Consider the following 288,358-nt stretch of genomic DNA (forward strand, 5'->3'; position numbering starts at 1 on the left):
TTTCCTTCAGTTCATTTTCTCATTTGACCTCCACACTAACTCTGGGAGGTAGATGAGGAAGCAACATCCTTTCCAGTGTAGCCAGGAGCTAAGCAATTTGCCAACCATCAAACAGCAAATCACTGGCAAGAGTAGCAAGAAAATGACCCACCATTTTGGGACACCTACTATGTGAGTAAGGCACATGCTGAGCATGGTGCATGCATTATCTCATTTTATCCTCACAAACAACATGGTGAGGCAGGTATTTTTATCTCCATTTTACACGTACGGAAGCAGAGGTTTAGATGGCTGACTTTTCAAAGTTGTAAAGAGAGTAGCAGGCATAGCCAGAATTTAAACCCATTTCTCATCAGCTGTAGAGGCCTCTCTGCCTCTCTGGCAGTAACTTGAACCTAGTTCTCTTGATTCCTGGAAAACCGCTTCTTTTGCAACATGATGCTGCTCTAGGAACAATTTAGCAAATCCATAGCTACCAAAAGCACAGTGCTTGATTTCTCTTGCTTTTCCTGGAGACGTTTTTACTTAGGATAACTTACTGTCTAATGCTGAATAGCCAAAAATGTGTGCCTCTCAGGACTCAGAATTTTGATGGCCACAATCAGTTGGTCCCCAGAAAAATATCAATCCCCGCTTTGTTCTCACAGGAGAGCGCCAAAAGAGAAGTATAATTCATTTTTTCTTCCTCTTTTCTATTTTCTTAGGTGTCATTCTCTGTTATTCTGTTGGCTGTCATTTTTGTTTTTTATGGACCAGTTGATATAGACAAACCACCACTAACAACCCAGACAGCCTGAGAATGGATAATACATGTGGCTTGACTGCCTCCTGAAATATTTCAGGTCCATTTACCCTCAATGACTAACACATCTAAGAAAGAACACACACTTCTTTAGCTGAGGATGCCACCCTAACTTGACCCACATAGGAAGCAGATGTTTCCTCCTGGCCATTTGCCCACTCCATGTGACCTGGGCTTTTCACACATGATGGCTGGGTTCTGAAGGACAGAGAGTGTTCCAAGAGCAAACAGTCCAGGCAGAAGCTACAGGCCTGTTAAAAGCTGGCTATGGACGTTTTAAGACATCATTTTTGCTTTGTCCTATTAATCAAGCAAGTCACTATAGTCAGCCTACTTTTTTGGGAGGGGAATCAGACTCCAGCAGGGAATTGGAGTAGCTGATCCCTCAGCGATATTGGTTTTTTTCTCTCTTTGCTAGTTTGGTAGGATAAAAATGTTATTTTAATTACATTTATTTCATTACAAGAAAGATTGAACATGAAAAGGGATATGTATTGGCAGTTTGCATTATCATGTGAATTACCTAGTCAAATATTTTGGCTATCTCTTTCTCTAATTAATCTGTTAGGGTTTTGTCTTAGGATCTTTTGTGTTGCTATGTAGGAGCACCAGATGCTGGGTAATTTCTAAAGATAAAAAGGTTTATTTGGCTCATGATTCTGATGACTGGAAAGTTCAAGACCTGGCATCTGCATCTAGTGAGGGGCTCAGGTTGTTTCCTCTCATGATGGAAGGCAAAGGGGAGCCTGTGTGTGCAGAAATCACATGGCAAGACAGAAAGCAAGAGAAGGGAGGACAAGAGGCTAGGCTCTTTTTAACAACTAGCTTTCTCAGGAACTCAAAGAGTGAGAACTGACTCACTCCCAAGGGAGGACATTAATCTATTCATGAGGGGCCACCTGCATGACCCAAACATCTCCCATTGGGCCCCACCTTTAGCTTTGGAGATAAAATTTCAACATGAGGGTTGGAGTAAACAAACATCCAAACTATCGCAGACTGCAAATATTAAAAACATTAAATTTTGGTCTATTATATATATTGTGACTTTTTTTTCCAGTTTCAATTTACCTTTTAATTTTTAAGGTTTTTTTCTTTCTTAATCAAGACAGGATCTTGCTCTGTTACGCAGGCTGGAGAACAATGGTGTGATCCTACCGCACTGCAGCCTCAAACTCCTGGGTTCAAGTGACCATGCTGCCTCAGCCTCCTAAGTAGCTGGGACTGCAGGCATGCACCACCACACCCAGTTAATTTTTTTAAAATTTTAAAACTTTTGGTAGAGACAGGGTCTTGCTATGTTGTCCTGCCTTGGCCTCCCAAAGCACTGGGTCCTTTTAATATTTTACAGTGCTTTTTAAAAATTATCAATTATAAGCTGGGTGCAGTGGGTCACACCTGTAATCCCAGAACTTTGGGAGGCTGAGGCAGGCGGGTCACTTGAGGTCAGGAGTTTGAGACCAGCCTGGCCAACATGGTGAAACCCTGTCTCTACTAAAAAAAAAAAAATTAAAAAGTTAGCCAGGTGTGGTGGCGGATGCCTGTAATCCCAGGTACTTGGGAGGCTGAGGCAGGAGAATCGCTTGAACCCCAGAGGCAGACTTTGCAGTGAGCCAAGATTGGGCCACTGAACTCCAACCTGGGTGACAGAAGGAGACTCTGTCTCAAAAAAAAAAAAAAATTCAATTATTCCATCAGATTCCAGTTTCAAATTTTTTTTTTCAGCTTCAGTGACATGTAGTTAGCAAAAATTGTATATATTTATAGTACGCGATGAGATGTTTTAATATATGTTTAATTGTGAAATGATTAAATTAAGCCAATTAACATATTCATCACCTGACATACTTATTTTTTGTGTGTGGTGAGAACATTTAAGATCTACTCTCTTAGCAGTTTTCAAGTATACCATGCATTATTAACTACAGTCACCATGCCGTACAGTACATCTCCAGAACTTATTTATTCTGTCCAACTGAAACTTTATACCCTCTCTATTAGTCTGTTTTCATGCTGCTGATAAAGACATACCTGAGACTGGGAATAAAAAGAGGTTTAATTGGACTTATAGTTCCACATGGCTGGGGAGACCTCAGAATCATGGCGGGAGGTGAAAGGCACTTCTTACATGGCAGCAGCAAGAGAAAATGAGGAAGAAGCAAAAGCGAAAACCCCTGATAAAACCATCAGACCTCGTGAGACTTATTTACTATCATGAAAATAGCATGGGAAAGATCGGCCCCCATGATTCAATTACCTTCCCTTGGGTCCCTCCCACAATACGTGGGAATTCTGGAAGATACAATTCAAGTTGAGATTTCGGTGGGGACACAGCCAAACCATATCACCCTCTGATCAACATTTCCCCATCTCCTCCTCCCCTCCCTTCCAATCCCTGGCAACCATTCTGTCCCTCTCACTCTCAGTTCTTTTTAAGATTCTGTATATAAGCAAGATCATGCAGAATTTGTTTTTTTGGGCCTGGTCTATTTCATTTGGTATAATGTCCTCCAGGTTCTGGTTTATCCATGTCCAAATTTATCCAAATGACAGGATTTCCTTCTTTATAAGGCTGAATAGTATTCCATTGTGTATGTATGTATGTGTGTGTCTGTATAATGTGATACGTATTTTTTTCTTTATTCATTCATCTGTTGGTGGACACTTAAGTTGATTTTACATCTTGGCTAATGCAATGAACATGGTAGTACAAACATACTGATTTCATTTTTTTAAAGATATATATCCAGAAGTGGGATTGCTGGATCACATGGTAGTTCTATTTTAAATTTTTTGAGGAACCTTCCAACTGTTTGCCATAATGGCTGTACCAATTTATATTCCCACCAAGAGTGTACATAGGTTCTCCTTTCTTCACATTCTTACCAAAACTTGTTACTTTTGATCTTTTTTATAGTAGTCATTCTAACAGGTGTTAGGTGATGTCTCAGTGTGGTTTTAATTTGCATTCTCCTGATGATTAAAGATACTAAGCATTTTTTTCATATTTCTGTTTGCCATTTTCATATATCTGTTGGTCATATCGGTTGGTACGTCTTCTTTTGAGAAGTGTCTATTCAGGTCTTTGGTACATTTTTTTCTTTTTATTTTTTAATTTTTTTTTTTTGAGACAGGATCTCACTCTGTTGCCTAGGCTGGAGTGCAGTGGCACGATCATGGCTCACTGCAGCCTTGACCTCCTGGGCTCAAGTGATCCTTCCACCTCAGCCTCCCAAGTAGCTGAAACTAGAAGTGTATGCCACCACACTCAGCTAATTTTTCTCTCCATTTGTTAATTGGGTTGTTTTCTTTCTACTAAGTTGTTTGAGTTCCTTATATATTTTGGATATTAACCCCTTATTGGATGTATCATTTGCAAATATTGAGGTCTTCAATCCATCTTTAGTTTATTTTTGCATATGCTATGAGATAAGGGCCTAATTTCATTCTTCTGCATGTGGACATCCAGTGTTCTCATCATTTGTTGAAGAAATTATTCTTTCTCCATTGTGTGTTCTTGGCACCTTTGTCAAATACCAATTGACCAGAAATGCATGGATTTATGTGTTTAAGTAGACTTCCCATCCTGTACTCAGATACATATTATCTTTATTCCCAACTTATCTATGGTTTAATTTTTAGTAATTAAATCAATAATCATTTAGACTTATTTTGATATACACTGGAAGGTAATACAATTTTTCCCAATGTTTACCCAATTGTCCTCACACTATTTATTTAATAATCTATGCTTTCCCTATTGATTTAAAATGCAATCTTCGTCTTCTACTAAATTATTATATATACTTGGACCTGTTTGGAGATTTTGAAGCAAAGGTAAGAGAGATCTATGCTTTAGAAAAACGACTGATTTACAAGAGGCAGAAGCAGAATATTTGCTGCTAGTACCGTGTTAGATGTTAATCTGAGGAACAAAATACGTTGGTTGGTTTGGAAAGTTTTTTAGGGACATAGGCAGTAGTTCTGGGGTAGAGGAGCAGTGGAGGTTCATGTAGAGCAGCCATGTTCAAAAGTGTGGCCTGTGGACTTCTAGGGTCCTAAAACCCTTTCAAGGGGTCTGAGAGAGAAAAACTATTTTCATAGTAATATGTCATTTTGCTTTTTCATTGTATTGACAATGGCACTGATAATGCACAAGCAACGCTGTTTTTACTGACCAGCAATTTTCTGCTGACACCTTAGCATGAATCAAGGCAGTGATGCCAAACTGTACTACTAGTCATTGTACTCTTCAGTGCCAAACACTTGCAACAAAAACAACAACAAGCAAAAAAAGAAAAGCCAGTTTCAAGAAAATACTCTTTTTTAAAACAATTATTTTTAATTTTTGTGGGTACAAAATAGGTATATATATTTATGGGGTACATGATATGTTTTGATACAAGCATGTAATATGAAATAAGCATATCACAGAGAATGGGGTGTTTATCCCCTCAAGCATTTATCCTCTGAGTTACAAACAATCCTCCAATTACACCCTTTAAATTATTTTAAAATGTACAATTAAGTTATTATTGACTATAGTCACCCTGTTGTGCTATCAAACAGTAGGTCTTATTCATTCTATGTTTTTGCACCCATTAACCATCCCCACTTCCCCTCACCACTACCCTTCCCAGCCTCTTGTAACCATCCTTTTACTCTCTATGTCCATGAGTTCAATTGTTTTTATTTTTAGATCCCACAAATAAGTGAGAACATGCAATGTTGTCTTCCTGTGCCTGGCTTATTTCGCTTAGCATAATGATTTCCAGTTCCATCAATACGGTTGCAAATGACTGCATCTCATTCTTTTTTTATGGCTGAATAGTACTCCATTGTGAATATGTACCACATTTTTTTTATCCATTCATCTGTTGATGAACACTTAGGTTGCTTCCAAATCTTAGGTATTGTAAACAGTGCTGCAACAAACATAGGAGTGCAGATATCTCTTCGAAATACTGATTTCCTTTCTTTTGGATATATACCTAGCATTAAGATTGCTGAGATCATATGGTAGTTCAATTTTTAGCTTTTTGAGGAATCTTCAAACTGTTCCCCATAGTGGTTATACTAATTTACATTCCCACCAACAGTGTACAAGTGTTCCCTTTTCTCCACATCCTCACTAGCATTTGTTAATCCCTGTCTTTTGGATATAAGCCATTTTAACTGAGATGAGATAACATCTCACTGTAGTTATTTTATTTTATTTTATTTTTTGAAAAAGGGTCTGGTTCTGTTGCCCAGGCGGGAGTGCAGTGGCATGATCATGGCTCATTGCAGCCTCTGCCTCCTGGGCTCAAGTCATCCTTCCACCAAGTAACTGAGACTACAGATGCATGCCACCACACCCAGCTGATTTTTGTATTTTTAGTAGAGATGGGAAGATGGTAGAGTTCACCATGTTGCCCAGACTGGTCTCAAACTCCTGAGCTGAAGCCAGCTGCCTGTCTCGGCCTCCCAAAGTTCTGGGATTACAGGCATGAGCCACCATGCCCAGCCTCATTGTAGTTTGATTTGCATTTTTCTGATGATCAATGATGTTGAGCGTACTTTCAAATGCCTCTTTGCCATTTGTATGTATTTTTTTTTTGACAGTCAATCTGTCACCCAGGATGGAGTGCAGTGGCATGCTCTCGGCTCATTGCAACTTCCGCCTCCCAGGTTCAAGCGATTCTCCTGCCTCAGCTTCCCGAGTAGCTGGGACTAGAGGCATGCGCCACCACAGCCAGCTAATTTTTATATTTTTAGTAGAGAGGGGGTTTCGCCATGTTGTTCAGGCCAGTCTTGAACTCCTGACCTCAAATGATCTGCCTGCCTTGGCCTTCCTAAGTGCTGGGATTGCAGGCATGAGCCACCATGCTCGGCCTGTATGTCTTCTTTTGAGAAATGTCTATTCAGACCTTTTGTCCATTTTTTGGTCGGGTTGTTATGATTTTTTCCTATATAATTGTTGAGCTCCTTATATGTTTTAGTTATTAATCCCTTGTCAGATGGATAGTTTGCAAATATTTTCTCCCATGCTGTGAGTTTTCACTTTGTTGATTGTATCCTTTGCTCTGCAGAAGCTTTTTAACTTGATGTGATCCCATTTATTCATTTTTGCTTTTGTTGACTATGCTTATGGAGTATTGCTCAAGAAAATTTTGCCCAGACCAATGTCCTAGAGATTTTCCCCAATGTTTTCTTGTAGTAGTTTCACAGTTTGAGGTCTTAAATTTAAGTGTTTAGTCCATTTTGATTTGATATTTATATATGGTGAGAGATAGGGGTTTAGTTTCATTCTTCTGCATATGGATATCCAATTTTCCCAGCACCATTTATTGAAGAGATTGTCTTTTCCCCAGTGTATGTTCTTGATACCTTTGTCAAAAATGAGTAGGTGTGTACATTTGTTTCTGGGTTCTCTATTCTGTTCCATTGGTCTAGGTGTCTCTTTTTATGCCAGCACCATGCTGTTTTGTTTTCTATAGCTCTGTAGCATAATTTGAAGTCAGGTAATATGATTCCTCTAGTTTTGTTCTTTTTGCTCAGGATAGTTTTGGCTATTCTGGGTCTTTCGTGGTTCCATATGAATTTTAGGATTTTTTTTTCTATTTCTGTGAAGAATGTTGTTGGTATTTTAATAAGGATTGCATTGCCTCTGTAGATTGCTTTGGGCAGTATAAATGTTTTAACAATATTGATTCTTCCAATCTATAAACATGGAATATTTTTCCATTTCTTTGGTGTTCTCTTCAATTTCTTTCACCAGTGTTTTATAGTTTTCATTACAGAGATCTTTCACTTCTTTGGGTAAGTTAATTGCTAGGTATTTAATTTTATGAGTGGCTATTGTAAATGGGATTACTTTCTAATTTCTTTTTCACATTGTTCACTGTTGGCATATAGAAATGCTACTGATTTTTGTATGTTGATTTTGTATCCTGCAGCTTTATTGAATTTATTTAACAGTTCCAATAGTTTTTTGGTGGAGTCTAGGTTTTTCCACATATAAGAGATATCATCTGCAAACAAGGATAATTTGACTTCTTTTTTTCCAGTTTGGATGCCCTTTATTTTTTTTCTCTTCTCTGATTGCTTCAGCTAGGACTACCAGTACAATGTTGAATAACAGTGGTGACAGCGAACATCCTTGTCATGTTCTAGGTCTTACAGGAAAGGCTTTCAATGTTTCTCTGTTCAGTATGATACTAGCTGTGACTCTGTAGTATATGGCTTTTGTTATGTTATGTTCCTTGTATCCTCAGTTTTTTTAGGGTTTTTATAAGGATGTTAAATTTTATCAAAAGCCTTTTCAGCATCAATTGAAATGATCATATGGTTTGTATCCTTCATTCTGCTGATATGATGTGTCACATTGATTGATTTGCATATATTGAACCATCCTTGCATCCCTGGGATAAATCCCACTTGGTCATGATGAATGATCTTTCTAATGTATTGTTGAATTCAGTTTGCTACTATTTTGTTGAGGAATTTTGCATCAATATTCTTCAGAGATATTGGCCTGTAGTTTTCTTTTTCTGATGTGTCTTTATCTGGTGTGAGTATCAGGGTAATACTGGCCTTATAGAAAATGTTGAGAAGTATTACTTCATCCTCTATTTTTCAGAACAGTTTGAGTAGGATTAGTATTAGTTCCTTAAATGTTTGGTAAAATTCAGCAGTGAACCATCAAGTCCTGGGCATTTCTTTATTGAGAGATGTTTAATTACAGCTTTGATTTTCTTTTATTATTATTATTATTATTATACTTTAAGTTCTAGGGTACATGTGCACAACATGCAAGTTTGTTACATATGTATACATGTGCCATGTTGGCATGCTGCACCCATTAACTCATCATTTACATTAGGTATATCTCCTAATGCTATCCCTCCCCACTCCCCCCACCCCATGACAGGCCCCAGTGTGTGATGTTCCCCTTCCTGTGTCCATGTGTTCTCATTGTTCAATTCCCACTTATGAGTGAGAACATGCAGTGTTTGGTTTCTTGTCCTTGTGATAGTTTGCAGAGAATGATGGTTTCCAGATTCATCCATGTCCCTACAAAGGATGTGAAGTCATCCTTTTTATGGCTGCATAGTATTCCATGGTGTATATGTGCCATATTTTCTTAATCCAGTCTATCATTGTTGGACATTTGAGTTGGTTCCAAGTCTTTGCTATTGTGAATAGTGCCACAATAAACATACGTGTGCATGTGTCTTTATAGAAGCATGATTTATAATCCTTTGGGTATATACCCAGTAATGGGATGGCTGGGTCAAATGGTATTTCTAATTCTAGATCATTAAGGAATCACCACACTATCTTCCACAATGGTTGAACTAGTTTACAGTCCCACCAACAGCGTAAAAGTGTTCCTATTTCTCCACATCCTCTCTAGCACCTGTTGTTTCCCGACTTTTTAATGATCACCATTCTAACTGGTGTGAGATGGTATCTCATTGTGGTTTTGATTTGCATTTCTCTGATGGCCAGTGATGATGAGCATTTTTTCATGTGTCTGTTGGCTGCATAATGTCTTCTTTTGAGAAGTGTCTGCTCATCTCCTTCGCCCACTTTTTGATGGGATTTTTTTTTCTTGTAAATTTGTTTGAGTTCTTTGTAGATTCTGGATATTAGCCCTTTGTCAGAAGAGTAGATTGCAAAAATTTTCTCCCATTCTGTAGGTTGCCTGTTCACTCTGATGGTAGTTTCTTTTGCTGTGCAGAAGCTCTTTAGTTTAATTAGATCCCATTTGTCAATTTTGGCTTTTGTTGCCATTGCTTTTGGTGTTTTAGACATGAAGTCCTTGCCCATGCCTATGTTCTGAATGGTATTGCCTAGGTTTTCTTCTAGGGTTTTTATAGTTTTAGGTCTAACCTTTAAGTCTTTAATCCATCTTGAATTAATTTTTGTATAAGGTGTAAGGAAGGGGTCCAGTTTCAGCATTCTACATATGGCTAGCCAGTTTTCCCAGCACCATTTATTAAATAGGGAATCCTTTCCCCATTTCTTGTTTTTGTCAGGTTTGTCAAAGATCAGATGGTTGTAGATGTGTGGTATTATTTCTGAGGGCTCTGTTCTGTTCCATTGGTCTATATCTCTGTTTTGGTACCAGTACCATGCTGTTTTGGTTACTATACCTTGTAGTATAGTTTGAAGTCAGGTAGTGTGGTGCCTCCAGCTTTGTTCTTTTGACTTAGGATTGTCTTGGCAATGTGGGCTCTTTTTTGGTTCCATATGAACTTTAAAGTAGTTTTTTCTAATTCTGTGAAGAAAGTCATTGGTAGCTTGATGGGGATGGCATTGAATCTATAAATTACCTTCGGCAGTATAGCCATTTTCACAATATTGATTCTTCCTATCCATGAGCATGGAATGTTCTTCCATTTGTTTGTATCCTCTTTTATTTCGTTGAGCAGTGGTTTGTAGTTCTCCTTGAAGAGGTCCTTCACATCCCTTGTAAGTTGGATTCCTAGGTATTTTATTCTCTTTGAAGCAATTGTGAATGCGAGTTCACTCATGATTTGGCTCTCTGTTTGTCTACTATTGGTGTATAAGAATGCTTGTGATTTTTGCACATTGATTTTGTATCCTGAGACTTTGCTGAAGTTGCTTATCAGCTTAAGGAGATTTTGGGCTGAGACGTTGGGGTTTTCTAAATATACAATCATGTCATCTGCAAACAGGGACAATTTGACTTCCTCTTTTCCTAATTGACTACCCTTTATTTCTTTCTCCTGCCTGATTGCCCTGGCCAGAACTTCCAACACTATGTTGAATAGGAGTGGTGAGAGAGGGCATCCCTGTCTTGTGCCAGTTTTCAAAGGGAATGCTTCCAGTTTTTGCCCATTCAGTATGATATTGGCTGTGGGTTTGTCATAAATAGCTCTCATTATTTTGAGGTACTTCCCATCAATACCTAATTTATTGAGAGTTTTTAGCATGAAGGGCTGTTGAATTTTGTCAAAGGCCTTTCCTGCATCTATTGAGATAATCATGTGGTTTTTGTCTTTGGTTCTGTTTATACACTAGATTATGTTTATTGATTTGTGTATGTTGAACCAACCTTGCATCCCAGGGATGAAGCCCACTTGATCGTGGTGGATAAGCTTTTTGATGTGCTGCTGGATTCGGTTTGCCAGTATTTCATTGAGGATTTTTGCATCAATGTTCATCAGGGATGTTGGTCCAAAATTCTCTTTTTTTGTTGTGTCTCTGTCAGGCTTTGGTATCAGGATGATGCTGGCCTCATAAAATGAGTTAGGGAGGATTCCCTCTTTGTCTATTGATTGGAATAGTTTCAGAAGTAATGGTACCAGCTCCTCCTTGTACCTCTGGTAGAATTCAGCTGTGACTCCATCTTGGTTGGTAGGCTATAAATTATTGCCTCAATTTCAGAGCCTGTTATTGGTCTATTCAGGGATTCAACTTCTTCCTGGTTTAGTCTTGGGAGGGTGTATGTGTCCAGGAATTTATCCATTTCTTCTAGATTTTCTAGTTTATTTGCATAGAGGTGTTTATAGTATTCTCTGACGCTAGTTTGTATTTCTGTGTGATCGGTGGTGATAATCCCCTTTATCATTTTTTATTGCATCTATTTGATTCTTCTCTCTTTTCTTCTTTATTAGTCTTGCTAGCGGTCTATCAATTTTGTTGATCTTTTCAAAAAACCAGCTCCTGGATTCATTGATTTTTTGAACGGTTCTTTGGTCTCTATCTCCTTCAGTTCTGCTCTGATCTTAGTTATTTCTTGCCTTCTGCTAGCTTTTGAACGTGTTCGCTCTTGCTTCTCTAGTCCTTTTAATTGTGATGTTAGGGTGTCAATTGCAGATCTTTCCTGCTTTCTCTTGTGGGCATTTAGTGCTATAAGTTTCCCTCTACACACTGCTTTAAATGTGTCCCAGAGATTCTCATATGTTGTGTCTTTGTTCTCATTGGTTTCAAAGAACATCTTTATTTCTGCCTTCATTTCATTGTGTACCCAGTAGTCATTCAGGAGTAGGTTGTTCAGTTTCCATGTAGTTGAGTGGTTTTGAGTGAGTTTCTTAATCCTGAGTTCTAGTTTGATTGCACTGTGGTCTGAGAGACAGTGTTATAATTTCTGTTCTTTTACATTTGCTGAGGAGTGCTTTACTTCCAACTATGTGGTCAGTTTTGGAATAAGTGTGATGTGGTGCTGAGAAGAATGTATATTCTGTTGATTTGGGGTGGAGAGTTCTGTAGATGTCTATTAGGTCCACTTGGTGCAGAGCTGAGTTCAATTCCTGGGTATCCTTGTTAACTTTCTGTCTTGTTGATCTGTCTAATGTTGACTGTGGGGTGTTAAAGTCTCCCATTATTATTGTGTGGGAGTCTAAGTCTCTTTGTAGGTCACTCAGGACTTGCTTTATGAATCTGGGTGCTCCTGTATTGGATGCATATATATTTAGGATAGTTAGCTCTTCTTGTTGAATTGATCCCTTTACCATTATGTAATGGCCTTCTTTGTCTCTTTTGATCTTTGTTGGTTTAAAGTCTGTTTTATCAGAGACTAGGATTGCAACCCCTGCCTTTTTTGTTTTCCATTTGCTTAGTAGATCTTCCTCCATCCCTTTATTTTGAGCCTATGTGTGTCTCTGCACGTGAGATGGGTCTCCTGAATACAGCACACTGATGGGTCTTGACTCTATCCAATTTGCCAGTCTGTGTCTTTTAATTGGAGCATTTAGCCCATTTACATTTAAGGTTAATATTGTTATGTGTGGATTTGATCCTGTCATTATGTTGTTAGCTGGTTATTTTGCTCATTAGTTGATTCAGTTTCTTCCTAGCCTCGATGGTCTTTACAATTTGGCATGCTTTTGTAGTGGCTGGTACTGGTTGTTCCTTTCCATGTTTAGTGCTTCCTTCAGGAGCTCTTTTAGGGCCGGCCTGGTGGTGACAAAATCTCTCAGCATTTGTTTGTCTGTAAAAGTTTTTATTTCTCCTTCACTTATGAAGCTTAGTTTGGCCAGATATGAAATTCTGGGTTGAAAATTCTTTCCTTTAAGAATGTTGAATGTTGGCCCCCATTCTCTTCTGGCTTGTAGAGTTTCTGCCGAGAGATCCACTGTTAGTCTGATGGGCTTCCCTTTGTGGGTAACCCAACCTTTCTCTCTGGCTGCCCTTAACATCTTTTCCTTCATTTCAACTTTGGTGAATCTGACAATTATGTGTCTTGGAGTTGCTCTTCTCGAGGAGTATCTTTGTGGTGTTCTCTGTATTTCCTGAATTTGAATGTTGGCCTGCCTTGCTAGGTTGGGGAAGTTCTCCTGGATAATATCCTGCAGAGTGTTTTCCAGCTTGGTTCCATTCTCCCCATCACTTTCAGGTACACCAATCAGATGTAGATTTGGTCTTTTCATATAGTCCCATATTTCTTGGAGGCTTTGTTTGTTTCTTTTTACTCTTTTTTCTCTATACTTCTCTTTTTGCTTCATTTCACTAATTTGATCTTCAATCACTGATACCCTTTCTTCCAGTTGATCGAATCAGCTACTGAAGCTTGTGCATTCGTCACGTAGTTCTCGTGCCATGTTTTTCAGCTCCATCAGGTCATTTAAGGACTTCTCTACATTGGTTATTCTAGTTAGCCATTCATCTAATCTCTTTTTGAGGTTTTTAGGTTCTTTGTGATGGTTTCAAACTTCCTCCTTTAGCTTGGAGAAGTTTGATCTTCTGAAGCCTTCTTCTCTCAACTCATCAAAGTCATTCTCCATCCAGGTTTGTTCCATTGCTGGTGAGGAGCTGCGTTCCTTTGGAGGGGGAGAGGCGCTCTGATTTTTAGAATTTTCAGCTTTTCTGCTCTGCTTTTTCCCCATCTTTGTGGCTTTATCTACCTTTGGTCTTTGATGATGGTGACGTACAGATGCAGTTTTGGTGTGGATGCCCTTCCTGTTTGTTAGTGTTCCTTCTAACAGTCAGGACCCTCAGCTGCAGGTCTGTTGGAGTTTGCTGGAGGTCCACTCTAGACGCTGTTTGCCTGGGTATCAGCAGCGGAGGCTGCAGAACAGCGAATATTGCTGAACAGCAAATGTTGCTGCCTGATCATTCCTCTGGAAGCTTTGTCTCCGAGGGGTACCCGGCCATGTGAGGTTTCAGTCTGCCCCTACTGGAGGGTGCCTCCCAGTTAGGCTACTCTGGGGTCAGAGACCCACTTGAGGGGGTAGTCTGTCCATTCTCAGATCTCAAACTCCATGCTGGGAGAACCACTACTCACTTCAAAGCTGTCAGACAGGGACATTTAAGTCTGCAGAGGTTTCTGCTGCCTTTTATTTGGCTATGCCCTGCCCCCAGAGGCAGAGTCTACAGAGGCAGGCAGGCCTTCTTGAGCTGTGGTGGGCTTCATCCAGTTCAAGCTTCCTGGCCGCTTTGTTTACCTACTCAAGCCTCAGCAATGGCGGGCGCCCCTCCCCCAGCCTCACTGCTGCCTTGCAGTTTTATCTCAGACTGCTGTGCTAGCAATGAGTGAGGCTCCGTGGGCGTAGGACCCTCTGAGCCAGGCATGGGATATAATCTCCTGGTGTGCAGTTTGCTAAGACCATTGGAAAAGCACAGTATTAGGGTGGGAGTGACCCGATTTTCCAGGTGCCGTCCGTCACCACTTCCCTTGGCTAGGAAAGGGAATTCCCTGACCCTTTGCACTTCCCAGGTGAGGCAATGCCTCACCCTGCTTCGGCTCATGCTCGGTGGGCTGCACCCACTGTCCTGCCCCCACTGTCCAACAAGCCCCAGTGAGATGAACCCAGTACCTCAGTTGGAAATGCAGAAATCACCTGTCTTCTGCGTCGCTCACGCTGGGAGCTGTAGACTGGAGCTGTTCTTGTTCAGCCATCTTGGAACCCACCCGATTTTCTTACTTATTATTGGTCTGTTCAGGTTTTGGATTTCTTCGTGGTTCAATCTTGGTAGGTTGTATTTGTCTAGGAATTTGTCTCTGTCTTCTAGATTTTCCAATTTATTGCCATATGGTTATTCATAGTAAGTCATTAATGATCTTTTGAATTTTTGCAATATCAGTTGTAATGTCTCCTTTTTTGTTTTTGATTTTATTTTTATCTTCTCTGCTTTCTTCTTAGGTAATCTGGTTAAAGGTTTGTCAATTTGGTTTAACTTTTCTTTCTTTTTTTTTTTTTTTTCTGAGACTAAGTCTCACTCTTGTCCCACAGGCTGGAGTGCAATGGCACGATCTCGGCTCACTGCAACCTCCGCCTCCTGGGTTCAAACGATTCTCCTGCCTCAGCCTCCTGAGTAGCTGGGATTACAGGCACCTGCCACCATGCCCAGCTAATTTTTTTTGTATTTTTAGTAGAGACAGGGTTTCACCATGTTGGCCAGGCTGGTCTCGAACTCCTGACCTCAGGTGATCCACCCGCCTTGGTCTCCCAAAGTATTGGGATTGCAGGCATGAGCCACCATGCCTAGCCTGGTTTAACTTTTCAAAACAACAATATTTTGTTTGATTGATCTTTTGGGTTATTTCAATTTTATTTCTTTCTGCTCTGATCTTTATTATTTCTTTTCTTCTACTAATTTTAGGTTTGGTTTGCTCTTGCTCTTCTAGTTTTTTTTTTTTTATTTTCTTAGCCTCCCTCACCCCCTGCCACCTTCTGGTTCTTTAAGATGCATTATCAGATTGTTTATTTGAAGTTTCCCCAAAGTGCTGGGTGGCTCACACTTGTAATCCCAGCAGTTTGGGAGGCCAAGGTGGGCAGGTCACTTGAGCTCAGGAGTTTGAGACCAGCCTTGGAAACATGGCAAAGCCCTATCTCTACAAAAAATTAGCCGGGTGTGATGGCACACACCTGTAGTCCCAGCTCCTTGAGGGGCCTGAAGTGGGAGGATCACCTGAGCCTGGAAGGTCTCAGCTGCAGTGAGCTGTGATTGTGCCACTGCACTCCTGCCTGGGTGACAAGTGACAGAGTGAGACTCTGTCTCAAAAAAAAAAGAAAAGAAAAGAAAGAAAGAAAAGAAGAAAAGAAAGGAAAGAAAGAGAGAGAGAAAGAAAGAAAAGAAAGGAAGGGAAAGTCTTCCTCTTTTTTGATGTAGACACTTGTAGCTATAAATTCCCTCTTAGTACTGCTTTTGCTGTATCCTATGTTTTGGTATGTGTGTTTCCATAATCATTTGTTTCAAGAAGCTTTTCAATTTCCTTCTAAATTTCTTCATTGACCCACTGGTCATTCAGGAGCATATTGTTTAATTTCCATGTGTTTGCTTAGTTTCCAAGATTCCTCATGTTATTAATTTCTAGTTTTATTCCATTGTGGTCAGAGAAGATGCTTAAATTTTTTTGAATGTTTTAAGACTTGTTTCATAACCTAACATATGGTCTATCCTTGAGAATAATCATGTGTTGAGGAAAAGTATGTGTATTCTGCAGCTGTTGGATGAAATGTTCTGTAAATATCTATTAGATCCATTTGGTCTACAGTGTAGATTAAGTCTGATGTTTCTTTGTTGATTTTCTGTCTAGAAGATCTGTCCAATGCTGAAAGTGGGGTGCTGAAGTCTCCAGCTATTATCGTATCAAGGCCTATCTCTCTCTTTAGCTCCAATAATATTGGCTTTATATATGTGGGTGATCCAGTGTTGGGTGCATATATATTTAAAATTGTTATATTCTCTTGCTGAATTGACCCCTTTATCATTATATAGAGACCTTCTTTGCCTCTTCTTATAGTTTTGGTCTTGAAATCTATTTGTTTGATGTAAGTATACCGACTCCTGCTCTTTTTTGGTTTCCATTGGCATGGAATATCTTTTTCCATCCCTTTATTTTCAGTTTATGTGGGTCTTTATAGGTGAAGTGTGTTTCTTATAGAAATAAATCAATGGGTCTTGTTTATTCATCTATTCAGCCACTCTATGCCTTTGACTTGGGAGTTTAGTCCATTTACATTCGATATTATTATTGATAAGTAAGGACTTACTCCTGCCATTTTGTTACTTGTTTTCTGGTTGTTTTGTGTTTTTTTTTCTTCCTTCTTTTTTATTTTTCTCTTTTTAAGGCTAGTCAATCTTTCTTCTTTCCTTCTTGTCTTCCTTTAGTTATGATGGTTTTCTTTGGTGATATGATTTAGTTTCTTTTTATTTTTTGTGTCTCTATTGTATGTTTTTGGTTTGAGGTTACCATGAGGCTTGCTAATACTATCTTATGACCCATCATTTTAACCTGATAACAAGTTAACACTATTTGCATAAAGAAACAATCAAAAAGAAAGTGAATAAAAACTCTAGGCCTTAACTTCATCCCCTTGCTTTTTAACTTTTTATTGTCTCTATTTATATCTTATTTTACCAACTATGTCTTGAAAAGTTGTTGCAGTTATTTTTGATGGGCTCATCTTTTTTTTTCAGACTGAGTCTCACTCTGTTGCCCAGGCTGGAGTGCAGTGGTACAATCTCTGCTCACTGCAACCTCCACCTCCCAGGTTCAAGTGATTCTCCTGCCTCATCTTCCTGAGTGGCAGGAATTTATTTGCACTTCCCAGGTGAGTTTTTAGAGATGGGGTTTTGCCATGTTGGCCAGGCTGGTCTTGAACTCCCGACCTCAAGTGATCCGCCCACCTCAGCCTCCCAAACTGCTGGGATTACAGGTGTGAGCCACTGACTGCACCCAGCCTGGTTCATCATTTAGTCTTTCTACTTAGGATGAGTAGTTTACACACCACAGTTACAGTGTAATAATATTCTGTGTACCATTACTGGTGAGTTTTGTACCTTTGGGTGATCACTTATTGCTCATTAATATCCTGAATGAAGTACTCCCTTTAGCATTTCTTGTAGAACAGGTATGGTGTTGATGAAATCACTCAGCTTTTGTTTGTCTGGGAAAGTCTTTATTTCTCCTTCATGCTTGAAGAATGTTTTTGCTGCATATACTATTCTAGGATAAAAGATTTTTTCCTTCATCACTTCAAATATGTCATGCCAAATATGTCACGGCCACTGAAAAATCTGCTGCTAATGTATTGGAGCTCCAATGTATACTATCTGTTTCTTTTCTCTTGCTGCTTTTAGAGTCCCTTCTTTATCTTTGACCTTTAGGAGTTTAATTATTAAATGCCTTGAGATGGCATTCTTTGGGTTAAATCTGCTTGGTGTTCTATAACCTTCTTGTACTTGGATATTGATATCTTTCTCTAGGTTTGGGGAGTTCTCTGTTATTATCCCTTTTGAATAAACTTTCTACCCCAATCTCTTCTCTACTTTCTCTTTGAGGCCAATAACACTTAGATTTGCCCTTTTTAAGCTATTTGCTATATCCTGTAGGTGTGTTTTTATTTTTTCTTTTGTCTCTTCTGTGTATTTTCAAATAAACTGTCTTCCAGCTCACCAATTCTTTCTTCTGCTTGATCAATGCTGCTAAAGGGCTCTGATGAATTTTTCAGTATGCCAACTGCATTTTTTTTTTCAGCCAGAGTTTCGCTGTTGTTACCCAGGCAGGAGTGCAATGGCGTGACCTTGGCTCACTGCAACCTCTGTCTCCCGGGTTCAAGCTATTCTCTTGCCTCAGCCTCCCAAGTAGCTGGGATTACAGGTGCCCACCACCACACCCAGCTAATTTTTGTATTTTAGTAGAGATGGGGTTTCACCATGTTGGCCAGGCTGGTCTCGAACTCCTGACCTCAGGTGATCTGCCCACCTCGGCCTCCCAAAGTGCTGGGATCACAGGTGTGAGCCATCTCGCTCGGCTGCCAACTGCATTTTTCAGCTCAAGAATTTCTGCTTGATTTTTTTAAATTAGTCTTTTTTAAAAAATTTATCTGATAGAATTCTGAATTTCTTCTGTGTGTTATCTTAAATTTCTTAGAGTTTCCTCAACACAGCTATTTTAAATTCTCCATCTGAAAGGTCACATATCTCTTTCTCCAGGATTGGTACCTGGTACCTTATTTAGTTCGTTTGGTGAGGTCATGTTTTCCTAGATGGTGATAATGCTAGTAGATGTTCTTCAGTGTCTGGGCATTGAAGAGTTATTTATTGTAGTCTTCACTGCCTGGGCTTATTTGTATCTATCCTTCCTGGGAAGGCTTTCCAGATATTTGAAAGGACCTGGGTGTTGTGATCTAAGCTGCATTTGCTTTAGGGAGCACCCCAAGCCCAGTAATGCTGTGGTTCTTGAAGACTCATGATGGTCTTGGACAAGATCTGGGAGAATTCTCTTGTTTACCGGGAGAGACTCTTGTTCTCTTCCTTTACTTTCTCCCAGAGTATTTCTCTTTGTTCTGAGCCACCTAAAGCTGGGAGTGGAGTGACACAAGCATCCCTGTGGCCACCACCACCATGACTGCACCACCACTATGACTACTGACCTGAAGCCAGCACAGCACTTGGTCTTGCCCAAGGTCAGCTGTAAGCACTCCCTGGCTACTGCCTATGTTCGCTCAAGGCCCTAGGGCTGTACAATCAGCAGGTGGCACAGCCAGCCAGGCCTGTCTCCTTTCCTTTGGGGCAGCAAGGTCCTGCAGGCCCTGGATGAGTCCAGAGGTGCCAACCAAGAGTCAGGGACTAGAGTCAAAAATCTTAGAAGTCTACCTGGTGTTATATTGTACTGTGGCTGAGCTGGCACTCAAATCACAAGACAGTCCTTCCCACTCTTCTCTCCTCTCCAAAGGCAAAGGAGCATCACCCTGTAGCCACCGCCACCCCGGGCCATGAAGCGTACTGCTGGACTATGTCTGATGTTCTCTTAAAGACCAAAGGCTCTTAAGTCAGCTTGTGGTGAATGCTGCCTGGCCTGGGACTCAACCTTTACGGCAGTGGGCTCCCCTCTGGCCCACGGCATGTCCAGAAATACCATCCAAGAGTCAAGTCCTAGAATTAGGGTTTCCATGAGTCCACTTGATGCTCTATCCCCTGTGGCCATGCTGGTGCCTAAGGTGCAAAACAAAGACCCCTTAATTTTTCCCTCTGCTTTTCTCAAGCAGAAGGAGTTTTGCCTCATAGCCATCACAGCTGGTAATATGCTGAGTCTCCCCTGAAGCCAGCAAGTCTCAGAGGCTCACCAAGGCCCTCAATGTAGTACCTGGGTATCGCTGCTTGTTATTCAGGGGCCAAGGGCTCTTCAGTTAGAAAATGATGAATACTGCAAGGACTGGGTTCTTTCCTTCAAGGCAGCAGGTTCCCTTTTGGACCAAGGTGTGTCTAGAAATGTTGCCTAGGAGCTAGGGCCTGCATCAGGGGCCTCATGACTCTGACTGGTGCCCTATCCTGCTGTGGCTGAGCTGGTACATCCAAGATGCAAGACAAAGTCCTGCCCACTCTTCCCTCTCCTCTTCTAAAGCAGAAGGAAGGGGTCCCTTTTGGAGTGTGAGCTGTGCAGCCTGGGACTAGGGGATGGATAATGCCAGCCCTCCCTTAGCCACCCTAGCTGGTGTCTCAGTAGGTTGCATGGTGCCCCAGTCCATTGTCTCTGGGCCCAGTTCGGCACTAGGACTCGCCTAAGAGTTGCAGTCCTTATGGCTTACACTGTCTTTCAAGTTTACTTGGAGACACAGAGCACTGTAGCCCTCAGTGGTGAGGTTTGCAGGAACTCAAGTTCCAACCACTGTGATCTGTGATTCCCCTTTGGCTAGGGCTGGTTTAAATGTTTCCACCATGGGCAGGTGTCACTGAGTCTGGTCCGGTTTTCCTTTCTGCTCTACCAGGACAGCACTGAGTTCACTGCCTCACAATTGCTGTGTTCTCCCTCCCCTAGGGCCCAGAGCAGCTCTCTGCACCATGCCACTGCTGCCAGTGGTGGGGAAGGGGTGGTGTCAGCAATTCAGGACTGTTTTTTCTATCTCTTCAGTGCCACTTTCAGCGATATGGAGTTAAAACCAGGTACTATGAGTGTTCACCTGATTTTTGGTTCTTATGACGGTGCTCTTTTCTGTGTAGATAGTTGTAAAATTGGGCTCCTTGTGGTGGGGATGATTGGTGAAGCCTTCTATTCTGCCATCTTGCTCTGCCTCTCAAGAAAAATACTCTTGGTGAGTCAGTAAAAAGTAGTAATTTTATTAAATCTCAATCCTTGAGTATACATCTTTGTAATATTCTCTGACAAAATGGGAAGTGTGTATAAAGTACGTCTGCATGCCAAAGTACAGTTGTTTCTCAAGGAAAATTACTCAAACTGATTGACTTGCAAGCTGAAATAGCTGTTTTTCTCAGAGACCACCATTTTTATTTGAAGGAAAAACTGACAGAGAAATATGGTTATCCAGATGAGTATTTGGCAGACATTTTCTCTAAAATGAATGAAATGAGCTTGTCATTTAAGAAAAACGTCTGACTGTATTTGTTGCCAATGATAAAACTCAAGAAAAAAATAATTTTGGAAAACACATCCGTAACTCTCATTTCCTTCTTCTTACATCATGAGTTTGACATTTTTCCAATACTTAATGACTTTTCTGAAAATACTGGTAGTGATACTGGTATACAATTTTCATATTGTATATTTAAATGAGTTAATTTTTGGAAGATCTGTATAACTCGGCAGACCAGTATTTTTCAGATTGTCCAATGCATGATGTTACAAAATCATGCATGGGTAAAAGAGCCAAATATAGTGCATGACAGTCCAATGAATTTTAATGTAACAAAGTATGAAAATCATTGATATAATTTCAGATTCCAACTAACTTCTTTTTGCAACTAACTTCTTTTTCTACCTCTGAACTGTGGGCAATTTAAAAAAAATGTAGTAAAATATACCTAACTTAAAATTTACCATTTTAATCATTTTAAGTGTACAGTACAGTGGCATTAAGTATATTCATATTGGTGATTAAACCATCACCACTGTCCATTTCCAAAGGTTTTTCATCATTCCAAAGAGAAACTCTACCTATTAAACAATGTCCCATTACCCTCCCCTGAGTCCCTGGTAACTTGTATTATACTTTCCTTCTATATGCATTCTAGGTACCTTATATAGGTAGAAGACTATATTTGTCCTTTGTGTCTGGATTATTTCACTTAGTATAATGTTTTCAAGGTTCATCCATATTGTAGCATGTGTCAGAATTTCACTCCTTTTTATGACTGAATTATATTCCATTGTATACATATACCACATTTTGTTTATCCATTCATGTGTGATGGATATTTGAATAGTTTTCATCTTTGGCTATTGTGAATAATGCTGGTATGAACATTGATGTGCAGGTATCCGAGTCTGTTTTCAATTATTCTGGGTATATACCTAGCAGTGAAATTGCTGAATCATATGGAAGTTCTGTTTTTTGTTTTGTTTTGTTTTGAGACAGAGTCTCACTCTGTCACCCAGGCTGGAGTGCAGGGGCGCGATCTCAGCTCACTGCAACTTCCACCTCCTCTCCTGCCTCGGCCTTCCGAATAGCTGGGATTTACAAGCGTGTGCCACCACACCCAGCTAATTTTTGTATTTTTAGTAGAGACGAGGTTTCATCATGTTGGCCAGGCTGGTCTCGAGCTCCTGACCTCAGGTGATCTGCTCACCTCGGCCTCCCAAAAATCACTGGGATTATAGGCATGAGCCACCATGCCCAGCCTAACTTTTTAAGGAACCACTATGTTTTCCACAGTGGTTGCACCATTTTATTATACATTCCTACCAAGAATGCAGCAGAATTTCAATTTCTCCACATCCTCAACATTTTTTAAAAATTGTTTTGATAATAGTCATTCTAATGGCTGTGTACAAAGCTATATCTCATTGTAGTTTTTTTAGTTTTCATGGTTTTTTATTTGCATTTTCTTAATGATTAGTGATGTTGTTCATCTTTTCATGAGCTTATTGGTCAACTGTATGTCTTTTTTGTAGAAATGTCTATTGAAGTCTTTAGCCAATTTTTAAATTTGGGTTTTTTGTTTTTGTTGTTGAATGTTAGGAGTTCTTTATGCTATATTCTGGATATTTATCCCTTTTCAGGATATGTGACTTACAAATATTTTCTCCCTATTCTGTGGGTTATATTTTTACTCTGTTGATAGTGTTCTTTGATGCACAAAAGTTTAAATTTTTTGTTTTTTCTTGTTGCCTGTGCTTTTGGGGTCATATTCAAGAATTCATTGCCAAATCCAATGTCATTAAGATTTCCCCCTATGTTTTCTTCTAAGAATTGCATAGTTTAATCTCTTATGTTTAGGTCTTTGATCCATTAGTTAATTTTTGTGTACAGTGCTGTGTAAGGGTCTAACTTCATTCTTTTGTGTGTGGATATCCAGTTTTCTCAGCACCATTTATTGAAAAGACTGTCCTTTCTCCACTGTCTGATCTTGTCACCCTTGTTGAAAATTACTTGGCCGTATATGTAAGTGTTTATTTCAGGACTGTCTATTCTATTCCATTGGGCTATACAGTATTTTACACCAGCACTATACTGTTTTGATTACTGTAGCTTTGTAATAAGTTTTGAAATCAAAAAGTGAGTCTTCTAACTTTATTATTCTTTTCCACGACTGTTTTGGCAATTTGGGGTCTCTTGATATTCCACGTGAATTTTAGCATGGATTTTTACATTTCTGCAAAAAAAAGTCATTGGAATTTCAATAAAGATTGTATTGAATCTATAGAGTACTTTGGGTAGTACTGACATCTTTTAACAGTATTAAGTCTCCCAATCCATGAACATGGGGTGGTTTTTCATTTATTTGTGTCCTCTTTAATTTCTCACAGCAATACTTACAGTTCTCAATGTACACATCTTGTACCTTCTTGGTTAATTCCTAAGTATCTTATTCTTTTCAATGCTATTGTAAATGGAATTTTCTTAATTTCCTTTTCAGATTGTTCATTGTTATTGTATAGAAACACCAGTGATTTTTTGAGTGTTGATTTTGTATTCTGCCTTTTTGCTGACTTTGTGCTAACAATTTTGTGGAATCTTCATGGTTTTCTAAATATAAGATCATGTCATCTGTCAGCAGAGATAATTTTACTTTCCTTTCCAATTTGGACATCTTTCCAACTAACATTTAAGAAACTACAACCAGTTGAGTTTTGATGTAGTGCAAAGAAGACTATTCATGATAATTGTAAAAAGCCATTACAATACAACCTTCCCTTTTCCAGCTACATAACTGATCTGTGTGAGGCTGGATTTTCTTTATGTAGTTCAATTAAAACAACATGTTGCAACAGTTGAATGCAGAAGCCAATGTAAGAAGCCATATATATCAGTTTTCTATTACTGTGTAACAAATTATCACTTTAGCAGCTTAAGACAACACTCACTTATTATATCAGTTTTCCATGGGTTGGGAGTCTAGGTTCAGACGAGCTCCTCAGGGTTTTTTCTCAGGGTCTCACAACGCTAAAATCAAGGAGTTGGCCAGGGCTGCAATCTCATCTAAGGCTCAGATCCTTATCCAAGCTCACTGGTTGCAGGCAGAATTCAGTGTCTTCTAGCACTGAAGGCCTTATTTAATGGCTAGCTGTTGACTAAGAACTGCTCTAAGAAACTCGAGGTCATCCACAGGTCCTTGCCACATGGTCCTCTCACAACATGGTCACTTATTTCTTCAAAGCCAGCAGGGAAATCTCCCTCCAGTCAGCTATGATAGAGTCGTATATAACATAATACGATTATGGGAGTCACTATATCATCCCTTTTGCCATATTCTTTTGGCTAGAAGCAAGGCACAGATTTTCCTGCACTCACAAAACTCACTGGTAACACCTTAAGGTGTTTGTACCACTCCAGATGTTAGATTTGCAAAGTGTAAAACAATGCTACTGTTTGTTTTGTTGTTGTTGTTGTTGTTTTTGAGACAGGGTCTCACTCCATGTCCCAGGCTGGAATGCAGTGGTACGATCATGGCTCACTGCAGCCTCGATCCCCTAGGCTCAGGTGATCCTCCTATCTTAGCCTCCCAGGTAGCTGGGACTACAGGCACGTGCTACCACACCTGTCTAATTTTTTTGTATTTTTAGTAGAGATGGGGTTTCACCATGTTGCCTAGGCTGGTCTCAAAACTAAAGCAATCTGCACACTTCAGCCTCCCAAAGTGTTGAGATTACAAGTGTGAGCCACCACACCTGGCCTAATTATTATTTCATAAACATGTATTATTTATGCTAATATATCAGTTTCTAATTGTTATTTTTTTGAATGTTAGAAATTTCTTTATTACTTATTCTTATTAAGTGCCAGCTTAATACTGCAGAAAATTTCAAATCACCCTTGATAACCCACTTTCTTTGCTCCCACCCGAATTCTTGATCAAGTTTTTCAAGTAAAGACATGCTCTTCTCTCTTCTGTATAAAACTTTATGAAATAAAGGCAAAAGATTGTGTATATCTTGCTGGAAAATGCTGCTCAGGGCTCTGGAGACAGTGGCTGCCTGGGCTCCCTTCACTGTCCAGGTCCTGAAAGATTCTTGTTCATGAACTGTCTCTTCACAAAGCAAATCCACCACGTGCTGGGTTTATCATTCCGCGGGTTGAAAACTTGCTCACAAAGTCTCAGACCAGTCTCTTGCCTTAGCTGTTGTAAACAGGCTCTCATCACTTCATCTTCCTGTTTGTTTGCAGGTTTGGCATAAATTGCATTAAGTGGAAAACCAGGCTCTCCAGGAATGGGAAAATTAGTGATTCCCTGTGTATACATTTCTTTCTCACCTTGGCTTCTGGAATTACACTTTTGGAGTTTCTTCAGACACTCAGAAATGTAGAGAGGTATATATATCAAGGTCCTATCAGCTTCATTCTTAATTTCATAGTTTTTGAAGAAGACATTGACCTTGAAGTAATAGAGGGCTTCAACCACAATATCTGTATCTTTTGTCTCTCTGGGGGCAGGTCCTTTGAATTGACTTCTGATAGGTAAGAGTGCCATGTTTCCAATGAGTTTGTTGTCAGGATCCATGAGAGAAGAGTGGTAAGCCGGCATCTTGGTGGCACCCGGGTTTCCCCTAATTGTTATTTTAAACGAATTATAAAGAATTATACTTCTTAATTTCAATTCTAATTCTAATTTCTAATACAGAAACTAAATTTTTTTTGAGACAGAGTCTCTGTCACACAGACTGTAGTGCAGCGGTGCCATCATAGCTCATAATACAGTAAATGTTGATAGACACTATTCACATAAACAGCAGCTCTTTGGGCTTCTTAATAAATTTTAAGAGTATAAAGTGTCGGCCAGGCGTGGTGGCTCACGCCTGTAATCCCAGAACTTTGGGAGGCCGAGGTGGGCGGATCATGAGGTCAGGAGATCGAGACCATCCTGGCTAACACGGTGAAACCCCAACTCTACTAAAATTACAAAGAATTAGACAGGCGTGGTGGCGGGAGCCTGTAGTCCCAGCTACTCAGGAGGCTGAGGCAGGAGAATGGTGTGAACCCGGGAGGCGGAACTTGCAGTGAGCCAAGATCACGCTACTGCACTCCAGCCTGGGTGACAGAGCAAGACTCCGTCTCAAAAAAAAAAGAGTATAAAGTGTCAGAGGGGAGAGGGAATGAGAACTATTAATATAATAACACCAAATAGTTGGAATTTTCCAAACATTTTTTGTGATCCATAGAAATGCATTTTACATTTTGACCTAGTATATACATACATACGCATATACATATGACATGGATATATAACTGAGGCAAAGATTTCATGAAATAATACTTTTTTTTTCTGAGACGGTGTTTCACTCTTGTTGCACAGGCTGGAGTGCAATGACGTGATTCCAGCTCACTGCAACCTCTGCCTCCCGGGTTCAAGCAATTCTCCTGCCTCAGCCTCCCAAATAGCTGGGATTACAGGCGTGTACCACCACACCCGGCTCATTTTGTATTTTTAGTAGAGACGGGGTTTCACCATGTTGGTCAGGCTGTTTTCGAACTCCTGACCTCAAGTGATCCACCGGCCTCGGCCTCCCAAAGTGCTAGGATTACAGGCATGAGCCACCGCACCCAGCCTGATTTCATGAAATAATACTTATTCTTATGTGAAGTGCACACTGATATTTTCTACTCTATTGCTTATCTTTTAAAATTTCTGGTCACAGTCTAAATCATTGATTTCATTAAAAACTAAATAGGTCAGGACCTAAAGTCTGAAAATACTGATTGATCATTAGAACCAGTTGAAAAGCATTAAAAAATACAGATTTCCAGGGCCTCAGAAACTGAGATTCTGGTTTTAATGGGTTGGAGTGGGGAACTAAAATCTCTGTTTATTCTGTTTCCCAAATGCTTTGACAACTTTGGAATCACTGCTGTAGTCTAGATTCTTGCTACTCGAAGGGTAGTTGTCAGACCACCATGAACATTATCTGGTAGCTTGCTAGAAATGCAGAATCTTGAGCCTCATTTTGAGATCTATTAAATAAGAATCTGCATTTAACAAGATCCCGTAGATCAGCAGTTCACAACCATTTTGGCACCAGGGACTAGTTTCATGGAGGATAATTTTTCCATGGACTGGCAGGGGATGGGGATGGTTTTGGGATGATTCAAGTGCATTGTATTTATCGTGCACTTTTTTTTTTTTTGAGGCAATCTTGCTGTTGCCCAGGCTGGAGTGCAGTTGTGCAATCTTGGCTCACTGCAACCACTGCCTCCTGGGTTCTAGAGATTCTCATGGCTCAGCCTCCAGAGTAGCTGGGACTACAGGCGTGTGCCACCACACCCAGCTAATTTTTGTATTTTTTAGTAGAGATGGAGTTTCGTCATGTTGGTCAAGGCAGGTCTCAAACTCCTGGCCTCAAATGATCCACCCGCTTCGGCCTCCCAAAGTACTGGGATTACAGGTGTGAGCCACCATGCCTGGCCATTGCACTTTACTTCTATTATTATTACATTGTAATATATAATGAAATAATTAATTATACAACTCACCATAATGTAGAATCAGTGGGAGTGCTGATATTGTTTTCCTGCAACTAGGCAGTCCCATCTGGGGGTGATGGGAGTCAGTGACAGATCATCAGGCATTAGATTCTCATAAGGAGCATGTAACCTAGATCCCTCACATGAACAGTTCGCAACAGGATTCGCACTTCTATGAAAATCTAATGCTGCTGCTGATGTGACAAGAGGCGGAGCTCAGGTGGTAATGAGAGTGATGGGGAGTGGCTGTAAATGTAGATGAAGCTTCACTCACTTGCCCGCTGGTCACCTCCTGCTGTGCAGCCAGGTTCCTAACAGGCCACAGACCAGTACAAATCTGTGCCCCAGGGATTGGGAACCCCTGCACTAGATGATTAATATTTACATTGAATTTTGAGAAGCACTGGCTTGGCGCAGTGGTTCACACTTTGGGGGGCCAAGGCAGGCAGATCACTTGAGGCCAGGAGTTCGAGACCAGTCTGGCCAACATGGCAAAACCCTGTCTCTACTAAAAATACAAAAATTAGCCGGGTATGGTGGCCTCCCAGCTACTTGGGAGGCTGAGGGAGAAGAAACGCTTCAATCCAGGAGGTGCGTTTGAGGCCAGGAGTTCAAGACCAGCCTGGCCAACATGGTGAAACCCCATCTCTACTAAAAATACAAAAAATTTAGCTAGGCATAGTGGTGCGTGCCTGTAGTCCCAGCTACCTGGGTGGCTGAGGCAGGAGAATCACTTGAACCCAGGAGGCGATGTTGCAGTGAGCTGAGATCGTACCACTGCACTCCAGCCTGAGCAACAAAGCAAGACTCTGTCTCAAAATAAATAAAATAAAATAAAATAAAAGAGATGATGATATCAATAAACTCTTATCAGTTACATATTTGAGAGGGATAGAAAAGAGTACTTCACTATACTTTTTGTAAAATTCCACACAAAGCATTTTAAAAACTAATATATGGGATGTCTTTTTAAAATGGTCACTTCTATAATGTATTTATATTTATAGCACAATTAATTTGTATGCAATAAAAATATAAAATCTACAAATTATGGAATATGCCAGCGTCTGAGTCCATTCCTGCTACTATAACAAAATATCTTAGAGTGGGTAATTTATAAACAACAGAAATTTATTTCTCACAGTTCTGGAGGTTGGAAAATCCAAGATCAGCATCAGCAGGTTCAGTGTCACTCTCTGCTTCCAAAATGGTGCTTTCTTGGTGCATATTCACATGGTAGAAAGAGTGAAAAGGAACAAGCAGCTTCCTTGCACCTTTTATAAGGTCATTAATCCCATTCATAAGAGCTCTGCCCTCATGATTTAATTACTTCCGAAAGACCCCACCTCTTAATTCTAGCATATTGGCAATTACGTTTCAACATATGAATTTTGGGGGGTCCACTTAGACCACAGCAGCCAATTTCCTAGTTCATGACATATATGTGAACATCCTGGAATACAGAGGGGTTAGGAGTATAAGTAACTCTCCATCTATGTATTTCCACAGTCCCAATCACATTTTACACTCATACAGACACTCCAAATACTCTTTCTCCTCTTTCTGTGTTGGTTTCTAGTTTTCTGGTCAGCAATTGCCAAAGCAGGAAAATAAGAAAACCCACAACAACGGAACTGTCCAGAGTTTCATTTCTTTATACAAGAGTATTGTGTCCTGGCCAGGCACAGTGGTTCATGCCTGTAATCCCAGCACTTTGGGAGGCAGAGGCGGGTGGATCACTTGAGGCCAGGAGTTCGAGACCAGCCTGGCCAACACGGTGAAACCCCATCTCTACTAAAAAATACAAAAATTAGCTGGGCCTGGTGGCACGTGCCTGTAATCCCAGCTACTTTGGAGGCTAAGGCAGGAGAATAGCTTGAACCCAGGAGGCAGACATTGCGGTGAGCTGAGATCACGCCACTGCACTCCAGCCTGGGTGACAGAGTGAGACTCTGTCTCAAAAAAGAAAAAAAAAGCAGAATATTGTGTCCCATTAGTTGAAGAATACAGTAATTTAGTTTTGTAGTTTCATTTACTTATTTAGAGACAGAGTCTCACTCTGTTCCTCAGGCTGGAGTGCAATGGCTTGATCTCGGCTCACTGCAGCCTCCGCCTCCTGGGTTCCAGTGAATCTCCTGCCTCAGCCTCCCAGGTAGCTGGGATTACAGGCGCCCGCCACCATATCCGGCTAGTTTTTGTATTTTTAGTAGAGACGGGGTTTCACCATGTTGGCCAGGCTGGTCTTGAACTCCTGACCTCAGGTGATCTGCTTGCCTCGGCCTCCCAAAGTGCTAGGATTACAGGTGTAAGCCACCGCACCTGGCCTTTATTATTTTTTTAGAGACAGGATCTGACTCTGTCATCCAGGCTGGAGTGCAATGGCATGATCATGGGTCACTCACTGCTGCCTCAAACTCCTGGGATCAAGTGATCCTCCTGCCTCAGCCTCCCCAGTAGCTCGGACTACAGGTGTGTGACACTATGCCCAGCTAATTTTTAAATTTTATTTTTGTAGAGACAGGGTTGCACAATGTTGCCCAGGCTTGTCATGAACTCCTGGCCTCAAGTGACCCTCCCACCTCAGCCTCCCAAAGAGCTACGATTACAGCCACGAGCCACTTTACCTGGCTAGTCTTGTATTTTAGTCAATGTCTCCACAGAATTTGTACCTACGCTAACAAGGAAATATTATCAATTTGAGTTTTATCTCTTTAACTAAAAACTAGGCATTTGGATCCAGGAACATCAGAAATTCAACTGTGGTATTTCAGATCTCAGGGAGAAGTTTCTAACTTTATTTTTTAGAGGAAGAAACTAAAGCTTAGAGGGGTAATATGACTTTTCCATGTGAAAGGACAGGGTTTTCTCCTTCCTTTATCCCCTCCTTTGGAAGAGGTCTTTGATGAGGCATAGAAAAGAGAGACTGTTAGCATAACAACCCACTGGAATTATCACAGCAGAAAGTCAGAATTATTAAAAGTGTGTTGGTTTTATAGATACTTCACCCAAACATGATGTAATTATCTATATTGATATTTCAGGAATGAAATCATTTTCATGACTTCTTACTTCATTTTAATCCCTGAATATAATTTAACCTCTTCATTATACAACAAGCTGGGTAGTATTAGGTTTTGTGGGGCCTAAAGCTTATACAATTTGAAGGACCCACTAAGAAAAAATAATACAAAGTCAGGTACTTTTTTTTTTTTCTTTTTCTTTTTTTTATTATTATTATTATTATTATTATACTTTAGGCTCTATGGTACATGTGCGCAACGTGCAGGTTAGTTACATATGTATACATGTGCCATGCTGGTGCGCTGCACCCACCAACTCGTCATCTAGCATTAGGTATATCTCCCAATGCTATCCCTCCCCCTTCCCCCCACCCCACAACAGTCCCCGAAGTGTGATGTTCTCCTTCCTGTGTCCATGTGTTCTCATTGTTCAATTCCCACCTATGAGTGAGAATATGCGGTGTTTGGTTTTTTGTTCTTGCAATAGTTTACTGAGAATGATGATTTCCAGTTTCATCCATGTCCCTACAAAGGACGTGAACTCATCATTTTTTATGGCTGCATAGTATTCCATGGTGTATATGTGCCACATTTTCTTAATCCAGTCTATCATTGTTGGACATTTGGGTTGGTTCCAAGTCTTTGCTATTGTGAATAATGCGGCAATAAACATACGTGTGCATGTGTCTTTATAGCAGCATGATTTATAGTCCTTTGGGTATATACCCAGTAATGGGATGGCTGGGTCAAATGGAATTTCTAGTTCTAGATCACTGAGGAATCGCCACACTGACTTCCACAATGGTTGAACTAGTTTACAGTCCCACCAACAGTGTAAAAGTGTTCCTATTTCTCCACATCCTCTCCAGCACCTGTTGTTTCCTGACTTTTTAATGATTGCCATTCTAACTGGTGTGAGATGGTATCTCATTGTGGTTTTGATTTGCATTTCTCTGATGGCCAGTGATGGTGAGCATTTTTTCACGTGTCTTTTGGCTGCATAAATGTCTTCTTTTGAGAAGTGTCTGTTCATGTCCTTCGCCCACTTTTTGATGGGGTTGTTTGTTTTTTTCTTGTAAATTTGTTGGAGTTCATTGTAGATTCTGGATATTAGCCCTTTGTCAGATGAGTAGGTTGCGAAAATTTTCTCCCATTTTGTAGGTTGCCTGTTCACTCTGATGGTAGTTTCCTTTGCTGTGCAGAAGCTCTTTAATTAGATCCCATTTGTCAATTTTGGCTTTTGTTGCCATTGCTTTTGGTGTTTTAGACATGAAGTCCTTGCCCATGCCTATGTCCTGAATGGTAATGCCTAGGTTTTCTTCTAGGGTTTTTATGGTTTTAGGTCTAACATTTAAGTCTTTAATCCATCTTGAATTGATTTTTGTATAAGGTGTAAGGAAGGGATCCAGTTTCAGCTTTCTGCATATGGCTAGCCAGTTTTCCCAGCACCATTTATTAAATAGGGAATCCTTTCCCCATTTCTTGTTTTTGTCAGGAAAGATCCAAAATTGACACCCTAACATCACAATTAAAAGAACTAGAAAAGCAAGAGCAAACACATTCAAAAGCTAGCAGAAGGCAAGAAATAACTAAAATCAGAGCAGAACTGAAGGAAATAGAGACACAAAAAACCCTTCAAAAAATAAATGAATCCAGGAGCTGGTTTTTTGAAAGGATCAACAAAATTGATAGACCGCTAGCAAGATTAATAAAGAAAAAAAGAGAGAAGAATCAAATAGATGCAATAAAAAATGATAAAGGGGATATCACCACCGATCCCACAGAAATACAAACTACCATCAGAGAATATTACAAACACCTCTACGCAAATAAACTAGAAAATCTAGAAGAAATGGATAAATTCCTCAACACATACACCCTCCCAAGACTAAACCAGGAAGAAGTTGAATCTCTGAATAGACCAATAACAGGAGCTGAAATTGTGGCAATAATCAATAGCTTACCAACCAAAAAAAGTCCAGGACCAGATGGGTTCACAGCCGAATTCTACCAGAGGTACAAGGAGGAGCTGGTACCATTCCTTCTGAAACTATTCCAATCAATAGAAAAAGAGGGAATCCTCCCTAACTCATTTTATGAGGCCAGCATCATCCTGATACCAAAGCCTGGCAGAGACACAATAAAAAAAGAGAATTTTAGACCAATATCCTTGATGAACATTGATGCAAAAATCCTTAATAAAATACTGGCAAACAGAATCCAGCAGCACATCAAAAAGCTTATCCACCATGATCAAGTAGGCTTCATCCCTGGGATGCAAGGCTGGTTCAATATACGCAAATCAATAAATGTAATCCAGCATGTAAACAGAACCAAAGACAAAAACCACATGATTATCTCAATAGATGCAGAAAAGGCCTTTGACAAAATTCAACAACCCTTCATGCTAAAAACTCTCAATAAATTAGGTATTGATGGGACATATCTCAAAATAATAAGAGCTATTTATGACAAACCCACAGCCAATATCATACTGAATGGGCAAAAACTGGAAGCATTCCCTTTTTTTTTTTTTTTTGAGACGGAGTCTTGTTCTGTCGCCCAGGCTGGAGTGTAGTGGCGCAATCTCAGCTCACTGCAAGCCCCGCCTCCCAGGTTCACGCCATTCTCCTGCCTCAGCCTCCCGAGTAGAGTAGCTGGGACTACAGGCGCCTGCCACAACGCCCGGCTAATTTTTTGTATTTTTAGTGGAGACGGGGTTTCACTGTGTTAGCCAGGATGGTCTCCATCTCCTGACCTCGTGATCCACCCGCCTTGGCCTCCCAAAGTGCTGGGATTACAGGCGAGAGCCACCGCACCCGGCCAAAGTCAGGTACTTTAAATGTGAATATTTATGTGCAATGATAACAGAAATCACAAATTATAAATTTTACTTGACACAGCAGAAATATAACAAAGTCCAGAAAAATAACATTCTATTTTTATTAACTGCTTGACATATCTATATATTATTTTTTCCAATTTTTTTGGCTGCATACTCTTTGTCACTTCACTGTATCATGACTTTGTAATATCTTTTTTTTATATATAGAGAGAAATTCAGTCCTTCCTCTGGCATAGTTGATAATTTTTTTTAATTATAGGATACAAAATTCACAAATATGTCTTTACACAGCTATGTAGGTACACTATTTGTATTACTGCTGCAGGGTTGTGCTAGGTATTGATGAGATCCGAATCCTCTGCTAACAATTTTTCATATCTGATTATTTGACATTTTCTACAGATTACGTTCTACCTGGATACTTCTACTTTTTTTTTTTTTTTTTTTTTTTTTTTTGAGACAGGGTCTCACTCTGTCACCCAGGCTGGAGGGCAGTGGTACAATCTTGGCTCACTGCAACATCCATCTCCTGGGTTCAAGCAATTCTCCCATCTCAGCCTCCCAAGTAGCCAGGACTACAGGCGCACACCACCATGCCTGGCTAATTTTTGTATTTTTAGTAGAGACAGGGTTTCACCACGTTGGCCAGGCTGGTCTGGAATTGCTGACCTCGAGTGATCTGCCTGCCTCTGCCTCCCAAAGTGCTGGGTTTACAGGCATGAGCCACCGCACCTGGCCAGCTCTATACATTTCAAATACTGTTTCTCCTCTAATATCCATTTAACTTCCAATGCCAGGCAACCTAGGACAGATTCACATTGTGGTAAGACCTCTGGCCCTGCACCTTGGTGTTACAAAAGCATATGACCGTGTAAGCCCCATGCTAGGGACCCTCCCAGGGCCTTGGCAGGGGCCCTGAAGCTTAAGCTTCATCAGCTTCCTGGTATCAGGAAGCTCAGCTGATGAAGAAAATGGAGAGGAAAACAGCTTGGGAGGAACAAATTGGCATGAGAGTGCAGGTCTCCTTACTGTGGTCCACAGTGTTTTCCACCAGAACATATTTTAAATCTTTTTAAAACCCTTCTCCACTAAAATTACCTCTTGCTTTTGATTTTGTTTACATGATTCTTTCAGTAGATTTAACTTTTATCCCAGAAAGCATTACAGCTCTCAAAAGTGAGGGTTTTATTCATAATTTGATCCATCAAAAGCACTATTCATATGGATAAATACAAGCTTGAAATTAAGAACAAATCCAGAGAAGTAATGCACTACTTCAAACTTCATTTAGTCAAACTACTTCTGTTATTCTGTCTTCCAGAGGTATGGTTACTGTTTTAATTAATCTACAAATAACAAGAAACAATTTGAAATAATGTCTAATATCTACATTTTATTATGCCCTTTTGAAGAGACCACAGTTTTCCCATAATTATGAATATTAGTTTTCCTGGAAAAAAGAAACAGTCCATTTATAAACTAAAATGCCTTTATTTCTTCAGTAAATAAGAAAATGAAAAACAAACAAAAATCCCTGTATCCTCTGCTGGTACATTTCAGAAATGTCACCATTTCAAACATAAGGAAATAACTTTCTTGATACATAAATACTAGAAGCCCAAGAAAATATTAGGGGGAAATTATCTATAGTCATATGTTAAATGTCTCTGTAATCAAAGATAAAGATGCTTAATTTATGTACAATCCTATTAAAATTTACCTTGAGTTAATATCCTTGGGGAAAAGAATCCTTTAAGGAATTCCGTTCAGTAAAACACTACATTAGGATAATATGAACAACATATTGTTTTATTTTTAAAAATAGTTTTAGAGATACGGTCTTGCACTGTCACCCTGGCTGGAGTACAGTGGTGTAATCATAGTTCACTGCAGCCTCAAACTCCTGGGCTCAAGCGATCCTCCTACCTCAGCTTCCCAAGTAGCCAGGACTACAGCTTGGCATCATCATGTCTGGCTAATTTTTCTTTTTTTTTTTTTAGAGATGGGGGTCTCTCTACGTTGCCCAGGCTTGTCTCAAACTCCTGGGGGCTCAAGCGATCCTCCTGCTTTTGGTGTTCCAAAGTGGTGAGATTATAGGCGTGAGCTACTGAGCCTGGCCTATTAAATTCTAACATCAGCACAGAATGATACTCAAGATTATTTTTAAGTTGTCTGCCTCAATGACAACATAACAGTACCAAAATTTCCAATTAAAAAAAAATCAACTAGTCATGGTGGCTCACACTTGTAATCTTCATTTTGGGAGGCCAAGGTGGGGCCATTGCTTGAGCCCAGAAGTATGAGACCTGCCGGGGCAACACAGAAAGACCATGTCTCTACAAAAAAATTCAAAAATTAGCTGGACATGGTGGTGTGCACCTGTGGTCCCAGCTACTTGGGAGGCTAAAGCGGGAGGATCATTTGAATCCAAGAGCTCTAGGTTGCAGTGAGCCATGATCATACTCTCACACTCCAGCCTGGGTGACACAGCAAGACCCTGAATGAATGAATGAATGAATGAATGAATATAAAAAAAATAACCTAGCCCTCTCTTTCATCATTTACTTCTAACAGGAGTTTGTTTTAAAAGCAAATATCAAATACACGGTTAGACGGATACACATTCAGTCATATACCCAAGTGAGCTAAAATCCCAAGGATCTATAAAACTATCAAAGGCAACATAAAAGGCTTACCTGGAAAACTGCTTTCTGTTTTTGTTTGTTGTTTTTTTGTAGACAGAGTCTTGCTCTGGCGCCCAGGCTGGAGTGCAGTGGTGTGATCTTGGCTCACTGCAGCCTCTGCCTCCCAAGCTCAAGCAATCCTTGCACCTCAGCCTCCTGAGTAGTTGGGACTACAGGCATGTGCCACCATGCCTGGCTAAATTTGTGTGTGTGTGTGTGTGTGTGTGTGTGTGTGTGTGTGTGTTTGTAGACAGGGTTTCACCATTTTGGCCAGGCTGGTCTCAAACTCCTGAGCTCAAGCAATCCGCCTGCCTTGGCCTCCTAAAGTGCTGGGATTACAAGCCTCAGTCACCACGCTTGGTCTGCTTTCTTATTTTATAAAAAGCGGTGATAATTTTTTTATTATATAATTTTTATTTTTTTCAACTTTCATTTTAGACTTAGGGGATAGATGTGCAGGTTTGATTCCTGGGTATACTGCATGATGTGATCATTTTTAGACCTGAAAACTTTTTGTTGGAAACTCATAATCAGTGTACCTAATGCAAAGGAACATTATTACATCATGCTCTAAAAACAAATATTTGAGATTATGAAAACCTGTAATATTTGTTGAAAAAAGAAGACATAATTGCAAATGTAAACGCAAAACATGGGAAGAAAAACTAAGTAAGAAGTACATGGGCCGGGTGCGGTGGCTCACACCTGTAATCCCAGCACTTTGGGAGACTGAAGTGGGTAGATCACCTGAGGTTAGGAGTTCGAGACCAGCCTGGCCAATGTGAAACCCTGTCTTTACTAAAAATACAAAAATTAGCTGGGCGTGGTGACGTGCACCTGTAATCCCAGCTACTTGGGAGGTTGAGGCATGAGAATCGCTTGAACCCAGGAGACGGAGGTTGCAGTGAGCTGAGATGGCACCACTGCACTCCAGCCTGGGTGACAAGAGTGAAAATCCGTCTCAAAAACAATAACAACAAAAAAGAAGTACACAGAGGCCAAACACGGTAGTTCACACCTGTAATCCCAGCACTTTGGGACGCCATGGGGAGCAGATAACCTGAGGTCAGGAGTTCGAGACCAGCCTGGCCAAAATAGCGAAACCATGTCTCTACTAAAAATACAAAATTAGCTTGGCATGGTGGCGTGGGCCTGTAGTCCCAGATACTCAGGAGGCTGAGGCAGGAGAAGTACTTGAACCTGGGAGGCGGAGGTTGTCGTGAGGCGACATTGGCCCATTGCACTCCAGCCTGGGTGGCCAGAGTAAAACTCTGTCTCAAAAAAAAAAAAAAAAAAAAAAAAACCAAACATGGAAAAAGACTTTACCTTTTTCATGCCATCTGTAAGTCTTCTGCCTTGCATAGAACTTTGGTAAAAGTATTTTATACATAATTAATTAGGCATAATATTCAAGAAAGCAGACTTATTCTCCTCCTTCCCTACAACATACCTGAATATAAAAAAAAAGTAGCCTAGAATTGCCACAACTGGCTTAGATTTGAGGCTCTCAAGTTTTGCATGTGGGCCTTCAAAAACAAAATATAATTTCCAAACTCTTTATTATGTGGTTTACAGAGCATCTGAAGATTGGTTTCATGAGTCTGAACTCGGTGTGAAAGATGTCCAAATTCAAATCCCCAAGCCAGCGCGTCAATGTTTTTGTAGGCTTCACAGTGCTGGGCTCTGCATCCTTCTTTGTCCGCCTTACACCAAAACGCTGAGTTTGGAAATCAAAAAGGTCAGCCCGGTTTCAGCCCCTCTGCAGACAATAAGCGGAACAGATTTGAATAGATTCACTACCTATTTTATTATACATAATACTTACAGTAGAAAACAGAAATTTTGGATATCATTGTTTTTAGATGAGAACATGCTAAGCCTTGAAAAGTAAGTTAAATTAACACTGGAGCTTTACTTCAAACTCTAAACATATAGTCTTTAAAATGCTAATAATACTATTAATCATCAGGTTTTACCATTAAATAAATGTTTTAGATACAGTGGCTTTATTTCAGACTCCATTTCCTGTGGCCTAAAAAATGGGGATAAAAATAAACTTCAACTCTAAAAATCTAAATTTCAAATGATGAGGTTATTCTATGTGGAAAAAACACAAACAAGGATTTATAAAGACTAAATAGAAATGAATGGAAATGAAAATAACTGACAGTAAATTTCTTTGATTTGCAAATTTTGAATACTTATTTTGAAGGTTGGAATGTTCAGCAACTTTTAACCTTAAATTATTTCAAATCAACCAAGTACTTAGTTTTGCGGAAATTTTTTGAGGGTGAGACTCATTAGTGAGTTTTTAATTCACAAAAATAAAACCCAATTCCAATTACCAAGTAATATTTTAGAGTTATCTTAGATTGTACAACTGGCCACATATTTTAGGGAGGTACAACAGTTTATAATGGGATACAATATTTTGCACATATTAAATGTTAATTCCTATTGTATCTTTATCCTTTTTTCTCTTAAAACTTTTTTTTCATTTTATTTATTCTCACTTTATTATAGTTTTCCTTTTTCCCAGAAATCATCACAACATTACAGTCTGGTATTTGGTATATAAGCATATTTGTTCTTCAGCATAGTTAACATTATCCAGTAGTATCTGATGCCATCCTGCTGTTAACACTGCTGTTGACTCTGCTGCCTAGATTGCTAGACCCCAACCACAGCCTGGCAGAGAGTGAAGGGAGGTTTTGTTTTTGTACCCCTTTATTCTGGTCTAGTACAAGAGGAAAGAAGAGCTCTCTGCCACTGCAGGTATCCAGACTAATGCTAGGAAGGGAAAAAGTTTTAACTCTGAGTAAAGTTCAGAGTATTCATTATTGCAGCTATCAAGGAGAATATTCAAAACTTGGAAATAAGGTTAAGCGATAGCTGCATGACCTTTTAATGTCATGCTAGAGCACTGTTTAAAAAGGCTGCCTAACAGTCATCTAATTCTCCAGGGAAAGTAATTTTGTTGGACACTGTATTCACTATGGCTTGGAGCTCATATATCTACATAACAAACAATTTTATAGCTAGAGACTAACTTAAATAAAATGGATGAAGTGTGACAATTCTCTTTTCTGACCAGTAGAAAGGGTAACTTTAAAGATTATACTTTCATTGCTCTATAGAACTTAACCAGTTTTGTATCTAATTTAGCAATCTTATCTCAGCATTCCTTTTTCCCTCATTCATTATAAAAAACAATAACCAAGTTTTTAATATTATCATTTCAACTAACTTTTTCATCCTACCGGTTCCCTCAATGAGTTAAATGAAACTTGGGCACATGCCCCCAATCTATTGTATTCTAATTTGAACCTATTTAACTCTCATCTTAGAATTATGTTTCTATGCAGTGGTTCATGCCTGTAATCCCTGCACTTTGGGAGGCAAAGGGCAGGTGGATCAGGAGGTCAGGAGTTCAAGACCAGCCTGGCCAAGATGGTGAAACCCCATCTCTACTAAAAATACAAAAATTAGCTGGGCATCGTGGCAGGCACCTGTAATCCCAGCTACTGGGGAGGCTGAGGCAGGAGAATCGCTTGAACTCAGGCAGCAGAGGTCGCAGTGAGCCGAGATCGTGCCATTGCATTCCAGCCTGGGCGACAGAACAAGACTCTGTTTCAAAAAAAAGAATTATGTTTCTAAGATTATAAGAATTTTACCTTATATCACTGGGGCCAGAAATTGTGCTAAATGGCTATTGCTAGCTGTAAGGGAGGCTGGGAATTTGAAGATTCACTTTTTAGTCTTTGTAAGCTAAAAAGAAAAAAAGAGCTTTCAAGAGACCAAACCTATAATAACTGTCACTAAAAATGCATGTGTGGTAGTAATGGCAGGGGAATGGTGAGAGAGAATAATCAAGAATGATCCCCAGATCAGGCTTGGGTTGTAAATCTACTAATATGAAGAGCTCTGGAGAAGAAGCAGGTCAATACTAAGCACTGAGAAATTAAAAGCTTTATTATTATTATTATTATTATTATTTTGAGATGACATCCACTGATTCAGCCCTGACATTATGCACAATTGTTATATGCTGGAGATTTTCTTTCTTTTTTTTTTTTTTTTTCTGAGATGGAGTCTCGCTCTGTCGCCCAGGCTGGAGTGCAGTGGTGCCATCTAGACTCACTGCAACCTCCACCTCCCAGGTTCAAGCGATTCTCATGTCTCAGCCTCCCAAGTAGCTGGGATTACAAGCACGTACCACCATACCCAGTAATTTTTAGTAGAGACAGGGTTTCACCATGTTGGCCAGGCTGGTCTTGAACTCCTGACCTCAAGTGATCCACCTGCCTCAGCCTCCCAAAGTGGTGGGATTACAGGACTGTGCCACCATGCCCGGCCTGTGCTGGAGATTTTAAAGGAAGAAAAGTAATTTTATAATTATCCAAATCCTTGTAACAGTTGGTCAGTTGGTGGCAAATCCCAGCCTATCAATTATATAGTAGAGTGCCCCATCCCAATGAAACAGTTTATGACAGAATGCTTGCATTAGACATTGCTTGCATTAGACACTGGATTTGTGGCCTCCAAGAAAATTTTCCAAGCAAATGACTCTATTTACCTCCAATTTACTACAAAACAAACATTTGCAATGTAGGAATTACTTAGAAATTTTAGTTCAAGTGTGTACTAAACACAAATGAAATGTTTTTATAGAGTATAAAGAACTGTAAAAACACAATGCAATGTTTATTTTGAGATACGGTTGTCCCTCAGTCGATATGGAAGTTTGGTTCCATGACCTCTGCATATACCAAAATTCACGCATACTCAAGTCTTACAGTTAGCTTTGTGGAACCAGCCGACAAAAAGCTGGCCCTCAGTATATGCAGGTTTCACATCCCACAAATACTGAATTGTCAATCCACGTTTGGTTGAAATAAATTTACATGTAAGTGGACTCCTGAAGTTCAAATCATGTTGTTAAAGGGTTAACTATACTTAACTTTATAAATACCATCAGCAAGAACTGTATTACCTTTTTCCTAGGAAAAATATCTGATGGTATTTATAAAGTTAAGTATATTTAAATCCTTTATCTGTCAAACATTAATTTTAGAATCTGATAAGGTTTAATTATTTATTAACCAGATTATTCCTCTTCTACAACTTGACTAGTTGATTATGTGGCAAATAAGGACACCAATCACACCAAGGTGGGTTGATACTATAACACTATAGGGTACCTATGACTTACAAGAGTCCTCTACTGAGTATGAAAACTTGTATCCTGCCAAGTCTGCCTGAAGTCCACCAATCTTTATTAAACTTATTTTAAAGGAATCATCCATTTTGTAAAACTTTCAATTTCCAAAATTTGTATGCTTTAAATTTGGGAACTTTGTGCATAGTATTAAAAAACCATTTAGGATGATCCTTTAATAAGATTTATCCCATTAAAACAATGAATTTCTATAAAACTATGTCTTCCAGACTTTCTATATCCAGTTACTAGGTCATACAGATTTTACCTTTGCAATATCTCTTCTATCTGTTCTTTTCAATGCCCTAATCATTGTCTTTAGTCTGATCTATAAATTGGCTGTATTAATATTTATCTTCCTCACTAGGCTACAACAGCTTCCTGTAGGTTTTTTCCTTCCAAATCATTATGATATTGAATTATATTCCTAGAACAAAGGTTAGAAAATGTCGTTTCTGTTTTAAGATGTTCAAATGTTCCCAATGCCTACAGAGTAAAATCCAAACTAGTCCCAAACTACTCCTTTGGTCTCATTTCTTACTACATGCCACTTCTCATCTTATGTTCCAGTTTCAACTGCAAATATCCTGATCCAAAATGAACTTTTGTTCCTCTTTGCCTTTGCTAATGCTTTTCCCTCAGACTGGAATGCTCTTTACCCTTTTTTCTGCCTAGTAAAATTTACTCATCCTTTAAGATTTGATTCAAATACTGCCATCTCCTTTGGGGAGGACTACATGATCTACCAATGTGAAACAGATTAATAATTGCTCTGGGCACCCATGGAATTGTACCCTTACGGAAGTATTTATTTTCTATTAGTTTCTGCCTTCTTGGAGTCCATAGAAAAAAAGCGTGAATAAATATAAAATAAGAAGCATAGTCACAAATACAGACATGAAGTGTTCAAGTTCAGATACCATATTAAGCAAGTTAAAGTAATTTTTTTTTCTTTTTTGAGACGAAGTTTTGCTGTTGGTGCCCAGGCTGGAGTGCAATGGCGTGATCTCGGCTCACTGCAACCTCCACCTCCTGGGTTCAAGCCATTCTCCTGCCTCAGCCTCCTGAATAGCTGGGATTACAGGTGTCTGCCGCCACGTTGGGATTACAGGTGTAAGCCAGCTCGCCACGTCAAGTTAAAGCAATTTCTAAATGTAAATTTGTAAAGCACCTGATTTGTTAGGGCAGATAGTATCCTAACTATTCCATACAAAATGAAAACCAACTTTGTCATTTTGATCATATTTGAGAGTCATAGGACATTTTTACTTAAAATTTTTTTTTTTTTGGCAGGTCACAGTGGCTCACGCCTGTAATCCTAGCATTTTGGGAGGCCAAGGCAGGTGGATCACCTGAGGTCAGGAGTTCGAGACCAGCCTGACCAATGTGGTGAAACCCCTTCTTTACTAAAAATGCAAAAATTAGCCAGGCGTGGTGGCATGCACCTGTAGTCCCAGCTACTCGGGAGCCTGAGACAGGAGAATCACTTGAACCTGGGAGGCAGAGATTGCAGTGAGCAGAGATCATGCCACTGCACTCCAGCCTATGCAACAGAGCAAGACTCCGTCCCAAAAAAAAATTTTTTTTTGTTGAGACAGGGTCTCACTCTGAGTGCAGTGGTGTAATCACAGTTCACTGTAACTTCGATCTCCTGGGCCCAAACTATCCTCTCACTCCAGTCTCCTGAGTAGCTAGAACTATAGATGCATACCATTACACCTGGTTAATTAAAAAATTTTTTTTATAGAGATGGGGTCTCACTATGCTGTCCAGGCTGATCTGAACTCCTTGCCTCAAGCAATGCTCCCGGCTTGGCCTCTCAAAGTGGTGGGATTATAGGCCACCATGCCTGGCCCATTTGTTATTTTCAATAAATGTTTTTTCTAAGGATATTGTAATTCTGTATTTTAATTATATCACCTGACTTCAAGAACATTATATAAAACTATGCTATGTTAATACATATTTTCAAAAATAAATTTTGAAAGAGATACCTGTTCACTGAATGTCATCTCAGGGTACAGAGATAAAATCCAATTGGCAATTTTTGATGCTTTGAAGCATGTGGAATTGTTACTTTTCTTGATATATTTAAGAGATGACAATATATATCTAAATTTTAAAGTATGCAGTTTATATAACCAACAAGAAAAATTATACACATAATTTTTTCCTTAACATGTCGTACACTGTGATGTGTAAACCAGGCTGGGTATGATGGCTCATGCCTCTAATCCCAGCACTTTGGGAGGCCAGGGCAGGAGGATTTCTTGAGCCCAGTTTGAGACCAGGCTGAGCAACACGGCAAACCCCCGTGTCTACAAAAAATAGCCAGATGTGATGGGCACACGCCTGTAGTCCCAGCTACTCGGGAGGCTGAGGTGGGAGAACTGCCTGAGCACAGGGAAGTTGAGGCTGCAGTGAGCTGTGATCGTGTCACTGCACTTTAGCCTGGGCGACAGAGTGAGACCCTATCTCAAAAAAAAAAAAAAAAAATGTAAACCAACTACGAAAAGTACTGCAAAATAAATTTCTTAAACATGAAGCACATGATACCTTGGAAAGATGACATATGTGGTTGTTTACTCCTTTTTTTCCTTCTCTTTCTTTTTCTTGGTGTTTCATATTTTGTCCTTAAAACAAAACATATTAATGATTGCTTCAATAAGAAAAGACACACAGACCTTATTTTTTAGCAGTGGCCCAAAATTTAAAAAGCAAAACATCTCCTTTCTACCTGTCAACCAGCCATCTAAATTTTCCCTTAGTCACTTACGGTTGTTATAACAAAATGCCACAGGTGGGTGGCTTAAACAACAGACATTTCTCACAGTTCTAGAGATTTGGAAGCCCAAGATTAAGTTGTCATAAAATTCAATGTCTGGTTAGGGCCCACTTCCTGGTCTCCAGACTACCTCTTATCATGGTATCCCCACAGAGTTGAGAGAGGAAGCTCTAATATCTCTTCTTCTTTTTAAGTTTTTTTTTTTTTTGAGATGGAGTCTCACTCTTTCACCCAAGCTGGAGTGCAGTGGTGCAATCTCGGCTCACTGCAACCTCCGTCCCCTGGGTTCAATCAATTTTCCTGCCTCAGCCTCCCAAGTAGCTGGGATTACAGGCGTGCACTACAACGCCCCATCAATTTTTGTATTTTTAGTAGAGATGGGGTTTTTCTATGTTGGCCAGGCTGGTCTCGAACTTCTGACCTCAAGTGATCCGCCTGCCTCAGCCTGCCAAAGTGCTGGAATTACAAGGGTGAGCCATCGCGCCTGGCCTCTTCTTCTTGTTACAAGAACACTAATCCCATCATGGAGTATCTAATCTCATGATCTCATCTAAACCTAATTACCTCCCAATGGCCCCACCATCTAATACATCATTGGGGGATTAGGATTTCAGCATATGAATTTTGGAGGAACACATTTAGTCCATAATATTTCCCAAAGATAACAACAAATCTTACAATTTTTTTGCATATCTTTCCAAAGACACTTGTATGCATTTATAGGCCACTAAATATATATGTTCTTCCCTTCAACACCACTACTTCCATAAATGGTAACATATTTTTACACACCATCCTGTGTGGCTATAACTTGAAGGCCATTCCTAATCAGTAAGCAAAGGATTACTTAGTATTTTTTTATTGCAATATATTCCATTGTATAGAGATTCCAGAATTTAATCAGCCTACTGCAGATGGACATTTATGTTGTTTCCAATCTTTTACATATAATATTGCTACAAATAACATGTAAACATGTGGTTTTAAAGGTGTGTGAATAAATTACTAGAAGTGTAATTGAGGACTCTGGATTATACATATTTCTAATTTTAATAGATATTGTCATATTGCCCTCCACTGACGCTGAATCAATGTTCTTCCCCATCAGCAGAAAGTACATATACTTCCCCGAACCTTGTTCCCCATGTTATCACATGATGTGAAAACAAACTTTGGAATCTTTTAACTATTTAGATAGGTGAAAAATGACATTTTTAATTAAAATCTTCATTTTTGTTACCATGAGTAAGTTTGAGCATCTTTAAATAAATTTAAGAGGCATTTATATCTTCCTTTTGTGAGCTGTCTGGTCATATCTTCTGCACGTTTGTCTACTGGGTTGTAAGACCTTTTAAAATTGATTTTTTCCCCATCCTAAATCACATTTTTAGACTATCTGGTGTGGCCAGCCCTATCATAAATCACATGACCCAAGGCCTACAGGCAAACAAAGATACAAGTTGAGTATTCTTTATCCAAAATTCCTGGGACCAGAAGTATTTCTAATCTTAAATATTTTTTTATTTTGGAATATTCACATATACAGAATGAGATATCTTAAGGATAGAACTCAAGTTCTAAAAACAAAATTCAAGGCTGGTCTCAGTGGCTCATGCCTGTAATCCCAGCTACTCAGGATGCTGGGGCAGGAGGATCCCTTGAGGCCAGGAGTTTGAGACCAGCCTGTGCAACATAGAGAGATCACGTCTCTAGAAAAAAAATTAAAAATTAGCCGGGTACAGTGGCATGCACCTGTGGTTCCAGCTACTCAGGAGGCTGAGGTGGGAGGATCACTTGAGCCCAGTAGTTCAAGGCTGCAGTGAACTAGGATTGCATCACTACACTTTAGCCTGGGTGACAGAGACAGACCCTGTCTCAAATCAAATAAATAAATTAATAAAATTAGTTTATATTTCACATATACCTTAAACACATAGCCAGAAGGTAATTTTATACAATAGTTTTTTTTTTTTTTTTTGAGACAGAGTCTCGCTCTACCACTCAGGCTGGAGTGCAGTGGCGGGATCTCGGCTCACTGCAACCTCCACCACCCAGGTTAAAGCAATTCTTGTGGCCTTAGCCTCCCAAGTAGCTGGGATTATAGGCACGCTCCACCACACCCAGCTAATTTTTGTATTTTTAGCAGAGACAAGATTTCATCATGTTGGCCACGCTGGTCTCAAACTCCTGTGATCCACCCGCCTCGGCCTCCCAAAGTGCTCGGATTACAGGTGTGAGCCACCACACCCAGCCAATAATTTTTTGAGACAGAGTCTTGCTCTGTCACCCAGGCTGGAGTGCAGTGGCACGATCTTGGCTCACTACAACCTCTGCCTCCAGGATTCAAGAGATTCTTGTGCCTCAGCCTCCGGAGTAGCTGGGATTATAGGTGCGTATCACCATGGCTGGCTAATTTTTGTATTTTTGGTAGAGACGAGGTTTCACCACGTTGGCCAGGCTGGTCTAGAACTCCTGACCTCAAGAGGTCTGCCTGCCTCGGCTTCCCAAAGTGCTGGGATTACAAGCATAAGCCATCGTGCCTGACCTATGTAATTTTTAATAATTTTGTGCATAAAATAAAATTTGCATGCATCGTACCATCAGAAAACAAAGGTGTCACTACCTCAACCACTACCCATGTGGGTAATCTGTGGTTGTTTGGCATCACCATCATTCCTGACTCTGAATTTATTTATTCGCTACTGATAAGGAATCCTTTTCCTATACTTATTCACACATAAGTACATAACAGCAAAAAATATGACATACCAGTAATAGAGTGAAAAAATAATGCATTCAAGGTAACTAAGCAGCACAGTAGCATCACCAGAACACCTGTATCAGCTGTTAAACAACAGCAACAACAAACAATGACAGGCTTTCAGTCCCCACCTATCATGCTGTGTTTTGATTAAAAGGTTACTATACACCATTTTTTTAAGTTATCAGAAGCAGGTGAGAGACCAAGAAGTGGGTCTTCTAAGGATAAGAAGGCTTTCTGCTGGATGGCTTTTTAAAATGTTTCCTCCAGAGTCATCTGCCTCATTAACAATGCTTTTGATTTAGAAGTCTCTCTTTGACATTATCAACTGTGATGATTTCTTGTTCTTTTATAAATGTACACTGTTCTATCCCTTCAATAAGCCCATCACACATTTTCACCATTGCTATTGTTTGGATATTTGACTCGCCAAACCTCATGTTGAAATTTGATCCCCAATGTTGGAAGCGGGGCCTAATGGGGTGTTTGGATCATGGTGGCAGATCCTTCATGAATGTCTTGGTGCCATTCTCTCAGTAATGAGTGAGTTCTAACTCTATTAGTTCCCACAACAGTTCACCTAGAACTGGTTGTTGAAAGAGCCTGGTACCTCTTCCTCTCTCTCTTGCTTTCTCTCTCACCATGAGATCTGCAGGTGCAGGCTCCCCTTCACCTTCTGCCATGAGTGGAAGCAGCCTCAGTCTCTTGCCAGAAGCAGATGCTGGAGCCATTCTTGTACAGCCTGCAGAACCATAAACCAAATTAACCTCTTTTCTTCTTTTTTTAGAGACAGGGTCTCACTCTGTTGCCCAGGCTGAGTGCAGTGGCACATCATACATAGCTCACTACAGCCTTGAACTTCTGACCACAAGAGATCCTCCTGCTTCAGCCCCCTGAGTAGCTGAGACTATAGGCATGTGCCACCAGGCCTGGCTAATTATTAAAACTTTTTGTAGAGATGGGGTTCTTGCTACATTGCCCAAGCCATTCTCAAACTCCTGGGCTCAAGCAATCCTTCTGCCTCAGCCTCCTGAAGAACTGGGATTACATGTGTGAGCCACTGTGCCAGGCCTAAGTAAACTTCTTTTCTTTATAAATTAACCAGCCTCAGGCACTCCTTTATAGCAACACAAACAGGCCTAGACAATCATGTTGTCTGTAGGTATTTTTTCTACAGTGTTAACAATATTCATCTTCATTGTCACCATTTTCATGATCACCTTGACTCAGAACCATTTCAGCTATTTCATCCCTGGTCAATGAATGAACAACTGGAGTCTCATTATCAATGTTAAAAACTTCAATACCCATTTTCCAGCTTTCAGGACTCTGAAGGAGTATTTTCTTGCATATATAAGCAGGCCAGACATCATTTTTTCTCATTTGACATATGGAATTCTTCAAAGTCACCATCTTGTTCATCATCACTGAACACAGTCACAGGCCAGAGGTTGTGCCAAGCATGCACAAATTTGTCTTTAATCACTGTGCTCCAAGTGCTGGCAACAGCATAGATGGCAAACCTCATCCTAAACTCCTGAAAACCTTCCACAACCATGCCCCTGTTCACTGCTGTTGCATGCTATTCAAAAAAACATTTTTATATTTACTCTTCATTGATCTAAGGATACTCTGGTCACATGGCTGAATTAATAGTCACATTTGGGGGAAAGTACATGACATAAACATTATTTTTTATGAGAATTTCAGCTAGAGTATGAGCAGAACAGTTGTCAAGGAATTTTTAAAAATCTTGTAGTCATCACCCAGTGCAGCTTCTGTGCTGTGAGCCTGAGCCACTAATATACAATTTTTGTGAAACCAATCAGAAAAGATGTTCCCGGTGATTCAAGCTATTTTGTTAGCATAACGACGGACATATAAGAAATTCACCTACTGAAAACAGCAAGGACACAGCTTTTGCCTATCACAACAAATTTACACTTAATGTTTGCTTACTGCATTAGCCCATATCAGCAGTTATCCTGTCTTTGACATCCTTAATTCTATAGGGGCTGTGTCATCAGCTGTAGTCAGTGTCTTTCCAGGGCAATAATTCCAAAACAGTGGTATTTCATCCACATTACAGACTTGTTCTGGCATCAGATTTCATCAGCGATGATTTTGGCAAACTCACCAATAAATTTCTCCACTGCTTCATGGAGATGTTTTATCATCACAAATCTTTAAAAGTTTAATGCCATGTCTTCTTAAACATTTCTGCAATTACCTGTTGAATATTCACAGTTCCCTTCAATTTTCAGTTCATTATTATACATCTTTGTTTCATGATCAGCAAACCATTAAGTGACATAATGTTCACTGCAATGCTGGCAGATCCACTCTTTCAATACACAATTGAGACTTTCATTTTCAGCTTTAGGCAATGTTGTTGTTTTTTTTTCTCAATGACTTCTCTTTATCCTTTCAACATAGAACTTCAACAGTTCATGTTTCTGTTTCTTCAGGTCATATACATAACGAGTCCAACACCCTACTCTTTTGTAAGACATTTCACATTTACACCACTGTCCAGTTTCTCCAGCCGCTTGACTTTCTCTGTTATATATAAACACAAATGCTTCATTTTTCTTATTACTATTACCCATAAGGGTATCTGCAGGCCTTTTGGGCATCTGTAACAGTATCTTTACACCACAGAGAATAAGCAAAACAAAACAAAACCAGAGTGAATCATGCATGTAGGTCTTGGCCCTATGTGGGGCACTGTGGGGAACCTGCCACTTGGTGTGTGTGGCCTGCACACATGTCATTTTATTGTCTTTTGCGGACATGCTTGCATGGGGGAATCTGGAAAAAAGATATACTGCAGCTAAAGTGGGCTGGAAGGGGAGTCTTTATTTCCTTGGGTTTGCTGAATAAACTGTGTGTTATATACCTGTGCTTTGACTGCGACCCATCATGTAAATTTCAGGTGTGAAATATTCCACTTGTGGTGTCATACTGGTGTTCAAAAATTTTGGATTTTGAAGTATTTCAGATTTTCAAATTAGAGGGTGCTCAAAGTGTACTCCTATCAAGCATGACACTGGGTTTAGAGACCATCGGGCTTACAGATTAATTCCCAGAAGTCAAGGGCAAGGGCTAGATTTCTCTTAGAGCAAGATGAAATTCTTTACTACACACCTACACTATAATTTATCTGTCTTTTCTATTGTTAATAGATATTTGAGTTTCTTCTATTTTTTGACAATTATGAACAACATTGCCAGGAACATTCTTGTACAGGTACACTGATATAAAAATGCATGAGTTTCTCTGGAGAATATACCTAGGAGTATGACTGCTGAGTCTTTGGGCTTGGGCTACATATGTATTCAATCTATCAATGTTTATCTCAGGGTTTGGGGACTTTGTGACATATATAGAAAGCCTTTGTATATATATTTCTTAATCATCTCTGATTAAGATTTCAAAACTTTCCCATGGTTTCTTCAATTCTTTTATGGTTTCATTTCTTTGCATGTAAATCTTTGATCTATCTGGAATCTATCCCAATACAAAGCTGAGGCATGAATTCAGCTTTAATTTTTCTGCAGATAGCTGGTTGTCTCAATATTATTTTTAAAATATGTCAACTTTTCCCTACTGATTTGAGGTGACTCTGTTATATGCCACATTTTGTATGTATTGCTTTTTTCCCCTGAGCTATTTCACTGATCTGTCCATGTAGCCATGTGTCAATACCTCAATATTTTAACTTTATATTTTTCATATTTCTCAATATCTGGTATGGCTAGTTCTCCCCCTTATTAGAACAATCTATTCTTGCTTTTTTTTTTAAACTAGAACTTTAGAATAATCTTGTCTCATTCTACTCTAAAAATGTTGTGGTTTATTTTAAGGTGGATTTAAATGTCATTAAAATTTAACCTAAAAATAGTTGATATCTTTATGATATAGAGTATTCCTGTCCAAGAACATGGTATGCCTTTTCATTTATTTCATGTATCATTACAGTATTTAAATGTTTTATTCATAATACCTTGCATATTTCTCAAATTTATTCCTATGTAGCTTTAAAAAATTTCCACTGTAAATAGGATTTTTTCCATAAAATCTTCTAACAGGTATCAATATATGTAAAGATTATTGATTTCCAAATTCACATTTTCACACAGAAATCTAACTGAATTCTATTAGTTTTTAAATAAACTTTATTTTTTAGAGAAGTTTTAGGTTCACAGCAAAATACACATAGAAGAAAGTACAGAGAGTTCCTATATACTCCCTGCCCACATACATGCACAGCCTCCCTCACTATCAACATCCAGCATTAGAATGGAATATATTATAATCGATGACCCTGCATTAACAGATGATCATCACCCAAAGTCCACGATTTACATTAGGGTTCATTCTTGGAGTGGTAAATTTTATGGGTTTTGACAAGTGTATAATGAATGACATATATCTACCATTATATTATTGTATCAGGGTTCTCTAGAGGGACAGAACTAATAGGATATACTATTTTATATATACATATGTATATGTTGTATTACTAAGGAGTATTAACTCACATGATCACAAGGTCCCACAATAGGCCATCCGCAAGCTGACGAGCAAGGAAACCAGTCTGAGTCCCAAAACTGAAGAAGTTGGAGTCCAATATTCGAGGGCAGGAAGCATTCAGCATGGGAGAAAGATGTAGGCTGGGAGGCTAAGTCAGTCTAGTCTTTTCACATTCTTCTGCCTGCTTTTTATTCTGGCCTTGCTGGCAGCTGATTAGACTGTGCCCACCCAGATTAAGAGTGGGTCTATCTCTCACAGCCCACTGACTCAAATGTTAATCTCCTTTGGCAACACCCTCACAGACACAGCCAGGAACTTTTCAGCCTTTAATCCAGTCAAGTTGACACTGAGTATTAACCATCATAATTATCATATAAAATAGTTTTACTGTCCTCAAATTCCTCTATGTTCTGCCTTTTTGTTCCACCCTCCCCCCATAATTTTTAAAGAAATAAACTTTCAGTTGATTCTCTGGAGTTGTCTAGGTGTAAGAACACACATCCTAATAATTATAGTAACTTCATTCCTCCTTTCCAATGTATATCTCAATTTTGTTTTTTATTTTTTATATTTTTAATTGATATTTCATAGTTATACATATTTTGGGACTATATGTGATATTTTGTTTCTTTTTAAATTTCTTTATTAGCTTATTTGCCAAATCAATAGATGCACAATGTGGTATTCTGATACATGTATATGATCTATAATTATTAAGTCAGGGTAACTGGGATATCCATCACCTCAAAAATTTATTTTTTCTTTGAGTTGGGAATATTACAATTCTTCTCTTCTAGCTGTTTTAAAATATGAACTAAATTATTGTTAACTGTAATTTCTCTATTGTACTACTAACACCAGAACTTATTCCTTCTATCTAACTATATTTTTGGACTCCTTAACTAACTTCTCTTCATCCTGCCCTCTACTCTTCCCCTCCCAGCCTCTCATAGCCATGATTCTACTCTCTACCTCCATGAGATCCAATTTATTAGCTCCCACATGTGAGAGAACAATGTGATATTTGTCTTTCTGTGCCTGGCTTATTTCACTTAATATAATGACCTCCAGTTCCAAATCACATTGCTGCAAATAACATGATTTCATTCTTTTTTATAGCTAAATAATATTCCACTATGTACATAACCACATTTTCTTTACCCATTCATCCGTTGATGGACACTTAAGATGATGCCATACCTTGGCTATTTGTGAATAGTGAGGCAATAAACATAGGAACACCGATTGCAGATATCTCTTCGATGTTATGATTTTCTTTCTTTTAAATATATACCCAGCAGCGGAATTGCTGGATCATATGGTAGTTTTACTTTTAATTTTTTGAGGAACCTCCAAACTGTTTTTCATCATGGAGGTACTACTTTACATTCCCACAGTGTAGGTGAGCTCCTCTTTCTCTGCATTCTACCAGCTTGTGTTATTTTTTGTCTTTTGGCAATAGCCATCTTAACTGGGGTGAGTTAGTATTTCATTGTGGTTTTGATTTGCATTTCCTTGATGATTAGTGATGTTGGGCATTTTTTTTCAAATATCTGTTGACCATCTGTGTACCTTCTTTTGACAAATATTTATTCAGGTCTTTCACTCATTTTAAAAATTGGATTATTCGGTTTTTGCTATTGAGTTCCTTATATATTGTGGCTATTTTTGTTTGTTTGTTTGTTTTGAGACGGAGTCTTGCTCTTGTTACCCAGGCTGGAGTGCAATGGCACGATCTTGGCTCACTGCAACCTCCGCCTGCCAGGTTCAAGTGATTCTCCTGCCTCAGCCTCCTGCATAGCTGGGATTACAGGCACCTGCCACCACGCCAGGCTGATTTTTGTATTTTTAGTAGAGACAGGATTTTGCCATGTTGGCCAGGCTGGTCTTGAACTCCTGACCTTGTGATCTGCCCACCTCAGCCTCCCAAAGTGCTGGGATTACAGGTGTGAGCCACCGCGCCTGGCTAAGGTGTTTTTTATATGGTTAAAGATGGGGATCTAGTTTCATTCTTCTGCACATGGATATCCAGTTCTCCCAGCAAGATTTATTTACTTATTTTTATTTTTTAAGAATGGTCCCACTCTGTTGCCCAGGCTGAAGTACAGAGGGACACGCACAGCTCACTGTAGCCTCAAACTCCTAAGCTCAAGTGATCCTTCCACCTCAGCCTCCCAAATATCTGGGACCACAAGCACACACCACCATGCCCAGCTAATATTTAATTTTTTGTAGAGATGGGGGGTCTCACTATGTTTCCCAGGCTGGTCTTAAACTCCAGGCCTCAAACAATCCTCTTGCCTTGGCTTCCCAAAGTGCTGAAATTACAGGTATGGGCCACTATGCCAGCCCCAGTACCATTTATTAAAGAGACTATTTTTTTCCCATTGTATGTTCTTGTTACCGTTGTTGAAAATGAGTTGGCTAAGAGTACATGGATTTCTTCCTGGGTTCTCTATTCTGTTCCATTGGTCTGTGTGTCTGTTTTTATAGTACCATACTGTTTTGGTTACTATAGCTTCATAGTATAATTTGAAATCAGGTGGTATGATGCCTCCATCTTTTTTCTTTTTGCTCAGGATCATTTAGCTATTCATATGAATTTCAGGATTTTTTTTCTATTTCTGTGAAAAATATTACTGGTACTGTGATAGAGATTACACTGAGTCTATAACTCACTCTGGGTAGTACAGACATTTAAACAATATTAATTCTTCCATTCCAGAGCATGGGATATCTTTCCATTTTTTTTGTCACCTTTAATTTCTTTCACTGGTGTCTTACAGTTTTCTTTGTAGAGATATTTTACTTCTTTGTTCTTTAGTTACATTTATTCCTAGGTATTTTATTTTTTTGTAGCTATTGTAAATGAGATTGATTTCTTGATTTCTTTTTAGGCTGATTGCTGCTAGTATATAGAAACACTCCTGATTTTTGTGTGCTGATTTTGTATCCTATGATTTTACTAAATTCATTTGTCGGTTCTAAGAGTTTTTGGTGGAGTCTTTGGGCTTTTCTAAATTTAAGATCATGTTGTTTGCAAACAAGGATAACTTGACTTCTTCCTTTCCAATATGGATATCCTTTATTTCTTTCTCTTGCCTAATTGATCTGGCTGGGCATTTTTGTTTAATTGAATTTGCTGGTATCTTCAAAACAAGAGATAGCAGATGTCCTTTTCTGGTTTTTTACTGTAACAGGAATGCTTTTAGTATTTCCCCAATCTAAAACTTATAGAAAAGTTGCAAATACAGTACTTCCAGTAAGTTGTCATCCAACAAACAAGGACATTCTCCTATGTAACTACAATTTGAGGTCAAAATCAGGAAATTCACACTAATACATTACTACCCTCTAATTTTCAAATAGCATTCAAGTTTTTCCAAGTCCTTTATATACAAAAGATTGATGTCCTTTATAGCTAAAGGATTCAGGTCAGAATCAGGCACTGCATTTAAATGGCATGTCTCTTTAATCTCCTTCAATCTGGAACAGTTCTTCAGATTTACCTTGACTTTAATGATGACAATTTTGAAGATTACAGAACAGTTGTTTTGTAGAATGTCTCTCAATTTACGCATGTATAATGATTTCTCATTATTAGATTTAGGTTATGGATCTGCAATGGAATGAATTTTCTGTGTCACCTCCCAAAATTCATACACTGAAACTCTAATCCCAACATGATGCTATTTGGAGGTGGCTTTTTTTTTTTTTTTTTGAGATGGAGTCTTGCTCTGTTGCCCAGGCTAGAGTGCAGTGGCACAATCTCAGCTCACTGCAACCTCCGCCTCCCGGGTTCAAGCCATTCTCTTGCCTCAGCCTCCTGAGTAGCTGGGATTACACCTGGCTAATTTTTGTATTTTTATTAGAGACGGGGTTTCACCATGTTGGCCAGGCTGGTCTTGAACTCCTGACCTCAAGTGATTCGCCTGCCTCAGCCTCCCAAACTACTGGGATTACAGGTGTGAGCCATGGTGCCCGGCCTGGAGGTGGCAGCTTTGCAAGGTAATTAGGTCATGAGGGTGGAGCCCTCATGAATGAGGTTAGTGTCCTTATAAAAAGAATAGCTAGCTCTCTTTCTGTCATTTGAGACAGCAAGAAAACCACCTTCTGTAAACCAGGAAGAGGGCATTCACAAAGAATACAATCACCCTGGCACCCTGATCTTGCACTTTCAGCCTCTAGAAGTGTGAGAAATAAAAGTCTGTTGTTTAAGCCACCCAGCCCATGGTAATTTGTTATAGCACTCTGAACTAGAACAACATCTTTGGCAGGAATATCACATCAGTGATGCTGTGTTCTTCTCAATGCATCCTAACAGGAGTCACACAATTTTGATTTGTCTCATTATTGATGATGTTAATTTTGATCACTTGATTCAGTAATGTCTACAAGGCTTCTCCACCACTATAAAATTATTCTTTTTCTCTGTGTTCACTTTCTTGACTTAGCCTTAGAGCTAGCCATTTTACCAAGGAGTAATCAAGGAGTACTAGCTCCTTTTAGTAGAGAATGGTATTTAGAAACCATGAACTGAACACTAGGTGTGTTCATTGCTATTAGGGTACCACTATTTCTAGACCTTTTCAGCTACAGAGGTAGGAAATATTCTAAAAATTGTAAGTTTAAATTGATTAATTTCAAATCTCGATCAAGTCCCACAGGTTCTTCTTTGTCTTCCTCCATTCCATATTGGTGTCTTCCTTCTTCCACAGTGAAAACCCTGGTTTTTTCAACCACTTCACGTTTATTCATTTGCTCAGTCTTACAATAAAAATAATTTAAAAATTACTATACTCATGCTAGTAAGAAAAATTGTTATTTTACGTTTTAATTACTGTATTTTGTTATATTTATTTTATTAGTATTTGATGTGTCTTCTTTTTTATACTTTTGTGGAGGTATAGTATGTATATAATAAAATTTACCCTAAGTGTTCAATGATTTTTAGTAAAATTCAGAGTTGTGCAACCATTACTGCAATCCAGTTTCAGAACATTTCCATCAGCATAAAAAGTTCCCTTCTAGGCCGGGCGCAGTGGCTCACATCATTAATCTCAGCAATGTGGAGGGCTGAGGCAGGCAGATCGCTTGAGGCCAGGAGTTTGAGACCAGCCTAGGCAACATGGTGAAACCTTGTCTCTACAAAAAAATACAAAAATTAGCTGGGTGTGGTGGCAAATGCCTGTGGTACCAGCTATGGGAGGCTGAGGTGGGAGGACTGCTTGAGCCCAGGAGGTCGAGATTGCAGTGTGCTGTGATTGCACCGGTTCCAGCCTGGGTGACAGAGTGAGACCATCTCAAAAAAAGAAAAAAAAAAAGAAGAGGAGGAAGGAAAGTTCTCTCTGCCTATATGCAACAAGTCCCCACTGTGACACCTCACAGACTCAAGCCCAGGTCATCACTGGGCTCCACAGATTTGCCTATCCTAAAAATTTCATACAAATGGAATCAAACAATAGTTTGTGTCTGACTTCTTTCACTTTATATGTTTTTAAGGTTCATCCATCTGTAGCATGTATCAGTAGCCTATGTTTTATTGCTGAATAATATTCCATTATATGTATATACCATATTGTGGTTATCTACTCACCAGCTGATAGACACCTGAACTGTTTCCAGTTTTTGCCTATTACATATAATGCTGCTATGAACATTCACAATAAGCCTTTGTGTAGACATACGTTTTGGGGGTATAGGGGTGGATATGTAGAAATAAAACTGCTGATCCAATGGCAGGTATATTTTTAACTTTTTAAGAAATGGCCAAACTGTTTTTCAAAGTGACTGTATCATTTTATGTTCCCACGAGCAATGTATGAGAGTTCTGATTCTTCCTCACCCTCACCAACACTTGGTATTGGCAATCTTTTTTATTTTATTATTGTAGTGGGTGTGTAGTGACATCTCATTGTGGTTTTAATTTGCATTTCCCTAAAGGCTAATGCTATGAAGCATCTTTTCATGTATATATAAGCCATTGTGTAAAGAAAACCGTTCTTTAGTTAAAACATAATACTAATTTTTAAATGTTTTTTATCCCATTTTAAAAAACTGGATTATCTTACTATCAAATTATAAGAGTCCTTTATATATTCAGATAAAAGTCCTCTGTTACATATATGATTTGCAAATATTTTTCTCAGTCTATGACTTGTCTTTTAATTCCACTAATGGTGCCTTTTGAAGAGCAGATTTTTTTCTGTTTTGATGAAGTTCAATTTATTAATTCCGTTCTCTTGTGGATAATGTTTTTGTTCTCATATCCAAAAAATACCTGTCTAACCCAAAGTCACAACAATTTTCTCCTTGCCATTTTCTAGAAACTTTATTTAGCGCTTATATGTAAGTCTATGATCCATTTAGAGTTAAATTTTGCACATAGCATAACGATTTTTTTTTGCATATGGATATATAATTGTCTCAGCACCATTTGTTGAAAAAATTATCATTTCCCCCACTGAATTACCTTGACGCTTTTGTCAAAAGTCAACTGACCATAAACGTAAGGGTTTTATCCTGGACTTCCAGTTCTGTTCCGTTAAGTCTGTATTATCTATCCTTAAGCTAACAGCACACTGCTGTGATTGCTGTGGCTTCATAAGTTTTAAAACTGGGTAGTGTAAGTCCTTAATCTTTGTTCTTTTTCCAAACTGCATTGACTATTTTAAGACTTTTGTAGCATCAGCCTGTCAATTTCTTTTCTTTTTTAAGCCTGATGTGATTTTAGTAGGGAGTGCATTGCATCTATAGATTAATTAGGATAAAATTGCTACCTTAACAATATACTTAACAATATACATGAACATGGAGTATCTCTCAACTTAGATCTTTAGTTTCTTTCAGAAGTGTACATGTCTTGCACTTATTTTGCTAAGTTTAATGCTATGTATTTTATTCTTTCTGACACTACTGGGAATGGAATTATTTTCATTTTTATTTATTTTTTGATACAGAGTATCACTCTATCACCCAGGCTGGAGTGCAGTGGCATGATCTCGGCTCACTTCTACCTCCACCTCCTGGGTTCAAGCAATTCTCGTGCCTCAGCCACCTGAGTAGCTGAGATTACAGGTGTGCACCACCACACCTGGCTAATTTTTGTACTTTTAGTAGAGACAGGGTTTTGCCATGTTGGCCAGGCTGGTCTTGAAATTCTGACCTCAGGTGATCTACCCACCTTAGCCTCTCAAAGTGCTGGGATTACAGGCATGAGCCACCACTTCTGGTCTTGGAATTGTTTTTATAATTTTGGTTTAGGTGAGTATTACTCACATATATAGATACGATTTCTGAATAGTGATCTTGCTAAACTTGTTTATTAGTGCTAGTAATTTATTCAGATTACTTAGGATTTTCTATGTCTGCAAATAAAGTTTTAGTTATTTTCTTTCCAATATAGATAACTTAATTTTTCTTGCCTTACTGCACTAGCTAGAATTTCAAGTACATGCTGAAGTGTGAGAAAACATTGTCTTTCACCATTAAGCATAATGTTGGCTGTGGGTCTTTTGTAGATACTCTTTATGAAGTTTAGGAAGTTCTCTTCCATGCCTAGTGTGTTGAGAGTTTTATCATTAATGGAAGTTACATTTCGTCAAACAAATTTTATGTGTATACTAGGATGACGACGTGGTTTTCCGTTATTAAAGTGGCAAATTACATTAATTGATTCTGGAGTACTAAACCATTCTTGTACTCCTGGAATATGGTATATAATCATTTTCTTTTTTCTTTTCTTTTTTTTTTTTTTGAGACAGAGTCTTGCTCTGTTGCCCAGGCTGGAGTGCAGCAACACCAGATCTCGGCTCACTGCAACTTCCGCCTCCCAGGTTTAAGCAATTCTAGTGCTTCTGCCTCCCAAGAAGCTGGGATTACAGGCATGCAGAACCACACCCAGCTAATTTTTGTATTTTTAGTAGAGATGGGGTTTTACCATGCTGGTGAGGCTGGTCTCGAATTCCTGGCCTCAAGCAATCTGCCTGCCTCGGCCTCCCAAAGTGCTAGGATTACAGGAGTGAGCTACCATGCCCAGACTTCTTCTCTTTATTTTTTTAGAGACATGGTCTCATTCTGTTGCCTAATCCTTCTCAAATGTTGCTGGATTCTGTTACCTAGTATTTCATTAAGGAATTTTGTACACATGTTCATGAAGAATACTTGTCTGCAATTTTCTTTCCTTGTGATGTGTTCGACTGGTTTTGATATCTGAGTAATATTGGTCTCATAAAATGTGTCACAAATTATTTCCTTTTTATTTCCCAAAAAAAATACTGTAGGATTGGTAATCCTTCTTCCTTAAAAGAAGCCATCCAGGCCTGGGTTTTCCCTTTTGAAAAGATTTCTAATTACCGATTCATTTTAGTCACATTATTTTTCTTCATTTATTATTGTTCTATTGATATTTTCCCTTTCTTCTGGAATCAGTTTTGTTAATTTGCATCTTTCTAGTAATTTGGCCATTTAAGTTGTCTAATTTGTTGGCATAAAGTCATTCATAATATTCCCTTATAATACTTTTAACTTCTATAGAGTTGGTAGTGATGTCCTATCTTTTACTCCTAATTTTGGTATTTGTGTCTTTTCTCTATATTTTTTCCTTGATCAGAATAGCTAAAGGTTTATCAATTGTGTTGATTAAAGAACAATTTTATTGTTTCAAAGAACCAACCTTTTACTGATTTTCTCTATTGTTTTTCTGTTTTCTGTTTCACTGATGTTTGGCTCTGATCTTTATCATTTCCTTCTCTCTCTCTCTTTTTTTTTTTTTTTTAAGAAACGGAGGTCTTCAAATGCCCATCAGTGATAGACTGGATAAAGAAAACGTTGTACATTTATACCATGGAACAGTATGCAGCCATAAATAGGTATAAGATCATGTCCTTTGCAGGGACACTGATGGGAGCTGGAAGCCATTATCCTCAGCAAACTAACACAGGAACAGAAAACCAAACACCACATGTTCTCACTTATAAGTGGGAGCTGAACAATGAGAACACATGGACACAGGGAAGGGAACAACACACACTGGGGCCTGTTGTGGGGGCGGGGGAGAGAGAGCATCAGGATAAATAGCTAATGCATGTGGAGCTTAATACCTAGGTGATGGCATGATAAGTGCAGCAAACCACCATAGCACATGTTTACCTGTGTAACAAACCTGCATGTACTGCATATGTATCCTGGAACTTAAAAATAAATTTTAAAAAAAGATAGAGAAGAAAAAATGTTTATGTATAATACAAAATTCAGTTTAAAAGCTTGACTATATGATGTACTTGCTAGGAAATTTGTCTCTTTAGTTCACTGTTATTTACAGTATCTAGATTACTGCCTGTTACTTGGCAGATGCCTAATAAACATTTGTCAAATGGATTTTTAAAATGTTACTTTTTTTGCCTCAAAATCCAAATACAAACATGGGGGGGGATCTATCTTAAATAAAAGCAAGAAATTAATCATAAAAAAATGGGGGTCTTGCTCTGCCACCCAAGTGGAGTACAGTGGTGCAATGCTGACTCACTGCAGCCTCAAATACCTAGGCTCAAGCGATCCTCCTGCCCCAGCCTCTAGAGTAGTTAAGGCTACAGGCACACACCACAACACCTGGCTAATTTTTTTTTGACTTCCTGGGCTCAGGTGATTCTCCCACCTCAGCCTCCCTAGTAGCTGGGACTACAGGCACATACTACCACATCTGGCTAATTTTTTTGTATTTTTTGTAGAGAAGTGGTTTCACCATGTTGCCTAGGCTGATCTTGAACACTTGGGCTCAAGCACTCCACACACTACGGCCTCCCAAAGTGCTGGGATTACAGGCATGAGCCACTGCACTTGGCCATTCAAAAAAAATTTTGTTTTTGTAGAGATAGGGTCTCACTATGTTGTCCATGCTGGTCTTGAACTCCTGGCCTCAAGTGATCCTCCTGCCTTAGCTTATCAAAGTGCTGGGGATTACAGGCTTGAGCTACCAAGCCTGGTCATTTCTTTCTATCTGCTTGATTTGGATTCTTTGCTTTTTTTTGTTTAGTTTCTTTAGGTAAAAGCTTAGGTTGTTGATTTAACAGCTTTTTCTTTTCTAAACAGGCATTTAAAGCTGTTAAGTTTCCCTTTCAGCACTGCTTTAACTGCAGTGTATACATTTCAAAATATTTTCTATTTTCCCTTGTGATTTCATCTTTAACCCATGGGTTATTTAGTAGTGTGTTTTAAAATTTCCAAATATTTTGGTATCAACTACATTTATTTCTGTTGTTGACTTCTAATTCTACTGTGATCAGAGAACATACTTTGAATGATTTCAATCCTTTTACATTTATGGAGAATGCTTTACACGCATTTGCAAAGAATATGTATTCTGCTGCTGTGGGTGAAGTGTTCTATAGGTACTTTTTATGTCGAGTTAGTTGACAGTGTTGTTCAAGTTTGTATCCTTACTGATCTTTCTACATTTTCTATCAATTATTGAAAGTAGGGTATTGAAATCTCTAACAGTTGTTGAATTGCCTATTCTTTCAATTTTGTAAGTCTTTGCTTATGTATTTTGAGGCTCTGTTATTAGAATATTAGTTTCATAGAGCTGTCCTAACAAATTACCAAAACTAGGTGGCTTAAAACAATAGAAGTTTATTTTCTTATGTTTCTGGAAACTGTAAGTCCAAAATCATGGTGTCCACAGGGTCATGCTCCCTTTGAAGGTTCTAAGGAAGAATTCTTCCTTGCCTCTTCTCATGGCCCCAGCAGTACCTTGGTTGTGGCAGCATAACTCCAATCTCTGCCTCCATAGTCAGATCACCGCCTTCCCTGTGACTTTCTGCGTGTCCTCTCCTCCTCTTATAAGGTCACCAGTCATTGTATTTAGGTCCCTCACCCCAATCGAGTATGATCTTAACTAATAACATCTGCAAAGATCCTATTTCCAAATAAGGTTACATTCTGAGGTTCTGGGTGAACATGAATTTTAGGGAGGATACTGTTCAGCCCACTGCATTCTGAATACATTTATACTGACATTTATTTATATCTTTCTGACAGAGTAACCCTCTTATCACATGAAATGTTCCTCTTTGTCACTAGTAATATATCTTGAAATCTATTTATCTGTGTTTTATTAGCTTTATAAAACCAACAAAAAAGCATTATATATCGTTTTATGTTCTGGAAGAGATTATTATATATGGTATGAGACTCACCCATGCTACCTATAATAATATATATAACAATCTTGTTTAAGAAAGAAATTACAAAAGTTTTTCTTTTTCCTTTTCCTTTTTTTTTTTTTTTACTTCTTGAGTTAGTCTTGGCAATTTAGAGTTAATATAGAGTAGTATTAACATTTCTCAGTAGGAGCTCTATTAACATTTTTTTTTCTTTTTTGAGAGGGAGTCTCATTCTGTTGCCCAGGCTGCAGGGCAGTGGCGCCATCTCGGCTCACTGCAACCTCCGCCTTCTGGGATTGAGCAATTCTCCTACCTCAGCCTCTGAGTAGCTGGGACTACAGGGTTTGCCACCACGTCCAGCTAATTTTAGTATTTTTAGTAGAGATGGGGTTTCACCACGTTGGCCAGGCTGGTCTCAAACTCCTGACCTCAGGTGATCCACCCACCTCAACTTTTTTTTTTTTTGAGACAGGGTCTCGCTGTAGCACTGTGGCTGGAGTGTAGTGGTGCAATCTCAGCTCACTGCAACCTCCGCCTCCCAGGCTCAAGCATCGAGCAATCCTCCTGCCTCAGCCTCCTGAGTAGCGGGACTACAGGTGTGCACCACCACGCCTGGCTAATTTTTGTATTTTCTGTAGAGACAGGGTCTCGCTATATTGCTCAGGCTTTTTTTTTTTTTTTTTTTTTTTTAAATAGAGACAGGGTTTTACTATGTTACCCAGGCTGGTCTTAAACTCCTGGCCTCAAGCAGTCTTCCTGCTTCAGCCTCTCAAAGTGCTAGGACTACAGGCATGAGCCACTGTGCCCAGCCTGGGTCAGTTCTTTATTTTTTAGGACCATCACTCTTACTATAAGACATTTAATATTTTGGGACCCTATCCACCAAATGTCAGTAACACTCCTTAGTCTTTATAACAACCAGATCCATACCCATGAGGGTGGGGGAGTCATTCAAGAACCAATGACATAGTTAAGAGAGTAACTGCTTGGGCTTAAATACAAGCTCTGACACTACTGAAAAAATATTGGTCAAATTATTGACCCCTCTGTATCTCAGTTTCCTTATCTGTAAAATCAGAGTATTTTAATTTTGTTAAATATTTTTCTATTGAATTTTGTTGTTGTGATTAGCTGATACATATAAAATTCTTAGAATAGTACCAAGAACAGAGCAAGTGCATGATAAATATTAGCAAGTATTATTCCACATATTCTGTCATCTTAACAAGTTTTTATATGGCAGGACAATATTTTTGAAATATTAACTTATTTTTCTTGTATTAATTCACTTTTTCCTTGCCCTTTCCTTCCATACTCCCTTTAATCAGCTAGATAGCTATGAGCTCACTGCTTTGGGGGAGAAAAAAACCAGATTTAAAAACAGAAAAATGATGTATGCATAAACTTTATTTCTAAAACTGTAAGCCTTTATGGGAATAGAGAAAGTTCCATATATACATAAAATATTTGGGAGAAACATAACTAAAAAGAACTGGGCTTCCTTTCCCCATAACCCTACCCCAAGTTATAACAAGCCTAGAAAGCAATTTCCCCAGACTGAGGAAGAAGACAATGTGGTGGGAAAGAGATAAGAGTACAGAAATTGACAGATCCTTAAAAAATGAATCCTGTGCCCTGATTCATGGAGTAGCAAACAAGCAGTAAAAGTCCATGCAAACATGAGGGCTCTAAGGCAGGGAGACGAGGAGGGTTAAATCCTGAACCCTGGGTTAATAATATGATACCAGAGAAGAAATGACTGGGAGATAAGACTATGCTGACCAGGCTTTAAGTAGTAGCCTTGCATTTCATATGTCAGCATAGCAGTGAAGGAGTACAATTTACGTATATGCCCCTACATGTAATGTGGAATAAAAGAGAGAACATACCTGAAGGTACCAGAGAAACAGGAATGACAACATCTTAGTGGCAAATGGTGTGGACCAATCACTGAGGACCAGAAAGGATGATGGACATCTCAGAAGATACCTGCATGAACAGATAACATTGAGGACTAGGTGAATATGAGTACCTTCTCCCTATCCTTGTCTTGGTAACACAGAGATCACCCCCACTTCAGAATAAGACTCAAAGTATGAAACTACAAACTGACTGAGATCAGGTTTCCATCCCCCTCCAATGAACGGAGACTTCGAAAAGAAAGTAAGCTGGGCGCAGTGGCTCACGCCTGTAATCCCAGCACTTTGGGAGGCTGAGGCGGCTGGATCACGAGGTCAGGAATTCGAGACCAGCCTGGCCAACATGGTGAAATCCCGTCTCTACTAAAAATACAAAAATTAGCCAGGCGCAGTGGCGGGCACCTATAATCCCAGCTACTCGGGAGGCTGAGGCAGGTGAATCGCTTGAACCCAGGAGGCGGAGTCTGCAGTGAGCTGAGATCGCGCCACTGCACTCTAGCCTGGGCAACAGAGTGAGACTCCATCTCAAAAAACAAAAAAGATAATTCATAGAAAATTAGAGTAACATTTCTTGCATAATTTTGTGGACATAGATTCATACCCATATGCACAGAGTTGTTCATATAATTGTAAGTTTTTTAAGCTATGTATCTGTTAATGTAGCCCCTTTTTACTTTTGTTCATATCTCCTTTGTTTATTTTTATTAGATTGTTAAAGATTTAATCAGTTTGTTGGGATTTTTTAAAAACCCAATTATTCGATGTATAGTCTATTCTTCCTGTCTCTTAAGTCATTAAGGTTTTTATCTTTATTATTTCCTTTATTCTGCTTTCCTTTGAGTTGTGTTTCAGTTGTTTTTTCTAATTTAGTGATTTGATAAATTCTGTTTTCCTAATTGGACCATGAATGATACAGTTGGTAAATTCATTTTATAGCTTAAATGAGCAAATACAATTTTTATAACATGTATGGCATGATATGGCATGTATATATGGCAGAAACTTGGTAGCTATCAGAGTTAAAATTTATCTTCAGGACTATTAAACAAATTCTTGGTAGTAAATACTTACTAAGAAAACTTCTTCCATTACTTGGCAAACATTCAAAGAAGTACTTTAGTCATGATTAGAAGAAATAGAGCAAATATGCACTGAAATAAGACCTTTGTCAACCAACCTAAGGTTTTTCTTACTTGTACTACTAAATTCCCTGAAATGTAAATATTATTTGGCCCTTTCTCCTTTATCCGATTGAGGACGGTAATGACTAACATAAATTCTCAAAATACTTGGTGGCAAAAAGACTATTTCCTCTCAAGTATTCCTGTTAAATACCATTATGCATTATGGCCTATACTTTCTTTTCATTATAACAGGATGAATCAAAGTATACTTGGATTTTTAATTTTAATTTCTATATTATCCTAAAATAAAGCTTGATATTACCAATGAATATTCCATTGGTAAAAGAAGTGAAGTCATAACAAAAAGTTTATCTTACAAGCAAGAGGGAAAATATAGTGTAAGTCTTACAGAATAAGTATTTTCTAAGTTCTAGACCAGGTGTCTCATAGGCTAGATGAAGAAATAGAGGCCTAGATAGGATAACTAGCTCAAGATTAAAGGTCAAAAACAGAAGTTGGTCAAAAAACTGGATTCTTTTTTTTTTTTTGAGACGGAGTCTCACTCTGGCACCCAGGCAGGAGTGCAGTGGCGTGATCTTGGCTCGCTGCAACCTCCACCTGCTGGGTTCAAGCAATCTCCTGCCTCAGCCTCCTGAGTAGCTGGGACTACAGGTACGTGCCACTGTGCCCGACTAATTTTTTGTTTTTGTATTTTTAGTAGACATGGAGTTTCACCATGCTGGCCAGGCTGGTCTCCAACTCCTGACCTTGTGATCCACCCACCTTGGCCTCCCAAAGTGCTGGGATTACAGGTGTGAACCATTGTGCCTGGCCCGAAAAAACTGGATTCTTATATTCAAAAGCACTCTTTTGTTCTGCTCTGTTATTACCTTTTACACTGATTATATAAGGGTCTCATGGAACAAAAGGTATAAAATTTGCCGAGAGGTTGGGCTCGTTTGGCGCAGTGGCTCCCGCCTGTAATCCCAGCACTTTGGGAGGCTGAGGCGGGCGGATAACTTGAGGCCAGGAATTTGAGACCAGTCTGGTCAACATGGCGAAACCCCGTCTCTATTAAAAATACAAATAAATTAGCTAGGCATGGTGGCACACACCTATAATCCTAGCTACTCAGGAGGCTGGGGAAAGAGAATTGTTTGAACCCGAGAAGCAGAGGGAGGTTGCAGTCAGCTAAAATCGCACCACTGCACGCCAGCCTGGGCGACAGAGCAAGACTTTGTCTAGAAAAAAAAAAAAAAAAATGCCTCCAGAAATCTGACTGTAAACACAACTAGTGCTACAATAAACATTAATTAAACGTTGCCTGTTTTTAAAAACCCAAAGAACAAAAGAAAGGAAAGAAAATAAAGATAAGAGCAGAAATTTGAGGAAATAGCAGAAGAGACAACAGACATAATCAATGAAGCTAAAAAATGGTTCTTAAAAAGACCTAGAAAAGACATACAATCTCTGGCATCATTAAGAAGAAAGAAAGAAGGCAAAAAACAAATATTAGGAATAAAAAGGAGGACATAATTATATATCCAGCAAGGATTTAAAAGAAAATAAGTGTATGTTATGAGCAATGTAGTGGCAAAACAAAAAAACAAAAAAACAAAAAAACCTACAAAACAATGAAAGGAAAACTTAGGTAAAACTGATTAACTCCCAGAAAAATATAATTTAACCAAAACAAAATGAGAAAAATTTAAATATCTGAATAGTCTTATAGTCACTAAAGAAACTGAATCCATAGTTAAAAATCTTTCTGCAAAGAAAAAAACAATACCAGGCCCAAATGGTTTTATAGGTGAGTACCACCAACTTTTCAAGAAACAGATCATTCCAATCCTATAAATACTCTTGAAAGAACAGAGAGAAAGGATCATATAATCTTTTTTTTCCCCCCATAGGTTACTGGAGAACAGGTGGTGTTTGGTTTCATGAGTAAGTTCTTTAGTGGTGATTTGTGAGATTTTGGTGCACCCAAGCAGTATACACTGAACCCAATTTGTAGTTTTATCTGTCACCCCTTCCCACCCTTTGCCCCTGAGTCCCCAAAGTCCATTGTGTCATTCTTATGCCTTTGCATTCTCATAGCTTAGCTCCCACTTAAGGACCATTTAATCTTGATACCAAAATCATATAAGATTTTCAAGAGAAAGACAAACTACAGGTTCTTCTTATGAAAAAATTCTGAAAAAAAAAACTAGCAATCCAAACCCAGTAATATGTAAAAAAAGATAATATATCATAATCATGTTGTTTATCCCCAGTAAAGCAACATTAAAAAATTACTAAACACAATTCATCATAAAAAAACTAAAAGAACAAAACTTTATGACCAAGAGATATCAAAAATTAATAAAATTCAATGGCTATTTATTTTTAAATGCTTTTTTTTAAAGACAAAGTCTTGTTTTGTCACCCAGCCTGGAGTATAGTGGCATGATCTCATCTCACTTAGCCTCAATCTCTTGGGCTCAAGTGATCCTCCCCCCACCTCAGCCTCCTGAGTATCTGAGATTACAATTAAAAAAATTAAAAACTGATTTTTAATTTTTTTTGTAAGGACAGGATCTCGTGATGTTGCCCAGGCTGGTTTTGAACTCCTGGGCTCAAGGATCCTCCTCCCTCAGCCTCCCAAAGTGCTGGGATTACAGGTGTGAGCCACTGTGCCCAGCAAAAATTCTTTTCAAAATAGGAATAGAAGAAAACTTTAAAAACATCTCAATAAATGGTATCTACGACAAGCATCCTTCTTAATGATAATATTTCAGAAGCATTCCCTTTAAAATAGGCAATCATTCCCACTATTGTTGTTTCTATTGTACTAGATATCCTTTTAATAACTTGAATTTTAATAATTCAAAAGCAGCATAAAGATTAGAAAGACACCATTATTAAACAATAATATGACTGTCTACCTAAAAAACCCCAAAGAATATGCAAATTATTAGAAATAACAAGAGATTTAAACATATGGCTGAATATAAAATCAATTTACAAAGCTATTAAATTTCCAGTAGCAAGCAACCGATGGTTAGAAAATATTACTTATAATAGCAACAACAACAAAGATACTCAAGGCCGGGTGCAGTGGCTCATGCCTGTAATCCCAGCACTTTGGGAGACTGAGGCAGGTGGCTCACTTGAGGTCAGGAGTTCAAGACCAGCCTGGCCAACACGGTGAAACCCTGTCTCTATTAAAAATACAAAAATTAGCCGGGCATGGTGGCGTGTGCCTGTAATCCCAGCTACTCGAGAGGCTGAGGTAGGAGAACTGCTTGAATCCAGGAGGCGGAGGTTGCAGTGAGCCTAGATCCCACCGCTGCACTCCAGCCTGGGCAACAGAGCCAGACTCTGTCTCAAAAAAAAAAAAAAAAAAAAAAGATACTCAACAATAAATATAATTAACAAAAGATATGCAATGATTATATTGATAAAATTATGAAATTTTATTGAAGGATATTAAAGAATACTAAAACAAATGAAATGTGATTTTTTACGCTGTTATAAAAAAACTCACTGTTGTAAAGATGTAAATTCTACCATGAATAATCTATAGTTTAAATGTGATTATGTTCAAAATCCCAACAGGTTTTTTCATAGAATTTAACAGGCTGCTTCTAAAATTTACGTGGAAGAGGAAAGGGAAAAAATGGCCAACAAGATACCAAACGCTTAGGCAAACTCCCAACCAGATATCAACATTTTTATAAACTAGAATAATTAAGACTGTATGGCTATCTGACTGTGTACAGACAGTCATATAAATGAATGAAACAGACTAGAGAGCACAGAAACAGACTCCGGTATTGGTGGTGAAGATTAGTATGGTTAGTTTTCCATTGTTGATGTAACAAATTACCACAACCCTGACACCCTGCCCCCACTTCCACAACACATATACACACAAATTTCTCTTGCAGCTCTGAAGGTCAGCAGTCAAAACTAGGCCTTTATGGAGCTAAAATCAGGGTGTCAGCAGGGCTAGGTTCCTTCTGGTACTATAGGGAAGAATCTGTTTCTTGCCTTTTCCCACTTCTAGAGGCTGCTTGCATTTCTTGGCTCATGGCTTAGTCACTCTAATCTCTGCTTCCTTCATGACATCTCTTACTTTGATTCCCTACCTCCTGCTTTCCCCTAGAAAGACCCTTATGATTACATTGGGCCCACCTAGAAAACTCCAGATACTCTCCTATTTCAAGATCCTTAATTACATCTTCAATGTACCCTTTGCTGTATAAGGTAACATATTCAAAGGTTCTGGAAATTAGACGTGAACATGTTTGGAAGGGGTATTAGTCTGCCTACTACAGTGTGCACACCTTACAATTTAGCAATTCTATTGTTAGACATATAATCTAGAGAAACTTACACAAGAACACCAGGAGAAATGTACAACATATTCATGGTAGTACTGTTCTCAATAGGAAAAAAATTAGAAGGACTCGGGGAGCAAGATGGCCGAATCAAACTGAACAATTATCCACACAAAAAAAGCACCTTCATGAGAACCAAAAATGATGTGAGTGTGATTTTAAAACCACAGTACCTGGTTTTAACTTCGTATCATAGAATGAGGGACTGAAGAGGGTAAGAGAGACAGTCTTGAATTGCTGATGCCACTCCTCCTTCATCCCCACTGGCAACGGCCATCTGGCATGGAGAGACATTATATGCACTTGGGGAAGGTAGAGTGCAGCGATTGTGGGACTTTGCTCTGGAACTCAGTGCTTTCATGTCACAGCAGAAAGCAACACCAGGTAGAACTCACCTTGGTGTTTAGACAAGCTCTAGCCAGAGGCAAATTACTCATCCCAGGGTCAGAACCTAAGTTACAGCAAACCCTGCCACACAGGTTAAAGAACTCTGGGGTCATAAACTTCAAAGGCAGTTTAGGCCACAAGGACTGCAAGTCCTGGTGCTGTCCTGGGGTCGGAGTCAGTGGACTTCTGGGGCATGCAACCAAGTTATATATCAGCTGTGGTAGCCAAGGGATTGCTTGTACCACCCCTCCCCCAACCCCAGGTATGGCAGCTTGCAGCTCCAGGAGAGACTCCTTCCCTCACTTGAGGAGAGGAGAGAGAAAAGTAAAGAGAATTTTTTCTTGCAACTTGGATACAAGCTCAATCACAGTAGGATAGGGGACCAATCAAGAGTTCCGAGGCCTCCATTACAGGCCCTAGCTCCCAGATAACATTTCTAGACATGCCGTGGGCCAGAACGGAACCTGCTGCCTTAAAGTAAAGGACCCAGTCCTGGCAGGTTTAATCACCTACTAACAAAAGAGTCCTTGGGCCCTGAATAATCAGCTGTGATGCCCAAGCAGCACTTGCTATGGGCCTTGGGTGAGACCTAGAGATGTGCTGGCTTCAGGTGTGACCTGGCACATTATCCAGCTGTAGTGGTTATAGGGAGAGATGCCAGCTTAAGAAATGGAGAGGGAGGAGTAAAGGGGACTCCGTCTTGGAGCTTCAGGTACCACCTTGGCCAAAGTGGGGTACAGTACCAGGTGGGCTCTTGGAGTCCCCGATTCCAGGCGTTGGCTCTTGGATGGCATTTCTGGACCTGCCCTGGGCCACAGGGGGAGCCTACTGCCCTGAGGGGAGAATCCAGGCCTGGAAGCATTCACTACAAGATGACTGAAGAGCCCTTGGCCCTTGAGTGAACATCAGTGGTGGCCAGAAGTACATGCTGTAGGCCTGGGATGATGGTGGCCATGGGAAGAGACTCTTTTGCTTGTGAAAAGGGGAGGGAAAAGTGAAAAGTCTTGTGGCTTGGGTGCCAGTTCAACTGCAGTAGAATAGAGCACCAGGTAGATACCTAAGGTTTCCAACTCCAGGCCCTAGCTCCTGGATGGCATCTCTGGACCTGGTGGGGCTCAGGGAACTTAACCACCCCAAAGGAAAGGACATAAGCCTGGCTGGCTTTGCCACCTGCTGATTGTAGAGCCCTAAGGCCTTGAGCAAACATGGAAAGCAGCCAGACCATGGTTACCATGGGCTTTGGGCAAGACCCAGTGCTGTGCTGGCTGCAGCTCTGACCCAACACAGTCCCAGTGGTGGTGGCCACAGGGGTGCTTGTGTCACCCCAGCTCCAGGCAGCTCAGCACAGAGAGGGAGAGAGATTGTGTTTGTTTGGGAGAAAGCAGGAGAAGAAAACAAGTGTATCTTCCTGGTAATCCAGATGATAATTCTGGATCTTATGTAAGACCACCATGGTGGTCTATGTTATTGGGCTTGGGGTGTCCCCTAATGAAGATATGGCTGCAATGATTAAAAAATTAGATTACAATACCAAAGTCCCTTTGAATTCCTGGAAAGCCTACCCAAGAAGGATGGGTACAAACTAGCCCAGACTGCAAAGACTACAGTAAATACTTAACTCTTCAGTGTCCAATCACTGAGGAACATCCACAAGTATCAGGATCACCCAGGAAAACATGACCTCACCAAACAAGCTGAATAAAGCACCAGGGACCAATCCTGGAGAAAGACAGAGTTATCTGAACTTTCAGAGAATTCAAAATAGCTATGCTGAGGAAACTTAATGAAACTCAAGATAATACAGAGAAAGAATTCAGAATCATATTAGATAAATTTAACAAGAGATTGAAATAATTTAAAAGAATCAAGAAGAAATTCTGGAGGTGAAAAATGCAATAGTAATCCCAGCACTTTGGGAGGCCGAGGCGGACGGATCACCTGAGGTCAGGAGTTCGAGACCAGCTTGACCAACATGGAGAAACTCCATCTGTACTAAAAATACAAACTTAGCCAGGCATAGTGGCGCATGCCTGCAAGTCCAGCTACTCAGGAGGCTGAGGCAGGAGAATTGCTTGAACCCTGGAGGTGGAGGTTGCAGTGAGCCAAGATAGCGCCATTGCACTCCAGCCTGGGAAACAAGAGGGAAACTCCATCTAAACAAACAAACAAACAAACAAAAAACAAAAAAAAAAGAGGAGGTAGACAGATACGGTGTAGAAAGTTTATTCAGGCTGGGTGCAGCGGCTCACACCTGTAATCCCAGCACTTTGGGAAGCTGAGGCGGGCGGATCACCAGGTCAAGAGATCGAGACCATCCTGGCCAACATGGTGAAACCCTGTCTCTACTAAAAATACAAAAATTAGCTGGGTGTGGTGGCACATGCCTGTAATCCCAGCTACTTGGGAGGGTGAGGCATAAGAATCGCTTGAACCCAGGAGGCGGTGGTTGCAGTGAACCAAGATTGTGCCACTGCACTCCAGCCTGGCAACGGAGTGAGACTCCATCAAAAGAAGGAAGGAAGGAAGGAAGGAAGGAAGGAAGGAAGGAAGGAAGGGAGGGAAGGTTAGTTTATTCTAAGAGATAATAACAGAGAACTTCCCTAAAGTAGAGAAAGATATTAATATTCAAGGATAAGAAGGTTTAGAACACCAAGCAGAATTAACCCAAGTATTAATAAGACTACCTCAAAACATTTAATAAATACCCAAAGGTAAAGGATAAAGAAACAATCCTAAAAGCAGCAAAAGAAAAGAAACAAATAACATACAATAGAGCCCCTGAAAACCTTACAGGCCAGGAGAGAGTGACATGACATATTTAAAGTGATGAGGGAAAAAAACTACTTTTATCCTAGAAGAGTATACCCCGCAAAAATATCCTGCAAACATAAGGGAGAAATAAAGACATTTCAAGACAAACAAAAGCTGAGGGATTTCATCAACGCCAGCCCTGAACAAAATGAAATGATAAGGGAGTTCTTCAATCTGAGGGAAAACAGTGTTAATGAGCAATACGAAATCATCTAAAGGTGTAAAACTCACTGGTAACAGTAAGTACACAGAAAAACAACAAATATAACACTGTAATTGTGGTGTGTAAACTATATCTTGAGTAGAAAGGTAAAAGGTGAACTGATGAAAAATAATAACTACAACAACTTTTCAAGACATAGAGAGTATAATGAGATAAAAATAGAAACAATAAAAAGTTAAGCAAGGGAACAAAGTTAAGCTGTAGACTCCAGATTTGTTTTCTCTTTGCTTGTCAGTTTGTTTATGCACTCAGTGTTAAGTTGTCATCAGTTTAAAATTATGGGTTATAAGATATTATTTGCAAGCCTCATGGTAACCTCAAGTCAACAAACATATAACAGATATACAAGAAATTAAACCATATCACCTGAGAAAATCACCTTTGGTAAATGAAAGACAAGAAGGCAGGAAATAAAGAAGGCCACAAAAACAACTGAAAAACAAATAACAAAATGTCTGGGGTAAGTCCTTACTTATAACACTGAATGTAAATGGACTACGTCTCCTCAGACAAAAGACAGAGTGGCTGAATGGATTTAAAAAAATAATAATAAGACACAATGATCTGTTGCTTACTAGAAACATACTTCACCTATAAAAACACACATAGACTGAAAATAAAGGAATGTAAAAGAAATTCCATGCCAATGGAGACCAAGTAAGAGCAGGAGTAGCTATACTTGTATCAGACAACATAGATTTCAAGACAAAAACCATAAAAAGAGACAAAGAAGATCATTATATAATGATAAAGGGGTCAATTCAGCAAGAAGATATAATAATTTAAAATATATATGCACCCAACACTGGATAACTCAGATATATAAAGCAAATATTATTAGAGCTAAAGAGAAAGATAGACCCCAATACAATAATAGCTACAGACTTCAACACCCGACTTTCAGCATTGGACAGATCACCCAGACAGAAAATCCCAATAAAAATAATCAGACTTAATCTGCATTACAGACCAAATGGACAAAATAGATGTTTAAAGAACATTTTATTCAATGCCTACAGAATATACGTTCTTTTCCTTGGCACATGGTTCATTCTCAATAATATTAATACATCATATGTTAGGCCACAAAACAAGCCTTTAAAAAGTCAAGAAAAAAGAAATTATATCAAGCATCTTTGTTGACCACGATGGAATAAAACTAGAAATCAGTAACAAGAGGAATTTTGGAAACTATACAAACACATGGAAATTAAACAATATGCTCCTGAATGACTAGTGGGTCAATGAAGAACTTGAGAAGAAAATTTAAAAACTTCTTGAAAGAAATGATAATGGAAATACAACATACCAAATCCTATGGTATACAACAGAAGCAGTACTAAGAGGAGAGTTTATAGCTATAAGTGCTTGTATAGGAAAAGTAGAAAAACTTCAAATAAACAACCCATCTATGCATCTTAAAGAATTAGAAAAGCAAGAGCAAACCAAACCTAAAATTAGTAGAAAAAGAGAAACAGTAAAGGTCAGAGTAGAAACAAATGAAATTGAAATGAAAATAATACAAAAGATCAATGAAATGAAAAGCTGGTTTTTGAAAAGATAAATAAAATTGATAAATCCTTAGCCAGACTAAGAAAAATAGAGAAGACCCCAAATAAATAAAATCAGAGACTAAAAAGGAGACATTACAACCAATACAACACAAATTCAAAGGCTTGTTGGAGGCTCATAAGCAAATATGTGCCAATAAATTGGAAAACCTAGAAAAAATGGATAAATTCCTGGACACATACAACCTACCAAGACTGAACCAGGAAGAAATCCAAAATCTGAACAGACCAATAACTAGTAATGAGATCGCAGCTGTAAAAAAGGTCTCCAAGGAAGGGTAAGCCTGGGATCTGATGGCTTCACTGCTGGATTTTACCAAAAATTTAAAGAACAAATACCAATTCCACTCAAACTATTTCAAAAAATTGAGGAGGAAAGAATACTTCCAAATTCATTCTATAAGGTCAGTATTACCCTGATACCAAAACCAGACAAAGACACCTCAAAATAGAAATCTACAAGCCAATATCCCTGAACATTGATGCAAAAATCCTCAACAAAATATTAGCAAACTGAATTCAATGTGTCAGTAAGATCATTCATCATGACTAAGTGGGATTTATCCCAGGGATACAAGGATGGTTCAAGGTATGCAAATCACTTAATGTGATATATCAACAGAAGGAAGGATAAAAACCATATGATCATTTCAATTGATGTTGAAAAATCATTTGATAAAATTCAGCATCACTTCAATCCCCAAAGAACTGAGTATAGAAGGTACATATCTAAACACAATAAAAGCCATATATGACAGACACACAGCTAGTATTGCATTGAAGGGGGAAACACTGAAAGCCTTTCCTCTAAGATCTGGAACATGACAAGGATGCCCACTTTCACCATTGTTATTCAACCTACTACTGGAAGTCCTAGCTAGAGCAATCACACAAGAGAAAGATATAAAGGGCATCCAAATTGGAAAGAAAGAAGTCTAATTATCCTTGTTCGCAGATGCTATGATCTTGTATCTGGAAAAACCTAAAGACTCCACCAAAAAACTACTAGAACTCATAAACAAATTCAATGAAATCGCAAAATACAAAATCAGCACACAAACATCAGTAGCATTTCCATATGCCAACAACAAACAATCTGAAAGAGAAATCAAATAGTCCCATTCATAATAGCCACAAATAAAATACAGAGGAATTAACTTATCCAAACAAGTGAAAGATCTTGGCTGGGCATGGTGGCTCATGCCTCCCATCAGGAGGCCAAGGTGGGTGTATCATGAGGTCAGGAGTTTGAGACCAGCCTGGTCAACATGGTGAAACCCCATCTTTACTAAAAATACAAAAATTAGCTGGGCGTGCTGGTGGGCACCTGTAATCCCAGCTACTTGGGAGGCTGAGGCAGAAGAATTGTTTGAACCCAGGAGGCAGAGGGTGCAGTGAGCCAAGATCATGCCATTGCACTCCAGCCTGGGCAACAGGGCAAGACTCCATCTCAAAAAAAAAAAAAAAAAAAAGGAAGAGGTTCCAAGATGGCCAAATAGGAACAGCTCCAGTCTACAGGTCACAACATGAGTGATGCAAAAGATGGGTGATTTCTGCATTTCCAGCTGAGGTACCAGGTTCACCTCACTGGGGCTTGTCGGACAGTGGGGGCAGCCCACGGAGTGTGAGCTGAAGCAGGGCGGGGCATCGCCTCACCTGGGAAGCACAAGGGGTCGGGAAATTCCCTTTCCTAGCCAAGGGAAGCTGTGACAGATGGTACCTGGAAAATCGGGACACTCCCACCCTAATACTGCGCTTTTTCAATGGTCTTAGCAAATGGCACACCAGGAGATTATATCATGTGCCTGGCTCAGAGGGTCCCATGCCCACAGAGCCTCGCTCACTGCTAGCACAGCAGTCTGAGATCAAACTGCAAGGCTGCAGCAAGGCTGGGGGAGGGGCGCCCACCATTGCTGAGGCTTGAGTAGGTAAACAAAGCAGCCAGGAAGCTTGAACTGGGTGGAGCCCACCACAGCTCAAGGAGGCCTGTCTGCCTCTGTAGACTCCACCTCTGGGGGCAGGGCATAGCTAAACAAAAGGCAGCAGAAACTTCTGCAGACTTAAACACCCTTGTCTGACAGCTTTGAAGACAGTGGTGGTTCTCCCAGCACGGAGTTTGAGATCTGAGAACGGACAGACTGCCTCCTCAAGTGGGTCCCTGATCCCCGAGCAGGCTAACTGGGAGACACCTCCCAGTAGGGGCCGACTAATACCTCATACAGCTGGGTGCCCCTCTGAGACAAAGCTTCCAGAGTAACGATCAGACAGAAACATTTGCCATTCTGCAATATTTGCTGTTCTGCAGCCTCCGCTGGTGATACCTAAGCAAACAGGGTCTGAAGTGGCCCTCCAGCAAACTCCAACAGACCTGCAGCTGAGGGTCCTGACTGTTAGAAGGAAAACTAACAAACAGAAAGGACTCCACACCAAAACCCCATCTGTACCACATCATCATCAAAGACCAAAGGTAGGTAAAACCACAAAGATGGGGAGAAACCAGAGCAGAAAAGCTGAAAATTCTAAAAATCAGAGCGCCTCTTCTGCTCCAAAGGAACGCAGTTCTTCACCAGCAACGGAACAAAGCTGGATGGAGAATGACTTTGACGAGCTGGGAGAAGAAGGCTTCGGATGATGGGTAATAACAAACTTCTCCAAGCTAAAGAAGGATGTTCAAACCCATTGCAAAAAAGCTAAAAACCTTGAAAAAAGATTAGATGAATGGCTAACTAGAATAAACAGCGTAGAGAACACCTTAAATGACCTGATAGAGCTGAAAACCATGGCATGAGAACTACATGACGCATGCACAAGCTTCAGTAGCCGATTCAATCAAGTGGAAGAAAGGGTATCAGTGACTGAAGATCAAATGAATGAAATGAAGCGAGAAGAAAAGCTTAGAGAAAAAAGAGTAAAAGAAACGAACAAAACCTCCAAGAAAGATGGGACTATGTGAAAAGACCAAATCTACGTCTGACTGGTGTACCTGAAAGTGATGGGGAGAATGGAACCAAGTTGGAAAACACTCTTCAGGATATAAACCAGGAGAACTTCCCCAACCTAGCAAGGCAGGCCAATATTCAAATTCAGGAAATACAGAGAACGTCACAAAGATACTCCTCGAGAAGAGCAACTCCAAGACACATAATTGTCAGATTCACCAACGTTGAAATGAAGGAAAAAATGTTAAGGGCAGCCAGAGAGAAAGGTCGGGTTACCCACAAAGGGAAGCCCATGAGAATAACAGTGGATCTCTCGGCAGAAACTCTACAAGCCAGAAGAGAGTGGGGCCAACATTCAATATTCATTTTTTTTTTTTTTTGAGACGGAGTCTTGCTCTGTTGCCCAGGCTGCAGTGCAGTGGCGCGATCTCAGCTCACTGCAAGCTCCGCCTCCCGGATTTACGCCATTCTCCTGCCTCAGCCTCCCAAGTAGCTGGGACTACAGGCGCCCGCCACGACGCCCGGCTAATTTTTTGTATTTTTAGTAGAGACGGGGTTTCACCATGTTAGCCAGGACGGTCTCGATCTCCTGACCTCGTGATCCACCCGCCTCGGCCTCACAAAGTGGTGGGATTACAGGCGTGAGCCACCGCGCCCGGCCTTTTTTTTTTTTTTAATTATACTTTAAGTTTTAGGGTACATGTGCACAATGTGCAGGTTAGTTACATATGTATACATGTGCCATGCTGGTGTGCTGCACCCATTAACTCGTCATTTAGCATTAGGTATATCTCCTAATGCTATCCCTCCCCCTTCCCCCCACCCTACAACAGTCCCCAGAGTGTGATGCTCCCCTTCCTGTGTCCATGTGTTCTCATTGTTCAATTCCCATCCATGAGTGAGAACATGCAGTGTTTGGTTTTTTGTCCTTGCGATAGTTTACTGAGAATGATGATTTCCAATTTCATCCATGTCCCTACAAAGGACATGAACTCATCATTTTTTATGGCTGCATAGTATTCCATGGTGTATATGTGCCACATTTTCTTAATCCAGTCTATCATTGTTGGACATTTGGGTTGGTTCCAAGTCTTTGCTATTGTGAATAGTGCCGCAATAAACATACGTGTGCATGTGTCTTTATAGCAGCATGATTTATAGTCCTTTGGGTATATACCCAGTAATGGGATGGCTGGGTCAAATGGTATTTCTAGTTCTAGATCCCTGAGGAATCACCACACTGACTTCCACAATGGTTGAACTAGTTTACAGTCCCACCAACAGTGTAAAAGTGTTCCTATTTCTCCACATCCTCTCCAGCACCTGTTGTTTCCTGACTTTTTAATGATCACCATTCTAACTGGTGTGAGATGGTATCTCATTGTGGTTTTGATTTGCATTTCTCTGATGGCCAGTGATGATGAGCATTTTTTCATGTGTCTGTTGGCTGCATAAATGTCTTCTTTTGAGAAGTGTCTGTTCATATCCTTCACCCACTTTATGATGGGGTTGTTTTATTTTTTCTTGTAAATTTGGTTAAGTTCTTTATAGATTCTGGATATTAGCCCTTTGTCAGATGAGTAGGTTGTGAAAATTTTCTCCCATTTTGTAGGTTGCCTGTTCACTCTGATGGTAGTTTCTTTTGCTGTGCAGAAGCTCTTTAGTTTAATTAGATCCCATTTGTCAATTCTGGCTTCTGTTGCCACTGCTTTTGGTGTTTTAGATATGAAGTCCTTGCCCATGCCTATGTCCTGAATGGTAATGCCTAGGTTTTCTTCTAGGGTTTTTATGGTTTTAGGTCTAATGTTTAAGTCTTTAATCCATCTTGAATTAATTTTTGTATAAGGTGTAAGGAAGGGATCCAGTTTCAGCTTTCTGTCACATATGGCCAGCCAGTTTTCCCAGCACCATTTATTAAATAGGGAATCCTTTCCCCATTGCTTGTTTATCTCAGGTTTGTCAAAGATCAGATAGTTGTAGATATATGGTGTTATTTCTGAGGGCTCTGTTCTGTTCCATTGATCTATGTCTCTGTTTTGGTACCAGTACCATGCTGTTTTGGTTACTGTAGCTTTGTAGTATAGTTTGAAGTCAGGTAGCGTGATGCCTCCAGCTTTGTTCTTTTGGCTTAGGATTGTCTTGGCAATGCGGGCTCTTTTTTGGTTCCATATCAACTTTAAAGTAGTTTTTTCCAATTCTGTGAAGAAAGTCATTGGTAGCTTGATGGGGATGGCATTGAATCTATAAATTACCTTGGGTAGTATGGCCATTTTCACGATATTGATTCTTCCTACCCATGAGCATGGAATGTTCTTCCATTTCTTTGTATCCTCTTTTATTTCATTGAGCAGTGGTTTGTAGTTCTCCTTGAAGAGGTCCTTCATGTCCCTTGTAAGTTGGATTCCTAAGTACTTTATTCTCTTTGAAGCGATTGGGAATGGGAGTTCACTCATGATTTGGCTCTCTGTCTGTTATTGGTGTATCAGAATGCTTGTGATTTTTGTACATTGATTTTGTATCCTGAGACTTTGCTAAAGCTGCTTATCAGCTTAAGGAGATTTTGGGCTGAGACAATGGGGTTTTCTAGATATACAATCATGTCATCTGCAAACAGGGACAATTTGACTTCCTGTTTTCCTAATTGAATACCCTTTATTTCCTTCTCCTGCCTAACTGCCCTGGCCAGAACTTCCAACACTGTGTTGAATACGAGTGGTGAGGGAGGGCATCCCTGTCTTGTGCGAGTTTTCAAAGGGAATGCTTCCAGTTTTTGCCCATTCAGTATGATATTGGCTGTGGGTTTGTCATAGATAGCTCTTATTATTTTGAGATACGTCCCATCAATACCTAATTTATTGAGAGTTTTTAGCATGAAGGTTGTTGAATTTTGTCAAAGGCCTTTTCTGCATCTATTGAGATAATCATGTGGTTTTTGTCTTTGGTTCTGTTTACATGCTGGATTACATTTATTGATTTGCGTATATTGAACCAGCCTTCCATCCCAGGGATGAAGCCCACTTGATCATGGTGGATAAGCTTTTTGATGTGCTGCTGGATTCGGTTTGCCAGTATTTTATTAAGGATTTTTGCATCAATGTTCATCAAGGATATTGGTCTAAAATTCTCTTTTTTGGTTGTGTCTCTGCCCGGCTTTGGTATCAGGATGATGCTGGCCTCATAAAATGAGTTAGGGAGGATTCCCTCTTTTTCTATTGATTGGAATAGTTTCAGAAGGAATGGTATGAATTCCTCCTTGTACCTCTGGTAGAATTCGGCTATGAATCCATCTGGTCCTGGACTCTTTTTGGTTGGTAAGTTATTGATTATTGCCACAATTTCAGAGACTGTTATTGGTCTATTCAGAGATTCAGCTTCTTCCTGGTTTAGTCTTGGGAGGGTGTATGTGTCGAGGAATTTATCCATTTCTTCTGGATTTTCTAGTTTATTTGCGTAGAGGTGTTTGTAGTATTCTCTGATGGTAGTTTGTATTTCTGTGGGATCAGTGGTGATATCCCCTTTATCATTTTTTATTGCGTCTATTTGATTCTTCTCTCTTCTTTTCTTTATTAGTCTTGCTAGTGGTCTATCAATTTTGTTGATCCTTTCAAAAAACCAGCTTCTGGATTCATTAATTTTTTGAAGGGTTTTTTTTGTCTCTATTTCCTTCAGTTCTGCTCTGATTTTAGTTATTTCTTGCTTTCTGCTAGCTTTTGAATGTGTTTGCTCTTGCTTTTCTAGTTCTTTTAATTGTGATGTAAGGGTGTCAATTTTGGATCTTTCCTGCTTTCTCTTGTGGGCATTTAGTGCTCTAAGTTTCCCTCTACACACTGCTTTGAATGTGTCCCAGAGATTCTGGTATGTTGTGTCTTGGTTCTCGTTGGTTTCAAAGAACATCTTTATTTCTGCCTTCTTTCGTTATGTACCCAGTAGTCATTCAGGAGCAGATTGTTCAGTTTCCATGTAGTTGAGCGGTTTTGAGTGAGTTTCTTAATCCTGAGTTCTAGTTTGATTGCACTGTGGTCTGAGAGACAGTTTGTTTTAATTTCTGTTCTTTTACATTTGCTGAGGAGAGCTATACTTTGATCTATGTGGTCAATTTTGGAATAGGTGTGGTGTGGTGCTGAGAAAAATGCATATTCTGTTGACTTGGGGTGGAGAGTTCTGTAGATGTCTATTAGGTCTGCTTGGTGCAGAGCTGAGTTCAATTCCTGGGTATCCTTGTTAACTTTCTGTCTGCTTGATCTGTCTAATGTTGACAGTGGGGTGTTAAAGTCACCCATTATTATTGTGTGGGAGTCTAAGTCTCTTTGTAGGTCACTCAGGACTTGCTTTATGAATCTGGGTGCTCCTGTATTGGGTGCATACATATTTAGGATAGTTAGCTCTTCTTGTTGAATTGATCCCTTTACCGTTATGTAATGGCCTTCTTTGTCTCTTTTGATCTTTGTTGGTTTAAAGTCTGTTTTATCAGAGACTAGGATTGCAACCCCTGCCTTTTTTTGTTTTCCATTTGCTTGGTAGATCTTCCTCCATCCTTTTATTTTGAGTCTATGTGTGTCTCTGCACATGAGATGGGTTTCCTGAATACAGCACACTGATGGGTCTTGACTCTTTATCCAATTTGCCAGTCTGTGTCTTTTAATTGGAGCATTTAGTCCATTTACATTTAAAGTTAATATTGTTATATGTGAATTTTATCCTGTCATTATGATGTTAGCTGGTTATTTGGCTCATTGGTTGATGCAGTTTCTTCCTAGTCTCGATGGTCTTTACATTTTGGCATGATTTTGCAGCGGCTGGTACCAGTTGTGCCTTTCCATGTTTAGTGCTTCCTTCAGGAGCTCTTTTAGGGCAGGCCTGGTGGTGACAAAATCTCTCAGCATTTGCTTGTCTGTAAAGGATTTTATTTCTCCTTCACTTACGAAGCTTAGTTTGGCCAGATATGAAATTCTGGGTTGAAATTCTTTTCTTTAAGAATGTTGAATATTGGCCCCCAATCTCTTCTGTCTTGTAGAGTTTCTGCCAAGAGAGCCGCTGTTAGTCTGATGGGCTTCCCTTTGTGGGTAACCCGACCTTTCTCTCTGTCTGCCCTTAACATTTTTCCTTCATTTCAACTTTGGTGAATCTGACAATTATGTGTCTTGGAGTTGCTCTTCTCGAGGAGTATCTTTGTGGCGTTCTCTGTATTTCCTGAATCTGAATGTTGGCCTGCCTTGCTAGATTGGGGAAGTTCTCCTGGATAATATCCTGCAGAGTGTTTTCCAACTTGGTTCCATTCTCCCCGTCACTTTCAGGTACACCAATCAGATGCAGATTTGGTCTTTTCACATAGTCCCATCTTTCTTGGAGGCTTTGTTCGTTTCTTTTTATTCTGTTTTCTCTAAACTTCCCTTCTCGATTCATTTCATTCATTTCGTCTTGCATCACTGATACCCTTTCTTCCAGTTGATCGCATCGGCTCCTGAGGCTTCTGCATTCTTCACATAGTTCTCGAGCCTTGGCTTTCAGCTCCATCAGCTCCTTTAAGCACTTCTCTGTATTGGTTATTCTAGTTATACATTCATCTAAAGTTTTTTCAAAGTTTTCAACTTCTTTGCCTTTGGTTTGAATTTCCTCCTGTAGCTCAGAGTAGTTTGATCGTCTGAAGCCTTCTCTCAACTCGTCAAAGTCATTCTCCGTCCAGCTTTGTTCCATTGCTGGTGAGGAATTGCGTTCTTTTGGAGGAGGAGAGGCGCTCTGCTTTTTAGAGTTTCCAGTTTTTCTGCTCTGTTTTTTCCCCATCTTTGTGGTTTTATCTACTTTTGGTCTTTGATGATGGTAATGTACAGATGGGTTTTTGGTGTGGATGTCCTTTCTGTTTGTTAGTTTTCCTTCTAACAGACAGGACCCTTAGCTGCAGGTCTGTTGGAGTTTGCTAGAGGTCCACTCCAGATGCTGTTTGCCTGGGTATCAGCAGCGGTGTCTGCAGAACCATGGAATTTCGTGATCCGCGAATGCTGCTGCCTGATCGTTCCTCTGGAAGTTTTGTCTCAGAAGAGTACCCGGCCGTGTGAGGTGTCAGTCTGCCCCTACTGAGGGGTGCCTCCCAGTTAGGCTGCTCGGGGGTCAGGGGTCAGGGACCCACTTGAGGAGGCAGTCTGCCCGTTCTCAGATCTCCAGCTGGGTGTGGGAAAACCACTGCTCTCCTCAAAGCTGTCAGACAGGGACATTTAAGTCTGCAGAGGTTACTGCTGTCTTTTTGTTTGTGCCCTGCCCCCAGAGGTGGAGCCTACAGAGGCAGGCAGGCCTCCTTGAGCTGTGGTGGGCTCCACCCAGTTCGAGCTTCCCAGCTGCTTTGTTTACCTAAGCGAGCCTGGGCAATGGCGGGCGCCCTTCCCCCAGCCTCGCTGCCACCTTGCAGTTTGATCTCAGACTGCTGTGCTAGCAATCAGCGAGACTCCATGGGTGTAGGACCCTCTGAGCCAGGTGCGGGCTATAATCTCCTGGTGCACCGTTTCCTAAGACTGTCGGAAAAGCACAGTATTCGGGTGGGAGTGGCCTGATTTTCCAGGTGCCATCTGTCACCCCTTTCCTTGACCAGGAAAGGGAACTCCCTGACCCCTTGCACTTCCGAGAGAGGCAATGCCTCGCCCTGCTTTGGCTGGCGCACGGTGCGCTGCACCTACTGTCCTGTGCCCACTGTCTGGCACTCCCTAGTGAGATGAACCCGGTACCTCAGACGGAAATGCAGAAATCACCCGTCTTCTGCGTCGTTCACGCTGGGAGCCGTAGACCGGAGCTGTTCCTATTCGGCCATCTTGGCTCCACCCTCAACATTCTTAAAGAAAAGAATTTTCAACCCAGAATTTCATATCCAGCCAAACTAAGCTTCATAAGTGAAGGAGAAATAAAATCCTTTACAGACAAACAAATGCTAAGAGATTTTGTCACCACCAGGCCTGCCTTACAAGAGGTTCTGAAGGAAGCACTAAACATGGAAAGGAACAACAGGTACCAGCCACTGCAAAAACATGCCAAACTGTAAACACCATCGATGCTAGGAAGAAACTGCATCAACTAACGAGCAAAATAACCAGCTAACATCATAATGATAGGATCAAATTCACACATAACAATATTAACCTTATATATAAATGGGCTAAATGCTCCACTTAAAAGACACAGACTGGCAAATTGGATAGAATCAAGTTTCATCAGTGTGCTGTATTCAGGAGACCCATCTCACATGCGGACACAAACAGAGGCTCAAAATAAAGGGATGGAGGAAGATCTACCCAGCAAATGGAAAACAAAAAAAAGCAGGGGTTGCAATCCTAGTCTCTGATAAAACAGACTTTGTTTAAACCAACAAAGACCAAAAGAGACAAAGAAGGCCATTACATAATGGTAAAGGGATCAATTCAACAAGAAGAGCTAACTATCCTAAATATATATGCACCCAATACAGGAGCACCCAGATTCATAAAGCAAGTCCTTAGAGACCTACAAAGAGACTTAGACTCCCACACAATAATAATGGAAGACTTTAACACCCCACTGTCAACATTAGACAGATCAAGGAGACAGAAAGTTAACAAGGATATCCAGGAATTGAACTCAGCTCTCCACCAAGTGAACCTAATAGACATCAACAGAATTCACCACCCCAAATTAACAGAATATACATTCTTCTCAGCACCACATCACACTTATTCCAAAATTGACCACATAGATCAAAGTATAGCTCTCCTCAGCAAATGTAAAAGAACAGAAATTAAAACAAACTGTCTCTCAGACCACAGTGCAATCAAATTAGAACTCAGGATTAAGAATCTCACTCAAAACTGCTCAACAACATGGAAACTGAACAATCTGCTCCTGAATGACTACTGGGTACACAACGAAATGAAGGCAGAAATAAAGATGTTGTTTGAAACCAATGAGAACAAAGACACAACATACCAGAATCTCTGGGACACATTTAAAGCAGTGTGTAGAGGGAAATTTATAGCACTAAATGCCGACAAGAGAAAGCAGGAAAGATCTAAAATTGACACCCTAACATCACAATTCAAGGAACTAGAGAAGCAAGAGCAAACACATTCAAAAGCTAGCATAAGAAAAGAAATAACTAACATCAGAGCGTAACAGAAGGAGATAGAGACACAAAAAACCCTTCAAAAAATCAATGAATCCAGGAGCTGGTTTTTTGAAAAGATCAACAAAATTGACAGACTGCTAGCAAGACTAATAAAGAAGAAAAGAGAGAAGAATCAAATAGACGCAATAAAAAATGATAAAGGGGATATAATCACCGATCCCACAGAAATACAAACTACCATCAGAGAATACTATAAACACCTCTATGCAAATAAACTAGAAAATCTAGAAGAAATGGATAAATTCCTGGACACATACACCCTCCCAAGACTAAGCCAGGAAGCAGTTGAATCCCTGAATACAACAATTACAGGCTCTGAAATTACAGGCAATAATTAATAGCCTACCAACCAAAAAACGTCCAGGACCAGATGGATTCACAGCTGAATTCTACCAGAGGTACAAAGATGAGCTGGTACCATTCCTTCTGAAACTATTCCAATCAATAGAAAAAGAAGGAATCCTCCCTAACTCATTTTATGAGGCCGGCATCATCCTGATACCAAAGCCTGGCAGAGACACAACAAAAAGACAATTTTAGACCAATATCCCTGATGAATATCAATGCAAAAATCCTCAATAAAATACTGGCAAACTGAATCCAGCAGCCCATCAAAAAGCTTATCCACCACGATCAAGTAGGCTTCATCCCGGGGATGCAAGGCTGGTTCAATATATGCAAATCAATAAATGTAATCCAGCACATAAACAGAACCAAAGACAAAAACCACATGATTATCTCAATAGATCCAGAAAAGGCCTTCGACAAAATTCAACAGCCCTTCATGCTAAAAACTCTCAATAAAGTATGTATTGATGGGACATATCTCAAAATAATAAGAGCTATTTATGACAAATCCACAGCCAATATCATACTGAATGGGCAAAAACTGGAAGCATTCTCTTTGAAAACTGGCACAAGACAGGGATGCCCTCCCTCACCACTCCTATTCAACACAGTGTTGGAAGTTCTGGCCAGGGAAATCAGGCAAGAGAAGGAAATAAAGGGTATTCAATTAGGAAAAGAGGAAGTCAAATTGTCCCTGTTTGCAGAAGACATGATTGTATTTTTAGAAAACCCCATCATCTCAGCCCAAAATCTCCTTAAGCTGATAAGCAACTTCAGCAAAGTCTCAGGATACAAAATCAATGTGCAAAAACCTCAAGCACTCCTATACACTAATAACAGACAAACACAGAGCCAAATCATGAGTGAACTCCCATTCACAATTGCTTCAAAGAGAATAAAATACATAGGAATCCAACTTACAAAGGATGTGAAGGACTCCTTCAAGGAGAACTACAAACCACTGCTCAACGAAATAAAAGAGGACACAAACAAATGGAAGAACATGCCATGCTCATGGATAGGAAGAATCAATATCGTGAAAATGGCCATACTGCCCAAGGTAATTTATAGATTCAATGCCATCCCTATCAAGCTACCAATGACTTTCTTCACAGAATTGGAAAAAACTACTTTAAAGTTGATATGGAACCAAAAAAGAGCCCGCATTGCCAAGACAATCCTAAGCCAAAAGAACAAAGCTGGAGGCATCAAGGTACCTGACTTCAAACTATACTACAAGGCTTACAGTAACCAAAACAGCATGGTACACGTACCACAACAGAGATACAGACCAATGGAAAAGAACAGAGCCCTCAGATATAATACCACACATCTACAACCATCTGATCTTTGACAAACCTGACAAAAACAAGAAATGGGGAAAGGATTCCATATTTAATAAATGGTGCTGGGAAAACTGGCTAGCCATATGGAGAAAACTGAAACTGGATCCCTTCCTTACACCTTATACAAAAATTAATTGAAGATGGATTAAAGACTTAAAGGTTAGACCTAAAACCATAAAAAGCCTACAAGGAAACCTAGGCAATACCATTCAGGACATAGGCATGGGCAAGGACTTCATGACTAAAACACCAAAAGCAATGGCAACAAAAGCCAAAATTGACAAATGGGATCTAATTAAACTAAAGAGCTTCTGCACAGCAAAAGAAACTACCATCAGAGTGAACAGGCAACCTACAGAATGGGAGAAAATTTTTATAATCTACGCATCTGACAAAGGGCTAATATCCAGAATCTATAAAGAACTTAACCAAATTTACAAGAAAAAATAAAACAACCCCATCATAAAGTGGGTGAAGGATATGAAGAGACACTTTTCAAAAGAAGACATTTATGTAGCCAACAGACACATGAAAAAATGCTCATCATCACTGGCCATCAGAGAAATGCAAATCAAAACCACAATGAGATACCATCTCACACCAGTTAGAATGGCGATCATTAAAAAGTCAGGAAAACAACAGGTGCTGGAGAGGATGTGAAGAAATAGGAACACTTTTACACTGTTGGTGGGACTGTAAACTAGTTCGACCTTGTGGAAGACAGTGTGGCGATTCCTCAGGGATCTAGAACTAGAAATACCATTTGACCCAGCGATCCCATTACTGGGTATATACCCAAAGGATTATAAACCATGCTGCTATAAAGACACATACACACGTATGTTTACTGCAGCACTATTCACAATAGCAAAGACTCGGAACCAACCTAAAAGTCCATCAATAATAGACTGGATTAAGAAAATGTGGCACATATACACCATGGAATACTATGCATCCACAAAAAAGGATGAGTTCATGTCCTTTGTAGGGACATGGATGAAGCTGGAAACCATCATTCTGAGCAAACTATTGCAAGGACAGAAAACCAAACACTGCATGTTCTCACTCATAGGTGGGAATTGAACAATGAGAACACTTGGACACAGGGTGGGGAACATCACACACTGGGGCCTGTTGTGGGGTTGGGGGAGGGGGCAGGGATAGCATTAGGAGATATAACTAATGTAAATGAGGAGTTAATTGGTGCAGCACACCAACATGTCACATGTATACATATGTAACAAACCTGCATGTTGTGCACAGGTACCCTAGAACTTAAAGTATAAAAAAAAAAACAGTGAAAGATCTTTACAATGAAAAGAATAAAACATTGATGTAAGAAATTGAAAAGACCACAAAAAAGAAAAGATAGTCCATGTTTATGGATTGGAAGAATCAATATTGTTAAAACATCCATATTCTCTAAAGCAGTCTACAGATTCAATGCAATCCCTATGAAAATACCAGTGACATTCTTTACAAAATTGGAAAAAAAAAAATCCTAAAATTTATACAGAACAAGAAAAGACCCAGAATAGCCAAAGCTATCCTGAGCAAAAAGAACAAAACTGGAGGAATCACATTACCTGACTTAAAATTATACTACAAAGCTACAGTAACCCAAACGGCATGGTACTGGCATAAAAACAGACACACAGACCAATGGAACAGAATAGAGAACCCAGAAACCAATCCATACATCTACAGTGAACTCATTTTCGACAAAGGTACCAAAAACATATATTGGGGAAAAGACATTCTCTTCAATAAATGGTGCTGGGAAAATTGGATATCCATATGTAGAAGAATGAAACTAGACCTCCATCTCTTGCCAGATACAAAAATCAAATCAAAATACATTAAAGACTTAAATTTATGACCGCAAACTATAAAACTACTACAAGAAAACATTATGAGAAACTCTCTAGGACATTGGACTGGTCAACGATTTCTTGAGTAATACCCTACAAGCACAGGCAACTGAAACACAAATGTACAAATGGGACCATATGAAGTTAAAAAGCTTCTGCACTGCAAAGGAAACAATTAACAAAATGAAGAGACAACCCACAGAATGAGAGAAAATTCCTTCAAACTATCCTTCTGACAAGGAATTAATAACCCTTGAATATAAAAGGAGCTCAAACAACTCTATAGGAAAAAACCTAATAATACTATTTTAAAATGGGCAAAAGGTCCGAATAGACATTTCCCAAAAGAAGACACACAAATGGCAAACAGGCATATGAAAAGGTGCTCAACATCACTGATTATCAAAGAAATGCAAATCAAAACTATAATGAGATATCATCTCACCCTAGGTAAAATCGGTTTTATCCAAAAGACAGGCAATAACAAATGCTGAGAAGGATGTTGAGAAAGGGGAACCCTCATAAGCTGTTGGCAGGAATGTAAATTAGTATAACCACTACAGAGAACAGTTTGGAAGTTCCTCAAAAAACTAAAAAGAGAGCTACCATAAGATCCAACAATCTCATTCCTAGGTATAGACCCAAAAGAAAGGAAATCGGTATGTCAAAGAGATATCTGCACTCTGGTGTTTACTGCAGCATTTTTCACAATAGCCAAGATCTGGAAGCAATCTAAACGTCCATCAACAGATGAATGTGGTACAAATACACAACAGAGCACTATTCAGCCAAAAAAAAAAAAAAAAAAAAAGAGATCCTGTCATTTGCAACAAGGGATGGAAATGGAGGTCATTGTTAAGTGACAAAAGCCAGGCACAGAAAGACAAAATTCGCATGTTGTCACTTATTTGTGGGAGCTAAAAATGAAAAAAAATAAACTCATGGTGATAGCAGAATGATCGTTACCAGAGGCTTAGAAGGGTAGTTGAAGGCGGGGAAAGGAGGATGATTAATGAGTATAAAAATAGCTATAGCTAGAATGTATAAGATTTCGTATTTTATAGCACAACAGGGTGATCACAGTCAACAATAATTTATTGTACATTTTAAAATAACTAAAAGAGGCTGGGCACGGTGGCTCATGCCTGTAATCCCAGCACTTTGGGAGGCTAAAGTGGGTGGATCACATGAGGTCAGGAGTTTGAGACCAGCCTGGCCAACATGGTGAAACCCTGTCTCTACTAAAAATACGAAAATTAGCCAGGTGTGGTGGCACATGCGTGTAGTCCTAGCTACTTGGGAGGCTGTGGCAGGAGAATTGCTTGAATCCGGGAGGCGGAGGTTGCAGTGAGCCGAGATCGCATCATTGCACTCCAGCCTGGGCAACAGGATAAGACTCTGTCTCAAAAAAATAAAAATAAATAAAAATAAAAAATAAAATAACTAAAAGAGTGTAAGTGAATTGTTTGTAACACAAAGAAAGGATAAAAGCTGGAGGTGATGGATACCTCATTTACCCTGATAGGATTATTATGCATTGCATGCCTGTATCAAAATATCTCATATATCCCATAAATATACTCACCTACTATGTACTCACAAAATCTTTTTTTAAATACAAGGAAAAAAATTAGAAACATCGTAAATGTCCATCCACAGGACAATGGATAAATTGTGCTTTATTCACACAATAGAGTATTATATGGCAGAGAAAATTAATGAACTACAGCCACACAAAAATATGAATACATCATAAAAACAAAATATCGTGTGAAAAAGTAGCCAGAGAAAACTTCAGAAAATATACTATTCTTATAAAACCCCAAACCAAATAAGCTAAACGAAATAATATTTCAACATACATCCATTTGTAATAAAATGATTTTCAAAAGGCATGAGAAGGAGCAACGCAAAATTTAGGATATTACTTTTAATGCGAAGGCAAGTGAACAGAAGAAGGAAGAAAAATACTGAGAGATAATCATAATTGGTAATGTTCCAGTTAAGTAGGTTCATGATGCTCTTTTTATTATTAAATGTCTGTTTTATATATGTTACAAAATAGTTCATAAACTATTAAATAAATTAAATTTAGAGAAGCAAATTGACAGACTATTTTAACATAAAATTATATATGTATTATACAGTACATAAAACTATACACATTTATTTATATCAATTTTATTTATTTCCATGTGCACAGAGGAAAAATCTAAGGTTGTACAGCAAATACTTGAGTGATAACCATAGGGAAATTAAATAAAGAGAAAAGAGTGTAGCTATTTTACCTTTCATTTAATTTATGTCTCTATTACTTGCATTTATTTCAAAGCACATAGGCTATTTTATAACTATGTTAACACCAAAATTAAAAAGAATCTAAAGAATTGTAATTATAAGGTTTTACCTATTTGCATAGTTTTCTGAGAAGTATTTGAAAAGCAGCAAAGGACACTATAAGCTTAGCACCACCATGTTAACTACCATGTTAACCAATCTTTGACTTTTATCTCTTCAAATTCCTTATAGATTCTGTTTCTTAATTAATAAGTACAATATCCTCTAATAGCCAAATCTTATTCTTATATTACTCACAATTACTAACCTTTCTTTTTTCCCTCCATTTATTTGTTTTCTCTCTTCTCTTCTTCTTAATTTTTCCCTTGGTAGCATCTAAAAGTTTAAAAAGATTTGGAAGTTTCAGCTCTAACATTAAAAATTATTTTATTGATTAAAGAATTTGAAGGATTAAAATAATTAAGATTGATATTTTAATCAACTTTATTATGCTTGTTGGAAGAATCTTACAAGATACAAATAGCAGATAAAACTGTTTAATTTGCTAGGCATGGTAGTGTACATCTGTAATTCCAGCATTTTGGGAGGCCGAAGCAGGCAGATCACTTGAGCTCAGGAGTTTGACACCAGCCTGGGCCACATCGCAAAACCTTGTCCCTACCAAAAGTACAAAAAGTAGCCAGGCATGGTAGAGTGCACCTGTAGTCCCAGCTACTCAGCAGGAGGTGGGAGGATCACCTGAGCCCAGCAGGTCAAGGCTGCAGTGAGCCAAGATCGTGCCACTGCACTCCAGCTTGGGTGACAGAGTGAGGCACTGTCTCGAAAAAAAGAAGAAAAAAGAAAAAAGTTTAATTATAGTTGTATCCCAGTATAAATATATGGCATTTAGGAACCCATCCAAAATACAATACTCTCCTAGGTCCACTAGAATGCAACCTCTAGTTAATCTAGGGAGTATGAGGTGTTATTAGCAGAAACTATGTGAATGCAACTATTAAGCAGTCTATTGGAAAATATAAAAAATGAATTACTTTAATTAGAAAATGGAAAAGGAGGACGGGTGTGGTGGCTCATGTCTGTAATCCCAGCACTTTGGGAGGCCGAGGCAAGTGGATCCCTTGAGGTCAGGAGTTTGAGACCAGCCTGGGTAACATGGCGAAACCTCATCTTTACTAAAAATACAAAAATTAGCCACGCATGGTGGTGGGCACTTGTAATCTCAGCTACTGAAGAGGCTGAGGCAGGAGAATCACTTGAACCTGGGAGGCGGAGGTTGCAGTAAGCTGAGATTGTGCCACTGCACTCCAGCCCAGGCAACACAGAGAGACTGTCTCAAAATTTAAAAAAAAAAAAGAAGAAGAAAAAGAACACGGAAAAGGAGAATGTTAGTTTGCCACCACATTAACTGCTCCGTTCTACAAAAGACAACCATTTTCCTGACTAAAGCAAAAGTTACCGATGTGAGTTTTATATTATCCAGCTTGGGGTTGTCAGTTTCTTGAATCTTTAGTTGATGTCTTTCATCTGTTTTGGGAAACTTTTAGGCATTATTCTTTTTACATATTGCTTCTTCCTCATTTGTTTTTCTTTTCTTCTTCGATTCCAATTACAATGTTAGATCTCATTACTGTGTCTCACATGTCTCTAATATTTTCTTCTGTATCTTTCTTTTTTTTCCCCTCCTGACGTGACTTCTAGTTTACTAATTCTTTTTGTGTGTGTGTCTAATCTACTGAAAAAATCTAAATTGTTAATTTTAGATAATGAATTTTTTATTCCAGAATTTATACCTGATTCTTTCTTACAGTTCATAAATCTCTATTTTCTTAAATATAATAATCATAACTATTTAAACTTCATTGCCAGCTAACTCAACATCTGGATTACCTGTAGGGCTGTTCCTATTTTTTTCTCTTTTCAGTCATGTAGACATATCTAGTAATTTTTTTATTAAAAGTTATGGACGCTGTATTAAAAAATTCTAGAGATTCTAGATGATGTTATCCATCTCTCAAGATTATTTATCCTCCACTAGGCAAACAGAATGATGGATGATGATCTAAACCCAACCGGGGACTATGCAGAGATGAGATTACAATTCCAGTAAGGCTCAACTTACCTCTGATTCATTCCTATCCCTCCTGGGTATTCTACAGAGGGTCTGTGTTACTGGAAGCAGAAGTCAATAAAAGAAATTCATTTAATAGTGTAAACCCACAACTACAAACTGAATAGGAATTAGCTGCTCATCTTTTTCCTGAAAGTTATAGGTTCTCCAGTAAAATAAGGGGAAAATAAAGGAGGAAGAAACAATATGATCCAGAAAATGGGTGACCAAACCCAAAATAGAGGTAAAGGATATATCCAGAATGAAGACAAAAGAACTTAATATCACAGTTGCTTAACAGGCCTTGAGAACAGTAAGTCCAAATGGAGTATGTTAAATGGATCTAGGAGAGAATCCCGAAATGGAATTAACTGAATACCTGATGTGTCTGAACCTTTTCAAAGGTAATTTATACTACTACAACATATCACAAACACAGAAAACTAAACAAATTTTATTGACCGGGCGCGGTGGCTCATGCCTGTAATGCCAGCACTTTGGGAGGCCGAGGCAAGCAGATCACGAAGTCAGGAGATCGAGACCATCCTGGCTAACATAGTGAGATCCTATCTCTACTAAAAATAGAAAAAATTAGCCAGGTGTGGTGGCACACGCCTGTAATCCCAGCTACTCAGGAGGCTGAAGCAGGAGAATCGCTTGAACCTGGGAGGTGGAGGTTGCAGTGAGCCAAGATCGCACCACTGCATACCAGCCTGGGCAACAGAGTGAGACTCCATCTCAAAAAAAAATAAATAAAATAAAATAATAATAATAATAATAATAATTAACTGTAAGGAATAAAAAAGTTGTGCTAGAACCATTATATGGTTCAGCTGTGAACAGCATAGCATCTACATAGCCAAAACAATTAAAGTATTAAATTATCAAAGTTACAATAATGAAATCCTATTTATGTGGATGGGGGGAGGAAAGTAAATGTAGGGGGAAATAGTGGTTTAAAAAGTAGCTAAATTCGGCCGGGCGCGGTGGCTCACGCCTGTAATCCCAGCACTTTGGGAGGCCGAGGCGGGCAGGTCACAAGGTCAGGAGATTGAGACCATCCTGGCCAACACGGTGAAACCCCGTCTCTACTAAAAACACAAAAAATTAGCTGGGTGTGGTCGCGGGCGCCTGTAGTCCCAGCTACTTGGGAGGCTGAGGCAGGAGAATGGCGTGAACCCGGGAGGCGGAGCTTGCAGTGCGCCAAGATCGCGCCACTGCACTCCAGCCTGGGGGACAGAGTGAAACTCCGTCTCAAAAAAAAAAAATGAAAAATAAAAAAATAAAAAGGAGCTAAATTCTAATCATTCATAGAGCCTAAAATGGAAAAATGTAGAAATGATGACATAAACAAATTATGGAATCATATCTATCGGAGATAGATATCAAAACAGACTGCTAAAAGAGTTTGAAATGCCTGCTTCTGGAAATTGGGTTTGGGAAGAATCATTTTGAAATTATCAATTAGTGGGAGGGTAGAATAATAACATTTTGAGATATGCCAAGACTCAGAAAATTTACTTCCCAGACAACATTTTGTAAAAAGTTATTTGACAGTGTACTCTAACAGTCAAGGCAGAACACTAAGAGAGGAAGACATGAATCTAAGAAAACAATGGATCCAACCCAGAAAACCAGTGAGGGGAGATCCTAGGATAAGAGATATAGCAGGCCTTGAGGGTAGAAAATGGTCTAGACTACACTAGGTAGGCAAGAACATCTCCAGAGAAAAGAAATGAACTCTAAGGAATAGTATAATTAAAAGGATGGAAAATCTTTTCATTATGGCAGTTATATGATCTTTTTGTCAACAATAAAAAACAAGAGTGAGAACTAGAAACTCTAAGAAAAACAAAAACTATAAGAAAGTCATGGTTTGAATACGAAGCAAAACTAAGATACAGCATGGTTTTAAGCAACTGATAGAATATAAATGATATACTTGATACTGTGACTAAAACATTCTCCTTTGAGAGTCCTAGCAATCATAATATTAGATCCATGAAATGGAAATGTAATTCTTGCATATGACTTGGCACTGTAGTAACACTATTTATATAATGATAGTGATTTAAATGCTAATTATTGGTCTTAAAGATTTAAAGTGAATCTATGAACAAAAAAAGACAATTTTTGTTGTAGATATTAACTACTGAAAACCTAAAAGAAGACAATGGGGAGAAAAAAATGGAGGAAAGGATAGAGATACCAATATATTTAACTTATGTAAGACAGAATAAAACAATTGACTACCGTTGATGGAACAAGAAGCAGAGTTACTAGTAGGTTACTTATTAATACCAAATTAGCCAATAGAAAAATTAATTACAACACAACTTACAAACATTTGAGAGAGTAAAGGTAGGTGAGACAAAGGAGTAATTTAAAGTGAGCCAGTCAACTGATCTTGTCTAGGGTTGAGTGTGGAGAACATTTGTTATATTTTGATTGCCTAGTATCTGATTCCGCTTCCTATGTTCAGTGAATATTCGTCCACATGCCTTTCACCATCAGCGCTGAAGAAGCCAATCTTGCTTTCCCAGCTCCCTTTGCAGCTGGCACATATTGAATTAGGAACCCAAATGTTAATAGTGGTTAGTACATGCAATTTCTTTAGCCTATAATAAATATTCCCTAATTCCACTTCCTTGCCTTTGCCTGAAAATGCCTATTCATCCTCCACCTCTCAGTTTAGATAATCATTTCCTCTCTGAAGCCCTTCCTTGCCCCCATGACATATGCAAGTGAAGTAATAGCACTCACCTGCATTGTAATGAAGTATTTGCTTGTTTTATTACCTAATGTATTTTCTTTTTTATTCTTTTTAACTCCTCTATCATTCCTAATATTGCTTAACATAATAAAAGTTCCTTGTCTGAAGGGACCATGGCATGTTTACCATTATGTCTGGTACATAGTGAGTATGCTCAATAAATATTAGTTGAATAAACAAAAATTATAACAGATGTTTAGTATTTTTTTTCTAAATCACCTAACTTATAAATATGAAACCTTAACAGGATGATAAACATACCTTCAATACTCGAATCCGTCTGGCTTCCTGAAGATGATGATGAGGAAGAAGTAAACATACGATCATCTGAAGAAAAAGATGTCACTGATCTATGTCGGGATCGGTGGTGGTTTTGGTTTTGCTTTCTTTTTTTCTTTCGTTTGTGTTTACCTTAGAGAGATATAAAATGGAACACAATTACTTTCCCAAATATTAGCAACATATGAGAGAGAAACATATACATTAATTTATAAAATGTATCTTAAATTACCCAAAAGGCCTTAAAGCAAGCATAAACTCCTACCTTCATATTTGCCAGCCTTGGCATCTTCAGGATTTCTGGGAGCAGACTTCTTATCCATGTCTATTAAACTTCCCTGCCATGTCTATAAAACCAAAATATTGACACATTATTAGAGAATTTAAAATGCAAAAGGACATTTCTGGGGACAAAGAAAATAAAAATGATAACAACCTCAGCACTGGCATTTTGGGCTGGATTATTCTTTGTTGTGAAGGGCTTTCCTATGGATTTTAGGCTGTTGAGCCACATTTCTGGCCTCTACCCACTAGATGCCAATAGAACCTTTATGTGTGACGACCCAAAATGGCTCCAGACATTAACAACTGTCCCTTGGGGGGCAACCACTGTTGAGAACCACAATTCTATTGAGAACAAATGGATAGGAGTAGTAGTAATAGAGACAGAAAGAAGAGACTGAATTCAAGAATCAGAATGACCAAGAATTACTGGTGGACTGGCTATGAAGGAAAGAAAGAAATAAGGATAACTTCTAGAATTTTGGCATGATCAATTGGGTAGAAAACAATACCATTAACTGAGATATGCCAACACTAAGGAAGGAATATGTTTGGAACAATATTCCACTAAAATACAGAACAGAAAATCATAAAGTTTTTCTTTTTGAGACAGAGTTTCACTCTGTCAACCAGGCTGGAGTACAGTTGTGCAATCTCGGCTCACTGCAACCTCTGCCTCCTGGGTTCAAGTGATTCTTGTGCCTCCGCCTCCTGAGTAGCTGGGATTACAAGCACCCACCACCGTGCCTGGCTCATTTTTTTGTATTTTTAGTAGAGACAGGGTTTCACCATGTTGGGCAGGCTGGTCTTGAACTCCTGACCTCAAATGATCTGCCCGCCTTGGCCTACCAAAGTGCTGGGATTACAGGCGTGAGCCATCGTGTCCGGCCCAGAAGTTTCTTTTCAAGGCATACCTAAATAGCAATTTAGTATATGCCTAGAGACTAAGTAAATACGTTATTTACTTCATGTTGACAAAGATTATTTGAATAGAGAAAAGGCACTCACAGTAATAAGCCTGAGAATCTTCAGTACAATATTTGAACCACAAGGCTGAATGATACCACAAAAGGAAAACAGCACAAATGGAGTACTAAATACTCATCTTTCATAACTGACAGTTAAAAGATAATGTCTAAGGTGGGTATTGTCTAAATTAGGAAACATCACTATAAATATACTATTTTAAAATATATATCTAGAGAAAGAGCTAAAAGAATTGAAGGAAGCTGCCTATGGCAAGTTAGATGGAGTACTGTAGTACTTTTTGGTTTTTAAAATGAGTAAATATTATTTTGACAAAAATTTAAAAGTAAATAAATCTCCTCCTTTAAAGTACACAAAGAGTAAGTGGGAATTCTCATCCAAGGTGCCAGATTTCCTTCCTAGTCATATTAAAATGATGGTTAAGCAATAAACAAAGAAAGTAAAAGGTGAGAAGTATAAAAGTGTGGAAAACTGCAGGCGTTCAAAGGAAAAAAAATCTCAGGATAAAGTTCAAAGGACTCAAGAGCAATAGTTCCAAATAAGAACAAAATATCCATGGGTTCTAACAAAGTTGTTGTCAAGAAAACTAGCAACATTTCCCTAAAAACCATGGACTTCAAGAGAAATATAACCTAAGCACATTCCTGAGACTTGCAATGAATAATATTTATAAAGTCACAATAAAATGTTTTGAGTTTGTTTTTTATTTTTTCATTTTATTTATTTTTACCTTATTTATTTATTTAGGCAGGGTGTTGCTTTGCTGCCCAAGCTGAAATGCAGTGGTGCAATCATAGCTTATGACAGCTCCAAACTCTGGGGCTCAAGCAATCCTCCTTCCTAAGTCTCCCAAAGTGTTGGGATTACAGATGTGAGCCACTGAGCCTAACTATTGTCATTGGTTTTTAACATGTGAATCCAATTTACAGAGGAAAATACTGAACTGAAGTGTTCATAATAGTTATAGAACAAAAGTTAACTTATCCAATTATAATGCCATAAATGTAAAGGCAGAACTGTCAGGACATGAAAGGTGGAGAAGAAAAAGAAAAGGTGGCGGGAAGGGAGTGCTAATATCCTATGAAATCAAGAGAGAGTGATAAAACTTGTGATAGTGATAGAACAAGAAATATGTGTTTATATATATTGATTAATTGCTTAAGTTTACAAGAGTAAACAAAAGAGAAAATAAAAACACTTTATGAAATCTGTGGAGAAAGCAGCCAGCAGGAGCAGAGGCTGTTGTAATTGAGATGAGCCCTCATCTATCACAGCAGAAACTCAGAGGACAATAAATAAATTTGACTGAGAAAAAACAGTATAGGCATACTATTCAGAAATGCAGAAATAATCACCAAAATAACTAAACATAAAAAATGTTTAAAGTGTTTGTCTCTGGGGATGTGGATCCAGAAAGAGGAGAAAGCAGGTGGAATGGAGACTATTGCTTTTCATTATCAACTCTTACATGCAATTTGATCTTTTAATCATGCGCACATATTATGTTGATAAATGTTTTTAAAAGTTTTTTAAAAAGAGTGAATTGGGAAGTAAGGAAATAAAGACAATAAACTATATTTTACCATGAAAGCAGAAAAATGGCATAGTGGTTGGAGGAATTACTGAGGTCAGGGTGAGTTTTTAAAATGAGATTCTAGACTATTGGTTTTTTTCTTAAAAATTTTTTCAGTAAAATTTACTTTCAAATTTATATACAGTAAAATTCACGTGTGTACAGTATTAAGAGTTTTAACACATCTATAGATACTTGTAACCACCATTAACAGGATACAGAATAATTTCAATATCCAAAGAATTTCCTCATGCTACTCCCTGGTAGTGAGACCCTCTCCCCCACCTTTAACTCTGGGCAACCACTCATCTATCTGTTCACTGTCCGTTTAGTCTTACCTTTTCCAGAATGTCATATAAATGAAATCATAAGTATTTAACCATTTGATATTGGTTTCCTTCGCTTAATATAACACACCTGAGATTCATCGAAGTTATTGCATATATCAGTGTTTGTTCCTTTTTATCCAGTCCCATTCCATTGTGAAGATGTACCACACTGTGTTTATCCACATTCACTCACTTAGGGACATTTAGTTCGTGCAGTTCTTCTTGTTTAGTCTGCTAATATGGTAGATTACACTGATTAATTTTCAAATGTTGAACCAACCTTTTAGGACATCTTGGGCAATTATAAATAATGCTGCTATAAACATTCATTTACAGATTTTTGTGTTAAAGTAAATTTTTATTTCCCTAGGATAAACACACAAAAGTGGAATTGCAGGGTTACATAGTAAGTGTATGCTTACCTTCCTAAGAAACTGCACAACTGTTCACCAAACTGGCTGTAGTAATGTATGAATGTTCTAGTTGCTCCACATCCTTGTCAGGACTTGGTATTATTTTTTAATTCTATCCATTCTGATAACTTTTTAATATTACCTCCTGGTTTTAATTTGCATTTCCCTAATGATTAATGATATCGAACGTATTTTCACGTGCTTATTTGCTAGCTGTATATCATTGGCGAAGTGTCCAACTTTTTGCCTATTTTTTTAATTGGGTTATTTGGTTTCTTGTCAGGTTTTGGAAATCCTTTATATATTCTGGATATAAAAGCCTTTGGTCAAGTATGTGATTTGCAAATATTTTCTCCTAACATGGTTTGTCTTTCACTCTCTTTACAGTATCCTTTATATAGCAAAATATTTTTCTGATGAAATTCAATTGATCTTTTCTTTATAGATAGTGCTTTTGTTGTTACCTAATAATTCTTTGCCTAACCCAATGTCACAAACATTTTTTCCTGTGTTTTCCTAAAGAATTTTAGATTTTAGGCTGGGCGCTGTGGCTCATGCCTACAATCCCAGCACTTGGGGAGGCCAAGGCGGGCAGATCACGAGGTCAGGAGATGGAGACCATCCTGGCTAACACGGTGAAACCCCGTCTCTACTAAAAATATAAAAAATTAGCCAGGCGTGGTGGCAGGTGCCTGTAGTCCCAGCTACTCAGGAGGCTGAGGCAGGAGAATGGCATGAACCTGGAAGGCGGAGCTTGCAGTGAGCCAAGATCGCGCCACTGCACTCCAGCCTGGGGGACAAAGTGAGACTCCATCTCAAAAAAAAAAAAAAAAAAAAAAAAGAATTTTAGGTTTTAAAATCAGGTCATGTGACTCCTTCAGCTCTGCTCTTCATTCTAAAAACTCTTTTGCTAATTTAGTGCCTTTACCTTTCCTTATCAACTTTATAATCAGGTAATCTATGCCTACAAAAATCTTGCTTGGACTTTGACTGTAATCAAATTCATGGATCTATTTAGGGAGAACTGACATTTTAACTATACTGAATTTTCCAATCCACGAACACTATGGGTCGTCTTTCATCAGCATTTTGTAGTTTTTAGCACACAAATCCCACACATACTTTGTTAGATTTATACCAGAGTATTTCATTTGTGAGGGAGGAGATTGGGTCAGTTTCCAAATCCCACACATACTTTGTCAGATTTCTACCTAAGAATTTCATTTGTGAGGGAGGAGAGTGGGTCAGTTTCCAACAGTTCATTGTTAGTGTAGAAATAGGATTATGTATGTTAAGCCTGTATCCTGCAACCTGCTAAATTTACTTGTTAACTCTACCAGCTTTTTAAATAGACTTCTTGAGATTTACTATATAATTGTCATCTGCAAATATAATTTTATTTCTTCTTTTCCAATCAGAATGCTTTTTCTCCCATTTTCTTGACTTACTATAATTGCTAGGATTTCCAGTAAAATATTAAATAGTAGTGGAAGAGACATCCTTGCCTAGTTCCCAATCTTGGAGGGTAGCGAGCATTCAGTCTTCACCATTAAGTATAACAATAGCTATGGGTTTTGTCGATGCCTTTTATTAGGTTCTCTCCTATTACTTGTTTGCTGAGTTTTAAGAATCGTGAATGAACGCTGAATCTTCTTAAGTGTTTTTCTGCATCTATTAATAGGATCATGTAGTTTTTCTTATTTAGTCTGTTAATATGGAGGATTATATGATGTTCAAATATTGAATTCCTGGGATGAGACTTCGTCACGACGTATTATTTTTCTAATATACTGCTGAATTCAATTTGCTATTATTTTTTGAGGAAGCTGTATCTTTGTTCATGAGGGATTTTAACTTTTAGATTTGTTTTTTGTATTGTCTTTATCTGGTTTTGGTATCCAGAAAATGCTGCCTTCATAAAATGAGTCAAGTGTTTCTTCCTTTTCTACGATCCAAAGAGCTTGTAAGAGAACTGTTATTTTTTCGTCCTTGAATGTTTGGTGAAATTTGCCAGTGAAATTATCTGGGCCTGGAGCTTTTTTTTTTAAAGTTATTATTCTTTTTTTTTTTTTCCTTCCTGGCAAGAAGACTCTTGCCAGGGTTTGTTTTTTGTTGTTGTTTTGTTTGTCTGTTTTTCTCACAAATTCTGTTTCTTTAATAGTTATAGGACTATTTCATTTACCTATTTTGTCCTGGGTGAGTTTTGGTAATTTTGATAGTGGCCCATTTCTCTCAAGTTATCAAATTTATAAGTACAGAGGTGTTTGTGTATTGCCTCATCCTTTTTAATGTCTGCTGGGTTGGGAGTGCTCTTAGAGCACGTATGTTTTTTGTTTCTTTTTAAAATCTGTACTTAAATTTTTATTTGCTGATCTTCTCTGTATCATTCCAATTTTAGTATATGTGCTACCGAAGCAAGCACTAGCACAGATGTTATAGGAATGACTTCAATAAAATACTGAAGACAAGGTAGACCTGCAGCATAACTGATCCTCAAACCTTGTTATCATTGATTTCTTCTTTCAATTCCATATCCAGTCAGATATTTGATTTGTCCTTGTCAATATTTCTTCTAATTTCTCTTCATTCCCAATACTGCCTGGCACAGTCTCCTACCTAAATGATTCCCCTGCCACTTAACTAGTCTCATTGCTTTTTCCCACTGTCATGCATTTTTCATACTGCTACCAGATTTATCTTTTTAGATCTCAAATGGTTCAACACTGCCCACAAGATAAAGGTCTTCCACATCTGGCTTAGTTCTGGTGTTTTGAATAATACTTTTTCCCTAAATCAAGGGTTTTTAACATTTAAATTTGAGAAGGAGGAGTCAACGAATCTCCTAAAATTAAGCATAAAATGTTCTATGGATGTGAATTTTATTTTCAGAGCAAGATCTACAGCTTTTTAAAAAAATTTATTTTTAGGCTGGGTCTCATGGCTCACACCTGTAATCCCAGCACTTGGGAAGGCGGGGGCGGGTTGATTGTTTAGGCCAGGAGTTTGAGACCACCCAGGCCAATGTAGCAAAACCCATCTCTACTAAAGATACAAAAATTAGTCGGGTGTGATGGTGCACACCTATAGTCCCAGCTACTCGGGAGGCTGAAGCATGAGAATCACTTGAACCCAGGAGGCGGATGTTGCAGTGAGCCAAGATTGCACCAGCCTGGGTGACAAAGCAAGACTGTCTCAGAAAAACATAATTTTTATATATTTAGAGGGTACAAGGGCAGAATTATTAGATGTACATATTGCACAGTGGTGAAGCCTGGACTTTTACTGTACCCATTACTCAAATTGTGAGCATTGTTCCCAGTATGTAACTTTTCAACCCTCACCTCCCTCCCATCCTCCCACCTTTTGTAGTCTGCAGTGTTTGTATGTACGTGTGCCCATTGCTTCTCAGCTCCTGCTTTAAGTGAGAACATGTGATATTTGGCTTTCTGAGTTATTTTGGTTAGGATAATGGCTTCCAGTTCTATCCATGTTGCTGAAAAACATGACTTTTTTATGGCTAAATAGTATTCCATGGCATACACACACACACACACACACATTTTCTTTACCCAATCCTCTGTTGATGGAGGGTCTACAGATTTTATCAGATATTCAAAATGAGAAAATTGTACTCTGAATCCTTCAACCTTGTCTCTGTATCGAGAACACACTACAGGTGGCATGCAGTGGCTCATACCTGTAATCCCAGCACTTTGGAGGCCAAGGTGGGAGCACTGCTTGAAGCCAGGAGTTCAGGACCAGCCTGGGCAACATAGTGAGACCCTGTCTCTACAAAGAATACAAAAATTAGCCAGGCATGGTGGTGCACACCTGTAGTCCCAGCTACCCAGGAGGCTGAGGTGGAGGCTGCAGTCAGCTCTGATCACGCCACTGCACTCCAGGCTGGGTGACAGAGTGGGAACCCTGTCTCAAAAAAAAAAAAAAAAAAAAAACAACTAACAACAAACTACAGCCTCGACCTCCCTCAATAGTGAGTAGAGAGTTATCACTCCTCTCTCTGAACTTAGATTTATAATATTTTAGTGACCTAGCCTAACCCTAACATTTTACAGATGAGTAAACAAATCTAGCACTTTTACCTGATTTGTCCAAAGTTGCTTTTATACAATTTGTATTCTGTGCAACCGAGATGGGATTTATCTGCTATTTTATGTGGCCTTTTTAAGAAGGCCTTTTCATGTTTCTCCTTCAGGTCGGAACTAAACCTCAGAGTTCTTCAAAACCCCAGTTATCTTTATTGTCTTACATAAGCTAGTTGCCCAAATGTTTGCTGAGAATAGTGATAACCATTGTCATATTGAGGTAGAGGAAGGGGGCTGGTTAGTGGGTACTGGTTTAGGGGTACTTTTAAGGAAGCATGAGCACATTTTGGATATGCAAAATATTATTAAGTTTAGAGCTTAGATTTGGAAAAACAACACTTAAGGGTCTGTTTAAGGAGAACTGTGAGAAAAGGGTTTTCGGACACAACCAAATTTCTCAAGAAGAACCCTCTGAACAGCATTAAGGAAAAAAATTCCTCTGTGGAAGCAACTAAAAAAAAAGGAATACTCAGTATTTGGGAAACAGAAAGGAATGAATGATAATAACGCCAGACTAAGCTACACAACAAATTCAAATTTCAACCCTACCACATCCAACCTATGTTGCCTTGGGCAAATTATTTAACTTTTCTGTGCCTCGATTTTCTCATGTCTGCCTACTTAAGGACTGCGTGGGAAGATTAAATAAAATGCATGTAAAGTGCTTAGGTCGGTGCCTTACTCTTAAGGCACTCTTAAGGGTTTGAGAAGGGAGGGAGGGGTGTGAAGGGGAATGGTCCTTGGTACATTTTTGTTACGAGGCAGTAGGATTCTGAAACAGAGGGCATAGTTACAAACAAAGTTGGAGTAAGAAGTGGTGGTGGGGGCATCACATTTTCCTGGAGAGTATCTGAGGGCCCATCACAACTGTAGGAAGCAGAAGGGCTAAAAAGTGTCAGGCCAAGAGCACACCCTCCAGGGTGCATCTGAGAAGTCGGTGGCCATCGAGTATCAGCGCTTAAATGCTACGAGAGCTTTCATGACAAAGGACACATCTTTTGGGGAAACTCAGAGCTTGGGAGCGGCCTCATTAGCGGGGGACTGGGCAGAGGGGGGGGTACCAACAGTCCCCTCGGAGTGACCGAGGGGAGGTTGAGGAAAGAGTGAGGTGGGAAGAAAATGGCGGCGCGGCCTCTACCGGTTTGCCTTCACACTCTCGCCACAGCCCCGGCTGGAACGGTCACTTACTGGAAACTGCAAAGAAACAACCTATTTGGTCCGACTTGACAACCTCAACCGGACAGAAGGTACTGAACAACCAATGCGGCGAGCGCCGCGAAACCCAACGCCCGACCGCGTAGGGAACGTCACAGCGCGCGCAAGCGCAACAGTCGACTAGAAATGTCCGGCCTACGCCACAGAGCGGGGCGGGAGCGGAAGCGACTCTTCCGGTCGCGGGAGCCTTAGGCAGGGGCTGCTGGCCCCGAGGGAGGGGAGGGGCGCGGGGACTCAAGCCAAGGTTTTTCTTTCCGCGGCTGCACCCCTCTCGAAGCCTTTTCACGCACATGTGAGGAACCTCACCCCCTGGGGTGGATTTCTTTAGTAGATTGGCGCCCAAATGGCAAAGATTTCCAGGGATTTGTTTGGGATTCCATATTTTTGTAGATTTGCCAAGATTGGATACTAGTACAATATTGAGAATTCCCATCCAGCAATGTGGCTATTTTTTTAAATTAATTCAGTTCTTCCTTTGTTTTTCAGGTAAAGCGTTGCAGTTTGCTTGTTGTGCGCATTTAACATTTTTTCGTAGCTATTTTTGTTATTGTAGTTTGTTTTACTAATAGACTATTATTAGTACCCTTATATAAGAATGGCTTTTGAATGTTGATCTATCTGGACACTTCACTAAACTTTCGTATTCTAAAAATTTGACAGGCAGGCCTCTTTGATTTGTAGGTAAGAATTTATCTGTAAAGAACAATTTTGGCTTTTCCCAAGAATCCAATGCAACACTGAATAGTAGTCGGAGGTACTTATTTCTTACCAGGAGTTATTTTGGATTGCATCTTAGGTTTCATTCAAGATATCTTCTGCAGGTTTATGGTGTGTGTGTGAGTGGGTGTATAGGCAAATTATGTTCTTTTTGTAGTTTACCATATCATTGTTTTTTTTAAATCAGCAAATGACTAAGTTTTACCAAGTATTTTCAGTATCAGTCTTTGAGATGATTGTATGGCCTTTTTTCCATTACTCTACAATAAAATAACTACAATAATAGATTTTCTAATGGTGAGCCAAACTTAGAATCCTGGTATATTATTTTTTTCAGTATATTGCTGGATGCAATTTGCTGTGTATTTAATTTTGGATTTTCATGTATGCACATAAGTTAGATTGGCTTATGGTTTTCTTTTGCTGTCCTTGTCTAGTTTTGGTATCAGGTTGTGTTAGGAGTCAGACAGATTAACTTATTTTTATATGACCTGGAATAGACATAGCATGTGTGAATGATACATTCCTTAGGTTTTGAAGAACTCATCTTTAAAGCCTTCTGGGTGTGGTGCCATTTTAATGGATAGTTTTGTTTTTTATATAGCTTCCATCGTTATTGATACCTAGAATTTTTTCTTTTGCTTCTTGAGAAAATTAGTTTTTTCTAGAAAAGTATTGGCTGGGCGCGGTGGCTCACGCCTGTGATCCCAGCACTTTGGGAGGCCGAGGCGGGCGGATCACGAGGTCAGGAGATGGAGACCATCCTGGCTAACACGGTGAAACTCCGTCTCTACTAAAAATACGAAAACGAAAAATTAGCCGGGCGTGGTGGCGGGCGCCTGTAGTCCCAGCCACTCAGGAGGCTGAGGCAGGAGAATGGCTTGAACCCGGGAGGCGGAGCTTGCGGTGAGCCGAGATTTCGCCACTGCACTCCAGCCTGGGGGACAGAGCGAGACTCCATCTTAAAAAAAAAGTATTTCCGCTACATTTTCTAACATTTTAAAAAATCTCATATTGTTCTCAACCATTCTTATATATTCTTATGTATATATTCTTATATATTGTATTGGAGTCTTTTTCTTGATCATATTTATCAAACCAGCTTTTGGTTTTATAGATAAAATCTGTCTTAAAAGTAATTTCTCTTTCATTAATGTATGCCTTCATTAATTTCTTCTTATCTCTTTGGGTTTGTTCTTTTTATAGAATCTTGAAAGCTTAACTTTCCTTTAAAATGTTTAATATGAAATATTACCACAATGTACAGTTACAGAAAATAATATAATGAACACTTGTATACCGACCATCTGGCTTTATCCCATTTTAACATTTTCTCTTATTTGCTTCAGATTTTAACATTCAGTTAGAGCTCCTTGTGAAACTGCCTGCAATCTCATTCTCCCTCTCTTCCTCTCTGAAATTAACTACTTCATTGAATTTGGTATCTATCATTCCCATGAAAGCTTTTATATATGCTCCAAATACATGTAGCAATGTTAAGTAACATAAAGTACTGTTTTATGCTTTTTAAACCTAATATAAATGATATGCATGTCACTTACTTTTGCCACCTATAATTATGTATGTAAAATTTATCCAGGATGATTCCTGTAGTTCTAGTTTTATTTTAACTGCTGAATAGTATTCCATTGTATAATTGTACCACCATTTATCCATTCTCCAGTTGCTAGCAATTTAATGATTCCTGATTTCTGTCATTGTAACATGAGTTAGTTCTTGCACACAGCTTCTTAGACATATGGTAAGAATTTCCTTAGGATAATGTCTAGAAATGGAATTGCAAGGTGGAAGGGTTTGTACAGTTCAACTTTGATATTGCCAAATTGTTCTCCAGTGGTTGTACCAACTTACCCTCCATCAGCAATGCAGGAGAGCTGCTGTTGCTCCATTCCATGCCAACACAGGTTATTTTTTTGCCCCAGTTTTTTTGTTTTTTGTTTTTTTTTGCTGTTACCAACTGCTGACAGTAAATTTTCTTGTACATGTTTCCTGGTACACGTGTGCAAGAGTTTCTCTGACTATAAAGCTAATGCAGTTATTAGCTCTATTTTGTTTTCGGTATGTTTTTTAAAAGCATGATTGTGTCCCCCTCATTTGAGATTTCTCCCTGTTAATAGTAACACAACTTATTCATAGATATATCTCACTCATTTTTTTCTATGTATCATGCTTCCTGTTCTCTTTACTACCTTTGGTTTGACAGTCTCTTTTTCCAGTTTTTTTCCCACTTCAGTGGTTTGAAAGTTATATTTGATTTTTATTCTATGAATAGTAGTTACTCTTCTAACTCATTTAAAGGTATATCTTTATATATGTGTGTGTGTGTGTGTGTGTTTAGAATTCATCAGTATCCATATGAGGCAGTCTGTGTAGTGGTTAAGAGTGGAGCCTGTGAGGCCAGACTGCCTGGATTCAGATCCTAGCACTACCACTTATTAGCTGAGTAACCTAGAGCTTATTACATAAACTCTCTGTGCCTCAGTTGTTTCATCTGTAAAGTGGGGATAATACAGCATATACCTCATGAGGTTGTTGTAAGATTAATATGTTAATATATGTAACATTCTTAGGACAGTGCCTAATGCTCGGATCTCTTTACCAGATTTTTCATCTATGGAATGGGCAGAAGACTTGCCTATCAGAGTTGTTATAAAAATTCAGTGCATTATTGTATTCATTCATTTTAATACACTGTTTGAGCACCTGCTATGCATTTTTGAATTAGACATGGTTCTCGGCTTCAGTGATCTCATAAGGGAACAGACATGAAATGCAATTTCAATATGATTTAACCTTAATACTCTTCCCATGTTCTCTCTTGTCTCCCTTCTAATCTGTGCTCCACATTAAGAGACAAAACATTAATCAGATCATGCATCCTCTGCCCATAATATGTTAACTTTCATTATACTTTACATAAACCATAAACTTCTCACTATGGCCTGAGCCCTCAGGTTCTAAACCCTGTGCCTCCCTCTCTAACCTCATCAACTATCATTCTCCTGATTTCTACCAAACTCCCACCACACTATCCTCTTCTCCTTTCCTTGAGCCAACACTCTTCAGTGCCCTCTGCTCAGATTACTGATCCACCCTGACAGCTCTTCCCACGACTGACTCATCTTTCAGATTTCAGCTTGATTAGGTCAGGCAGTTAGTTACAAGCAACGGAATCCACTCTGGTTGAGAAAGAAAAGGACTTTAAAAAAAATCATGTAGCTCACAGAATCTCCAGGAGAGCCAGAGGCCAAATGTGGAAACAACGGTACCCAAGCACACTAGAGGATCTAGTGAGAATCCATTGCTGCTGCCACCGTTGACACCAAAACTGCAACTTCCACAAACACTGGCGGTTTCCACTGGTAGCCAGAGTTAGGCATGTTTCCTTCTTCATCTTGCTCACTTTTTTTTTTTTTTGGAGACGGAGTCTCACTCTGTCGCCCAGGCTGGAGTGCAGTGGCATGATCTCGGCTCACTGCAACCTCTGCCTCCCAGGTTCAAGCAATTCTCCTGCTTCAGCCTCCCGAGTAGCTGGGACTACAGGTGCCTGCCACCACACCTGGCTAATTTTTGTATTTTTAGTAGAGACGGGGTTTCACCTGTTGGCCAGGCTGGTCTCCGCCCTCCTCGGCCTCCCAAAGTGCTGGGATTACAGGCGCGAGCCACGGTGCCCGGCCTGTCTTGCTCACTTTCAAGTTGAAATTTTGCATTGGCTATGCCTGCTTGGTGGGGCCTAGGTCACATTGCTGTGCTACAAAGGGGGTCAAGGAGGCAAATTTTCTCATAGGAAATTCCTCAGACTTTATAAGGATGTTGAAAAGTGCTGGGTATTCAGAAAACATGTCACATGAACATGAGATAATGTGTTACCTCAGCATTAAGGCCTTCTCTGACAACCCTAGTACATTTTCCCCACAGCAGCCCCATCAATCTTTTCCTGTACTCTGTCATTTTCTTCAAGGCACTTGTCACAACTTGTATTGTTATGTACTTAATTTGTTCAAATGTCTTATAAATTCTGGGGCCATAGAGTCTATGCGTGGAGTTTCAAATAAGTATATTTCAAACAGCCAAAAATAATTTTAAAATGTATTTTAGTCTTTAGCATGGGTCTCTTGAAAGAAAAAAGAATAAAAAAGGCTCCAAGTCACAGTTCCCAGCAGTTCCTGTAGTTTCTGTTTGTTGTTTTGTTTTGTTTTTTCTTATTTCCATGGCTGCTTTTGCAGTGTTTCCATAGTTTCAAATTCTCTCCTCTCTTCTTCTTTAATTCTCCCCAATCCTTATGTGGATCTGTTTAGCTACTCTCCATAAACCTTTCCCTTAGAGCTCATCTTTCAAATGTTTTTCTGCCTGTTCTCTTATTTTGCATCACCAACATCCAGAACAGGTCTGAGAGGTACACTTTCTTAGGGCACTGGGGAGAGAAGTGGAGAGGCAGAGTCTTTGTCAGCTGGGAGGCTGGGAAGATTTACATACTGATCAGTTTTCTGTACTACTTGTGATTGACCTACAGATTAGAAGTCTGAGGAGGACAGGGACAATATCTGTTCTATTTGTAACTCACACAATCTGACAAATATGTAGTCAACATTTGTTTTCTGGAAAAAGAAAAGTCGAGCAATTGAGGTATGGGCAAGGAAGTATACAGCACAGAACAAGGATTCTTGACATAGTGAAGGTGAAACCGCCTTTGCAGAAATTATGACAGCCAATTATGACAGTGAAAGAGATCTGACCTAGCCAACTCCATCTCACTTCTAACCCCCAAGCTGTTCTTGTGCATTCCTGAGTGTAGGCGGAACTAACTTTGGGAGGAACTTATAGTTTTACTTTGAAACAAAGATGACAACAGTCCTATCTCAAAACAAACCCCCTTCCTGCCTGGGGACCAGACTTTGTAGGACTAACAAATTAGCCACGACATTAGAAATTATGGTTTAGGAGTCATGCAGCTAGAGGCCACAAGATTCTAAGCCTCCCCAATTGCTCCTAGGGATAACATCACTACTATAAAACCTACGATTGGTGCTCAAGGTATTTTCAGACCCCTCCCTGGATGGATCAGCTGCTCCCACCCAGACTGATGGTCTTGTGGCTTCCACTCAGGAACTGACTCAGCACAAGAGGACAGCTTTGACTCCCCATTTCCTGGGGGACCAGTCAGCACTCCCCACTACCTGCCCCCCTACCCATGAGATTATCCTTAAAAACCCCAGTCTCCGAATTTTCAGGGAGACTGATTTGAGCAATAATAAAACTGCAGTCTCCTGTACAACCAGCTGTGTGAATTAAACTCTTTCTCTGTTACAATTCCTTTGTCTTGATAAATCGGCTCTATTTGGGCAGTGGGCAAAATGAACCCGATGGGCAGTTACTAAGGGTGAAGTGTGGGAGTAGGGTTACAGATTAAAGGATAGTTTAGGAAGGCATCCCAGAGGTGAGGCCAAAGCAGAATCTTGAAGGGCAAGAATTATCCAGGAAAAGAAGGTAAGGATAGAGAAGAGTATTCAGGCCAGGCGTGGTGGCTCACGCCTGTAATCGTAGCTCTTTGGGAGGCTGAGGTGGGCGGGTCACTGGAGCCCAGAAGTTCAAGACCAGCCTGGGCAACATGGTGAAACCCCATCTCTACAGAAAATACAAAAAAATTAGCCGGGCATGGTGTTGCATGCGTGTAGTCCCATCTACTTGGGAGGCAGAGGTGGAAGGATCACCTGAACCTAGGGAGGTCAAGGTTGCAGTGAGCTGTAATTGTGCCACTGGACTGTAGCATGGGTGACAGAGTAAGACCCTATCTCAAAAAAAAAAGAGTATTCCAGATAGACATATAGCACAAGCTCAGACAAATATCAGATAGCTTGGGGTGGTGTTGCTAAATGCAAAGTCGAAATGTCAGGAGGTGAGGCTGGAAGGGTACGAGTGGCATGAAGGGCCTTGTATGACACTCCATGAGGCTGGGCTTTTTCCTATGGGCTATGAAGCCACAGTGTGGGTGGGGTGGGAGTCATATTCAGATTTTCATTTGAGACAGATCATCAGGTGACACTGTAGAGGCTGGATTTCAAAGAGGCACAACTAAAAATAGGAAGAATAGTTGTAAGTTAAAAAATAATGTAGGCCTGAAACAGGACAGTAGTACTGAGGAGGGGTAAGTAGTAGGAATACTTTTAAAGAAATTATTTGGAGATCAAATTGGCAGTGCAGGGTGGGTTACTGGATAGGGAAGATGAGGGAGGAATCTAGAATAGTGTCCAAACTTTTGGCTTGGACAATGATGTCATTTAGGTAGAAAAAACTGAGGAGTAATAGGTTGGCAGTAGTGGGGAGGGTGGGAAGATTTCCAGTTCTGTATGGTGAAGTGGTCCTTAAAGTCCCTTTGGGATTCCTGAATTTAGATGTTCAGCAGGTACTCAGATCAGCCTATGGCAAAGGCCCGGGTCAGAGATACAGACTTGAGGAGAGAGCAGCATGGGGGTGACAGTGAGTTCAGAAGGGCTGTGGGAGTGCTCTGGGAGTAGCTGCTGTTCCCAGGCTGGCATTTGGCCCTGTTGACATTCTTTTCTCTTCCCACCTTCCTTGGTGTTTCTCTTACCTCTGATCATTCCTTCTCCAAATGCTTTACAGGCTCTTCTTCCTCTTCCCATAGAATGTATTATTCCTGTGTGATTTCACCACCTGGGACCCCTACTGTGCCTCCATCAAACCTTTATCTCCAGCTCAGAATTCTTATATAAGATTGAGACGTATGTCTCCAACTTCTTTCTAAGAGAAAAGAGGTAATCAGTAGTGTGGACTGATTATCCAGGGACCACACAAAGGGTTTGTACCTCACTGTTCTATTGTATTCAGGACTGGCACTGTGAATTGATCCTGGCTGTGACTATCTCTTGTTTTCTCTGAAAATACCAAATGTGGAAATCAGGGGTCAGATTTCAGACTTGTTAATAAGCATTATTAACACACACACCCCCCACTGTAATCATTCTGTAACTTTCTCAAGGATATTAACTTCCCCTTTATGCTTACTGTATTGTTATCTTTTCATCAGGAACCAAAATTAACCCAAAATGGAAATAAAAATTTAAATCTTATTGATACAGAAGAAAAATTACTGTCCTGTTCATAAAAAAAGGAAAAATAGTTTACATGGATCCACCTTGTTTAAAACAAAAATCACAACTCTTGTTTTGTGAAAAAGAGGTGCTTTTTACTCTAGAATTCCTTGTTCTGGGATCACTTAATCACTATTTCGATGATGAAGGAACTCTGAACTTCTAAGCAAACAATGCCATGACATACTTTATATATATGCACAAAAGTTGGATAAAACACAAAACCAGCATTTTGACAAATTCACTTTAAAATGTTTTCCACATCAACTACTTAAAAGAAGTTACAGCAATATGATCTTCCACTGCTCAGGAAGACAGAGTGAACTTGGATATGATGAAGAACATTAAAAACAAACACACAGAGCACCTGGGTCTGGCCTTGTGGGCTAAAGAAATGCTTCCTGAATTTGCCCGAGGTGATGTGTTGAGCAACTGTGCCACAGTTCACCAGCAGCGACACTCTAGTTCTTCAGTATATTCCTGTTGTGAACCTATTTCTTTGAATTTAATCATCTGGGATGATTGCTGCAGTGTGAGTCTTTAGCATTTTGAAAATCCCACAGAAGAGATTAAGAAGGTTCCTCTTCCCAGAAGACACTCATATAAAGCATGCTTCTATAGGGTTAACTGTTCAGAAATTGTAAGGTGCATGGTCACCACCAGGTAAGCAGCTCTACAGGGGCCCGTGGCCCATACTCATCCTTGCGTGCCCAGGGGAGCCAGCGTGCATATGAGCAGTAGGGAAGTGGCATAACAATGCAGAAGGGCTCAGGACAACTTGGCATTTTTGTTGTTGTTGTTAAACTCAGGCTTATCAAGAGTCATAAGGACTCATCTCAATTTGTATATACACCTTCAGACCCATACAGATAGATGCATAAGAACATGATCATTTCTGTTCTTCACAAAGTACTCAGAATTCTGACAAGAAACACTACAAGTTTATATAAATGCCTATTTGCATAGCAGCTTACAAATTCAATAGTTGTCAGAGGCTTCACGCGGTGGGTCACGCCTGTAATCTCAGCACTTTGGGAGACAGAGGCGGGCAGATCACTTGAGGTCAGGAGTTTGAGACCAGCTTGGCCAACATGGCAAAACTCCGTCTCTACTAAAAATACAAAAATTAGCCGGGTGTGGTGATGGGCGCCTGTAATCCCAGCTACTTAGGAGGCTGAGGCAGGAGAATCACTTGAACTCGGGAGGCGGAGGTTGCAGTGAGCTGAGATCACGCCACTGCACTCCAGCCTGGGTGACAACGAAACTCTGTCTCAAAAAAAAAGTTATCAGAGAATAGTAGATACTGTTTTAGCTATCAGTTTTTGCTGAGAGTACTTCTGACACCCATAGGAAATTGTAAAGGTTTTCTCCTCAAGTTGTAAATTCCTTTTATCCATTTATGACATTTTCTCTATCATATACTAAATCCTATCCATCCTCACATTGATTTATTACTGTTACCAAAATACATTCAAACTGTTTGTATACACACATATATAGGTGTATATGTATGTGTGTGTGTATATATATACTTATTTGGTTGAATCTTATGAAACTGCTAATTTTTTTTTTACAATTTTTGACCTATGAAAATAGTTTTTTTCATAGGGTTGAACCTAATGAAATCTGAACTTTAGCTAGCTGGCTATATCTTATATACTATGCAGTACTTTCTGCGTTACTTCAGCAGGAAGAATGAAAATGCTTACCCCATTCACCAGTTCTTGTGCAGCCTTGCAAAACTGTGCTTGCAAACTGCTGGTGAATTTCATGAAAATACTTAGAGGTATAGCAATTTTCACATATTTAGCATTTAACTGAAAAAAAGGTCCAAACTGAGCATATTATCTTTGTAACTACATCACCCACTACTTAACTGGAACAGCCTACCTTATAAAGATGGCTTTTGCAGACTTCAGGCCAGGTCTAGAATCAATAGGCCAAACAATAAAATATGAAAACATTTTCAACTGGGAATTCTGCTACCTCTGTGTCCTCCATAACATTCAATATTTAGAGTGCCCAAGACACTGCGCTAAGCACCAGTAAAAGAGAAACACCCCGGAAACTTCAAGAAACTTACCATCTTTCAAGAAATATAAAAATATAAATAATAAGAGAATATTCTAAGAGTTTTAAGTTTCAAACTGGGACAGAGTAAAATGTAAAAAGACAGCACTTCAGAAGTTTTAAACTGACTTCAAACGTTAAGGAAAAAGGCAAATACAAATGTGCTTTGAGTCTAAATCCAGGTCAATATGATAATCAAATGTGCTCTCGTCCACAGTTCTGGCCCCAAGAAGTCCTCTTATCACCCCATAACAGTGACTAGAGATCCTCCAGGTCAGTTAAGTCCACGGCCACTTTCAAGAACAGAGTGTCATCTTTAAGGTAGGCGTTCTTGGCATTCTCCAAAACAGAATGAGCCACAAAGCGGGGACAGCCAGATGCAATGTTCATCTCCCCATCAGGTCTTTTAAAGCTGCTGCTATTGGGGTCAGGCTTGAAGGTCTCCATAATGTTCTTTTTGCCACTCTGGTCCAGAAGCATCAGGGTCACCCTCTGCCTGAATGGCCACTGCAACAGTGAGTCAAACTCTCCTCGCATGACCACAAAGTATAGGGACAGGTGTGTCCCCTTCCCAGACCCATCCCCATTCAGGTATGCTCTAGCACAGAGCCGGTAGCCACAGCGGCTGGTGTAGAAGGACTGGCTGAAGATGGACACTGTGTGCCCATCCACCGCCTCTCTCTTCTTCATCTTGTAATCTGTCACCTTCCAAATGAGCTTTCCATTATAGCAAGTACCCTCCAGCAGTTTAAATCGCTCTTCATTTTTACTCAGCTGTGCTTTATGAATATTAATGTGGGTATCATGTTTGTTAGTTTCCTCTTCTAAAACAGCTGCAAATAAGAAAAAAAAAAAAGATTCCATAGGCCTAAAAGTTATCTTTAAAATTTTCCCAGTGGAATTTTGTTACCTGAAAAAGAATCAACAAAATTCTGACATCCTAAAGATGAGCCGAATTCATTTGTTGTAATAATATTAACTCAGGGAATATTATGTCTTGGCACACTGCCTCCAAGGAGACCTGGATGTGTACTCTTAAACTCACTGAAGTGTAGAGAAGACACACTGAGCATTCAACTAGTGTGAATCAGCATGCTGAGCCCCACACTTTTCTAACTAGAATGCTTTTAAATAGCCAAACCCTTTAATATTTTTCCATAACTAAAACAATGATCCCACCACATCTCTCCCTGAGGCTTCTCATTATTTTCCATTCTTCTTTAAAGTCATCAGTCCCTGTTCTTGGAATCTGCTGGCCTGTTTCCAGTCTTGGAATTTCCCAGCCCAGTCCCCCAACCCCACTTGTGGGCCTCCCTCATTTTTACCTGAGTGGCCAGAATCTTACCATTCTCTTTCACAAATAGCAGATTCAGCCATTGTTTATCCTGGACAGATATGACTCTCTATTTGGCCAGGTGTTTGGTTGTTTCATGAACACATGCAGACAAATGAGTCACCAAAAGAGAAATAAAATATCAGACATACCTAATCTTTGATCATTGTTTTCTAGCAGGGTAATTTTCTGTTTCACTGTATCAACTGCTTCCATCAAAGGCCTCAGGTCAAATTTATTTTGTTGCTGGTTAACCATTTGTAATAATTGATGCACTTGAGCTTCTAGCCAAGCTGACTTGTCAATGTGACTGGCAAAAACCTTTCATTACAAAATGGATAATCATGTTTAAAAAATTAGTGAATATTTTAGCAATTCATTGAGATTAAAATTTTTTTCAATTCAAACATATCACATTTAATCAATTAACAGAATGAAAAATACAAGCCCAGAAAATAAAATTCAATGAGGATCACAGAGAGATGAGCCACCTAATTATCTTCCTCCTCCTCCTCTCCTACCACAGCTCCTGTTCTAAATGTTTGAACTTTTCTTTATCTAATTTTTATCCTCCCTCTGTTTCCCTCTGCTTGGTTCTCCAACCCATCTTTATATATTTATTTTCATGTTGTCTCTCCTCTTGCCCTATCACGTCTTTCTCTTCTTAGAAGCCAATCTCCTGATTCACTCCTGCTCTGCTAGAAGGTGGAGAATGAGATGGAATAGGCCCACCTGTTCTGGCCTGAGCTCTACAGGTAGTACAGAAGGCCCTGAGTACGGCCTAAACTTTTGACTGCTCTCTCAGGTGGAAGAGACTAAATAAAACTACTACTCACTTTCCCTATGTGTGTACAACATAAGGTATGGCTACTCAAAGTACCCATTTTGTTTTTCACTTTCAGTATTTGATAAATTACATGAGGAATTCAATACTTTATTATAAAATAGGCTTTGTGTTAGATGACTGCCCAACTGTAGGCTAATGTAAGTGTTCTGAGCATGTTTAAGGTATGCTAGGCTAAGCTATGATGTTTAATAGGTTAGGTGTATCAAACACATTTTTGACTTACGATATTTTTAATGTAATGGGTTTATCAGGACATAACTCCATTGTAAGTCAAGGAGCATCTGTGCATATTAATGTGTATACACATATGCATATATACTTTATATATATTTCACATACATATATGTTGTATGTATATGAGGGGTGTGTGTGTGTGTGTGTGTGTGTGTGTGTGTGTGTGTGTGTGTGTGTGTTTAATGTATAATGTGCTGGCCAAGTATGGCAATTATAGGGCCTAGATTTTCTGGGATAACTTAAATTTCAAATATATTGCCTACAGCACATGTCTTGAAATCTTTTTCACTATAAATTTTATAATCATGATAAAGACATTATTCATCAGAATTCATTTATGGTTATTTAATGTTCATAAGTTACTAAGTATTATTTTTGCTATATTTTAGTGATGTTTAAAGCATTTCCTTCCCAAGGGAATTAATAGTTTCACTTGTTGACTACAAAATGCAGAACTACAGATGCTCTCAATGAATCTGCAATCAAGTGATTAATACTGGCCCAACATTAATTAAAACCCTAATTGCTATAAATTATATGGAAGCATTGTATCAATGTTAAAGTTACCGATATTGCTAAACGTACTGGGGTTGTGTAAAAGAAGATCTTTATTCTTAGGAAATACATACTGAAGTATTAATATGTACAGGTAAAGGGCCATAATATATGCAGCATACTCGCAAATGGTTTAGAGAGAGCACGTGCACACACGTGCACACGCACACACACACACACATCAGGGGAGGAGCAGTGGAGGGGAGTATGAATGATGAAGCAACGGGACAAAATGTTGACCATGAGGGAGTCTGGGTGGAGGTTACACAAGTATTCTTTGCACCATCTTATTCTTATAGCTTTTCTGTATATTTTAAATTATTTATATTTAAAAAGTTAAAACAAAAACTCTCACTGCAATTGAAAGCCAAATCTTGGCTTTCAACGGAAAGGCCATTTCTTACCTGGATGTTTGGGAGGAAGCTTCCATTTTTGCCAAACAACTGTGCAAACTGCTTGAACTCCTTTTCAAGTTTCTTTATAGTTTCTGCTAGCTGCTGGATTTTACTTTCTTTCTGTTCTAGGCTCTTGTGTAAGTCAGAAATCTAATAACAGGAACGTGAGGAAAAATAAAGTCACTGAATATAACTGCATGCATATAGTTAAAATCGTACTTGCAGCTAAGAAAGTATTTCTAGGAAAAAATACACATATTTATTTCTAGGAAAATATTTACAGGTAGCTTCCTACATAATTATAGGAAGATATTTACAGGTGGTTCCAAAAAGCCACATCTACAGAATTTCTCATCAGCCTTTTCTATACCTAACCTACAACGATGGTTCATCTAATGACAGACATCACCTGACTGAATTTACTGAACTGGTTCTCTTCATTCATTCAACATGGACTTATTAAGCAACCACAGAAGCCAGGCACCTGTAATCCCAGGTACCTGGGAGGCTGATGGGGAGGATCACTTGAGTCGAGGAGATTGAGACTAGCCTGGGCAACACAGTGACACCTTGTCTCTTAAAACAAAACTACCACCAAAGAGTACTGATCACCATACCACATTAAATGTTACATGCACAGTATCAATAGTAATAATGGCAAAACTTGCTGAGTGTCTATCATACCCTTATATTCATTAGCTCTTGTATGCCTCAAAGAACCCTATGAGTTGCACGAATATTAGACTCATTTTTCAGATGAGGAAACAGAGGTACAGAGTTTAAGTAACCCTTCCAGCATACAAGCCAGCAAGTGATAGGCAAAATGCGTGGGTAGCGTATTGACAGATTTTATAATCTACTTGAAGGAAACAGTTAGATACCTAAAGCTGATCCTAGACAGCTCTTCTCTTATTCCCATATCCATTCAATCTGCAACAGTTGCCAATTTTAACTTTTAACATGACAATAGAAACAAAAAGACTTAAATCCATTTCTCATTTCAGCACTAGTTTCAGTCTTCATTATTTCTCCCTTGGGCTGCAACAGCAGCTTTCTGACTGGTCCTGCTCTACCCATTCTACCCCCAGCACACACCAGAACATAAGTTCCATGGGAGCTGGAACTGCCATGAACCTCACAGTCCACTATGACCCCAGCAGTTGGACTGGTGCCTGGTACCAGCAGGTGCTTAATAAATATTTGTTAAATGAATGAACAGCATGAATGCTCTCCCTGGCTTTAGTCTTGTTCTCCTTCAATTTGTACTCTTTACTGTGACCAGAATAATATTAAGAGAAAAATCTGGTCTTGAGCCTTCCCTGCATAAGCATTTCTAGTGGCTTGCTTTTACAGGTGACACTGGGCCCTACGTGACCTGCCCCTGGCTACACTTTCAGCCTCAAAACCGTTCACATTCCACATGAGTCCTGCCCAGCAAGACCACACAACTCCTATTTCCTGTCAGGCCCTGCTCTCTCAGACACCTCTCTCTTCATCTAAAAACTACCACTTTTTAAGCCTCCACTCATGGGTACATCCTCTTGGAAATATTTCCTTACTTGCACCACCCACCGAGACCACCTCTCAAGTTCCATGATACCCTGTCCATATTCTAGTGTATAAATTATCATTATCATGCTTATAACTTGCTTTTTGTTGTTGTTTTGGTCTTCTTCTCCACTAAATTGTTTCTTGAGACTACATCTATTTCTTTATCCTTAGAGCCTAGCACAGTGCCTGGCACAGAGACGGCATTTGATACATATTTTATGAATGAATGCACAAATGGCTGAGACAATCATTTGATCTCTGGCCCTGGAATCCTTTATTTAGACCTCTAGCGCTGATTTCCACCTACCTGCCTGACCAAAAGCAAACTCCTTGTCTCTCTCTGCACCCTCACCTCTAACCTGCTCCAGTTTTGTAGTGCCCATCTTGGTTATTATCATTACCATGTCCCCTCCCTACTCAGCTAACTACATGTCATTTACAACCTCAGAAGGTCTCTTGATACTCTCTCTCTTTCCAGCCCACTGATATGGCCTTGGTTGAGCCTTCACCATCACCACCACCACCTCCAGCATCTTGCTTCCACCTACTATCGAAGTACTTATTATGTGTTAGGCATTGTACTACTAGCTTAACTATATTATCCCTTTTTACCATCACCACAACCCCATTTACAAATGAGGAAACTGGGGGTGACAGAAATGAAGTAGTTTGTCCAAACTCATATGGCTAGTGTGCAGCCTGGCTGCAAACCTAGGCATTCTGGCTGCAGAGCCTTCACTCTTATCAATTGCCATGCTATTACCAACTGCCTTGCTTTAAAAAAGAAAAACAAACAAACCACTTTGGGTGGCTGAGGCAGGCAGATGGCTTGAGCTCATGAGACAAGCCTGGGCAACATGGCAAAACAGTTTCTACAAAAAAAATACAAAAATTAGCCGGGTGTGGTGATGCACACCTATAGTCCTGGCTACCCAAGAGGCTGAGGTAGGAGGATCTCTTGAGCCTGGGAGGCAGAGATTGCAGAGATTCCAGATCGCACCAGTGTACTCCAGCCTGGGTGACAGGGCCAGACCCTATCTCAACAAACAAACAAACAATTAGCTGACCAAGTGTTTTCCAATTAGGAAACCTCCATTAGCTCCCTATTATTGAAAAAAAACATTAGTTCAAACTTCTGGCCCTTAAAACCTTTCTGAAACAAGGCAGAGTAGGAATGAATGAAAAAATAATTGAATGCACAGTGTTCAAAACTTCTTAGGCTACACGGAAGGCCACTGCAATCTGGATCCAACACACCAGTCTCCAGCTTTTCTCTATCTCATACTCAGAAGTCCATTCATCCTAAAACCCCATTTCCTTGACTCATCAGCATTTCTTATGCCTCCCTGCTTCGGTGCAAGCTCTCCCTTTTGGATGTCCTTCTTCCACAACATTTTAACTGATGAATCTTTCCTCCTTCAAGAGGCAACTTGGATGTCTTACCTTGAAAGTCTTCCCCAACTCCCCTAGAATAAACTGCTGCAGTCTCTGTACCCCAGACTGAGTTATAGCATGTCCTACAAGGCATGACAACTTACCTGTTTACATTTATGTTAGTTCTTCAAGGGTAGAGGCTACGTCTTCCTTGGCTCAGTGTCCCTAGCAGCAAACATTGTACCTGACATATAGTAGGTGTTTCTTGAATGAAAAGATGGATGAATGAGGCAACTGATACAGAAAAAACTTGGGAACAGTTACTAGGCAGCATGCCTTCTACCAAAGTTACTGTTTAATCAGTCTTCCTAATTTTCTCCAGGATCCGACCCTGGAACTCATACACCTACTTTAATAGAAAATCAGACATCAAAAAATCATCTGCAGTAGTAAACATCAGCCTCCTTTTCTGAAAATGGATGGTTTTCTTCCCTACCTGGGCTTGAAAAGTCTGATTTTCTGAGATGTTCTAACAAAATAATTAACTTTCCTAAAAATTGCTTAATAGAATCAGCATTTATTGAGGTTAATATGAGTGCCACAGGCACTATGGAAGTCATTTGCATAAATTTCACTTGATAATCACAACTCGGTGAAATAAGTGTGTATGAATGCATTTATCAGGTTGCAAAGCTTCCCAAAGGCAGGAGTTTAGACTTACCACAAAATTTATAAAACCCATAGTGCTTAGAATAGATAGTCAACTGTTGTTTCACAGTAATATTAATTTAACTGAAACATCAAATTGCTAAGTGCCAGGTATTAATCAAAAGGTGTGTAGACAGGCTATTGAGAGGCAGCTGTGGTATACCATGGGGAGTACTGGACTCAGAATCAGAGGACATGGGTTTTGAGATTGAATTCTGCTACTTACGATTAAAACACATAAAAATTTCTCAGAGTTCAGTTATTTCATCTGTTGAATGAGGGGGATGGACCCAAGGATCCTAAAGGCACCTTACAATTCTAATGTTCTATAATCCTCTGAGCCTGTTTGGCCACTTAATAGAAAAACATCTACGTCCAATTGACTTATACTAAAATAGAGGAGAATAGAAAAGTACAAGCATAGAGCAGGTAAATCCCAGCAATTCTGTTACCTCACTTTTTATTTGAACCTTTGAAGATTTACCTGTTCTTCTAATTGGACATTCTTTTCCAAAACCAAACGCATGTGCTCCCGTAAAGCTGAACGCTCATGTTCCTGCAGGTTCCTCCGTTTATCCTTCAATATGAAGAGAAAAATAAGTCAGGTTGCTGAGAGGCTCCAAAAATGAAAGAGGTGGTAGGATATTCTGCTAAAATAGAATCTTAACAACTTTGCTTACTTTAATAGTTTAAACACGCACCAGTCTGTAGGTGGGTTGCAGGAAAAATGACTCCAGTGGGTCCCTTTTCCAGCTTTAGGATTCGTGTTTTTTGTTTGTTTGTTTTTTGAGACAGCCTGCTCTGTCGCCCAGGCTGGAGTGCAGTGGCGTGATCTTGGCTCACTGCAGCTTCTGCCTCTTGGGTTCAAGCGATTCTTGTGCCCCAGCCTCCCGAGTAGCTGGGATTACAGGTGTGCGCCATCACACCCAGCTAATTTTTGTATTTTTAGTAGAGATGGAGTTTCACCATGTTGGCCAGGGTGGTCTTGAACTCCTGGCCTCAAGTGATCTGCCTGCCTTGACCTCCCAAAGTGCTGGGATTACAGGTGTGAGCCATCCCACCTGTCCCCAGCTTTAGGATTCTACGATACCCATGAGACAGAGAAGCTAATTTTTGTATTTTTAGTAGAGATGGAGTTTCACCATGTTGGCCAGGGTGGTCTCGAACTCCTGGCCTCAAGTGATCTGCCTGCCTTGGCCTCCCAAAGTGCTGGGATTACAGGTGTGAGCCATCACACCTGTCCCCAGCTTTAGGATTCTATGATACCCATGAGACAGAGAAGCTAATTTTTGTATTTTTAGTAGAGACAGAGTTTCACCATGTTGGCCAGGGTGGTCTCAAACTCCTGGCCTCAAGTGATCTGCCTGCCTTGGCCTCCCAAAGTGCTGGGATTACAGGTGTGAGCCACCATACCTGGCCCCAGCTTTAGGATTCTACAATATCCATGCGACAGAGAATCAAACCAATATCAAAATTCTCAGCGCTGATTTTCTTCCTTGCCCTGAGAGTATATGACTGTGGGTTAAGCGTAGTTATTATCATCTCTCAACTATTCCCATATAAAACCTATCTCCTTCATGGGTTATCTTCAAATCAGTTTTGTTTATTTGTTTGTTTTTTGAGATGGAGTCTCGCTCTGTCGCCCAGGCTGGAGTATGGTGGCTCAATCTTGGCTCACTGCAGCCTCTGCCTCCTGGGTTCAAGCGATTCTCCTGCCTCAGCTTCCCGAGTAGCTGGGGATTACAGGCACATGCCACCATACCCGGCTAACTTTTGTATTTTTAGTAGAGATGGGGTTTCACCATATCACTCAGGCTGGTCTTGAACTCCTGACCTCATGATCTGCCCGCCTTGGCCTCCCAAAGTGCTGGGATTACAGGCATGAGCCACCGCACCTGGCCTCTTCAAATCAGTTTTAAGTCAACGCTAGTTCTTCCTCCTGTCAAGCACATTTCCATGCTGCCTCCAATCATGGACTGGCTGCCATGGGCAGGAGGAATGCCACCTGATTTTAATTTCAGCCCATACAAATTTGTTGCCCTCAAAACCATAGAATACATTTGCAAGAAGAAATGGTTGCTTTTTCCCTAATCATTAAAATTTTTTTTTTTGCAGACTGCCTATATTACTAGTAAAAGCAAATGCTTGTTAGGTGTTCAAGGTGATCCATGCAGTCTAACTAAATATTTGTCATCAATTTCCATTTGGGTTAGGGTTGGCTTTTTTGGTGACAGGCTGTTCTAAATAAGGTTCCGGAGAATAACTCCCCCAGCCATCCCAAGCTCTGGTGCTGAGGCAAGTTCTAGAATACAAACCAATTGGAGATTTGGGCCTGACTGTAAAGATCATTTTAAGAGCTAGAAAGCAATTCTGCTTTTTTTTTTTTTTTGAGACAGGGTCTCACTCTGTTGCCCAGGCTGGAGTACAATGGCATGACCTTGGCTCACTGCAATCTCTGCCTCCCTGGCTCAAGGGATTCTCCCACCTCAGCCTCCCAAGGAGCTGGGACTACAGGGTGCACCACCACACCTGGCTAATTTTTGTACTTTTTGGTAGAGACAGGGTTTCAACATGTTGCCCAAGCTGGACAATTGTGCTCATGCACAAAAAAGGTAAACCCTATCCTTTTTGCAGCCAAGACAACCTCTGGTTTGATATGTGACAAATTTATAGACTCTTCACTGATTTTTTTTTTAATCCTTCTCAGAATATACATTTTTTCAAATGGTTTTTAAAATAAAAGAAATATGTGCTTATGTCAAACAACATAAGATGAAGAATAAAAAGTAAAAGGCCTCTTCTGTCCATCTCCACACCCAGTTTCCTAGTCTTACCAGAGTCAGTAAGGATATACACATATTTTTAACACAAATGAGAACATACCATATTTAATTTTTTACATATATCTCATTATTTTTATCAGCTACATAGTATTCTAAAATATGAATACATAATTATGTAGTTGGTGTTTTAATGATAGACTTACAGGTTGTTTTCAGCTTTGGGTTGTGGGGTTTTTTTGCTATACCAACAGTAGTAGGATAAACATCTTTGTGTGTGTTTGTGTATGTGTAATCACTGTATAACTTAAGAAAGGATATCTGTAACATAAATCCTAGCAGAAATGCAGGGTCAATGTGTGGATTCATTTTTTATTTTCATAGGTATAACCAAATTGCCCTAAAAAAAGTGAGATATCATAAGATGTTTTAATCTTTGTCAATTTGATGATATTAGGTAAAATTATATTTCTTGTTATAATGTATATTTATTTAGGAGTGAAACTGAGCATCTTTTCTTACATTTATCAGCCAAATGAATTTTTTTCTGGAACTGCCCATATACTATATTTCTTTGCCTATTTTTCCATTAAGTTGAGTAGGTTATTAACATGTAAGGTTTCTTTGTATATTAAGGAAAATAGCCCCCCCTTTTTTTTTGTCTGATCATATGTTGCAAACTTTTCCCTCCAGTTCACTGTTTGCTATTTGACTTTATTTATGGTATTTTTTAAAATCATATAGAAGTTTTAAATATTTATAAGTTTATCAAAATTATGGCTTCTGGCTTTCTGTTAGTCATTCAAGAAAGGGCTTTTGTTGTTGTTGGGGGGGGTGGTGGTTTTGTTTGTTTGTTTTGAGACAGTCTCACTCTATTGCCCAGGCTGGAGTGCAGTGGCGCGACCTCGGCTCATTGCAACCTCAGCCTCCTGAGTTCAAGCGATTCTCATACCTCAGCCTCCCGAGTAGCTGGGATTACAGGCGTGCACCACCACACCCAGCTAACTTTTGTATTTTTAGTAGAGGCGGGGTTTCACCATGTTGGCCAGGCTGCTCTCGAACTCCTGACTTCAAATGATCCACCCACCTCAGCCTCCCAAAATGCTGGGATTACAGGCGTAAGCCACCACACCAGCCTCTTTAAGAATAAAAAAATTCACTCATTTTTCCTTCTAGTATTTTCATGATTTCTGAAGTAAACTTCTTATTTTGGAAAAATTTTAGATTTACAGAAAATACAGAATAATACAGAGCATGACATATTTTAATGCCTAAAACTTTGCTCCATCTGGAATCTATTAAAAAGACTGAAGTAGAAATCAAATTTTATTTTTATTTTGTGTAATTCATTATTATTTTAAAGCATTTAAGAGGTAATAACATACATATTAAAACACGATTTTAAGTCCATTTTGTTTCAGTATACTTGGTGATATACAAGGGTATATCACCATAAAACCAGGATTTGTAATCATGAGAGGAATAACCCCAGAAGGTTCCCAAACCAGGTGGAGGCAATGGAATCAGAATTAGAAATAATTACTGTGGGCCAGGCACGGTGCTGTAATCCCAGCAATTTGGGAGGCCGAGGCAGGCGGATTGCCCGAGGTCTGGAGTTCAAGACCAGCCTGGCCAACATGGTGAAACCCTGTCTCTAGTAAAAATACAAAAATTAGCCAGGCGTGATGGCGGGTGCCTGAAATCCCAGCTACTCAGGAGGCCGAGGCAGGAGAATTGCTTGAACCCGGGATGCAGAGGTTGCAGTGAGCCGAGATCGCGCCACTGCACTCCAGCCTGGGTGACAGAGCAAGAGCAAGACTCTGTCTCAAAAAAAAAAAAAAAAAAAAGAACAAAGAAATAATTATTGTGATGGTTAATTTTATGTGTCAACCTGGCTAGGCTATGGTGCCCAATTGTTTGCTCAAAACAAATCTATATGTTGCTCTGAAGGTATTTTGCAGATGTGATGAAAACAATGTGTAGACTTGAAGTAAGCAGATTACCCTCCATAGTGTGGTGGCCTCATCCAATCGTTTGAAGGCCTTCAGAGCAAACACTAAGGTTTCCTGAAGAAAAAATGCTTCTCCTCAAGACTGCAGAATAGAAACTCCAGCCAGAGTTTCCAGATTGCCAAGCTGCCCTGCAGATTTAGGACTTGCTAGCCCCCACAACTGCAAGAGCCAACTTCTTAAAATAAATCTCTCTATATATGTATATATCCCATTGGTTCTGTTTCTCTGGAGAACTCTAAAATAATTAGCCTTAAATTTCTCAGAACTGTATGTCTTTCTCCATCCTTGATGGAACAGAGAGTAAACTGAACTTGCCAAGTGAATTATACAGTAGAATGTATAGGCAGAAACAAAAAGTCATTCCATACCGTTACAGCACAGCCATAGTGCTTAAAAGGACAGTCTTGCTCAGCTTCAGGACATACAGCCAGGTGTTCATCCACCTACGAAATGGATGGTCACAAGCTATAGAAATTCATCACTTATTCTCCAACTGCAGCAATCAGGGAGCCAAGAGTGGCTTGGGAAGAAGGCAAGGACCAGGAGGAGGAGAGAGGCCTGGCAAGAAAGAGCTATGATGAAAGTTGAAGAGAGTTCACAGGAAAAAGAGAAGAGAAGACAGATACATCATGGTCATGAGTGTAATTTAAGCCCTGGGCCCTTATCTTTGGGACTGTATCAAACACAGACCACAATGATTACTAAAACTTTATCTTCCATAAAATCTATAGAGAGGATTATTTTCAGTTACCTCAGTTTTTAGAATAATCTTCGCACAATTGTTGGGACAAAATACTGGGTATTCAGGACACAAGTTTTCCTCATGATTCTGAAACAGAGAAAGTGCAATAAAACAAAGGGTTGTCTTTCATGGCCTCACAGTGATTACACCTGTGTCTCTTTGGGGATATATGTCACGTGGCTTACTCTCTACGGGAAGTTATTGCCTAGTTCCAAAAAGCGATTAAAGATGTCCACTTTCTAGGTGTAAATGAACTTAATTAAAATATTAAATTTTCCAATTATTCCCAAAGAAAGTCATAGAGCACAGGATTCAAAGACGGTAGATTGGGGAACTGCCAGCATAGCTCCTTCGGGACATGTAAAAGGTACCCATGCTTTCTTTTTATGCCTGCATCCTGCCTCCCCAGCTACACTGCAGAATTCAGAGAGTAGACATTATAGTCACCTCCTTGTGACTCAGCACCCAGCATTCATTACACATACACAGCACGTGTTCAAATAATATTTTTGCCAATAATAAATGAATAGAGTGCTACCAACAAGAAGGTTTTAAGCTTTTCACAGAACTTCTCTCCAAAAAGCAAATTCTTTAGACCTAATTCTGTACAAAAATAAATGCAGGAATGTTCTTCTGGCATTCCACCTGATTCACTGTGACCACTCAGGCATAATTTAGCTCCATAAAGATGAATGTTGTATGTATTGTTTTTCACCTGTAGATTGATGACTACCACATCCTTTTTGCAATAAAGGCATTTTTCCTCTCGAAACTGACAGTATGCACTCAAATGCTCTTTCAGGTCTTTCCGTAGGACTGGTTCCCGGCACTTCTCATTAGAACACTGCACAGCTTGAAATAAGCACTGCTGAAGGTGATCCTGCAACAGATAACAACAGGCCAGTGGGACCTGCTGACCAGGGTGGTAGGAGGTCAGCTGGAAGGCCTAGGGAGGGAGAGAGAACAGGGTGGGCAGCTGGGCAGAAAGGCTTGCACAGGGCAAGGCATAGGGTAGGCCCTCAGGGGATGCTGCCCACTGCCTCTGCTGAGGACAGGGCATGGGGAGGGCTGCTTGTACCAGAGATGGGAAAGCCAGTCTTGGTTGGGGGAAATTCAGAGGACAGGGGAAGATAGGTGAAGAGAGAAGTACACCAAGTTTGTTTTAGATGATCTAATAATGTGCTCATATTCTCAGGTTAGTTCTTGGATATTTTCCTTAATTTACCAGTTCTTCAAGGACATTTTTATTTCTTTTGTGGACTCTTCATCCCAACCTCCAGCATCAAGTATGGGTCTCTGCATAGCAGATGGTAAAAGGACACAGGAAAAGGAAAAAAGGAGAGAAGGGCATATCCTAACTCAAGGAAGAAAGGGAAAGGATTAAGAAGATGAAAAGAAGGGAGAGTAAGCTATTCCAGAAATGATAAAGAAAAGGAGGCAGAGGAAATATAGGTATGCAAGCCCAAGAGAAGCTAGGAATGGTCAGACTGGTAAAATCAGGAAATATTTTTAACCATTAATAATACTTTATTGGCCACGTGTGATGGCTCATGCTCGTAATCCCAGAACTTTGGGAGGCTGAGATGGGAGGATCACTTAAGGCCAGGACTCAAGTCCAGCCTGGGCAATGAAGTGAGACCCCAAGACCTTGTCTCCACAAATTTTCTTTTTTTAAATTAGCCAAGTGTTGCAGTGTACACCTATGGTCCCAACTACACAGGAGGCTGAGGTGGGAGGATCAGTTGAGTCCAGAAGTTTGAGGCTGCAGTGAGCTATGATTGTGCCACTGCACTCCAGCCTAGGTGACACAAATAATAAGTTATTTAAATTTTATTTTAAATATTCTCTAATTTTATTTTAAAAATTCTCTAATTTTATTTTAAAAGTTATTTTAAATATTCTGTTATTTATTATTAAAAATAAACATTTAATTATTGACATGTAAATAATGTATCTATTATAAACAATATATATTATAGTATTTATAATATATAACATTATATATACTATTTAATACTATTTAATATTAGAGAATGATTACATGGACAGTGTTCATTCCAAGGTTCTTCACATTCTATTTTATTTTAGTTTTAGTTTTTCTAATTTTATTTTTGAGACAGGGTCTCTGTCACCCAAACTGGAGTGAAGTGGCGCAATCTCCGTTCACTGCAACCTCCACTTCCTGGGTTGAAGAGCTTCTTGTGCCTCAGCCTCCAGAGTAGCTGGGATTACAGGTGTGCACCACACCCAGCTAATTTTTGTATTTTTAGTAGAGACAGGGTTTCACCATGTTGGCCAGGCTGGACATTCTAGGTTTTTTTTTTTTTTAGACAGAGTCTCGCACTGTCACCCAGGCTGAAGTGCAGTGGCACGATCTTGGCTCACTGCAACCTCCGCCTCCCAGGTTTCAAGAGATTCTCCTGCCTCAGCCTCCCAAGTAGCTGGGATTACAGGCACCAGCTACCATGCCCGGCTAATTTTTGTATTATTAGTAAAGACAGGGTTTTGCCATGTTGGCCAGGCTGGTCTCAAACTCCTGACCTTAGGCAATCTGCCCACCTTGGCCTCCCAAAGTGCTGGTATTACAGGCATGAGCCACCACGCCTGGCCAACATTCTAGAGGTTTAAAAGCAGGCATATCTCAGTGAAAACCTTTGAATCACTGCAGTTATTGTGATGCTGGCAAGTTGCCAAAATGTTAGAGAACCTGTCCCCCTGAGGGTCCTTTAAGACAAAATTGGCAATCTAAGACTCACAGGGCAAATCTGGCCTGCTACTTGTTTTTATAATTAAAGTTTTATTGGAGAGGAGCCACACCTATTCCTTCACATATTGTCTATAGCTGCTTTCCCTCTAAAATGGGAGAGCTGAGTAATTGTGACAGAGACTGTATGGCCTGCAAAGCCTAAAATAGTCACTATCTGGCTCTTTATTATTATGATTATGATGATGATTATTATTGTTTGACTCTTAACAGAGTTTGCTGATCTCTTCCAGAAGAAAAAGCAAACAGTTTTTTGACAGTGAGATAAACAAATACAGCTATTCTCCTTCACCTCTGGTAGTAAGAATCATATGGTGATCACAGTTGGAATCCATCTCTTCTCCAAAACTGGTTGATATTACTCCTCAACTCTCACCCAAACAGTCAATATTCATCACAACTCTGCTGCCTGTAAGATTCTACACCTTACCATATAAGAGGGTGGGTGGGAAGCAAGGAATGAGGGGAAATACAAAAGAAACAGGTGGAGAGAAACCAGCCCCTGCTCTCCATAAGCCAGTTTTGGTCATTAAAGCTGTTCAATGGTCCATTTGAGCCTCATTTACTTTTTAGGCTTAGTGACAACAAAGCTGGAAAAAAGGTCTTGCTCTAAGACTCGACTATTCAAAACAAGGGGCAAAGGACACATGAAAACATAACAAAAGTTCTATGAACCTCCAAATAAATCCCTGGGTTAACAAGGAAATCATTTACACATTTATAAGCTCAGTGCCTGAGGGATTTGGAGGTGTGATAGAGAAAAGACTGAATCATCTGAAATATGTGTTCCAAAATGTGTGGGTGTGCGGGAGAAATTTCAGCAGCCTCTCAGCAATTCCCTGGAAGTTAGAGAAGCCTGAGTCATGTTCACTTGCAGTGTGATCAAACTTGACATGGGCCTGACAGGCAGTGCCACACTTCCAGCTTCCCATTTAACCACCTTCCCTAGCTGGAGGGAAGAGCAGCTGAGGTCACTTCATTTGAAAGGCATCAATTCCCCTTCACTTACATTTCCCCTACACCTTGTTGGTTTGTCTCTCCTATCAATGCTTCACCTTTAACCCACAGCCTGTCTCTGTCCTGGTCTGAGTGATCTGTGTTAGATCATAAACCCCACGGGGCCAGGCCCCACAGTTGCTGGGAAACACCTACGATAGCACCAAGTGAGAGAGCAAATGCTTTTGGGGAAGGACCTCACAATTGTGTCTTTCTGTAGTCATGCCCTGGGTCCCACACAGTTCCCCCAAAATGGCATATTCTTGAGTGTTTGTTTTGTCCAGCATGTCCCACGCCCTCTCTTTTGGCTCAATGATCCCTACCACACAATTAAGGTCTAGTGGATACAAGATGTCCTCCATGCGCTCCATACGGGACGAACCTCTTCACCCACACCTCAGCCATAGGTGGGCTACAGCACTGTAGCCACCTGTATTGCTAGACTGGGAATCCTTGAGGGCACTTCACTGAATCCCTGTACCATGCTTAGCTTGGTAACTGTCACATAAAGGGGTTCAACACACATCCCTGGAAAAATGGCAAAAGCAGATATTGTTCATGAGTAATACCCACCTGGTACCGGCCCAGAATAACCTTGGCATTACATCCAGGAGCATTGCTGCAATATACATATAAGTTGAGGACTTCTCTTTTGCAGCAATTGTCTTTAAAAACCTAAAAGATAAGCATAATAAGTCTCACACACTTCAAAGTTTTACAGCAATGTGAATTAAGCTATTATTAATTTGGTCTTCAAGTGTATCTCAGAAGGCAGGTGGAAACTTCCAGACATCAGCTGGAATGGAAATATCACACTTACACCACACTGAAAGAAAAGGCTGTCTCAGATACATGCTTTTGACAAACCATTAAACATACAAGCCAGGTAACAATGCCCTGTGTACCAGGCTGCAGCTAGGTGAATCTCATGGTGAACCTGACCCACATTCTTAAAGGTCAGGAGGTGAAGCTTGGCCAAGGGTAATGCTTTCAGCTTCCTGTCCCAGGGCAAATGTATTACTTATCAGACAGTGTCACTGAGGCTGTGCTGGCTTGCTATTTTAGCGCAAACCAGGAGTTAGCAAACTTTCTCTGTAAGGGGTCAGATAGTCCACATCACGATCATCTCTGTTGCCACATTTCAACTATTCCATACACAATACTTAAATGAATGGGCACAGCTACATTCCAATAAAACACTATTTATGAACACGGAAATTTGAATTTCACATGTCACAAAACTTTCTTCTTTGGATTATTTAAAATGAATTTTTATTTTGAAGTAGTTTAAGACTCACAAGAAGTTGCAAAAATATGAGGGTTTCTATGCACCCACCATTACATAAAAAGAATTTCTTAGCTTACAGGCCATACAAAAACAGGTAGCAGGCTGGATTTGTCCCAAGACTGTAGTATGCCAACCCCTGGATAGTAGGTCAGACAGACACTAAGTACAGCATAACCCTGTTGTAGGTATTTGCAAAACATCTCATAAGGATTATAGAGAAGATGCACGTACAGCAGACTAGAGGCTCAAGGAAAGCTTCTGCTTGAACATCCTGCAACAGAATCTTAAAGGGAGAAAACTGAACTTAAAGAGGAGTTTTAAGGGAGAAAGTCTTCATGACAATGGAACAGACAATGGTTTCTTAGATACAACACCAAAAAAGAACAAGCAACCAAAAAAAGAAAAAAAATAGATGAATTAGATTTCATCAAAATGAAAAATTTTGTGTTTCAAACACACTATCAAGAAAGGGAAAAGACAACCCACAGAATGGAAGAAAAATATTTGCAAATCTTAGCAGCCAAATGTCTGCTAAGAGATTTATATCCAGAATATATAAAGAACTTTTTTTTTTTTGAGACAGAGTCTTGCTCTGTCACCCAGGCTGGAGTGCAGTGGCATGATCTCAGCTCACTGCAACCCCCACCTCCCAGGTTCAAGCGATTCTTGTGCCTCGGCCTCTCAAGTAGCTGGGATTACAGACATGCACCACCACGCCCAGCTAATTTCTGTATTTTTAGTAGAGACAGGGTTTCGCCATGTTGGTCAAGCTGGTCTCAAACTCCTGGCCTCAGGTGATCTGCCTGCCTCAGCCTCCCAAAGTGCTAGGATTACAGGCTATAAATAACTCTTATAATTCAACAATAAAAGGTAAATAACTCAATTTTTTAAAATGAGCAAAGGAAATAAATAGGCATTTTTAACCAAGAAGATGTACAAATAGCCAATAAGCACATGAAAAAAATGCTCTACTTCATTAGCCAACAGGAAAATGCAAATCAAAACCATAATGAAATATATTAGCTGGAGCCAGTGTAGGAAGGGGATGAGGAAGAAGCAGGAGGAGGGGTGTGGTCAATAAAGACCCAAACAAGCCTCTCAAACAGGGCTACGAGTAGGGTCTGATGTGACCCCACAGCAGAAGAATATGGACTCCAAGGAAGGTCTCCCTCAACCAGTCTCCTGCTCCTATCTCAATGTCCAATTCACTGACTTCTTCTCCATCACCCTGAGAGCCGCTAGACAAAAGCAGTGACTTTCTTACCTCCTGAGATTTGATGACCTCCTTATCTACAGGGCAGATTGGCACTGTGTTTAATTCTCTGAAGAAAAAAATTAAAATGGAGCCAGAGTTAGTTGTTTACCTCAACAACATTTCCAAGACCAGCCCCAGGGCTCCAGCCATGCTCTAACCCTGGGCAGGCTGGTCCCTGTCTGCACATGCTGTTCCCTCTTCCCAGAAGGTGCCTCCTGTACCCCTCCTTCAGCACCTTCCTGTTCTTTCAGTTTGCCTGAAAAACTTCATGCATCCTCTGGGATGCAGTCAGTGAGTCCCTGGACAGAGCTAAATACCCTCTGTCCTTTGTTTATCACACTGTGCCACATTTGTCTCCTCTAGACTGGGACATTCTAGAGGGCAGACATGGGGTCCTGTTCCACACTGTAGCTCTTCAGCATGAGAGCACAGAACATACAGGTGCTGAATGCACAAACACATGAGGGAATGAGGATGCGCTGTAATAACCCACTTTCAAAGCTTGGCAGGGCAAAATGACTGCCTTGCTACCTATATAACCTCCCAAAGTATACCTGCTTCCACATCTCTCCTGGTATCCTCCCTCAACACAGCATGACCCAGGTCTTACAGCTGCCCAGGAGTGGACAGCATCCATGGCAGCAAGGTCCCTTCTAGGTGCCACAGCACCTCTGCCTCAAGGCAAAGGAAGATTGGGGTGACTACAACACAGACATTGTGAGATTCAACCCCTTCTCCACAGCCAGCTCCCATGATGGAGTGTATGTCTAGGTCTGCTCTCCCATGCAAAGCAGGTACAGTCTGAATTTTAAGAAAAGGTAAATGTCTGTAAACTAGTGACCAAAAAATGATTATTCTTCAGGCCCTCACAGAGGGGATCTGGGAGAGTCCTTCCTTACAGTCATGGTTCTGTGGCCAAGTAAAGCAACTCCAAAACCCATGAAAACAGTTGAGTGGCCACAGTTGCCACTTGGATGCTGGGCCTGCCATGGCCAGAGTTGCAGGCCCTGCCCACTCACCTCAGGGACAGGATGCAGTGCTGGCAGAAGCGGTGCCCACATCCTGTCTGGTGGGGGTTGTGAAGCACCGAGTGGCAGAAGGCACATTTGTAGCGCTCTTCCAACCGCTCCACAAACTGGTACTCTATATTGGGCTCAAAGTCCAAGGAAATGGAGTTGCCGGAATTCTGGCGGATGAAACCACAGGGCATACCTTTATGCTCTTCTGAATAAGCCATTCTGCAGAGGTCAGGGGAGGAGAAGGAAAATTAAGTGTGCAAACACTGAAACAACTACAGCCATCAGATGCTTTGGTTATTTGTCTCATAATTAGTGAACATCATTCACATGGTCATTCTGTTGTGACTCTGAAACAACAGTGACAACCTCCTGCCACTAGGGGGCTCCGGGAAAGGTGCAATGTCTTTGGGGTGCTCAGGTTAGAGGCTGGACCAGACGACTTCTAGCAAGATTCTATGAGATTCAGTTCTTTGTACATCAATCTTTTACAGGGTGCTAAATTACCCTGTCAGTTTGGCCACACGCCTGGACAAAATATAGCCAGGTGTGTTAATTACATTATAAGTAAACTGTTAGGAATTTTTCTCCCACTCAATGAGAGACTGGAAACCAGGTTTTGTTAAAAATTTTTAGAAGCAGACAAATATATTTCTCACCATCTTGGAAGCACAGAGGAAGTGTTTACCAGACATTGAACATGCTGGTGTCTTGAACTTGGACTTCCCAGCCTCCAGAACTATGAGAAATAAATTTCTGTTCTTTATAAACTACCCAGTCTGAGGTATTTTGTTACGTCAGCACAAACAGACTAATACTTTTTTTCTTTTTTTCAGAGACAAGGTCTCACTCTGTAGCCCAGGCTGGAGGCCAGTGGTGTGATCATGGCTCACTGTAATCTCCAATTCCTGGGCTCAACTGATCCCTCCCCAGTAGCTGGGACTACAGGCACTTCAGACACACACCACCACACCGGGCCAATTAAAAAAAAAGAAAACTTTTTTTTTTTTTTTTAGAGACAGTGACATGGTTTGGCTGTGTCCCCACCCAAGTCTCCTCTTGAATTCCCACATGTTGTGGGAGGGACCCAGTGGGAGGTAATATAATCATGGTCTGTCCCGTGCTGTTCTCGTGTGAATAAGTCTCATGAGATCTGATGGCTTTATAAGGTGGAGTTTCCCTGCACAAGCTCTCTCTCTCATTTTGCCTGCTGCCATCCATGTAAGACGTGACTTGCTCCTCCTTGCCTTCTGCCATGATTGTGAGGCGTCTGCAGCCACATGGAACTGTAAGTCTATTAAACCTCTCTTTTTTATAAATTGCCCAGTCTTGGTATGTCTTTATCAGCAGCATGAAAACGGACTAATACAGACAGGGTCTCACTATGCTGCCCAGCCTGGTCTTGAACTCCTGGACACAAGTGATCTTGGTGGCTCAGCCTCCCAAAGTGCTGGGTAAGCCACCGCACCTGGCCTAAGATAACACTCTTAAAACCTGTGGAGCCAAAGACCCAACACAGCAACACAATATTGAAGGAGAAGAACAAAGCTGGAGGACTGACACTACTCAACTTCAAAACTTATTATAAAGCTACAGTAATCAAAACAGTGTAGTACTATCAAAAGAACAGACAAATAGATCCAAGGAACAGAATAGAGAACCCAGAAATAGACCCACATAAATACAGTCAACTGACCTTTGACAAAGGAGAAAAGGCAAGACAATTATGCAAAGGTAAGTCTTTTCAACAAATGGTGCTGGGACAACTGGACATCCACATCAGAAAACGAAGCTAGACACAGACCTGACACCCTTCACAAAAATGAACTTAGAATGGATCACAGACATAAACATAAAATGCAAAGCTATAAAACTCCTACTAGATAACATAGGATAAAATCTAGATGATCTTGAGTTTGGCAATGACTCCTTGCACACAAATATATTACTCACAGTATCTATCACTGCCATTGCGGTAGATCGAATGTTTGTATTCCTCCCCAAATTCATATGTGGAAATTCTAACCCCCAATGTGACGGTATTAGGAGGTGTGCATTTGGCAGGTAATGAAGTCATGAGAGTGGAGCCCTCATGAATGGGATTAGTGCCCTTATAAGAAGAGGCCAAAGAAGGCTGGGCGCGGTGGCTCACGCCTGTAATCCCAGCACTTTAGGAGGCCAAGGCGGGCAGATCATGAGGTCAGGAGATAGAGACCATCCTGGCTAATGCGGTGAAACCCCCTCTCTACTAAAAATACAAAAAATTAGCCAGGCATGGTGGCAGGTGCCTGTAGTCCCAGCTACTTGGGAGGCTGAGGCAGGAGAATGGCGTGAACCCAGGAGGCAGAGATTGCAGTGAGCTGAGATCGCGCCACTGCACTCTAGTGTCAGAGCAAGACTCCATCTCAAAAAAAAAAAAAAAAAAAAAAAAAAGAAGAGGCCAGAGAGAGCAGGGAATGGTGGTGCACACCTGTAGTCCCAGCTACTCAAGAGGCTGAGGTGGGAAGATGGCTTGAACCTAGGAGTTCGAGTCTAGCCCAGGCAACATGGCGAGACCTCCTCTCTAAAGAGGCCAGAGAGGTCCCTGGCCCTCTTGCTGCCATGTGATGATACAGCAGTTAAGTCTGCAGCCCGGAAGAGGGGCCTCATCAGAACCCAACCACGCTGGCACCCTGATCTTGGGCTTTCAGCTTCCAGAACTGTCAGAAACCTCTGTTGTTTATAAGCTACCTAGTCTATGGTGCTTTCTTATAGCAGCCCAAGCTAAGACAAGTACCAAGCCACATCATTTCTCACCTGAACTAAATATGAGTTCATTAATTGCTTTCTTCTCCAATCCACTCTCCATACTATAGCCAGGATGAGACTTTCAAAATGCCAAGTACAATGTAAGGTTATCTCCCTTCATCTTTTAGTGGCTTCCCAGGTTCTGAGAGAAAGTCCACAATGCTAAGCAGGCTCAAGACTGTATCCTCCCCAGTCCAGCACCATCCTGGACCTCTCTTTCCTGGCTTTCTGTACTCCAGCCACACAGGGTTTTTTTTGTTTTTTTTTTTTTAGTTCTTCTAATACACCACACTCTATGCCACAGGGCCTTCGCACAAGCTACCTGGGAGGCTGAGGCAGGGGGTATCACTTGAGCCTGGGAGGTGGAGGCTGCAGCGAGTCATGATTATGCCACTGCACTCCAGCCTGGGTGACAGGGCGAGAGACCCTGTCTCAAAAAAAATAAATAAATAAAAAAAGCCTGGGGTTTGAGACCAAAAAAAAAAAAAAAAGCCTGGGGTTTGAGACCAAAGCTCCACCTTTTCCCTAGTGTTTCCTGCAAAACTTCAAGGGTGGTAGGTAAGCAGTATAAGATACAAATGTTCCCTCCTGTAACATGGTTGACTCTTAGGATTTAACAAAAGTTTTAATTCTGAAGATGAAGAGGCAAAACATTTTATTTACAGGCACAGCCCTAATAACCAAGCCCCACCTTTCTCTCAGAGAACTGGAAGAACCACTTTCAAACAGCCCTGCTCTGCCTTGTGTTCCCTCATTCCTGGGGAGGTTGGCACTTCACATCCTGTGCCCTGATGTCATATTCTATGTCCCTCTGAGATTCTCTTCTGAGGCCAGGCCCAAGTCTGTCACACAGCATCTAAATTTGGACTCTCAGAGATGTATCCTAAAGCAACAGGCTCATTCAGTCCCCAGAATGAGGCAGTAGGATGTACAAAACTCAGTTCAGGTTCCCTCCAGTACACTCTACACTCTCCCTAACACAAGAATCTATGGCACTCATCTGTGTGTATGTCCATCTTTTGCTACAACAGTAGTTCTCCAACTTTTCGGTCTCTGGACCCCCTATGATTTGAATGTATGTGTCCCCCCTCAAAATTCATATATTGAAACCTAAGGTCCAGTGTGATAGTATTAAGAGGCAGGACCTTTAGGAGGTGATTAAGTCATGAGGGCTTTGTATCCACGGACGGGACCAGTGACCTTAAAATGGGCTCAAAGGAACTAGCTAGGTTATTTTGCCCTTCCAATTTTCCCCATGTAAGGCCAGTGTTCATCTCTGGAGGATGCAGCAATAAGCTGCCATCTTGGAAGCAGAAAGTGAGCCCTCACCAGACACGGAATCTGCTGGTGTCTTGATTGTGGACTTCTCAGCCTTCAGAACTGTGAGAAATACATTTTTGTTCTTTATAAATTACCCAGTCTGAGGTATTTTGTGATGGCAACACAGACTAGGATAACACTCTTGTTTTTTCTCTTTTTTTCAGAGACAGGGTCTCACTCTGTACCCCAGGCTGGAGTGCAGTGGTGTAACCATGGCTCACTGTAACCTCCAACTCCTGGGCTCAAGTGATCCTTCCACCTAAACCTCCCCAGTAGTTAGGACTACAGGTGCGTGCCACCACACCTGGCTAATTTTTTTTTTTTTTTTTTTTTTTTTTTTTTTTAGAGACAGAGTCTCACTATGTTGCCCAGGCTGGTCTTGAACTCCTGGCCACAAGCAATCCTTTCAGCTCAGCCTCCCAAAGCAATGGGATTACTACAGGTATGAGCCACAGCACCTAGTCTAAGATAACACTCTTAAAACTTGAGGAGCCAAAGATCCATAGGATGGACACTACCCAACTTCAAAACTTATCATACTTGATTATACAGAATATAGAGGACAAAGAGCCCAGAAATAGATCCACATAAATACAGTCAACTGACCCTTGGCAAAAGGGCAAAGGCAAAACAATGATGCAAAGATAGTCTTTTCAACAAACGGTGCTGGGAAAACTGGACATCTACATCAGAAAATGAAGTTAGACACAGACCTGACACCCTTCACAAAAATTAACTCAGAATGGATCACAGACATGAATGTAAAATGCAAAACTATAAAACTCCTACTAGATAACACAGGATAAAATCTAGATGATCTTGAGTTTGACAATGACTTTTTAGGTACAACACCAAAGGCACAATCCATGAAAGAAAGAATGGATAAACAGACTTCCATTCAATTTTGCTGTGAACCTAAAACTGCTCTAAAAGAAAATCTTGTCTTTTTTTAATGGAGGACCCCTAAGAGTTTTTGTTTACGCAAATTATATCTATTCATATTTGCCATACTTGAGAGTCAAATTGAGGAATTTTAAAAGTATTTACTTCAAGATAATAAGCCAATTGTATGTTAATACAAATAATATTTTTATGAAAAATAACCATTTTCCAAAACAAAAGAATTAGTGAGAAGAGTGCCACCATTTTACACGTTTGCACATCTCTTTAATGTCTTGCTTAATAGAAGACAGCTGGATTCTCATGTCTGCTCCTACATTCAGTCTGTTGCATATCATATATCATTTAGCTTCAGGAAAACATCTCTGTGCATTTGTAAAAGGAGAGTACAAATGGCAAATGATGTCAGTACTATCATGAAAATAGTTTTGACCTTGCAGATCCCCTGAAAGTGTGTCACGGAGCCCCAAGCAGTGCTGTGCTAGTAAACATTTAATAATCTGCTCAACTGGGGGAAAGCTCCAGTTTGTAGCATTTGCCGATTTCTGTGGTTAAACACTTCCACTATGGCTAATTTCAAGGTAACAATGAAAAAGGTCACTGAACTGGAACTGCGAAAGAGATGCACACAATTGGCTCTTCCCTGAACTCATCTGAAGTAAGAGTCCATTAAGTGACTTCCTAGTAAGAGCTGCCCCAGCGCCCCAGGGGCCCTTGAAGCACTTTGGAAACCACTGCTCTATTAGATGGCTGTGCGGGCCCATGTCTTGTCAGCTTTGTCCTGGCAGACACAGCACATGTGACTCTCACAGTCTCCTTGCTCCTGCTGAACAGCCAGCAGAGGACTGCATGCCCCATCCTTCCTCTCCCCATCCATGTGTGTATTTCCCAGACCTATTCAACAGGCCTAAGTCATTCACTGACCTTGTTCACTCTCTAATCGGTTATTGTCTTGTCCACTATTTGTTTTTATGAAATTGGGTTTTTAATCTCATTACACATTGTAGAAAAATAAGCATTTATGTTCGGCTATGAGATGTGGACTTGAGGTGTCTTTCTGGGTGAGGTTCTGGTATATAAACAGAGCTGTGATGCCTCCCAGGGCAGGATCCGTCTCCTTCTGAAGCTTCCTCAAGCCTGGACCCACTTTGTTCACTGACATGAGAGAGCCCAACAGCAGAACTAGAAAGGATATGCTTCTTTACCTAACAAATATATTTATCTAATTAATTAGATACTTTCAGCTGGTACTCTGTCATTCCCAGGCAGCTATTTAGTGGACATGAGTAAGCACTCCATTTTATTAAAATCTTTCCCCTCTGTGTATAACAGCTTACGTAACAGGAACAACAAAGCAGCTCAGTTCTTGCAAGTCAGGAAGAAAAAAACATATCAAAACTGCTAAAAATAGAGCTTATATATCACCTTTCTGCAGTCAATGGCATTCTTATTCTTGCCATCAATGGGATGTACAGTGTGGTACTCCTACTGAAGAGTTGTTAACTCAAGCCAAAAGAGACAAGAGAAAGTCATATCCCATCTATGCCCTAAGAACTCTTGCTGAGTTTCTTTGAAATGCCATCTTCTTGTTTCATAAATTGATGCATCTTTTCCATGAGAATTTTTTAGGAATTCCAAAGGAAAGCTGTGGACGCCACCATTTAAATTCTTTACTTACGTGTCTCTACGGATTCATTTCTGGAGAACACATGATACGTATTCTTACATTCTGAAGCAACGTGAGCTTAGCCTTCAGTTATAACAAAAAAGATATGTATTTTGCAGAGTTTAAGAAAGGTTTAACAAAGAAAGGTAGATCCTGGTCTGTCTATCCATACCACCTCCATACCCCTGCCAACATCCAGTTTGGATTAATGAAGATTTTAAAAATTGGGGAATTTTTAAATATATTATGTTATAGTGCATAAGACATAAGTCCACAAAATTTGTCTCCAGGGTTTTCAAGTTCTGATTCTTGGGGAATTACTGATTACTACAGATAAAATCCCAGAGTGAAAAGGGCACAGGACCAGAGACCTCTGTCTCTGCTCTGCCACCCACCATCCAAGAAACCATGAGCAGGACACCCCACAGCCCACTCATCTGCACATCCCTGCACTGATCCTGGGTTAGGTCCTGAGAATGCAGAGGCTGTGACGTTGCATCTGCCCTTGAGTCCCTCCAAGGACAGAAGAAATAAGGCACAAAAATGATCAATTACAATATCCCACTGGCAAGTACCACAAACAGAGATTTCGACAAAGAACTGGTACAGCCTAGGTGGGGGGTAGCTAACAATTTCTGAGGTGTCTGTGCTGATTTCACAGAGAAGAAATCATCAGCTGGTCTTGAAGAAAGAGGAGGCATTTTCTAGATGAAGGAGATTAAAGAATTTCCTGCTATCACAAAAGTTCTAGAATGGTTAGCAATTAACTGTAGCTGAAGTGGAATTAAGGGAACATGCCAGTCATTTGCCTGTTTGCCCAGATCCACTCCCTACTCTTGCTCTGCTTAGCTCTGCAGCATGAGGTAGGGTGAAATTTGATGCCGCAAACTGTTTTCCAGGCTCCCTGGTTAGGTTCAGCCAATGAGAGGCACTGGGATGGGAAGAGTGGGAAGAAGGGCAAGCCAGGGGATCTCTCCCTGATCCCTGGGTGCTGGGCAGCATCTCAACAGTGACTGGTGCTCCTCCATGGCTCTAATGACACCAGATGGCCCCTCTCTCCGTGGACGGGCTGCCAGAAGGCAAACTGTCCATTTCTCAGCTCTGCTCAGGTCTCGCTGGCAGTGTTGGTCAACTGCCTAATACCCACTTGAGCAGCATGGGAAGGATACAAATATGTTATTCCCCAAACCCACCCAAGGCCCACCAATGGGTCCTGGGCTTAAAGAGGAGAGACTGTGGCTGGTGATAAAGAAAAGTTAAAATGTTCAATCCCAACATGCAGTGACCCAACGGGTCTCTGGAATCCATGTCCTCAGTGGGTTCCAGATGCTCTCCTGCTAGGACAGGCAGTTCTCTCTCAAGGTCATGGCTGGCGTTGAATCCTGTGATTCTGCTCTTCCAGGAAGAACAGTTACTACCAGGAAGCAAAAAAAAAAAAAAGGGGGCGGGGGGCGGGGCTGGCACAGTGGCTCACGCCTGTAATCCCAACACTTTGAGAGGCGGAGGCAGGAAGATTGCTTGAGCTCAGGAGTATGAGACCAGCCTGGGCAACATGGCAAAACCCCATCTCTACAAAAAATACAAAAATTAGTTGGCCAGGTGTGGTGGCTCATGCTTGTAATCCCAGCACTCTGGGAGGCCGAGGTGGGTGGATCACCTGAGGTCGGGAGTTTGAGACCAGCCTGACCAACATGGAGAAATCCTGTCTCTACTAAGAATACAAATTAGCTGGGCGTGGTGGCGCATGCTTGTAATCCCAGCTACTTGGGAGGCTAAGGCAAGAGAATCACTTGAACCCAGGAGGCTGCGGTGAGCCGAGATTGCACCATTGCACTCTAGACTGGGCAACAAGAGCAAAATTATGTCTCTAAATAAATAAATAAATAAAATTAGCAGGGTGTGGTGGTGCACGCCTGTAGTCCCAGCGACTTGGGGGGCTGTGGCAGGAGGATCGCTTGGGCCTGGGAGGTCGAGGCTGCAGTGAGCCGTGTTCATTGTTCACGCCACTGCACTCCACCCTGGGCGACACAGAAAGACCCTAACTTGAAAAAGGAAAGGAAAAGGAAGGAGGAGAAAGCACTTTATCTGTTAGGCTATCCTCCTGGTACAAGGGAGAACTGAAATGGTCTCACAGTTTTTCCAAAGCTTCTGTCTGTGATGGCCCAGAGAGGTCTTCCCTCAAAAACTGAAGAAGAAACCCCTTTAACCAGGCAGGTCAAAGACGAAGGCCTTGGAGAAAAGGAGAACCAATAAGGCCATTTTGCATTGCACCTAACGTGGCTGGGAGCTCATGCAAAGACCAGGTGACACCACAACAACCAGACAACATGTGACCACAGTCCACCGATGCACTGTTCTTGCCCCAGGATGACTGGCTTTGATGTCTTAGAGGCAGAGATAAGGGTATGTTTTCTTTGCTTTTCTTTATGTCTTCACAGAAGAAAGTTGTCTTGGGAACAGGACAAACAATGACGTGAGTATAATTTTAATTACTTTAAAGAGAACTGTGACCTCTCTCCAAGTTGTCAGGAAACCTCTGGTTCCCCATTCTCCTGGCGGTGCAGCAAGCACTGTCAGGGAGTAGATGGGAGTGCAAAGGCTGAAGGGCATCCCTCTTCCCCCAACCCTCCAGGCTGCACACCCATGCTGGCCTGACGAAAGCTGCTGCTGCCTCAAGTCAGTCACACTTACAGAGATGCCTTTAGTGGAACTCCTCCTCGGAACCATGTAGAGTCTACCTGACTCCAGGTGGTACTTTTAAGATATCCAGGAGACCTTTAGATTTGCTCTCAGAAACCAGACCAAGAGGAAAAAATAACAAAGAAAGCTCTACTGATCTTCCCACACAGCAGCTTTCTCCACTAGGAAGCCTTGTTCAACTCCAGTGCACTCGGCCCCCATCCTTGGCTCCAACTCTGTAACAGTCCCCACTGCTACCTAGGGACAGCTCCTTGAGCTCCTTAAGGGTGGGGCTATCCTCATGAGTCCCCAGGCCAGAGTACCCAATAACTCAGATGACTCAATAATCAATGTGGAAACTCAGAGTTACTGTGAGGCCACAGTGGGAAAGGGCTGTGAAGACAATCTAGGAGAGTTCCGATTGAGGCAGAGGGCAAGGGAAGGGTATTAGAAGAAGTGAATGGAGCCTAAGGCTGGAGTCAGATATGGGTTAGGATTACAAGTACTGAGGCTATGTCCAAGCACAGAGACAGCTAATTTATATGCATTAGCTCATTTTAACCCCTCAGCCAGGAGTGGTGGCTCAAACCTGTAATCCCAGCCATTCAGGAGGCTGAGGTGGGAGGATTGCTTGAGCCCAGGAGGTCAAGGCTACGGTGAGCTATGATGGCGCCACTGCACTCCAGCGTAGGAGACAGGGTGATATATGATATAATATATATATTATCATTATTCCCCATTTTTTAAAATGAGGAAATGGAGGCCTAGTGAGGTCCTACTGCCAGGTAGTGGTGGAGGCCCTCAGGGGATGAAGAGCTGGGGTTCCTCCCTGCCCCTCCAAGGTTCCAAGAGTCAGCATAGCATGACAATTACCACTATGGACTCTGGAGAAGACTTGCCTGGATTCAAATCCTGCCCGTACCCCTTCATAGCCACGTGACCTCAGGCAAATTACTTAGTCTCCATGTTTCTCCATTTCCTCATCTGTAAAACGATGATAACAGGCCATGGAGTAAAGGGAACCCTCGTACACTGCTGGTAGGAATGTAAATTAGTACAGCCACTATGAAGAACGGCATGGAGGTTCCTCAGAAAGCTAAAAACAGAACTACATATGATCCAGCAATCCCACTGCTGGGTATATATTCAAAAGAAAGGAAATCAGAATATTGAAGACACATCTGCACTCTCATGTTTACTGCAACACTGAAGAACCAAGATTTGGAAGCAACCTAAGCATCTATCAACAGATGAATGGATACAGAACATGTGGTACCTATACACAATATTCAGCCATAGAAAAGAACAAGATCCTATCACTTGCAACAACATAGATGGAACTAGAGGACATTATGTTAAGTGAAATAAGCTAGGCACAGAAAGACAAGCTTCACATGTTCTTGTTTGTGGGAGCTAAAAATTAAAACAATTGAACTTATGGAGACAGAGAGTAGAAGGATGGTTACTAGAGGCTGGGAAGGGTAGTTGTGGGGTGGGGGAAGTGTTGGGGAGAGGAAGTGGGGATGATTAATGAGTACAAAAATATAGTCAGAATAATCGTATAGAATACGATCTAGTATTTGATAACGGGGTGACTATAGTCAACAATAATTTATTGTACATTTAAAAATAACTAAAAGAATTGGGATGATTGTAACACAAAGAAATAATAGATGCTTGAGATAATGGGTACCCCATTTACCCTGATGTGATTATTATGCACTGTATGCCCATATCAAAATATCTCATGTAGCCAATATACACCTAATACACACCCATAAAAATAAAAAAGTAGGACTTATCACAATTCAAAAAAAAGAAAAATATATCAAAAAATAAAATAAAATGGTGATAATAACAGTAGTTACCACAAAGAACTTCTGAAGATTAAATATGTCAATTATATATATATCAGCGGTTGGCCCATCACATGTTTTGTAAATAAAGTTTTATTAGAACACAGCCATGTTCATTCATTTACACACTGTCTATGGCTGTTTATGTGCTACCACAGAGGAGCTGAGCAGTTGCCCCACAGACCATATGGCCACAAGGCCTCAAATACATAGTTACTACCTGGTTCTTTACAGAAGAAGTTTGCTGACCCCTCTATGCATGAAGAGCTTTATAGTGGTAGTACACAGAGGTGTCATAAGGGCTATTATTAATAAGCACTTGCCCCTGAGTCCCTCCATCAATGTCCCCCACTCTGAGATACCCTGATTGCCTGACATGCTATTTGCCTTCTCATTTCACCCAATTTTGAATTCATGGTTACACTGGACTATCTCATGCTAAACATTTATTGATTCAGTCACTTTTTGTAAATCATTTCTTTGCTGGGAATCTACCATAGGCAGACACTGATGAGGAAACAAAAATGCAGCACATGGGCCCAAATTCCCCAGCCCCTGGAGCTCTGGCCCGTTCTTCATCCTCAGCCCGGTAATGCCCCATCAACCTCTTTCTCCCCTCTCTCCTTTCCATTCCCAGCTCCAGAGCAATACCCGATGGAAACACACCTTCCAGGTGGCACCCACAGATCTGTGTCCTTTATCAGATCCCATCAGTGCCTCTCCGAAGCCTCCCTGGCCCTCCCAAGCTCATCTGTACTCTACCTGGAATAAGTCGGCAGGCCCAAATCATCTGGGGATGTGGTATATGAGGCCATATATAGTCTGGGAAAGCATATTATGTTAGTTTGATGATCTAAACTGTAATCACATCATCACATTTGCTGACTAGTCTCTCCTAAATCACTGCCCTCCTGCCCTTTATGTGACATTTGGCACTTCCTTCTTGAAACTCCCTGATCCCTTGGCCCTAGGGTTCTGTATTTGTTGGTTCTCCTCCCAGCTCTGAACCACACCTCTTGGTGGCTCCTTGTCAGCACTTCACTCCTGCAGGGTTCCCCAAGGCTAGGTCAGCCTTCTGCCCTTTGTTCTTGACTCAGCTCAAGAACTTCTCCTCACTGGAAAGACTTCTCCTCATTGGAAAGGCTGCCTATTGCCACCTCAACTACATTCCCAAATGGGGGTGGGTGTGCCCACCGCATGGAGCTATGGGGCTGTCATCTCAGACTCACACTTCTCTCCCCCTTCCCCCTTGCTGACCATCCTCCTTACTTACAAAGAAGGTACAAAGAGGCCAGGCGCGGTGGCTCACTGTTGGGGTGATCAGACCCAGCACCAGGTCTTGGGGGTGACAAAGTCCAGCAGAGTCAAAGGATTGAGAAAGACAGTTTGAGAGATAAAGGTGGGACACCAGAGGGCCATCGCGATCGTGGAGGCTGCGAAGACCGCGAGCTCTGGGAGCCCATGCTATTTATTGGTAATCCAGCAGAGAAACAGGTGGTGAGAATGTGGAGGTCAAAAGGACACGTTGCATTAAGCACATGATTTACAGCTGTGATGGTTTAGCATTTATATGGAACATGTTCTGCTACTTGAGATAACGGGAATAGGAGCCTAGGAGGGCTAGAAGCAAGGAGCCAGAAAGTCTAGACATATTCCCAAGGACATTAGGCAAGCCCTGCCTCAGTTTCCCTCCCAACACTCAGCTTTTTCCCAACAGCTCACACCTATAATCCCTGCACTTTGGGAGGCCGAGGTGGGTGGATCACCTGAGGTCAGGAGTTCGAGAGCAGCCTGGCCAACATGGCGAAACCCCGTCTCTACTAAAAATACAAAAAGCTGGGCATGGTGGCGCACACCTGTAATCCCAGCTACTCAGGAGGCTGAGGCAGGAGAATCACTTGAACCCGGGAGGCGGAAGTTGCAGTGAGCCGAGATAGTGCCACTGCACTCCAGCCTGGGTGACAGAGCAAGACTCTATCTCAAAAAACAAAAACAAAGACAAGTACAAAGAGCACAAACACTTGTAAAGTGAATGAGGCTCCAGTGGCCCCTCGATCTTGGATGCACAGCCAACAGACAACAGTTTAGATTTAGCTTAGAATTCAGAAACATTTTCAAATGAGGACTGAGCCCAGGCTTTGCCCAGCCCCACCCTCCATGGCCTAAGGGTACTCTGAAGAAAGGGGAGAAATCTGAGACCACCCTAGATGGGCTACAGAACAGAAATGCCAATGAGTATTTAGAAACCATGGCATGACCTTTTGGTGACTTTTAGCTACCAAAGGTCAACATCATTCTAGCGGTGCCCCCACCTTCCCACAAATGCTAATCCACAGCTGACTTTGTGTAAGTTTATATTTCCAAAGCTGACCTCAGATGTGTGACATACTGCCAGCTGCCTACTACCCAGAGCTGGGAGGACTGTGGCTGGGGTACATGTTGTGAGAGGCACACAGGGCAATCCCCTCCCGCCTGGCAGCAAGGCCAGCTCTGGCCCAGTCCACGGAGGAAGCAGACAAGAGACGCTTCCTGGGGTAGGCTACCCCAGACACACCCCAGACACACCCCAGGCACACCCCAGGTGCCCTGCCCACATACAGGCAGGCATCCTAGAGTCTGGTTCAAAAAATTTAGCCCTCAGGCTGTTGGGACTCATGGGCCTGATCAGGGCAACGAAAGAGGGAGAGCAGGTAGGGAGCCCAGAGAGGAGATCCAAGAAAAGTAGGTAGAACTGGGGGAGTGGATTCCCCCACCCCACAACTGAGCCTGTCAGCTCTGGAAGGACTTAAGGGATCAGCTACCCAAGGGTTTCACTGTTTCACGTGAAACTTACCAAACCAAGTTTCATGCAGAAACATTAATAAACAAAAGAGTACACAGAATACCTGTTCTAGTTGAAGCAGGGCCTGTTGGATTTGCTGCGATCTGCAGGCCTCTGGCAGCTCTTCTGGTTAGTCCTAGGAGATCCACAGTTTGGTTTCTCAAGATAATGATTATAACAATAATAATAAAACCTGACACGTACTAGTAATTTCCAGCCTGCACTTTTACATATAATATCATACACAGTTCCACACTAACCCTGTGGCAATACTGCTATCATCATCATATTCCCAATGAAGAGTCCGAGGCCTCAAGTTAAACAACTTTCCCCAAATCACACAGCTAGTGCGTGGGCACAGGGATTTGAATACAGACTTTTCGACTCCAAAGCCAGTGTTCTTCACTCTGTCACAGCTGGGAGAAAATGTACCCCATTGCAGCCAACACCAAACAGGAGGGCTTGATGGCAGGCAGTACCGCTTACTGGTTAGAGACCAGCTCTGGGGCCAGACTGCTGGGGTTCAAACCCTTCTGCCATTCACTTACCTGTGTCATCCCTTCCTCATCTAGAATATGGGACAATATGGGAGGCCAAGGCAGGCGGATTGTCTGAGCTCAGGAGTTCGAGACCAGCCTGGGCAACATGGTGAAACCCTGTCTCTACTAAAAATATAAAAATTACCTGGGCATGGTGGCGCACATCTGTAATCCCAGCCACCTGGGAGGCTGAGGCAGGAGAATCGCTTGAACCCAGGAGGTGGAGGCTACAGTGAGCCAAGATTGCACCAGTGCACTCCAGCCTGGGCAACAGAGTGAGACTCTGTCTCAAAAAAAAAAAAAAAAAGACAATAATAGTACCCGCTACAAAGGCTTGGAGTTAAGATTAAATGAATTAATCCATGTAAATTATTATCACACAATTCCTGGCACGTAAATAAGCACTTAATCACCATGCATGTCCACCCTGCCCTCCTAGCCAGCTTTATTTAGTGCCGGTCACATGCAAAGGCTGTGCCCTATTGTATTATGGGAGTGGAGGAGAGTGGGTTACCAGACAGCTCCTGTCCCCAAGAAGTTTTCAGTCAAGGTAGGGATATGCGTATGCATATGCACAAAACTATAGCAGCAGCTCTCTGAGCAGTCAGGGCCCCATATGCTCTGCTAAGAATCTGTTCTAGAACATGATGAAAATGCTGGCTCAGACACCTTACCCTAGAGGAAGGGGGACCCATTTGTTATAATAGTTTAGCCTTCCCTGATTAATACACTTCAGTATCACGATCTCTCAGTAGCAACTAGAATCGATTTTCTAGCAAATTCCCAGGCTAGATTCTACAGCTCATGACAGTGTGAGGAGCACCAGTCAGATCATCGTGGCAGCTTCCAGGTCACCTTCTCTTATCTCTTGGAGCTTCGGGCTGGTGCTGGACCTGCTCTCTTCTATCTGCACTCATTCTCTGGGTGAGCACGTTCCAGCTCCTGGCCTTACCAGCTATGGCTGACAATGCCCTGATTTCTATCTGTAATCTGGACATCTCCCCTGAGCCTCAGACACACTCCGCTGTTTAGTCTATGCCTCCACATTTAATAGGCATCACAAACTTAACACGTCAAATCCCCACCCAACCTGCTCCTCCCATAGCCTTCCTCCATCTCAGTGAAATGGTACCACCAATCACAGTGTCACTTGGACCAAAAATTTTGGAGTGATCCTTGGCTCCTCTCTTACTCTCCATCTCACAACACCAAATCCCATGGGATCTTCCTTCCCAACATATCCCCCCTCTCCTCCTCGCCACTGTCAGCATAATCACTCTGGCCTAAGCTGCCATCATCTCCCCAGTGGTTATTGCATCAGTCTCCTAGCTGGTCTCTTGCTCTGCCTTGCTCCTTTACAGCCCATTCACAACCCAGCAGCCAGAGTGATACTTTTAAAAACAGAAGCTGTCTCTGCTGCTCCTCAGCTCCAATGGCCCCATTGCACTCGGGGTAGAAGCCAGTGTCCTTAGAGGTCAGGGCCCTCTGTTTCTCTGCCTCTCCACTCTCTGTGTCCTTACTTCCTAGTGCCTTCCCCCTTGTCTACTTACTCTGGCAACACTGCCTTGCTTCTTCTTGAACAGCAGAAGAGGGTTCTGCTTGCTTTTCCCCTGCCTGGAATACTCTTCACCCTGATATCTGAAGGGCTTGTTCCTTCACCTTAGGAACCTGCTCAAATGTTATCTCACAAGGGAGGCCTTTGCTGACCACCCTACATGGAAAATGCAACATCCCTGGCAGACCCATCTTCTACTGCATTTTTCTCCAATGCACTTATTACTGCCTAACATATTACTTGTTCATGTCTTTACTCTCTGTCTTCCCCTATCAGAATAGAATATAAGCTCCATCACAGCAAAGATTGTTTCTTTGGGTACTGAGGTCCCAACACATAAAACAGTGCATGTGGCCAGGTGCAGGGGCTCACGCCTGTAATCCCAGCACTTTGGAAGGCCGAGGCGAGCGGATCAGTTGAGGTCTGGAGTTTGACACCAGCCTGGCCGACATGGTGAAACCCGTCTCTACCAAAAAGACAAAAATTAGCTGGGCATGGTGGCATACGCCTGTAATCTCAGCTACTCAGGAGGCTGAGGCATAAGAATCACTTGAACCAGGGAGGTGGAGGTTACAGTGAGCCAAGATCACACCACTGCACTCCAGCCTGGATGACAGAGCAAGACTCCGTCTCAAAACAGAACAAAAACAAACAAACAAACAAAACAGTGCACATGACAGGTGCTTAGTAAATACTTACAGAACGACTGTAACAGCGATTCTCCAGAAAGCAGGGCAGCCTCTCTCCTACTAAGCACGCTTCTCACTGCCTAAACCATTTCATTTCACCTGTTTGTAAGTCCTGAAATTCTACCAGTCCCAGCTGGAGAGGGCAAGGCTGGCTCATGATGGCTGACCTGGGGTAGGAGTTCGGGAGTCACTGTAAGGGGTGAGGGGACAGTGTAGCCACCTAGGACCGGAAGAGTAAAGCCTGAGCAGCGCTCTCTCTGACACACTAATGTGAGCTAGCCTCTGGGTGAGGTGCCAAGTGGGAAGCTTTAGCCCAAGGGTAGCAGGCACCTGGGAAAGGGGAAATGCTGAGAAAAATGTATATAGGTAGCCAGCCAACAATTCAATGCAACCAACATTTATGGGGCCCTCATTTAGGTGCCAGGCATTGTACAAGGAGCTAGAGTTCTAAAATCCCATTTGCCAGAGTCCTTTTCCAGAGACTTCATCATGCCAACACAATAACATAGCACAAAGCCAGCTGTTCCCTCTGAGCTCACTCTGTTCAATGTTGATTTTAAACCTTTCTCTCCTCCACAAACCTTGACCACTCCTTCCAGTCTCACCAGGAAACTCTACTTCCTATACTGCACAGCAAAAAAAAACAGAGATCATCAGACCAGACCACCTCTACTTCCTGCCACCACACCTGCAAATCTCCCTGCATGGGGCCCCTGCTCTGCCCCTTCCCTGCCAGGGTGGTGGCAGAGGTGACCTCTGAAGTAGGCCAATCTCTGGATTCCTGGTCTTTTTGCCACTCCTCATATGAACAGAGAACCTTCCCCCCTTACAACCTTCGCCCTAAGGCTGGGTCTCCCTTTCCTCAAGCTGTTGTCTCTTCCGGAAACATCTTTTCCTCTCTCCCCACCTCTTGCTGAGCTAAACACATTCAAGCCCAGATGAAGCCTCACATATGCAGCCATGCCTCTGTGTGCCTCTTCCATCAAGTTAGGGTCCCCCCCACTTATGACATGCCTTTTAACCACCTGTACTTCTCCTTAACAGCACTTGCCGGGAATGTAAATAATTGTATATGTAATTAATTATATGTTCAATAATCGTCCTCCCCAGCAAGAAGAAAGCAGTGCTGGAATTGTGTCTTATATTTTTCAAGGTACAGACGCAGGGCAAGCACTCAAATATCTGAGTCAATTAACAGTTGCCACTTGGGGTGCCATAATGTTCTAGATACCATAGGAGCTGCACATAGGTTGTCCCACTTAATCCACACAGCAGCCCACATTTGCAGACACTCATTGTATTATTCATCTTCATATTTTACAGATCGGGAACCCAAAGCTCAGGGGATGACACAATGTGTTCGAGGTACCACAGTTGGTAACTCTGGGTAGGGATTCAGGCTTGTCTGCTGTCAAAGCCACCATGTCACACTCCCGTCTTACTCTCCACAGCTCACTCACTGCCTTAAAGGAGGTGCTCGATCATGAGGGATGGATGGAATGACCAACTATATCATTTCCTTTGGTCTTTTAGTCACCATTGAGACCTACAAGCAAGAATTACAATTCCTCTTCTCCCAGTGAGGAAAATGGAGTTTGAGGGGTTCAAAGGGCCACACAGCAGTAGGAGGCCATGCTGGGCTGAAACCCAGGTCTTCTGGTTCTTTGTCTAGGGCAATTTTCTCTACAACATAACTATAGTTAGGCACTGAGAGGACAGGACAGATGAGATTATGAAGGAAAGCTATGCAGAAACTATCTGCTATGCAGATAGCAAGCCTAATACTGCTATCTCTAGAAAGTTCTGCTCACAATGATGGCCCCTGGCTGGTGTCTGGAACATGGATTTCAGTAAGGCTCCCACCACCCGAACTGCTAAGAGTGTCTCACTGTGCTTAAACCATCTAGGTAAACAATGTGTTTTGTTTTGTTTGTTTTGTTTTGAGACGGGGTCTCACTCTGTCCCCCAGGCTGGAGTGCAGTGGTGCGATCTCGGCTCACTGCAACCTCCACCTCCCGGGTTCACGTGATTCTCCTGCCTCAGCCTCCCAAGTAGCTGGGACTACAGGTGCGTGCCACCAAGCCCGGCTAATTTTTTGTATTTTTAGTAAAGACGGGGTTTCACCATGTTAGCCAGGATGGTCTGGTCTCAATCTCCTAACCTTGTGATCAGCCCGCCTCGGTCTCCCAAAGTGCTGGGATTACAGGCATGAGCCACCGCGCCCGGCCAATGTGTTTTATGTGGAACACCTGTTTTTCTTCTGGAGTGTGGAATTTTGACATGTGCTAGATGAAGTTATCTACATGACCAGCCCTCAGTAAAAACCTTGGGCACTGAGTCTCTAATGGCCTTCCCTGGTAGACAGTGCTTCACACCTGCTGTCACAATGCACTGCTGAAGAAATTCAGCACATCCTGTGTGATTCCCCCTCAGCAGTCCTTTGCAGTCTTTTCCAAGACTCTTGGAAGCTTGTACCTGGTCTCCCCTGGACTTTGCCCCATAAGCCTTTTCCCTTTGCTCATTTTGCTTTGTATCCTTTTGCTGAAATGAATCATAGCTGTGAGTATGACTATGCTGGACGCTGAATCCTATAAGTTCTCCTAGCAAATCACTGAACCTGGGGATGGTCTTGGGGACCCCCAACACAGAAGCCTAACAAGAGACGAATTTTGAATTTGTTTTGAAGAGTGGCAGGGGTATGGATTAATGGTTTTGAACAGGAGGCATTCTAGGCAAGAGAAATGATGTAAGAAAAGGTAGGCATAGGCAAATCAGATGTAGAAAGGCCTACACCTTTCCTTAGGCCGGGTACAGTGGCTTATACCTGTAATCCCAGCACTTTGGGAGGCCAAGACGGGCAGATCACTTGAAGCCAGGAGTTGAGACCAGCCTGCCTAACATGGTGAAACCCCATCTCTACTAAAAATACAAAAATTAGCTAGGCCTGCTGGTGGGTGCCTGTAATCTCAGCTACTCGGGGGGCTGAGGTGACAGACTCGCTTGAACCCAGGAGGCGGAGGTTGCAGTGACCCGAGATTGCACCACTGCACTCCAGCCTGAGCAACAGAGCAAGGCCCTATCTCAAAAAACAAAACAAGGCCAGGCATGGTGGCTCACGCCTGTAATCCTAGCACTTTGGGAGACCGGGGTGGGGGCGGGTGGATCACCTGAGGTTAGGAGTTCGAGACCAGCCTAGCCAGCATGGTGAAATCCCGTTTCTACTAAAAATACAAAACGTAGCCAGGCATGGTGGCAGGCGCCTGTAATCCTAGCTACTCCAGAAGCTGGGGCAGGAGAATCGCTTGAACCCGGGAGGCGGAGGCTGCAGTGAGCCAAGTTGGCGCCACTGCACTCCAGCCTAGGCAACAGAGCAAGACTCCGTCTCAAAAACAAAACAAAACAACAAAAAAAGAGAAGGGCCTAGAGCTATTTAACAAGGCTTGAACAGAATTGATGAGAAAATCTAGCACTGCTGTTACGAGGTAGAAGAGATGAGGGCTAGAGAGGTACACTTGTTAGGAAGATCCAGTGTAAGTGAAGTGAAAGTGAACCACTTAGTCATACACAGGCCCTATGGGAACTGTTAGTATCAAGGAGGTGGGGAAAGAACTTAGCCTCTGGCTGTCCACAGCTAATACATGGCAATAAATATCTCTAAGGGAGGTCTGTGGGAATGATACAGAGAATTTGAGGCAACATCCCAAAGTACTGATTTTTGAAATAAAACACCTTAACATAAGGAAATCAGTCTGCTCCCAAATAATCTACTTCCCATTCATTAAGGGTGACTAAAATGTTCTTCATCTTTTTAAAACATCTTTGCTCAAGTCCAATATTCCCCCTCCATTTCTCCTATCTACCCCTCTCACTCCCTAGTGGGTTATTCCTGGAATAACTCCACCCAATGTTTTAATCACTTCTTTCATTCTGCATCTGCTGAGCATGTAAGCCTTTGCTTTATATTAAATTATTCTGCCTTTAACCCATGGAGGCGTGGTAAGTTTTTCTAGGTTGCATCATAGATATCAACCCAGCCTCTACCTCAGAAATCCTAAAATCATGAAGACAGAAGAGGGACCTTCATGGCTGCTGCTTAGCTTAGCCCCACCCACCTCCCTCCATCCTCCAGGGTCAAGGGTCTCCCTAACAGAAGCCTTAGAACACAGCCTGGCTGGTCTAAGCCATCCGCCTTAGTCAGGAGAACAGAAAGGGCTCTGGGTGGTGGCGTTGCATCAGGTCAACCTTATCCTGCTGTGCCTACACATTGGATCTGGCTAAAGTAACTGGTCTGCTCCTGGTGATCAAGCCAGAGCTTGTATTTTTGTTTCTGAAATCTGTTTTATTTTTTCCTGTGTTGGCTCTCTGCCAAGCACTATTCTTCCTCCAAAGCTGCTGCCTGCTCGCCCACAAGTCCTGAAAACTAGACTCCTGCCCTTGAAACCCGGTCCATGGCGCCCCAGCCTCTGAGGCTGCCTGCCCCCTCTGCCTGCCAAGAACTCATTCCAGCTTATCCCACCACATCTTGTCCCAGCCCAGCTTCCCTACCCTGGCCCCTGAGGTCTACCTGGTCCAGAGATGGCAAAGTGGCAGCAATAGGCTACTTTAAATGATGGTCTACTCGCCCAGGTGCAGTGGCTCACACCTGTAATCCCAGCACTTTGGGAGGCCAAGGCAGGCGGATCACCTGAGGTCAGGAGTTTGAGACCAGCCTGCCCAACACGGTGAAACCCCGTCTCTACTAAAAATACAAAAAATTAGCCGGCCGTGGTGGCGGATGCCTGTAATCCCAGCTACTTGGGAGGCTGAGGCAGGAGAATTGCTTGAACCTGGGAGGCAGAGGTTGCAGTGAGCTGAGACTGTGCCACTGCACTACAGCCTGGGCAACAAGAGTGAAACTCCATCTCAAAAAAAAAAAAAAAAAAAAAAACAGATGGTCTGCTCTGACACACAGCAATTCTTCTGCTGGTTTTTAATTTAAATTTGAATGCCTTTAGGCTAGGCATGCATTTTCCAGCTCCCCAGAAACCCCACAATGCTCTATGGCTATTAACCACATGGAAGGAGAAAACCAGTTTTACTGAATATCTGCCAGACTCCAGGCTCTATGTATATATTGACTCACTTAATCTTTCCAGCAACCCCAAGTGGCACACATTACTATTGCTATTTACCAGTGGGAATACAGACATTATGGAAGTTGGGCAACTTGCTCAGATTATATAACTACAACCAGCAAATCATAAACCCAGATTTGAACCCAGGCCCACCAGATTCTGAAGTCCACACTGTTTCTACTACACCATCATTGAAAGTAGCAGGTCTTGACTAGGCTATGTATTAAACAGGCCCCTCTGCAGCAGTATGAAAAGGAAAATTGAACACAGGTGGACCTGGGGCAGGAAAATGAGTCAATGCTTAATTCAGGTTGCCCAGGAAAGAGTCCCTGTGGCCCTGAACTGGGAATAGACAGATCGGGACTGGCTGAGGGGGACAGGATAAAGGTGACTGAGAAACAGCAGCAATTTCTACATCAGAGAGAACACAGAGAAAGAGGCGGCCTGGGACAAATGTCTAAGGTGCTCCTGAAACATCATGGTGAAGATTCTGAATATTGCAAATCATAGTGGCCAAGAAGAGAACTGGGTAAGGGATGGAAATTTGATCAGCCTTTCCTTAAAAGTGTTGTTTTAAGTCTTGGGAATGGCCAAGGGCTCAAGGAGAGAAGCACAGAGAATTGAAATCCAGCCTGAGGACCCAGCCTTGGCCCCATACCTGCACTTGCAGGACAGAGGAGGATAAGAAGCTGGAGGTCAAGGAAGGGAATGCTGGTGGGGACGGTGTAGCAACCTCCAAGGAGATAAGTAATAGCTGCAGCGTGGGCTGGTATGGGCTGGCGACTGAGGAGTACCAGGTCCTGGAAACCTACACAGGACAATCAGAGCGGCACAGCAGGTGCACGGTGCCGAGTGAGGAGCGAGTGCGAGAGCTGGCCACTCTTTCCAGAAGCTTGTCAGCGAAAGAAAGAGAAGAGGGACTGGGGAAACATGGAGTCTATTTATTAACAGAAAACTCAGCTTGTGGGGGAGGGAAGAAGTCTGTGGGAGGGAGGGAGGGAACCTGCCTCAGAGGGAGGAGGAGACAGTTGACTTGGGAGTGTAGGTGGAAAAGGTGCTCTCGCCTTGATCTGGAGGAGAGCACTTTCTCCTTGAGAGAAAAAAAAAAAAAGCCATGGAAGAAAATTCAGGAATGTTCTGAATTGGTAAGGTGGGAAGTTGATGGAGCCTGTGATGTCAAGAAATGAGACATGGGGCTCTGCTGAAAGTAAGTGAGATGGCAGCCTTTGCTCCACACAGATATCCTGGAAGGACACTCACTGGGCTCTGTCACTTAATACTGGGTCTCTAAGACCTGCACATCACATGGATACTGCACAGTGTACAGACCATTTGCATGTGTACTGCTTTTGTTACAGCACGATCCAAGCATGCACCACCACCTGCCTCCAGGTACAAATATGCAAAATGTGTTCACCACTGTCCCTGTGAACAGACTGAGTTCCTCTGTCAGGACTAATGAGTACTTTCACTTTTATCTCCTGCCTGGTCCTCCATGCCACTTTCTCACAAGATAGGACTTGCTGGAGGCCATATGGGTCAAGGCTGCTGAGTGATCCTTCAAATAAAGCTTTCCTCTAGGCAAGGAAACAAATTCATGCTGGCCCACTCTTGGGTGGTGGCAGCAGCAGCAGCGGTGGCAGCAGCAGCAGCAGGGGCCTGCCAGCTCTGAGGACTGCCTCTGCCCTGCAGCGTGTTCACCTCTGCCCCAACACACACAAATACTCACTTGCTACACCTCTGCTGGAGCTAGAACTCCTACCCAGAATCCCAGAAAAAGCCACAACCTGGGTAGAAAAAAGCTCTTCAGAGACTGAGTCAGACACTGAACCCTGATCAGTGACAAAGGTGTGAGGCAGCTTTTGATGACTGTCTTGCTGGTTCTCTTATCCTCCTTCTGCCCAGAATCCTGGCTTCCTTTAATTAAGATACTACGGGAAAAGCAACAGGAATTGGAGAAAGAAGACTTGGGATTGGGTCCTGCCCCATCTCTACATGCTGCGAGGTCTTTCAAATCACTTCTGAGCCTCAGCTTGCAACCAGGTAAAGTAGAAGGAATAGCATGTGCCTCTCCCTTCTCCTGAGGAGGTAGTGAGAAGTTAATCAGATGAGATGGGCTTCTCGTAAGCTGTACGGTGTTATTCTAATTTCTGGATTTAAGCAAGTCCTGCTGGGAGCTCAACCTCTCTCTCCCAAGCCTACCCAGCACTTGTTCCTGGCAGCCCAGACCCCAAGGGAGACATACCCCGAATGAATTCAATTCGATTCAGCAAACATCTGTTTAGGCCTACTCTATGCCAGGTTCCAAGACACACATGAAAACAGACACGGGTCTTGCCGGGAGTTTGCCTGGCTAGGCAAAGCTAACAGAGTAGATGTCTGTTCTTGTGGTGGTTAGGCCAGAGTCTCCAGCAGAACTTGCTCCATGTTGCTGGGGACAGACCATTAGAGGCATTATCAGAATCTGGGTCCCCTTGCTGACCCCTCAGACGGAGGAAGAGGGGGCAGATATTGCTCTCTGAGAAGCCAGGGTGAGGGGCCTGGAGCAGGGGAACAAGACACCTCAATGCTCTGATCCTGGTCCAGCAGTGGAGCTCAGGGAGCTATTTACCCCCTCAGTGCTTCACCCTCACAATCTGAGAGATGTAGAGAATAAGCCTGCTCTAACTCATGAGGGCGCCATGGAGGACAAAATGAGAACAAAACGACAAGAATAAAGAGAAAATGCTTTGCAAAGGAACAAGCTTTACAAACAAATAATTATTTTTCCTTCAAGGTCCTCCCCAGTAAAGCTGAGCTAATCAGAGACGGTTTGTCTAAGTATTGAGGTGCCTTTCCCACTGCTAGCCTAACAAGACTGACTCTGAGGCACCTAGCTCCCCGACTGTGCAAATCATCCCCACTGAAACATCCCAGTCCCTGTCATTAGGACGTTCAGTGGACGGCAGCTCTTTTCCACACTCTTTCCATCGCCCTACTACCCAAGTCCAGCGGGCTTGCTGCTGACAGAGGGAAATACCACCATCCTACTGCCCATCACAACAGGCCTCAGCCCAGAGGCCGTGGGAGGAGACACCTTCTCCATCACTTCCCCTGTTCCAGATGCTGGCTCAGACACTTTCTTCTGCCTCTGTCCAGGAGCCAGGGATCTGAGAGTTGATCCATTCCATAGAGTTACAACAAAAACAGTAACTGTAACAAAATCAAAAACCTTTACAGAAGCTAGGTGTTTTCCACTTCCATCTTACATCCATCGTTCCTGCAGCAATTTCTGTCTTTCTAGTTCAAATTAGAGTTAGGGATGGAAGTGTTTCCACCCAAACCATCAATTACATTAACACCCCTGTTTTCAGCTTTGTGAGTACATAAGGCAGAGCAGCTGCACTGGGATTTGAGAGGTCCTAGCCCAGCCTTTTGCTGCCTAAAATTATCTCGCACACACCCAAAACTGTTCTATTCCCAGAAATGGTTCAACTAATTTCTTTGCATCTCAGGTCTTCCAGAGCCCTTTTAAAATGCAAGTATCTCTGGAGGAAATAACCATATTCCACTGGCCCCAGCCCAGTTCTCACACAGCACCTGCCCAATAAATATTTACAGAATTAAACTGGTTACTAGATGCCTATCCTCACAGGAGGTGGGTCAGAGCCCAGGGCTATGGAGGGTGGGGGCTGCAGGGGCAGCCCTGGCAGGGAGCCTCGCCTGGTTTCACCAACCTCAGTGCTCGCCTGAGGCAGCTCTGCCTGCCACAGCGAGATAACTGAGTTCTCATGAAAGTAAATCTGAAATACCCAAATATGGAAACTTAGCAGAAGGAGGCCGAATGAGCAGAGAAAGTCGGCCGGCCAGAGTGGCCCAGTGGGACCCGCAGCAAGAGCGTGGCCACGAAAATTCTCAGAACCACCAAGACCCTGCAGAACAGGAACAAAGTGGAGACAATCTGGTACGGAGAACTCAGAATCTGCGAATTCTCTGGGTGCCTCTGGGCAACTCCTTCCACCTCTCGGAGCTTTGGTTTGCGTCAAGGCTCCTTAGAGCTCGCCTTCTGGGGGAGGGGGGTAGCTGCTTTCTAAAGGAAGACGCGCAAACGAACAGCTGGTAGAGGCTTCCATTCCTTGCAATCCTGAAGTTTCATTCTGGAGTTGCTTTGATTGGAAAGCCCTGCAAAGGTGGAGCGGGTGCCTGCGGGTGCGGAAGGGGGCCAGGGCCTGGTTTGCAGTGCGGATGTGCGGGACGTGCCTGAAAGTCCTCCCCGCCAGCGCACCCCGACGGACCCTGGCCCCTCCGGTCCACAGCCGCCCTCTGGACCAGCTCCCCAGCTCGGGACCCCCAGTCTCCGCCCTCGCCACACCTCTCCCCGGCTAAGAAAACCGCTCCGCACCGCTCCCGCTGTCCCCGGGCCGTCGGCGGTCACCTGCCCGCCGGTCTCCCGCGAGCCCGGGCCCCTCCTCCTCCCCCGGCCCAGCCGCCGCCTCGCGCCCTCCCCGCCGGTCGGGGACCGGCCGGACGCCAGCAGGCGCTTTCGGTTTCAAAGTAACTGGGACGAGATGAAAAAGGCTCGTCGGTGTCCCCACCCCGGCCCTTCCGCCGCGAGGGTGCCCAGGGCGGCGACCCGCCGGACTCACGTGGGGCTCGGCGCGCGGGCTCCGCGAGGCCGGTCTGCAGGCGCGGCGGCTGCTCCTGGCTGCGCCCGGCGGCGGCAGCGAAGCGGAGGCGAGGCCTGGGGCGGGGCCGGGGCGCGGGCGGAGGGGCGCGGGCGGGCGCAGGGGAAGAGCGGACGCGCAGGAAGGGGTCGGGCGGAGGCTGAGACCGTCATCCAGGCGGTTGGAAAGCTAACCTACCCGCTTCAGAACCGTTAGTATCTACAAGTCCAGTCATCTGATTTCCCTCACGTGCGTTTGAATTGTGGACGTCTTGCTCTTCCGTCAGGCACAACAAGGCTCAGCCAGTCCTCTCCTGTGTTGACCCATTTGCTCAAGGCCTTGCTTGAGATCTGGCTCAAATCAGTCCTTCCCGGACTTTCCTTCAGGGTAGCACAAATTTGCCAGCCCTCCTCTTGCTGTTGGCCTAACACCAGCAATCTCTGAGAGTTGTAGAGCTCCCCGTTATGTCAAGGGTTGGCTTCCCAAACATCTCCTGTGGTCCTCAAAACAAGCTGGTGAAGTAGGCCTGATCATCCCCATTTCACAGATGAGCTGTCTGAGGGCCAGAGCAGCAACGTGGAGTGACGTACCCGAGGTTAGACACACTCAGCAAGCTCTGCAGCTGGAACTTGAATCCAGGTCTGCTTGTCTGCCTGTCTCTCTCCCTCTCTCTCTCTCTATGTATTTTTTTATTTTATTTTTTAAGACGGAGTCTCGCTCTGACGCCAGGCTGGAGTGCGGTGACGCGATCTCGGCTCACTGCAACCTTGGCCTCCCAGGTTCAAACGATTCTCCTGCCTCAGCCTCCCGAGTAGCTGGGATTACAAGCATGTGCCACCATGCCGGGCTAATTTTTGTATTTTTGGTAGAGACGGGGTTTCACCATGTTGCCCAGGCTGCTCTCATCTCTTGACCTTGTGATCCGCCCGCCTTGCCCTCCCAACAGGCGTGAGCCACCGCACTTGGCCTGCGCACTCTTAAATACGGGCTCTTTCTTACAATATATTCTTTCCAAGGGCAATACACTCTATATAAGTGAAATGGACCAAAATTCCAATTCTGTCTAGATCCTTTACTTTCAGTTAGGCCACCGTGGAAAAGTACTTAACTGCTCTCAGTTTCAGTTACCGTCCTCGTCAATAAAAGGGGAGAATAAAACACACCTTGGGAGTCAAAAACTCAGATGTGCACAGGAGCTCGGCAGGAAACACACAGAAGGGAGGCAGAGGTTGTGGTCCTGGAGAAAGGAGGGAGGCGCTGGTGCACTAAAGAGCAGGTGGAGGATCTAGTGGAGCAGCCACCACCCAGTGCCAGCCTATTGTTACCTGATCTCTTATTTCTCAAAAGAGCCAGAAATCCAGACCCAAACCTTTTTTGGTTGGTGAGTTAGATGAACCGCTCCGTGGGGGAGATGCACTGGTGGGTGTTGCTTTGGGACTCTAGATCTGTCTCATAATCTTCTCATGAAAATTAAATGAGATGGCACTCCTGTACGCCTGACGCAGAGTAGGTGCTTAGTGAACCCAAGTTCTCCTCCCTGTTCTGCCATACACTATACTTTCCCTCTCTTTTTGTGGGTGTGTATTTTTTGAGAGAGGTTCTCACTCTGTCACCCAGGCTGGAGTGCAGGGGCATGATCACAGCTCACTGCAGGCTGGATCTCCTGGGCTCAAGTAATTCTGCCGCTTCAGCTCCCAGAGTAGCTGGGACTACAGGCACACACCACTACGCCCAGCTCCCCCAGCTCCCCCAGCTCCTTTTTTTTTTTTTTTTTTTTTGAAGAGATGGAGACTTACTGTGTTGCCCAGACTGGTCTCAAACTCCTGGGTTTAAGCGATCCTCCCACCTCGACCTCCCAAAGTGCTGGGATTAAATGTGTAAGCCACTACGTCCCACCCACTTTCTCTTACAATTGCCTGCTTCTTGCCTCTCTTCTCATTACTTCCAAGCATAATAAAGTTGATACTGTTTTTTAGAAGTTATATCTCCTTTCACTGGCTGGAACATCAGTGTCTAGTATGCATACATGCAGGTATGCTCAGAATCCCTGGTCCTGTCATTGACTGTAATTTGCTTCTCTCTCCTACTCCTCTCCCCACCAACTGAATAAAGCAGTCAATTGTTCCAGAAATTACATCCAAGCCTTAAATATGATGGAATAAAACCTGGGATAGAGAGGTGGATCTTTATTGTGGTGGGAAATGGGGGCCGCATAACTAGAGGGCTGAGTCTAAGTGGAAAGGGTAAAGGAATTTTAGACAGGTATTAGTCAGAAGTCAGTAACATAGTCCCAATTCCCTTGTTTATCATAAAGTGGAATTTGAATCCTGTATGTACATAAATGCACATATAAAAAAACATTAAATACCTTCAAGTGATAACTAACGTTTATTAAGGTTTTTGGGGGGTTTTTTTTGTTTTTTTTTTTTTTTAGATGGAATCTTGCTCTGTCACCCAGGCTAGAGTGCAGTGGCGCGATCTTGGCTCACTGCAACCTCCACCTCCTGGGTTTAAACGATTCTCCTGCCTCAGCCTCCCGAGTAGCTGGGACTATAGGCGTGCACCACCACACCCAGCTAATTTTTGTATTTTTAGTAGAAATGGAATTTTGCCATGTTGGCCAGGCTGGTCTCAGATTCCTGATCCCAAGTGATCCACCCACCTCGGCCTACCAAAGGGCTGGGATTACAGGCATGAGCCTCCGCGCCAGGCCTGTTAAGTTTTGTATACCAGGTACTGTGCTCAGTGTTTTTTATATTAACTCATTTAATAATCAACTCCATTTTATAGATGGAAAATCTTATCTATTGAGCAATTTTCCCAGAATCACAAAATTCTTAGTTTGAGAGAGGCAGAATTTGAATTCTGGGAAGTCTGGTTCTGGTACTCCTAGCCACTATACCCTACCCCTCAAATAAATGACTGGTGTGAATTCAAACAAAACAACTTAAAGACAAATTTTAGTACTTTTAGTGTTTTGAAAATATTCAGCATTAAGTTCAACATTATATCTAACATTGAACAGAATCCAACCTTCAAACTAAATTCAGCTACAAAATAAGACCAGGGCTGAACTATACACTACAGTTTTATGCAGAAGAAAAGCGCTAACCCTTTTATCTGTTGCTTCTAGACACCGTAAGATTGCCCCAGATGCCCAAAGACATGGATTTCAGCTGTTTAATTTGCTGTTAAATTAGGATGAGAGACTGCAGCCCTGGCTGCCAATGTAAAGATGGTGCTGATGGAGAGGTGAGGACGCCGCCTACTGGAATAGTAGATGGATGCATTATCTTCCTCAGGCTGCTCCTCTGTGACGAGACTGATCAATGTAGTGAGTTAGTTAGCAGGGCAAAGGTTCATACTTCCCATCACCTAGAGATCAGTGAGATCAGATAAGGAGGGAAAATCCTCTCCTTGGGCCATAGATTGCGACTTTGACTCCATTGCAAGTTACAATGGAAAGTCTTTGTCTGTAATAGAACCACACATGGAAAATGTGATATACTGTAGCAGCAAACCACTTCCAGGCAAAATGCAGATTTCAGGGTCTTGTGCACAGAGAATACTCAGCTTGCTCACTAAGTGGGTGTTGTATTGAGACAATACATGAATGACTGGTCCCTCTGCTTCCATCAAATAACCTTTAGCTCAGCTCTGCCTGTCAGTGTGCTGACCACCACAAGAAGAGAAACAGGGAGTATTGGGATGGGGTAGGGACCGATGTAAATTTTTTTAAGCCTCCCTTTGCAAAAGAGCCTGTGTATGTGCATTCAGCAGCTGCACCTTTAACTTAGGAGCTTAAGAAAAAAACCATGTTTCTTTTGTTCTACCTTGTTTTACTCTATTGTTATTTACTGTGTTATAGGGTCAGCACCAGTTTGAAAAAAGCAGACCTGTACTGTTCCTATGGCCATATATTATGTATTTATTCCAGGGGATCCCCTGCTTGATACATAAACACACCCTTCTTTATTCCTGTTCATGGTTTGATTGTCTGATGGTCAGCCTTGGCTGGAGAAATGAGATTTTTATTGTTTTTAAATTAGGCCTCCTGTCTTCATTGTACACCTGGCTAAGTATGAATTCTGTCCTCTTTGACAGTTTCTTTAATAAGAGTCACACATGCAATTCCTATCACTACTAGGAAAACATTTTAACATATTAATTCTGCATAATCACCAGAAGCCATTACAATATAGATTTAAAAGTTATTGTTTAGCCTTAGGAATCATGAAGTAAGATAATAGGTTTGATTGGCACAGTTTGGTCTTGGATTTTGTAATAGGTTGGTAACAAGGAAGACCATTTATTTGGTATTTATTTTTGAGAATGGTGCTTACTCTATATGCTGAGATTTCAAGCAATGATCTTGGAACCCTGGTTAGTCACATCTTCCATTTCACAGAAAACAGGACAGAAGCATTAGAAAGAAAGGCATAAGCTCAGGAAGGGCCTATCCTAGGAAAAAACACAAAGTTCAAGGGTCTTTGACTCTAATCACACCTCAGTATTCCATGACCTTGCCACTTCTATCCTCTGAAATCCCATGCTACTTTCTGTTGGCACAAATGAGGGCCTCTCATTGTGATACAGGTTTTGTACAGCCCTTCCAGTTCCATACTTCTTTTTCCTTGTTTAAACAACTTTACTGATGTACTTTTAATAAGATTCACCCAATTGATGAATTTTGGTAAATGTATACAGTTGTGCAGCCATAACCACAATGAAATTTTAGAACAAATCTATCGCCCCCTGTGTCCATTTACAGTCAGTCCACACCCCCAGCCCTGGCCTCAGGCAAGAGATCTCCTTTGTCGCTATAACTTTGCATTTTTTTGAAAATTAATATGAATAAGGCCAGGCGCCGTGGCTCACGCCTGTAATTCCAGCACTTTGGGAGGTCGAGGCAGGTGGATCACAAGGTCAGGAGTTCAAGACCAGCCTGGCCAACGTGGTGAAACCCTGTCTCTACTAAAAATACAAAAAAGTAGCCGGGCGTGGTGGCAGGCACCCGTAATCCCAGCTACTCCGGAGGCTGAGGCAGGATTATCGCTTGAACCCAGGAGGCGGAGGTTGTGGTGAGCTGAGATGACACCATTGCACTCCAGCCTAGGCAACAAGAGCAAAACTCCATCTAAAAAAAAAAAAGAAAATTAATGTGAATAAATATGTAGCATTTTGTGTCAAGCAGGAAAATACTTTTGTCATTGATCCATGTTGGTGCATAAGTCATTAGTGTTTTCTTTCTTATTGTTGACTACCTCATACCATGCATAAAAATTAACCAGATGGAGCATAAAATCTAAATATAAGAACAAAACTATAAATTTCTAGAAAAAAACACCTGAAAATATATCACCAAAGCATGATCCATAATACAAAAATTGTATTGATAGACCATTTTGTTTATTCCCCAGCTGATAGACATTTGGATTATTTCTAGTTTTTACAATTATAAATAATGCTGCTGTGAACTTTTGAATAGAAGTTTTTGTGTGCACATACATTTTCACTTCTCTTTAGGTAAATGCCTAGGAGTAAAATTAATGGGTTGTATTGTAAGTGTACATTTAGTCTTTTAGATGTTGCCAAATAGGTTTCCAAAGTAGTTGTATCATATTACATTTCTACCATCCATGTAAGAGGGTTCCAGTTTCTTCACATCCCTGACAACACTTGCTATTGTCAGTCTTTTTAATATTAGCTATTCTAGTGGGTGTTACAGGTAGCTCATTGTGGTTTTACTTTGCATTTCCTTTATGACTAATGATGTGATCATCTTTTTATGTACTTATTTTCCATTTGCATATCTTCTTTGGCAAATGTCTATCCAAATCTTCCACCACCCCGCTCTTTTTGTTCTATTATTGATTTGAAAGAGCGCTTATATTTGAATCGTAAGAGTTTGTTATATATTCTGGATACAAATCTTTGATCAGACATATGTTTTGCAAATATTTTCTCCTGATCGATGGCTAACCTTTTCATTTTCTTGTGTCTTTTGAAAAGGAACATTTTTAATTTTGATGAAATATAATTTATCAATTTTTTCTATTATGGATCATGCTTCAGTGATATATTTTCTCATGTTTTTTTCTAGAAAGTTATATTTTTGTTCTTGTTTTTTTCTTTTTTTTTTTTTGAGACAGAGTCTCACCCTGTCGCACACAAGCTGGAGTACAGTGGTACGATCTTGGCTCACTGCAACCTCCACCTCCTGGGTTCAAGTAATTCTCCTGCGTCAGCCTCCCGAGTACCTGGGATTACAGGCGTGCGCCACACACCTGGCTAATTTTTGTATTTTTAGTAGAGACAGGGTTTCACCATATTGGCCAGGCTGGTCTCAAACTTCCAACCTGAGGTGATCCGCCCACCTCGGGCTTCCAAAGTGCTGGGATTACAGGTGTGAGCCGCCATGCTCGGCCATTTTTGTTCTTATATTTAGGTCTGTGTTCCATCTCATGTTTATTTTTATGCATGATGTGAGGTAAGGATCAAGGTTTATTGGAGGTTTTTTTTTTTTTTTGCATGCAGATATTGTATCATTTCTGCCATTGAATTACACTGACACTTTCATTGAAAATTAGTTGATCACATATGTATGAGTCTATTTCTGGACTCTATTTTGTTCCATTGATCTATATGTCCATTATTACACCAATATCACAATCTTGATTACTGCATCTTTATAACAAATATGGAAATCAGTTAGTGCCAATCACCCAATTTTGTTCTTCTTCAAAATTGTTTTGTCTATTTTAAGTTAGGAGTTGCTGCCTGTTTTTGTAAATAAAGTTTTATTGACACATAGCTATGTCTGTCCATTTATGTATTTTCTCTGATTGTTTTTGAACTAAAATGGTAGAGGCCAGGAGTTGCAACAGTTTGTGGACCACAAAGCCTAACATATTTACTATTTGGCTATTTATAGAAAAAGTTTACTGGCCCCTGTTCTAGGTCCTTTGCATTACCACATAAATTTCAAAATTAGTTTGCCAGTCTGTGCAAAATAAGCCTGCTAGGATTTTTATAAGAATTAGACTGAATCTATAAATCAGTTTGAGGAGAAATGCCATTTTAACAATATCAAGTCTTCCAATCCATGAACAGTTAAGTTATTTAGGTCTTATTTCTCTCAGCAATATAGTTTTTCATGGACAAGTCTTGCACATTTTTGTTTATTCCTATTTTTTTGATATTATCATGAATAAAATTTTCTTAATTCCATTCTCAGATAACTTGTTGCCATTATATGAAAATACAATTGATTTTACATTGATCTTGTATCCTCTGATTTTCTTAAGCTTGCTTACTATTCTAGTTTTTGCAGGTTTCTTGGGATTTTTTACACGCAATTTCATGTCATCTGCACATAAAAACAATTTTAGTTTTTCCTTTCCAATCTGTATACTTTTTTCTTGCCTATTGCACTGGCTATAACCTCCAGTAAACCACTGAATAGAGTTGTGAATGCAGACATCCTTGCCTTGATTCCCATCCTGAGGGGAAGCATTCCTAGTTTTCTAAGTTTTAATCATGAGTAGGTGTTCGATTTTGTCAAATATATTTTCTGTGTCTATCAACATAATCATATGGCTTTTTTCCTTTATTTTATTAATATGATATATTGCAATGATTCTCAACTGGAGGTGATTTTGCTCCTTATGGGACATTTGACCATGTCTGGAGACATTTTTGATTGTCAAACTGGGGAAGTGGGTTCTACTGGTATCTGGTGGGTAGAGGCTGAGGATTCTGTTCAACTTTCTAAATGCACAACCAAGAATTATCTAACCTAAAATGTCAGTAGTGCTGATAGTGAGAAATATTTCATGTGCACATGGAAACAATGTTTATTCTGCTGTTGGGTAGAATGATCCCACATTTCAACTAGGTAAAGGTGTGTTATTCAAGTCATAGGCTGCAATCAAGGTGTTAGCTGGGTTCTGGTCATCTCAAGACCCAACTGGGGAAGGATCCATTTTCAAATGCACATGGTTGTTGGCAGGATTCAGTTCCTGGCAGGTTGTTGAACTGAAGGCCTGAGTTCTTTGCTGGCTGTTGGCAAAAGGCTGGCTTCAGCTCTTTGTCACATTAGAGGTTCCTTAATTCTGTTGGCTTTTGTCATAAACGTATCCCCATCTGCTGGTAGCTCCTCCTCTGGCTTCCTAGCACTGCTAAGGGTTATTTTGGTTTTTCTATTTCTTGTCATTTCAGTAAGACTGGCGGGGGGGGGCGGGTAAGAAAAGTAAAAGACTATGTCCAGTCTGTCATCTTGAACTGAAATTAATCTCTCCTTTTTGCACGGCACTTTAATTTAAAAAAAAAAAAATGAGCTGAGATTGCGCCATTGCACTCCAGCCTGGGTGACAGAACGAGACTCTGTCCAAAAAAAAAAAAAAAGTCAAAATACATTTTCCTTATTAAGAAGGGTATGGTATAAGTAGACATGTAAAAACCTCTAACATACATTAGGCAGGTACTATATGCCCCAGTTTATATATTCCTCCCCAAATGAGGAAAATGAGGCTCACAGAGGTTAAGTAACTTGTTTAGTGGAGTTGGAAAACTCACTGTGTTAAAGGTTGGTGGGCAACTATTTTGCATATATAGGCCACAAGCCCTCAATGATTCTGATTATTTTCAAACTCTTTTGGAAAAGATGAAGAGGCAGGATATCAACAAAAATGGTCTTTGGATTAAAGGCCTCTTCAAGCCAAATCCTGTCAAATAAGAAAGCTGTTCCGGGTAGTAAACTAGACAGATCCCTCCAAAGTACCTTGTGTTGTGGTATTATTCAGCATCTTCTTAGTTATTGGTAACTGTACCTTACAGAATAAAAATTTCACCTTTCTTAAAACAGTCCAAGGGAAGGAAACATATGAAGCATTCTGTGACATCAACTTTGACGTCATTTACATTGTGAAGACTATTCTTAGATCTCTCCACTTCACATCACCAGCATTTTTTCCTTAGAGACCCTGCTCACCCAGATTCCTGCTTTAGGATTCTAAAGTTTAAATTACTGCATTGTAAAGACTGTTCCATTTATTAATAAACAATTGTCTACTTTAAACCAAGTAATGACAATTGGCAAACATCTCAACCCAATATTAACTTCTGATCTTCACTGTTTCTCCCTTAGCTATATAGACTTAGGAGAGCAAAAAAGGGCAGATAAAGCCACACGGCCCTTTAGACACAAACTCACACATCTAGGAGCATTCCTTGTCATGTTTAATTCTCAAACTCCATTGTCACTAATATACTGCTGCAGAACATTCCTTCCCTAAGGCAGTTATGATAAAGAAGTTGTGGGGAGTTACACATGACCTACTTTTTCCTAGGAGAAAACAGTTCAGGTACTACCATAAATCAGATGTCAAAAGTTTCTTGTAGGCATTTTCTAATATGGAATGGTTTCTCAAACTTGATTCTTGGGTTCTTTCTGTATTCATTTATTCTGTTATTTTCTTATAAACGATGTAATCTATAATGAATGGCTAAATTTAAAAACACACTTTTTTTCTTGTGTGTCCTCTAATAAGAATGTATTTGTCATTTATTGTGGGCATGCACAAACAGAAAGATAGATTCTTCTTAGAGTTCTAAGTCAGATTATTATTCTTTTTGAGGAGATCCTGACACCCCAGTGTTAACTAGTTAGCAGTTATTAATATTCATAAATAACCTTTTGATAACAGGAGGCAACATAAAATTAATACAGCATACTTAATAACTAAACTAGGTACTTTAACCCAAGCACAGTCATGCACCACATGATATTTCGGTCAGTGACAGCAAATACACTGATATTCTTTAAAATTATAACATCAGCAGGGCGCGGTGGCTCACACCTGTAATCCCAGCACTTTGGGAGGCCAAGACAGGCGGATCACCTGAGATCAGGACTTCAAGATCAGCCTGACCAACATGGTGGAACCCCATCTCTACTAAAAAATACAAAACTTAGCCAGGTGTAGTGGCGGGCACCTGTAATCCCAGACACTCGGGAGGCTGAGACAGGAGAATCGCTTGAGCCTGGGAGGCAAAGGTTGCTGAGTCAAGATCCCGCCACTGCACTCCAGCCTGTGTGACAGAGAACCTGTTTCAAAAAATAAATAAATATATAAAATATTGTATTTTTACTATACCTTTTCTATGTTTAGATACACAGATATTACCACTGTGTTATAACTGCCTATGATATTCAGTACAGTATATTACTGTTCAGCATAGGACTGTTGCCTAGGAGCAAAGGCTATACCATATAACCTAGGTGTGTAGTAGACTTTGCCACCGATGTTGGTACAAGTACAATCTGATTCACAGCACAACAAAATCGCCTAACAGCACCTTTCTCAGACCATATCCCCGTTGTTAAGGGCATGAGTGTACTTGCAATTTTTAATATTCTTGAAAATGATAGTCACGTTCTTGGCTTGCTCTCTACATCTATTCCTAAAAAGAATGTAGGCCTACATTAAGACAAAATTTTATATTATTTCACCTTTATTTTATATTCTATTTTACTCAATTGCAAGCTTATTAAGAACATAAAAAGTTTGATCATAACTTACCCTTACCTCATCCATGTTAACTAGAACTAAATCATATAGAAAAACATTTTTTCCATTAGTTTTATAAGATGTATCCACAGTGTGATTTATTTTTAGTTATGTAATTCTAAAAAACCACTTTGGTGTAGATTTTTCAAAAATGATAACCCTGAAATTAATGAAAATTGTCATTAAAAGATTTCTAGTTTTGCTTTTATAAAAATCATTATTTCGAATTTCACAGTGAAGAGGTACTAAATTCCTCATAGAACATGAAATTATATAAAAATAGAAGACATAGACATCTTTAAATCTTTAATCCTTTGATTAAGCAGCAAGCATATCACTCTTCCAGGCCAAACACTGCTTAAACAAAAAAGAAAAATAATGACGTGCAAAATATTTACAAAATATGCAAAGCACACAATAAAGACATCTCACTATATACATGTGTCATATTACTAATGAAGCTAAGGTTTTTCTACTGTGTGCTCTAATGTATGTAAATCAAATTACAGCACATCCCTCAGATACAGCACCTTGGCCCATGTCTGGGATAGAACAAATTTTTTAATGAATCACAATATACTCAACAGCTGGACAGATGCTGGTGCTGACCAACTTGACTGACATATCCCACATACTGTGTACTGAAGGTCTACTGACAAGAGACAAGACAATAAACGCTGTAAAGGTATAGTATGCACATACGTAAGACAATCGAAGTGCTTTAAAAAATGTTTTAGATATTTTAAGATATATAACTGTCCCCTGTGGCTTTTAAAGAAAAAATAAGTATAAATTCTTGAATATTAAGAATTTTAAATCAGCTAAATTCAGGGCCAAGAACTATTTAAGATGATTCAATGAGAAAGAAAAGGACCTAACCTGGAAAAAGAGTTTCAGATATGCCAGTACGTAGGGTATTTATGGAAATAAGCAGTCTAAAATTAAAAATTAAAACTAATCAATGAATTTAAATCTATAGCACTTTAAGGCTGTGGAGCCAATGATAGGGAATACTTTGGGAACACATGATCTTTCAAAACATAAATTAGGGCCTTAGATGTTGACTATTTTGTGAAGTATTCTACACGTGATAAGAATGTGAATGTGCAAACATTTAGCCTATGTCCACTAGTATAGCAATCTAAGTGATGTCTGTCCCTTTGCACAAATAATGATTCCAATATGAAATCATTGTATCAAAAATATTAATTACACATTGTTGAAATACTATCACTTGTAAAATATTCTTTGTTAAGTACTTAATGATTATGGGTTGAATTAAGAAGACTTGATGTCTTTTTGTTTTTCTATAAAAAGGGGTCTCAGCATTTTTAGTTAACAGCACAACTGTGACAATATACTGATACATCTTTAGATAACACAGAACAAATTCTTAAATTTATTTTATGAAATAATGTTGATGATTTAACCCTAAACCAATCCCACGAATACAGGTTGGCTGCAAGGAATACACAAATGTATCCAAATAGTACAATAGATTTATCAAGAAAACACCTTTCATATTAAATGCAGACCATATTATTAAGTATGAGGGCAATTTTAAGTTCAGAAACCAAACACATAAAGGGTACTGTAAAGAAATGCTTCCATAACCACTGTGTCTACATAACTAACAAAATATAATTCTTCTCTGAAGTCCCCAGATGTAGGCAACTACTAGTTAAAAGCAGATAGCATTTAGAAACAAAAAAAACCAACTCCATTTTCAAGGAACTTAAAGAGATTATATTTCAACAAATTAAGTCCTCATTTGTATGCAAAATTATTCTTCCAATCCTCTCATTACTGATAGATGATGAGTCAATGACCTTTAAACAAGGACTCTGCGCTAGGACCCTAAACTGCATGTTAAAGGGTTAGTAGGTTTAGTACATTCTTTGTGGTTTTATATAATTGCTTTGCAATTGATTAAATTGCTTTCTTTTAAAGGAATATATTAAAATTCCTTTAGAAAAAAAAGCAACATTTTTTGAAAGAAGGGATATGCAGCTATAATTTCTTAAATATGCGTAAAATGAACATATGTCAAAATCGGAAATGCTGGCTATTCTTGCACTCCTAACATAGGAAAATGGTTTTTAAAAAATTAAATTAAAGAAAAAAGCCAAACATCCTTAAGAAACTTAAGGAGTTTTCACAATTCCTAAGTCAATATTCCTGTACTAAGAGCCTTGACTATGAAGAGGCAGGAATATAAAGAACCTCAATAAAATAAATACAGTAAAAACAAAACAAAAACTTGGTATATAGAATACTTAAATCTTTTTTTTTTCCTTTTATGAGATCAACATTGCTGAACATATACTCTAGAAAGGAGGCTAACTGGAGGCTTTTTGTTGTATAACATTTTAGTCTAGTGAACTGAAAAATTTCTTAGACATCCACTTATGCTAGTCCACTGCCACAGAACTAGTTCGCAGCCTCAGTATCTAGAAATGATTATTCTTTCCTCTTTTTCATCAGTCAGATGAGCATTGGTATAATGATGGGGTGAAAAGTTACTGCAGCTGTGTCCAATTTAATTTTTAGTGCAGTGAGGACTGTGAATCTGTCTGAATTCCAATAAGTGATGGTGGCTGTTGACCACCAACCGTGGACAACACCGGTCTTGGGTTTAGACGGGGTGGCATAGAATTAGCAGGGCGAATAAGAGGTGGTGGAGGCTGATTTAAAGTTGGCCGGGGCTGGATGAACCGAGCCTGCTGCTGGAGTGGAGGAGGCTGCCGGTGAAGAGCGGGGGCAGCAGGCAGTGTTGGACGAAGAAGTGGTGGAGGCTGGTTCAGAGTGGCAATAGGGGCTGTTGGTGTTGGAGTGGATGATGGGGCAGGAGGTGATGGACCCAGTGTCCGAGGAGCCTGTGGGGTCTGTGCCTAGAGGTGAGGAAACAAAAATACACGTATGAGATGTAAGTCCTAATGAACTTAATACAATATAGTTTGGGCTGTCACAGGAAAAACAAAACAAATCAAAACAAAACAAAAACATAACACCAGTGTTTATTGGAAGCACAAGCTTCTTTTATTTTAAACAAAACAAAACAAAAAACCAAAAACCAACGAGGCTACCAAACAGGCATCTTTATTTGTAAACAGCTTAACACTGAAAATAAAAATAAGACTATGAAAGAACAATACACTCTCCATTCTTCTAGAATCAGAACTTAGCATGTCATTATGACTTAAGAGTCACGAGAGATGCACCACTGAGTAAGTGTATTGTCAACCTTTCATGCTCAATTTAGCTAGTCCTCTTGACAAATTAACCTTACAGAATACCACACAAAATGGTGATTCCTCAACTCATATTAGCTCAAATTCCATACACAAACACACCTCCTCTTCTTCATCAGTGCTCTTCCCTGATGGCACATTAGAAGCACTTTTTGTCTCCTCCCCTAAAGTAGAAGCATCACCATTAGAAGCCTGGGTTCCTTGTTCTGCTTCCCACTCCTGCAATACCTCCTCTAAGTTAAACCGACGCCTGTAGTTTACAAAGAAGTTCTTCACTTGGCCAACAGTCTTGTTGCCAATTACATCTGCAATAGCTTGAAAATCTTTACCATATTTGCGGACACCTGGAAGGCAAAGTAAATAATACACCTGTGAAGGATCAATAAGGAGAGCTGTGTGTACTATACATCATGCACACACAAAAGATACCAGCAATGAAATTCCTTTCTGATAAACTCTGCTCATTTCTCAATTCTGAGATAGAGGCTAAGATATCAGGGTCACAGATGAAAACTATCAGTTATGTCATTTCATCGAGCCAGCCACTTGCCTTCAACTGAACAATCAGAAACTTACCATTTTTTACATACTCAGTTATTTTCTCCAATCCTCTCTTGAACTCTCAAATACAGTCCATTTATTGTAAAGCATTGAATTCTTTGTTCCATCCTCAATTCCACATTCATTTATTTCCCTAGTAGCCAGTCACCTAAATTTGAGCAACATCGTTTGTAAACAAAACTGGATGGGAATGAGCCATCTCTCTTATCCCCTCAATGGACTGAGTGAGTAGCCTTAGGGTTCCCCCATTAAGAAAAGCATTATAATTTTGGTCTTAATACTAACTTCAACATGAATACTTGCCTATAGCACCAGGGTACCAACAAATTGAAATTAGATAAGAACTTAAACATGAAAAGCAGGAGAATCATCACAAGTTGGTGGATTTTAAAAAAAGGGAAGATATTTTTTTCAGAGTCAGTTGGATTTTAACTCATCTAGTAGTTTTAAAGACTGAATGGATGAAAGATGATAGCTTAAAGAATAAGGTAACAGTAATGACTACCTGAAGAGCACTTGTGCTCATCATCACTACCTTAAACTTAAGAAGGGATATTTATTGTTAATTGAGAACCTAACTTTACACTAAGGAAGTTTCATTATAATAAAGGGTAATAATTGATTTAAGAAGTTGAGATTGTTAACTATACTATAGAATTTTAAATAGATAATAATTTCCTCTTAAGGGAATTCTAAAAGAAGTTCACAGACTCATTCTAGAAGGAGATGCACTTAGCTCAAAATAGAAAAGTTGCTGAAAATTTTTATAATTTGATAACTGCTTTTAAAAATACCAGAAAACAGTACCTCATTAATGAAAGAGATGAGAAAGGAGACAAAAATATGGGGGCTTAAATAAATAACATGTATATGATCACAGATGAGAGAATAATATATGGATATGTTAATACCCAGCAGAAATGCTATTCTTACTTAATATGAAATACTCAATTACCCTAAAGTACTATCATGATGTAACAATCCCACTTTTAAATTCTGCTTTATTTTAAATTGAGAATTTGGAAATAAGCATTTCTGACTACATTAAACTAGCTGGGCTTGACTCTAAGGGGAATTCCTTTATCTAAGAGCATTCTGGACAGGAGGTCTGACATTATTATCCTCTAATTATATCCCATTTTTAAGGCAGAGTTTCGGGTTTGTAAGCTATGCTCATTTGCTGTGTTCTCAAAGGAAAATACATGTACATGACAATAAAGTAACAATGATAGACATTGTTTATAATGTTTTATCAGCATAAATGAATTTATACTCCCTTTAAACCCATGAGGTTGATTTCCAGTTTGAACTTCACAGTCAAGTATAAATTCTAATAGTGACTAGATTCCACTGAGAGTTTATTTGGTAATAAAAATCCAAGGTTATTTCATAAGAGTTACTGTTATATATTCAAGTACTTCTCTACTACTTTTACATTTTAGAAAATAGCAACTCTTAGAAGGGTGAGTCTCTGTGCCATTTCTAAATTCTAAATTTGAGTTTGCTGCAGTGAAGAATAACTACTAATTAGAAACCAAATATAGTGTTCTATCAGTTACTAATTTTCATAAGGGACACTTAATTTACATTCTAGCAATGGCCAAACCTACTGAATACATGAGTTTAGAAGTGAAAACCTTAAATAAGTCTAGGATTAGACTGTATTCCTAGGAAGAAGTCACATTAAAACTAACTCTGACTCCAAGTCTAAAGATATTATAAACCTCAGAACACTTATTTTGCAAAATATATTCCAAAACTCTAAGTTGTCCCCAAGTCTGATTCCATTAAATAAGTGCCCCTTCTTCTGACTATACTCCTTTCGATCTTCCACTTCTTAATTTTCCCTTGTTCAATGGACTTCACCTTGTCACCAATATTGTTACATTTGTAAAATTATACACCTTAAACTCAAAACTACTTCCTGTAAGAGCTTTAGTGTTTCTAGAGATGTTCAATGTCGACAACTTTTTCTAACTCACCCAAGTATGCTTATAATTAACTATAATATGCTTATAATTAACTCATGTATGCCAGTCTAAACTCTTAAAGCTCAGACCACACTGTAGACTTCTGTAGTTTGGCTGAGGACTCCAACCTCAGATATTCCAACCTAGATATTCCAACAAATATCTAGGCACATTTGTTCTCATCCTGTTCTCATCCACATTTGTTCTAATCCCCTCATCCTGAAGGATGGCTGGACAGGGTCTAGGATGGCTGGACAGGGTCTGGAATAGCTGGAGCTCCTTGGCAGTCTCATTTGGACAAGAGCAGCTTCATCTGCTTGCCCTACTGTGTTGTGACAAATTTCATAATTTTCTCTGTGTACCATGATGTGAAAAAGGTTGGAAAGTACTGTCCTAGAAAATACAAAGCAGCACTAGCATTACTACAATGCTGAGTACACAGGAAGTGCTTAGGAAATATGATTTTTCTTCCCTATAAAGCCTCATTCTATTGTTCTTCCCTAAACCACAAGAGGTATTAGATATATATGGCTGAATTCTTCATCACCTTCACACTCAGAACGGCATGGCTCAAGAGCACTTTGGTTAGAAGATGGAACTCTTAAGCTCTATTCTGTTGCTAGCAACTAGGCAAACTCTAGTGAAACCCCAACTGACTCAATGAGACTGCTCCTTTAAAAGAATCTCCAGTGAGGCGTCTGAAACAACTAGCAGGTGGTAGTGATAAGCAGCAACTAACTTTAACAACTTACGGCATCAGAGCTACCCGAATTTCAATCTGTCCCTGGGGGAAGGGCACTCCATTATTTTTTCATAGTTGATAAAATCTGATTACTTTCTCAGGAAGGGAGTTAAATATGATTAAGTCAATCTCTCTTCCTGAAGATGTAAAAGGTATGCTTGAACCATAGTTGTTAAAGTCTCACTTCTAGGAAAAGAGGTTGTTTTCAAAGGTTAGTGGAATAAACAGGCAAATAGTAAGTTTCCCAGGAAGAAAAAAATTGTTTTCAGTCAAATTTCTAAATTTCATTTGAAAGTTACAATGAAACAACTTGGCTTTCTATGCTGGCAGATGATACCTTATAATCTTTAATATGTAAAGTTTTATTTGGGAATTAACATAAAAATATAAGTCATTAGGATATTCTGTTATCATTACATTTTATGAAAGCCCACATATTCCAACCAGGAATCTATATTACCCAACACAAAAACATCTTTTTTAAACATTTCTTCTAAATACTTTTAACTTGCTAAAGATATTTTTATTACCAGTAGAGACTTTAGCATAGCCATTATCTGAATTATCAGACATTCTGAATTAGTGGAGTCGGTCCACACAATTTTTTTTTTTTTTAATCTTTGGCTAGTAAGATGGTGGTAACTTCAGGAGAATTTATGTGGTATTTCCCAACTGTGAAAACGGAATTTGAATCTTTTTTTTTTTTTTTTTTTTTTTTTTTTTAGCTAGAAAGGATAGCATGGATAGCTGCCTTTGGTATGTTTAAAACAATTTTTAAAAATTTGATTTTGGGGCCGGGCATGGTGGCTCATGCCTGTAATCCCAACACTTTGGAAGGCCAAGGCAGACAGACCACTTGAAGTCAGGAGTTCGAGACCAGTCTGGCCAAAATGGTAAAACCCAGTTTCTACTAAAAATACAAAAATTAGCCGGGTGTGGTGGTGAATGCCTGTAGTCCCAGCTATTCGGGAGGATGACGCACAAGAATCGCTTAAACCCAGGAGGTGGAGGTTGCAGTGAGCCGAGATACTGACACTGTGCTCCAGCCTGGGTGACAAAGTGAGACTCTGTCTCAAAAAAAAAAAATTGATTTTGGAATACAAAAAAAAAAAAAAAAAAAACACACCCAAAAGACGAAACATCGTAAGCTGCTTATGGGTAGTGAAATTTCAGAGGATTTTTTTTCTGGCTTTCACAGCAAAATTTCTTAAAGTGAACATGTACTTAGCTTAACTGGGAAACATTAATTTTTCAAAAATATATTTTTGAAATAATAGGAATACAGTAACATCTAGAAACTCCAGCGATATGATTCTTTTCTATCATTAAGACATACATTTTAAACTCAAGCCATTTGGGAGCGTGTATTTCTTTCCACTTCCTGTAAATCTCTTCAAGAATTCCATATTAAGAGGTAGAAAAGGTAGCAATAGCAGCAGCACAGTGACTGATGTATATATGGAAGGCGCTAAAAGTCAAAATCACATTATAAGTTACATTCCATTACAAAAATGCTGGAAATTTTGAATCATTAATTATTTAATGTGAGTGTATCAGAGGGCTGACAATTACACTTTTGAACCTCCGTTCTTATGGTGTCTGTTATAATAGAAAAATAATCTCTAAAGCAAAAGGGTGCTTTTCAGATGGAAAGATATGAATCTCCTTGTTCCACTTCCTTTTGATCATTCATGTACTATGTTACCATCCTTTTATTTTTAATCAACTGCCAAATCTACTTTTTCTCCTTTACAAACCCTACTATCTTCTTGTTAGTACAAGATAGAAAGAAGACAATTTCTAGACTTGCAACTTCATTTATCTTAAAAAGGTGAATGAACTACAAGAAAAGGTAACTTTTACTATAAGCATAAGTCACCTGAACATAGTTCTGTCATTTTCTGTTTTATATAAAAAGGTAGTAATTATAAAAGATATCTAAATATAAAAAATTATATTAAAAAAACCTAAAGTTGACATCTTTATACAATTGGAAAAAATTTTGTTTATCCTAAAGTAGCATAAGTTTTAGTTGGGAAGCATTTTTTTTTAAGCACTAATGACTAGGAAATGAATATATTTAAGAGGTGGCTTATAATTAAAATGGCAAATACTGTGTACCATGCTTCTAGCCTCTACACACTTTAAAAAGGTGTTTTGTACTATAATTTAAATGTATTGTTTTTTGAAAACAGCTAACCATCATTCCATTTTACATGGAAAAAAGATACACCTAGAATAATCTAATTCCTTTTTAAATTCTTTTAAATTCCTTTTTAAATTCTTTTTTTTTTTTTTTGAGTCAGAGTCTCACTCTGTTGCCCGGGCTGGAGTGCCATCTTGGCTCACTGCAACCTCCACCTCCCAGGTTCAAGCAATTCTCCTGCCTCAGCTTCCCAAGCAGCTGGGACTACACGTGTGCACCACCATACCTGGCTAATTTTTTGTATTTTCAGTGAAGATGGGGTTTCACCATGTTGCCAGGCTGGTCTTGAACTCCTGGCCTCAAGTGATCTACCTACCTCGGCCTCCCAAAGTGCTGAGATTACCGGCGTGAGCTACCACACCCAGCCCCTTTAAAAATTCTTAATTTCTGAATTCTGTTTATCATATGAATATCAAGTTGGATTTTAGGATAACTTCTAAAAGCATTATAGGTTAGAAAAAATATGTATATATGTATAAGCTACAAACAGGAATATTTTATCATTAACACAAATATAGAAAGATCATTATTGGTCATAATAAAATTTGGTCATAATAAAAATTTAGATACTTAGGGTTGGAACACATGATAAAAACTGTAGAAATACCTTTCCTGGCAAATATTTTAAGAGGATTAAATTAGCAGTATTAATGATATCCTACCTGGAGACTCTTGAAGAGTTCTATTAAAATTACAACATAGGTAGAACTAGAATTAACATAATAAAGTGACTGATTACAAAAGTGTAAACAGACATTCCTATTTGATCTGAGCATGGTTCCCCTCTCTTCTAATTAAGAGAGAAAGAAGGGAAACTTATTTAAATGGTTAACATTTAGTTAACAACAATATGAGTAGATGGAACAGGAAAATAAGGTGGGAAATACATATTTAAGCCCTAGGAAAGGAAATGATCTTAATATGTTTGGTTTCAAAAGAGTTGTAATAAAAAAGCTTATTTAATAGTAAAGTTGTAAATCTCACTAGTTGCCCAGAGTCAATATTTTTTTCTGCAGGTCACTGTAATAGTCTTCTACTATGAGCCAGATAAAATAAAGCATTTAACAAATAAGTGTCAAATCAGAAATATATGTGTAAAATGTCTTGAATATAAAGTGTTATAGAAATTAAAACATGTTAATATCAAAACAGTTTATTATTACTTTGTAAAACTAAAGTATGAAGGTTTACCATACTTTTTTTTTTTTCAAAAAAGAAAAAACAAAAACAATTGCCTGCTAAGATAAGTACTTCTAGATAGTAAACTGTGTATTAAAAGACCCTGCAATTACGTCCCTTAACTGCACTGAAACTCAGGTACAGGGGACGTTACTACATGATTATACTATTTATAAGACACACTTCTGAGCACTATATAAATGCATGGGCACATAAGACAATATGACACTTTAAAATTCTCTTTAAAATAGCTATTTTATATAGGGCACAAATAGCCTTATATAGTTTTATTTTATGTAACAACAACAAAAACCCAAAAATGAAAACAAAGAAATCCAAAGAGTAAATAAAACAGACATTAACACCATTAACACATTATTAAGAAAGTGCCTTTGAAATCCTGCGAACATGCGTACTTCCATACAAACTGCTGCATTAGTGTAATTTAAAGGGTTACTTTTTAAATGTACGTAGTATAATACTGAATATACCTCAGTACAGAGGAAATGTTTGGTTATATATATGACTACTCCATTCTTTTATTTTAATATTTATAAGTTATGTCCACATATATAGTTCAAACTATATATTTAGATATTACCACTGCTCTTCCTTTGAATACAGCTTTGGGTAATATCCAACCCAGCCGTAAGATTCAATGGACTCTATAACTTAACGTACTCTGCAGAGCAATATCAAATACTGAGTGCTGTGTAGAGAAGTATTAGCCTAGATTTTCCTATGACATTCTTTTCAGAAAATTCTTTCACTGGGAAAATTTCTTAAAAATACAGAGTTAATATACTAATCTTTAAACAACTGAATACTGGAAATCAGGGTTCAGTTTTTACCAGGCTACTAAGATAGAGGGAAATACAGACTTTACATGAATAAAAGCAATGCCTATTCAAAATGACTATATTAAACATGTAGGCCATTGCTCTAAATGAATATAAAGCAGCCACTGAAAATGCTCACTAATTTTTTAAACAATAATTTAAATTAGCAGAGTCTAATTTATAAACAGCTATTTTTGAACATTATGAACTAACTAAACCTTGTTTTGACTCACTCAGAAACTCAGTTCTATAATTGCAGATGTGCCCGATGCACATCCAGCACCCTGTGTCATAGTATCAATTCTTTATGAAATGACTGGGCTATGCTGCATAGGCCAAAGCAAGGGCTGACATCATCCTGCTGGCACCCTCTTGTGACATTTTCAAATCATGCTGGCTGGCTAATTCTTACTCTCTCTAATCCAAACTGCGGAGTCATCTATCAGTCAATCAATCGGAATGATGTCTGCACAGCACTTTTGTATTAAGTATGTTCTCTGAAGACTATTTGGCAACATTTTAAAAGGTATGCTTATATGTTTCATTGGGGCCCCACTCTCTCACAGTAGTTAACCTAGATTTAAAAAAAAAGCTATTAGCACTCAACACAGAGGTGCTCAGCCAGGAAGAAACAAAATGTAGACCGAACTTTAAATTGTACAATCAGACCCGCACATAAATTTATCATGAAGAGGAAACAAATCTGTAACAATGAATAAAAATATACAACTTGTCTTTAAGTCATTTAAACATGAGAAAATCCAAGTTTATGCTTCCAATTTGCCCATGAGTATTCATAATACAAAAAGTCTTCTACCATATAATTCAACAAAACATTCTTAGAAATAGTGCATTTAAAATGCTGAATGTGATTTTTTGATATCGCTCTTAAGTCTCCTTTAAAAAATATATCTATTTAAAATCAGGTTTCTAAGCATTCAGTGGTACATCTCTTAAGGGAAGTATGAAACACTGAAAGTTAAACATGTAGTTAATATTTTCAATCCTGACATTTATCAGATAAACACTATTTTGCAGAGTAGAGAAATCAGAAACATCTATAGTTTATTGATGCGTTTAACTATGAGTTATCAATGAATGATATATAGTAAGAAAGAACCCAGCTGCAGGAATACCAAAGGAGAAGCACAGAGAGCCCATGTGACTTTTTCATGCTTAATTATCACCATCAATTATTTAGTGCTGAGAATGCATTACATGCTGTTCAGGACTCAAAATGCACATAGACTTGAGTATGTCACATCCACAAATACAACACAGAATTCCTGGTCACCAGGACTTTGTGATAAACACAAGAGCCCTTTCTTGATCAATTTCTAAAGGAAGGGAAGAACTAGAGTAGTCACCTTTCATGACAAATTAAATAATTTTTAACAACAATAACTGCTTATCTTTAATATACCTTGCACTGCTAGAAGCTGCTCCTCTGTGGTCCAACGGGCATTAATTTTCTGATTTGACTACAAAATTAAAGAGAAGTTTCCTAATGAGGATATGAAGACAGACATTTTCCAAAGCGCTTATTTTTTTAAATTTTCATCAAATCACAGACATGAGATTACTACAACTCTGATTCATGAAGATTCCATTTTTAGAAAGATTAAAAATATATATTCTGAGTTACCTTTTACCCATGCAGAAAGATAATGAAAGGGAAATGTACCAATTTGCGAGAAGGAACAACATTCGCATTTATGCTCTAATTAGAGATATTAAAACATGAGAAAGTCTATTAGTTTCCCATTTCCCAACTATAATATTCCTATCACACATTGCAGATACTAATTTTAGCCTCGTTTTAAACATTTAAGAGACTTTCTTTTCTTTTCCTTTTTTTATTTTTTGAGACAGGGTCTTGTTCTGTTGCCCAGGCCGGAGTGTGCAGTGACATGATCACAGCTCACAGCAACCTCAAAATCCTGGGCTCAAGCAATCCTCTTACCTCAGCCCCCCAAGTAGTGGCTGACACCACCGGCGCCTGCCACCACACTCAGCTAATTTTTTTTTTTTTTTTTTTAGAGATGAGGTCTCGCTATGTGGCCAGGCTGGTCTCAAACTTCTGGCCATAAGCAAGAAACTTTATTTTCTTTCTCGCTCTGATGCCCAGGCTGGAGTGCAGTGGCATGATCTTGGCTCACTGCAACCTCCACCTCTCACTTTCAATTGATTCTCCTGCCTCAGCCTCCTGAATAGCTGGGATTACAGGCACCCACCACCACGTCTGGCCAGTTTGGTATTTTTACTGGAGATGAGGCTTCACCATGTTGGCCAGGCTGGTCTTAAACTCCTGATCTCAAGTGACCTGCCCGTCTGGGCCTCGCAAAGTGCTGGGATTACAAATGTGAGCTACTGCACCCAGCTGAAACTTTTCTTTAGAGAGGATCTATGACTCTAAAATTTCTTCCCTTCATATTTAAGATTAAACCTATCCTTACTCCCCGAAAACAGTGGTATAAATTATCATAGGACTACAGAACAGGCCTAAGTCCTAAAATATTTCTTTTTTTTTTTTTTTTTTGAGACGGAGTCTGGCTCTGTCTTCCAGGCTGGAGTGCAGTGGCATGATCGCGGCTCACTGCAAGCTCCGCCTCCCAGGGTTCACGCCATTCTCCTGCCTCAGCCTCCCGAGTAGCTGGGACTACAGGTGCCCGCCACCACACCAGGCTAATTTTTTGTATTTTTAGTAGAGACAGGGTTTCACTGTGTTAGCCAGGATGGTCTCCATCTCCTGACCTTCTGATCTGCCTGCCTCGGCCTCCCAAAGTGCTGGGATTACAGGCGTGAACCACCGTGCCCAGCCAAAATATTTCTTAAAATTTCTGAAGCAGAAAGTGATCCTGGTAAGAATAGTTTTTCTCCAGACCGCCAATATTTCTCCCCACAAAAATCCTAAATTTAGGATTTTCAGTATGGTAATATTACAACAGCAAATATCTAATCAGACTTCATTAGTGTATACCCACTGAGTGGTAAATCAAGGACCTTTGACAGTAGATGGACAGAAATAACTACACCAGCGTGCAGGGGTTTGCAGAAGGAACTGCAAAGATAAAGTGGCTCGGTGTAATACTGGGGCATGTTGGGCAAAACAGAAAGAGGGCTTCCTTTGAGAAGGGGCATTTAGGTCTTAACCTCACTCATGGTCTTAGCAATAAGAGTTTCTATAGCACACAGAGGTTCTAGGTAACACCAGCTTTCTCACCAAAAGTAAGGAGGTGCAAGTAATCAGAATGAAGAATGAAACAAAAATCCAGTTAAAAAAATTTGTTAGAGGAGAAATGAAAAAGTAAAAAAACGGACTTAGAATTAAGGAGAGAAAAACCTACAACAAACCACTGTATTCCAGATGAGGAGATTAAAAAGGGACAGCAGGGCAGGCAAGGTAGTAGACAGTGGATACGCCTCAAGGTTAGGAACCTGGTGATAAGGCAAAGGAAAAACAGTAAAAAGGAAAAGAGAAAGGGGAGAATAGGGCAAAAACTATGAGAGACATAAAGAAACAGTAATAAAAGAGCACAACAAATCTAAAAAAGTTAAAAAAAAAAAAAAAAGAAAAAGGAGATAGGAAAAATTAGGTAAACATATGTTCCCCCAAAAAGGGAGTAACAAGAATGGAGGAGGAACTCTATTCAGAAGGGATATATATTGTTAACTGAGACCCTAACTTTACACTAAGGAAGTTCACACTGAGTTCACGCACAGGCAATCTGATGCTACCTTGGCCGTGGAAGGTGGATAAAAAAGGCCCTTGGTACCCAAGGATAACTGGTACTGAAATCAATTTAAAACAGGTCAAAATATTTTATAGTAAATAGTAAATGGTAAGAAAATAAAAGGTTGATTCAGTTCAATCTGAAATGTGAAACTAAAACCTGTAGAAATTAGTTCTTTTTTAAAAATAGTTAAAGACGTGTTTAATACACTGTATTTTTTGGCATATCTTTTCTGACTATACAATGGTGCAACATCCTTTGGCTTTGAAATTTACATGATCATAAAATGGGTCATTTTTTGTTTTAAAGGCTTATTGAAATAATTTTCTCAAGGGCCTCTCTTAATACTTTGTTCTCAAATTATTCTTTTGTGAAGTGCTTGCCTGTGAGTGATCACTTTTTTCTTTAGTGGTTAATTCTGCTGGATACTCATCTGTCAGTTCTGTAGGTGACTAATGTCATTCTCTTGCAGTTTAACAGACTTCATGAAGTTTCTCATCTTTTGCAAAGTATGCAATTTCATTTTGGTTTGTGTTGTATTTGCATTGTATTAGCAAGAGAGTGACAGAGAAGGATAATGATGTAGTGAATGGGACAGATAACAGCTACAGCTAAAGTTAATTAGGAAGAGTTGGTGAGTAGAGCCTAATTTTATAAATGATTGGTTTATTAGTCAATGTTCTTGTTTGGCAATTTTTGCTTCTCCATGCATTACACGGATTAATGACCAGTTGGATATCGAGGATCTTCTGTACATACAACTTGCAGTAACTATGTTGTAGGTTGCTCTAAGGATTAAATATAACTAAATATGAGGATATATTTAGACTATATCTAAAAAGGCATCTGGCACACTGCCTAAGCAAATAAAAGCTGATCAATTCATGTTTATTAAATCTGAAAGAAACTGGAGGGAAAGGTATCATTAATGAAAAGGTAACAGAAAATGAAAGAAAACATGCATTACAAAATTTTTTTTCATCTAAACTTCAGAAAGCTTACAAATCAGAAGATGAATGAATACAACTAACTTTAAAGTTAAAAAGTACAGAGTATACAGGGGAATTTCAAGATGGGAGAAAAAGTCACAATGATTTAAGTGGGGAAACAGAACAAGTAAAGGTTGGAGACTGAGATGGGTTTTAGGATAGGAAAAGCTTCTGAAAGGCAAATAATGAGAAGGCAATCCACATGTAAGGGAAAACGGGATATGTGTCAGTAAGAAGTGATAGCCTGGAAAGTTGGTGATATTTAACTAAATTAAAATATGATAAGGGCCATCCACTTTTGGAAGGGTAGTAAAAATCAAGGTTGATAAGTTCACACAAAATTTAATAAGCAATAGTTGTGTTTTGTTTTGAGGGGCAAGGGGTCAGGGGTATGATCATAACTAAAATAAAACTTTAATCCTGGAAAGCTGGGAGAGGGACAATGCTGTTAAGAACCTGAGAAATCAAGAAATGCTGATGTGGGAGATGTGGGAAGGTGAGGTTAAGATTTAATTTAATTTGGGATACAATGAGAATGAGGTATTCGACATTCAGGTGGAGTTCAGGTTCCACTTGAGGCTAAAATCAGATTCATTTATTTAAACACAGTTTTGAAGACTCTGGGAAATTTTTATAAGAAAAAACAATGGAGTCATATCTTACTCAGGTCTAAAATTGGCCTACAATAATTTTTTTAATTTTTTTTTCAAGATTACTTTTGAAATGTCTTTAAAAAGGTAGCCAGAGACAGGCACACAGTCTGTCAACACACCCACACAGCCAGGTATTCCTCCAGCATTGGAATGGACCACTAGTTTTTCAGTTAAACCACAGATGAAGCTGTTGGCTTGAATTTAGGGTAGTGTTGTTTTTTAAACACACACACACACACACACACACACACTAGATTCTCTCTCAGTTCAAAGAGACACACAGAAGGCATGCAGAAACTAAGATTGACTAAAGAAATAGTGGTTTCTCAATTCTCAGCTCACTACTGCTCACTGTGGGGCATACATTCAATAAACGGAGTGTAAGCAGAATTGCCAGCACTACTGCACTTGCTATTGCTAAATATTCTTTCTCTTTTATTTGACTGAATGTCTGGATAAATTTGTGTAATTTAAATGAACATATGATATGACTTTAACACAGTAAAATAATGAGATTGTGCATCCAAGACAGGGGAAATGAATTTTGAGAACAACTTGGAGAATGCCTATATGTATAGAAGACAAACCAGGGAACAGAAGAAGAGTTATAAAAGAGAACATAACCTCTCAAAAGTTAAAGGAAGAAAAAGAAGGGTAGTCATCTATATCAAGGGTTCAGAAAAAGGCAAGGGGAATCAGAAGTTAAAAGTTGTGGAATGTGGTCATCAGTGCCAATGCTAACCTTTATAAGAGGCAGCTCAGTGGAAAAATGCAGAAGGGGCTGAATGTGGTGGCTCACACCTATAATTCCAGCACTTTGGGAGGCGGAGGCGGGCGGATCACTTGAGCCCAGGAGTTTGAGACCAGCCTGGGCAACACAGCAAGACCTCGTCTCTACTAAAATTACAAAAACTTTGCCAGGTGTGGTGGTGTGCCTGTGGTCCCAGCTACTCAGGAGGCTGAGGTGGGAGAATCACCTGATCCCAGGAGATGGAGGTTGCAGAGAGCTGAGATCACGCCACTGCACTCCAGCCTGGGTGACAGGAGTGAGATTGTCTCAAAAAAAAAAAAAAAAAAAGAAAGAAAAAGAAAAATGCAGAAGGGATGGTTGAAACTGTATAGGATTACACAGTCAGTGTGTGACAAGTGGAAGCAGAAGAGGGGGAAGAGTGAAGAAAAAATAGGGTCAAAAATTTTAAATATACAGGACTCACATAAGTTATTGATTTTAATATTGTCTTTTAAACCTGAGAAACTTTGGTAGAGATTAAAGAAAGAACAACTAGAATATATCTAGGAATCTAAAACTGCGTGGTAGCTGTAGTTAGCTACATGGTATCACAGAGTATATTCTTCTACAAAAACACCTATCTGAAATGCTGTTGATTTAAAAATAACATAATAATACAAAATAAGACAATCTAATATATAATAATATGAAAGGTCCCAAAAAGCCTTCTAGAACTATCTATGACATCCTTAGTGAATTCGGCATTTTTACTCCATCCTTTCCCTGCTAAATTGTTTTCACATCTTTCCCATTTTCGTCAGTGGTAGATTCATACTACCTCTGAGTTGAAAGAGATGGAAAATGTCACCAAATTAAACCTTCTACTCGATGCTGAAAATTCCACCCAACATCCATAATGAAAGAATGTCGTCTACCTTTGCAGGAAAACAACTATAGATGGGGAATTTACAGCTTCAAAAAGCACTCCTTTTTCAGTTACACTTATTCTTCCTTCTGGATTCATCAATCTTTCCTCCACCTACCCATTTACCTCCATCCAAAACAAATCAAATCAGAAGACATGCCAGCGACACCCTCAACACTCTCACATACGTTCAAGGAGACATATTAATTTCCTACCTTGCAATGTTCTTTGGGTTTACTACTTGCTTCCATTCCTATAACTAATACCCAACCCTACTGATACCCCTTTATCATTGACGACTTACATGCTTAATATTTTAGCAGCTATCAAGTTTCCCTGTTCTAATTTATCCTGTATAATAATGTCATAACTTTTCTAAAATTAAAAATTTTCTTTACAACCTTCTGTACTAAAGAAACTACAGGGTCTTTCCATTTGACTTAATTTAAAAGGCAAACTTCTCTTTCTGGCTTTCTTTTCTTTTTTTTTTGAGATGGAGTCTCACTCTGTCGCCCAGGCTGGAGTGCAGTGGCGCGATCTCAGCTCACTGCAAGCTCCACTTCCCGGGTTCACGTCATTCTCCTGCCTCAGCCTCCTGAGTAGCTGGGACTACAGGTGCCCGCCACCACACCCAGCTAATTTTTTTGTATTTTTAGTAGAGATGGGGTTTCACTGTGTTAGCCAGGATGGTCTCAATCTCCTGACCTCGTGATCCACCCGCCTCAGCCTCTCAAAGTACTGGGATTACAGGCGTGAGCCACCACGCCCGGCCCTCTTTCTGGCTTTCACAAAGACTTTATACTGTGGCCTTGCCCACTGATGTCTATCACAAAGATGCCCCTACTCAACCCTGCTAACATCTCTCATATACCATGTTCATTCCTTCTCTGCATCCAAGTTTGCCTTCCTAAGTAGACAATATGCTTCTTGAGAAAAGACTGTTTTACATTTCCATGGAATCCTCAATAGCAATTAATTAGCACAATAATGAGCACATAATAAGTGCTCAGGGAATACCTGTTGACTCATTTTTAAAAGTGCTCTTAATTTCCCCCTACTAGATTTATATTTTTGAATGTACTGTTCAACACTAAACCATTGCTATTATTCCCTCTGCCTGGAATGATCTCTTTGGTCCTTTCTGTATGTGCAAAAAATCCCTCTTATCCTTCAAACCTCAGCTGCAGTATACCCCATCTAAGAAGTCTTCTCTAACTGTCCTTGCCAGAATGAATAATGCCCACTTGTTTCCCTGTATACTTTGCTTATAAATCTATCATACAACTTTTATCAGTTTGTCTTATAACATCTAGACTGCAAGTTCTTTTTTTTAAAAAGCAGATGGAAAAATCACATCATCTTGTCCACATCTTTATGTGTTCCCCCTTCCCACACACTTCTGACCGGGCCTAACACAGTGCCTCATATGAAACAGTTAATCAATAAATACTTGTGGAAGTGAATGGACTTTCTTCAACCCATTTTTCCCTAAATGAAAATAAGAAATACAACCAAATTAATAAGTAAAGCACTTTACTAACAGCTTACTTTTAGTAGAGTTACTTCATTTGATGGCTTATTGTAATTATTCCAAAGCTTATTAACATTCTTTGACTAGATATGGTTTAAACTAAAGGTAAGGAGATAGATTACCTGATTCTTCAAGTTCTTTACTGTACTTGTTAATCTGAAACACATCTATTCAAGTTGCCTTCCTCCCCAAAGCAGTAAGAATAATATGACAAATATAAGTATATCCTGGGGACTCTCTAGATGATACAACATATATACATTTTTCACATCATGTAAGTTCAATAAATCACCCAAAGTAGTATCCAAACTTCAGTATATAGATGGTGGAGTGTTAACATTTTGGTTATTTTATTTTGATCATTATTTTTATAATAAATCAAAAATTACAATAAATGTTTGATAACTTCTCACCCAATAGCTGCATTAAAATGTGGAAATGTAATATATAATTTTGCTATTACATAAAAACTTCCAAATGTAAGAGGCAACATGACATATACTAATATAGAAGTCCAATCAGGACTCTGAAAAGATGAGCTATAGCCAGAGTTTCATTATTTACTAGTTCTGTCACCTTGAACAAGTTGGTTAACCTCCCTGATTTCCAGTTTCCTCATGTAAAATAATAGTATCTGGTTCACCTATCTGTATGGATTTACATAAAAATCAAATGAGATAGCACATAGGGAAGCTATAAAATGCTACTGGATTTTCACATCTTTCTTTATATAAAGTTAATGAGTGAGGCTGTCCTATAATTTTATGGAAAATATGAGATTAGAATTATCCTTTTCTTGAAAACTTAGTAAACGTTTTCTGTAAAATTGTCTGGGCCTGGAGTTTTCTTGTGAGAGAAAAATGTTAATTATTCTTTCATTTTATTTAATGATTACTAATTATTCAGCTTTTCTTTCTTTTTCAGGCAATTTTGATAAGACACATTTTCCTAGGAATTTCTACATTTTATTTTTCACACTTACTAGTATAAAGTTCTTCCGGCTATTCCCATAATGTTTTTAATATCTGCAGTATTTTATTTACATTTTAGATTACAAAATTATAGACAGTTAAAATTGTTTGCTTTCATGCATTTTAGTGCATAATACAAAATTAAAATAATTTTTGTTGCAATAATATAACAAAATAAGATAGTAATTTTTGGTATTATATTATCCTTAAATAATTGTTACTAGAATGTTTGTCAGTCTACCTGTGGGCCAGGAATGAGGTATCAGTCTTTGTATTATTTTTCACTCTTTTCCATAACCTAACCTTCTTGAAAGAGATTATGCAAAACAGTGAAAAACAACTTTTTTCATAAGTCTTCCTTTCTGAAAGACACTGATGACTAAGATGGCATATGGTACATAATTTCTGAAGTACTACTGTTCTGCCTCCCCACAGCCCCTCACATAAATTTCATCTGTAGATATTTCAGTTAACCAAGTTCTTTTCCCCTTCTGGGGAAAAAAAGTCCCAATAAGACCAAATAAGATTATTTGATTATCACAAACATAGAAAGGCAAATCCAGGATATGAAGCATAATAAGGAAATGTTAAAGAGAGAAAAAAGATATAATAGAAGCTCCTAGAAAAAGACCTGATTGGACGTTAAGGGAATGTAAGTACCCCTATAATTACCACAAGTATCAAAAACATATTTAGGTTTCAACTGAAATAGAAGACTTGAGAAAATGGTCAATCTATACCTTGTTTTTGTAAGTACAAGAATGTAAGTCCACATACTAAAATTGTAAGTGGAAGCTGAGCCAAAGACAATTATCTTAAATTAAAATAAAAATTTGTTAAAATAATCTAGCTTGTTTTCTTATTTTTCTTGCTGTGTTACCAATTCACACAAGCAGGAAAGGGCTTTCAGCAAACATTGCTGTAGACCCAGAAATACACTAGCTTGCTCATCAATGAGCTTCTAGTTTCACATACACTGTTCCTACTACTATTTTCCCTAAGTGCTTTGCTTGCTATGAATTTCTAAGGGCAGGAAATAAATAATTTAACTTAAATACAAAATGATTAACCAAGCCTCATAAGATCATCTAAATAAAAAGAGACATAATAAATTATCCATATTATGAAACCTTCAAACTATTAATGATGCATGTGACCAAAATAGTACTTGGACACTAGATAACTGAAAAAATAAATTTTCACTATACTTAATCACATGTATCCTTCAATAACATACCTCAGGAGGTTTGAATTCTTCAATTCCACCTTCCATTTTCTGTTTAAGTGCACTGTTTACTTGCTTAGCATTCTGAACCTTCAACAAAATAACCCCAAATGTGAATCAGATCGCGTACTTAGGTAAATTTGTGAGTACTCAATTAAGTGAAAAGAATATATTCCAAACCCCTCTTAAATTTTATTTTAGGAGAATAGTCATACTAATCACACTTGGGTTATGACATGCCACTAATTCAACTTATACATGTATGAACTAATTAAACATCTAACAGACTAAAACACTCAATATCTTTGAATATCATGGTTTTGAATATCTTTTAGCAACAACCTTTATAACCAAAGACAACTGGCATACATAGGAATTAAATTCCATCAATTTTTCTCATTACCATAGTGTTTTGACTAAATAAGAATGTTTCCAATAGTAATGATGATGGTAGCTAACATTTATTAGGTATTTATTATATATAAAACATCATTCTCAGTCCTTTATATGTAATAAATCACTTAATTCTCAAAACCACTCTGTGAGGTAAGTACAATCAGTTCTGCTATAACATGATAAATACATTAAAAGTCACTGAACTAGCCAGGTACAGTAGCTCACGCCTAAAATCCTAGTGTTTTGGGAGGCCAGAAGTCTGAGACCACCCTGGCAATATAGTGAGAACCTGTCTCTATGAAAAAAAAAAAAAAATTAGCTGGTCATGGTGGCATGAACCTGTAGTCCTAGTTATTCAGGAGGCTGAGGTGGGAGGATTGCTCAAGCCCAGGAGTTCAAGGTTACAGTGAGCTGTGATTATGCCAATGCACTCTAGCCTAGGCGACAAAGCAAGACCCTGTCTTAAAAAAAAAGGCCAGGCGCGGTGGCTCATGCCTGTAATCCCAGCACTTTGGGAGGCCGAGGCAGGCGGATCATGAGGTCAGGAGATCAAGACCATCCTGGCTAACATGGTGAAACCTCGTCTCTACTAAAAATACAAAAAATTAGCCGGGCATGGTGGCGGACGCCTGTAGTCCCAGCTACTCAGGAGGCTGAGGCAGCAGAATGGCGTGAACCCAGGAGGCAGAGCTTGCAGTGAGCTGAGATCGCGCCACTGCACTCCAGCCTGGGCAACAGAGCGAGACTCCGTCTCAAAAAAAAAAAAAAAAAAAAGAAAGAAAGAAAAGTCAGTGTGCTATGCAAAATTCATAATAAAAACCACAGGGCTTGTAGGGTAAAGGAGGTTGGGACACAACATTAAAAAACTTCAATGACACATAAGACAGGAACCTAATAAAAATGGCAACACAGTTTTACACAATCTAAATGATTTGTTTTTAATCCATAAATGCTACAACAAAGATAGTACTTTACCTTGAAAAAAAACCTGAAGGTTGCTTATGGAAGTGGGAGTCAAAATGGTTGTAGTTTGTGAATTATTGTGGAAGTGGTAGGAGGGTTACTTGAAATCAGATGAAAAGTTTTAATACCATATGTGTATGGTTCATAAGACACAGTGAATTGAGGTAGCTGGTACATGTTTGAGATGTGTGTGCGCCCAGTTCAGCTGGGTACATTTTGTTTTGCTGACAAAAATCATACATAAACAAACAAAAAATACATGTTATGCTCAAATTGTTCCTGAGTATATTAACTGCATTAGGACAAATCCACATTTTCAAAAAAAAAGTTATAGCAGAACAGACTCTACTTATATTATAACCATTTTACAGATGAGGAATATAAGGCACAGAGAAGTTAAGAAACCTTCCTAAGGCTAGGAGATACAACCTGAATTTAAACCATACCAAGTTTTTAACTTCTACTCTACTAGCAATATTATTAGTCTCCATTTAGACTGTTAAGGGTTAGGATTGTTTACTTTTTTCCTCTGTTTCTCCCCCCTAGTGTGGACAACGAAATATTTATAAAGTAATTTATGAACTATTTTCACTAGAGATCTTAAAACCACAGCTAAAATGCATAAAATCTAGGATGGTTCAAGGGTAGTCAGCTGGCCATGTTAGATAGACATACAGAGATAAAATGTAAAGTCTGAATTCTCGAGGATTTCATAGACTAGTGGGGAGATAAGTAAACATAAACGTATGATAAACGCTAAAACACCTAACATAGACTTGGAGAGAGAAAGAGAGAGAATGAGAGAGTAAATGTGCTTCTATATATGTTGATGAACAGGTGGTGGGGAAGATTAGGGAAAGTGTTCCAAAGAAAAGGACAGCTAAACTGAGTTCTAAAGAATTAAACTGGCAGACAAGCTTGGGAGGAAGGACTGCATTCCAGGCAGAATAACACTTAGGAAGACAGAAAAGCCCTAAGGCAAAGGCAAGAAGTTAGACTGGGGCCAGACCGAGGAATTTTAATTTTGCCTAAAGATTGAAGGAAACCTAAAGGATTTTTAAGCAAGGGAACAAAATGACCATATCTGCCTTTTAGAAAGACAGTTCTGGTAGTAATGTGAAGAAGAAAATAGGGTAAAGAGGATGGAAATTAATTTAACAATCCAGGTGAGAAATAATAAATAATTAAGAAAACTTTCATTAAAACTGTAGGAATGAAGGAAGGATGGTAGTGGTATGCAGAGATTAAAGAAATACCTTGGAAACAAAATTAAGACTTATTTATTTATTTATTTATTTATTTTTGGAGACAGAGTCTCACTCTGTCGCCCAGGCTAGAGTGCGGTGGCGCGATCTCAGCTCACTGCAACCTCTGCCGCCCGGGTTCAAGCTATTCTCCTGCCTCAGCCTCCTGAGTAGCTGGGATTACAGGCGCCTGCCACCGTGCCTGGCTAATTTTTGTAGTTTTAGTAGAGACGGGGTTTCACCATGTTGGCCAGGCTGGTCTTCAACTCCTAACCTCGCGATTCACCTGCCTTGGCCTTCCAAAGTGCTGGGATTACAGGCATGAGCCACTGCACCTGGCCAAGACATCTTTTTAAACACTTGATTGTGCAGAATTAGGGGGAATTGAGGCTAACTGGTCACTGGCTTCAGTAATCGAGAGTATGTGGCACTACTCACTGAGACAGAGAATACAAAACGTGGAACAGATAACCAGGGTGAGTGTGGAAGAATTCGGTTTGAACACTGCATATGAGATGTTTGTGACATAAAAGTAGCCGTGGTTAACAGGATTTGTAAACCCATGAGTGCAAACCTTTACTGTGTCACACATCAAATGAATAACCAAGTTAGGAAGTTAAAGCTTAAAGTGCCTTCTAAAAAAATCAATAAAAATAGTCCCTAAGTGTAGGAGTAGTAGTACTGAGAATGAAGTATGAATACAGGTGACTGAGTACACTTTATTCCTTTATGTTTTTAGTGCATTTAAAGTATTACAGCAAATGATTTACAAGTTTTCTAAAGAGGATTGCTGTGGTTTGGAAGATAGGCATCTTGCATTCATAGTTTGACTAAAGGCTAAGCATTTAACCAAATATGAGATGCGTTGGTGGTATAGTGGTGAGGATAGCTGCCTTCTAAATATGTACTATACACACACATACTCCAGAGAGTCACAAAGTCAAGTAAAAGAAATTCCAAAAAGAAAGACATGGCTGACAGTGTCAAACATTACTGAGTAGTCAAAGGAGTTAAAAACCAAGAAGGCAGCATTAGATGTGGCCACTTGTTCATAAGTGATTTTTTTTTCCACTGTAAACCTTGAACTCCTAGGCTCAAGCGATCCTCTCTCCTCAGCCTCTCTTGTGTTGCTAGGACTACACTACAGATACACACAACCACGTTTGGCTATTTTTTAAATTTTTTTTATAGAGATAAAGTCTCACTATGTTGCTCAGGCTGGTGTCAAACTCCTGGCCTAAAGTGATGTTCCTGTCTTGGCCTCCCAAAGTGTTGGGATTACAGGCATGAGCCACTATGTCAGCCCATAAATGATCTTCGGAGAGGTGTTTCAGTAGAACTGGAATACCATATGGGGCAGAAACTAGACTAGAAAGGGTTGGAGAATAAGTTTTGGTATGAAAGCAGAGGAAGCAAATGTGGCCTATGTTAGAGAACCAGAAAAGCAGTTTGGGTGAATAACCAGGACCAAGGAATAGAAAAATCTGAACATGTTTAAGATAGAGAATCTTGATCCCACACTATACTGTTGCAAGGTTCTTACATTTTGTAAGCAGAATATAGTAGTCCTCCCATATCCGCAAGGGATACAGTCCAAAACTCCCAGTGGATGCCTGAAACTGTGGATAGTACCAAATCATAACATATACAGGTTGAGTATTCCCTTATCCAAAATGCTTGGAACCAGAAGTGTTTCAAATTTCAGGGGATTTTGGGATATTTGCATAATATATACCAGTTGCACATCCCTAATCCGAAAACCCAAAATCCAAAATACTCCAATGACCATTTCGTTTGAGCATTATGTCAGTGCTCAAAAAGTTTCAAATTTTGGAGCATTTCAGATTTTCAGATTAGGGATGCTCAATCTATACTGTTTTTCCCTATATATACATACCTATGATAAAGCTTAATTTATAAATTAGGCACAATAAGAGAGTAACAATAGCTAATTAAAAATAGAACAATTATAACAATATACTGTAATAAAAGCTATGTGAATATAGTCTGTTTCTCAAAATATCTTATTGTGCTGTACTGCAAGTAACTGAAACCATGGAAAGTGAAACTACGGATTAAGGGAGGACTACTGTAATATTAACTAAATATGCAGTGATAAGTTAAGGATGAATATTGTAATCACAAAAGCAAAAACAAACAAACAAACAAGAAAATGCAAAAGATATAGCTGAAAAATGTAAATATGACCATGGTCCACCTTTCCTTAAAGTCCTTCAGCAGTTTCCTAACTCAGGATGAATTTCAAATTTCTTAACATGATTTTCTTATAAATCCCTGTCTACCTCTACTGTAACCTGCTAAAGGCAAGTAGAAACTAACAAAGAGCTTTAAGATGAGTGAAGTGATCAGACCAGTGCTTTAAAAAGATAACACTGGCAACAATGTGTAACCTCCAGCTAAAGAGAAGTAATAGAAAGAATCAACAAGAGGCCGAGTGTGGTGGCTCATGCCTATAATCCCAGCACTTTGAGGCGCAGGCAGGAAGATCGCTTGAGCCCAGGAGTTCGAGACAAGCCTGGGTAACATAGCAAGAACCTTTCTCTACAAAAAATTAAAATAAAAAAAATAAGGAAAAAAAAAGAATCAACAAGATAGTTATTGTCAGGCAAGTGATAGCAAGAGCCTAAATGGGCAGTAGTGATGAGATAAAAAAGAGGGAATTGATTTAAAGGAAATTTCAAAGGTAAAACTCACATAACTTGGTTACCACTTTGGTTTACATGTGTTGGGAAAGGGATAACAGCAGGGGATGAATAAAAGATGATTCTGATGTTTCAATAGACAGGAAACGGAGAAAAAAATCTTTTAGGGGAAGACCTAGCAGGCAGCTGGAACTATAGCTAAGGAGCTTGAGAAAAGTCACAGCTTGAGAAATAAGACTCAGAAGTCACCGGCATAGAGTATAGGGTTGGTTGATATAGACCAAGAAAGTACAGATTTAGAAGAATATCTAGATTTAAGGGATAAGAAAAAAATAACAAAACAAACAAAAAATAGGAAAAGACAACTAAGAAAGGCCAGAGATCTAACAACAACGAATAACTGAGTACTTAATATGTGCCAGGCACTGTTTTAAGCACTTACCATATATTATCTTGTTTAATTCCTCGCAACCACTATACTATTATCCACATTTCGAGATGAGAAAACTGAGGCTGAAAGAAGTTAAAGAGCTCCTCTAAGGTTACACAGGAAGGAGATGGTATAGCCAGGGTTAGAACTTAACAGGTTCACTGACTCTAGATGCTGATTTTTAACTACTATCTGATTATGATGATGCTGCCCTTACAATACTACTAGTACTACTACTGATGATGATGATGATAGTGATGATGAACAACCATTACTCACTGAGCACTCAAAATGTGCCAAGCACTACTAAACAATCTACATGTATCACTGCAAATAATTCCCAATAACCTGCAAGAGAAGAATATTATCCCCGATTTTATAGATAGAACATTGAAGCTTACAGAGGTTATATAATTTGCCCAAGACCACAGAGCTAACAGGCAGCAATGCTGGGATTCAAATCTAGAACAGGTGGAGGTATCTTCTAAGTTGGACATAAGATAAACTTTTAAAAATGAAACCTGCATAAGTGGATGGCTGAGAAAAATCTGCAAACAACTGAGCTCAACCTAGGTAAAAGCGGATAGCCAAAATGCACAGAATCATTAAAAATATTATTTTTATAAAATACCTGACGTTTTAGAGAGATCAGCTCCATGTCCAGTTGCCTCAGGATGGTGTTGGCTGCATTGGGACTACAGGAAACTGCTACCACATCTTCCTGGGTTAAATACATGCCCTTAGGTGGACGGCACTTAGAACGCTGAGAATGATGGCGATGTTGTAAACTCTGATACTCTCTTCTTCCAAGACCAATCTTGCTAGTTTGGACAGGTTGTTCAGTATTACCCTAAGAGAATAAAAGCAGAATAACAGGTCACTTGGTTTTCACAAATGTATAAAGTGAAAACAGTCTATTAATATTAGAAGTATCTGCTGCAATAAGTACACATAAAAAAACACTTCTAACCAATTATATATTATGTACAAGTCCACACACACACACACATAGCACTCACCAACTGGGGGGAAAAGCACACAACATAATATATCCTTGCTTAATCCACTCAATCAAATGTTTGATTTTTAGGCCCAGAGGACTAGGAATAAGTGAAAAAATAAGCTAAGACTCTAAACTTTCCTATGTACTTCAAGATGTGATATATTTTCCCTCAGCAATAAAGGGGGGGAAAAGCCAACTTATTAAATGCAAAGTTCCCCTAAAAATAAAAATTAGAAAGAAAAAAGGGGGCAATTTAGAAATTATGACACAAAGCAGATTAGACAGCTGGTTAAAGAGAGATAACATTTCATTTTTACTTTACAGTTGCTGAAAGAAAACTATGCCTCTAAAGGTTAAAAGGGACACAATTATCTTAACCCTGAAAATATTTCTAACTTCCAAATCGATGATTAAAATAAAAGTAAATTTATGTCTCGGAAGAGTTAAAAGTATAACAATGATGACTGTGATGTTTTAAGCATTATTTCATTATAAGTTGTTCTTAAAGTATGATATAAAAACACATTATTCTGAAAGAATAATCTAGAAACTATATCTTTTAGGTTGAAGATTATTTCAATGAATATATTTAATAATCCAATTTTTTTTTTTTTTGAGACAGGGTCTTACTCTGTCACCCGGGCTAAGTGCAGTGGCATGAGCACTGCTCACTGTAGCCTTTTGACTTCCTGGGCTCAAGTGATCCTCCCACCTCAGCCTCCTGAGTAGCCAGGACTACAGTTGTGTGCCATTATGCCTGGCTAATTTTTTTTTTTTTTGTAGAGATGGGAGTCTCACCATGTTGCCCAGGCTGGTCTCAAACTCCTAGACTCAAGAGATCTGCCTACCTCGGGCTCTCAAAGTGCTAGGATTACAGGCATGAGCCAACACGCCCGGCCTAATACTCCAATTTCTTAGAAAAGGAACTCTTAGTAAAATTCGTTAAAAAAAAATTTTTTTTTTTTGGTCCCCCAGGCTGGAGTGCAGTGGCGTGATCTTGGCTCACTGTAACCTCTACCTGGGCTCAAGCAATTCTCCTGCCTCAGCCTCCGGAGTAGCTGGGATTACAGGCACCCGCCATCATGCCCGGCTAATTTTTGTATTTTTAGTAGAGATGGGGTTTCACCATGTTAGGCAGGCTGGTCTTCAACTCCTGACATCAGGTGATCCACTTGCCTCAGCTACCTAAAGTGCTGGGATTACAAGTGTGAGCCACTGCACCCACTAAAAATTTATTATGAAGCATAATCCACTTAATTGCTTGAAGCTAACTCCAAGAAACACATGGCGGGTCTGATGTTCAGAGAAACTCCTCCCAGTAGGGCACTACTAAAATTGCTGATCGAACATTTTTAAAAGTCTTTTAACATTCACTTCTGAGCTGGCAGGGAAGTGAGGAAATTCTTCCGAGGCCAGAAATGATGAGAAAGCAAGAATCCAGAGGGAGAATCAAGTATGCAGTAGTTGTCATTTGCCTAAAGCCAGGCTTCAATGGACAACAGGTGCAGGGCACAGGAGACAAGCCAGAATGCTAAAGGGGGAACTCCATCACTTTGTGAAGTAGGAAAAAAACACCCCTGCTCTGCAGAGGGAGGGTGTGATTAATGGGAGCCATGCCCATCTCACTCTTGGCTGGGTGGAAAGAAACCAAAAAAAAGTCTCCCAAGAGTGCCCCAACCACAGTCCTCCATTCAGGCAGGTTTAGGGCCTAAATTTATATGATCTGTTTGCCTGAAAAACCCCAAATCAAGATTTTAGTTTAAAGTGTCTTAGATTGGTAGTGCCTAGAGACAAATAACAGAAGCAAATGCAAATCCTCTCTAGAACAATGCACTTTAAACCCAGGTCTCAAAAAATCTGTTTATGACCAACAGGTCTTCACTAAATGAGCTTCTAAATGATATACTGCAGGAAAAAGGAAATTATTTTCAAAGAAAGCCCTTAGATTCAGGAAAGAAGGGTGGGCAAAATAGAAGCTAAAAGTGTGGCTAAATCTAAACAAAACGGACTATATGTCTGATTTGTGAGATTTAAAAACCAAAATGTAACAAACTGTGGACAAAACTAGTATATAAATCAGGATGGTAGTGGATGGAGTCAAAGCATTCTAATGGCCTTCTATTAATCAGAAAGTCAATAAAGACATCAATATTAGATTTTAAGTTAAATATGCAGGATAAAATTTTCAGAGTATACAATAAGAATAGAAATATAGAAACATCCCGGCTGGGCACAGTGGCTCATGCCTGTAATCCCAGCATTTTGGGAGGCCGAGGGGGGCGGATCACGAGGTCAGGAGATTGAGACCATACTGGCTAACCCGGTGAAACCCCATCTCTATTAAAAATATGAAAAATAAGCCGAGTGTGGTGGCATGTGCCTGTAGTCCCAGCTACTCAGGAGGCTGAGGCAGGAGAATCGCTTGAACCCGGAAAGTGGAGGTTGCAGTGAGCTGAGATTGCGCCACACTGCACTCCAGCCTGGGTGACAAAGCGAGACTGTCTCAAAAAAAAAAAAAAAAAAAGAAAAGAAATATAGAAACATCCCAAACAAACACAGAGGGAAAGAAAATCGAGTAAGAGATGGATTCTTAATCCCCAAAAATAGGACATGAATGAAGGGAAAGAAGACTAGGAAAAGCAAGTTGAATAGAAGGTAAAAATAAGAAAGAACAAAAATACATCAGCTAAACGTGATCAATATAAATGGGCTTAACTCTTCAGATAAAATATTAATACATACGCCCAGCTATATGCTCCTTATAAGACACATACTTAAAATGTGAGGACACAGAAATGTTGAAAGTAAAATGATAAAGATAAACCAGGCAAATACTTAACAGAAGAAAAATGGTGGAGCTATCAACGTAACAGATAAAATAATCTTCAAGGCAGAAGCCAATAAAAGAGAACCTACATATTGATAAAAGGCTCAATTCAGCAGCAAGATAAAACAATTTTTATGCACCTAATAATACTAACTTCAACATATAAAAAACTACTTCTCAATAATTAGTGATCAGAATAATTGATCACATAAGCAGACAACAAAAACCAAGCTATCAAGTAGGCAAGCAGTAAGAATATGGATTTCAACCACAGAACTGACAAACCTAAATTAATGGACATATATAAAACCTTGTTACCAAGATAATATCCCTAAGCACACATGGGAAAACATTTATGAAAATTCCATACTCTGGGCTTGGAGGTTTAAAACATGTCAACAAATTCCTCAACATTCCTGCCATGGGGAAGCAGGGGTCTATATTCCTTCCCCTTGATTCTGAACCAACTTTAGTAACTCACTTATAACCACTGAATGCAAGAGAAGTGACTCTGAGTAACTCTCAAGGCTAGGCCAGAAACAGCTGAGTAGTTTCCACTTAGTGCTTCCGGGATTGATTACTTTGGAGGAAACCAGCCATTATGGCAAGAAGTTAGATTACTCAGAGACCACCAAATTGGAGAGGCCAAATGGAATTGCTCCAACCTACAGCTAGCATCAACTACCAGCAATGTGAATGAGTCAAAAACCTTTAATAACCACCTACTTGATGTTGAAACAAAAACGATTCTCTTTACGATCAGAAAAATGTTCCCTATCATATCTTCTATTCAAATTATATTGGTGATACTAACCAGTTCAGCAAGAGAAGAAATAAGATACAAGGACCAAAAAGAAACAAAATAGCTATTATTTTCAGGTAATATAAATCACTATATAGGAAATCAAAAGTAATACAAATAAGTTATGAAGAGCAAATGTCCAAGAATAACCAAGGTACACACTCCTTAAGAAGAACCACCAAATAGCAGAACTTACCCTAGCAACTATCAAGACTTATGAGGCTTATTATAAGTAATTGAAAAAATGTGGGATTAGCAAGGAATATTTAACTGACAACAGAAGCAGAAGAGACAGCCAGGCATATGCGTATGCCTCATATATAATAAAGCTGGTATTGCAGACCAGTTGAAAAAGATATTCAATTCCGTATTAAAAAATAGCCAGGCACGGTAGGGCTCACACCTGTTATCCCAGCACTTTGGGAGGCCAAGGTGGGAGAATCACTTGAGCCCAGAAGCTCAAGACCAGTCTGAACAACGTAGCAAGACCTCATCTCTACAAAGTTTTTAAAAAAATTAGCTGGGTGTGGTGGTGCATGCCTGTAGTCCCAGCTACTTAGGAGGCAAGAGGATGGCTTGAGCCCAGGAATTTGTGGCAGCAGTGAGCTACGATTGTGTCACTGGCACACCAGCCTGGGTGACAAAACAAGACCCCCAACTGTTAAATAAATAAATAAAAGAAAGAAAGAAAGAAAGAAAGGATCTCTACCTCACAACATGAACTTATTTACTGCCACAGCAAGGAATTCAATGTAAAAAGGGAAAAGGTTTAAAATTTTCAAAAGAAAATGTAAAAGAATACTGGAATTTAAATTTAAAATTGGCCGGGCACGGTGGCTCACGCCTGTAATCCCAGCACTTTGGGAGGCTGAGGCGGATGCATCACAAGGTCAGGAGATCGAGACCATCCTGGCTAACACGGTGAAACGCCATCTCTACTAAAAACACACACACACAAAAAACAATTAGCCAGGTGTGGTGGCAGGCGCTTGTAGTCCCAGTTACTCAGGAGGCTGAGGTAGGAGAATGGCGTGAATACGGCAGGTAGGGCTTACAGCGAGCCGAGATCGCACCACTGCACTCCAGCCTGGGCGACACAGCAAGACTCCATCTCAAAAAAAAAAAATAAATAATAAATTTAAAATTTATATGCTTTTGATGAAATAGCTGTTTACTTCCCTGTAGAGAGTAAAAAGACAAACCACAAACTGGTAAAAGATATTTGCTGTTAACCAAAGGACTCGTATCCAGAATATACAAAGAATTCAATAAGAAAAAACTTTTTATATTCAGTCTTTAAGAAAAAGACAAACACGCAGTGGAAAAACAGGTGAAAAAATAAAAAAATACAAGCCAGGCATGCTGGCTCATGTCTGCAATCCCAGCTACTTGGGAGGATGAAGCAGGCGGATCATTTGAGCCCAGAAGTTTGAGGCTGCAGTGGCTATGATCACACCACTGCACACTAGCTTGGGCAACAAGCAAGATTCTGTCTCTAAAAAAACAAAACAAAAACCTCCACGAATGAAACATATAACAACAGCTAATAAACAGATAGAAAAACATTCAGCCTTAGTAGTTACCTGATGAATGAAGCTGAGGACACAATGAAATGCCATCTCATATTGCCAGATTTGGAACATTTTAAAAGTCTGATCAAGCATTGGCAAGGAAGTGGACAATGGGTATTCTCACAGCCTAGTAGAGGTATATCAGCTAGAGAAAACAATTATGCCATTACCTAGGAAAGTTTAATGCGGCTATTCCCTAAAATAGAGTGACTCCATTCCAAAGAATCCTGGGACCCTGTTACTCAATAAATCACTGTTGGCATTTTGGTGAAACAATCTGTGCTTTGCACTTCAGTATAGTTGTCATCCCTTTCTCCTGCCCACTCGACAACTGAAATGCCCCATAATCACTGTTAACAATGAAAACACCTCCATAATTTCTAAATGTCCCCTATGGGGTCAGTGCTAAACCTAGCTGAGAACTATTGTACCAAAGGAACTCTTAGACATGTGTATCCAGAACATGTTCATATCAGCAGTGTCCATAATAAAAAGCTGGAAATTAAGTTTATTAATTGGAGAGTAAGTTGCAGCCTATGTATACAATGGAACACTATAATATAGCAATAAAAATGAACTGCAAAAATAATAACAAAAGGCAAGTACTGAAGAATACATACAATATGATTCCATTTAAATAAAGTATGAAATAAATGAAACTAAATGATAATCATATCATCATATGTGATTATATATATGTGATAAAAGTATAAAGAAAGAAGTGAATAATTAAAAAATTTCATTATAGTGGTTCCCTCTAGAGAGAAGGTGAGAATATGCAATTGAGGCCGGGCACGGTGGCTCACACCTGTAAACCCAGCACTCTGGGAAGCTGAGGCAGGCGGATCACCTGAGGTCAGGAGTTCTAGACCAGCCTAGCCAACATGGCGAAACCCCATTTCTACTAAAAATACAAAAATTAGCCAGGCATGGTGACGCATGCCTGTAGTCCCAGCTACTAGGGAGGCTGAGGCAGGAGAATTGCTTGAGCCCAGGTGGAGGTTGCAGTGAGCTGAGATCGTGCCACTGCACTCCAGCCTGGGGGACAGAGTGAGACTCCCTCTCAAAAAAAAAAACAAGAATATCCAATTGAGGAAACACAAACAGGACTTCTGTTTCTTCAGCTCAGTGGTAGATACACTGGTATCTATTATTTTTCTTTAAACTGTACATATTCTACAGTATATATAGTTCACAATTTTTAAAAGTTAAAATTAAAACTTCCTATGTAATATGTTAACAACATGCAGAAGCAGCTACAAAGATCTGTATTAAAAACAATAATGTAGTTTCTTTCTCTGCCTGGTATCCTTATTGTTTGGAATGAGCAGAGAAATGAATGAAGCTGCTGACACACAGTGCTAGTCTTGGACCACACCTCTGCAGTATCCTCTTAAAACTTTTTAACTTATACTCCCCTCATATTATTTTCTGGTAAGATGAGATCATAAGCAAACGAAAGACCAAATGAGTATGCATCATCTTGCATAGTTGGACAAAACTATATATTCCATATATATATATATATATATATATACACATACATATATACATACATATATTTTCTAGGTAGCAAATTCTTAAATTTTCAGGTTTATATCACAATTAAGAGCATATAGCATGTATTCTCATTCATTAAAATTTTACTAAATGCTTACTATGCATCAGTCCCTGGGAGTGGAAAATAGTTAAAATATATTCTTGCTCTTAAAGAGCTCACCACGCAGGGACAGGAAGGCAGGGAGGGGAAACTATGAGTAAACAAGTACCACTCAGTAGAATTAGTACTGCAACAGATTTAAGGAGAAATAAGGAGGTTGTCAATTCAAGATAAGGCACAAGATTTCATAGAGAAGCTACATCTTGTAGAGTTGTGAGGAATTTCCTAGGCAGATTTAGGAAGAAAGGAATTCCAGAAAAAAAGGGACCAACATAATCATAGGACAAAAGCCAGGGAACTAAAAGACATATCTAAAACACTGTTAGTAATCTGAAATAAATGGGGAAGGGTAGGGAATGCCTAACTGGAGAGTTTGTGTTTTATCCTACAGACAACACGATGTAAGGATTGCAAGCAGTGAATCAGCAACTTTACAAAGGATTGCTTTGGCAACAGGGAAGTCAATGGACTGGAAAGGGTGGTGTGGAGAATCTGGAAAGGGAGGCACAGAGATAATCAGAGAGAAAACTGTTAGGATAATTCAGAGGAGATGAGAATCTAAGAAGGCAATCACACAGAGAAGAAGAGAGATCAAATCTCAGTTTTTTGAGAGACAGAATTAAAAAGAATAATGATAAAAGGAATAGAGTAAGTAAGAAAAAGATGCCACTAAAATTGAGACACAATGGTTAAAAAGGTAGATGGGAATCAGAATGGCATTATGAAAGTCAAAGACAGCTTTTCAGGAAGGGAGGGGTCAGTAATTTGATACAGAAAGCACAAACAGAATACAACTGATCACTGGATGTGGCATTTAGGAAATTATTGGTAACCTGTCAGCAGTTTCAGTGAAGTGGTGGGACAGAAGCAGCCTGACTAAAGCAAACTCAAAAGTGACGTAGTGCTAAGAAGGATGATTTGTTTTCTAGAGTGGTTAAGACATATGCTTTTTTTTTTTTTTTTTTGAGATGGAGTTTCGCTCTTGTTACCCAGGCTGGAGTGCAATGTCGCAATCTCGGCTCACTGCAACCTCCGCCTCCTGGGTTCAAGCAATTCTCCTGCCCCGACCTCCCGAGTAGCTGGGATTACAGGCATGTGCCACTACGCCCAGCTAATTTTGTATTTTTAGTAGAGACGGGGTTTCTCCATGTTGGTCAGGCTGGTCTTCAACTCCTGACCTCAGGTGGTCTGCCTGCCTCGGCCTCCCGAAGTGCCGGGATTACAGGCGTGAGCCACTGTGCCAGGCCAGAGAAACGCTTTTAAATGGAAGACTTGAACATACTTTTTGGCTGCACTGAAAGGTTGAAAATATGGGAAAGACAAAGGATAACTGGTGGAGAAAGTCTCAGAGTAGATACGAAGGGATGGATAGGATCACACAAGCAGTGAAATTGTACAGGAAAAGAAAAAAGATCCTTCTTACTGTGAGAGAGGGATATTAAGGCCCAAGACTGTTCATTCAACAACGATTTATTGAATCAACATTTATTGAATATTTGCCATATACCAGGTACTGTGCAAAGTGTTAGGGGATACAAATGAATAACTCAGTCCCTGACTTCAAAGAGTTAGCAGCTTAGTGGGCAAAATACAGTAACTGTAATATGTTCTAAGTACTAATATACCACAGTGGAAAGGCCAGCATGGTAGCACAGAGGTTAGAGGAAGGGCTGGAATTTAAGGGAGCTTCTGTCTGACACTTTCTGTGACATGGATGAGGTTATCTGCCAAGTGTTTTTAGGGGTGGAGGGGTATTAGGCAATGTGTAGGAAGGGAAGAATGTTCAAAACAGCTGCCCAGATAAAACAACAGCAACTTGTATCCGAGATTTCTATGTCCTGGGTACTGTAAAAGGTGCTTTTTTACATATTACCTCTTTGATTCTCAAAACAATCCTATTATTTTCATTCTACTAAGAAAAAAACCTGGAACTTAGAGATTAAAAACTGAGGCACTTAAGGACTACAGTGAGACTGGAAACTGTTTTTCATAGTAGCAACAATTTACATAATTGTATCATTTTCTCCTGCTGCGTCTCTTAGACCGTGAATAGCAACGAATCCAGCATCATGAGTTTACAGGGTTAGGGATGGTATAGCAGAAGGATAAGGGAAGTGGGGAGTTAAAGGAATGGGGAAATGGGAAAGAAAGAGATTCAAATAGTTGATTATTGGGACCATGGCTCTGGGAAACAAAGGTAAGGCAGACTTGGGGGAGAAAATGAAGGAATTAAGGAATTTGAGAATATTTAGCAGTAGAAAGAAAATCAGTAAAACACAAAATTACAGTAGAATAGAATTTTTTAAATAACATTGATGAAAGAGCTTAAGGTGATGAATGGCCCATGGCATTGGGTTTCTTCAGAAGAATGAGAGTCACTAAATTGAATGAGGTCACATAACTAGTAAATGCTAAGTTTAAACAAACTCAGATCTTTTTCCAGTTTCAGTGGTATTTTCAACTTTCAACAACTTGGTTAACTGAGGTTCTAGGTACGACTGTATTGCTAATTAACACTGAAATTTACTATCTCATAAAACATTACATTAAAAAGTTTTTCTTAATATGAAGTACTGTTCATTCTTTTTCAGCAGATTTGTAGAACAATCACAAGCACTTCTAATGATCATCATTACCTCTTTTTTGGCTTCTTTTTTGGGATCATAATCACTATCATTCCCATCCATTGGATGTGTTTCTTCTACATCATCATCACTGAGAAGAAACAAAAATTAGTACACTTAATTCCCTTTTTTTTTTTTTTCAGACAGCATTTCACTCTTATTGCCCAGGCTGGAGTGCAATGGCACGATATTGGCTCACTGCAACCTCTGCCTCCTGGGTTCAAGCGATTCTCTCACCTCAGTCTCCCAAGTAGCTGGGATTACAGGTGCCCACCACCACGCCTGGCTGATTTTTATATTTTTAGTAGAGACGGGGTTTCACCATGTTGGCTAGGCTGGTCTTAAACCTGACTTCAAGTGATCTGCCTGCCTCAGCCTCCCAAAGTGCTGGGATTACAGGCGTGAGCCACTGCACCCAACCAATTCTCTTCTTTTTATTGTATTCTAGTGCTCTTATCAAACTGTAATATATATATCTAAATAATTTTACTAAATATTATTTAACAGAATAAGAGTTGTACTTGGGAAGAGGAGCTTTTAATTCAGATTTCTGTAGTGTTCAGAAACATTTATCTCATTGGGTATACAGAATTCTTTTAGCAAACACTTCTAGCTCAAAAACAGAGACCCAGTGGGAAAGGGATTTAAAAAGAAATACCATTTGGGAAATGGGAACACAGACAAATTGATATAATACTTAAATTTCATTGGAGAATAAAGACAGACAAAAATGAAACAAAATGATTTTATACTATCAAAAGATTTAGCCTCAATAATAAGGGTTTCAGTTACTCAGGTAATTATAAAAAGACCTTTTTCATAGAACATATTCTTTAATATATTCTAAATATGTGTATTAAATATATCAATACTAAAAGGAAGCATTTGTGATTAAAATTAAAAGAGGTGAAAGAGCTCTTAATATTAAAGCTTCTAACCACTTGGCTCTTCTTGTCAGAGTAGAAACATAAATGTAAGAATAAGGAATATTTACAATGTGTTGTGACAACTTTTCTGCCTTAGGAAATGTAAGCAATCCAATGCAGTGTCCCTAACAATGTAACTATATGAAGGTAACCAACCTACCTGTCACCCTGATTATGTCTATTAGCTAGTTTACGAGCCTGGCGATCCATCAAACTTGTCCTAGAGCGAGTTTTTTTCCAAGAATAGTAATATTTTACAAGGCTTGCAATTGTCTTATCTGGAAGCTTAAAAAAAATCATGTTAATATCAGCAAATTTAATTCATAAACAAAATGAATAATTTTGATGATATTCTTTACTATTTAGTGAAGGCATAATTTAAAAATATTTCTTAATTCATAAAGAAATGAATTATAGAGCTAAAAAGTACTACTACAGTCAGTATCCCATATCAATTTAACTGACATTTCTGAATGAATATTCCTATTTGTTCTGGGAGAGGAGGGGAAGAGGTCACAAACTAATTTGGAGAGAATGTCCCCAGAAGTTCCCAGAGCAGCCATGTTAGTATTCAATATATGTAATTCACATAAAATAAAATTCTCTATTTTAAGTGTACATATTAGTGGTTTTGGTGAATTCACTAACTTGTACAATCACCACCTCTATCTAATTCCAGAATATTTTCATAATCTCAAAAAGAAATCCTGTACCCATTAGCAATCATTCCCTATTCTCCCCCTCCACCAGTCCCTGGCAACCACTAATCTACTTTCTGTCTCTATGGATTTGCCTATTCTGGACACTTTACATAAAGGGAATCATACAATATGTGACCTTTTGTGTCTTGCTTCTTTCATTTAGCAAGATGTTTTAAAGAAAAGCTATTCAATTCTTAACAAATTTTTTTGAATAACTTTGTTTTAAATCCAGGTCTTAAAATGGTAAATAATGCAAACAGGCTTTGGCCATCAAATGAAGTCTCTTGAGTATTAAAATGACTAATGATCATGCACTGATCTGTCAGAGTGACAAACAAGGATGCAACTTCCCCACCAAAAATGTTCTCTTTCATTATGGAAGACACCTAGATATATTTGCAAATATTATCTAATTTTCATCTACTCAGGTTAAAATCGTTTAATGCATGAACTTCTCGGATTTACATTATTTTGACACAATACTAAAAATGTAGGAACTAGAAATACAGAGCAGTTTCTCTCCATTAAAAAAAAAAAGGAAGAAAAAAAGCAGCACCATCTGGACAATATTGAAATAATATGTTTTCTGTTGTTGTTTTTTTTTTGAGACAGAGTCTCGCACTGTTGCCCAGGCTGGAATGCAGTGGCGCAATCTCGGTTCACTGCAACCTCTGCCTCCCAGGTTCAAGCTATTCTTCTGCCTCAGCCTCCCAAGCAGCTGGGGCTACAGGCGCATGCCACCACACCCGGCTAATTTTTTGTATTTTTAGTAGAGACGGGGTTTCACTGTGTTAGCCAGGATGGTCTCAATCTCCTGACCTCGTGATCTGCCCGCCTCGGCCTCCCAAAGTGCTGGATTACAGGCTTGAGCCACCGCGCCCGGCCTAATATGGGATTTTTAAAAAGGGGCTTCCATATCCAAAAACAGAAATTGGAAAAAATCCTCGTGTCAAAGAGTGAAACATTTAAAAATAAAGTTGAAATTATTTTTTTTCCTGGAACAATAAACATACGAAATAACTCTCATTACATGTATATTATTACATGTTATTTAAGTCAAAATAAAAGCTAATTTACTATAATGCAGTAGCACATAACTGTCATGTAAGAGTGGTTGCAGAAAATAGGATCGTATATAAATACACCTATTTACAAATAGTTTTTAAAATTAAATTGAAGAATGTTTTTGTATTTAATAATTAGGAAGTGTTCAATAGTAGCTTAAGATATCATTCACATATGAACCACAGTAAGATTAAAATTACCATACCATTTGCTGAATCCTGTGAAAGCTCTTTCCATGAAAACTAAAGGCTTGTTCAAATAGGACTTTGTCTTCCACTGTCCACTCATCCGGAAAGGGAGTGAAATTAGGGAGATCAGCAAGGGACTTCTCAATGTTATGTTTATGCCAGAACAACATGCCAAGTGCCTTTGAAGAGAAATCATTCCCCTTTGGTTTTAATGGACTTATGTTCCATCACACTTAAGAAAGTTAAACACAAATTAGATTAAAATCTTAAGTCTATGACTTCAACTGAAGATAGACTCACAGTTTGGGACTTTAAATCAGGGGCGCCCAGGTAGCAGACCTCATTTATTTATTTCTTTTAAATCAGGGCCTCAGAACAGTGAATGTTCTTACATACCATATTTGCTGTAGAATCTAGGAAAAACAGTGAGCTGAGGAGAGTGACTACAAAGCAGATTTGTAGGTTCATACCAAGAGTTTAACTCACATTTTAAAATTTGTCAATATGTAGGAAAAAATTTGCTAAAAGGAAAATTTCCAATAAATCCATACTTGAATGAAATGATCAGATGCCACAAAGCCAGAAATGCTCAGTTGGGGCTTAGTAGAGAGATATTTAAGTTTTAATCTTTTACAAGTGTATCACAGGCTAACCACGTCCAAGAAGTAAAAGAACCTCCACTGCAACTTTAACAATTTTTTTAACCACATTTACTTATTATCAGAACATATAAATAGAATTATTAGGAGGCATATAAATAACTTCAATGACTTGATTACCAAATCATAACAAAGACTGAAATGGACAATTTCCAAAAATTCCATAACTTCCCCTTCTATTTTTAGTAGGCCTTTCTCTTTATTATAAGGTATTAAGCATCATTTAGGGCACAAACTTTTATTTTCCAAGAGATATAGGAACTTTATAAATAGTGAGTTTGTCAATTTCTGTACTCTGATAACAGTCCTTTAAAATACACAGGAAAATGAACATATTAAGGTATAGTCCTATTTTAAAGGATTAACTTTCTCAAACATGAAACAGAAAGACAAGGCTTAAAAACAAAATAGGCAATCAAAGGCTTCAAAATCCACAAAAAAGTTAATTACCTTTAGATAGATATAGATAAAATAAACATCTCAATTTCACAAAAATATTCCTTTACCATGTAACTGGACTATAAAGTTAGCTCTTGATAACCCAGGTTACAGATAATTTACCTTTCTTACTTATCTTAAAACAAGTCTACCTATTTTACTATTAATTCTGATAAAGGTTGAAATAATACTTAGTTGAAATGAGATTTAAGATCTCTTTCATTTCATTATTCCATAATTTCCATTCCCTCATTACTAAGGGTAATGTACCATATATTTGTCTCTCTCTCTATATAGTATATTATATTATATATAATAGAGTGTATTACATAATAAACATCATATAAATACATTATAGTCTATTTAATATAACTTATCTCCATAACTATATGTATGTTATACTTACTAAATTCAATGACATTACTATATTTTGTATGCAGAAAAAGACCAATCTGTGGGTAGCCAATAGATCTAATTATAGTGTAAAATATTGAGATAATTTCTTGACTTTGTTACAATTTTTATTTGAAAAGACTTAACTCTACATACAGACATATATCATATATAGATATATCCTTTTAAAGTTACCTAACAAAAAAAGCCTTTTGTGATTTCATTCAAAATTTAAAAGTTTTAAATATTCCTTTAAATGTAAAGTTTAACTTTTAGATCCTGTAGAACATAAAGTCAAAAGAGAATTACCTGTATCATTAAAATTTTTTATAAATAAAAGATTTGTTTTAAAGTTCTATCTGTGTACATTTACTCCAAATTACACCAAAACCTTAACTTTTCATTTTGGTAAGCATTTGCCAGAGGAATACTGAAGGCTTCCAGAAACTTTCAGAACTCAAAGTAGAATAAGAAACAGATATATTGAAAGAAAAACATTTAAGCCCTTGAGATGAATAATGTTTATAAAAGCAAACTCCTTAATATTGAAAGGTCACTCTTTGCTAGGACTTTTGTGGTATCTATAGAATAGCTGGTCAAGCTTATGCACGTTGTTAGGACAGAAACTATCATGAGATAATCTAGATTTGGTAAATATTGGAACAAGCCTCACTACTGAAGTGTTTCTCTACATACCTGTTCCACATTGTAGCCATGCTTTTCCTTTGCAATTGCAATGTATTCATCCACTGCAATGAAATAATGTTATATAATTAATTATTCTCATTTACTTCATTTACCTAGGTCTACTTTTGTTCTTAACATAGCAAAGTAAAACAATTTATATTCCAGGGTAAAAAAATAGCCAAAGGCACCTCCCATGAATGCTACAAAAACAGACTTATAGCAAGATCAGATGCTCACCTGGTTTAAAATTTTATTTAGCATAACTTATCTCTACGACTACACGTTATACTTACTAAATTCAATGACATTACTATATTTTTGTATGCAAAAAAAGACCAATCTATAGGTAGCCAATAGATCTAACTATTGTATAAAATATTAAGATAATTTCTTTTCTAATAGTCTTTATTTGGAGACTTAGCTGTTTAAGACACTTTCACATATTTCGAGTTTATCCAAAGCCTTTACCATTCCATTTTTGATTGATGTATAAAGGATAGTTTATAGTTTTGCCAGCTATACATAATAATGACACATTTATGTATGCTTCAGTACTCTAAATTTTCTTCAGCTCTTCCTGCTTGTTACACAAAGCATGTTTGAGTATTCCACTTTCATTTATCTTCCATATGTAATTAAGCCAACAGAATTATTTAGATAAGCAGTTTCAATGATGATAAACTGGCTATTATTTCAAGGCCTCATTGCTGAGAAGTCTGACACATTCACCAGAACTCAGTTTTATGTGAACTCCATATAATCACTCTGCCTTGATTCTAATTAATTTATATATGTGTATGTATGTATAAACTAACTTTTTGGAAATATTTTTGAGAAGCAGTGGTTAAGAATCCTGATTCTGGAACAGCTAGTCTACCTGGGTTTGATTATTGGCTTATTGCTATTTTTTTTTACTTTGGCCAAGTAACTTTTGACCTTTCTGTACCTTAGTTTCCTCACTCTAAATAGTTGTTAAAAACAGTACCTTCCTCCTATGATTAAATGAGTTAATAAATGGAAAATGCCCAGAACAGCACCTGGTCCATTTTAAGAATTTTTTAAGTATTTGCTGTGATTATTAGTCAGTATAGTCTTAATATACGAATACGCTCTTATAATAATGCTATTAGAATAAAATTGTTAAATGTATGCTATCAAATCTCCCCCCAAAGGGTAAGCTTTTTGTATAGAAAACCCAAATATTATATTTTGTTTATAGCCCAAAGCACTTAAATACATGACAGGTCTAAATATATGAACAATACCAATTGACCTGGGGTTTCCAAACCTGGCTATGCATTACAATCAGTGTGGGAGCTTTTAAAAAGTAAGACATCCAGGATCCACCCTTGAAGCCTCTAACTTAATTGGTCTGAGAAAGAGACTAGACATAAGTACTTAAATAAAAAAATTCCCCAAGTGATTCCAATGCACACCCAGGGTTGAAAACCATCGCACTAGACCTTCATTTAAATATTCCACATGAACACTACACTACCAGGACACTCTGGCTGAATTTTGTTTTCCACTTTGCTAAGAAATGAACCATTGTATAAAACAGAACTAAGCCAGCAAAATTCAATGATACCCTGATGCTCAGTTTGTGAATGAAAACCTTTGTCTGTAATGAGGATTGAACCTGGGAAACCAATAGTCTCTTTCAGGTTCTCATTAAACAGTCTCAGGCCAGATGAATAATTTCATGTTTTCTGTTAGGAATGCTTCAATTCTAGATTACCAGCTAGACCTTTAGCTGGTGTTTTGTAGCTCTTAAATAGAAAGATTTATCAGGTAAGCAGAAACATACTCAGTTTTCAATTTTTAGCTCTATTGCACCAATAAGCATGATTCGACTTATTATTCATGATAGGATATCATTAATTTTCATGGGACTAAATAAATCAGACACCTTTAAGATGTTAGTAAATATTCTAAAAAGACAAGTTTATCTTACAGCTGCTAGAATTAACTGTTCAGTGTCGTTGTTGTTGTTGTTGTTATTTAATAAACTAAATGATAACTGAATGGAGGGGTGGGGATCTTAGTGTTGTTACCTGCACGTTTCCTATATCTGATGTGCCGCAAAGGATCAGGTCCGCTACATCACATTGAAGTCTAAAGCCACACCATGATTCAAGAAGTGCATGGTCAATGATCCAGAAGGTCTCCGTCCAGAAATGGAGAGCACAAAGATGACCTGATGGCTGCTGAAGTCAGTCCTTTCCCCTTTCCTCTTTAAAATGGTAATGATAGTGGGCTCTTTGAAGTTTGAAGGCATGTCTTTACCGCTCCATATACTGAGGAAAAGCCTGGGCAGATGTCTACATAGTAACTCCCTCCCCTGCTTGAGGATTTAAGCAGCAATGCCATCAGATCCTAGGTTTTCTCATTCTTCATGGGCCTGACACAAATTGGAATGATCAACCCACTATCTTCCAAAAGGAAAAACATTCTAATATAACAACCTCCATTAAAAAAAAATTAATAAAAAATAAAACAAAGACAAAACTGTTTTCTTATGAGAATCTATAAGACCCAAAAACAAATGTAAGTCATATTTTGAATTGGCTGATAAACTCCTGCTGACATTAACATTCAACTTCAGAAAACTTACATTTGGCATCTGGGATACTGTGATATGGAGACCATACAAGCATCCCTCCATTGTCTTTATCTGTGTACTTTGTAGCACCTGGGGGAAAAAGATAATTACTTTGAAAATGATGGATTTTATTTACACTGAAAATAAGTAGAAACAAAGTAAGCTGCCCAGGCACGGTGGCTCATGCCTGTAATCCCAGTACTTTGGGAGGCCGAGGCGGGCGGATCACAAGGTCAGGAGATCGAGACCATCCTGGCTAACATGGTGAAACCCCGTCTCTACTAAAACTACAAAAACAAAATTAGCCAGGCTGGTGGCGGGCACCTGTAGTCCCAGCTACCCGGGAGGCTGAGGCAAGAGAATGGCGTGAACCCAGAAGGCGGAGCTTGCAGTGAGCTGAGATGCGCCACTGCACTCCAGCCTGGGTGAAAGAGCGAGACTCCATCTCAAAAAAAAAAAAAAAAAAAAGTAAGCTTTATTTCTGTTTTAGTACAGTACCTGCAAAGGAGGACAAGTAAAGAAAATACAGGAAAACAGATTTACATTACATACAGTAAATATCTTGCTTATAAAAACTAAGGAAATTTTGCAAATGCCGGTTTATCCCTTTTAAACTAAAAAAGACTTTCTTCAGTACATTACATATCTCTACTTGACAGAAGGTAATAAATCTGATTTAAACTTCCATACGTTACTTAGAGATCATCATTAAAAATTCAAGACTTTTAAACAAGAGAATGCCTCAGGTATTTTTTTTTTTTTTTGCCCCATGTCTAAATGGGCCAAGATTGCTGTAATTTTTAAACACTTATGTCTGCTTTTTATTTAAATTTATTTCTTGCTAAGGGTCTGCCAGCTATTCACTTTTAAATTAAGTTTATTTATTACATCTTATATTTACAAAAGTTTGTGCTCTACATTAGAAGAAAAGTCAAGATAAAAAGATAAAAGGCTGGGTGTGGTAGCTCACGCCTGCAATCCCAGCACTTTGGGAGGCTAAGGCAGGCGGATCACCCGAGGTCAGGAGTTCAAGACTAGCCTGGCCTACATAGTGAAATCCCGTCTCTACTAAAAATACAAAAATTAGCCTGGTGTGGTGGCGTGCGCCTGTAATCCAGCTACTCAGGAGGCTGATGCAGGAGAATCGCTTGAACCCAGGAGGCGGAGGTTGCAGCGAGCCGAGGTCACACAGCTGCACTCCAGCCTGGGTAACAGAGCCAGGCTCTGTCTCAAAAAAAAAAAAAAAAAAAAAAAGTCAAGATAAAAAAGTTAACGCAATTTCTTCTTAATATAATCTGAAAGTCTACTTCTAACCTGGAAGAATAGTAACATTTTCTAATTTCTTTCTTTCTTTTTAAATATGTGAAGTCTTGCTATGCTGCCTAGGCTGGTTTTGAAGTACTGGCCTCGAGCAATCCTACTGCCTCAGCCTCCCACAGCTGCACACCACCACACCTAGCCTCTAATTTATTTCTAATATTTTATAGCCTAGAAAGTCAGAAAAATCAAGCCCTATTAAAACTTCATATAAATTAAGAATCAACAGCATGAATGAAGGCCTGAGACAGCTATGCCAGAGCCAAGTTACATGCCTGTGGATTCTATTATTTTAATCATTCAGTGATATTTTTCTGGTCTACCTAATTCTTAGTTGCATTTAATTCATTAAAACTACCAACAAATGAAGCATTGCTGCCACTTTTTTTTTTTTTGAGATGAAGTTTCACTCTTGTTGCCCAGGCTGGAGTGCAATGGCGTGATCTCAGCTCACTGCAACCTCTGCCTCCCAGGTTCAAGCGATTCTCCTGCCTCAGCCTCCTAAGTAGCTGGGATTACAGGCATGCACCACCACACCCAGCTAATTTTTGTTATTTTTAGTAGAGACAGGGTTTCATCATGTTGGCCAGGCTGGTCTTGAACTCCTGACCTCGTGATCCGCCGGCCTCGGCCTCCCAAAGTGCTGGGATTACAGGAACGCGCCACCATGCTTGGCTAACTTTGTATTTTTAGTAGAGACAAGGTTTCTCCACGTTGGTCAGGCTAGTCTCGAACTCCCAACCTCAGATGATCCACCCGCCTCGGCCTCCCAAAGTGCTGGGATGACAAGTGTTAGCCACTGCACCCGGCTCATAAATGACTTTTATGTGGTACTGATAATTACCATTAATAGCCAGAATTCCAAAATTACTGACATATTAAAATAATTCCGAGGTTAAAACTGTAATCCTTTATAAAGTTATAAGATACTTGGAATGAAGAACATGCATTTCTAGGGGTCAGAGAACTACTATTATAATCTCCAGCTAGAGAAGTTATCTATCAGGCAATAATATAATATCATTAAATATTTTTATTTTTAGAGAAGCATCATATATCATTACTGATCAACAAATTTTAGTTAAAAAATCACACATTGCTATAAAATATAAATTTATCTTAAAATTCTAAGTATAAGGAAAATTAAGAAGAAAAGAGAACTGAAAGAAGAAACACTACCAAAGTATTCGAAAGCCTTTTGTATTTTGTCATATCTTTAATAAAAGAGGACACAAACGCATGAGCTGAGAATTTAGGAAAATGCCAAATTAAGGTTCATTATGTAAAATTTATATTCAATGAAAATAAACTGGCCAGGCCCTGTGGCTCAAGCCTGTAATCCCAGCACTTTGAGAGGCCGAGGCGGGCGGATCACCTGAGGTCGGGAGTTCGAGACCAGCCTGACCAACATGGAGAAACCTCATCTCTGTTAAATATACAACAATTAGCCGGGTGTGGTGGCGCATGCCTGTAATCCCAGCTACTCGAGAGGCTGAGGCAGGATAATCACTTGAACCCGGGAGGCGGAGGTTGTGGTGAGCCGAGATCGCACCATTGTACTCCAGCCTGGGCAACAAGAGCAAAACTCCATCTCAAAAAAAAAAAAGAAAGAAAAGAAACTTTGATATATCTTTTTAAAACTTCAATATTAAGATACATATTTAAGTTTTAACGCTGTAAAATAAAAATACAAACACAAAATAGCCAACCCACTCAATGGTAATAAAACAAAAATCCTATTTAAGTTGGTCAGAAGCCTTTACTTAATTCATAAAATCTAATGTTATATAAAGTGAATATCCTAAACTTCAATCCTTTAACATGGAACTGATTATTCTGCACAATGGTCATGACAATAAGATCATTTAAATCCTACTTAATAGAACATGAAATGCAACAAAGAAAGTTTTCCATTAAGTCTCAAGTCTTAACGGCATATCATGCTAAATATTTAAACATAATTTCCTTGCATCTCATTCTTGCCTTACAGAAAGTCTGAATTAAAATATCTTCATTAAATGTCCCTTCTCAAACAGATATTAAACTTTTTTTAAATTTTTCCCCATAAAAAGTAACAGCTACAGGCTGGGTGCAGTGGCTCTTACCTATAATCCCAGCACTTTGGGAGGCCAAGGATGGCAGATGGCTTGAGCCCCGGAGTTTGAGACCAGCCTGGGAAACATAGCGAGACCTTTTCTCTACTAAAAACATAAAAAATTAGCTGGATGTGGTCGTGTGCACCTGTAGTCCCAACTACTCAAGAGGCTGAGGTGGGAGGATCACTTGAGCCCAGGAGTTCAAGGCTGCAGTGAGCCATGACCACACTACTGCACTCCAGCCTGGGCAACAGAGCAAGACCCTGTCTCAATAAATAAATAAATAAATAAGTTTCCAAAAAATTATTAGCATTGTAATTAAGGGCCCCATCTGACAGAAACTGGTATCCAAGTTGTGGGAACTAACAGCTCTTCCAATATCGGTGAGCAGGTAGAGGATAGACGAGCAGCATACATAGAGCAATCCCGTCTGATAGCAGAGAATGCCTAATTAAGCATTTCACAATTTTCCTTCCCTAACTCTGAACTGGACTCTACTGTTTTCAATTACATATGTGTCAACTAGGCCCAAGAGATGACTGATACAGGAAGTAAGGGATATTTCAGTGCAATGGTTAAGAGTATGAACTACAGAGCCCAACTCCCAGAGTCTGAATACCAGCTCTGCTACTTGGTAGCTGTGTCACCTTGGATAAATCTATTTAATCTGTCTGTGCCTCAGTTTTCCTTCTCTCTAAAAATATGGATGATTAAAGTACCTACCTGGCAGAGTTGCTCAAAAATTAAATGAATTAATGTAAGTACGTGGCATATGGTAAGCATTACCTAAGACTTAATTATTATTACTAGTATATGCTTATTCAAGACAGTTCTTTAAGTTCCTTCCTTCTTTATCCTAAAAAGGCTTCTTCTCACCTTATCAACTACAAAATAAATGAATAAATCCTCGAGGGGCTATATCTGAAAAATGGTTGATGTCCTCTCTCACCAACCCCTTGAAAATGAAATTGAATAGCTGTAATGACCCGTATGTTTTTCTCACAATTCAGACGTGATTCCTTTCCTATAAAATAGGAGAAAGTAACATGTGCTATTAAAAATAATTTATCTACCTCTTGGGATGCTTTGTGTCCAATAAGTTTTACCTTTTTCATTATAAAAGTCAGAATGAACTAAAACATTGAATAGACATTAACCCCATGTTTATTTTAACAGTAACAATATTTAAGATTATACCTCAAAACTGTCTGATATTTAGAAACAGTACTGAGACTCAAACCTGAGTCACCAACAAAACAACCATGCCTTAGAAGTACCTTATCTTCTGAATAGATTAAAAAACAAACCAAAATCTGGATAGCAAGCTACCATAATTTTAAAAGACTATAGTGGCGTTATCAGTTCTGAAAATGAAATTGTTGAACAATCAGTTGTCTTCAGTTTTAGATAAAAACATTTAAAGGTTAATCCCTTTGAAATTATTAGATCTTTTAACTGGAGTCTTACATTTATTAGACTACTGGAGAAAACCAACAACTAGGAAAGGAAAATATAATTCGATAAACTAGGATTTCTACATCAATAAAAATAAAAATCTAGACATTAAAAATAAGGACTTTGACAAAGATCATGGAACAAATATACTATATAAAGAACTTAAATATTGAGAATATTAAGCTGTACTAAATATATTTTAACATTTTACTATTTATATATACTAGGTTCTAAATTATATACTTAATATGTACCAACTTCGAACTTGGGTAAACAAAGACTTTCCCAGGGTACATGAGCATGAGAAAGTTTTAAAAGAATCAATTTTCAGAACTTCAACTTCCCTATTTTCTCTTTCCCAAGACAATTTGCCTGAAAACTCACCTGTGGTCAAATGATAAGGGGTTAGATTCATTCTACTTCCATCATCTCTCTTCACAAATACCCTTCTCTCACTTAAAAAAAAAAAAGGGCACCATCTCTCATGTATTCCAAATCTTACAAGAGTACACAGCCCAAAATTTTAAACCCTCCAGGGTTTCAAACAGGGTGTCAGGAAAACCCTCCTTTACTCAAGGCACCATAACTACTAGAGTTTTAATCAATTATGCACTAATTGTAATAACTCAAGCCAGAAGAGATTTAACACTCAGAACCTTACTCACAGGTGATCAATAAAGCACTTTTATTTTATTTTATTTATTTATTTATTAGAGACAGAGTCTCGCTCTGTCGCCCAGGCTGGAGTGCAATGGTGCAATCTCGGCTCACTCCAACCTCCGCCTCCCAGGTTCAAGCAATTCTCCTGCCTCAGCCTCCCAAGTAGCTGGGATTACAGGTGCCCACCACCACGCCCAGCTGATTTTTTGTATTTTTAGTAGAGATGGGGTTTTGCCACGTTGGCCAGGCTGGTCTTGAACTCCTGACCTCAAGGGATCCATCTGCCTTGGCTTCCCAAAGTGCCAGGATTACAGGCGTGAGCCACTGCGCCGGGCCCAATAAAGCACTTTAAAGCACAAAAAAAATTATATACGATAAAATTCTGTGGAGAAAATGCATGGAAATGACTTCAAAGACAAAAAGGAACAACGTAAACTTTGAGAATGTTAGAAGCTTGTCTACATATTTTACAAAATAGTACTATCACATCACTGTAGTATTTATATTTAATTGGATACATTTAAAATACAGATAAAGACTTTATTATCAAAGTGTTAATATTTTCAATACACTACAGATTATATTTTTCAACTATTTAAACTCAGTGATAAATAACAGACGTCGACTAAAAATACGTGAATCTTTTTTCAAAATTATTTCATGGATCTGTAAGTAAAATATTTTGAAAACCACTACTTTATACACATTAATTTTCACTTAATCTTGTGATATACTTAACATCATCAACCTTTTACAAACGAGAAAACTAAGGCCTAGAAAAGTCAGGTAGTTCATCCAAGGTTATTATGCCATATTAGATTAAAGGCATATGATAAAAAATTAGGCTCTACACACAAAAATTGTTCCTCATGATGTAAGTACAGTTAGTAGGCACTAAATAAAAGTTGGGAAGATCTAGTGAACAACAGAAAGAAAATAATCAGAAATCTAGTTAGTAAAGACATTATTATCAATGGTTCCATAATTAAGGTAAACTGTTCCTAATCTCTTAACTTCAGTAATTCCAATATAAATCTCAATTCTTCTCATATTTCCTAAAATAATCACTTTAATAATTTTTTTTTGAGACCAAGTCTCATTTTGTCACCCAGGGTATAGTACAGTGGCGCCATCATAGCTTACTGCAGCCTCAACTTCCTGGACTCAAGTGATCTCCCACCTCAGTCTTCTAAGTAGCTGGAAGTACAGATGTGGTATGCCACAACACTTGGCTAATTTTTGAGTTTTTTGTAGAGACGGGGTCCCACTATGTTGCCCAGGCTGGTCTCAAACTCCTGGGCTCAAGTGATCCTCTCACCTCAGCCTCCCAAAGAGCTGGGATTATACCCATGAGCTATGGCCCCTGGCCAATTCATCCTTTACCTGCTTAACTTTATCATCATCACTAACACCTTTTCCAATAAAATTAGTCTCCATAAAAAATCCTCTTAATTTTTCTACATTCTACATAGCAGATTTCACAGTCTCAGCACCCAAGGAATTTTTCTTCCGAATGACTTCTAGAGCTATGAGTCAACAATCTCCATAAAGATGGATTGAGTGGTTTAGGAGACAAAGATAATGAGAAAGAGAAGAGAGAGGAGCTATTTCTCAATTTCCATAACTAATAAATATCTTTTTGGCAGGGTGTGGTGGCTCAATCGTGTAATCCCAACACTTTGGGAGGCCAAGGCACGCAGTTGACCTGAGACCAGGAGTTCAAGACTAGCCCAGCCAACATGGTGAAACCTTTTCTCTACAAAAATACAAAAAACAAAATTAGCCGGGCATGGTGGCATGTGCCTGTAGTCCCAGCTACTTGGGAGGCTGAGGCAGAATTGCTTGAACCCGGGAGGTGGAGGTTGCAGTGCGCCAAGATCGTACCACTGCACTCCAGCCTGGGGGACAGAGCAAGACTCTGCCTAAAAAAACAAACAAAAAAAAAACAAAAAAAACTTTTCATCTATTATTTTTCCCAAGGTAATGTGTTTATATTCTCATCTAATTATACTGATGTGAAAAACTTCACACAACAGCACAACACTTATAAATAAGAATAAAATAGATCAGCAGTATAATGTTGAATGGCAGAGGCCCAGTATTTCTTGCAAAAAATGCCCAATAACTGATAATCTACATTTGATTGATAAGATTAGCTTTTACCAGATAAGAAAAGCCCTCCTAAGTTTAAATGGTAGCTACTTTTAATTGTGTCCTTAGGTTTGGTATGCTTCTGGAGAAGACTATTAAGCAGAAAATGAGTAAGTGAACTCACAGAAAGTGATGTTTATCCTTATTCTAATAATAAAATTCAATTACAGTCTGAGTAAATAAATTGAAAATATGACTTTAATGACTTTAAAAATAGTAACATTTCAGCGATTTTTTTCCTCCTCAAATATTCTATTTAGGTTTCAAAATAGGCAAAATATTATCGTCAATTAAGTTGGCTAACAGTGGCCATGTAAAATCACATTAATATTATTCTGTTTAATTGATTATTCTCAAAATTTTGAAATTTGTTCCAGTGTTTAGTTTATCCCGAAACAAGATGCTTTCCAATGATCAGATCAATGCTTTCCAATGTAATGCTATGGCATGTGCAAGTTTGTTCCAGCATTAAGTCTGGCTCTTAAACACAAGACCCCTAATCAAACTGCATATAGTTGTCTATGAAATAAATATTGACTCAGAAATCTACCCATTGGGGCAAAAAGATAGGTATGTTTATTAACTTAAGAAATAATTGTAGCTGCTGAGGTATAATTTGGAAATAACTATCACTACCAAAAAAAAACACAGACTCCCAATAAAAGCTCCAAATCAGAAAGGCATGAATATATCCAGAATAATTCTTCATAATTACAAATTTTAATGTTTATAGAATAACTGCCATATGCCCATCATTTAATCCTGGCAAGAATTCCATTAGTTTTTATAGGCTGGGCGCGGTGGCTCATACCTGTAATCCCAGCACTTTGGGAGGTCGAGGCAGCAGATCACGAGGTCAGGAGTTCGAGAGCAGCCTGGCCAACACAGTGAAACCCCATCTCTACTAAAAATACAAAAATTAGCCGAGCATGGTGGCATGTGCCTGTAGTCCCAGCTACTCAGGAGGCTGAGACAGAACAATCGCTTGAACCCGAGAGGCAGAGGTTGCAGTGAGCCGAGATCACGCCACTGCACTCCAGCCTGGGCGACAGAGTGAGACTTCATCTCAAAAAAAAAAAAAATTTTTTTATAGCTAGGAATACTGAGGCTCAGGGAAAGCCTGTGGCTTGCTCAGACCACAAAAAGAAGAGTTGGGAGTTAGGAATTGAATTCAGTTTTTTTTTTTTTTTTTTGAGACGGAGTCTCACTCTGTCGCCCAGGCTGGAGTGCAATGGCGTGATCTCGGCTCACTGCAACCTCCGCCTCCTGGGTTCAAGCAATGATTCTCCTGCCTCAGCCTCCCAAGTAGCTGGGTTTACAGGTGCGTGCCACCATGCTCGGCTAATTTTTTGTATTTTTAGTAGAGACGGGGTTTCACCGTGTTAGCCAGGATGGTCTTGATCTCCGGACCTCGTGATCCACCCGCCTCAGCCTCCCAAAGTGCTGGGATTACAGGCGTGAGCCACCGCGCCTGGCCTGAATTCAGTCTCTTAAAGCCAAAATGTGCTCTTTCCAAATGTCAAGTAAATCCAAAGGGAGCAGAGTGGTGTGAAAGTGCCATTCACCTACTAGCAACATCAATAAAGAAAATTAGTTTCATAAAACATTGAAAATTATTTGAAGCCCATCAGTATACACACTGATAGTCTTTGAATAAAATGTATTCCCAGCCAGTCATTTAGAAGACAACCCAAATTTAGTGAATACTCTTGCATCATTGTTTTCACCTATTAAAAATGAGACTGTCCAGACTCATTACTTTTCATCCTCCTCACTTGGGACAGGAGGAAGAGCTGCTATCTGAAATCCAAATGGTTGGTAAATATCATTTTGCATTGTCTTAATGGGGAGAGGAGGAACAAAAAAATACGCCTCTGTATCCTAACAATTAAACAGTTTCTCCCCAAGAAAATACAAGTAAGCTCTTTAATATCTAACATAGAAATCCAAGGTCAGACACAAACGCAATATATGGGCACTGGGCAAAAACTGACAAACTGTAAGGAGGAAAAAAAAAGATGGGCCCCTTTCAAAGTCGGTCCAAAGCCTTAACTGAGAAGGGTCTCGGGCAGGGTGGGGAAAAGGAAATGCGCTCCACTCCGAGAGGCTCTAACAAGGGTGCCTCCATATGCGGAACTCTCGCCCAATCCCTGCACAGGCTGAAATCTCGTGACCGCCGGGGAGCCTGTTTGGAGAAAAGTAGACAGGGAGCCCGCAAGCTGGGTTGGCAGAGGACGCTGGAACCTGGCTGCTCGGGGAGAAAATGTCTCCTTGGCAGATGCAGCCACTGTCCTGTGGTCTAACTTCCCAGGGCTGGCTGGCGAGCGAGGTGTGCCTGCCGCTGGCGTCTCCCCCACCCCCTTCCCCCACCCTTTTCTCTCCGCGGCTCCTGCACTCCACAGAGCTGCCGCGACCAAAGCTACACCACCTAGCCAAAAAGAAAGAAAAGAGACAATCCCGGCTGCGCACAGGTCGGCAGGGCTCGCCCTTGGCTTCCCCGGTCGGCGACAGCCGCCCTGGCCTCTGCCGCCCGCCCGACAGAACGCGGCCCTCGGCGCCGGGGCGAGCGAGGTGGCAATTGACATTTGCACGGTTCGTCCATACAGTCCGCACGCCTGCTCCTCCAGCCCACGGCCTCGGACCCTGGACTCCGCCAAGGGCCGTCTCCCTCTGCTCACCCTGACCCTGCTCCAGGCTCAAGGGTTAGGAAGGCGATGCCACCAGCGGGCAAGTGGCCTCCGAAGGGAACCATGTTAACCTTGCAGTGCACACATCTGCCCACACGCCCAGTGTCACAGCCCGGCCAAGCCTGACAGCCTCCCCGCCACGGATGCCTGCCCAGCCCAACCCCGCATCCCCTCCCGGCCCCATGCCCGGACCCCTAGCCCGTCCACCCCAAACCAAGCCCAGGAAAGGGGAGATGAGATTTTGCTTAAGCAAATATATCTACCTGGATCAAATTCAGGGATCCGAGCTTGGTATTCGGCTCCGACTCTCATCCCAACATCTGCAAAGCAATGCCAAAAAATATATATAAAAAATAAAAAAGAAGAAAAGAAAGAAAAATGAAGAGACACTTAATAAAAAATAAAAATCGCTAGATGCAGGAAAGGAGCGGCGGGTGGATGGGAAGATATTAACTCGGGGCACTCCGGGAGATGGCAGCGGATGGGGGGCGGGGAGCGGGGGGGGGGGCAAGGGCGGAGGATTGGTCGAGGGCGGAGGGACGGGGGTCGCGGGGGTGCTGCTGCACTGCACCGGGAGTTCGAGGCTACCGCAGCGCCCGGGCTCTGAGGGGAGGGAGGGCGGGAGAGCGGCGAGGGGAGGGGGCTGGGGGAGGGGAAGAGGGAGGGGGGCAGGCGGGCTGGCGGGGAGGAGTTCGAGGCTACCACCGTGCTCGTCGTCGCTGCTGCAGCCGCTCTCGGGCTCTGAGTAGTGCAGCCCGCCGTTGGTGGACGAGGCGCCGCTGCCGCCGCCGCCTGCCGGGCTCTTGGCGCTGCCGTTGGCCGATCGGTTCTTCCCCAGTAACTCAGGCCCTTTCTCCATCATGCCGGGCATGGTAGAATAGGGGAGGGGGAAAGGTGAGGGGAAGAGGTAGGCGTCAGGGTGAAGGGGGAGATGGCTTAGAGCGCGGGCGGGAGGGAAAGGAGGAGGAGGAGGAGACGGCGGCGGCGGAGGAGGAGGAGGCTGTTAATATGGAGCCGCCATAACCGCCCCGCTCCGGCAGTAGCGCAGTCGCCTCACAACAACCCGCCCCGGCCCCGCCTCTCTCCCCTCCTCTCTCCGCCGCCGCCCGCCCCGCGCAGTCCCGGGCGCCCCTCGGCCGCGCCGCGCTCTACGCCGCCGCCGGTATCACTCCGCCCCGCAGGGAGGTTCCGGCCGCCTGGGGGGAGGGGAAGGGGGGAGGGGCGGGGAAACCCCGCTCGCAGGCAGCCGGGCCACCCCAACCGAGCGCTAATAAAATCGCCATCGAGGCGTGGACGCCGCTCGGGCTTTCTTCCTAGGGGGCGCTCCGGAGCGCGGGCGGGAGGTGCACACGAGGGAGCGGGACTCTTTGCCCTCTCTGGGCGGAAGGAACGCGGTCATCTTGAGAAAGGACCGGCGCGACCCGACTGGGCGACCGGGGGGAGCGGCCCCCCTCTGCGGACCGTGCTGCAGGCACGGGCCGGAGCGCGGCCTTCCTCAGATGTCTGGACCCGCAGGCTGCTCAGTTTCCCGGTGTCCGCTGGCAGCCTCGAGCTGGGGGCGCGCTCTGGCCCGCGGTGCAGTCGCGCAGTATAGCCGGATGGCCTTGGGGCTCTGAGGTCCAACCGGCGAAAGAAGTAGACTCGGCCCTAACCATCTCAACGCTACAATTTTTGTTTCTGGATCTCTGAAGTGGGGCCCAATTCCCGAGAGAGAGTCTGGGGATGACGGGATGAGTTTCCGGGGCTGAGCGATGCAACTGTTTTTTGCTGAAGCCCCTCTCCCCGATCTTAACCCTACTGTCTTATTCTTACCATCTTTCTTTCCTTTTTTTTTCTTTTCTGTTTTAATAGCTGGGGAGTGAGTGCTGTGGAGTGGGGAAATAAGATGAACATGAGACCTGGCCCAGTAGACGCGTTTTTAGTTCTCGCTGAGCTGCGGTCTCCGCTTGGAGCGCTGGGGGAGAGGGCGGAGTCCCCCGGCAGAGGTGAAGCGAGAGCTGCTTTCTGGCAGCGTTTCCAGCCTGGAAGGAGTTGTGCTCTGTAATGCTTTTCTGAATTGCATTCGGCGAAAGGAGTAGGAAACTGCGTTTATTCCTTCACCACATTTGAGGGCATCTGCTGCGTGCCAGGCTGCCTGGCATTGGGGGCTGTTTATGATTTTCTTTTCCTCTTTTTCTCATTCCTTCCCCCCCACTCACGAATAAGTAGAAATAAGTGAGGATTTAACTGTGAGCCTCTAGTATGCAGATGTATGCTGAGCGGTATTGGGGTTCAGCAGATACCCTCCAAACACTTGAAAATATTGTCTTGTAATAATTCTGTTGTGGGTCAATCCAGAGTGGATCAAACCAGAAATGAACATCTCTGGCCAGAGCAAACCTTACTGAGAGAAATAATATATCTAACTCAGGAGTTGAGCCAAGAAAACCCTGGGAAGTAAATATTTCTGAAGTGAAAAGTCTCCTGTGTGTGTACAGAACTATCTGGTTCTAGTAGTAGAGTTAGTCTCATCTCTCTATTAAAGCTTAATGTGATTCCATTAAATATTTGAATCATAAAACTGGACCTTTTATTCTGTTCCTTTTCTCAATAAATGCAGTTCTGAATATTATTTTAATTCCCGTATAGTTTTCCTACAAGGAGAGACTGCCCTGGCCAAATGAAATGAGTAGCCATTTTCCTTGACAATCGTTATTTTTCATTACAAATTAATGCACTGGTATGTTGGTCTTTATGCAGCAGTTTCTAATGAACATGATTCAGCTTCTTTGGTCCTGTAACACAAAAGCTAGACCCTGTCAAATGCTCCTCACTCTGAGGCCTCTGAGCCAGCCGGCTTTCTAACACCCAACGTTGTGGCACCCCATGCAGTTTCCTGCAGAAGGGAATGTGCATATAGATCAGGAACCAAAACATTGGAAAGATTTAGGGACCTTTGTAACTTCTGTTTATTAGTAAAACCAGTAAAGTGAGAAGATTCCATTCCAGCACAGTACAAAAGGGCAGACGCAGAGAAGACTGCATTCCACGGTTAGGAAAAGAACCTGGGCGAGGGGAAAGTATGGCATTTTTTAAAAAGGAAAGTATAATAGGTTTCTGTTTTGTTCCTGAAGAAAAGGAAAGCACCTGAAGCTGGCCTGGTTCTGAATAATAATGGACCTTAAAATGTTTCCCAATAGCTAACAAGGACTAATACACAAAGAGAAAAGGTCTAAGGCGAAATCTTGGAAATGCCTGACTGTAATGGGTTAGAAGAGGAAAAGAAGAAGCTGGACAGGAAAGAATGCTTTAGAATGGCTTGATAGGCCAGGCACGGTGGCTCACGCTTGTAATCCTGGCACTTTGGGAGGCCGAGGTAGGCGAATCCTGAGGTCAGGAGATCGGGACCATCCTGGCCAACATGGTGAAACCCCGTCTCTACTAAAAATACAATAATTAGCTGGATGTGGTGGCAGGCTCCTGTAATCCCAGCTACTCAGAAGGCTGAGGCAGGAGAATCGTTTGAACCTGGGAGGCAGAGATTGCAGTGAGCCAAGATCATGCCACTGCACTCCAGCCTGGTGACAGCGAGACTCTGTCTCAAAAAACTAAAAAAAAAAAAGAATGGGTTAATAAACAGTGTCCACTAATGCAGAATCATGAGAAGGGCTTAAGAAAAGGCCTTTGGATTTAACTAGAAGGCTGTTGTTTATGTTTTTGGCTGGTGTTTTTACTGTATTTTTGAAAGTTTTACTAGGCGCATATTTTAAATTTGGAACAGAATACTTTCTCATAGTTATAAAGTCAAAAGATAGGATGTACTTCAGTATTGTACTACAGATTCCAGCAATGCATAAAGGCAAGGAAAAATGTATAAGGATTGGAAAGAAATACATAAACCTGTTATCTAGAGAAAGCATGATAGTCTATCATTTTATGCGTAAAATTACAATAATCTACACACTTAGTATTAAGTGATTTTAAGCAAGTTGCTGGATACAGTTAGCTATAAAAATCAATTATATTTTTATGTGCTAGCGTTAAACAATTAGAAAATTAGTTTTGGCCAGGCATGGTGGCTCATGCCTGTAATCCCACCACTTTGGGAGGCTGAGGCAGGTGTATCACCTGAGATCAGAAGTTCAAGACCAGCCTGGCCTACATGGTAAAACCCTGTCTCTACTAAAAATACAAAAATTAGCCAGGCGTGGTGGTGGGTGCCTGTAATCCTAGCTACTTAGGAGGCTGAGGCAGGAGAATCACTTGAACCTGAGAGGCAGAGGTTGCAGTGAACTGAGATTATGCTGTTGCATTCCAGCCTGGGCAACAAGAGTGAAACTCTGTCTCTAAATAAATAAAATAAAATTAGCCAGGCATGGTGGACACGCCTATAATCCCAGTTACTTCGGAGGCTGAGGCAGGAGAATCGCTTGAACCTGGGAGGCAGAGTTCACGGTGAGCCGAGATCACGCCACTGCACTCCAGCCTGGGAAACAGAGTAAGACTCCATCTCAAAAAAAAAAAAAGAAAATGAATTTTTAAAAAATGATATACAAATGCATCAACAATTTCAAATATCTAGTGTTTGAGTTTCCTATGGCCATTGTAACAAATTACCTCAAACTCTGTGGTTTAAAACAAACTTATGGCCAGGCATGGTGGCTCACACCTGTAATCCCAGCACTTTGGGAGGCTAAGGTGAGCAGATTACCAGGTCAGGAAATGGAGACCATCCTGGCCAACGTGGTGAAACCCCATCTCTACTGAAAATACAAAAATTAGTTAGACATGGTGGCATGTGTCTCTAGTCCCAGCTACTCAGGAGGCTGAGGCAGGAGAATCCTTTGAACCTGGGAGGCAGAGGTTGCAAAGAGCTGAGATGGCCCCACTGCACTCCAGCCTAGGTGACAGAGCGAGACTCCGTCTCAAAAAAAAAACAAAAAAAACAAAAAAACAGCGTATTCTTTCAGTTCTGGAGGCCAGAAGTCTGAAGTCAGGGTGTCAACAGAGATGTGCTCCCTCCAGAGGCTCTGAGTAAGAATCTGTTCCTTGCTTTTTCCAGTTTCTGATGTCTGCTGACATTTCTTGGCTTGAAGCCACATCACTCCAGCCTCTACCTCTCTTATATAAGGACAATGTGATGATATTTAGGACCCACCTGGATAATCCAAGATCATCTCCTTGTCTCAAGATCGTTACCCTAATCACATCTGCAAAGACCCTTTTTTCAGATAAGGTAACACTTACAGGTTCCAAGGATTAACAAATCATGTCTTTGGGGATGTGATTCAGCCCACTACTTTTAGGAATACATCTTATGAAAGATGTGTAAGAATGCTATACTGAAAATTATATTATTGAGAAAAATTAAAGACCCAAATGAATGGCTGCACTCATGGATTGGAAGACTAGATATTCTTTTTTTTTTCTTTTTTTTGAGACTGAGTCTTGCTCTGTCACCCAGGCTGGAGTGCAGTGGCATGATCTCAGCTCACTGCAACCTCTGCCTCCTGGGTTCAAGCAATTCTCCTGCCTCAGCCTCCTGAGTAGCTGGGATTACAGGCATGCGCCACCACGCACGGCTAATTTTTGTCCTGTTAGTAGAAGTGGTTTTTTTTTTTTTTTTTTTTTTTTTTGGGACAGAGTGTTGCTCTGTCACCGAGGCTGGAGTGCAGTGGCACAATCTTGGCTTACTGCAACCTCCGCCTCCTGGGTTCAAGTGAGTCTCCTGCCTCAGCCTCCCAAGTAGCTGGGATTACAGGTGCCTGCCATCATGCCCGGCTAATTTTTGTATTTTTAGTAGAGACAGGGTTTCACCATGTTGGCCAGGCTGGTGTCGAACTCCTGACCTCAAGTGATCCACCCGCCTCGGCCTCCCAAAGTGCTGGGATTACAGGTGTGTGCCATCATACCCAGCCTAGAGATGGGATTTCACCATGTTGGTCAGGCTGGTCTCGAACTCCTGACCTTATGATCCACCTGCTTCGGCCTCTCAAAGTGCTGGGATTACAGGCATGAGCCACCGCGCCCGGCCTGGAAGACTAGATATTCTAAAGATACTGTTCTACCTAAATTGATTTAGTAGATTTAGGCTAATCTCTACTAGAATACCAGCAGGGTGTGTGTGTGTGTGTGTGTGTGTGTGTGTGTGTGTGTGTGTGTGTATTAAATTGCAAGCTGATTCCAAAATTTATATGGAAATTGGGAAGGTCAAGAACAACCAAGACAATCTAGAAAAAAGAACAAAGTTGGAGGATTTATACCACCAGATATTACTGCTAAAGCATCTATAAAAATTATTGTGGTACTGGCGTAGGATAGAAAATAGAAAAATGGATCTGAATAGAGTTCCCAAACAGATGCTTATGTGAACATTTTATTTATGCAAAGGTGACACTGTAGTAATGTGGAGAAAAATTGACATGTCAATAAGTAATGCTGGGGCAATGCATATCATGGGGAAAGAAAGTAACCTTGATGCCTATGCATACTGAAAAAAAAATCAAAATACGTTGTGGACCTCAATGTAAAAGGTAAAACAATAACACTTTTATAATTTCAGGTGGTCAAACACTTCTTAAACAGGATAGAGAAAGCACTGTTTATGCCAGTCGTGGTGGCTCACACCAGTAATCCCAGCACTTTGGGAGGCCGAGGCGGGTGGGATCACGAGGTCAGGAGATTCAGACCATCCTGGCCAACATAGTGAAACCCTGTCTTTACTAAAAATACAAAAATTAGCTGGGTATGGTGGCATGCACCTGTAGTCCCAGCTCCTCAGGAGGCTGAGGCAGGAGAATCGCTTAAACCCAGGTGGTGAAGGTTGCAGTGAGCTGAGACCACGCCACTGCACTCCAGCCTGGGTGACAGAGCAAGACTCCATCTAAAAAAAAAAGCACTATTTATAAAGGAAAATATGAGCATTCCAGATACAGAAAATAGTATGGGAAAGGCAAAGAATATTGAATTAAGATGTTATGTCAGAGAACTAAAAATGGTTTTGTATTCCTAGAACATGAAGTGAACTCAGAGTTAGGCAAGTTCTGAATCACATTAAGCCTTTTATAGCATTCAAAAGGGTTAGGCAATTTACAGATAATGAAACAGGATCAGAGAGATCTAAGCAGGAGATTGGGTCCAATTGGTATTTTAGATGGAATAGAATTTGTACTCCCCCCTCAAAAAAAGGACACTATTGAAGTAATCAAGAAATGATGAGGCTTAAATTACAGTAGTGGTAGCAAGGCTAGAGGCAGGGACAGATAGAAATATTTAGTAGCTAAAATTACCAAAATCTGGGGACCAACTGAATATAGAAAGACAAAAGGAAGGGATGAATTTAATCTGATACAAGGATTTTGGCTTGGGTGTCTGGATAGATGATAGTATCAACAACTGAGATGATGAATACTGAAGACTTGCCATTTTACGGGACAAGAAGGATGAGTTGCCGAGTGCAGTGGCTCACGCCTGTAATCCCAGCACTTTGGGAGGCTGAGGCAGACAGATCACCTGAGGTTGGGAGTTCGAGACCAGCCTGACCAACATGGAGAAACCCCATCTCTACTAAACAAAATTAGCTGGGCATGGTGGCACATGCCTGTAATGCCAGCTACTCGGGATGCTGAGGCAGGAGAATCACTTGAACCCAGGAGGCAGAGGTTATGGTGAGCCGAGATGGCGCCATTGCACTCTAGCCTGGGTAACAAGAGCTAAACTCTGTCTCAAAAAAAAAAAAAAGAATAAGTTTATTTCTGGATATATTGGGTACTCCATAGTGAGATATCCAATATGCAGTTGGATATAAAATTAAGATCAGCACTGGAAAGAGAGGAGTTGCTAGTGATTGATTGTAGCTAACCAAGGTTGTAAGACCTGTCTTAGTCCATTCAGGCTGCATAACAAAATCCCTTAGTCTGGGTCATTTACAAACAATAGAAACTTATTTCTCACAGTTCTGGAGGCTGGCAAGTCCAAGATCAGGGTATCAGCAGATTTGGTGTCTGGGGAGCATTCTCCACTTCATAGATGTTGCCTTGTTGCTGTGTCCTCACAAGGCAGAAGAGGCAAGGCAGTTCCCTTTAACATCTTTTATAAGGGCACTAACCCCACTCATGCCTTAATCATTTCCCAAAAGGCCCCACCTCTTAATACTATCACAATGGGTACTAAATTCCAACATATGAATTTTGGGGGAACACATACATTCAGACCATAGAAAGACCTAACTAAGTCACACAAGAAGAGCATACAAGATGAAAAGTATAATGAGCTGAGAATGAAAAGCAAGGGAACACCAATATTAAAGAGTCTAAAAGAGGAAAAAAAAAAAATCCATGAAAGAGAGTGAAAGGAATTGAGAAATAGGAAGAGAACTAGGAAACTGTGCTTTACTGAAACCAGGGGTATAGAGAGATGCAAAGAGAAACAGGGTCACCAGGCCAAGAGAGATAAGACTTAAATGCTTATGCAAGTAAGAGGTCATGAATGATTCTGGTAAGTGCAATTTTTCTGGGATTAATGGGCTGAAAAGCCAAGCTGCAGTGGATTGAGAAGTGGAGGAAGGAAATAGGAACAAAAAATGTGAGCCTACTCCGGAAAAGTACTCATATGGATAAGGAAAGGAACACACACACACACACACACACACACACGTGACAACACGTAGTGTCTTGAAGCAAAGTGACTATAGAGATACAGCCAACAATATGTATATATCTAACATTTGATTTATTTATTTATTTATTGAGACAGAATCTTGCTCTGTTGCCCAGGCTGGAGTGCAGTGGTTCGACCTTGGCTCACTGCAACCTTCACCTCCCAGGTTCAAGCAATTCTCCCATCTCAGCCTCCTGAGTAGCTGGGACTACAGGAGCACACAACCACACCTGGCCAATTTTTGTATTTTTAGTAGAGATGGAGTTTCACCACATAGTTCAGGCTGGTCTCGAACTCCTGACCTCAGGTGATCCACTCGCCTTGGCCTCCCAAAGTGTAAGGGTATGAGCCACCACGCCCAGCATATATATCTAACATTTTAAAGTTGAAGTACAAATGCTATTTCCCCACTATTATCATTTCCACCCTGTTATCAGATGGATGTTTAAAGCTGCAACTTTATGTTAAAAAAAAAAAAAGACTAAAGAGTAAGTAATTGGGGCCTGTGTATGTAGTAAATGCTTTTTTTTTTTTTTTTTTTTTTTTTTTTGAGACAGATTTTCAGTCTTATTGCCCATTCTGGAGTGCAGTGATATAATCTCAGCTCACTGCAATCTTCACCTCCTGGGTTCAAGTGATTCTGCTGCCTCAGCCTTCTGAGTAGCTGGCATACCTGGCTAATTTTTGTATTTTTTTAGTAGAGACAGGGGTTTCACCATGTTGTCCAGACTGATCTCGAACTCCTGACCTCAGATGATCTGCCCGCCTCGGCCTCCCAAAGTGCTGGGATTACAGGTGTGAGCCACCATGCCCGGCAGTAGATGCTTATTCAATGTTTGCTGAATTGAACAAATTGAGTTCTAAATGTAAGCTTCTAAAATATTTTTCTGTAGTACAATTAAAACTTTTATCTGTATTTTTGTTGTTGCTGTTATTGGTTTTTAGCCTTTAAAATTAACACACACACACACATACATATAATAGGATGTATGTGAACTTTTCAAAAAGAATGAAGCATGTCTATTTATACCAGTATAGAACAATCTTAAAGATATTTTAAGTAAAAAAGTCAATGTTCAAATATAAATAAGCATTCATGTATTTTCATGTATATTTGTGTGTATATATATATTATTTCTAGCTGCCTATACATGTTCAGAATATATATGTATATACATATATATATATATATATATTTTTTTTTTTTTTTTTTTTTGAGACGGAGTCTCACCCTGTTGCCCAGGCTGGAGTGCAGTGGCACGATCTTGGCTCACTGCAACCTCCACCCCCAGGTTCAAGTGATTCTCCTCCCTCAGCCTCCTGAGTAGCTGGGATTACAGGCATGCACCACCACGCTTGGCTAATTTTTGTATTTTTAGTAGAGACGGGGTTTCACCATCTTGGCCAGGGTGGTCTGGAACTCCTGACTTTGTGATCCACCCCCCTTAGCCTCCCAAAGTGCTGGGATTACAGGCGTGAGCCACCGCACCCAGCCTCAGAATATTTTTGAAAGAGTACATCAAAACTGGTTCTCTCTGAGGAAGAGGTGTCACAGTCTGGGATGGAAAGGGGGACTTTATCTTCCTCTGTATTTTTTTGCATGGTTGGACTCTTACCGTGTATAGGTGTTATTGTTTCAAGGAAATAAGTGTTTAAAGAATCAACTAATAGACAAAACACAGATATTTATAGTAAAAAAAATTAAAATAATATAAAAGTAAAGTTATAACTAATTGAAGCCAGAAAATAGAGTGGAAGAGGCAAGATGGAAAGAGGATGGGGTGTTAGTATTCTCATTTTAAAAAATAAAAAAATTTCAGCAGGGCAGTCATTGTGGACTATACCTTGATTCACCAGCTGTACTAGGCATGTAGGAAAGGCCTCAACTGAACTCCTGTTTTATTCATATTATTCAGGTTAATTATGATTTTCTTTATGCTACTAGTTATGCTGAAGAGTTCATTGATGTGTTCTTTGGTTTTCATTATTACTTTTTTTTTTTTTTGAGACTGATCTTGGATCTTGCTCTGTCACCCAGGCTGGCGTGCAGTGGCATGATCATAGTTGACTACCACCGCAAATTCCTAAGCTCAAGCAATCCTCCTGCTTCAGCCTCCTTCCTGAGTAGCTACGACTACAGGTGTGCACCACCACGCCGAGCTAATTTTTTAAATTTTTTTTTTAGCAACAGGGTCTTGCATGTTGCTCAGGCTTGTCTTGAAACCAACTTTGCAAACATTATAACTGAGGAAATTATGACAGTGAAAGAGATCAGACCTAATCAACTGCACCTTCCTTCTAACATTTAAGCTGTCCTTGTTCATTCGTGGACGTAGGTGGAACTAACTTTGGGAAGGAATTCAGTTCATGGTTTCACTCCGAAACGAAATTGATAATAGTCCTTTTTTGCCTGGGGACCAGTCTGCCTTTGCAGGGCTAACAAATTAGCTACAAGATTAGAAATTAGGGTTTAGGGGCCGTGCAGCTTCTGGCTCCAAGAGTCTGAACCTCCCCAAATTGCTCCTGGGGATAACATCACTATTGTAAAACCTAACATCAGTGCTTGAGATATTTTGCAGACCCTGCACTGGATGGATCAGCTGACACCACCCATACTGGTAATCTGGCTCAACCAGTTCTGCCATCCCACCCAGGAACAGAAGACAGCAAGAAAAACTCACTTGGCCCTCCCCTACGATTACATCTCCAACCTGACCAATCAGCACTCCCTACTTCCCAAGCCCCTACCCCACAAATTGTCTTTAAAGACTGATTTGAATAATAATAAGACTCCAATCTCCCACACTGCTGGCTCTGCGTTAATTACTTTTTCTCCATTGCAATTTCCCTGTCTTGATGAATTCCTGGCCTCAAGTGATCCTCTCTCCTCTGCCTCCGAAAGTGCTGGGGTTACAGGTGTGGCCCACCTCATGCAGCCTAATTATTACTTTAGAAGTGTTGGTCTTAGGATAAGTTTAACTCCAAAATAGAATCAAATGATCCTGAGCAGCATGGCCAGGGGACTGCCTAACATTAAGCCAGCTCATGTTGGACACAAACATATTAGGGAGAAGGAACTTTAATTTTTAAAATTTTAAAATTTTAATTTTAATTAATTTTTTTAGAGCTACTGATCCCCACAGCCAGAGAAATCATGTAATCTTAAGAGCTGATAGGAACTTTAGAGGTCTGGTAACCTTCTTTATCTTCACCTCCTGGAATAGTCACCATTTCTGAAACTAGAAATTTAAACAGATCTTCATTTGAATATCTCCATTTAAACAGATACAGAGATAGATAACTCTGCATCACAGAGTAGATCATTTCTTTCTTTCTTTCTTTCTTTCTTTTTTTTTTTTTTTTTGAGACAGAGTCTCGCTCTTGTCCCCCAGGCTGGAGTGCAGTGGCGTGATCTCGGTTCACTGCAACCTCTGCCTCCCAGGTTCAAGCGATTCTCCTGCCTCAGCCTCCTGAGTAGCTGGGATTACAGGCATGTGCCACCATGCCCAGCTAATTTTTGCATTTTTAGAAGAGATGGGGTTTTGCCATGTTAGCCAGGATGATCTCTATCTCCTGACCTCAGGTGATCCGCCTGCCTCAGCCTCCCAAAGTGCCACTGTGTGAGCCACTGTGGCGGCTGATCATTTCATTTTTGAAAACGTTTAAGTCTTTTTTTTTTTTTTTAGACAGTCTTGCTCTGTCGCCCAGGCTGGAGTGCAGTGGTGTGATCTTGGCTCACTGCAACCTCCGCCTCCTGGGTTCAAGCGATTCTCCTGCCTCAGCCTCCTGAGTAGCTGGGACTACAGGCATGCGCCACCACAGCCAGCTAATTTTTGTATTTTTAGTAGAGACAGGGTTTCACCATGTTGGTCAGGCTGGTCTTGAACTCCTGACCTTGTGATCTGCCCACCTCGGCCTCCCAAAATGCTGGGATTACAGTCATGAGCCACCGCGCCTGGCCAAAAATAAAAATGTTTAAGTCCTAGAAAACATATGTGTTTTTTTTTGTACCCAAAGTTCAACTACATACAAAAGAAACCCCAAACAGCAGTGTCTTAAACAAAATGAAATTTTATTTCTTTTCATGTAAAAGACGTACAGAGGTAGGCAATATTGGGCTGACATGACAACTGCAATGAACTGGTGAGGAATCCAGACTTCTTCCATTTTGCCCTCCCCTGCTCCTGGAGCATAACTTTTGCCCTTGCAATCAAGAATAGCTGCTAGAGTGCCAGTCAGGACCCTGCTACATGCAGCAGAACAAAGGAGTAAAAGCCAAACAGCACATCCCTCTCATTAAGGACACTTCCAGGTAGTCTTGCAAACCACTTATGCTGATATATCAACATCCACAGCCTAGTCACATGATCCATCTAATCTCAAAGGAGGTTGGGAAATTTCAAAGTGCCCCACTAAAAAGCAGGGTTCCATTGCTAAGGACTACAAAGGAAATGAGTACTGAAAAGCAGCTAGCAATCTCTGTCATACTAGCTCTTTAAATACTTAAAAACAGCAATCAAGTCCCACTTAAGCTTCTTTTACAGACTAAACATCATTATTCCCTTTGACAAATCTTCACTGATATTGTTTTCAGATCCTTCACCTTTTTGATTGTCTCATGAAAATGTTCTAATTTGTACTTCAAATAAGATAACCCCCTGCCTTTTGTGAGATCTGATTGATTCAAAGTCAATTGGAAATATTTTGGGGATTTTGCATATTTTTATTAATCCATCGTAAAATTAGCTTTCTTGGCAATAAGTGCACATGGTTACTAAATTTGGTGTCATCTGCATCCCCTGGGTCTTTTTTACATCTGTTGTTATTTAGCCTGATCTCTCCCCATTTATACTCCAGCAGACTTTTTACTTTCCTTTTTTTCCCTCCTGAGTGTGTATAAATGTATTGCTATTTAATTTCACCTGGCTTGTTTTAGCTTATCTGAACATTTTGGGAACTTCCTGAATTCTAACTTTCTTACCCAATGTATTAAATGTCTCACATATGGGCATTTGCACCTGTAGTAAACTGAATTTGTATTTAAGGGCAGGAACAGAATCTTAATTTATATCCTCAGCATCAGGTAAAATGTCTAGTGCAGAGTAAATTCTCAATGTCTGCTTAATGAATGAATACTGCAGTTGAAAATAAAGAACATTTTCTGGCCGGGTGCAGTGGCTCACGTCTGTAATCCCAGCACTTTGGGAGGCCGAGGCAGGCAGATCACGAGGTCAGGAGATCGAGACCATCCTGGCTAACATGGTGAAACCTCGTCTCTACTAAAAATACAAAAAAAATTAGCCGGGCATGGTGGGGGGTGCCTGTAGTCCCAGCTACTCGGGAGGCTGAGGCAGGAGAATGGCTTGAACCCGGGATGCAGAGTTTGCAGTGGGCCGAGATTGCGCCACTGCACTCCAGCCTGGGCGACAGAGTGAGACTCCGTCTTAAAAAAAATAAAAAAGAAAAAAAGAACATTTTCTATATATTTTTAAAAATCTTGGAGTTATTTGTGAACAGGAAACTATGAAACCTCCTAAAATAATGTGAAAGGAAAGTAAATCTTGGGGCCCCAAAATCACTAAGCTAAAGGGAAAAGTCAAGCTGGGAACCGGTTAGGGCAAACCTGCTTCCCATTCTATTCAAAGTCTCCCTTCTGCTCACTGAGATGCATGTCTGATTTCCTCCTCTGGAAAGGGTAATCAGAAACTCAAAAGAATGCAACCATTTGTCTCTTATCTGCCTATGACCTGGAAGCCCCCTCCCCGCTTCAAGTTGTCCTGCCTTTGCTTTGAGTTGTCCCGCCTTTTCCGGACCAAATCAATGTTCATGTTGATGTCTCACGTCTCCCTAACATGTGTAAAACCAAACATGCTCTGACCATCTTGGGCACCTGTTGTCAGAACCTCTGTGCGCATGGGTGCGCGCCTTCAACCTTGGCAAAATAAACTTTATAAATTAACTGAGACCTGTCTCATATTTTCAGGGTTCACAATAATATAGACATTTACTTGTCTGGAAGAATTCTATTTAATATTTATACGGTCTTTTAAACAGGCAAGTTAGCAGGTATGTAAATTTCTTCCTGTTATATGATTTTATAAGGATTTATTTGGCTAAATAAAAAGACTAGACAGTGAAAACTTTGAAGTTTACGTTTTATTTATTTTTTTTATTTTATTTATTTATTTATTTATTTTTGAGATGGAGTTTTGCTCTGTCGCTCAGGCTGAAGTGCAGTGGCACGATCTCGGCTCACTGAAACTGCTGCCTCCCAGGTTCAAGTAGATACTTCTGTGTCAGCCTCCTATCTGGGATTATAGGCGCGCTAAAGTTGGCATTTTAAGTCTGCCTCAATATGCTGTATTCTTTACCAACAGATTCTTGTCTTTTTTTTTTTTTTTTTTTTTTGAGACATGGTCTCACTCTGTTGCCCAGGTGGGAGTGCAGGAGTGCAGTGGCGCCATCTTGGCTCACTGCAACCTCCACCTCCCAGGTTCAAGAGACTCTCCATCTTCAGCCTCCTGAGTAGCTGGGATTACAGGCACATGCCACTGCACCCCACTAATTTTTGTCTTTTTAGTAGAGACGGGGTTATGCCATGTTAGCCACGCTGGTCTCGAACTCCTGACCTCAGGTGATCCACCTGCCTCGGCCTCCCAAAGTGTTGGGATTACAGGCGTGAGCCACCATGCCCTGCCACATTCTCTTCTTTGTTTCACAAATTATAAAATAGAATTCACAACCTTTTTCTGTTTAAAAAGACTTTTAAGGAATATATTCATTAAAATCAGTCTGTAGGGATCTCTGGGATCCAAATTATGAGGTAATCTGAAGATCTGGGGATAAAATTAGATATATCAACCACTAAAATGGAAACAAAGTAACATTACATTGATTTGTGGAAATAATCCTAGAAAATAAAGTGTTTCAGAAACTTGCTGCTCATGAGATTAGAAGCCTCCTAAAATACTTTCTTTTTCTTTTTTTTGATACGGATTCTCACTCTGTCACCAGGCTGGAGTGCAGTGGTATGGTGCTGGCTCATTGTAACCTCTGGCTCCTGGGTTCAAGCAATTCTCCTGCTTCAGCCTCCTGAGTAGCTGGGACTACAGGTGCGTGCCACCATGCCCGGCTAATTTTTGTATTTTTAGTAGAGACGAAGTTTCACCGTGTTAGCCAGGATGGTCTCAATCTCCTGACCTCGTGATTCGCCAGCCTTGGCTTCCCAAAGAGCTGGGATTACAGGCATGAGCCACCGCGCCCGGCCCCAAAATACTTTCTTGGAGATTGGAGGTAGTAATCTAAATATAATGTGTAGAATAATCTATAAATTTGGCATAATGACAGAAACAATCATTAATGTTAATTATTGATAGTATGTTAATTATTAGTAGTAGTATTAAATATAGACATTAGAAATAACATCAAAGCTTCTCCAGAATTGGCCAAGGAGATGGCACCCTGAATCTATACAGTGGTCTCTTATTTAGATAGGAATATTCCTGTAGATAATAATAAAAAGAAACGGGTCCCCTGGAGAATCTTATTAGGACAAAAAGAAGATTAATTGATTGACAGAGTCCTGCTGTATTGCCCAGGCTAGAGTACTGGGGCATGATCATGGCTCAATGCAGCCTCAAACTCCTGGGCTCAAGTGATTCTCCCGCCTCAGCTTATCCAGTAGCTGGGACTACAGGCATGTGTCACCATGCTCTGCTAATTTTTAATTTTTTTTTGTAGAGATAGAGTCTTGCTATGTTGCCTAGGCTGGTCTCAAACTCCTGGACTCAAATGGTCCTCCCGCCTCCACCTCCCAAAATGTTGGGATTACAGGCATTAGAAAAAGTAACTGTTGCCATCTTTGGCACACCGCACACACATGCACATACACACACCGCCACCTTCCCCACCACCCCTGCATATAGGGCTCGCTTAGATATACTTTGATCTTGTTCCATTATTTTGGTTGTCAGAACAATGTCATTCTATTCAGCATAAACCAAATTTGTGGCTTTCAGGACTTGGCCTTCATGCCATGCCCTTCATTCTCTTCCCTCAGTACTTACAGCTCTGATCTGGTCTGAGGAGGAGGAAGCAGGGAGATTGTCTCCTTATTAATACTTCACCATCTATAACCAGGTTGTAGTCTTTATGCTGTTGATTACTGCTGTTTCTCTGAGTAACACTCACTGGGTATAGCAGACCCAAACGCATGGGATATTTTTGTTGGTTATTGGAAGTCCCTCTAGAATCCTCCACCTGTATGAGAGATGCTCCTTGATATGAGAGATACAGGTCAACCTTTACCTCTTCCACTGTCCCTTAGCCCATACAGGGGGTGATGCACCTCATAGCTCTTACTACTGTGACCTCTCACCCAATGGACAGCCTTCTTAGATGGAGTATCAAAAACATAGTATCAAGTTCATAATAATGGGAATTATACATTTCCGACAGTTATTAGAAATTACTTCCCATTACTTCTGAGCTATGAATTGCATTTTGAAAACAAAGCTTTTCAGTTGTGACACATTTGAAGCCTCTGTGAAGGATCTAATATTTTATAGACTGAAGTGTAATCATAATGAGTGCGAAAGGAAAGTATTAAGTTTTATTTATTTATTTATTTATTTATTTATTTATTTATTTATTTTTAGATGGAGTCTAGCTCCGTCACCCAGGCTGGAGCGCAGCGGTATGATCTCAGCTCACTGCAGCCTCTGCCTCTGGGGTTCAAGCAATTCTTCTGCCTCAACCTCCTGAGTAGCTGGGACTGCAGGCATGCACCACCACACCTGGCTAATTTTTTGTATTTTTAGTAGAGACGGGGTTTTGCCATGTTGGCCAGGCTGGTCTCAAACTCCTGACTTCAGGCGATTTGCCCTCCTTGGCTTCCCAGAGTGCTGGCATCACAGACATGAGCCACCGCACCCCGCCACAAAGTATTAAGTTAAATGAAGTTGTGGGGGAAAATTCTTACCTTTGCTTCTGACATATAACTTTATATAGCATTTAAGCTAGGAACACTGTGAGGAGATGGAATTTTTTTTTTTTTGAGACGGAGTCTTGCTTGGTTTTTTTTGAGACAGAGTCAGTCTGGAGTGCAGCGGTGTGATCTCAGCTCACTGCAACCTCCGCCTCCCGGGTTCAAGCGATTCTCCTGCCTCAGCCTCCCGAGTAGCTGGGACTACAGGCAAGTGCCATTATGCCCAGCTAATTTGTACTTTTAGTAGAGATGGGGTTTCATCATGTTGGCTAGGATGGTCTCGATGTCTTGACCTCGTGATCCGCCTGCCTTGATCTCCCAAAATGCTGGGATTACAGGCATGAGCCACCACGCCCAGCCTGAGGAGATGGATTATAAATAGAATGAATAAAATACGTCAGTGTGAACACCACGGCTTAATACTATTTATCAATACTGTTTTTTGTTTTTTGTTTTTTTGAGACTAAGTATTGCTCTTGTCCCCCAGGCTGGAGTGCAATGGCTCAATCTCAGCTCACTGCAACCTCCCCCTCCTGGGTTCCAGCGATTCTCCTGCCTCAGTCTCCTGACTAGATGGGATTACAGGCACCTGCCACCATGCCCGGCTAATTTTTGTATTTTTAAGTAGAGATGGGATTTCACCATGTTGGCCAGGCTGGTCTCAAACTCCTGACCTCAGGTGATCTGCCTGCCTCGGCTTCCCAAAGTGCTGGGATTACAGGTGTGAGCCACCACGCCCAGCCTATAAACACTATTGTATTTTTTTAATTCTTATTTTTTAAAATTATCCTTTAAGTTCTAGGGTACATGTGCACAACGTGCAGGTTTGTTACATATGTATTCATGTGCCATATTGGTGTGCTGCACCCATCAACTCGTCATTTACATTAAGTATTTCTCTTAATGCTATCCCTCCTCCACCGCCGACCCCACGACAGGCCCCAGTGTGTGATGTTCCCTGCCCTGTGTCCAGGTGTTCTCATTGTTCAATTCCCACCTATGAATAAGAACACGCGGTGTTTGGTTTTCTGTCCTTGCAATAGTTTGCTCAGAATGATGGTTTCCAGCTTCATCCATGTCCCTAATACTATTGTATTAATAAGAACTTGCTGCTTAATTTGTGAGAGACAGAAACCTATCTTCAAACAGGTTAAGAAAAGCAGGGGTTATAACAATAAGCATTAATTTCCACTCAATTGTTACGGGTTAGTTAGGGCCAGCCAATCTATGCTGGACTCAGTTAGGTGGCACTGCTGATCTTGGCTGCTCATGTATCTGACGGTGGTTGGTGGTTGGCTAACAGAAGCTGAGGCTGGCTAGGTAGTTTAGCTCAGGTGGCTCTGCCTCACATACCTCTTATCCTATTATTGATACCTGCAGACTAGCCTGGGCATATTTTTCTCATGGAAATGGTAGAAGTGCAAAAGAGTAAGCCCAGTTGTACAACTACTCTTCAAACCTTTGATCATGTCACATCTGCTATCATTCCATTGGCTAAAGCAAGTCATATAGGAAGCCCAATGTTCAGGGGCAGAAAAGTATACTCCACCCATGGAGGTGAGAGATGAATCTCTCTGAACAATAATCTAATCTATCAAAAATATAAATATAACTGAATCAAAAGTTTCACAAAACAATTTTTAACAAGTGGTTTGTGATGCCTTAAAATATTTTCTATTTTATTTTATATTATTTTGCTGGTTAACCCTCACTGCATTGATTTCAGAACTCTTCAAGATCTTTAGTTTGAATAACAATACCCTAGACAAAAACTGATTCAGACAGACACACATGATCTGCATCTTAGAAGCATCAACTGAGCACCAAACAAAAATAATTCTGATAGTTCTCTCTCTAGCCTCATTTAACTAGGGTAGGATGTTGGTGTGGGGATATAGGGAATTGCATTAGTGTTACTCTAGTCAGTGTTACTCAAGATGTAGTCCACAAACAAGCTAGTTCACAGACGGGTACCAATCCACAAACTATTCATTACCAGTCCACAGTGAGATAAGAGACCTATGCCAGAATGTAAATCCACACACTGCTTCTTTCATTGAGGAAGTCTTACTTAAAAAAAAAAGCCAGGTAAATGAAACTGCATACTTACTGACATAGTTGCTTTACACTCTAATGAAAGCTCTTTATCTCAATCTGACTAGTAACAAACAGTTCACAGACCAGCACCCTGAGTGGCATTACCTAAGGAATGCCCAGAATCTTCTAGACAGGAATCTCCATAAAATAGTTATCTTGTGGATCTGAGACAAAGGAAGAGTATTTTGGAGAAGAGGATTGTTAGGCATTTCATAGATATTGTAGGGAAAGAAACTGGTAATGAGAAAGGGGCCCAAGAAACAAGAACAGAGGACTAAGTGATAGAACAAGATTTTGGAGAATGAGGAGGGAATAGGGACAAGGTGACTAGATTGGTTGGAATAGGAGGCAGTATACCTCCTCCCCTGAGACTAGAGAAAACTAAAAAGGGGATACCTACCAATAAGTTTCTAGGTAACCATGTTAGACAGTGGAGCATTTCTCTTTTTTTTAATTTTTAATTTTAATTTTTTTATTTTTTTTGAAGTGGAGTCTTGCTCTGTTGCCCAGGCTGGAGTGCAGTGGTGTGATCTCAGCTCACTTCAACCTCCACCTCCTGGGCTCAAGCAATTCTTCTGAGTCAGCCTCCCAGGTAGCTGGGATTAGAGTCGCCTGCCACCATGCCCAGCTAATTTTGTTTTGTTTTGTTTTGAGACGGAGTCTTGCTCTGTCACCAGGCTGGAGTGTAGTGGCATGATCTCGGCTCACTTCCAACTCCCTGGTTCAAGCAATTCTCCTGCCTCAGCCTTCCAAGTAACTGGGATTGCAGACACGTGCCACCATGCCCAGCTAAGTTTTGTATTTTTAGTAGAGACAGGGTTTCACCATGTTGGTCAGGATGGTCTCCATCTCCTGACCTAGTGATCCACCTGCCTCAGCCTCCCAAAGTGCTGGGATTACAGGCGTGAACCACCGCGCCTGGCCTAACTTTTGTATTTTTTGTAGTGATGGCGTTTCACCATGTTGGCCAGGCTGGTCTTGAACTCCTGACCTCAAGTGATCGCCTGCCTTGTCCTCCCAAAGTGCTGGGATTACAGGTATGAGCCATTGCGCCTGGCCTGACAGTGGAGCGTTTCATGCCTGATGGTATCACTCTTCTCAGAGAAGAGAAAAGGCTATTTGCAGAAAGAGAGAAGGGGTAGGTTTTCAGTAGGGTATTTGAAAGGAGCAGTGAAGTTATAGAAAACTTCACACTGCTCTATTTTTGTCTTGTTACTGCCATTTTGGAATTGGGGGGATTGGAATTAAACTACATTTATTTAAAATCCCAGTAAGGTTGTATCAGTTTATTCTATTTTATAAATATTTTTTCTCTTTAATATTAGAGATTTTTTGTCATAACCTATGTACTTCAAAGCAATTTCTTTCCTTCTTTTTTTTTTTTTTGAGACGGAGTTTCGCTCTTGTTGCCCAGGCTGGAGTGCAGTGGTGTCAATCTTAGCTCACTGCAACCTCCGCCTCCTGGGTTCAAGCAATTCTTTTGCCTCAGCCTCCTGAGTAGGAGGGATTACAGGCATGCGCCACCACACCCAGTTAATTTTGTATTTTTAGTAGAGACCGGGTTTATCCATGTCGGTCAGGCTGGTCTCGAATTCCCGACCTCAGGTGATCCGCCCACCTCGGCCTCCCAAAGAGCTGGGGTAATTACAGGCGTGAGCCACTGTGCCCAGCCAGCAATTTCTTTTTCCAAATATTTTGTTATAAAAATTATCAAACACACAGAAAAGTAGAAAGAATTATACAGGGAGAATTAATTTACCCACCACCTGCATTCTATAATTTATTTTTATGTCAATTTCAATTTGAAGCTTTTAGGAAATGAAGTGATTATAATTTTGTTTACCAAGGTTAGCAGATACTTGTGAAGACATTGGGAAGGAAGTTATTTCTAAATCAACAGGTGAAATACTAAAGTTCTTAGCCTAGGTTTTAGTCAGCATTCTGCAGAGAAACAGAACCAACGGGAGACATTTTATATATATATATAATGTCTATAATGAAATATATATATATGTATGTGTATATGAAATAAGAACCTGGTCCACATGATTATGGAGGCTGGTAAGTTCCAAGATCTGCAGGGTGAGTCTGCAAGGTGGAGACCCAGCAGCGCTGATGGTTTACTTCTGGTCTGAGTCGGAATAGCTGAGAATCAGGGGAGGCAATGCCGTAGTTCCTGTTTGAAGGCTAGCTGGCGCTTGACCCAGAAGAGCTGATGTCTTAGCTCAAACAAATGCTATCAGGCAAAAAGAATTCTCTCTTATTCAAAGGAGGGTCAGCTTTTTTGTTCTATTGATATCCTCGTCTATGGCCATACCACCCTGAATGTGCCCTATCTCATCTGATATCTTCAACTTATTCAATGAGGCCCACCCACATGATGGAGGATAATGTACTTCACTCAGTCTAGTGATTTAAATATTAATCTCACCCAGAAACACCCTCCCAGACACACCCAAAATAATGTTTGACCAAATAAATACCTGGGCTCCCTTTGGCCCAGTAAAGTTGACACATAAACATCAGCTGGGCATGGTGGCTCACGCCTGTAATCCCAGCACTGTGGGAGGCCGAGGTGGGCAGATCACGAGGTCAGGAGTTCGAGGCCAGCCTTGCCAATATGGTGAAACCCTATCTCTACTAAAAATACAAAAATTAGCCGAGTGTGGTGGTGCGCACCTGTAGTCCTAGCTACTCAGGAGGCTGAGGCAGAAGAATCACTTGAACCCGGGAGGTTGGAGGTTGCAGTGAGCCGAGATTGTGCCACTGCACTCCAGCCTGGGCGACAGAGCAAGACTCCATCTCAAAAAATCATAATAATAAAAAAAGGCTGGCTGTGGTGGCTCATGCTGTAATCCCAGCACTTTGGGAGGCTGAGGCAGGTAGATCACGAGGTAGGGAGATGATACCATCCTGGCCAACATGGTGAAACACTGTCTCTACTAAAATACAAAAAAAAATAGCAGGGCGTGGTGATGCGCACCTGTAGTCCCAGCTACTCGGGAGGCTGAGGCAGGGGAATTGCTTGAACCTGAGAGGCAGAGGTTGCAGTGAGCTGAGATCATGCCACTGTACTCCAGCTGGTGACAGAGCAGGACTCCATCTCAAAATATATAAATAAATAAATACAAATTTAAAAATAAACATCACAGCCTCTTTATGCTGTAGCTTTTTAGGAGAATGGTAACCATCTCCAATGTACACCTCAGGCAGCTCCTTCCACACCTTCACCTATGAAAATCATTGTAACGCTTTTGTTTCTTCAACATGTGCCATATTCATCCTGTAGTTTTGTGAATCCCCAGCCCGCCACTGAATATCCATAGGGTGTTTGTTTGTTTGTTTGTTTGAGACAGAGTTTTGCTCTCGTTGCCCAGGCTGGAGTGCAATGGCACGATCTTGGCTCACCGCAACCTCCACCTCCCGGGTTAAAGCGATTCTCCTGCCTCAGCCTCCTGAGTAGCTGGGATTACAGGCATGCACCACCACGCCCGGCTAATTTTGTACTTTTAGTAGAGACAGAGTTTCTCCATGTTGGTCAGTCTGGTCTGGAATTCCCAACCTCAGGTGATCCACCAACCTCGGCCTCCCAAAGTGCGGGATTGCAGACATGAACCACTGCGCCTGGCATCCTTAGGGGTTTAATAACTCACTGTAAATACAGTCATGAGTTGCTTAATGACAGGGACATGTTCTGAGAAATGTGTTGCTGGGTGATTTCATCATTGTTTGAACATCATAGTACATACTTACACAAACCTGGATGATATAGACTACTATACACCTCAGCTACAAACCTGTACAGCATGTTACTATCCTGAACATTTGGTAAGTCCTTGTGTATCTAAGCATAGAAAGAGTACAATAAAAATATGGTGGCTGGGCCCTGTGGCTCACACCTGTAATCCCAGCACTTTGGGAGGCCAAGGGGGGGGGGCGGATCACCTGAGGTCAGGAGTTCGAGACCAGCCTGACCAAAATGGAGAAACCCCGTCTCTACTAAAAATACAAAATTAGCTGGGTGTGATGGCACTTGCCTGTAATCCCACCTACTCGGGAGAATTGCTTGAACCCGGGAGGTGGAGGTTGTGGTCAGCTGAGCTCACGCCATTGCACTCCAGCCTGGGTAACAAGAGTGAAACTCCATCTCAAAAAAAAAAAAAAAAAAATACAGTACAGTAAATACATAAACCAGTAACATAGTTGTTTATCATTATCAAGTATTATGTACTGTACATAATTGTATGTGCTACACTTTTATACAACTGGCAGCTCAGTTCAGTAGGTTTGTTTTTCTCCAACATCACCAAAAATATGTGAGTAATGCAGTGCACTACAACTTACCGTGGCTACAACATCATTGGGTGATAGGAATTTTTCAGCTCCTTTATAATCTTAAGGACTACTGACTGGGAGTGGTGGCTCATTCCTGTAATCCCAGCATTTAGGGAGGCTGAGGCGGGCACATCACTTGAGCCCAGGAGTTTGAGACCAGCATGGGCAACATAGTGAAACCCCACCCATCTCTACAAAAAATACAAAATATTAGCTGGGCATGGTGGCACAGCCCTGTAGTCCCAGCTACTCAGGAGGTTGAGAGGTGGGAGGATCACTTGAGCCCTGGAGGCCTAAGCTGCAGTGAGCCGTGATCACGCCACTGTACTCCAGCCTGGCCTACAGAGAGAGATCCTGTTTCAAAAAACAAAAAAACAACTTAGGTACTATCATTGTATGCTACCATGTTTATGCTGTCCATCCTGGACCAAAACATTATTATGAGGCACATGACTCCTTTTTAAACAAGGCTGTTATGTAATTGTATTTTTTTTTCTACAAACACATAAAGCAATTTCAAATCCCCGTGGAACAGAATGGAATACAAATACACATACAATTATTTATACCAACCAAATGTTCAAAATTGTAAACTATTTTTCTTATAAATTGAAAGCTGTGTTTTAAGTTTTTTTTTTTTTTTTTGAGACGGAGTTTCGCTTTTGTTGCCCAGGCTGGAATGCAGTGGCATGATCTCAGTTCACCGCAACCTCTGCCTCCCGGGTTCAAGCAATTCTACCTCATCCTCCCGAGTAGCTGGAATTATAGGCATGCGCCACACCTGGCTAATTTTTTTTTGAATTTTTAGTAGAGATGGGGTTTCTCCATATTGGCCAAGCTGGTCTTGAACTCCTGACCTCAGGTGATCCGCCTGCCTTGGCCTCCCAAAGTGCTGGGATTACAGGCCTGAGCCACCACACCTGGCTTAAGTTGAGTTTTAAGGTTACCTCATTCTTCATTTTATTCCTCTCTACTTATTAACAAAACACAAATGGCTTTTCTAGTTCTTGAATTTTTTTTCCTACTTTTTAATAATGTCTTAGTTTGAAGGAACAAAAAAGTCACAAACTAAGTCTGAGGAATCTACAGTCTTTAAAATTCATTCCATCATTTATCCTACGACCATTTATCCAACATAACTATGAGATATTTGGGACCCAAAAGTGAATAAAGCATAGTCCATTGCTTTAAGGGGCCCATAGCCTTGTAAAACAGACTTGCCAAAAACATAATCCTGGCATGTCAGAGGTCTCTGTTCAATCACATACTCCTGTTCCTTCTCCTTTTACAGATAGAGAAATAGACACAAAAATCTATAATCGGTTGAGCAGATTTTAATGACTGAGATCACCAGTAAGAAGCAATCTACCAAGGGGGGAGGGACCCACTCTTGTGAATCTGCACCTGGGTCTGAGCACAGCTTGAGAATCATGCCACCGGGCAAACTGCTATGCCAGTGACTGACTGGCACCAACCTCATTGTGATCCTCCAAGCCTCCCAGAAATCCTACTGTTTTTAAAAGTCAGCTCATTTTCTCATTCTCAGCAAGGGTGGTTTCAGATTTTCTCTCTTTCTCACTTCTACAACCCCATTACTCACCTATTCTTATTCTTTGTAGATGATCTTTCTTCTTAGCTTGTACCACTCCCTATAAAACCAGAAGCCATCACACGCTTTGCCACCAAATTACAACCCAAGCTTCTACCTCCCTTTTCCTCATAGGGGTCAATGTCATCTACTGTTGAAGGATAGTGGGGCAGGTTCCGTTTTTTTTTTTTTTTTAAGACGGAGTCTCGCTCTGTCTTCAGGCTGGAGTGCAGTGGCACGATCTCAGCTCACTGCAACCTTTGCCTCCTGGGTTCAAGCAATTCTCCTGCCTTAGCCTTCTAAGTAGCTGGGAGTACAGGCGTGCACCATCACGCCCAGCTAATTTTTGTATTTTTAGTAGAGACGGGGTTTCACCATATTGGTCAGGCTGGTCTCGAACTCCTGACCTGGTGATCTGCCTGCCTTAGCCTCGCAAAGTGCTGGGATTACAGCCGTAAGCCACCATGCCAGGCTGATTCAATCTAACTTCTCCCTTAAGCTGCCCACCCAGGATCTCTTTAGGCGCCTGCATTTTCCCTAGTTCAGCTGTGTGTCACTGCTCTCTGTACTACTGGGCCCTGAGAGGAAATCTGGGGCATAGTATCCTTCCAGGAAGACATGGGAATAGGGAAGACATAGGACTAGGAAAGACTATCTCTTTAGTTTACCCAACACCACCAGTCAGACTGTGTAGATATATGTGAATCTCATTCCTGATGGGTGGGCCCAATTTTTTTTTCTTTTTGAGATGGAGTCTCGCTCTGTCGCCCAGGCTGGAGTGCAGTGGCATGATCTGAGCTCACTGTAACCTCCGCCTCCCTGTTTCAAATGATTCTCGTGCCTCAGCCTCCCGAGTAGCTGGGATTACAGGCATGTGCCACCATGCCTGGCTAATTTTTGTATTTTTAGTAGAGACGGGGTTTCACCATGTTGGCCAGGCTGGTCTCGAACTCCTGACCTCGTTATCTGCCCCGCCTCAGCCTCACAAAGTGCTAGGATTACAGGCATGAGCCACCACGCCTGGCTATCAATTTTTTTTTTTTTTCTTAAAGAGACATGTCATCCAAGTTGGAACTGCAGTGGTGCAATCACAGCTCACTGAAGCCCGGACCTTCTGTGCTCAGGTGATCCTCCTACCTCAGCCTCTTGAGTAGCTAGGACCACAGGTGCACCCCACCACACCCAGCTAATTTTTATTTTATTTTGTACAGACAGGGTCTTGCTATGTTGCCCAGGCTGGTGTCAAACTCCGGGCCTCAAGCAATCCTCCTGCCTCGGCCTCTCAAAGTGTTGAGATTACAGATGTGAGCCACTGTACCTGGCCTTGGCCCAATTTTAAAAGTGGAATTACAGTGTGGGAGAGCAAAGGCTAAACCTCTGCACTGAATGGCCTTTTATGAATCCACAGGAAGAGTCTCTGCAGCAAACATTGTTCATGCTCTGTGCCTCATATCCCTTTAGCACTCCTGAGTTCACTTGCAGTTGCAGCAGAGGATGGTTTTCACACAGTCAGTGTCTCATTTCAAGCCCCTGCGTTTCTCTCCTTTGCCTGGAGGCTTTCTTCAGCCTCTTGAGAGCTTGCTTTGTTACAATGAGGTGCCACACAGAAGTGGGGTTGTGGGTGATCACTCATGGGGGCAATCTTCAACCAACAGGGTGTGGAGTGGGTGGGTAAGTGCCCTGACCTCCTCACCCTCCAGCAGACAATTCTGAGTACAATCCACACACTTTCTCAAAGCATCTGCAGCAGGATTGAGCTGTAGTTACCTATAGCAGAAACCCACTCAGTAAACACACTTTTTGCATTTTCTCCTTTCCCTCTCACTTTCTTCATGTCCTCATCTCTGCTTCTTAGGATCGCCTCACAGATAAACTTCCTATACCCAAGTCCTGTGTCAGGGTTTTTTTGTTGTGTTTTTTTTTTTTTTTTTTTTTTTTGAGATGGAGTTTCCCTCTTATTGCCCAGGCTGGAGTGCAATGGCGTGATCTCGTCTCACTGCAACCTCCGCCTCCCAGATGCAAGTGATTCTCCTGCCTTAGCCTCCCGAGCAGCTGGGATTACAGGCATGCACCACCACGCCCAGCTAATTTTTGTATTTTTAGTAGAGACGGGGTTTCTTCATGTTGGTCAGGCTGGTCTCAAACTCCCGACCTCAGGTGATCTACCTGCCTCGGCCTCCCAAAGTGCTGGGATTACAGGCATGAGCCACCGCGCCCAGCCGTCTCAGGGTCTTTTTTAAAATTTTAATTTATTATTTTTTTGGGGAAACCCAAATGAAGGCAACATTGAATAAATTAGGTTCTAAAAGGGAGGAGTCATGCCACTGGAGCCACCCCAGTCTCTCAGCTGGCTACCAAGCTCTCAGATTTGTTCCTGTACCACATACTCTTGTAAACCACTTCAGAGTTTGTTTTGTTTTGTTTTGTTTTGAGATGGAGTCTCACTCTGTTGCCCAGGCTGGAGTGCAGTGACACGATCTCACTCACTGCAACCTCTGCCTCTTGGGTTCAAGCTATTCTCCTGCCTCAGCCTCCTGAGTAGCTGGGATTACAGGTGCACGCCAACATGCCTGGCTAATTTTTGTATTTTTAGTAGAGACGGGGTTTCACCATGTTGGCCAGGCTGGTCTTGAACTCCTAACCTCAACTGATCCACCCGCCTTGGCCTCCCAAAGTGCTTGCATTACAAGTGTGAGCCACCGCGCCCAGCCACACTTCAGAGTGTCTTGGCCTCACCTGGTCCATGTTTTGTTCCCCTGCTTCTGTGACAACCAGTTCTCTGTGCATTCTTTCAGCTTCCCCTCAGTGTATCCTGGCAATACCTCAGGTCCAGCGTATGGTGCTTGCCTCTCCCTCTCCCTCTGGGGTTTGTCTGTTGTACTCTTTTCCAGCTATTATAGAACCACGAATAGCTTTTTCAGCAGCAGGAAATATTTGCACAAAAATAAGTTCACTAATAGTAACCAATCAACACACTTAGAGAAACAACTTTTGAAAAAAATCATTTTTTGTAATAAATGTATTACATTTTCTTTATTTTAACAGCATTTAGCTTAGCTTGTTTGTAATACTTTATTCATTTTATCTGACAACTGATAACAGACTGATGATTTGCATTTAATATTTAAATTGTTATAATTTTCAGTCATACTTAATATTTAATCTTCACATTTAAAATGTAGTAAAGGCCAGGCATGGTGGCTCACGCCTATAATCCTAGCACTTTGGAGACCGAGGCGGGCAGATCACCTGAGGTCAGAAGTTCGAGACCAGCCTGGCCAGCATGGCAAAACCCCATCTCTACTAAAAATACAAAAATTAGCTGGGTGTGGTGGCACCTGCCTGTAGTCCCAGCTACTTGGGAGGCTGAAGCAGGTGAATCATTTGAACCCGGGGGGGCAAAGGTTGCAGTGAATTGAGATCACGCCACTGCACTCCAGCCTGGGTGACAAAGTGAGACTCTCTCTCAAAAAAAAAAAAAAAAAAAAAAAAAAAAAGAGAGATTATGTATTTCTTTGTCTCCTTTTGTTGGAGCACAAAGTCCTTGAATATGTATAAAATGGGAAGTAATTGTATTAATTACAATGGGGAAATACTTCTTTCAGCTTTGTTGAGTTTTTGTTTAGTAAGAGGAAGCCTGAAAGCTGGACCAACTCTGGATACACGACAAAATTGAGTGTGGACAGTCTCAGAGACAGACTGCCCTTCACCCAGGCATAGCCAGCCAGGGCTGTCTCATCTTCCTTTAACTTCAACCCTGTCTAAACTTGGGGACCATCTGTCCTATGTAATAAAAAGCAATAGTCCTTATACCGTAACAATACTTTTGAAATGTAACATATCTGAAGTCATGTCTGTAAAAATAACGAAACAAAAAGAAACATCTCATTTAAAATTAAAATTAAAAAACCTCATTTTTATTATTTTTTAAATTATCTAACCTATTTGGTGGACAGCTTAGTCATGATCAAAATGACAAAATGAGGTAATATATAGGGAAACAATATGTAACTTGTAAAATACGACATGAATGAATCTTCTGACATGGTGCAGTGGCTTATGCCTATAATTCTAGCACTTTGGGAGGCTGAGGTAGGATGATCACTTGAGGTCATCAGTTTGAGAGTAGCCTGGGTAACGTAGCAAGACACTGTCTCTACAAAAAATAAACTAAATAAAATAAAATAAAAATTAGTAGGGCACAGTGATATGCATCTATAGTCTCAGCTACTTGGGGGGCTGAGGTGGGAGGATTGCTTGAGTCCAGGAGTTGGAGATTACAGTATGCTATGTATCATGCCACTGCACTCCAGCCTGGATGACAGAGCAAGACCCTGACGTTTCTTAATAGGTCTTAATTTCCAACTACATGAATTTCTTTTTTTTTTTTTTTTTTTGAGATGGAGTCTCGCTTTGTGGCCCAGGCTGGAGTGCAATGGTGCGATTTCGGCTCACTGCAATCTCCGCTGGGCTCAAGCAATTCTCCTGCCTCAGTCTCCTGAGTAGATGAGACCTCAGGCGCTCACCACTATGCCTGGCTATTTTTTTGTGTTTTTATTAGAGACGGAGTTTCACCTGCCTGGCCAGGCTGGTCTCGAACTCCTGACCTTGTGATCCGCCTGCCTTGGCATCCCAAAATGCTGGGATTACAGGCGTGAGCCACCATGCCTGGCCCACATTAATTCTTGTTACTGTTTTTTGAAAACCCATTAAATTGCAGTCAGAAATACAGCCCCATACTGATTCTTTAGATCTAATATGCCCTTCTACCAGGCCAGGATAGACTTCCTAGGCCTGACTTAGATTTCTAGCTTTCAGAGAGGTGGAGTATTCTTCACTCATTTGCATTCTCCTCACTGTAGCATTAGACTCATTCACGCTACTGTTCTCAATAACTTTTCTTTGAAAGCCCTGAAATAGTTAATTTTGAAATTATTTTAAATAACAGAGAATATTTAACATCCCCCGATCCAAAGAAAAATATGACAAGTGTTAAGTCTGGAAGAAGCAATATTGTTTTTGTCTACATCCAAATGAGATTGACTGCCTTACTGCTCACAAGCAAATGTTGTTTCCCAGCCTCAGAAACCTATGATCTACAGACTTCTAAGTAGCTTATTTGTAGTTGAAACCTAAAGGGGAAATGTTATACTTCGTTACTGCAAAATTCCTGTATTTCCCTTTTCTGTATAAGATGCTACTAAATCAGCATCATTATAGCATGTCGTCTTTGAGCATCCTACTTAACAGTGATTTGTTCTTGACCTGCTCACTCACTGTGCCCTCTTTGACAGCAATACCATTTATCTGAATAATGAACAGTTGAGAATAGCATTTATGTGAATAATAAACAATTAAAGAACAGTTAAAGAAAAGTTTTTATCTTTGCATTATGCTAAATATTGAGGAAGGAGTTTAAGTGGATCACCTTGGCCTCTACATAAATAACGGAACAATTCAAATGCTTATTAACTCCCATGCGTAAAGTTTTTCCATAATAAATATGGATTGTACTCTACATTGTTCATTTAACAGCAAATATTTATCGAGTGCTTACTATGTGTCAGGTACTGTTCTTAGTAAATATCCCCGTTCTTATGGGTCTTACAAGTTAGTAGGAGAAAATGAACAATAAACTCTGTGTGTGTGTGTGTGTGTGTGTGTGTGTGTGTGTGTGTATCATGGGTGAGCCTGGAGAACATTATGCCAAATGAAATAAGCCTGGCACAGAAAGATAAATACTGCATGATTTCGCTTATATGTGGAATCTAAAAAAGTTGAACTCTTTCATAGAAGCAGAGAGCAGAATAACGGTAACCAGGAACTGAGTGTTTCAGTAACACTGGTCAAAGGATACAAAATTTCAGTTAGGAGAAATAAGTTCAAGAGCTCTATTGTGCAGCATGGTAGCTACAGTAAATAACAATGTATCATATTCTTGAAAATTTTTAAGAGAGTAGATTTTAAGTGTTCTCACCACAGAAAATAAGTATGGGAGGTAATTATACATAGCATAATGTTAATTGGCTTGATTTAGCCATTGTACGATACATACGTCTTTCAAAACAACATGTACATGATAAATAGTTTTTTATTTTTATTTTTATTTATTTATTATTTTTTTGAGACAGAGTGTTGATCTGTCACCCAGGCTGGAGTGCAGTGGTGCAATCTCGGCTCACTGCAACCTCCACCTCCTGGGTTCATGCCAGTGAGTCTCCTGCCTCAGCCTCCCGAACAGCTGGAACTACAGGCGCCTGCCACCAAGCCCGGCTAATTTTTGTATTTTTAGTGGAGACGGGGTTTCACCGTGTTAGCTAGGATGGTCTTGATCTCCTGACCTCATAATCTGCCCGCCTTGGCCTCCCAATGTGCTGGGATTACAGGCGTGAGCCACTGCACCCAGCCCAATATATAGTTTTTAAGTAAAATTTTTATGGCTGGGTGCAGTGGTTCATGCCTTCAGTCTCAGCACTTTGGGAGGCCGAGGTGGGCAAATCTCCTGAGGTCAGGAGTTTGAGACCAGCCTGGCCAACACGGTGAAACCCCATCTCTACTAAAAATACAAAAAATTAGTCAGGTGTGGTGGTGCGTGCCTGTAGTCCCAGGTACTTGAGAGACTGAGGCAGGAGAATCGCTGGAACCTGGGAGGCAGAAGTTGCAGTGAGAACCTGGGAGGCGGAGGTTGCAGTGAGCTGAGATCATGCCACTGCACTCCAGCCTGGGCGACAGAGCCAGACTCCATCTCAAAAGAAACAAAATAAGAATAAAAGAAACAAATAAACATTATATAAAATATATATGAAATATACAATTGGCTGGGCACGGTGGCTCATGCCTACAATCGTAGCACTTTGAGAGGCTGCGGTGGGTGGATTGCTTGAGCCCAGGAGTTTGAGATCAGCCTGGACAACGTAGGGAGACCTCATCTTTACAAAAAAATATAAAAATTAGCAGGGTATGGTGGTATGCACCTGTAGTTCCAGCTACTTGGGAGGCTGAGGTGGGAGGATCACTTGAGCCCAGGAGGCTGAGACTACAGTGAGCCATGTTCATACCACTGCACTCCAGCCTGGGCAACAGAGTGAGACCCTGTCTCAAAAAATAAAAGAAAAAGTAAAAAGAAATATGTGGTATATAATGTATTATATTACAGTATTTCATGTTAGAAGGTGATATGTGCTATAGAAAAAAATAAGAAGTAGGTCATAATAAGGGGCATTGAGAGTGCAGAGTGGGTGGGTTGAAATTTTAAATAGGTGTTCAAAGTTGGTCCTGGTAAGTAGTTGAAACTTAAGATGATTTGAAAGAGGTAATGGAGTTAGCCATGAAGATAGCAGGGCAACAGCATTGCTGGTAGAGGAAACAGACTGTGCAAAGGCTCTAAGATGAAAGCTAGCTTGCCATTTTCAAGGGAAAGCAAGGAATCTGGGATGGCTGGAGTGCGGTGAGTGAGTGGAAGAGAAATTGGTTGGGGTGTAGTGGTGGTGGTGGAACAAGATCCAGTAGAAACTTGAGCCATTTTTGGTAAAGACTTTTGGTCTTTTACTGTGAGTCACACAGGGGGCCTCCTCTGTTTTGATCAGAAGAGGACATGATTTGGCTTATGTTTTAAAGGGGCCACAGTGGCTCCAATGTTGAGAATGGACTGGAAGGAGTAAGGATAAAAGACATGAGACCTATGGCATGAAGTACATGAAATAGTTTGAAATTGTGTCCAGAATTGGTTCCTTCCTGTGGGTTCTTGGTCTCGTTGACTTCAAGAATGAAGCCATAGACCCTCACGGTGAGTGTTACAATTCTTAAAGATGGTGTGTCCAGAGTTTGTTCCTTCAGATGTTCAGATGTGTCTGGAGTTTCTTCCTTCTGGTGGGTTCCTGGTCTTGCTGACTTCAGGAGTGAAGCCACAGACCTTCGCAGTGAGTGTTACAGCTCTTAAAGGTGGCACGTCCAGAGTTGTTTGTTCCTTCCTGTGGGTTCATGGTCTCGCTGACTTCAGGAGTGAAGCTGCAGACCTTAGCAGTGAGTGTTACAGCTCATAAAGGTAGTGCGAACCCAAAGAGTGAGCAGCAGCAAGATTTATTGTGAAGAGTGAAAGAACAAAGCTTCCATGGCGTGGAAAGGGACCCAAGCAGGTTGCTGCTGCTGGCTCAGGTGGCCAGCTTTTATTCCCTTATTTGGCCCCACCCACATCCTGCTGATTGGTCCATTTTACAGAGAGCCATTTGGTCCGTTTTTACAGAGTGCTGATTGGTGCGCTTACAAACCTTTAGCTAGACACAGAGCGCTGATTGGTGTGTTTACAATCCTTTAGCTAGACAGAAAATCCCCCAAGTCCCCACCCAACCCAGAAGCCCAGCTGGCTTCACCTGTCAATCCCCTCTAAACAGGACAACCCAGCTGCTGTTGGGAATTGGCTGATGACTGCTTTAGCTACTTCCTGCTGAACAGGGGTGAAGAAGGGGCCCTGCAGTTGTAGTGTCCTCCAGAGGGGAACTCTTTAGGCCAGTGAAAGGGCCAGTGGGTCGGTCCAGGGGTCCTCAGTAGAAGTTGTTGGTTGAGCTCATTTGGGGTTCCATTTGTAAGACCATCTGTAGCTTGATGGCCTCAATTCCAGAGGAAACAAATTTGACAAGGAGGTTGAAATATAGGGCCTGAAGGTGAGTAATAGCAGGATGGCTGTCACAGGACCTAGAAAGGGGAGAAGCCATGTTGCCCAACTCCAGAGGTTGGTATAAGAGTTTGAAAGGCGTTGTCTGATTTCAGAAGCCTTTTCCTGTAAATGCCAGGCAGCATCTCGTACTATCCCTGACTGGTTAGTGTAAAAACAACACTCTTCCCCTAAGGAGCAGAGTCCTTCTTTCTCAGCATTAAGGAGGTCTAGGCCTCAGCAGTTTTGGAGAGTCACTGCTGCCAAAGAGTCTATTTGGGATTGTAGTTACTATCCTTACTGGATAAATTTTGTTATTTGTTGCAAACTGTCTGAGAAATCCTTTGAGATTGTGTGATATTAGGATAATACATGTTACACTGTTAACTTTTAGCAAACTTTACTTTTGTTGAAAACCTTGTAAGTCTGGGATTTTAATTTTTCTTTGCTATTAATAAAACCTTGTTCAGTCCGTATTAACTTAGAATTGGTATAGATGGCTCCTTCCTGATTCTGTAAGTACTTTAAGATTTGGCTGAGTGCCAACAACTTGCACGTTTGTATGGCAATTAATTAAGATTTAGATCCCCTGTTAGGAAACCTGCTGGGTTAAGGATTTTTGATAGAAAGACTATGGGTTGTCAGTGGCCTCAGTGCTTTCAGGCTATGCCCTTGTTTGCACTGACAACAAGGTGATATTGGAGTGTTATAGGGTCACAGAGAAGACCCTCAATTATCAATTACAGGTTTTAATTTACCCTGGCTTTTAAAGCAATAGGGTATACTGTTTTTTCTTTACTACTTCTATCTCTCTTTCTTTCTCTTTGACTTCTTTGTCTCTCTCTGACTCCCTCTTTGTCTCTGTCTCTCCCTCTCTCTCTCTCTGACTTTCTGTCTCTTTCTCTCTTTCCTTTCTGCTGGTCTTTCCCTGCCTCTGCTAGCCACTTATGCTGCTGTTCTCTCCTCTCCTTCCCCTTTGTGATGGCTTCAGCAGTGTAAGACTGCCAGCTCCTTGGGTTTTTGCACTGCATGCAATAACTCCATAATTTCCTTGTGGTATTTAATGGGGGTTCCCCTAGAGGTTAGGAACTCCCTTTCTTCCCATATTGCAGCATGGGCATGTAGGATTAGATAAGCATACTTGCTACCTGTATACACATTTATTCTTTTTCCTTTTCCCAATTCTAAGGCTCGGGTAAGTGCCACTAGTTCTGCTAACTGGGCACTAGTCCCTGGGGGAAGAGGCTTAGTTTCAAGTATGGTTACATCACTAACTATGGCATAACCTGTCCTTCGTATCTCATTCTCCACAAATGAACTTCCATCAGTATACAGGTTAAGGTCAGGATTAGCGAAGGGGACTTCCAAGAGATCATCTCGGGAGGCACAAGTCTGGACTATAATTTATTGGCAGTCATGCTCGATTGGCTCCCCATCCTCTGGGAAAAAAGTGGCAGGGTTGAGGACTGCACACATATGCACTTGAAGCACCAATCCCTCAAGGAGTAGCGCCTGGTATCTAAGCAGGCGGTTGTCTGATAGCCATCAACTTCCTTTGGCACCTAGTATGCCATTTACATCATGAGTAGTCCAGACAGTGAGGTCTTTTCCTTGTATTATTTTGATAGCCTCTGACACTAAGACGGCTACCACTGCAACTACCCATAAACAGTGAGGCCAGCCTTTTGCTACTACATCAATTTCCTTACTTACATATGCCACTGGTTGTGGGGTTGTCCCATGAGTCTGAGTAAGGACTCCAAGAGCTATCCCTGCTCTCTCTGTGAGGTATAAAGAGAAGTATTTTCCTGTGGAAATGCTTAAAGCTGGAGCTTGTACTAGGGCCTGCTTTAAGGTTTTGAAGGCTGTTTCTGCCTCTCATTCTCATTCTACTAGATGAGTATTTGTCCTCCAGGCCTCCTTGATTAGAGTATAGAGGGGCGTGGCTATCTCACTGTATCCAGGGATCCATATTCGGCAAAAGCTGGTGATTCCAAGGAACCCCCACATCTGTTTTAATGTCTTAGAGTGAGGATAAGCCAGTATAGGCTGCATTCGTTCCTTGCTGAGGGCCCTGGTTCCTCTGGCTAAAATTAGGCCTAGATGTTTGACCTGCTATAGGCAAAGCTGGGCCTTTGACCTAGATGCCTTGTACCCTTGATTAGCTAGAAAGTTCAAGAGATCTAGAGTAGCCTGCTGGCATGAGGCTTCCGAACTGGTAGCCAAAAGTAAATCATCCACATACTGAAGGACCAGAGTGCCTGGACTTGAGAAGTCGCCTAGATCTTGGGCCAGTGCCTGAACAAACAGATGAGGGCTATCCCTAAGTCCTTGGGGCAAGACGGTGCATGTTAGTTGGGATGTGTGGTCTGTGGGATCCTCAAAGGGAAAGAGAAACTGGGAGTCAGAGTGCAGGGGGATACAGAAGAACGCGTCCTTGGGGTCCAGAACAGTGAACCATTTGCTTCCTCTGGTATTTGAAAGAGCAGGGTACAGGGTTTGGGTACAACTGGATATAGAGGAATTACTGTCTCGTTGATGAGTCTAAGATCTTGCACTATTCTCCACTGACCATTCGGTTTTTTACTTCTAGAATTGGGGTGTTGCAAGGACTGCTGCATTTCTTTAGTAAGCCTTGAGTTTTTAAATGTTTAACAATATCCTGTAATCCTTTATGAGCTTCAGGCCTTAAGGGATATTGCCTTTGACAGGGAAAACTGGTGGGGTCTTTTAGCCTGATTTAGACTGGGTGGGCATTTTTTGCCCTTCCAAATTGTCCTTCCAATGCCCAGACTTCAGGGTTGATTCCCTCCTCAGGTAGGGGACAACAAATGGGTATCTTGTTCCCCATATTCATGTAGATAATAGCTCCAGCTTTGGCTCATATATCCCTCCCTAATAAGGGTGTGGGACTTTCAGGCATGACAAGAAAGGCATGTGAAAAGAGCAAAGTCTCCCAATTACAACTGAGGAGGTGGGAGAAATACCTGGTTACAGGCTGTCCCAGGATTCTTCAGATGGAAACGGACCTTGAGGACAGCTGTCCAGGACAGGAGATTAACACTGAGAAAGTGACGCCAGTGTCCAGGAGGAAATCAATTTCCTGGCCTTCAATGGTTATACATACCCGGGGCTCAGTGAGGGTGATGACATGAGCTGGCATTTGCCCCGGGCACCCTCAGTTCTGTTGTTGGATCATCTGGTTGGGGGCTTCTGGCCCAGAGAACCTTTGCCCTCTGGGACAGTGTGCCTTCCAGTGATTGCCTTGGCATAGCAGACATGGACGAGGGGGTGGCTTGTTTCTCATTGGACAATCTTGTTTAAAGTGTCCTTGTAAACCACACTGATAACAAGCCCTACTGGGTAAGTGGCCTGCTCCATTTTCTGTCTTCTCTGAACCACCAAGGTTTGTTTGTCTGAGAGCCATTACTAAGGCTGCGGCCTTTCTCTGATCTCGCTTTTCCTTTTGGGCCTGTTCCTCTTGGTCCCTATTATAGAACACTGAGGTTCCCAGGTTTAATAATGTCTCCAGATTTTGTTCAGGGCCCAGGTCTCACTTTTGGAGCTTCCTCCTGATATCTGTGGCTGATTGGGTAACAAACTTATCTTTTAGGATCAATTGACCCTCTAGTGAGTCAGGTGACAAGGGAGTATATTTTCTTAAGACCTCCCATAGCCACTCGAGGAAGGCAGAAGGATTTTCTTCCTTCCTCTGAGTTATGGTAGACATCATTGAATAATTCATGGGCTTTTTCCTAATTCTCCTTAGTCCTTCTAGAACACAGGTCAACAGATGTTTGAGACTCCAGTCCCCATGATCTGAGTCAAGGTCCCAGTGGGGATCCAGATTGGGGATGGCTTGCTGACCGGTAGGGAATTTGTCCCTTTCTTTGGCTGTCATACTATCATTTACTTGACTAAGATACCAGGTATCTCCAAACTCTCAGGCTGCAGCTAAAGCCACATTCTTTTCATTAAAGGCCAGGGTTTGATCTAACAATAGCATGACATCTCTCCACGTGAGATAGAAGGTTTGCCCTAGACTCTCTAGGACATCTATGTACCTATCAGGATCATCTGAAAACTTCCCCAGGTCTGCCTTGATCTGCTTTAAATCACAGAGGGAGAAGGGGACATGTACCCGTATTGGGCCAAATTCCCCTCCCCCTACAGCTTGAAGGGGACATAACCCATAGCCCAGGGGTTTTTGTGGTCCTTTGGAGATTTCTTTGATTATTTCCTTCTGGGTGGGGGAGATTAGAGGAGGCTTATCATTAGTAGGAAGGGGAGCTATAGGGAGGCTAGGATGTGGGGGTAAGATGAGAGGTCCTCCTGTGGGATGTAAATTGCAAGTTTTGCATAGCTGTGTATTCTCCTTCAATGAAAAGAAAGCTTGGGCGTAAGGTATTTCACTCCATTTGCTTTCCCTCTTACAGAAAAGGTCAAGTTGCAGGATAGTATTGTAATTTACACTTCCCTCAGGTGCAGGTGGCCATTTTTCCTCATCAAAGAGAGAATATTGGGGCCAGGCCATAGTGCAGAAAAAAATGAGCTGCCTCTTTTTCAGGGTTTGTGGGTCAAATTGGTCCCAATGGCTTAGGATGCATTTCAAGGGTGAACCTGTTGATGCCTGAGTGTTTCCCAATTGAAAGACAAAACTGCCCGCAGTTTTGGTTTGTTTATTTTTCCCCCTGCCCAAGAACCTGCAATGGTCCCTGGACCGTGATGATTGGAATAGTTGTACTCACTGACGCAGCAGCAGAAACACTAGTTTTCTTCCTAGACCACAAGGAGGACTGAGGAATGTCGGATTTAGTGGCCCTTACTGACACATTCTCGAAAACCTGCACCCTTGCCTGTCCTCCTAGACCACAAAGAGGACCGAGAAAAATTGGATTTAGTGGCCCTTACCGATGCATTCTTGAAAACCCATTAGAGTCCTAAGCGTTCTCCTGTTAGTATTGGGACTTTACTCATGTCCTATAAAGATGTTATGCCCCAAAAATGAAGTGGAGGGCCATACCCTGAGGGAGGGAAGGGATTTCCAGGGTTGGAAGAGTGATGCCCTTTGTCCTCACTTATATGAATAGGAAGGATACAATTTCTGAGGCTCCCCATATCCTAGTTTCAGGAATAGCTTTTGTTACACCTGTTTGTCTGAGGAGGGATCCTAAAATTCCAGATAGTCCCCCTATGATGGGGCTTTGGGCAAAAATTATGTCTTTCTGATTGGTGAGCCTGGGTGCCTAAAGAAGGTAACAGAGTTCTGAAGTTTATACTAGAAATCATTCTTATAGGAGAAACTAGAAAAGCATCAGAGACAAGGAGTGGTTTTTAGAAGTGGGACTAGCCTCAGAGAAGAGAGGTGGGAAGAAGTTTGTCTGACAGGCATTAGGACCCAGGAGGCAAGGGTCAGGATAGATAGGATAGATGGGCAAGTCTCGCTTGGGCAACATGACTTAGAGAATGTGGGGAAAAGAAAGAGAGATCAGACTGTTACTGTGTCTGTGTAGAAAGAAGTAGACATAAGAGACTCCATTTTGTTCTGTACTAAGAGAAATTCTTCTGCCTTGAGATGCTGTTAATCTGTAACCCTAGCCCCAACCCTGTGCTCACAGAGACATGTGCTGTGTTGACTTAAGGTTTAATGGATTTAGGGCTATGCAGGATGTGCTTTGTTAAAAAAGTGCTTGAATGCAGTATGCTTGTTAAAAGTCATCACCATTCTCTAATCTCAGGTACCCAGGGACACAATACACTGCGGAAGGCTGCGGGGACCTCTGCCCAGGAAAGCCAGATATTGTCCAAGGTTTCTCCCCATGTGATAGCCTGAGATATGGCCTCATGGGAAGGGAAAGACCTGACCGTCCCCCATCCTGACACCCATAAAAGATCTGTGCTAAGGAGGATTAGTGAAAGAGGAAGGTCTCTTTGCAGTTGAAATAAGAGGAAGGCATCTGTCTCCTGATCGTCCCTGGGCAATGGAATGTCTCAGTGTAAAACCCGATTGTATGTTCTGTTTACTGAGATAGGAGAAAACCACCTTAGGGCTGGTGGTGAGACATGCTAGTGGCAATACTGCTCTTTAATGCACCAAGATGTTTGTACACGTGCACATCAAGGCACAGTACCTTTCCTTAAACTTATTTATGACACAGAGACCTTTGTTCACATGTTTTCCTGCTGACCCTCTCCCCACTATTACCCTATTGTTCTGCTATATCCCCCTCTCCGAGATGATAGAGATAATGATCAATAAATACTGAGGGAACTCAGAGACCAGTGCCAGTGTGGGTCCTCCATATGCTGAGTGCCAGTCCCCTAGGCCCACTTTTCTTTCTCTATACTTTGTCTCTGTGTCTTCTTTCTTTTCTCAGTCTCTTGTCCCACCTGATGAGAAACGCCCACAGGTGTGGAGGGGCAGGAAACCCCTTCAGAGAGTTCTGCTCATGGCCGCAGGGTCAACCAACTCGTTGTCAGGACTCCAGAGCTGAATGGATTTCCTCTGTCAACCCTTGCCTCAGCCCAGAAGTACAGGAAAAGTGGAAGCTGGTTCCAGGGAAACCAACGCTCCCGACTCTGAAGAGTTGGGGGTTGTTAGAGAGCCATTTCCCAGAAAGCCTGACACCCACGTCTTTAGTCCAGTGGCTGCGCTATTGCTTTTAACTGGCTGACAGATGCCTGGTATTTAGCACCTGAATTTGAAGGAAAAATAGGACAGAATAGCAAGTGAAAGGGGTCTGATGATACTCACCGCTTGGCGATAGGTGATAGTCCCATCTGGGTTGCCAAAATGTGCCCAGAATTGGTTCCTTTCTGTACGTTCTTGGTCTCGCTGACTTCAAGAATGAAGCCATGGACCCTCACGGTGAGTGTTACAGTTCTTAAAGATGGTGTGTCCAGAGTTTGTTCCTTCAGATGTTCAGATGTGTCCGGAGTTTCTTCCTTCTGGTGGGTTCGTTGTCTTGCTGACTTCAGGATTGAAGCCACAGACCTTTGCAGTGAGTGTTACAGCTCTTAAAGGTGGTGTGTCCAGAGTTGTTTGTTCCTCCCAGTGGATTTGTGGTCTCACTGACTTCAGGAGTGAAGCTGCAGACCTTAGCAGTGAGTATTACAGCTCATAAAGGTAGTGCGGACCCAAAGAGTGAGCAGCAGCAAGATTTATTGTGAAGCGTGAAAGAACAAGCTTCCACAGCGTGGAAGGGGACCCGAGTGGGTTGCTGCTGCTGGCTCAGGTGGCCAGCTTTTATTCCCTTATTTGGCCCCACCCACATCCTGCTGATTGGTCCATTTTACAGAGAGCTGATTGGTCCATTTTACAGAGAGCCAATTGGTCCGTTTTTACAGAGTGCTGATTGGTGCGCTTACAAACCTTTAGCTAGACACAGAGCGCTGATTGGTGTGTTTACAATCCTTTAGCTAGACAGAAAAGTTCCCCAAGTCCCCATCTGACCCAGAAGCTCAGCCAGCTTCACCTCTCAAAACTACTGCAGTGATCCAGGAAAAAAGATGATGGTGACTCAGACCAGGATGGCTGTAGTGGCAATGGGGAGAAACAGTTGACTAGTTAATAGGTTTTAAAGGTAGAGCCAATGTGGTTGGCTGACAGATTGGTGGTGGAGTGTAAGAGAAGCCACAGAATTGGCCAGGCGTGGTGGCTCATGCCTGTAATCCCAGCTACTCAGGAGGCTGAGGCAGGAGAATGGCGTGAACCTGGGAGGTGGAGTTTGCAGTGGGTGCAGATCGCGCCACTGCACTCTAGCCTGGGCGACAGAGTGAAACTCTGTCTCAAAAAAAAAAAAAAAAAGAGAAGCCACAGAATCAAAAGTGACTGCAAAGTGTGTAGACCGAGCAAGTGGAAACATGAAGGTATTTCTAACTGAGATGGGAAGGCTAGTGGTAGAACAGGTCTAGGGAAGGAAATGTGAGTTTGATTTTGATCTTGTTGAGTTTGAGATATCTATTAGACATTCAAGTTGAGATGTGGAGTAGGCAGTTCATTATAAAAGTCTGGACAGAGGGTTAGTTTGGATACATACATCTGGGAGAAGGATAAGTCATACTCAGGTCCTAAGGCAAAATGAAAATGAAGACTCCTTGTTAAAAAATTATTGAGAATTTCAATGGCCAGGCATGGTGGCTCATACCTATAATCCCAGCACTTTGGGGGGCTGAGGCGGGAAGATCACTTGAGCCTAGGAGTTCGAAACCAGCCTGAGCAACATGGCGAAATCCCATCTCTACTAAAAAATAAAAAAATTAGCCAGGCGTCGTGGTGCATGACTGTGGTCCCAGCTACTCAGGAGGCTGAAGTGGGAGAACCATCTGAGCCCAGGAAGTTGAGGCTGCAGTGAGAGGTGATTGCACTGCTGCACTCCAGCCTGGGCAACAGAGTAAGACCCTGTCTCAGCAACAGCAGAGCATTAAAGCACAGGGCTTTTCTGAGGGTGGGGCTTGCGAGTGCACAGCTCACAAGGAAGCTGGCCCTGTTTTAGAGTCATTGGCATACACTTGGTACTTAAAGATTGGACGAGATCTTCAAGGGAGTGAGTGTAAATGGAGGAGAGAAGAGGACCACATGCTGGCTCCGGGGGCACTCTGGTATTAACGGATTGAGAAAATGAGGAGGGGCCAACAGAGGAGAAAGGGTGAAGAAAACCGGGAGAATGTGGTGTCCAGGAAGCCACGAGACAAGTCACTCCTGTGACCATCTGCATTAAATGCTGTGGTTGTGTAAACAAGGTGAGGACAGGGAATTGACATGAGATTTAGCAACTTATAAGCTTTCAGCAATAATAAATTTTAATTTATTTTATAAGAAGCTATGCAAAACTAATCAGGGAGCATTACAAATTACATCATTGTTAATTATTAAAAAAATTTCTGGATATTATATGGCAACAAAGACATTGGGCTATATTCCATATTGGTACAAATTCCTCTGAAGTATATCACATTTCTATAATCACTGTTAGATATGTAATTTTATTTCAAATTTCTGGTAGATTTTGGGTAGATAGAATAACACATCCCAAGTGAGGTCAGAAGAGGATTTTCTAAAGTTTTCCCCCAATTTTTTGGAAAGCAACTTTCTTGCTCAATATCAAGTGTTTGTGAGGCCCTGATAACATGTTTTAAAATAACATATATATATATATATATATATATATATATTTTTTTTTTTTTTTTTTGATATGGAGTCTTCGTCTCTTGCCCAGGTTGGAATGCAGTGGCACAATCTCAGCTCACTGCAACCTGTCTGTGAGGCCCTGATAACATGTTAAAAAAAAAATACCTATATCTATATCTATATCTATCTATATATATACAGAGAGAGAGAGAGAGAGAGAGAGAGAGATGAAGTCTTGCTCTGTTGCCCAGGCTGGAGTGCAGTGGCACGATCTTGGCTCACTGCAACCTCTGCCTCCTGGGTTCAAGTGATTCTCCTGCCTCAGCCTCCTGAGTAGCTGGGATTACAGGCGTGCATCACCACGCCCGGCTGATTTTTTTGTATTTTTAATAGTGACAGGTTTTCACCATGTTGGTCAGGCTGATCTCGAACTCCTGACCTCATGATGCAGCCTCCTTGGCTTCCCAAAGTGCTGGGATTACAGGCGTGAACCTCCATGCCCGGCCTTTTAAAATAATATTCTATTAAACATTTTAGGATCCTTGAAAAGAGAAATTACTTTTGAAATACTGATTATTCTCCCTTTCCTAGTTTGCATTTCTCATCACGTTATCTCCAAGTGCTTTGGTAAGAGGCTGATATGGAAGGGCTTTGAAACAAGAAGAAAAGTCTTTCCTACCTCGAACTTAAGGTAATTTTAAGTATCAAATCTGCAGGTATCAAGGGGGTTGAAGAACAAAGCTTCATCTGTTACCTGTTCTTATGCATTTTAATGCACCGTATCCTAATACTAAAGAAAGAAAAAGGTTTAATAAGCTTCTGACTTTTGATTAAAACTCTTTTGGAAGGTTTTTCACATAAACATTTTATAACCCAGAGAGTTAAGTAAGGATGTTGTTTTTAGAAGAAGGAGGTAAGCTTCAAAAAGCATTCTGGAAAGCTACAGCTTAGCTGACTCCACCCCAGTTTTAATATATTACTGTGGTTAACAGGATACCACAGTAGGGGGCATTAAAGTGATGGTAAGTTTGTACTGATAAAATAATTATATTTTTATATTGAATATTGAGTTTGCCTTTACAGCAAGAATAAATTTACATTTCAAATAGCAAAGAAAATTCTGCCAAGGACCTCTACCACAGCTAGACCCAAGTTATCTGTTGTCTTCAACAATCACTTTCATTGACTCCTTTGCCAATTATCCTGGATCTGCAGAGAAATTCTTTCTATAAGGGCATTTTAAGCACCATAAAGAATGCATGATTAAATTTTAGAGATAAGTAGACAAGAATATTAGAACTATAGGTTATGTTCCCAAGATATCTTTTTCTGAAGAGCAAAGACTGTGGCCATTAGGATGAAATGAACAGAAACCTAGTAAACAGAGAAAGACAGGAAAGGGGGAGATGCCAAGCAAATGTTTGTATGAAGCTGCATGATCAGGCTCTTGCCTGCCTCTCCATCCTTATTTTGTGCCACCCTCCCTTTCATTCACTGGGTTCCAGCCATCCAGGTCTTGTTTCTGTTCCTCCAGCTCCCAAATACCTTCCTGAAGGCTTTCCCTGTTACCCTATCTAAAATAGCACTCCCACTTCCTTCCATCATATCATTTTGTAGAGTTCAATCATAGCATGCAACACACTCAGTAGGTGCCTTGTAAATTTAAAAAAATGTTTTCCAGTGGACACAATGACTCATACCTGTAATCTCAGCGCTTTGGGAGGCTGAAGCAGGAGGACTGCTTGAGGCCAGGAGTTCAAGACCAGTCTGGGCAACATAGTGAGACCCCTATTTCTACAAAAATAAAAATAATTAGCTAAGTGTGGTGGCACATACCTGTAGTCCCAGCTACTCTGGAGGCTGAGGTGGGAAGATGGTTTGAGCCTAGGAGTTTGATGTTTTGAGGTAGTAGTGAGCTATGATTGCAGCACCGCACCCCAGCCTGAGTGACAGAGCGAGACCCTTTCTTTAAAAAAAAAAAAAAAAAAAAAAAAAAAAAAAAAATATATATATATATATATATATATATATAAAATAAAAGGTTTATTTCTTAGCTTTATCCACTAGAATGTGAGCTCTTTTAAGGCAGTGGCCTTGCATGGCCAAATTTCCACTCCCTAAAACTGTCCTTGACCCTTAGAAGTGGTCAGTAAATACTTGTTGAATAAATGAATAAAGTTTATTTTACATGAGGTAAGCCCAAATATTCAGAACCTTAGCATACCTCATCTATACTTTTTGGATACCAAAATCTGCTAAGTTTTGAAACAAAGAACTGTCTCAATTTACTTGCTACTCTGCATGATGGCCTAACTACATAATTAACCAAAAAATACATTTCCAAAGTGTGTTAAATATGATAACCAACGGAGATTATAAGAGAATCATCCTCTTCGCCTTTGCATGTTCTTCACAGCATAGCACATATTTACTTATTTGAGATTACTGGCCATGTTTCCTTGAGCAAGAGAGCTTTCCTGTATTATTGGTAAGAACATTATGTACAAGTTGACCCAGAGTCTAACTAGGGATAAGAGATTCTCCAACCATTTCGTGGACGTCTTAAAAAGCAATAGTACTTAGAGTAGCCTTTTTAAGGTTATGTAGTTAGCTGGCATTACAGGTCATAGAGAAAACCACAGATTCCATTTCTTCCTGGTTTAGTCTTGAGAGGGTGTATGTGTCCAGGAATTTATCCATTTCTTCTAGATTTTCTAGTTTTTTTGCGTAGAGATGTTTTTAGTATTCTCTGATGGTAGTTTGTATTTCTTTGGGATCGGTGGTGATATCCCCTTTATCATTTTTTATTGTATCTATTTGATTCTTCTCTCTTTTCTTCTTTATTAGTCTTGCTAGAGGTCTATCAATTTTGTTGATCCTTTGAAAAAACCAGCTTCTGGATTCATTAATTTTTTGAAGGGTTTTTTGTGTCTCTATTTCCTTCAGTTCTGCTCTGATTTTACTTATTTTTTGCCTTCTGCTAGCTTTCGAATGTGTTTGCTCTTGCTTCTCTAGTTCTTTTAATTGTGATGTCAGGGTGTCAATTTTAGATCTTACCTGCTTTCTCTTGTGGGCATTTAGTGCTATAAATTTCCCTCTACACACTGCTTTAAATGTGTCCCAGAGATTCTGGTATGTTGTGTCCTTGTTCTCATTGGATTCAAAGAACATCTTTATTTCTGCCTTCATTTTGTTATGTACCCAGTAGTCATTCAGGAGCAGGTTGTTCAGTTTCCATGTAGTTGAGTGGTTTTGAGTGAGTTTGTTAATCCTGAGTTCTAGTTTGATTGCACTGTGGTCTGAGAGACAGTTTGTTATAATTTCTGTTCTTTTACATTTGCTGAGGAGAGCTTTACTTCCAACTATGTGGTCAATTTTGGAATAGGTGTGGTGTGGTACTGAAAAAAATGTATATTCTGTTGATTTGGGGTGGAGAGTTCTGTAGATGTCTATTAGGTCTGTTTGGTGCAGAGCTGAGTTCAATTCCTGGATATCCTTGTTAACTTTCTGTCTCCTTGATCTGTCTAATGTTGACTGTGGGGTGTTAAAGTCTCCCATTATTATTGTGTGGGAGTCTAAGTCTCTTTGTAGGTCACTCAGGACTTGCTTTATGAATCTTGGTGCTCCTGTATTGGGTGCATATATATTTAGGATAGTTAGCTCTTCTTGTTGAATTGATCCCTTTACCATTATGTAATGGCCTTCTTTGTCTCTTTTGATCTTTGTTGGTTTAAAGTCTGTTTTATCAGAGACTAGGATTGCAACCCCTGCCTTTTTTTGTTTTCCATTTGCTTGGTAGATCTTCCTCCATCCCTTTATTTTGAGCCTATGTGTGTCTCTGCACGTGAGATGGGTCTCCTGAATACAGCACACTGATGGGTCTTGACTCTTTATCCAATTTGCCAGTCTGTGTCTTTTAATTGGAACATTTAGCCCATTTACATTTAAAGTTAATATTGTTATGTGTGAATTCGATCCTGTCATTATGATGTTAGCTGGTTATTTTGCTCCTTAGTTGATGCAGTTACTTCCTAGCCTCGATGGTCTTTACAATTTGGCCTGATTTTTCAGTGGCTGGTACCAGTTGTTCCTTTCCATGTTTAGTGCTTCCTTCAGGAGCTCTTTTAGGGCAGGCCTGGTGGTGACAAAATCCCTCAGCATTTGCTTGTCTGTAAAGTATTTTATTTCTCCTTCACTTATGAAGCTTAGTTTGGCTGGATATGAAATTCTGGGTTGAAAATTCTTTTCTTTAAGAATGTTGAATATTGGTCCCCACTCTCTTCTGGCTTGTAGAGTTTCTGCCGAGAGATCCACTGTTAGTCTGATGGGCTTCCCTTTGTGGGTAACCCGACCTTTCTCTCTGGCTGCCCTTAACATTTTTTCCTTCATTTCAACTTTGGTGAATCTGACAATTATGTGTCTTGGAGTTTCTCTTCTCGAGGAGTATCTTTGTGGTGTTCTGTGTATTTCCTGATTCTGAATGTTGGCCTGCCTTGCTAGATTGGGGAAGTTCCCCTGGATAATATCCTGCAGAGTGTTTTCCAACTTGGTTCCATTCTCCCCGTCACTTTCAGGTACACCAATGAGACGTAGATTTGGTCTTTTCACATAGTCCCATATTTCATGGAGGCTTTGTTCATTTCTTTTTATTCTTTTTTCTCTAAACTTTCCTTCTTGCTTCATTTCATTCATTTCATCTTCCATCACTGATACCCTTTCTTCCACTTGATTGCATCGGCTCCTGAGACTTCTGCATTTTTCACGTAGTTCTCGAGCCTTGTCTTTCAGCTCCATCAGCTCCTTTAAGCACTTCTCTGTATTGGTTATTCTAGTTATACATTCGTCTAAATTTTTTTCAAAGATTTTAATTTCTTTGCCTTCGGTTTGAATTTCCTCCTGTAGCTTGGAGTAGTTTGGTCATCTGAAGACTTCTTCTCTCAACTCGTCAAAGTCATTCTCCATCCAGCTTTGTTCCATTGTGGGTGAGGACCTGCGTTCCTTTGGAGGAGGAGAGGCGCTCTGCTTTTTAGAGTTTCCGGTTTTTCTGCTCTGTTTTTTCCCCATCTTTGTGGTTTTATCTACTTTTGATCTTTGATGATGGTGAGGTACAGATGGGTTTTTGGTGTGGATGTCCTTTCTGTTTGTTAGTTTTCCTTCTAACAGTCAGGACCCTCAGCTGCAGGTCTGTTGGAGTTTGCTAGAGGTCCACTCCAGACCCTGTTTGCCTGGGTATCAGCAGTGGTGGCTGCAGAAAAGCGGATTTTCATGAACCGCAAACACTGCTGTCTGATCGTTCCTCTGGAAGTTTTGTCTCAGAGGACTACCCGGCCATGTGAGGTGTCAGTCTGCCCCTACTGAGGGATGCCTTCCAGTTAGGCTGCTCGGGGGTCAGGGATCAGGGACCCACTTGAGGAGGCAGTCTGCCCGTTCTCAGATCTCCAGCTGTGTGCTGGGAGAACCACTGCTCTCTTCAAAGCTGTCAGACAGGGACATTTAAGTCTGCAGAGGTTACTGCTGTCTTTTTGTTTGTCTGTGCCCTGCCCCCAGAGGTGGAGCCTACAGAGGCAGGCAGGCCTCCTTGAGCTGTGGTGGGATCCACCCAGTTTGAGCTTCCCAGCTGCTTTATTTACCTAAGAATCCTGGGCAATGGCAGGTGCTCCTCCCCCAGCCTCACTGCCGCCTTGCAGTTTGATATCAGACTGCTGTGCTAGCAATCAGCGAGGCTCCGTGGGCATAGGACCCTCTGAGCCAGGTGCAGGATATAATCTCCTGGTGTGCCGTTTTTTAAGCCTGTCAGAAAAGGGTCGTATTAGGGTGGGAGTGACCTGATTTTCCAGGTGCCGTCTGTCACCCCTTTCTTTGACTAGGAAAGGGAACTCCCTGACTCACTTCCCGAGTGAGGCAATGCCTCGCCCTGCCTCGGCTCGCGCACGGTGCACTGCATCCACTGTCCTGTGCCCACTGTCTGGCACTCCCTAGTGAGATGAACCCGGTACCTCAGATGGAAATGCAGAAATCACCCATCTTTTGCATCGCTCACACTGGACGCTGTAGACCGGAGCTGTTCCTATTTGGCCATCTTGGCTCGATCCCTAATTTGTTATATTTTTAGTAGAGATGGGGTTTCATCATATTGGTCAGGCTGGTCTCGAACTCCTGACCTCAGGTGATCTGCCTGCCTTGGCCTCCCAAAGTGCTGGGATTACAGGTGTGAGCCACTGGGCCCAGCTGGCTTTTGTAATTCTTAAAACATTTCTTTTGCCCTATTCACTTGTGGGATAATCATACAACTGATCATTGTGTATCTATCTCTTCCACTACATCCATCCCAACAGAACGGTGTCTGATGAGCAACAAAACAAAAACTGCCAAATGGATTAGTTGAAAGGGAGAAATACAGTTCTTTCTTTTCTTTTTTTTTTTTGAGATGGAGCCTTGCTCTGTCACCCAGGCTGGAGTGCTGTGGCGCGATCTCTGCTCACTGCAACTTCAGCCTCCCAGGTTAGCTGGGACTACAGGCACACGCCACCACGCCTGGGTAATTTCTTTTGTATTTTAGTAGAGATGGGGCTTCACTATGTTGCCCAGGCTGGTCTCTAACTCCTGAGCTCAGGCAATCTGCCCACCTTGGCCTCCCAAAGTCCTAAGATTACAGGCATGAGCCACTGCACCTGGCCCAGTTCTTTCTTAAGTAAACAATGTTGAACCAAACCTTTGCCTTTTACCCATTGTGAATCAGGGTAGTGGCCTCTATCAGGCCATTTTCCTTCTTAAGGAAGTATTAGGTTGGTGCAAAAGTAATTGTGGTTTTTGTTATTACTTTTAAATTACTTTTAATGGCAAAAACCACAATTACTTTTCACCAACCCAATAAGTCTCTCTGGTCCTGTCTTCTGTAGCATATCTCTCAGATTGTGCTTATCATAACAGTGACTTTTCAAAATGCAATTGATACATGCCTGCATTTGCCACTAGAATATATTGGTCATAATTTTTAACACTTTTTGAGGCATCACTGTGTTTATACATGACTCATTGATTGAATGTTATTTTTTTCCAGGCACTGAGAATATGGTAGTAAACAGATACATGTTATTCTAGTCTGTGATAAAAATGGCATACCTCAGGGAGATGAGGCAGGTAGAACTTAACCCCTCTTCTTCCTGAGTACTGCCAGGCTGCTGTGCTTTTTTTTTTTTTTTTTTTTTGTGACAGAGTCTCTGTCACCCAGGCTGGAGTGCAGTGGCATGATCTCAGCCCACTGCAACCTCCACCTCTTAGGTTCAAGTGAGTCTCCTGTTTCAGCCTCCCAAGTAGTTGGGATTACAGGTGCATGCCACCACGCCTGGCTAATTTTTGTATTTTTTTAGTAGAGACAGGGTTTTGCCATGTTGGCCGGGCTGGTCTCGAACTCCCGACCTCAGATGATCTGCCTGCCTTGGCCTCCCAAAGTGCTAGGATTACAGGCATGAGCCATCACTGCTGTGTTATCTTGATTCACAGTTGTGCTGTCTTCTCCCTCACTGATGCCTCTGAAATTGTGTGGTTTGTAGGGCTGGGAGCTTGCACATTACGTACTGTTATTCTGGTTTTGGTCATAACAATGTCTTCTTTCTTGTTGGCATCTCTCTTCTCCATGGTAACTTCTTGAAGCTGCCAGAATGATAGAATTTTTTTTTTCTTTTCCTCTCTGTTGAGCCACTCCTGCATGGTTGCCAAGGGAAACCAGATAAGTATTAAGTATAATATTAATTTGAATATTTTATGTCTACATAAAGTGCATGACTTGTATGACATCTATTTTAAACTAGCTTCAGGCTTTTCCTGTATTTACCTTACTTAGGCTTTTTTGTTTTTGTTTTTTTTTGAGTTTTCTTTTTGGTTCTCTAAGATAACTGAGTGGACCCAGTCGATGAGGCTTAGGAACTCAGCTGACTGGCCCTGTACCTGGCTCTCATGGTAACTTGTATTTAACATTTGTCATATGGTTATGAAATAATTATTTGAGTAATTTTTAAATGTTTGTTTATCAGACTGGGCTGCTTTTTAAGGTCAGGGACTATGTCTATATTGTTCTTTCCTGTCTTTCCACTGTGCTATAGCACAGTGCCTGGTGCACAGGTATTAATTTTTTTTTTTTTTTTTTGTCGAATGAGAAACAAGAGGAAAAAAGATAAGACGCAAAGACCACAAAGAACATGATCCAACATACCCCTGTTTAGAAGTTACCTACTGATCTAGATGCCCAGGACCTCATTTGCCTCTAACCTCCTATTCTATTGTTTAAGGCCACCCTCCAACCATGAGTAGAAGTTAGGGTATGAATTGGTACACAGTTGTTGTCATTTTATTTCCTCTTCCAAGTAATCTCACAATAAAAGAAGACTTCAAGATTTCTGATACCAGAAAAATAGTAGATATAAAAATCTTTCAGCTAAAAATACCTGGAAATACTAGATAAAAGTTAACAAGCATTATTTTAAATACATTTCTGAGATGAGTCTTCCTTTTTAAAATTTATTCTGAGCTGGGCGTGGTGGCTCATGCCTCTAATCTCAGCACTTTGGGAGGTTGAGGCGGGCAGATCACCTGAGGTCAGGAGTTTGAGACCAGCCTGGTCAACATGGCGAAACCCTGTCTCCACTAAAAATACAAAAATTAGCTGGACGTGGTGGCATGCACCTGTAGTCTCAGCTACTCGGGAGGCTGGGGAAGGAGAATTGCTTGAACCTGGGAGGGCAGAGGTTGCAGTGAGCTGAGATTGCACCACTGCACTTCAGCCTGGGCAACAGAACGAGACTCTGTCTCAAAAAAAAAAAAGAAATCTATTCTTATAATTCCTCCCCCAACCCTTTTTTCAGTGCACAATCCAGTAACATTTAATATAATAATTAATATGATTTGATTTAGGTCTGCTTTTTTTTGTTTGTTTATTTTCTGTTAGTATAGGACCTACTTCATTTGTATAGGTCCATTTAACACTCTACTTGTCATTTTGTGCTATAGTTATCATATGTAACGCATCTACATACATTATAAACTTCAAAAAATAATGCTATAAATGCTATAACTTAAACATCTATATGTATTCCAAATAAATTAAGAGGAAAAATTGTAATGTGTTCAGATATTTACAATTCCTGATGATTTAAAATCATTCCTAGGCTGGGCACAGTGGTTTATGCCTATAATCTCAGCACTTTGGGAGGTCAAGGTGGGTGGGTCACTTGAGCCCAGGAGTTTGAGATACCCTGGGCAACATGGCGAAATCTTGTCTCTACTAAAAATACGAATAAATTTCCCCAGGTGTGGTGGCATGCTCCTGTGGTCCCAGCTACTTGGAGGCTGAGGTGGGAGGATTGCTTGAGCCTGGGAGGTAGAGGTTGCAGTGAGCCACAATCATCCCACTATACTCCAGCCTGGGTGACACAGCCAGACCTTGTCGCTAAATAAATTAATAAATAAATTCATTCCTAAAGATGCAAGTTTTCCTTTGGTGTCATTTCTGCCAATCTGATGAACTCCCTCTAGCATTTCTTTTTTTTTTGAGGGGTGGTGCTAACTGAATTCAACAAGTATTTATTGAGTGTCTATTATGTGCTAGATACTGAGACACATCAGAGAACAAAACCAAAAGCCCTGCCCTCATCGGGCTTACAGTCTAGCACTTACCGCCAGTTAACCTGCAGGCTACCTGGAACCCCAGGCAAGTCACCGCACCTCTGTGCCTTGGTCCTCAGCTGCCCAATGGGAGATCAAGCAGACCTGGCTCAGACATGAATCATGTGCTTGGTGTACTGCAGATGCCAAACTGCATCCCCACAACCCACCACCCAGACAGTAGATAGGGCTGGAAGTTGATTTTTAATGATAAAGTACAATGGAGGGAGGGCAGAGGGGCTAAGCCTAGCTGTCTGGGGTGCTGTGGTGGTGGTGGGCTGGCTACACAAACTGTTGTTGCTGCTGCTGCTTCTTGGTGGCCGCCTTGCTGGCGAGGTCCTTGGCCTTCTCTGTACCTGCCAGTGCTGTCTCCTTTGCCTTCTCTTTGGCTTCCTTGGCTGTCTCAACAAGTGTTTTGGAAGGGGCCTCGCCTTGCAGCTTCGCCAAGATATATTCAAAACCCTTCATAGTCTTGGTCACATTGCTTTTGAACCAGGCAAGACCAAATTCCTGGACAGCTCTGGAGACACCAAATAAGCCAGAGGAGACCCAGGCTTCCCGGCGGATTTCGGTCCAGCCACTGTTGTCAGAGTTCACACAGTAAACACATCGTTCCTCCACCACCATCAGCCGGGCGTGGTTGATGTTCCAGGTGAAGGTAGTCATGGTCTGATTCTGTGGGTCCACAATAGAGTCCTCCAGGATGTACACCGAGTAATCAACATTGGCAGCAAACAGTCACTCGGCCCAGCTGGGCATCCCGTTGGTCTCGGTCAGGAGTCGCCCAGACAGCAGTTTCTGGTCAGGGGTTACCTCCCGGTGTACTATGTCTTCCGTCAAGACATGTTTGCTATAGGGATTCGGGTACCACTGCCAGAAGGCGGCGAACACTTGGTCCCAGGAACTCGGGAACACGCTCTGGCCCAGGAAAGACTTCACCATGGTCCCGGCCCGAGCAGGCTCAGCACCCGCACAGCATCAGGGGTGCGGAGCCTGGGAGGCACGCGGGGTCCGCGCTGGGCCGGGGCTCGGCGCACACCCGCCGCCAGGCTCGTAGCTCAGTCACCACCGCACCGCGCCCAAGCAGCTGCCGCCGCCGCCGCCGCCGCCGCCATGAGTTGTCCGGCCCAGCATTCCTTGTAATGCACGTCTGGTGGTAATGAAGTCTCTTAGTTTTCCTTTATTTAAACACTTATTTAGTTTTTTTGTTGTTTGTTTTCATTTTCATAGGATATTTTGGCTGGTTATAGAATGTGAAATGACAGTTTAATTCTTCAAGCACTTGAAAAATATTCACTGCCTCCTGGCCCCCACAGCTTCTGATAAAAAGTCCAATGCCATTGAATAATGTTCCCCCTGGAATGTAATATATTGCTTTTTTTCCTGGCTACTTTCACAGTTTCCTGTTAATTTTTGGTTTTCAGCAGTGTATTGGTTATTTATTGCTGTGTAACAAATTGTTCCAAAACTTAGCTGGTAAAACAATAGATACTTATTATCTCATAATTTCTGTGGATTGGGAATCTGGGTGTAGCTTTCTTGATCTTCTGCTTTGGCTTCGAGTCTCCTCACAAGGCTATGGTCTTCTCAGGCTTGACTGTGAAGAATTTTCACAGAGTTCATTCACGTGGTGGTTGCCAGCATTCCGTTCCTTGTGGCTGTTGGCCAGAGACATGTCAGTTTTTCATGAGCTATTGGTCAGAGACTTTCCTTAGTTCCTTGACACATGGTCCCCTCCATACATCATCTCACAACATGGCAGTTTGCTTCATGTACACACACACACACACACACACGCACAGACACAGAGAGAGGGCGCTCTACCATAAGGGAAGTCACAATTTTTGTAACCTAATCATGGAAGTGACATCCCATTAGTTTTGTTGTATTCTATTCATTAAAAGCAAGTCACTAGGTTCAGCTCATACTTGAGGGAAGGGGATTATACAAAGGTATGAGCACCAGGAGGTTGAGGTCAGTGGGGGCCATGTCAAAACTGTCTATCACAAGCAGTCTGACTAGGATATGTCTAGATGTGGTTTTCCTTGTATTTATCCTGATTAGGGTTTCTTGAATCTATCCATTTGTCTTTCACCAAATTTGGGGAGTTTTGTTGCTATCATTTGTTCCTACATTTCTTTTCTACTGCATTTTCTCTCTTCTTTCTTTTTGGGGCTCCAGTTGCCCCTATATCAACCCCTTTGATATTGTCCTTCAGCTTCCTCAGGCTCTGTTAGTTTTTTAAAAAAAATGTTTCATTTGTTTTTCAGATTGGATAATTTTTATTGTTCTATTAACTGACTTTCCTCTCTTGTGTTTGTTCTGCTATAAAGTTCATCCAGTGAGTTTTTAATTTCAGATGTTACATTTTTTCAGTTCTACACTTTCCATTTAAAATATACAGTTATGTTGTAACCATTATTACTCATTTCTTCAGATCTTATAGTATAACGGTAGCCTTAAAAAATGGAAGTGATTAGGCCTCTCAATACCTCCGAAAAGACTGATACTTAGCAGGTGTTCACAAATGTTTGTTGACTTCAATTTAATTGTAATAAAGTGAAAGAAACATCAAGCCATAGAAAGCCAAGGAAGGAAGCAAGGAACATCAGGTATCTTTACTGACTTGTTTTGAGAAATCAGGCACATTGATAAATTTGATTAGTGGAATACCAAAAAAAATTACATATTTTCATTCACAGACAAGGAAGATTTCTTTTTTTACTTTTCTTTTTTCTTTTTTTTTTTTTAGACAGAGTATCTCTCTGCTGTCCAGGCTATAGTGCAGTGGCATGATCTCGGCTCATTGCAACCTCTGCCTCCCAGGTTCAAGCGATTCTCCTGCCTCAGCCTCCCGAGTAGCTGGGATTACAGATGCCCACCATCACGCCCAGCTAATTTTTATATTTTTAGTAGAGATGGGGTTTTGCCATGTTGGCCAGGCTGGTCTTGAACTCCTGGCCTCAAGTGATCCACATGACTTGGCCTCCCAAAGTGTTGGGATTACAGGCGTGAGCCACCACACTGGCCCGGAAGATTTTATTTTATTTTGTTTTATTTTATTTTATTTATTTATTTAGAGACCGAGTCTCACTTTGTCGTCCAGGCAGGAGTGCAGTGGTGCAATCTGGGCTCACTGCAACCTCCACCTCCCCGGTTCAAGTGATTCTCCTGCCTCAGCCTCCCAAGTAGCTGGGATTACAGATGTGCATTGCCACGCCTGGCTATTTTTTGTGTTTTTAGTAGAGACAGGGTTTCACTATGTTGGCCAGGCTGGTCTCAAACTCCTGACCTCAGGTGATCCACCTGCCTTGGCCTCCCAAAGTGCGGGGATTATAGGCGTAAGCCACCTCACCTAACCACAGACAAGGAAGGTTTTAAATCTGTGTGGCAGACAGACTGTAAGGTAGCCCTTATGATTTCTGCCTTCTAGGGTTCATGCCTTTGTGTAATCCCCTTCCCATAAACATAGACAGAACTTGTGACTTACTTTTAACCAATAGAATATGACAAAGGTGACGCGGTGTTGCTTCTGTGATTATGTTATGTAAGTCTCTGTCTTGCTAACAGACTCACTTTACAGACTCTCCTTGCTGGCTTGATGAAGTAAATGGCAATATTGGGGAAACCTATATGATAAGGTCATGCAGATGACCTCCAGCCTCCAGCCAGCAAGAAGCTGGGCCCTCAGCCTTACAACTGCAAAGAAATGAATTCTGCCAACCATTTGAATGAGTTTGGAAGTAGATTTTCCCCTAGTTGAGCATCCAGATGAGAACACAGCCCAACTAACACCTTGATTGCAGCCTCGAGGAGGACCTAGCTAAGCCCTTCCTGGACTCCAGACTTACAGAAACTGTGAAATAATAAATGTGTGTTGTTTTAAGCCCCTAAATTTGTGTAATTTTTATGCAGAGATAGAAAACTAATGTAATCTGCATAGTTACAGACTTTTGCTACCTCTTATTTTGTTGAGAGCAATTTTTCAAACTGATTTTTATGCCTGATATACAACTTGAACTTTAGGAAATGAAATATTCTGAGATCAGCAGTTTTATAGTATAATTGTAGGGACAACAGGACTCTGGGGAAACCCACAAGAAAAGCATTTTTTAACAAGATCTCATGCCAGCAATTTCACTCTTGGGAATCTGTTCGTAGAAATAAAAGCCCATTCAGTAAGTGAGGATAAATATGTAAGTGTTTTTTAAATTGCATTGTAGTGGCAAAAGAACTGGAAACAAATTTTTCATAGCTATTGCCAAATTGCTATCCAAAAAGGCTGTTAAAATGTCCATTTCCACCAGCAATGTATAAGTACCCTTTTCCTTATCTCCCTGTAATGGAAAACTCCTATTCATCTATATTAGTTTCCTAGGGCTGCCATAATAAAGTGCCATAGACTAGATGGCTTGAACAACAAAAATCTATTGTCTCACAATTCTGGAGGCTTGAAGTCTGAGATCAAGGTGTCAGCAGGTTGGTTTCTTTCTTTCCTTTTTTTTTTTTTTTTTTTTGAGACCAAGTTCTGCTCTTTTTGCCCAGGCTGGAGTGCAATGGTGTGACCTCGGGTCACCGCAACCTTTGCCTCCCGGGTTCAAGCGATTCTCCTGCCTCAGCCTCCTGAGTAGCTGAGATTATAGGCATATGCCACCATGCCTGGTTAATTTTGTATTTTTAGTAGAGATGGGGTTTCTCCATGTTGGTCAGGCTGGTCTCGAACTCCCGACCTCAGGTGATCCACCCACCTTGGCCTCCCAAAATGCTGAGATTACAGGTGTGAGCCACCGTGCCTGGCCAGGGTTGTTTTTTCTGAGGCCTCTCTTCTTGGCTCATAGGTCGCCGTCTTCTCCTTGGGTCTTCACATGGTCTTCTCTGTGTGTGTTTGTGTCCAGATTTCGTCCTCCTACAAGGACACCAGTTTTATTAGTTTAGGGCCCACCCAAATGAACTCATTTTAATTTCATTACCTCTTTAAAGACCCTATCCCCAAAAACAGTCACGTTCAGAGCTAACGAAGGTTGGAACCTCAACTTATGTACTTTTGAGGAACACAATTTAGCCTATAACACCATCCTTATGGCTCAGTTTAAGTATCAGTCCCTCAGGGAAGCCTTTTCTCACCCTGAGAGAGGTCTACATCCCTCTGTCATATGTATGTATGTATATATGTATGTGTGTATACATATGCATGTGTATCATATATAGATACATATATGCATGTATATATGTATACGTATCTGACCATACTTCTGTCTCATGACATCGTAATTATAATATTATTCTGTTTTCATAAAACAAACAAGGATGACCTTCCTTCATGTAGATATTTCTATGTTTGTGTATAGCTATATGGATAAAGGTATGGAAAGATATAATCTAGATTGGTAACATTGGCTACATGGGGATTGGAGGGGAGGTTATGGTAAGGAGGATGGGAAAGATGTAGCGAGCAAACAAAAATCAACCACAAAAACTTACAAAAATATGGTATCATGCATCCATGTATGCATGGATAATATAATGCAATTTATTATTTTAAAAAAGCTTTTCGGCTGGGCATGGTGGCTCACGCCTGTAATCCCAGCACTTTGGGAGGCCGAGGCAGATGGATAACCTGAGGTTAGGAGTTTGAGACCAGCCTGGCCAATATGGCGAAACCCCCTCTCTACTAAAAATACCAAAAATTAGCCAGGTGTAGTGGTGCGTGTCTGTAATCCCAGCTACTTGGGAGGCTGAGGCAGGAGAATCGCTTGAACTGGGGAGGCGGAGGCTGCAGTGAGCTGAGATCATGCCCCTGTACTCCAGCCTGGGTGACAGAGTGACACCCGTCTCAAAAAAAAAAAAAAAAGGTTTTTCATTGCCTAGCTATTATGTCACAAAGATTTGCAAACTCTCAGTGCCATAGAGCAACATATATTTGTTTAGCTTCCACATCAGTGGAAGTTGGGCTGGGCCTGCAGGGAAGGCTTCGCTGGATGTGGCTCTCATCCTCTTCCTGGTATTAGCAGGCTGTCTTGTGGGCTCTTCTCATGGAATGGCAGAAACTCAAGATGTCAAGTGAGGGACATCTATGAAACTAGCACATTGTCAACTTCTTCCTTCATTGGCCAAAGCAAGTGACAAAGTCAAGGGATAGGGAAGTACATTCTATTCATGGATGTGGGGGTAGGGGAGGGGGTTAATATTTCTGATCAATAATCTAATCTACAACCGTTACAGTTACATAAATATATATATTTAGGCCAGGCACGGTGGCTCACGCCTGTAATCTCAGCAATTTGAGAGGCCGAGGAGGGCAGATCACTTGAGTCCAGGAGTTCGAGACCAGCCTGGCCAACATGGTGAAACCCCATCTCTACTAAAAATGTAAAAATTAGCCAGTTGTGGTGGTGGGCACCTGTAATCCCAGCTACTCAGGAGGCTGAAACAGGAGAATTGCTTGAACCCGGAAGGCGGAGGTTGCAGTGAGCTGAGATCGTGCCACTGCACTCCAGCCTAGGTGACAGACAGAGACTCCGTTAAAAAAATATATATATATATACATATTTACAGCTATACATTTATACATATGCATAAAGATTTTTATGAAATAATGGGTC

General features: G+C 40.6%; 4 protein-coding genes and 1 pseudogene across 26 annotated transcripts; all 5 read right to left on the reverse strand.

The window, feature by feature from the left end:
- Positions 1–23,743: 23,743 nt before the first annotated feature.
- On the reverse strand, positions 23,744–25,698 carry LOC129033604 (actin-related protein 2/3 complex subunit 3-like). The gene has a single exon (XM_054482382.2). It carries the CDS (start codon positions 25,682–25,684, stop codon positions 25,148–25,150), a length of 537 nt encoding a protein of 178 aa, XP_054338357.1. The 5' UTR covers positions 25,685–25,698; the 3' UTR covers positions 23,744–25,147.
- A 12,011-nt stretch (positions 25,699–37,709) lies between these two features.
- LOC129033637 (putative uncharacterized protein encoded by LINC00467 homolog) lies at positions 37,710–113,852 on the reverse strand. 11 transcript variants are annotated; one of them, XR_010127758.1, is made up of 8 exons: positions 106,026–106,160; positions 97,416–97,497; positions 97,133–97,282; positions 92,299–92,366; positions 64,519–64,618; positions 47,573–47,673; positions 43,942–44,018; positions 37,710–37,926 (listed from the first exon to the last, which is right to left on the reverse strand). XR_010127758.1 is itself a non-coding variant. In XM_054482501.2 (5 exons), exons 2-5 carry the CDS (start codon positions 97,471–97,473, stop codon positions 64,577–64,579), a joined length of 318 nt encoding a protein of 105 aa, XP_054338476.1. In that variant the 5' UTR covers positions 97,474–97,497; positions 106,026–106,160; the 3' UTR covers positions 64,518–64,576. The 11 variants fall into 11 exon arrangements, 1 of the variants encoding a protein (XP_054338476.1); XR_010127760.1 differs by having other exon boundaries at positions 47,542–47,673; XR_010127762.1 differs by lacking the exon at positions 106,026–106,160 and adding an exon at positions 104,432–104,517.
- Positions 113,853–113,972: 120 nt separating this feature from the next.
- On the reverse strand, positions 113,973–162,631 carry TRAF5 (TNF receptor associated factor 5). 5 transcript variants are annotated; one of them, XM_063672351.1, is made up of 12 exons: positions 162,371–162,389; positions 149,913–149,984; positions 135,823–136,041; positions 134,813–134,870; positions 132,834–132,935; positions 129,216–129,446; positions 128,510–128,587; positions 128,127–128,201; positions 123,451–123,543; positions 119,343–119,483; positions 117,455–117,623; positions 113,973–116,802 (listed from the first exon to the last, which is right to left on the reverse strand). In XM_063672351.1, exons 3-12 carry the CDS (start codon positions 136,038–136,040, stop codon positions 116,228–116,230), a joined length of 1,740 nt encoding a protein of 579 aa, XP_063528421.1. In that variant the 5' UTR covers position 136,041; positions 149,913–149,984; positions 162,371–162,389; the 3' UTR covers positions 113,973–116,227. The 5 variants fall into 5 exon arrangements, with proteins under 5 accessions (XP_063528421.1, XP_063528420.1, XP_054338422.2 ...); XM_063672350.1 differs by lacking the exon at positions 162,371–162,389 and adding an exon at positions 150,533–150,670; XM_054482447.2 differs by lacking the exon at positions 149,913–149,984 and having other exon boundaries at positions 129,216–129,380; positions 162,371–162,631.
- Positions 162,632–173,252: 10,621 nt separating this feature from the next.
- On the reverse strand, positions 173,253–229,791 carry RCOR3 (REST corepressor 3). 9 transcript variants are annotated; one of them, XM_054483159.2, is made up of 13 exons: positions 229,379–229,767; positions 228,937–228,993; positions 221,730–221,825; positions 218,320–218,397; positions 215,715–215,767; positions 213,546–213,707; positions 211,735–211,859; positions 210,661–210,739; positions 200,793–201,011; positions 194,478–194,555; positions 185,131–185,188; positions 176,313–176,554; positions 173,253–175,850 (listed from the first exon to the last, which is right to left on the reverse strand). In XM_054483159.2, exons 1-13 carry the CDS (start codon positions 229,542–229,544, stop codon positions 175,506–175,508), a joined length of 1,758 nt encoding a protein of 585 aa, XP_054339134.1. In that variant the 5' UTR covers positions 229,545–229,767; the 3' UTR covers positions 173,253–175,505. The 9 variants fall into 9 exon arrangements, 7 of the variants coding, with proteins under 7 accessions (XP_054339134.1, XP_054339080.1, XP_054339089.1 ...); XM_054483105.2 differs by lacking the exon at positions 221,730–221,825 and having other exon boundaries at positions 229,379–229,791; XM_054483114.2 differs by lacking the exon at positions 221,730–221,825 and having other exon boundaries at positions 229,376–229,791.
- Positions 229,792–281,854: 52,063 nt separating this feature from the next.
- LOC129008268 (PRELI domain-containing protein 1, mitochondrial-like) lies at positions 281,855–282,698 on the reverse strand (annotated as a pseudogene).
- Between the last annotated feature and the right edge of the window lie 5,660 nt (positions 282,699–288,358).

Source organism: Pongo pygmaeus, chromosome 1, assembly GCF_028885625.2.
Source record: "Pongo pygmaeus isolate AG05252 chromosome 1, NHGRI_mPonPyg2-v2.0_pri, whole genome shotgun sequence".
NCBI lineage: Eukaryota > Metazoa > Chordata > Mammalia > Primates > Hominidae > Pongo > Pongo pygmaeus.

Excerpts from the sequence above, each read along its gene's own strand:
- LOC129033604 (XM_054482382.2), bottom strand. The coding sequence starts at position 25,684 with ATGCCGGCTTACCACTCTTCTCTCATGGATCCTGACAACAAACTCATT.
- TRAF5 (XM_054482447.2), bottom strand. The coding sequence starts at position 162,561 with ATGACGGTCTCAGCCTCCGCCCGACCCCTTCCTGCGCGTCCGCTCTTC. Across the intron at positions 134,871-135,822 it reads CACTGCATCCTGTCCCTGAG|AGAATTAAACACAGTGCCAA; the intron begins GTGAGTGGGCAG and ends TTTTTTCTTCAG. Across the intron at positions 123,544-128,126 it reads ACTATGGCTGTGCTGTAACG|GATAAACGGAGGAACCTGCA; the intron begins GTATGGAATGAC and ends TTCATATTGAAG.
- LOC129033637 (XM_054482501.2), bottom strand. The coding sequence starts at position 97,473 with ATGGATAAGAAGTCTGCTCCCAGAAATCCTGAAGATGCCAAGGCTGGC. Across the intron at positions 92,367-97,132 it reads GACGGATTCGAGTATTGAAG|ATGCTACCAAGGGAAAAATT; the intron begins GTATGTTTATCA and ends TTAAACTTTTAG. Across the intron at positions 64,619-92,298 it reads AATGGAGGGAAAAAAGAAAG|GTATCTTCTGAGATGTCCAT; the intron begins GTTAGTAATTGT and ends CTGTTCATGCAG.
- RCOR3 (XM_054483159.2), bottom strand. The coding sequence starts at position 229,544 with ATGCCCGGCATGATGGAGAAAGGGCCTGAGTTACTGGGGAAGAACCGA. Across the intron at positions 211,860-213,545 it reads TTCACAGGATTCAGCAAATG|CTTCCAGATAAGACAATTGC; the intron begins GTATGGTAATTT and ends ATTTTTTTTAAG. Across the intron at positions 201,012-210,660 it reads AAAAAGAAGCCAAAAAAGAG|GGTAATACTGAACAACCTGT; the intron begins GTAATGATGATC and ends TTATTCTCTTAG.